We start from the raw sequence: 274,466 nt of genomic DNA, 5'->3' as shown, positions 1-274,466 counted from the left end.
AAACGGGGCCAATATCTGCTTTGTTTAACCCAATAAATTGTTAGAAAAACTAAAGTGAGAGAACATATATGAAAGTATTTTAGAATTTGTAAAGTCTATTTAAATATATTGGTCCATCACCATCATTGCCTTTGAAGTCAAATGGGTCAGAGTTTAAGTCCTAACTCAGTCACTAATTATACCTGAGATGCTGTTCGGGTCATCTTACCTCTCTGTCCTTCCACTTCTTATTTATAAAATAAGTATAGTAAATATTTGTTAGTTATTTCAATCCCCAGAATTCAGTCCCCCTTTCTGTCATCCAAACGTTATTCATCATTTTTATTCATAAATCCACCGGTCCCCCATAAAGTTCAAATACTTTAGGTCACCTGACTCCAGCTTTCAGTTCCAAGGTGAGTCTTGATTGGACTAAACAAACCAGGAACTACAACCCACCTAGCCATAGTGATTGATTTACAATTAGCATAATCTGATAACCAATCAGTTTAGATAATCTGATCCGCTGAGAAATAAGCAAACTTATTACCTGACTCTGACCAATGAAAGCCACTGTAGGTTTGCAGATGAACTGAAGCTTTGAGAAAGAAGCTTTCTAGCTCTTATGAGATAGTACCTAAAAACAATTTTTCTATTTCTAATCTGGCCATGATAGAATATCTGATCTCAGACTAGCCCTTTGACCATAAACAACTAGAAAACAGAACAAAATTTATAAAACAACTATTTCTAGACACCATACAATTGTCAGCACAGGATTATGATCCCTGAAAGAAGGGAAACAAATGAGTTGAGTCCAATGATTATGCAGCTTTCTCACATGGAGTTATTTCCCAGACATTGGCATAAGAAGGAGGAATGCAAGCAAAGCGCAGCAGTCTGAACAAGTTGAGGACACAGACAGTGGAGTTCAGCGAGGCCAAAGTAGCTAGAATTTGTATAGAGGAAGAGAAAGGAATAAGGTGCTTAGATAAATTGCTCTATAAATCTGCATAAGGATCACCTTTAATGTCTGAACAAATGATACACTGTGTATTTATAGGGTGAAAGTATACAGGAGCAAACTGCTAGGGAAAGAAGACCTCAGTGAAGCTTAACTAAAGTGATGAAACCTCAGTGAACACTCAGGCCCTACATTAGAATCTGCAGAAGGCTACACCTTAGGAATAGGGCTTAGCCCCAGAGTCAAGTCTACCTTAAACATGCTCTCGCAGAGTTTTTAAACTTCCTTGAAAGAATTAAGGAGATCTAGAAGTAAATTAATTGCTTTCCAAAGTAAAATCCAACACTGATTAAAGGAAGCCAACAAAATCCAGACACTCAACACAGTAGGCATCACAGTGTCCAGTTCCAAAAAAATTTTTACACATGCTCAATGTCATTAGTCTTAGGTAAATGCAAACCAAAACTGCAATGAGGTACCACTTCATGCCCACTAAAATGGCCATAATAAAAAACATGAAAAATGACAGATATTGGCAAGGATATGGAGAAATTCATACACTGATAATGGGAATGTAAAATGGTGCAGACATTGTGAAAAACAGTTTGGTGGTTTTTTCAATAAGTTAAACATAGAATTTACTATATGACTCAGTAACTCCATTCCTACATATATACACAAAAGAATTGAAAACAGGTGTTCAAGCAAAAATGTGTGCATAAACGTTCTTAGCAACACTATTCATAATAGTCAAAAAGTGGAACCAACCCAAATGTCCATTAACTGAAAAATGGATAAACAAATGAAATGTGGTATATCCTACAATAGAATATTATTTAGCCATAAAAAGCAATGAAGTACTGATACATGCTACAACTTGAAAACATTGTGCTAAGTGTAAGAAGCCAGACACCAAAGATCACATATTGTAGGATTCCACTTAATATGAAATATTCAGAACAGGCCAATCCACAGAAACAGGAAACAAATTAGTGGTGGATGGGGGGGGGGGGGTATCAAAAATGACTATTTAGTGGATATAGGTTCCCTTTGGGGGTGAAAAATGTTCTGAAACTAGATAGAGGTGATGGTTGCACAACACTGTGAATATACTAATGTTACTAAATTATACACTATAAAATGGTTAAAATGGTAACTTTCATGTTATGTACATTTTACCACAATTTCTAAAAATTATTATTATATATGTCAAAGAGTAGGAAACTTGCATTGCTTTATTCCCCCCTCCCCTTATTTGGAACTTTGGTTATAAAACGAGGAGAAAAATCAGACAATAGAAACAGACCCAGGAATGAAAGAAATGATGGGACAAGCAGGGGAGGACTTTAAAACAGAGATTATAACTATGTCAAAATATTTTATTAGTTATCTGCTGCTGTGTCACGAATTAACCCAAAATTTAGCAGTGTAAATAGCAAACATTTATTATCTAATATTTTCTAAGAAACAGAAATCCAGGAGTACATTAGCTGGTGGTTCTGGCTGAGAACCTCATGATTCCTTAAGCATTTATATGATAAAGTTGGCACTAAATATAAAAGACAACAGCCCAGCCAGGCATGGCTCAGCAGCTGAGCATGGACCTAGGATCCAGGAGATCGCGGTTCGATTCCCGGTCAGGGCACATGCCCGGGTTGGGGGCTCGATCCCCAGTCGGGGGCGTGCAGGAGGCAGCCGATCAGTGACTCTCTCATCAGTGATGTCTCAACTGTCTCCCTCCCTCTCCCTTCCTCTCTCTGAAATCAATAAAGATATATTTAAAAAAAAAAAAAAGACAACATAATAGAAAGGACAGGAAAAGTAAACATGGTAAGCACAGCAGTAAAATAGCAAATGTGGCAGGAAATATAAAAAGGCCTTTTCTGATTTTTAAATTTCTTTAAAAGATAATTTTATTTTAAAGATTCTTCTATTTGTGACAGCTAAGTCCCTATTGAATGACTCCTTCCCTCTGCAGAAAACAACCATAAGACTTAAATATAAATCTAGTGCTGAGACCTTTATTCCAAGACAGAACCCAGGGGACTCAGACAGGCAAAGAAGGTAGAAAGTTTGTGTGTCATCCTACAGGAGACACAAAAATCACTAGATCAGGTTTGCCTGATTATGTCAGATGCTGGAATAACCTCAGGAGAAAAGCAATAAGGTTCACAAAAATAACTTAGATGAGACCCATCTTATCTCACACTAAGAAAAAAAAAGTTTAAACCAAATAGCAAGGGTATGTGAATTTATTTTTAGGACTTCTTACTTGCAAATCAAAATTCTCAATCAGCTCACTGAAAAAAAAGCAAAATATCTGTCCCTATGGAGTTAAACATAGAGTGAAATTCTAAAATTCTCTATCTAGGCCCTGGCCAGGTAGCTCAGTTGGTTAGAGTGTCATCCTCATATCCCTGGTCAGGGCACATACAAGAAACAACCACTGAACCCATAAATAAGTGGAACAACAAATTGATATATCTCTCTTTCTCCCCCTTCCTCTCTCTATAAAAATCAATAAATAAAAATTTTAAAAATAAAAATTCTCCATCTAACAGCTCTTACATGTCATCAAACATGCATTTCTAGCCATGTAGGATGCTCCCAACAACTGATCTCCAAGAGCCATTTGAGAGCTTGGGAAGTCCTCCCAGACAGCTTTCTTAGACTATGTCTTTGAGTTTCTTGTTTCCATGAGAACTGAATTATTTGTTTTAAAAAGATTTCCTATGACCTCACATGTTTTTAAATTTTTGGATTGCATGTCTTAGTTAGAAAGTCAGCACAGCCCATGCCTGAGAAAGGAACATGATTCTCCAGATTAACTGGGAGTGAAACTCACCCAGTCATGCTCAGGACTAGGAAATTCCAGAAGCACATGAGTGCTGACCATGAGGGTGTAACAAGGAGGGTGTGTGTGGTGGCGGCGGTGGTGATGGGGATCTAAAGGGAGGCTAATTTTCTCAACAACCAAGGGAAACAAACTAAGATTTAAAAATTCAATGATGCTAAATTTTGACATCGTCAATTAAGGGGTCGATTTCTTCTCTTTGGAGTTTCCATGTAGTTAAAACCTCCTGTCTTCTTTGGGATTTAAATGAATTTACTACCCCTCTCCTGCACTGGTTCCCAGTCCTTGCTGTACATTGGAATTGCCTAGGAAGCTTTAAAAAACTACTCACGCTTGGGTCCCCTTCCCAGAAATTCTGATTTAATTGGTCTACAGAGCACCTTAGGCGTCAGCTTAGTTCCTCTGCTGATTCTAACAGCAGCAACATTTGAGAACAAGGTCTCTGCTGCTTTATTACTCAAAGTGTGATCTGAGGACCTGGGAGCTTGCTAGAAATGCAATCCTCAGGCAACATCCAGATCCACAAAATCATAATCTCCACTTTAATAAAATCCTCAGGTGATTCCAATGCATGTTCAGTTTGAGAATCATTATATCTCAACTCAGTAAGGCTGGGGGAAACCACCACAGCAGGGGCAAAAGGCTTGCAGTTTAAAAGAATCTTTTGCATGCCCGATTTTCTTATGAAGGACTTACTTACATTTAATATTGACAGTGCATAGGGTCATGATTAAATTAAATAAGAAAATGCATTTAAAACATTAGGACAGTCCCTAGCACATAGTGATATTAGAAACATGCTAGATAGTATTTTTACTATGATGATGGAATTTGTGTAACCTACACCTCAGAAAACCTACCTGTACCGTCCCACCTCAGGGGTCATAACCAGTTCTAGGAGCCTTAATGAGACATTAATGAGATTTATGTCTGTTGTAGAAGAGCTTGCAGCCCGGAGTGCAGCCAGGCAAAGCTGCAATCCGTCAATGAGTGACCAGATGCTAACTCCCTGGAGAAGCTGGAGTGAGTAGAACAGGGAAATGCAGACCCCAGTATCCAGCGCTGGTCAGCAGCAGGGATTCTTTTTCCCTAACAAATCCATTCATAAACCAATTGGTTTCATTCGATATGGGCTTGCTGTGTGAAGACACAGGTTTAAATCTCATTTAACCCCTACCTGTTGTTAGTCCTAGTTTACTGATGGGAAAAGGTCTGAAAGTGGCAAAGCAACTACTAAGATCTGGGTCTAGCTCAGATTGTCACCACTCTATATGGTGCCCTTCCTCAGTAACCATTGTCCCAGCAAATGTTCACTTCACCACGCTATCAACATAAGCACAGACAAATCATTTGTAAGGCGACGCTCAGCCACGCTAAAATGAGGCCTCAGCCACCTGAAACTGTCCCACATTACAGAATGCTAAGGTCTTTCTCTTAAAAGAAAGTTTCCGAACAAGAAGTTGGGAAGGTAACAGCTATTCATTCAGGAACTCAGGAGACCTCTCAGTTCATGTGAGCCTGATTTAACCCTGTTTACAAAGCAGTATTCTCAATGATGACTTGGGACACCAGGTAGAGCTAGAAGATAGTCACTTACCCACTGGAGGCCTCCCATTAAGAGTCTGAGCCAGCCCTAGCCAGTTTGTCTCAGTGGTTAGAGCGTGGGCCCGAGGACTGAAGGGTCCTGGGTTCAATTTTGGCCAAGTCCACATACCTCGGTTGCAGGTTCAATCCCCAGCCCTGGTTGTGCGGGAGGCAACCAATCGATGTATCTCTTTCACATCAATGTTTCTCCCTCTCTCTTCCACTCTCTCTGAAAAGCAATGAAAAAAAAAATATCCTCGGGTGAGGGTTAAAAAAAAAAGAGTCCAAGCCCGTCCTACCAGCTTGAACTCACACCTAAGCCCTGGTTCCTCCATCCTCAGCACAGCATGACTGTCTGCAGAACCAAGTTCAAAGGCTTTGTCCCAATGATTCCCCTATGAAGGGCACAAACCACAATGTGATGATTTGATTTACGTATGCATTGTAAAGTGATCAGCACAATTAAGCTAATTAACACATTGTGGTAAGAGCACTTAAGATCTACTAAGATCTACTCTCTGAGCAAATTTCAGCAACACAACATGCTATACATTAGATCCCAGAACTTATTCAGAACTTATTCATCTTACAACTGGAAATTTGTATCCTTTGACCAACATTTCCTCATTTCCCCCACCTCCCTGCTCCTGGCAACTACCATTCTAGTCCCTGCTTCTGTTGAGTTGACTTTAAAATTCCACATATAAGTGAGCACACAGGGTCCCCTCCTTCATTCTTGGTCCTGTCATTCTACCTATTGACCTGCAGTCCTGGGTTTCAGGTTAGAGGACCCCTGCACTAGCTTTCCCCGCGAAGTGTTCTCAAATGCAGAGGTTGGTGTTTGGCGGGGATTTGCACCCAGCATTGGACCACAGATTACATCAGCAGAGCCAGGTAAACCAGCCCACGATTGTCTAGAGCACTTAAGGAAATGAAACCCCAGCAGGATTCTGATTTTCCTCCTTAATTAACTTCCTCCATTCCCTTAGGCGTTTGTTCCCTTAGCAGGATCCTACCCCATAAACTTTCCTTTGTCCCAGCTCAAGGGTGTTAAGTAAATACCTGGGAGCAATTGCCTTAGCTTTAGAGGGCTTTCTGCAATCCCCAGCAGACTCCCACCCCCATCCTGACAGCTTCTGCTAATGCTAATTGGATGCTTGTGTCACGCTTTCTTTCACCGGGAGAGAATTGCCAACAGCCCTGCTCTGCCTGCCCAGAGCTCCTGCCAAAGGTGTCCCGAGTTCCTGCTCAAAGAACTTCTATAAATGTGCATTTATTCCTAGCAAGTCTCCTGAGGGGTCAGCAGGTGTTTATTTTATTATACATCGAAGGGCTTGTTTTCCCATGATCTCTAGGTGTTCTGAGATGGAGGGGTCAATGGACAAACAGAATAAACCCATAACTATAATAACATTAATCCCAGCTTTGAAACTCAGATTAAAGCAACTCAAATTATTGATCAAATAGAGCAACTGTTAATTCTACGGATAAATGTTAATAAATCGTATCACCAGGTGAAAGTTAAGATCACACATACCAAGAAAATAACACTGAAATCTGGTGACCTGTAGGTCTCTCTGCTTCTATCTCAGTGCCCTCTCCCTCTCCTTAACCTTGATGGCTCCATTGGTCTGTGAGGCCTCATCACCGTTAACTTTTTAAAGAAGAAAATGGGGAAAGTTAAGAGAGAGAAGAGAACTGGAGAGAAAAGAGTAAGCCTTTTACTTCGATATTAGGAAAACGATCTTTATTTCTACGGCTGAATTATGCTTCCAGGTAAAACACTGCTGGGTAATATGATGCAGACTGAATGCTCCAGTTGAAACGTTTATTTTTATTTCCTCTTGTCAGCTATTCAATATGTACTGGGCTTGGGATGGACATATAATGTATCATCCAAACAGGGATAGTTTAGAGAATGAAGGGGGTGTTTTATTAATTCCACCAAGACAAAAGGACAAGCCAGAACTCTTCTGAACGAGCTGGAAGGCATGGTCCCCTAGTTAACGAGCACTTTCTATACACTCTGTGTAAAAATGGAAAAGGTCCATGGGGGCGGGTAGACGAGCTGTTCTTCATTCCTGGATCAAAAATCAGTGCTAACGCCCACCTTCTCTCAGAACACCAAAAGGTCTTGATAAAAACCTATGGGTTCTCTCAGGTAAAATAAAAACATGTGCTCAGGTCATTCAACCACTGATCTTTCTGGCTTGGAACAATTCTTCTACCCAAATAGGATCCAGGCTCTTCCTTGTGTGTTTTGAGAACAGGTTGAATTTTGATAGGCAATTCTAAATTTAATTGCATTAATATATGATGAGCAGGTCCCCGAAACCTAATCTTACAAAAAAATACTGTTTTCTTTCAAAAACAAGGAAATTACTATCATCACTCAAGGAAACATTGCACAGATGGCAAAGATCTATTTTAAATAGTCAAGCAAGATAAAGTACAAAAAAATCATATGTATGTATATATATACATGTACAAATATGTGTGTATATATATATATGTTCAATTCTAGAAAGACTTGAGTATAGTTGATGTTAACACATGACTTCACAGACAGTATTTATAGTTTAGAAATAAATTTTGCCCACATTATTTCAGTTCATTGTCACAACCAGCTTAGAATCATTAGCCCTATTTTACAATCAAAGAAATTATCTACTTCAGATAGACACAGACTTGAAGCTTCTAACTCTGATTCCATTGCTCTTACAATAAAATGATAGATCATTATAGCTGTTTAAGGGGTAACATTTGTAAAAATATTCCTTATACTTCCATCAAATTTAAAACTTTTTAAAGCACTTTCACATTTATTTGTTCAATATACTTAAAGGCACTACTCTGTGGCATGCATTAGCTAGATGCTGTAGGCACAACGGTGAATAAAACTGTCCCTGGGTTTAAGGAACCAGAAATCTAATGTGTAAGATAGACGAGAAAGCCAGTTCAGCTCAGTTGGTCAGTGAAATGAAGGAGACTCATAATGCACCACAAGCCACAGAAAAGAGCACCAGGTCCAGGCTGTGGGAAGCAAAGCAGGCATCCCAAGGGTATGATGCTTGCAAGAGAAATAGGAAGTTTGCCAGAAGGACAAACTGCAGATGAGCTCATGACCTCGAGTCGGCAAATGTCAGGCAACATGAAAGCAACATGAGTTGTTTGTAAGTATGTAGTAAAGGATGCTTTCAGGATAGGATGTTGAATAAGTGGCCAGTCCCAGAACGGGAGTCTGGAATGTTGGGCTAAGGAAGTTGAAATTTACATATAGATTTAGGGCATCAATGAAAAGGGAAGGAGGTGAGATGGAAAACAGTGAGACACCTGGGGAAGCAAATGCAACAGGCTTGGTGAAAAATGATTGGGATCTAAATTTAAGAGAATGAAGACAAAAGCATAGCCAGGAAATGTATTTAAGACAGAATTAATAGGATTTGGTGTCTAGAAGGGAGATAAAGGGAGAGAAGAAAGCAAGAGTAACTCTAAGATTCTTGTTTAAGGAACTGGGTGATGAAGTTTCATGAACCAAAACGGCATGGAGAAGATGAAGGATGAGCAGATTTCTGAGGGACATGAAGAAGTTCTGTTTTATATGCTGAGTATAAGAGTCCTATAGAGCAGTCAATTGGCAAGGTCTAGAGAGAACTGGCACTAAATTCCCACAGCTCAGGAGAAAATTCTAGGCAGTAGATACAGATTTGAGACACTAGTGTGAGGCCATAGGTGAGCCAAAAAATGAAGACCACTCATTGAGGAGGGGAGCAGAAGAATACTTCCACTGGAGAGAGGGCGAAATCTTTTAAACAGTAGAAGGTTTTATAGTATTTTGTTTTATTAGAAATCTAATTAGTTGGAAATATGTGTTCTAATCAGACAAAATATAACAAATAATGTTTGCCCTTACGTTGTTTAATTAGGAATTATACATGTACCACAACAGTATTTTCCCCCTAATAAATAGATTTTTAATCATATATAAGGAAAAACAAGATTGAAGGGAAATTTTCTCCTGTGATGGTCAAATTGATGAATGTGTGGTGACCTTTCATGGGCAGGTCTGCACTAGGGAAAAAGGGGCACAGTTCTAGGAGCCCCATAGGACTGACCTTCAGAGTTTCCTGCCAGTTTCAATACGCCCTCTGAGATCATACCATTTCATTCAGGCTCTCCATTTACTTGTATCTAAACAAATAGCTTCAACTTCCACCCACTCATGTTCTCCTCCCTTTCAAACATGAGATGTAGATGTCCCACCGCCAGCAATAAAGCCAAGAATGACTGAAATTTCCATGTAGCCTGGTGAAACAGGCCCGTAATAAGAAAGAGGGAGGTAACTTCCCTAAGTGTCCAGCAGTGAAGTCGCTGTTGGCACTGTTCTGAGTGTACAAATTGCTTAAGCAGTTGGCTCCCATCATCTCAAGAAGTGGCTTACCACAGTGTGAATATGGCTCTGACCTTTGTGACCTTGGGCCATGTTATGGTCTGAATTGCACCCCACTCCCAATTCATCTGTTGAAGTCCTAACCCCCAGTACCTCAGAATGTGGTCATATTTAGAGAGAAGGTCTTTAAAGGGGTAATTAAGTTAAATAGGTCTTGCCCAACCGGGCGTGGCTCAGGGGTTGAGCATCAATATAGGATTCAGGAGATCACAGTTAGATTCCTGGTCAGGGCACATGCCCAGGTTGGGGGCTTGATCCCTAGTTGGGGGCGTGCAGGAGGCAGCTGATCGATGATGACTCTCCCATTATTGACGTTTCTGTCTCTCTCTCTCCCGCTCCCTTCCTCTCTCTGAAATCAATAAAGATATATTAAATGAAAAAAAAAAAAAGAGGTCTTTAGGGTGGGCTATATTCCAATATGATGGGCGTCCTTATAAGAAGAGGAGACTTGGACACAGAGGAAAGACCATGTAAAGACACAGCAGGAAAGTTATCATCTGTATGCTAAGGAGAGGGGCCTCAGGAGAAACCAAACCTGCTGGCACCTTGATCTTGGACTTCCAGCCTCCAGAAATGTGAGAAAATAAATTTCTGCTGCTCAAGTCACCAAGTCTATGGTACTTTATTATGCATACTTAGCAAACCAATACAGGCAAAATGTGAATTTAAATAGAAAAAAATAAGGCTTATTTTGCAATTAAGGGTATTGATGATGCACAACTGTATTGTGTAAAATGTGTTCATCTATCTGCAAGTGCTATAGAAGTTTAATCCTCCGAAGGGAAGCAAATGCGTGGTTACTTGAGTTTTATAAAATCTTTGCTACATAAATGACCTATGAACAGGGTTTTATGGAGTTACATCCATTCTGTGGCTCAGATGGGATTTGGCCCTCACCTCTTGTATCTCAATATATAAGTGAACTGCTTTAAGCAGGTTGTATTGACTTGATTACGTAAAACTCTTAATATTTGAAACACAAAATTCTAAATAACATTTCAAAAGTAGAAAGAAAAAAATTGTGGATAATGCCTTCACTTCTGCCCAAGTCACAGTTTCCCTCTTCTCTGCCCATACAGTTTCTCACTGTCTTTTGAAATAGTACTCTCATCTGTTTCCCCACCCACGCTGACTGCCTCTGCCTTCATGCCAACCCTTACAGTTTCTGGGCCATTCTACTATCCACCTAACCGGACCTTTTGGAGGGAATGCAATACTGTGTAATGATTAAGGAGCACATTCATTTGAGTTAGAGTCTTAGCTCTGCCACTTACTAATTGTGTGACCTTACCCAAATCTGGGCCACAAATTTTCATGATTAAAATAAAAGTAATAACAGTACTTTCCCCATAGAACTGTTGGACAGTTAAGTGAAATAAGTAGAAGGCATTTGGCAAAGTACCTAGTGAAATACTCAGAAAGTATTAGGTGGACTACTATTAACCTTTTTTCATTCATCACCCTACAATATTTTGTCATGCTTCTTGCATAATTCCACCAACCAAGATTTTCTCACACTTATATTTCTTGTAATTTATATTAGGAAAACAATAGATGGTTGAGTTTTCTGTTTCAAACACGACAGTCTCCTCAATGAAGGGGCCAATGCTCCCAGGTTGAAAATCCTGGACCTAACTGACATTTCTCAAGACCCCATTATAATCCATTTTCCCTACTACCCCAAGCTCCCCACTTCTTTTTCTAAAGCACAGAATTCATCTTTACAATATTTCAATGGCCTATTCTGGTTCCCGAGAGGAAGCCTGATGTTTTCACACGGCCCGCAGTGCCCTCGTCAAGCCTCCGCCTTCTGACCCCCAGCATGAAGGCCAGCACAGGGCCAAACGGTTAGCAGGCGCTCAGCAAATGTCTGTTTAACGAGCAGAGTACCTGGAAAACACACACAGGCTCCTCCTCCATCAGCATCAGCACGTTTTAGTTTCCTAGGGCTGCCGTAACAAATTACCATGAATTTTGAGACTTCAAACAACAGATCTCACAGATTTGAAGCCCAGAAGTCTCAAATCAAGGTGTTGGCAGACATGCTCCCTCTAAATGCTCTAGGGGAGAAGCCTTCCTGCTTCTTCCAGCCTCTGGTGGCTCCTGGTGTTCCTTGGCTTGTGGCCGCATGTAACTCCACTCTCTGCCTCCATCTCCATGTGGCCTTGTCCCCTGTGTCTCTTCTGTGTCTCTGTGTCTCAAATGCCCCTCTCTTTTCTCTGATAAAGACACCAGTCATTGAATTTAGGACCCACTCTAAATCCAAGATGACCTCATCTTGAGATACTTAACTTTATAGTATCTGCAAAGTCCCTATTTCCGAATAAAGTCACATTCACAAGTAACTGGGGTTACGACTTGAACATGGTAAACACAATTCAGCCCACTGCAACTATGACGAGTACAGGAGGTCAGGGGTGAGAAGTGATTAGAAATCGAGAGCTCTGGCCATCCTCAGGAAGGAAATGGGATTTTCGTTGGCAGCTCAGAGATCAAAGTTATGTGGGAGCTGAGCATGCCATCTCACCAGAGGCACTGAGCCAGCCAGCCCAGGGCAGCAGGGGAACAATGTTTTCTACCCAGCTGTTTTGTTTCAGATCCACTTGTTAATGGTTTTTGTTTTTGTCCTATGAAAGATGATTTATTAATAAGGCAAATTAGAGAAAAATTTTTTTAATTACATAAATCCCATCATCCTCACATTTTTTTTCTCATCTCTTAGTTTTTTTAATGGATAATTCAAAATTAAACCTGTACATAACTTAACCTTTATAAGGTCTGTTGGAAAAAGAAAAAGAAATCACACAAAAAGCAAAAATACAGAAGCATCTATCCTTTGCACCATAGCTCCCTCCCATTTCCAGCTGCCCAAGGACAACCCCTTTCGAATCTTTCAGCTGCTTCTTTAAGTGTTTACTTCCACGAATCTCAGGCCCAGGCTTATAGTAATAGTTCTTGATTTCTCAGTTTGAGATGTTGTTTATTAGCTGGCTGGCACCCCTGCCTAGGTAGCTCTTCTCTCCCCGAGCCCCCTCCACCATTACCACCACCACCACCACTACTACACACACACAAGTACACACATACACAATCGCACACTTCCCACCCCTTATACTCTTGACATGTTTGTATACTCATTTTCATTAGCTCAATAGTCAGTGTTCACATTATCCACAGCTGGGCCAGAAAGTGTGCCATTTTTGCTTTGTTTTCTATATATTTGTCACTAATGCATTTTTAAATTCTTCTCCATTGTCTCAGTGTCCTTTCAGTATTCCATTTATTTCTTTTATTGGAGCCCTGTCTCCTGGAGCTAGCTGACCTGCTTGCACTGGTCTGCCTGCTACACAGCTGCCGTCCTGGGGTCCCCCTTGGCCCTCACCTTGAGGATTCCCTTCCACCTCTGTCTCCCATGGGATCTCTTGTTTCCCAGGTCCCATGTCCTCCTTTGTACCTGTTTACACTCTCACTGCGGCGCAGCATCCCCTCCAGTGCTTCCTGAGAAAGGCTACCTGGGTGGTAAACTCCTAGAGGCCCTGAAAGTCTGAAAATATCTCCAGTCTCTTTCATATTTAACTGATACTCTGACTGGGAATAGAATTCTAGTTTGAATATAATTTTCATTCAGAACTTGTAAGAAATTATTCCACTGATTTCCCACTTCTGCTGTTGCTGTTGAAAAATCCAAAGTCATTCTCTGCCAACATTTTCCCCCAGCTGCCCACCTCTACCTCCAAGCTTCTAGGATTTTCTCTCTGTCGCCAGGGTTCCGTAATTTCACGACGATATGAGTGCCAGCCAGGGGCAGGAAACTGACCGTACTCCCAGGTAGAATTTTTAAAGACTTTTTAATTCAAGAACTAGTTACATAAGCCATGATGGAAGGAACCCCGAGGTTTGGGGCACCTCAAGACTAGCAAGTGCAGAAGGCTAACAGCTCCCTTTGATGTAAGAGGCCGGACAGAGGAAAGAAATCTCTGTATCAGATCTGCTATCGTGCTGCAGCTCTGGAGGAAGGGTTGACCGACAGGAACTGTAGTAGCAGCAGAAGTAGTCTGCCAGGACTGTGCATGACCTTGTCACAGCCAGGGTCATCTGGTTGCAATGAGAGCAAAGCCACATTTGCTCTCGCTCTCATGGTCTCCCCAGTGGACGCTTGGTGCTTGCTGGCTGTGTTTTGGTCTCTGGCTTATCAGATACTCCTCCCTATATTCACACAAAACAAAGGCCTTCTTTTTGTTTTCTCATCAATTGCCTAATTCACCAAAGAGTTTTTAAATGATGATCATTTCAGGCAGGAAGTTTAATAGAGCTGGGAGGATGATTATGACAATGGCAGACCAATGAAGGAGATGATTTTTAAGGAGAGACTTGAATGTTCCATCTCTGTAGGTAACTCCTATTTCTAATATGCAAACATTCCTTGAGGGACTAATATTCAGGATAAAAATAAAAATTATTTGTAAAGTTGGATTTTTAAAAATTGTGTTTAAAATTCTTCCTCTCATGATGTTTTTTCTTTCTTTCTTTGTCTTTCCTGATATAGAACTTGAAAATCAGTAATTCTTTTTCTGATGTACTTTTAGTTTTTATGTTTGATTTCAAAGCTTGAGTTCTGAAGTTTATATTATTAAAAGGTCTACCAATTGTGCAGGGAGAATTTTTTTTTAAACCTCACCCAAGGATATGTTTTACTGATTCTAGAGAGGGGAGAAGGGAGAAAGAGAGAGAGAAACATGGATGTATGAGAGAAACATCAATCGGCTGCCTCCCGCACACACCCCACTGGGGACCAAACCTGCAACCCAGGCATGTGACCTGACCGGGACTCGAAACCAGAACTTCCCATTGCATGGGATAATGGTCCAACCAACTGAGCCACACCTGCCAGGACATGGAGAATTTTTTAACTATTCTTTTTGTTATTTGGTGCAATTTTTAAAAATTAATCTTTTTAGAAACAATTCCTAAAATCTTATTTTATCAACAGCAATTTCAAACACATCTGCTGGACATATCCCAATTTAACTATTGATTAATTAAGAATTTAACTAGTGATTTGTTTTTCTTTTTGCCTAAGTATTCCAAAATGGTTCTAGGATTGCTCTAAATTGTTTCAAACACAATGAGATATTTGAAAATCAGTGCAGGATGGCTTAAGTATAGAGAGTTATTTCTAGTACAAATTTTATGGATGTTTTTAATGGAAAATCAAAATACTATATTTACAGACCTGTAAATTTTAAGATCCCTTGTATCTTGTAATTGTAGTAATAGCTTCCACCTCATTTCAAAACAAAGTGAAGAGAAGACTGGAGCCCACCGTGGAGACACAGTGCAGGGGTTTGAGAAGCACTCGCTCAGCCTCAGAATACTACTAGCCCAGGGCTCCCTCATCCCCTGGGACACAACTCATCTGAGGTCCAGCCTTACCTGTCCTGGCTCCCCGGGGCTATAACTCAGAGGCTGCATTCCACAAAAGAATCCTAAACCTAAGTGAAATAGCCCCCAAATTCCATGCACTTAGCATAGACTGGAGGCCAGAGTAAACATGTGGCCCAGGGAAACAAACAGGAATTGTAGGCAAGCTTCAACTTTGTCTCCCCTCACCTTGATTTTATTTTCCTATGTCTGTGACATAATTTTGGCAACAAATTAAAATTCGACAAAATGTTGAATAAGGGAAAATTTGAAATCTACCCGGGAGACTGGAGATATTTGTTTTTACGTGTATATACACTTGGGGAGTGGGGAGGAAGATGGAAGTTTCCCAGATGTCGTGGGCCAGGGGCAAACCTCCAGTTGCTTTCAATTACTTGAGAAGCAGGAGAGTCTGTTTTGACAGAGCATCTCCATGTACAATTTAAATTCCATGACTCAGGAAGTTTAATTAGACAAAGGAGAAATGTCCTGTACTGATCTGTTCCATCAGCGATCTCTGCTATTACAGCCTTTCACTCATATGCCGGGAAATATAGTCCTCAGGATGCAAAGTGTAAAAAAGCCTCATTGGGTTTCCTTTTACTCCGTTTCCTTCTTTAGTATCAATTTTTCCATACTTGATTAGTTTTAACCAAAGTAAATATTTTAACATGTCTCCCTCCTGAAATATAAAGTAACACAAATGTTTTTTAAAGGTGACCACTTTTCCTGTGTTTTTTTTTTTCTTTCTGTGATTTAAAATTTTCTTTTATTTGAATCACTTCAGATACTAGAGCATCTGTTTTAAATATAATGCATTTGGTATATTTTCCTCCCACATTTTTGTTAAGTGATACATCGGCTTATTGGTTCATCCTGAATTGGTTCATCTTGAAATGATGTCTGATTCTTTTAAATCTGAAACATGAGGAAATGGCTGTTATTCATATTTATAATACTATGTTTATGGATATACACATTTGTGATAAAAGATTTAAGACATGCATGAGACCTTCAAGATACTGGCTCGCCTAAGAGGGAAGGGAAAGAAGAGATGGCCTTCGACTGTATCAGTAATATTTTACTTCTTTAATAGAAAAAATATATCTGAGGCAATTAGGACACAATCCCCCTTGAAGATCGCCTTACCCACACTAGTTACAGACATCTGTCTTTCTTCTTCAGAATGCCCAGCAATTAATCATTGAATCAGAACAAACACACACAGAGGGCAGCCACGTGCATTTCCATAAACAAACAGATGGGAAAGTCTGATCTATTGGAGGCAATTTCCCAATTGCTCCCAGACTCAGCTAAGAGCACCCTCACCCTGAGTGTCTCCTCCGAGGCTGAAGCAAGGAAAGAGTTGTAATTACATTTATTGAGCCCCGTTAGGCTCAGCACTGTAAATGCTTTACCCGTATGGCGATTAATCATAGTAATCCAGCTCAGCCATTATGTTTCGGAGCTGAGGAAACAGGCGAGGAAAGAAGTGAATGGGTACATGCAGCTATTTAGGGCCAAGGTTGGGCCCCACGTGCTCTGGTCCCAGGACAGAGTACGTTCCCCAGCTCAGTGCCTGTGCGCCGCAATTCCTTCCCTGGGACAGCATCCCAGCAGGTTTGCAAGGGATTCCTGTCACCCCCAGGTTATACCACGCTGACTGCGACTGCAAAGTGCGTCCCGGTATCAAAGCTTTGTAAGAAAGAATGGTAGGGTAGGCCTCCCGCCACCAGGAGTGTGCTCCCTGCCGCCCCTCCGCGTGACCTGTTTGCTAACGTGCACAGAGATGGGGTCGCCTGGAGGGCTGAGATGTTTTATTGGGTTGCTTGCTTTTGCTGGAAGGAGGCTGTCTTCTCCAAGTCCCCGGTGATGAGTAGTAGCTGCTGCAGCCGAGTCCCCACACACTGGGCCCCGGTCAGCACACAGCTCCCCTCCCATGAACAACAGTCCGAGTCTTGGGAGAACGTGGCTGTTCCCTGGAGATGCCCAGAACCCCAGGCCCGTGAAGCCTGAGAGTTTCAGACCATTAACTATGACTCGTATGCCAAGCTGCCCTAAATACAAAATCCTTAAGGCAACAGCTTGAACAAGATGCATAACACCAGTCCAGGCTGGTGTATCCAAGAGCATGCAAGAATTAGGGAAATTATATAAATGGCAGGTTTTTTTTTCCATTCCCTTTGCTGATAGATGATTGTTCAATGTTGCAAATAGAGCTTGAGTCTCATCCTATTGGAGTTCAGTACCCTACGCATCTCATTTGAACCTGGAATCTCTGTAATGAAACAAGTAGAAGCCGCAGGAGAGCTTGAGACAGTCAAAGGGCACCAACGTCACCTGTTGGTCAATAATGTCCAATTACAAGGAGTAATGGCTGTGTCTTGGACAGTTAACAGAGTTCAAAATAACCAAACCTTGCCTGAATTTTTAAAAATTTGGTAAAACACTTCCAGATTATAATGACATCTGGCTACAGTTCCCCGGTTAGTTTGTCCATTTCTTACTAAAAAGACTATGAAGGCACTGGAGGGAAAGATGAAATGTGATCCCAAATCAAAACTAAATCAGATAAGCAGCTTCCAATGGAGATGCCTAGAAACATGCAGGGGTTTTGTCTTCATTATTTTCATTAAAAACTGTTTCCTAGATATGTCTGATTGATTATAGATTTTTTTAAAATTAATTTTGCTTGGGAACATTTTGCTCTCTTGCAATTTAATTGTCCCTACTTGTTCTGAGTCTTGTAAATGGGATCACCAGCTTTGCTGCGAGGAATCTTTGGTTCTGTCTTCCACATAATCACTTTCTTTTTTATCTTCACCTTTTTCTGGTGCATTCTGCAGGAACACATCCATTTTTTATTCTACTCTATTAATTAGATTTTCCACACTCCCAATTCTCCCCTTTTCTCCTCATATGTAGAATTTAAGTACCACGTTTTTAGATTCTTTGTAGTCATTGTTTATCTTATCTGATAACTTCATATATGCCCGCTGACCACAAAATACCAGAAGACAACCAGTGATTACATCCAATTGATTGTAGCCAAACTGCCTGTCAGGAACAAAGGCAGGAAATTCATACTTGCAAATATATAATGTAACATCTATGTGCACTTTTTAGAAAAATTCAGGTTAATGCCTCTGTATTATTTTTATACAAGGGAGCAGCTAACATGAAGGATAAAAAGTAAAATAAAACAGTATGTGTGGGCGGGGGGGATACTGCTTCATACCCAAATCTCTGATAGCCAGAGAAACAGAAGGTAAAGGATGCTTTTGAAAAATATCAAAGCAATCACTAATAAAATTCCAAAGCACTGCAGAAATAAAAGCCAACACAGTCCATAGAGCAAATGACAGAAAAAATAGAAAATGAAAAAGAACAGATAGAAAAATATCAAAAATTCCAGAAATAAGAAAAAATAAATCAACTGTAATAAAGGTAGATTGAATCACTTTCCCTAGGAAATAGTCTCTCAGATGTGTCAGAAAACAAAGTCCCATTATATTCCATCTATATGAAATAAATTCACAGTAAAATTAATACAAAGTGGCTACAATAAAGATATGGTCAAAGGTATCAAGCTAATACAAGCAAAAATAAAGCAATGGTTGCAATATTAACGTCAGACAAATTTGAATTAAGGCACCAAAAAAGCATGAATTGGGCCTAAGAAGAAAATTCACATTAATATAATGTTTATTTTTAAATGAATGAATAATATTCATGAGTTTATATACATTTTGATGAAACATAATAATAGCACAACAGTATTGAGACATGTTAGTATTGTTTTGGTCAAACCACCAAAGACTTTTAACAAGTTTTTGTTATTGATTGTGACCAATATATGGTACTTGAGGTACTTTAGATATATGATTTTTGTTTCTACATGAATGAGAGTTACTGAAGAATGCTCAAGGAGATTAAGGGGTGGCTAGAAGGAGCTAAATCTTATAGTTCTGAGAGAAAGGGTGACCAGATGTTTTAAAAGCCTAAAGAATTATGTGATGAGATATTAAGGCTGATTTAAAGCATACACTTCATCCTGCAGGATAATATCCTAATTTTCAGGATTTTGTCTCCTAGTTCCCTTTAAAGGGTCCTTCACCACTTCTAGGTATGAGGTACATGGTAATACTAGTGAATTTCTTGGGCACATACCCTTGGACATGTTTCTTTCACCATTTCTTCATCAGAAGAGATATTGCATGGAATACCATGACAATGGACAGGGTAGTCTATAGACCCACAGAGAGTAGAGCTGTCAGGGTGAGGCACATCTGTGCCAGGCATTTGTATGTATTTCTTTAAAGATAAATTGCTAAAAATGGGTCACTGTAATATGTACATGAATTTTCATGTAGAAGGTAGATAATCTCTTGAAGAGTTTTTTTTAAAAAAAGGTATGATGTTTGGCTCATAACCAGTTTGATTTTACTTTGCCAATATACATACCTTTGAGAAATTACCAGAGGCCTGTTTCCTTCCTAAAAATCTCATGAAGATCAGTGGCTTATAAAAGTGTATATATTCACCTCTGAGGGAACACAGATAAAACAGACATTCTTCGGGGGGGGAGGGGCAGGGAGGTTGTTGAGAAAATGACTTTTCAGAGGAGTTTGAATCCACAAGCTTCCCTTACTAAAATCCCAATCTCAATTTCCATACCAAGATCTTAGCTTAAAACACATCTAGCAGAATAAATATCCTCAAGAAAATAACATCATTCTAATGTTCTCTCCTAAATCCAAGCTTATTTCATGAAAAGAAATTTAATTTACTGTCAGAAATGGCCATAGAAATTCAATTTGGGTATATGTTACAAAACACATTTATTACACTCCTATTCTGCCCCAAGAAAGGTTAAAATGACTTTGCCTGTTTGGTTATGTTTAGTTAGTAAGGGAATGTTTGCTCTCCCTCCGTATTGCTATCATAAAACACCACTGACCATTGTCTGTAGTCATTTGGTTTTATTGTTTATAAACCAAACAATATTGAGAGATGTTGAGAGATGTTGCAATATTGAGTAGGGGAGTCTCTGTCACGGAGAGGAAATTATTTGGACCATAAATGTTATTTACAAATAAAGCCAGCTTATTCATCTGTTTTTTGTTTATGTTGCTAATTATCAGAGCTAAATGAATCTCTTCGTTTAGACATCTGATTCCCAAGTCTCCTGCGGGCAGATTTTGAATACCAAAGGATTTTTTCCCCAGCAACTACCAGAAGCAAATATTTAGCTTAATTTTCAGTTACTGCATTGTGATTCCTGCCCCCTTATTTTTTCTTAATCTCATGGAATCAACATAAAAAATAAGAACATTTTCAATCCAATGGAACAAACACTGGATATGTTCATGTGCCACGCGTGTGCTAGCCATTGAGGGTATAAAAAATAAATATAGTCCCCGGTCTATTTGGAGATGAAAGGAAACCAGGGGATCCACAAATATTGGCCTCTAAAAATCAAAACAATTGTTAAGAGTAAACGGCAATGGAGGAGGGAAGAAGATTCACAGTAGAGGACATAAGAAGAGGAGCAGTTTAGGATTTGCCATTAAGACGATGTCAGCATTAATTGAGTATTATGTGTCCGGCAGTATTCAAATTGCTTTGCATACACACATTACCTTTGTAATCCTAAAACAATCTCATAAGTACTATTGTTCTTGTTTTAGAGAGGAAGTAAACTGAGATTCAGAGAGGTTAAAAGACTTGCCCAAGGTCACTCAGCTTAGTGAGTCAGGATGCAATCCACTATCTGTAAAAGGAATTGGCCTGAAAGAAGCAAGAAACTGCAGCTTGGCAGTCAGAACCATGTTCGGTTTCACGTCTATGAAATTACAATAATACAAACTCCTAGACCTATGCCGTTCCTCCCAGCACAGCTGGCGCCTTGAGAAAAGGAATGAAGACAGCAAGTCGTTAGAGTCACCGAGGCCCCACCGAGGACCCTGGCCGTCGGGCTGAAGCCCAGCTGCGGGGAGGGACAGCGCGAGCCGCGGAGGCCTGCGGGCGCTGCGCAGGGCGGGGGCCCTGCTGCCTGCTCGGGCCGGTCTCTTAGAAAAACAGTTGTATCGACAGGCAAAGGAGTCAGCGAGGACACGGAGAGGCCGCATGGGGGCCAAGACGTGGAAAAGATGAAAGAAGGGGCGTGCAATCAGAATCGGAACTCCAGATTCCACTCGGAACGTAGTTATGAAGCGAAAATGGTTGGGCCCCGCTGCCAACCGTCCGAAAGGCTCAGGCTCACCGAGCTGAACCCGGGAATCTCGGCCTCCCTCAGAGCAGGTTTGGGGCCAGGCCGCAGGCTGGTCCTGATGCCATGAGAGCCCGCTGGGGGCCTCTGGGAGTGTTTCTTGTTACGACACAAGAGAGACACAGGGAAAAATACTCAGTCCCTCTTCCCCCCTTGCATGCTGTCATGTCCTGGTGTCTCGCTACCAGCTTAAGGATGACGTCAATACCGAGAGGAAGGCAGAGCCCAAGGGAATTACAGAAAAACAGAATCAGCCCTGATGGGTCTGGCTGAAGCTACCCTAGGTTTTCACTTTTATTATGTGGATTATAAACTCCTTTATCTTTTAAGGCCAATTAAACTGGGGTTTTCTGTGCGTTGTAGCCCAAGGCATCCTAAAGGATTTTCAAGGGTGGTTTCCGATGATGACAGTATATTTTTCCAATTGTAAGTGACTCATTCTGAAGCTGACAAGCAGCAGAAGATGAGACTGGCCTGATCCAAACAGCATGAGTCTTAGGGGAGGGAAAATTTTAGGTGGATGAGGTAAGAGGAATGTTCTGAGAACGGCACTGGTTTAGGTTGCTAAAAGACATTGTTACATATATAATAATAAAATGAACTATTCATTTCATTAACTACTGAATGCCTATAAAATGTGAGAATTGTGCCCTGTGCTGAGGAACAGGGTAAACAAATTAGACAGGGTCTCTGCCCCAGCGAAGCTTTGAATCTAATGGGGGATATAGACATTAATCGAATCAAATAATCACACAAACAAATATAAATTTACATCTGTTACAAATAAAGTGCATCTGCTCCAAAAGAGAGGTTTAGATTTCTAGGTCAAGATGGAAGAATGCAGGCACAACAAATCATCCTCTCCAGTTCCTCGTCACTGTGAATGCTATATTCAATTGTAAATAAAAATGTTAAAACACAGAGCCAGAGAGAGAGAGAAAGAGAGAGGCCTTAGGAATGAGAAACAGAGGAGGACCTCACAGTGTTTGGTGGGAGTTGAAGTCAGGAAGTGCAGAGAGGACCCAGAGGAGACACAGGCCCTTGGGGCTGGGATTTCCGTGCCTGATGGTGGAAGGAGCTGAAACCATAAGACTCCAGCGCTGTGCCGAGCCAGCACTGGGTTCACGCTGTAAGACTAAGCACCGGGAACATGTTGCTCATGTATGAACTGGGCCTGGAGAATCTTCACACACTGGCCCAAGTTTATTAACAGAAGCTAGGTCCGTGCCCCTCGCCTCGGACCAGAAGCCCAGCCTGTACCTCCCATAAAGCAGGGCCCACATTTCACCGTGCTAGTTGTACAAGACTTCAGGGTGGGAGGAAAGCAAGGAGGAGGCTTGATGTAGCCAGTGTGGAAAATGGGTGAGTAAATGACAGTTTTGTAGCTGAGCCACTGTGACCTATTGTGTGAGAAGAAGCAACTGCACAGAGGAGGGGTCCCGAAGTCTTAATGGGGTACACAGTGGCTTACTGGACAAAGGCTGGGCTATATATACACAGCCTGGATGATTTTCTTCTCTGAATATAGGTAAATTTATAGAGTTTGGCACCTACCCTGAATACATACGATTTGGACTGACTGGCACAAGATAAAGGTCTCTGTCCTTTTATTCTGGTTACTTTGTTTGCATTCATGTATCCCTTGGGGCAGCTAATTCACAATGTTGACTCGCACTGAATCAAAGCTACTGACTAAAGTCCTCATGACCTATTAACAACCAGTACTACTAAGCCAAATTGTCTCTGTCTTATGCCTTGTGCAGTTCCCATTTAGAATGAAGTATATGGCCTTACCTTTGTTTCCATCAGCTCTCATCTCAATCAAGTTGTCCCAGTCTTTGTATTTGATACACTCACTAACTTGGCTGGCTCTGGATATCTGAAAATTTGTAAGGAAAAATCCTTAGATCGTGATGCAAGTCACTGATGAACATTATTATCAGGATGTCTTGGGGGACCCAGAATACAAGTAATATGAACATCTCCTTATGCATTAATTAGTTCCCATAATGTTTCTGGCCTCTAGCCCACAGGTGCTCAGAGCTTTGGGCATTCAAGAATCGCCCTGGTAGCTTGAAGATTCCTTGGACTCGCCTCTAGAGACTCTGATGGAATGGGTCTAGAACAGAGTCCAACAACTGGCAGTCAAAGCTAGCGTCCACGGGGCTCTGTTTGAGATCTGCAGAAGGCTGCATTCCTCTCTGTTGGTATAGGTATGTGGGAGAGGCAATGTCATGCACCTCACTGAAGGAGAGAAGATGCCACATCTTCTCAATTTACTACACCCACCAACCTGGCTCCCTGTCAGGGAAGGGAACGCGGTTAATCTGACACAAACGCCAATTACCTTCCTATGTACAATGTCACCTTCTTATGAAAAATGTTACTCACAAACCACTTTTAAATAACCAGTCCTAGAAGCTTATTTTCATGCATTTTTATTTAATTGACAAATATTTGGGGAGTCAAGTATATGGCAAAAATTATGCTAGTCTATACTCCCAAGTAGTTTAAAACATTTAATTCTGGACATATTTTTCTTTAGTTCAGGCCTTTTACTTAGCTATTTTATTAATTCTAGTAATTTTTAGATTTATTCTTTGGAGTTTTCTCCAAATCACAATGACTTATGATTGTGACTTATGAGACGCTGAGTAACATTGTTATGTTTTATCATATATTATATTATTCTCATATTTACTTTAGTATTTACATTTCAACTTTGAATCAATACTTATTTCATAGAGTATTTTTTAAAATTTCCTTATTGATGGATATTTTGCTTAACATATTTTTAAAAATCAAGCTATGTCTTTTAGTATCCACTCTTTAAAATTTATGAAGGCTTCATTATATGCAAAGGTGTTTACCTACACATTTTTGTTTGTTTGTTTTGTGATTGGGATATTGGGCTAAAACTAAGTGGTGGAGTGAGGAAAGGGAGGGTTTTTTTCTTCGCTGGGCTATAGAAGAATTGACAGGCCTAGTCTGCTTTGCAGAGCACAAGGTCAAAGGGACCCCATTTAGGGGGCTCCGCAACTTGGTAATAAGGTGGTGGTAACAGGATAGAGGTCCTGGAGGGTCCTGGGATTGAAAATAAGTTTTAGTTTACAAATCTTGGAAATACTGATATCTAATATCCAGTATTTTCTATGTTGAATCTCACCTTTCTAGTACTGCTAGTTGTGTTTGGTTAATTGTTGCAGCTTGGGCATTAATCAGTGGTCCTATGTCCATATTTAGGTTGAAGCTGTAGAGGGAGAGGAAGCCTATTAAGAAATAATAATAAGTTACTATCCCAAGATCAGAGATGCAGGCCAGAGGGAGCTCATTGGCCCAACCACAGTGAAATCTAGGAATGATCTGGGAAATACTCACGTATTCTACAGGGAGTCCTGGAGTCCTTGGGGAGAAAATGGGAAAGGCCTCGCTTTCCTGTGGTCAAACATAATGAGGGCTCAGATTCTTTCATTTAGAATTAAAGGGAAGTGCTCCTTCTGACAACTGCAGAGGTCAGTAACCTCTGGGTTACAAACCAATAAATTCTTTTAATAGGCAATCAGTGAGACAGAAACTACTTTTCCAGATGCTTTGGGGTCTTCATGGTACTACGATCACTGTTCTAACGCCCTGATTCAAAATATGTGACATCAATAACTTTGTGTTTAAAAAAACACTGAATACAGATAAACGTATAGTAAGTATGGCATCTTCATAAGTGGTAGTATGCATAAAGATAAGGAGAAATATGTATTACTTATACCATTAACATAGCACAAAATTTTTGGAATCACATATAAAATTAAAGAAGTAAAATAGGCAGCAATATGAGTACAAAATGCCAGGAAAGCCTGGCTGGTGTGGCTCAGCGGTTGAGCGTCAACCTATGATCCAGGAGATCGGGGTTCGATTCCCGGTCAGGGCACATGCCCGGGTTGCGGGCTCGACCCCCAGTCGGGGGCGTGCAGGAGGCAGCCGATCAGTGACTCTCATCATTGATGTTTCTCTCTCTCTCTCCCTCTCCCTTCATCTCTCTGGAATCAATAAAGATATATGTATTTTTTAAATGGCAGGAAATATTAGCAGAAAAGTAGACAGAAAACATCAGAATCTGGAGCATCATCACTCTGTGACAATCACAGACCATCATGGAACCTTCCCTGAGAAAAAGGAATAGAGATAAGGGAGGATATTGAGCCTTCACTCCTGGCCATCCCCTTCTACTGTCCAGAGCCTACCTACCATCTGTGAATTTAAAACTCCACCCTCTCCTCCTCCCTCTTTCCAATCTTCTCAGTCAAGAGTTCTGTAGAAATGGACAAGAGTAAGGTCTAGTATGTATCTCCCTGTTAGGAACTAAAGTAACAAGCAGAATTGCCCTACACTTATTCAGCATGTTTCCCTTTCATGTCAGGCCCAGCGACAGCCGAAGACGCTTACAGATCATTAGACACCACAAGTAGCTAATCATTTGTGTACCTTCAAGCTGATGTTATTTAGGTATGTGTGCAGCCTTTACCTAAAGGAGAGACCCACCGAATGCTGGGTCCCAGGCCTCAGCTTCTCTTGCATTCTCCTAGAACCAGAGACCCACTGGCTATAACTAGAGCGTGCTTCCTAGAAGCCAATTTCTCCCACTCCAAGTGCTTATCTAAGCAAAGCACTCTTCAACCACCTACAGAACTCTACCCAAGAGTAGTGTACTAAATACAATTTTCTCCATATAGCTACTATTTCCAGTAATGTTTTAGTACCTCTGCAACCCAGGCTGCTGTCTTGTTGGCTCACCTGTTTTCCAAAGATAGGAAATCAGCTCCATGATAAAAAATCAGAGTGGCTGACTTTAGCGGGGGAGGGTAGTAGGGGCATGGATTGCCTAGGAAGAAACACGGGAAATTTCTGGGGTGAAAGTAATGTTCTATATCTCCACAGGGGTTTGGACCATACAAATGTATGCAAGTGTTAAAACTCAGGAAATTAACACTTAAGGCCAGTGTGTTTCATTGTATGTAAGTGTTACATCAAAAGACTATAAACTCACATTCAGTTCTTGTTAATGACATGTGTACATAATTATCTATATATGATGTATACATGCTACGGTACACTAATGTCAGTATACTGAGGTCTGCAATTTACTTTGAAATGCATCTTCAAAAATAAGATGGATAAACAGGTGAGTGGAGGGACGGGCAAATCCATGACAAAGCACGTCTAACAGAATAGATAGGCATGTCCACTGTAAAATTTGCACAGTGTAGCTATATGTTTGAAAATATTTTCATAACAAAATACTGGGGAGGGGGGGAATCAACTCACACTCTCAGGCCCAGTTCTAAATAAATTATGAAGTAAGTATATTACTTTCCTGCCTCCAATGACCCCCTCCGCTCCTGATCGTCTTAATTTTTTGGAGTTACAGCTTCATTCTCCTCTCAAAAATAGAATTGCCAGATAGTTTCAGTATAGTGCTAGTTCTGTGAACAGCACAAGCTCAACTTGAATTACTTTGCCTAATCTGAAGTAAGAGTGCATTAGGTCCTTTGGTTGTGATCACCATAGACTGACTAATTTAAGCAAACAGGGAATTCATTGGAAAGATTAAGAAAAAACAACAGCTCACAGGATTGAAGCAAGGATGGAATCAGAGCACGGACCCTAAACTACCGTGCTGCTCCAGGGAGTGTAAGCAGCAGGAATATAGGGTTGCCCCAGGGACTGATGCTATAATGAGTCAACTCCAATAATGAACAGCCTTTCATCATTCTGCTCATAAGTCAAATTTCAGGCAGAGAATTTCCAAGTGGCCTTCCTTGACCATTAGACTGTATTTGGGGGATATCATTTCCAAGTAGAAATTCAGATGCTGTTACCAAAAGAAACTGAAATGGATGCTGAACAGCCCATAAACAAAACAAACTCCAAAGTGTACGTAAGTTTTCCTGTCACCCTTAACAAGACACTAGACACTGCATTCTTTATTTGAAAATGACTCTATTTTTCCTCTTCCCTCTATCTCCCCTGTGACCGACTCTGACTGTAATGATCTTCGAATCTCCACCCAAATTTCCTAGCTTGTAATTTCGCTCTCCTTCTCGGCCCAGATCCAAACTTGCATTAAAAAGTTACACCCTAGACCATGCTGGCTGGGGACTTGAGACTTCCCTGGTTCGCCTCTGGGATCCCACACGAGCGAGCACATCTGGGCCTGGATCACCTGGTGCATCTGCATCTGTCCTGTGACTGGTGAGGACAGGAGTCCGGTGCCGTCGCTTGTCCCAGATCCAGGGAGCCCAAAGGACTCCTGACCGATCCCTGAGCGCTGGCCCCTGCGGACAGGAGAGCTCAGGGCGATGACTTCTCGGGGGAGCTGCTACCTAAGCACAAGAGAGTAAGGAAAGGCTGGAGAGCAGAGTGAGCTATTTTAAGCCACTGCATTTGAAGTAACTAACAATTTCCACAGAAATGTGGGAGTGGGGGATGGAGGCTTGGCTCTGGGGCCGCACATTTGGGCCGCGTTTATGTGAGCCAGGAGAAAGCCTGGCCCTGAAGCCGCGCTCTCACGGCTGTGGCTGGTGCCTCTCGGGGTAACTTGCAGCACCCCCGGCAAAGACAGGCCCCGGGCCAGCTGCAATGCTCTCTCCATAGGACCACACCCCTGGATTTTCAGGGTGTCCTCACAGCCCTGGTTCCATCGGCAGACAGCAACCTGGGGGGGGGGGGGGGGGGGCGTCCCATCTCCACTTGGTTTTCCAAGTTCTGACTCCATTCTCTCTGGGGCATTTTCTCATGTTTCTGGTCACAAGGGACTGCAGCTGCTTTATTTGGCTGTTTGTCCTTAGAAATGGACGTTTACAGCTGCCTGTTCATATTCGGAAAATGCTAATTCTAGTTCTGGCTTCATAAGGTATTAATTGTTTGAGTTTGGGAAAAATCACTCAAACTTCTCTAGTTTCTCCATCTGTAAAAAAAAAAAAAAAATTAAATCTGTTATATCTACTTTAGATTATTGTGAGGGTCAATGTCATAATTTTTTACTATTCCACTACAAGTTGCCTATGTGTTCCTGATAAAATTACATAGGTTCTTTATATATTAAATGTATTAACCACTTAAAAATGTTTAAGTCTAGTCTTTGCCTTTAATTCTCTTTAAGTTGCTTTAAAAACATATAAAAATATTAAGTGTAGTGATTATAAAAATTATACATAAATGTTGTATTTTTAAATAAAGAGTCCAAAAAAATTCAAATTACCCATAAACTCACCAGTGTGCATTTGGGAATATATACTTATGTTTTTCTAAAGGTATTTTATTGATTTTTAGGAGAGAGGAAGGGAGAGGGAGAGAGAGAGTGAAATATCGATGTGAGAGCGTAACATGATCCGCTGCCTCCTGCAAGTCCCCTATCAGGGATCGAGCCCACAGCCCAGGCATGTGCCCTGACCAAGAATCGAACCAGCAACCTTTCCGTGCATGGGATGACGCCCTACCGAAAACAGGCTACACTAGCCAGGGCTATATACTTACCTTTTGACTATCCATATATTTGCATATATTAGTGAAGACATACATATTTTATAACAAAAGTAGGATCAGACATACATGCTGTTTTGTAAACTTCAATTTCATAACATGTTGCAAATATGGATATGTGAAAACAGTTTTTAAGAAATTAAATACCTTGCAAACATTCCTTATTACTGTCATTATAATAATTATTTTCACTATTGACCCAGCCAAAATTATTAGTTTTCCCAGGACAGTGATTAATTTTAAGATTATGCTTCCATTCTTAAAAATTACTATTATTTTTAAAAGAAAACCAGCTAAAATTTATAGGATGCTGACAGCTAAAAAAAGACCACAGTGCCTCTGAAAGAGACTTGCACATGTGAATGAGATAAAGCGCTACACCAGAAAAACGGAAGCCCGGGGTTTGGAGTCATACATATTGGATTTGATTTCTAGCTCTGTCCCTTTAAGCCTCGCTCTTTCTGCCTATTAACAAAGCAAGATATAGTTCTACCTTAAAACAATATTTTTATTTAATAATGAAAACACATAGAGAAAATAAATAGTGCCTATTGATGATATTATTACAATTATTAATATTCAATCATAGACACTTGTTATAAAAATAGGCCTTGAAAAATACTAAGGATGGCCCTGGCTGGTGTGGCTCAGTTGATTGGCATCACCCTGTGCACTGAAAGGTTGCGGGTTAGATTCCCGGTCAGGGCACATGCCTGGGTTTTGGGCTCGATCCCCAGTAGGGGGTGTGCAGGAGGCAGCCGATGGTGCTGCACTCTTACATAGATGTTTCTCTCCCTCTTCCTTCTCTAAAAAGAAAAAGAAAAAAAGGCAATAAAAATATTTCTTTAAAAAATACTGAGGATGCTATGGCTTTCATAGTTAAATTTAGGGATATAACCTATCATTCAACTGCCACAAAATTGTCATCCCCCTTTACCTGGAAAGAAAATTGAACCATTAAAATCTTTCCTAGTACCATCTTACTACAGAATAAATGGAAAGACATGATCAGGAATTTCACCAAAAGAGAAAACATAATAATCATTGCTTCCAATAATTGCAAATGTTCAAACTTCCTACTAATTAAGGAAATGGTTACAACAATAAGATATAAATTTTCAGCTATTATGTTATAAACAGAGAACAAACACAAGAAGCCCATTGCTGGCAACTGTCCACTAAAATAAGCCTTCTCATACATGGGTGGTAGTGGCAGAAAGTACTACAGTACTTTACTATTATTATTACTTTAAATATGTCTTTATTGATTTCAGAGAGAGGAAGGGAGAGAGAGAGAGAGAGAAACATCAGTGATGAGAGAGTCATTGATCGCCTGCCTCCTGCACGCCCCCGACTGGGGATGGAGCCCGCAACCCGGGCATGTGCCCTGACTGGGAATCGAACCCTGATCTACTGGATCCTAGGTCAACGCTCAACCGCTGAGCCATTCCCCGCAGGGCAGCGCTATAGTATTTTAGAAAGTAACTAGATAGTATATAGCAAGATAGCTTAAAAAGGAGGAATCATTTACCAATAATCCCAGTTCTAGGATTCTCTTCTAAGAAACAATTTTAATCACAGATTCGGTTGTCATATCTTAGTTCATGTTAGTGAAAATAATACAAATATCTGAGAAGAGGGAATAACTGAGAAAATATTAGAATATTTACCTACTTTAATACATAGCCATTAAAATAAGTTTAAAGTAAATTTCTAATAACATAACATTTAATAATGCTTATGTTATAATGGGATGAAAAGTGAAATTTGAGAATATTTTATAGGCCTCACGTTGTTTCGTTTTTCATGCCTAAACAAGGAGACATCTATTTAGACCTTACTTTTGCCTGCAGCCAGAATGGGTAGATTATCTCCAGATTCCTTCCATTCATTTGCATCCTGACCAGATCTCCGTCTCAAACACACCGATGTGCAGAGCCTTCTGGTGTGAATCCAGGTGTCTGGCTGTAAGAGAAGAGCAGGTGCAGCCTGAGGTGTCACTCTGCAGGCACACAGCCCTGAAAGCCTGCCTTGCACACGCCACATTCTTTCCTTTTCCTCCCTGACGTACACCCTCTTAGCTGAAGCAAACACACATCCTGAGAAAGCACACATCTCCGTATTCCTCTCCTTTCGTCCCTGCAACTGTCAGGTAGCTGCCATGAGCGAAAAAAGAGGGTATCTGATGGGGGCTCGGAATTTGAGGGGGGGTATATGTGGCACCCTTATAAAAAAATTCATATATATGAAGTGAGGGGGGAGGCTGATCTCCTCTGGTCAATGAATCTTCCGTCTCTCGGAGGTAAGGCCAGAGAGCGGAGGTGAGTCAAAATCTCTTTCTGCCTTATTTTCCCACCTGCCATGCTCTGTGGCATTATTTGGGGAGCGCGTGTACATCATAATCTTTTAGTTTCAACACAACTTCTAGGTCACCACAGCTGGTGCAATTTCCTTTTGTTTTCTGGAACATGGTCTCCTATTATCCATAGCTTGTAGGGTCTTTATTGATTTAGTTTTATATACCAGTAATACCCTAATGCAGTGATTTTCAACCTTTTTCATCTCATGGCACACATAACTAAACTACAATTCTTCAGCACACCAAAAACTATATTTTTTGCCGATCTGACAAAAAAATTGGTATAATTTTGATTCACTCACACTGGATGGCTATTGTGTTGGCTGTTGTAATTTTTTAATTTGACAACGTAAGGGAAAAGAGGTCAGTGCCCCTGACTAAATAGTCAGATATTGCATGTTTTACAAATTCTTGTGGCACACCTGTTGAAAACCACTGCCCTAATGGAATACTGGGAAAGGACAGGTCATACACTGTTTTTAAAGCAAACTTGGCGGCACCAAATCTAAGTAGGCATTGTTAAAATGAACAGTTGCCATTACCTAAGAGTGTTTAAAACCTCTTGATCACAGACTACTGTTTTAAATTAGTTGCTCAGAGTATCTAGCTGTAAATAGATGTTTGGATTTAAATAGATATATCTTTGGAAATTCAATGTATATAACTTTGTTTAATTACATAATTTCTCTTCATGAAAACCTATTTGGGGTTGTGCTACTCTGATATCCATTTATAAATTTGTCTTCCTTTCATTAGATAATGGTCCTAAGGAGAACTTCATTGAGATGATTGGAGAAACAGGTAATGTAAAAAGAGAAAAATAATTCTGTTTTGCTTATGGGCTTTTTTCAAATGATGGCATCAGCTGGACTTGATTAAATTGCTCCAAGGACAAAAGTGTCCATTGAAAATATCAGAGACATCATCTTCTGGATGCAGAGAAGTGGAAAGCGCAGCCAACTATGCACTAAGGAAATTTTATATCTGTTTACTTACAGAAAGCCTGGGAGTAAGAGCTGCATGTAAATCTGCAAGCCACAGAAACAATGTAGAAAGAGAAAGCAGGGGTAGTGGCTTACCAAGAGGTTTCAATTAAATGGAAAGCCATGAATGCAATTAAATTGGGGCCTCCAAGCTACGAATGCAATTAAACTGGGGCCTCCTTCCAGGGCCCGAAATGAGGCCTCTGGCTCTGCGAGGGCTGCGCCTTGCTGCGGCTTATGTGAGAACAGCTCCATGCTGAGGGGCCTGCCGTCACTCTTTACATCAAAGCTGGAAGTCAACCTTCTCCAGCGACTTTAAAGCAAGTTAAATAAACACCCATCAGGGAAAAGAGGGAAAGCTGTGGCTGAGAAAAACACAGAGAATTCAGAACAGGGAGAAGCAGCAGATATTACAAGAACCACCTCGGACACCCCACTTGGCAGGGCCAAGGACATGACTTCCCCAAGTTTCTCAGAGCCAGGCTGCGGGGAACGCAGCCACACACCGCCAAGGTTCCCCTTCAAGACTGAACTTGCTGCTCAGCTAAGAGGAATGTGGTCAGAAAGGAACCTCCAGCTGACAGAAACCTCAGGGTCAGGCTCATCGGCCTAGGACTGCTTGGCCCACCTCCGACCCTCCTCTGGGCAGCCGACGCCCAAGGACCAAGCGAGCTGGGGGCATACTGTGCAGAGGATGACTCCAGGGGGCCCTAATACATCAGAACCACAATAATATCAAAATCAACGGGAAAAGAGTGCGAAGTAGAGAAAAAATAATATCAGGTGACAGAATTCATATGCAAAGCCATTCTATAATGTGAGCTGCAAAATAAGAAAGGTGTCCTTTGAATTAGTAGTGAATGAATGAGTGAATGGAGGGTTAAATAAAAGATGTAAAGACAACAAAAATCACTGAGGGATGTAGAGATATCGGAAGGTATTGATGCAAAGACAAGTCATGATTTAGGTTGTAAAGATAATCATAAAAATAATCTTCTCAAAGTAATTCATAAATTTAATGCAACGCTAACGAAAATTCCAAAGGGTTTAAAAAATTGACAAAAATACTCTGAAGTTCACCTGAACTAAAAAACAGACAGGAATAGCTACACTATTTTGAAAAACAAGTCTGAGAAAGGGGAATTGCACTGCAGGCTGAAATATGTAATGAAACAATATTGAAAACAATGTGAGATGGGCAAAAAAGAAACCTGATGATATCAATCACACTAAATAAGAGACAGAAACAGATCCAAGTATAATATGAGAATTTAGTACAAATATCATTCATTGCTTTTCATGATTCTGAGATTTTGGTAGGGCTCAGAATAGACAGCTTATTTCTAGTTCTCACTGTGTTGGCTACAGCAGCTCATCTGGGGCTGAGGGTTCCAAGATGGCTTTGATCTGTGTCTGGTGTTTCATCTGGGGTGGCAGGATTGGACTTGGACTAGCTGGAAATAGATCTCTCTCTCTCTCTCTCTCTCTCCCCTCACCTCTCAGTAATCTAGCACGAGTTTCTTTACATGGTGTCTGATCTCAAGAGAACCAAAACGGAAGCTGCCCAGTCTTTCAGGCCCACAAATAGCACAGCACAACTATAGCTGCATTCTATTGGCCAAAGAAAGGTACATGAGCCCAGATTTAAAAAAAAGATAAATAGACTGTCATTCTTGAATGGAGGATTTTCAGGTATATACAGGCATGGAATCATCTCATCCCATTGCTATATCCACCTCTGCAAACCAGCTACCAGAATAAAGTTTGTTATTATTATAATACACATATGCACACACACCCACACACACACAGAGGCCCAATTGGTTTTGCAGATTAATTCTACCAAACACTCTCTTCCAGAGAATAGAAAAATAAGAACTATTTCCCAACTCATTTTATAATGCTTATATAACCTTGATTCCAAAAGCATACTGAAGTACTGTAAGAAAGGAAAATAAGCCAGTCTTATTTAAAAATATAAATTAAAAACTACCTGAATAAAATATTATCAAATGGAATCCAGCAATATATAAAATAAATACGGTGTCCAGTTTTGGATGGATTTACATCTGAAATCTTAGTGTAATTCAATCACCTTTAACAAAATAAATGAGGAAAGAAATAAAAACATTTCAATGGAGGAGGAAACTTTTTATTCAAAGATCATTCATGATTTTAAAGAACTCTTAGTATATAAAAATTAAAGTGAACTTCTTTAACCTGGTAAACAGACTCTACGGAAAGTCTACAACAATCGCCCCAAGTGGTGAGAAGCTGGAGCCTGCCTTGGGAAGGCTGGAGTGTGACAAGGGCGCCCGCAATCACTACTCCCGCTCCCACCAGCCGCCCAGCCAGGGGGAAGCAGAGAGGTAAGTGGGATGCAGGCCGGACAGGAAGGAACAAAACAACAATCATTTCCTCATGGTATTTTTTTCCACTTAGAAACTCCGAGAAACTCTTCAAATAAACTATCAGAGCAAACAATATAGCTTAGCTAAGTTGTCATATAAAAGGTGAATATATAAATAAAATTGCACTCTCAAACATTAGTAATCCAATAAGGCTGGCATGGATTACTGAAAATAACATAAAAATTAGCTATTATAAATATTAAACAAAACATGTCTTAATCCCAAAATAAACTATTGTGAATTAACGGTGATTTTTTAAACTGAAACTATTGGACTAACAGAAATTATAGGTGAATGTCTAAGTAAATGGAAAGAGAATTTTCCGAGTGTAAAAGCTGGGGAAAGAGTCATAAAGCAAATAATTAATAAAGTAGACTCCATAAAACATGTTAAATATTTTTTAAATGTCATAACACTTAATTGACAAACTGGAAGAATAGCCACAAATAAGACAAAGGTTAATACCCTTAATGTATAAAGCATACTTACAAATCTTAAAATCTATTGAAAAAATACTAGTGCTCCAATAGAAATCTTAGCAAAAATAATTCACTGAATAAAAGCTTAGCTTCAACATAATAGTGGTAATGTGTTACTGCTATACAATATTGTGAGAATATTGAATTCATTCTTTGAAAAAATTGTAGTGATAAGAGAAAAGCTCAGGATATAATATCACATAAAAATTAATATACAAAACTACATTCTGTATGATCTCGACTAGATAAATATATGTATGTAAATATCCAGTGATTCTTTTTATTTTGTTCTTTATAGTGATCTGTAATTTTCAATTTTTCTACCAAGACCATGAAGTGCTTTCATAATTAGGAGGAAATGAGAAATTATTAACAAATGCGTAGTTTTCATTCAGAACCACTACTTCATGCTAGAATTATTATATGCATCTGTTGAAAAAAAAAAATCTTGGAATTTTGAAGAAAATTTTATTAGAAACAGCTAACGAGCTCTCCAATAATCTACCTCTGGGACGCTGATGGCCAGTGTTATTCAGAGCACATCTGAAGTCAATTACAGCCCCCCACTGGCTGCAGGAACCTCTGTGCGCCTCCAGCCATCTCCACAGCAAATTGCCTCAGCCGTGGTCAAAGGAAAAATTTCTCAGTTGCCTTGGTTAACCTAGAAATGTTTTGTGTAATTTGCCATTATCTGGAAGGAAAACAGTTGTTAGGAAATAAATCTTTTTTGACTTTGTCTTGTTAAAAGGGTGCCAAGAAATACTCATCATGAAGACATACCAGAAGAAAAATAACAAATATTCAGGAAATAAATGGAATCTCCAGAATAAATCCCAAGTAGAATCACTGTTGCTGCATCTCTAGATGCATGAAGTAAAGGGTTATTTATCTGCTTTGTAATCTTTGAATACCAGAAATAGGACATCTAGAAGGACTGTAAATATGGAAATAAGAGGCAGAATTTTTATTTTTCCTTCCTTCCTCCATGCAGTAAACATTCACCTAAAAATCTGTAATATGAAGGTATTGGAACTAGGGCCTGGGGATAGAAATTCATGCACAGTAGGGGTGAAATGGAAGCAGAAACCTAAAGAAATGGGTGCAGTTTCTTGGAGAGTGCTGCAATAAAGGTGTGTGCCAGCTGCTCTGGAAATTCAAAAGAGAAAACCACCAACTTACTTCCCGGGAGAGGAGCAACAAGGGAAAGACATTATGAAGGGGGGTGCGGGGCAGGCTGGGGGCAGAAACACCCAGTGCTTCTCCGAGCCACGGCAGTGTCACACCTTTGAAAATAAAAACGGCAGAAAAACAGGGGAAGCGTGTTGCATAAAAGGAAAGCAACTGATGGAGCTTTATGCTGATGATCACTTCTCTCCTCTGGTCCCTAGGGCCTCCAGGCGATTCAGCCGTCCTCCTGTAGCTCATTCATTCTGCAGTCTGTTCTCTAAAATGACTACTCTGTACCATTTTCTGTCCTCAAACCTCCAACATTTCCTCCCCATCTTCCCTCTCAGCTGATGAGCCTGCTTTCTTTCTCACTGAGAAAACAGGAGCAACAGGAAAAGGAAGGTGGGTAAGTGAGCCCTTATCACCCGCATCCCTCCCGGGGAGGCCTCGCTCTTCACCTGGGGGAAGGTCTCGTCCCTCCTGCCAACTGCAGAGCTCCGCTTCCCTCAACCATTGCACCCCCTCTGCCCTGCACCTTCAGGTTCCCTCTCTGGGCCATGCACTCAGCAGACACAAAGGCTGGGTCTTAAAAGAAAACCCTCCCTTGACCCTCCCAGCTACCGGAACACGTGTCTGCCTTCCTCTGGGGCAAACCGTCTCTAAAAGCTGGACCGTAGGTGGTGTCGCAAGTCCCACTCTTTCCGTTCCCTCCTGAATGCATTCCTATCAGGCTTTCCTCGCAAGCACCCAAAGAGGTTTCCTAAACATCCCCACCCCCTGCAGCACTCACCATCCTCTGCATGCCTTGCACCACCACTTGCCATGCCATAGATTTACTTGCTTGTCTGTTGCCTAACTCCCCAGCTAAGCCGTCATCTCCAAGAACTCTATCCCAAGGGCCCAGAACATTGCCTGGCACCTCTCCGGTACTCAATAAATATTTGCTGAGTGGATGGGTGAGAGGCATGAACTACCATGCCTGCGATCATGCAGTTATCACGTTGGGGAGCAGAGTCAAACCCAGAGGTGCCTGACTTTAAAATCACGTGCCCCCAAACTTCATGCTACGACCCAGGTCTGTGACAGGGGTGACTGGAATAGGGGGCACTATCATCGGTGACGTGGGGTCTGTAACAGAAGGAAGATGTGAGACGGAGAGTTGGGAAATCACTTCACAGTTTGCAAAATAAGCGTAACATCAGAGAAGCTGCCTGCTTACTCAGAGGTGAGTAGCCAGGCCGGCTCGGGTATCTGCAACAGGCACAGCCACGGCCTGTAAGTGACCTAAGCAGGTGTCACAAAGCCCCAGCTTACACACAAGGAGCTTGGCAGGTTGTCTCAGAGCCACAAATTTAGGGTTAGCTATTCCATCCACAGAAGACGAAAAGCAACTGGCTATGAGGATGGTACTAGAAGGGGCACCCCCCACACACACACCTTTACACACACAATTCCCAGAAGCCTTTGCAAGAGCTGGAATGACCTGCCGTGGTCTCATTCAGCCTTAGCACAGCCCTTCAGCCCGCAGCAGTGACTGTCCCGCAACACAGTGGAGCACAGGGTATCATAAGGCAGTCATTGTTTAAATCAGCGACATGAGACTGTGAACGCAAGGCTCGGTTGCATTCAGGGCCTTCTTTTTAAGAAGGCAACAGATAAATCATGTATTTTGGAAAAGATAGCCATGAAATCTGGTTGCAAGTTTTTAAATCCTGCATTTAAAGAGGTAAAAATTTTTTTTTGGGGGGGGGGATCTGTTTATTCGAAGAGGCCAACCCCAGTCATGATGGGTAAATGGGACATTAATATACTTCTCCAAAGGATAAAAAACAGAATCAGTAAGTGTACTTGATTTTTATTTTTAATTTATGTTTGACTCATGCCAAAGTTATTTAAGAGGTAATAAATATTCCACAACTCTGCCATCATGGAAGTAACATCTGATATCAACAATCCAACACAACTTGGTATTAACTGGTCTAGGAAATGGGAGATTTCTTACTTTAGTCGTTTGGTGATCTTCTAAAGAGAGAAAATAGACTTATTTGTGGGTAACTAGTATACTTTTACCAAGTAAGAGATTGGTTTTTCTAAGATTAGCAATATAACGTTCTTAAAACTGGAAATAAAGTTAGCAGTACTGAAGGAAATTCCAATAATCAGACTGTAACTCTGCAGACCAGAAAGATAGAGAAATAAGAGGTTAACGTTAAAATTTTCTAATTTTTTCCACCCTCATTAGCACTTCTGGTCTCAGGTTTCACTGCTGGCATTAGCAATAGTGCACTGAAGCTTGTTTTTGTCACACAGTGAAGATTTATTTAACTTGAAAGCCATTCCCAGTTCACGTGGATTAAAACCATAACTAAATACCTTGTCACATGTTTCTTATTGTGGATAGGCATACATAGCTTTCCAAAGAATAATTATTATTCCAGTGCACAGACTTTGCCCAGACTTTCAAAAGGTGGCTCTAGATCTTGAAAAACTAAAAAAAACTTGTTTGATTTTTAATCAGCAAATGACTGTGTTCAAAAGTAAGACATGGAAAATAGAAAAATAAAGCTTTTGAAACCAATTTCCCCTTTTCTTTGAGCCAGCTTCTAAGATCCATGGGAAAAGGTATTACATGAGGAAACAAAACACTCCTTTCTTTCCCATATCCAGTAATCCAAATGTCAGATAAGATACCTTAAAGATATAATTTTTTGCTTTTGGGGAAATAGAATGGTTTTCTAGATGTAGGACCATCACTCTATTTTTCTAGCCAAATCTTTTTTTTTTTTTAAAGTCTTTATTGATTTCAGAGAGAGGAAGGGAGAGGGAGAGAGAGAAACATCAATGATGAGAGTCACTGATCAGCTGCCTCCTGCATGCCCCCCGACTGGGGATCAAGCCCACAACCTGGGCATGTGCCCTGACTGAGAATTGAACCTGGATCTCCTGGATCACAGGTTGGTGCTCAACCATGCCAGCCGGGTGAGCCAAATCTTTTTAAAGTCCCTACAATCTGATACCCAAACACATAAAATTTAAGGCAATATAACATAGGATTCAAGACTGTAGGCTCTCAAATCAGACAGAGCTTAAGTTTGAATTTTCCTTTCTATCTATTGTCCTAGCGACCTTGAGCTATTAACTTCTATAAGCCTCAGTATTTTCATCTGCAAAATGGGATAAAAGTATGACCTTTTTCATACTTTCAGGGTTACTGAAAAAATTAAAGAAATAGTACATGTAAACCACTTAGCCCAGAGTAAATGCTCAAGCACTGTGATCAGGGGTCGTGATTGTGACTGTTATGATAAGTAGTGTAGTCTGCTGTGAGTCCGATTTCCCTTCACAGCATCACTTGCCTGATGATGGGATTGTAATATTTCCTTCTTACATGTTTAGTAATAGCCTGATGATGGGATGAGTTATAATCGGGATCCATGTTCCTCAAAGTCAAGAAATGTAACTGCTCCTCTCTACTCCATTTAACCTACTCTCATCGTTCCTTCAACTTTCTTACCAGCTTCCAGACACAACTAGAGAGAGAAAACACAAAGAAACTCGGTTACAAACAGAGAATGTTGAGGACTGGGAAATGGGGGAGCACAAACTTTACCCTTGGGAGAGTTGACATGGGTAACACAAAATGAGATATGAAGGACGTTCAGCCTAAGTGAGAAGAACACAAATCCTGATTTATGGGCAAGCCCATCCCTGGTACCACATGAAGGCCAGCCCAGCAGCTACTCCTTGCCACCACGCTCCATGACCGTGCCTTGAATCTTTTCCATCGCTCTAAGCCCAAGCCCCTTCATGTGCTGGCTCTATTTAAAAAGCACCAGTGAACAGAAAGTAAAATGAACTCGGTATATTATGAACCTGGAAATGATGCCAATGAACCAGGCAACGCTCCTAGAAGACGGAAAAGGTAACTTCAGTGGATCCTGAACGGCTCTGTTGTCTTCCCCCCAAATCCTGTCCTGAAAGGAAACTTCAGTCCCCTGTTTTCATGTTGGGCTTGACAAGCGTGTGTTGTCGATTATTATCAATGACGGACCTTGACATTATAAAATGTTATTTCTTCAAACTAAAAAGAACCTGCGGCGGCCCTCCCCTCTTCTGCTTCCCCACCCCTCCCATAATTATGCCCTTTCACCTCTGCTTTTTTCTTCTTTCTTCTTCTTTTACTGCTGGATTTATAAAATCGTTTGAAACATGTTGTTTCCAGATGTAGGTCCCAAGTGCCCTGTCATTTGCTTCCTGTCCAAGCACCGCGCAGATGAAATTACACAAGTTCGGCTGCATGCGTCCACCCTCCAATGCCTTCATTAAACTCCGGGATTTTAAAGAGTCTGCCCAATTCCTGGCAGGGACCTTTCCATACTTCCACCCCCAAAGCTGTAAATTATTACCTCATTAAACTCAATTGTAAATGATTAGGTGTCTGGAATGTACTTTCCTTTCCCTGCAGCCTCCTTGGAGTAATTACTGCGTCGCAGGCCTCCCTGCTTAACTGAGCACATTATTCAAGCAGAGCAGTGTTTGAGTAGCTCGCTGAGGGAGGAGGTTTTGTTTTTGTTAGGGTATTATAACTCTATCTTTCGGTTCCCGCAGCGGAAGATTTGTGATCTCCTATTTCCCATTGAGCAGTCTCTCTTTTAACAAGAGAAAGCTGTAATCAACAGGCCTTTTGCAAGAATTCATTTTTCTTTCTACCACACAGGCGGTTGGAACTACAGAGCCTGCGCGTGCTTTTCCTGAGCATCAGTGAGAAAATTTAACATTTTTAAGGGGCTGCTGTGGCTGCCATTCATTTCCATAGTTAAAGATCATCCAGTAAGAGTAAATCTTAAAGGTGCTCATCACAAAAAATAAAATAAAATGTGTAACTACAGGTGGTGGTGGATGTTAACTGGACTCATTGTGGTGATCGTTTCGCAATATACACAAATATCGAATTGTTATATTGCACACCTGAAACTAATACATCTCTGTGTTTAAAAAGATCATATGGGAAATGTTTAAACTTTGTTCTGAGACAAGGGGAAGAAAGGTAACTCAGGTAATCAATGCCTATTCACCTAATTCTCATTCTTTGATGAGGTTCGTTTAAAAAAACTGGAAGAATCTGGAAAGGTCATGGGTAAAGGGTTGGAGAGACAGAAAGAGGAGGAGGGGCTGTCACATTGAATAAATAATCTATCCCAAGTTCCCAGCCTGGTTGCCATCACTTTAGCAGGCAAGGTAAAACTAATATTCCCTGAGGGACAAAAGCTCAGCAGGTCAGTCCTCCTTCTTACGGAGGCGTTTGCCTCTGTAGCTGATTCATTGAGTTCGTTTTCAGACTTTCCTTTGCCTGCCCTGGGCTGCTCTGCCATTTGTTTCGCTGTAGTCAGTAACTGGTGCTTCACCGTGTCCCTGGAATGTGGGTAGAGATGTTGGCTTATCACATGGAGAAAGAAAATGAGGGCTGTTGAGCAACACGGGTTAGCTGAGGTCAAACAAGTGTTAGCAGTACAGTCAGTTTGAAGTTTCCATTTTGTATGAAAAAAATTCAAAAATCGATAAAAGAGTGGAACATCACTTATTCCTTCTTGACATATATAAAGGAATAGCTCAGAAAGAAATATGGCAATGTAGCATCATTGGTTTGCAACTCGGCCTAGGAATGTGTTCTTGTGTATTGTGGATGAGTCTAAAAGAGAGTCACTCCTATCTGGACGTGACAGATACGGAGTGGGCGAGGTAGCTTAGGTACCCAGCTGTCTGCATTCATTTGTGTGAGGAGAAAGCCCCGATGAACTTTGTTTGGGAGACCACTGTGTAACTGGGATGGAATAAATGGGTATAACTTGGTCTTCATCCGGGCCTGGCACCTTGGAATAGACAGAAGAATTGTAGGAAAAAGGTAAAGGAGCTGTTTCCCTGAGGAATAAAAAAGAGCACAGTGTTACCCAGGTGACAAAATATGAGAGTCAAGAAGGGTGCAAGGTCCTCCCTTCTGCCTACGTACAGCATAGCTTTGGTTTGGTGAAGACTGAAAACATTGCAATGCCACTTAGGCACCCCAAGGGCCTGAGGATTCGGGAAACCATCTTTTGGCAATGTCATCAGTGTTGTCATAGTGAACACCAGCAGCAGTGATGATGTCGAGTCATGGTCCTCTGGAAGATTCATGAATGTCAGACATTCAAAACGGTGCAAGTGGTAGAAGAATGTGAGCCAAAGACAAATAACCAAGTGAGACTTAAAAGGACTTGACATCCCTTATCAGCCTTGGGCAGTGGCAGCAGAATTTATTACAATAGTGACCCTATCTATACCTCTAGTCTGGTGAGTTCTGGGGAAATCAATTTACACAAAGACACATATTCAAATTAGTACCACAAAAGGGGCACAGGAAAAATTAACTAGTCAAGTAGACGGAGTAGAAGCAAAGTAGGTTTCTAAATACTTCATGTTAACTATGTTTTAAGCAATTCACTCCCTTACTAATTTTTATTCATTTTTAAATTATCATTTAAAAGCCTATTAAGGTTATATCCCATCCCCAACAGAGGGAGAAAAAATTGTATGAGAGACCTTCAACTATGAATAATGTAAATATTTTTATATATTTATAAACCATTTGTACAGTTTTTTTAATGAGTTACCTGTTAAGACATTTTTCTATTTGTCTTTTTTCTTGTTGATTTGTGAAAGCTCTTTATATTTTAAGGATGATAACACTGTGTGTCATTTATTGAACAAATATATTTTACCTGTTTTAGAATAGAAATTTAAATTTATTTATAATGATTTTGAGGTCAAAAATTATTGTTTTTTTATTCCCCTTTATTATTTTTCTTTAATTTTATGTTTACCTTGTAAGCAGAATCTATTCATCTGTATTTTTTAGAATTTTTCCTTTGTAGTTTAATTTTTCAAATTAACTCTTATGTAATGATGTTTGGAGTAATGGGTGAGGAAAGGCTGTAACTTTACTTTTATTTTTTTTCCCAAATAGGTACTTCTTTTCTTTATGTTGAAAAAGATACTACCCTATAAAATTTGGGGGGAAAGCATTTTTTTCTTTATCACAAGCTAAAACCTTTTTTGTTTCTTGACATTCTATTCTGTTTTACTAAACTACATTGGTTTACTCTTGTGCCAACACCACAATGTTAAATTATAGTATGTTCTAAAATTCTATGATGCGAATGTCACCTCATAATTCTTTGTTTTTCACAATTTTATTGCTGAGTTTTACTTCAGGTTAAGATGTAGAAGGTTGTGAGAAACCATTGTTCTCACCAGAACAATTAGAAAAATGTGGATAAATTTCAATTCCTATGTTTTAACACACTGGAGAACTATGAACGGAAAGAATCTAAAGCCTTCCAGAGAGAGACAGGCCCTTCCTGGGTGAGGTCCTGGGTCTCTACCCTGGACCGCTTTTCTCCTGGGAGTTCTTGCTGAGTTTATGCAGAAAGAATCTGCTGGGGTAAGGAGAAACCAGTTAAACTTTTGACTGGCAACATGAATATGCCATGTGAACTGATGTAATGGAATAGAATCTCAAGAACCCCAGATACAGAGCTAGTCCTCCTTCCAGCAATTCTTCCCACTGGATTTCTGCTCAGTGCCTGGCAGAAGCATCTGAGAATCTGGGAGCAAGGCTGAGAGGAAATATAGATCCCAAAGTCCACTAGAAAGAAGAGGTTGTTCTATACCGTACACAGATAAGATTCATGCCCAAGAAATTGGAAAACAAATGCAACCTGAAACTAACTAAAAGTGCAAACTGGCCTGAATCCTGTTAAATTCCTGAAAGAATTAAAGCCAAAGCTTCCCCAATCCCCTTCAAGCTGCCTTATAGGAAGAAAAGATATGCCCCTTCTGGGAGGAAATAATATTTACTTCAGTCTCTATGGTCTTTAAACACAACAAAAAGTTAGATTCCATAAAAAGAACATGGGAATGTGGCTTGTATAATCAATCAAAAGAGAACTACAGGTGACCCAAATGTGAGACCAGCTGAAAATAACTATAAAATCAATACAAAAAATATTTTCTAAATTGGAGCAAAAATAGACCTAATGGATGAAAACATGGATAATTTCAACATCGAAATTAAAGCCCTAAGAGCAACAAAAAGGGCATTCATTGGATAGGCTTAATATCAGACTAGATGTAGTAGAAGAAATAATCAATGAACTTGAAGACAGGTCAATAGAAACAAATTAAGACACAGAAAAAAAGAATGTTTCTAAAAGCAGAGAATAAAAGAGATATGAGATAATATCTGTAATTAATCATTTTCACACACATACAGGCTAATTTAAGGACCATTGCTCTAGACTCAGCTTGAGGAATCCAAGGAAGCTGAGATAATATGAACAAAGAACACTTCACAATAGATTGAAAACCAGGTCTGCAGACAGAGGAGTCAGGACACAAAAATAAAACCTGGCCTGGAGGAGGTCAGGAGATAGGTATTCTCAATGTATAAATCATCAGTTGAGAGCCTGAAAATACCTGCTGATCTAAGGTCAGACAGGAAATCATTGGCAGAGCTGGGACTTGGAGAGACTAGGTCCTTAGTCCTTCAAGGAATGGTTGGAGTGAGGATGGGGAACTGAATCTAAAGGAGTGAACGGTTTGCCAAAAATCACTTAGGAAAGAGCATCAGAGGCAGAACTGAAAGCCAGCCTCCTGCCTCTTAGGCAGGTACACATTCACTAAATATTTTTCATCCACCCCTGATCCTCACACCCTCCAATACAGAGCCCCTGACCATGTTTGATAGCTGCCTGGTGCAAAAATTTCTCCATGATGTATTAGCCACATCAGTGTACTTTGTTGTGGTTCCTGATGTCCCCAGTCAATGGAAATGTGGGGATGAGAGTCTCAGCAGGGGGTTAGGGCCTCTGAACTGACCCCTGGCACACTGGGACTCTGAAATCCCCACCCAGGCCCTGATCAATAAAGAGTTACACGGGAAAGACTCCATGGTGTTCAGAATGACTCTGAAGAACAGGGTAGCAAAGAAAAATTAGAGGAAACAAGAGGCCTGGTTTTTTTCTCTGTTCTTTTTTGGTTCTTTTTTTTTTTTCCTTTTTGTTCATTAGAAAATACTCACCATAGCACTCACCATTTTAAAAAGTGTATAATTCTGTGTAGTTTAGTATATGCATGAGGTGATGCAACCATCACTACTATCTAATTCCAAAACATTTCCATCATCCCAAAAAGAAACCTTGCACCTGTCAGTAGTCACTGCCCACTCCCCGTTTTCCCCAGCCTGTGGCAACCACTAATCTGCTTTGCTTTTTGTCTGTATGGATTTGCCTCATCTAAACATGTCATGTAAATAAAATCATACAGTAAAAAATTACAAAGAAAAGAAAGAAATGCTTTTACGTCATACAGCCTATGGTATTTTTGTTACAGCAGCCCCAAAGACTAAGACAATGAAGAAAATGAACATGAAAACGACAGTCAGACACCATTTACACCACCAGAATGGCTAACGCTAAAAGACTGACAATATCAAATGCTGACGAGACTTTGGAGCCAACTGGGCTTCACACAAAACGCTGATGGGAGTGAAATACAGTGAAAATCACTTTGGAAAGATGTTTGTCAGTTTCCAGTCAAGTTAAACATATATCAACCCCATGAACCAGCAACCCTATTCCCAGGTATATGCCAAAGAGAAATAAATGCATAGAGCCACAAAAAGATTTGATCAAGAATGTTTATAGCAGCTCTACTCCTAATTTTATTTTTGTCTTTCATAAGCATTTTAGGTAGCTTTTTTTTCTTTTATTGCTTCTCTAATTGTAACTATAGAAGGGTTGTTGTTTTTTCCTGTAGACAGCATTTTAGGGAGTTTTGCCTCAATGATCATAAATGTAGAGTTTTAATTGTGTCTATATGTTTTGTCAGATTTTGGTATCAGTGTTTAACTAGAAGTGTACAATGAATTAGGCGAGTTTCCTTCCTTTTATGTCCTCTAAAATATTTCATGTATCATGGCAATTACCAGTTATCAGAAGACTTGAAAAAAACCCACACATAAAAAATGATCTAGGTCTTTATCCATCTTAGAGATGTTTCTTTTTGCAACATTTTCAGTTAATTCAAAGGTTATTGGCCTATTCCATTTTTTCAATCCTGACTCAATTTGAGCAACATATGTTTTCCTACAAAACTGCCAGTTTTCATACTTGTTAGTATTAAATATATTCCCTTGTCAAATTTTATAACTTTTAGAATTAGATCCCATTTTAATTCATAACGCTGTGTTTTATACATGGTGAACTTGATTGGCAGTTTCTCTGTTGTATCTGTCTTGATTAATTTCTGCTTTGATCTTTAATTATTTTCTCTTGCTTCCCTTAGATTAATTTGGTTGTTATCCAACTTTTTGATGAGTGTTAGCTTCTTTTCATTTGTTCTGACTTAATAGAACTGCACTGAAAGAATGCATTCTAGATATATTTTTAGCTCCCATTATGTAAGATCTAATATCCAGTGTTCTCATGATCATTTTCAATACTCTCAGCTTCAAATTTTTTCCTATGTAACCTATGAAAAGAGGCATATTAGTCAGAAACCGGGTTTGGCTGCTGTGAGAGGCCCTAATTGACAGTGGCTGAGATAAGGTGAATGTCCCTGCAGGCAGCCCAGGGCTAAGGGCAGCTTCGTCTTTTTCTATCTTTCTATAAGACCAGTTTCCACAGTAGGTAGTTTCTACATCATGATTTCAGATCATTCCAGCAGTTCCCACAAAAGCGCAAGAAGAATGGAAATGATTTGTAAAGTATGAGTTGTACCTATCACTGCCACCCACATTAGAATTTAGTCGCAGGCCCCATCTAGAAAAAAGGGATTGTGGGAAATGTAGTCTTTCCCTGCTTGGCCATATGCCCAATTAAAAATTCTATTACCACGTAAAATGGAAAAACAAATAAACAAGGACAAGTATCTGCCACAGAGTTTTAAACATATTTCTAGTGAGTTGATTTGTTTATTTTTAGTTTCTAGTGTGTTTTCAGTGGATCAAACAATGGGAGTTGAATTATTTCTAGTTTTTAAATGTATTGATAATTTGTATACCTTAATACATAACTATATAATTCTTAAATATCCATATATATTGAAAAAGAATGTTTTCTTTGTAGGGTATGAAGTTTCATGGTTATTTATAAACCAGCTTTCCTGATTCTTCCCGTCTGTTCTTAGCTAAAGCACTTTATCTGCCAGCTACATTCCCCCCAGGATCCCTACTTCTCCTAGTTCCCTTTTACTCCCTTTCCAGTTTTCTACAACTGCTCTCTGAGTAGATGCTTAGAGATTACAGACTGGTAGTAGACAATGCTTCACATATCCCACTGATATAATTCTGTAAAATGTAACTTATCTTAGAAATGGCTGTTGGCTATTTTCCACTGACATTAATAAGTATCTTGCACAAATGTGCCTCTTTAGTAAAAATATTAGGAGCTACAATTACTCAAATAATACTAATAAAGAACTGGAGTATATTTCAAGTTATAGTTTCACTATAGATTCTTGTTGCTAAATAAAAAAATTAACTAAATTTCAGTAATATAATTTAGATGTTTTTAGATTACGATGTTGGAAACTACATTATATCCAAATTTTAATACAGCCCCTCTATACCTTCCAGTGGAAAGACAAGCATCATTCCATTATTGTGACATGTTTCTATTTCTAAAATCATTTTAATTATGTCATTACTCATTTTATAAATTTTTAAAATAAAATGGTATAAATTATGTTATCAAGTATGTTATAATTCACATATATCCCTAAGTAATTATATTCTGCTTTTTAGCAGATCCATAGTTTGTCATTTTATAAAATATCACCTTTTGTATGTAGGGCAAAACTGGAAAGTTAAAAATAATAAAAGCTTAATTCTTAGTCATAAGACGTATTTTCCCTCTGCCATGTTAATAATTTTGTGTGTCTAGCACTGTGGTTCAACTGTAAAAACAATGGAACTTCACCAAGGTGGGACTGTCGAGGGGGAGGGGAAGAAGAAGGCCGAGGGTTCAGGAGGATATGACTTTAACATCTGAAACTCAGCTCTGTAATGAGAAACAGAGGAGACATGATGTCATACTGTAGAAGGTAGCTCCACTGTAGTTTTTTTGTGTGTTTTTTTCAAGCTGGCTTGACCTGATGTTTTCAACAAAGTCCAGATGGAAAGAAGGGAGAAATATATATATATTCCAAGCTCGAAACAAAGACTTCAAGCAGGGGGCTTCTCACTCATGAATGTAACATGCTCGCATTAAATGCAGACCAAGGAAAGCCGCCTGATTATTCTTGCCTCTTGCCTCCTTGCCCCCAACCTTTTAAGCTCCCTCTAAATCTGCAGGATGCCAGCCATCTGGCCTGGTTAGTCTCCTGACCACTAACTGAGAGCGGAGGTTCTTGACTTCCGACTCATGGTAAAGTCATCTATCGTTTTTTCATCAGCTCTGAGACTCAGGTTTGGGTTTTCCTGGTTTTGGTTTGCTTTGGTTTTCATATTTTAACATCTCTGAAATTGGTATGGGTGTTACAGTCCCTAATGCTTCGTAGTTTAATTGGTAAAGGATTTTTGCTTGCTTGCTTTTGTATTTTCCTTAGTGGAACATAAAATAGTGCTGCATCCTCTGTCTTAGAATTTACAAAATATAAGAACTCTAATAGGAGTGACTGATGAGGCACAGAGACTTCGTTTGCTTTGGTTTGCTTTGCTATGTTTCTGTTCTGGAGTGACATCTAGGTTTAGGAAGAGACTTAGATGCCCTAGCCGGTGCGGCTGAGTTGGATGGGCATTGTCCAGTGCACCAAAAGGTTGCTGGCTCAATTCTCGGTCAGGGCACATGCACATACCTGGGTTGTGGGCTCAATACCCAGCAGGGGGCATGCAGGAGGCAGCTGATCGAAGTTTCACTCTCACATTGATATTTGTCTTTCTTTCTCTTTCCCTCACCCTTCCTCTCTCTCTAAAAAATCAATAAAAATATATATTAATATATATTTTTTAACAAAAGAAGAGGAAGGGACCTGGAAAGAAGTCTGCTAGGAGCTGGTCTGTATCCTGTAAAAGTTCGCTTTTGTGACTGCTCCTGATCATGCAAATATAAAGCCAGCTTTTATATTTTCACCTGGGAAAGGCTGCCCCTCCTCCCCGAAAGCAACTGCAGAAGAGTGTAGCAACTGCAGAAGCCCAGCATCTTTAAAGAGGAAAGGATGGAGACTGCAGCCTCTATTCCCCCAAAGTGCAAGGCCAGGGAAATCTGGGATGGACCAGGGTGCCACTGAGCAAGAGATGCTGGAAGAAAGTGACCATCAATACACTAGAGAAGAAATCATTGAGAAATAAAAGGTTAGCTTTTCTTGAGTCAGTGGTGCAGCCTCAAGACAAGCCCCTTTGAGGGAGAAAGGCAGCGGAGGTGGCTGAAGTAGGAAGCCCGACCGCACGGGCCCCTCCAGTATAGTATTGAGGTGACTGAAGAACAGCGACCGAGCGCTGAGTGTGGTCACCCAGCCAGGAACCACTGCGGCGCTGACAGGAACCCAGGCCTTCAAGAGCATTTCCTCAGCTGCAGACAGGCGCCCGTCCGGCTCGGCAGGACCAGCCTGGCCACAGCCACCACACAGCGAAAGCCAGAGCAACAGCACCAATGGACTGATGCACCTGCCAGTCCCCTCTCTCCACCTGGCATTTGGAAGTAAGACTGACACCCTCTGGACCGGACACGGCCCTGCATTCCTGGAAAATTAATTGAAAGTTAAGACACTTGCCAATCCCTGTATCTAGCTGCCTAGAGCAGACCATTTTCCGAACAGTTACAAATACCTGTTACATGCCTGGTACCACAAAAGAAACTTCAAAAATGTTCCCAACATCAATGAGAAGCTGTGATTATTCTAAGAAAACAGAGTCTAAGAAAACAAAACACGGGTTGCTGGTTTTTGGTGTTTTTTTAAAAGGTTGTCCAAAAACATAAGATTAGTAAGTGGTGGATTAAAGATTTAAGGCCAGGTCAACCTGACTTGGAAAATCATGGGGTTTTTTACAGCATCATGTTGGCTGCCTCTGAAGAAATGAGAATTCTCACAAGGATACGCTGTCAGGTCAAGTTCCTCAGAGGTCACCCACAATGCTTAACTGGTTGTTCTATGTCTGGATTAGATAATATAGGCGTGTTTGGAATATGAAGAGGAAATATCAGGTGGGCCTAGCACCGGACTTCTATTCCAGTGATGTCCAAGCCCCCAGTCAAAGCCTTGGGCTCACTGACTAGTTTAGGAGCTCCCGAAGGCCTCTATTGAGAGGTTTTCTGAATAACACAGGAGACCTGGACTCTCCTTCTCTGGAAGAAACCCTGAAGTTGCTATAGAGAAGCCTGGAAAATCTTTCTTTCTCTTTTCATATGTAAATAAGGAGGGATTTGTCACTAATCTAAAATCCATCTACTAAAGGATTGATGGGGCACCTCTAGAACTTTCTGGATATCGAACTCCTTAAGACAAAAGGGACAACTAACATCACTGCTTTATATTTTTTTTAAATATGTTTTTATTGACCTTTAGAGAGAGAGAAAGGAAGGGAGAGGGAGAAAAATCATCCATGAGAGAGATCAAGCAACAGGCTGCCTCCTGCACGCCCCTATGGGGACAACACTCAGCCAACTGAACCACACTAACCAGGGCATCATTGCGTTATTTTTACATTATTTTTCTGATGGTAAAATATGATTTCACTTTGTATGAATTATGGAATAAAAATACTGTGTATGACTAGAAAACTAAATATTTGATTCATAATCTCATGAAGTGATAAGAACTGTTACCAGTTCAAATTGCTATGTGTCCAGTCATAGCTATTTTAAAAATCACCATTAGTACCTCATATGGAAACAGTTTTATATCCTTCGTCTTTTACCCAGCATTACATCATGAGTTTTCCCCTGGCCATTACAAATTTCCACAACGTGCCAAGCTTGTAATTCTGGGTATGGGCCATCGGGGATTGTACTCACAGACCAGAGACTAAAAGAACATAGTGCCTTCTTGCTAATACGTTCATAGCAGAAAAGGTAACCAGAGTCAGCATCCCAGATGAGGCCGTCCTCGAGAGGGAATGGGAAACCCAAAGTATTATTTCAAAAGGCATGAGTGGAAAACAACCAACCAAACAAGTCAGAAAACATCTGCCCAAACATTAGGGAATGTGGGTTAAACTAGTTAGGGATTTAAACATCTATAGAGATTTACTGGGCTAATGATGCCCACGGGGAGGGAGACTTTTATAAACAGGGTGATTAAATATAATTTATCATTCAAACTAGGACGCTATTGATAATTACACTGGGACAACAACTGTAAACCGGGACATTGCTAGTGAAACTGTGACAAGCAGTTGCCTTATTTATAAATCTTTTATAGTCAATCAAGACGCTATGAAGGTAAAGAGTTCTTAGGGCTCCCAGACTGCTTGGATATTATTGGATTGGCAATAATCCCTCTATAATACTGTATGGTAACGGTGGTATCAAGAGTTCTTGTTCTGATCCTGTTTCACTATTGTCACTGTTAAGCGTTATGTTACTCAAAGTTGGAAGCAACGTTTCAGTATCACTTAAAACAACAAAACAAGACTGAGCCAATAGGATTCGTGTGGAAGAGATCAGAAAGTTCCCTAGGCAATGGGCCCAAGTGTCCACTGATCACTTAATGCATTCAGGAGAGACTGTACATTCCATAAGAAATATTAATTATACAATATCCCTAAGGTCTCTAGGCTGTTGTGTCAAACCCTCATGTATCCCCACACATCATTTTGATTCCAGGGTTTCCCTCCTGTCATTTTTCCACTCTCCGGCACAGAAACGCTAAATGGAGAATGAGCTTCTGGTGGAAGAAATGAATGAGGAGTATTGAAGGATGGGGAGGGGGACCTTGCAGAAAGGCACCTGGAGTCCACAGGTGGCAGGCCTCCAACCCCACGGTGACTCTGGAGCGACGCAGGTAGTACATCTCCATTTGCCAGGATGAGCAAGTAACGTGCCTGAGGCAGAGGGACATACTGTTTCTCTGATGTGGATGGACTTGCCGGGGCCTCAGCTGCTTAGTGCACATTTCTGAACAGTCCTTTGCTCAGTAAAGGGTACCCAAAAGATCCTCCATTACTTCATCATTCTGAGCAATTTCTCTGCTTCCATCATCCAGAGCCCATTTCTGTTGCTTACCACTACTTCCTCTAAAGCCATTTAGAAGTAACATGCCCTTCATTCCTCCAGGTCTTCTTCTGGTCCAAAGGTTTAAATCCCTAAAACCTTCATTAAAGTCCTACACCCAGAACACATAGAGTGGCTTTCTATTTTCCATAGTTGGTTTGTTGTTTTTGTTTTTTTTATGTAGAAAAAGGTATTAAGAAAGTCACTCTAAACTTGAAATGTTATATGTGAGAAAGGTGTGCAGAGGAACAGGAATAGGGGTGGTTAAAGGGGACTTGTTCTTAATCTGTAATGTTCTGATTTCTAACAAAAAGAATATATTACTCTATTATGTATACAGTAAAAAAGTATTTAAAAATAATGCAACTTTAACACCTAGCATAGACCTAGAACTGGTATTTATTCAGTAAGTGATTGTTGGAAGAATGGGTGAAAGAAATATCGAATAATTCCAGACTGTTATTTTATAGAAGAAGCAGATGGCACTGAAAGCACTGACTGCTCGTTGGCATATAGCACCATAAACAACAGCCTAGAACGTTAGGTGTCCAGGTTTGGACAGCATATGTAACAGAAGTTAGGCGGTAGAAGGATACTAAAACGTAAGGGTCCATATGTAAGCCCCTGACAATCAGCTGTCTACAGAGATAGAAACCGTTCCTTCCTTCCACAGGGATTATTTCAAAATGAATGAAAAGTCAGCAAATGGCCATGAGCTGCTTCAAAACAGGAGTGCAGTACACACATCAAATTATTAACTCCTCCATGGGTTGCAGCGCATTCATTCCTGGCACAGAGGTAAATATGATAGTGTTTACCCAATTTGCTGAAGGGATAATTATATAATAATATACTTAATTGGCTTTATTTTTTAGAAAAGAAAAAGAAAAAATGTTAATTAAAATTTTTAACTTTTCAAAGTATTTTAAATTTTTTAATTTAAATGTTATTTAATTTAAATTTCAAATTTTTTAAAAACAGAGGAAAATTGTAAATGGGCGCTATAAAAAATATAAAGCATCAAAAGGAAAAGATAATATCACTCAAGTGACCTAAAACAGACTTACCTATCTTTGAAAATGATATTTGGTGAGAATCTAAGGAAAATTTTAGAAAACTTGGCATCCTTAATAGGGTGCAAGAAGACAGCAAATATGAAAGAGGGAGAAGAGAACAGGTAAGATAGTGCAACAAAATGAGATGCAAAGACAATAACTGGAGAAACAGCAGAATTAAAATCCACAACAGAGACATTAAAGAGAAGGAATGATGGAAAATCAAGCAAGTGTGGAAAATAACTTGAAGAGCATTCCTAAAATGTATCTGCAAAAGATAAGGAGCTGAAAATTATGTGAGACATTATAAATATAGAGGACTTAGATGAAAATCTAATCAAAGAATTAGTAATGGTGACATCAACAAAATAAAAACAAATTTATCAGTCATAACTTTTCTGAGTTTAGAATATTCATATCAAAAGCAATTAACATGTTCTAAGTAAAATTTCCCAAAAGAGACCCATGCCAAAATTTCTGAATTACAAGGATACAGAAAATATCCTACAAATGTTCAGGGGCAGAAGGATGGTACTTACAAAGGAAATTTTAAAAATTAAAAAATAAAACATAGCCACCACCACCACCAACAAAAGACATTTACTGACCTCAAAATTCTCTCCAATGGAAATAAATAAATAAATAAATAAATAAATAAATAAATAAATAAAACAGAGAAACATCAATAGGGCATTCTGAGGGGAAAGTCATGACACAAGAATATTATTTCCACATGAGTAGTTATTCCTGTGTTAAAAAAATTTTTTTAAAAAGTACAGAATCCAAGTGTCTTTTTTTCCTAGAGTCAATTTTCCCTTTTTATTTATAAAATGTGTAACAAGTTTATTATTTTAAAAAATTCAAATAAGTAATGGAAAAGGTTAGCATTGCCCATGAATCTACCACCCAGAGATGGCCTACCAGTCTCACTTAGCAGCATGACACAAATTGTTGTCCATCTCATTAAAAATTCTCCTACATCATCATTTGTAATGTTTGGGTTAGGAGTTAGAATTTATTCCAATATGGGAAATAAGAAATTATGAATGTGTCACCATTTATTTTATCAATCCCTGTGACACAAATGTCAACTGGGCTCACCCTTGAAAAGGCATTGGTGAGGTCCAGTGCCCTCCCCTAAGATCTTATAGTTACCTTTGGCATTGAATGTTAGCTCTCCACTGAGTTCATTTTGAATATAATTGCCTTGTCATGCTATATCTGATCCTTGTCATGCTATATCTGATCCTGTCACTTCTCTCCTTAAAATGTTTTAATCAATAAGTTTCCATTGCCCTTATAACAAAATATAAATTACTCAGCTTGAATTACAAGTCCCACCTACGTTTCCAGCCTCATTTCCAGACATTGCCCCCTTCCATTACATTCTCCCGTCCTTCCCCCTACACTCTAACAATATAAACAATTGATTTTAGTTTCTAAAATGAGTCAAACAAATTCCCTCTTACGTCCAAACTTTTAGCCGGTTCCAAAAATATTTACTAATCTATATTTCTAGGAACTTTGCTAGAGACAAGAAAGGGCCTGGTCCAAACAGATAAACAGATCGGTGGAACAGAATCTGTAGCCAGAAGGCAGATTTTAGTATGTATAAAAATTTAATATATTATAAAGTGGTATCACACACCAGTGAGAACATAATAAACTATCTAACAAATACTATTTGGGAACTGGGCTTCCATTGAGGGGGCAGGGGAAGCATGGAGATAATAAAGTGAATGCCTCACCTAATTAAGAAGCCAGATTAAAGAGTTAAATGGAAATATGAAACCATTAAAAATTAGAATTGCAACTGGTTATTTAATTGATATTGAGGTGAGAAAGGAATTTCTAAGCATATAAACAATGAAAAAATCCTTAAAGGAAAAATTTAACAAATTTGATAACATAAAAATTAGAAACTTTGGCAAGGAGGGGAAACAAAGGGCAAAGAACAAACTGGGCGATATATTTTCAGTTGTAATGACTGTTTTATATTTTAGGAAGCTCCCAGGTCACTAAAAAGTCCAAGTCCATATGCCCTCCAGTTCTCTGTTCTCATCTCCTGCCACTCTGAAACTTTGTCCCCTGACTCACTTGACCCATGACCACATGGACTCCTTTCTGCTCTTCAATTCATCCTACATTCTTCCAACTCCAGATGGGACCAACCATTATTTCTTAAATATTTATTAAACATTCACAATGGCAATATACATGGTTGTGTGACATGCCAGGCTACCAGCCCGAGATAGGACTACCCACTGTATAGAAATAAATAAGTACAACCAAAGCCAATGCTCTGTGCCTGTGGCCTTATAAGACTTCAGCTGCTGGAGCCTCATTCCTGCTTCTTCCCACCTCCTCCTCCCCAGCTCTTTTGGTTTCCAGCAACATTCTTGGATGGCTCCAGAAGTCTCCCTGCTATGGCCAAGGCACCTCCATGTAGGTGTCTCATTCAGCTGCTGCCTCTCGTAGCCCAGCTACTTCCACTGGCCTGCAGCCCTAGGCAGCAGGAGCAGCAAAAGACAAAACATTCTCATCACAGAAATGGGTTGTCAGAAATGGAGACCTCAGAGCACCTGGGTGCAACTGCATGTTTATTAATAGCTTTTTCTTATTTCTGTTTCCTATGATGTGGCATATCAGAAATTCCTAAAGAGAAACAAAGAACTTTCCACATTCTTTCAAAGCTAAGAAATAACTGATCACATAAAAAGTGGGGGGAAAAAATTGAAGCAGAAGTGGAAAAGCAAATTATTGAGGACATGGATAAGCTATAAATGTTACAATGGTTGATCCAATTCCTCTTACTGCTCTGTCTGTTCCACTAGATGGAAAGATTAGTAACACTGGAAACTTTCAAGGGTGAAGTTCAAATGCCTGGTAGTTTGGGGGTTTTTTTTACTGTAAATAATTTTCTGAAAAATTCACCTCTGGTATGCAATAAAATATTTTCTATAAAATGAAGTGAGAATGCCTTTCCTTGGTATTGGTTTTTAAAGATTACAAAGAGCAACAACATAAATTATTCTGTGTGATCCTCAAACAACTCTGTAAAACAGACAGGAAAGTTATACTGTGATGCCCATTTTAAAGATGAGAAAACCGAGACTCACAAATCATGAAGCTCCTGACCGAGATCTTATAAATAGCAAATGTGATATGTGGCCTTGATCTCATTTTCCATTACATCATAATGCCTCTTCATCTCTCTCTCTCTTTTTTGTTTTCCTAGAAAAATCAAGGTGCTCCTATTTTAAAAATTGAAAAGGTTGTTGGGTTTGCAGGAAAATTTTCCTCCTTTTTTAATACTGTATGAATAATAGATTTTTATTGTAGAAAAGCAAAAGAAGAACTTGAAAAGGAAAAGAGAAGGAAAAAAATCTCTGGGCCATCGTCCAGAGGTAATGACACCTAGAAATAATAACTTGGTGTATTTCCTTCCAGACTATTTCCTATGCAAATCTGTCCATGTAAATAACTATATATTTACTTACAAAAAAAGTATCATTTTTTACAGACTGCTTTGTGCCTCATCTTTTGTTCGTAATATATTCAAAATCACTTTTTATGTTAATATTTAAATATCTAGACCATCATTTTGATGACTGCATAATATCTCATAATATAGGTATATCTTAATTTATTTAAACAAACCCCTAAAATGCCAGACTTAGATTGCTTCCAAATGTCCTCTATTATAAGTAATGTGAATGTTTCATTAAGAAACATCAGAAGGACATTCAAGAAAATAATTGCCTTTAGTCTTTAAAAAAAACAAGCAAGGTCAAGGAACATAAGGAAAAAATAAAAAAATTGCTTCATAATAAAGGAGACTGAAGAGACCGGCCATAAAAGACATAATTGGAACCATTAACAAAATTTGAATATGGACTATGGATTAGATAATAGTATTGCATCAATGTTAAACACCCTGATTTGGATAATTGTTCTCGATCTTGGGAAATATATACCGAAGTATTAGGAGATAAAGAAGCATGATGTTTCCAACTTACCCTCAAGTGGCTCAGAAATATTTACCCACATATACACATACCCCGCAGAGGGAACGCTAAGCAAACAGGGCGGCGTGTAAAACAGTGGTGAACCGCGCAGAGGATAAGGGGGTTCTTTGTACTGCTCTTGCAACTTTTCTTTAAGTTTGAAGTTATATCAAAATAAAAGTTACCTCTAAGTAGCCACTAGGAAAACTACTCAAAGTGATATACACGAAAACTTGATAACAAATAAATCAGGATGGAATCCTAAAAAATGTTCAAGTAACCCCCAGGAAGGTGAAAAAAAGAAAAACAGGGAAACGAGAGCTGGAGGAAACAAATAGAAAACAAAAATGCACACTTAAGCCCTAACATAATAATTACCTTAAAATCAAAATACTTCAGTTAAAAGATGGAGATTGGCGCTGTAGTCTAAACACACACACACACACACACACACACACACACAGCATGATCCATTAATATACGGCCTACAAGAAACTCACTATAAATATAAGAGCGTAGGTATGTCAAAAGTAAAAGGATGGAAAAAGATATATGATGCAAAGATTAACCAAAATGTACTCCTCTGCAAAAATCAACTGATATCTAAAACAAAACCAATAATATTGGTGGCAGTAAAATATAACAGTAGCAGAAGGAAAGGGAGAAGGCGACTCCTCTCCGGAAGCGCCGCAGCGCTGCCCCCCCAGGCAGCCTTCACAAAGCCCGCGGGCGCCCGCGCCGTCTGCACCCGTTAGCTCTCGCCTCCTCGCTGCTCTCCTCCCCTTGCTCCCTGTGCTCCAGCCACACTGATTCGGCCGCTCCGAGGGACCCCTGCACAAGCTCCCACCCTGGGGCCTGCCCGCTGGCGGCTGCCTCCGCCCAAAAGGCCCTCACTCGCCGATGACCGGCGGCTAGCTCGCTTCTAAATAAGGCCCACCCGCCAAACCTAGTTACAGTTGTAACTCACGTGCTCACCCCCAAGCCCTTGCCTCAGTCTATTTTCCCCAGACACAAGTGACCTTTTAACATGCTGTATAATTTCCTTGTTTATTGAGTTTATTATTTATTGTTTCCCCCTGCTAGACTGTAAGCTCCAATCAAATATGGATTTTGTCTGTTTTCTTGATAAAAGTATCCCAAGCCCATAGAATAGTGGCTGGTATATATAACTGCTTAATAAATATTTGTTCAATGAATGAATGAATGAATATTTGTTGGAGGGAGGTGGAAAAACAGAAAGATGTCTGTGACCCAGTACAGACACGATCCTGAGGACACAGAGCATCAAAAGAGAAGACATGGCTACAGCAGGCAGTTCAGACTCATTTTAGCCTTTTGCATAGAGGACTATCCCGATGAAAATAACACTTTAAGACTATCCATACAGCAGAGGTTAAAGGTTTAACCTCAGCACAGGTCCATTTTCCACAAAGAGACTGAGTAAGTGAGAAGGCGCACGCGCTTCTGTGTCAACCATTTCAAACTGCATATCCTGCGCTTAGAGTCACCTTGGCAGAGGAATAACGTGCTGTTTGCACAAAGCACCTAGATGTGTGTGTCCATCGTTTTCTATTCCTTCTATTCATTTTCTAAAAATTCACTGCACACAAAATGCGAAAGCTAAGGGATTTGCAGAACATCCATTAGAGATAAGAAATACCTGGCTGCTGTTTGTTCTTTTCAGCCAGCATACATCTCTAGGCATAGGTGTCACCCAGAGTAGTAATGTAAATAGGTCGTTTAAACAAGGAATTCAAGTAGAAAATGGAAATCACTGAAGTCCCATTAATGCCTATGCCAGCTTGCCTCATCTGGAAGCAAGGCGGAAATATGCACCTACCATCTGAGCTATGGAAATAGGACACATCAAGTTGTTCTGTCATTCTACAAGCCTGCTGGCACCCTTCCAAATGAAAATGGAGTCAATCTTCAAGAACCAGCTCAGCCTGGCCAGAGTGGCTCAGTGCTTGAGCAACGACCCATGAACCAAGAGGTCACCGGTTCGATTCCCAGTCAGGACACATGCCTGGGGTTTCGGGCTCAATCCCCAGTAGGGGGCGTGCAGGAGGCAGCCGATCGATGTTTCTCTCTCATCGATGTTCCTCTCTCTCTATCCCTCTCTCTAAAATCAATAAAAACTTTTTTTTTTAAAAAAAGAGCCAGCTTCAAATGCTGAATTATGAATACTCAGTGATTCCCACAAGTGAGATATCAGCTATTAGCCCCTTTAGCACTTCATTGATATCAATTTATGGCACTTACCTTACCTCTCTGATATTAAAGTCATGAATATTCAACATCGTTGCCACAATAAGGGCAGGAATCCTATGTTTTTAATCTTCTGTATCTCCTTTGGCACCTCTCACATATATCCAATGAATCCTTATTAAATTGAACCAAATCAAGTGCTCCCAATATAGTCTCACATTCCAGTAGGCCAGCAAGGAAATAGAGTTGGATGAAACTATGAATGCAAAGGGATATAAGACAAGAACCCTGCTTGGTAATGCTATTGGGGGGAGGGGAGGGATGACTTAGAAAGGAAGCAGACTAGTCTTTTGACTCCAGATATCTAGACACAATCTCAGTTACTCTGTTGTAATTTTCCAAATTTACATGAGTAACCCAAAGTCCAATGAAAGGCTTGCCATTATGTTCACTGGCCTTACTGTGGGTGGAATCTTAGAAATGCTAGTTAAGGCCTCATAGATATAATGTTCTCTTTGTTTGAAGATTTTGTTTTCTAACCAAGGAAATAATTAATTAAGCTTGAATTCTCCCATCCCCCTCTATGATGTTCTAAACAGCTGGCACTCATTTGGGACGTGATATTAATTTTGCTTGGAATCCATGGTGATAGAGTATTTGTTTATTGCCATTAACATGTTACAAAGTGAATTTATGATTTTTCTAAACCAATCAGTAATCATGGAATTAGAAATGTTCCTTTACACGGACAAAATTAAAATTTACTTCTTAATCTCAGACATAAAAGAAAAACTTTTTCTAATTCAATTAAGCCCTAAAAAAGTATTAAATATCTGGAACTCATAATAACATCAAGTTTTCCTTGATTAAGTAAACTGATTTGTCATTTTCAAAAACCACTTTAGTTGCATGGGTGATTATATTTATTCCCTTAAATTGTCATTTAGCAAATAAACACTGGAGGAAGCTGTCCAGCAAAGGAGGAAATGTGAAGAGACGCCTTAAGGGAGGAAACTTACCAGGCGGTGAAACAGTCAAGGGAATCTGTTGACTGGTTTGGCTCTCAGCTAAATTTCATCTAGTCCACCTGTCAAATACCAAGAAAAATAACTGCATTTTGCAGAAGCTGATATCTCCAGCTCTCTCCTCTGACCTCTTTTTCCCCGACCTCTTGACCTACCCTGCAGGAGCTGCTCTGAGCAACTGTGCCCAGCACCTGGGAGGGAATGAACTCTGCAGAGGCCAACAAGTCAACATTCCACAAAGAACACTGTGGCTGGATAATTCAACCAATTCAGCTGTTATCCTTACCACACCCTGGATCTAGGCTTCCACCCAAACCTCCTCCTCCTTCGCTATTGAAAACTATAAGCCAAGGCTCCCCCTGCGCATCCCTCCCCAGCCAACCCCGCTCTTCTTCCCATCTCTGTGTCTCCCTGTCTGGGAACCTCGCCACTGTGCCTTGTAAAACCCCAATTCCATAAGAAACAAAATTCCTTTGGTCTACAAATATTTCCTTGAGCATTCCCCCAGCATTAATGACAAATGAGTTTATTAGCTTCCTTTCCAAGCTTGTCATTCCATTAGGCAAAATCGCCCTCTGAGTCACCAGGACACCAGCCCTTGGAGTGAACATGACCTTTTCCTCCCATTTGCCTCCCATATCCAGTCTGTTGCCATGTCTTGACGATTCTTACTCTAGTGACTTTATGTGAGGAAGGGGGAACTCAATGGGCCTGGACTCAGTTATTAACTATCCTATTTTTAAAGCCCCGATCCTTTATTTCTTTCCCCACCTCCCTTTACAATCTCGGTATTTTTTGTGGATGTGCATCTTCCTATTTCCTTTTATTTTCCTTTCTCCCCATGCCATTCATTCTGTCTTTCATTTAGTAGCTATTTCATAAGCACCTACTATGTGCCAGGCACTATCCTAGGCCCTTAGAATATGTATCTATCAACCTTTTTCTCTATGTAGCTTTTCTGACCATCTATCAATCTGAATTTCTCCCCCTTTTTCTTTTATCATCTCTGCCTTTATATAACTCTTACCACACTTCCCTCACCTAACTGATTGCAAAAGAAAATGGAAGCGTTATTTTATTTATTGTTTTTATACTAGAATGATGTGTTCTTCATATCTGAATTTTTTTAATGGATTAAGAAATAATTTCCTATTGGATACTGTTCAGATTTTTGACAGTAGCACCAAGTCTTCACAGAACCTTTTATTTCTCACCAAACACCCTGTATCCCAACCATACCTGACTATTCCTCATCCTACAAACTTACTCTTGGTTTCCTCATTATACAGGATGCTCTCAACCTGGATTTGTCAAGGTCCTTTGGCGATGTGGCCGCCACTGTCTGCTTTTCCACTCATGTCTCCAGCCTTGAGCCTGCTGCACAGGCCAAGCTCAAGAAATGTCCCTTGTATTTTTTAAAACAATAAAAATCAAGTTACTCCTGTCTTCTTTTAGCTGACGGGCCACCATAGAAATAAACTCCTCTGCTTTCATTGACTGGCCAGGATGGAAAAAGCGAAGGGAAGAAGAACAGGCGAGGAGGAGCTCACGCCAGTTGTCACTCTGAGGAAGGAGGGGAACCTCTGGGCTAGTTCTTCAGCCGTGAGAAAGAACACCAGGGATGGGGCAGAAGCAACTGCAAATAGTTTGCCTCCCCGTTAATCCTTCAGGGGAAGAAAACCTGTTCTAAGTAGAAGATGCAACAGCTGCAGTTCCACCAGCACATTCCACAAGTCACGAGAAAATGGATGAGCATTTAAACGCCCTCTGACACCCGAGGAAGACGCCTCCACAGCAAAGCACCAGGGGAGGGCCTTGGGGAATGTTCTCCCTTAGGAAACCGAAGCCTGGAGCCAAATGCATCTGAGGACTCCCCCGAATCTGAATTTAGAGATGGCATCAGATACCCCCAGGAAGGTTTACGAAGAGGGGCAGGGCATCGGTGCCAAATCAAACAGCCAGGAAGTTAAAAAAATGATCATCTCCTCTGAGTCCCTTAGGAAGTGAGCAATTAAGCTCATTTAGCAAATGAGCAGGAGCTGTTTGAGGAGGGGGGCGCTCCTGGCAAAGCCAGGGCCAGGCCCTCGGCAGCTGGATCCTCACCGGCTGAACGCGCCACAGCCTAAGGAGAGGACAACATATGGCAACACCTAGGTACGACGTAATGAACCCCCCTGGGCCTTGTTAGAAATTCAGATTTCTGCCTCTTTCCTACTGAATCAAGGTTCACGCGCAGAGAAGCAGCTCCGTGTTGAATGACTAGGACGTTTGTAAAAAACAAACCAACCGAAACAAACCAAAGCTCTCCTCTCTAGGCCTCACTCAAATCCAAGCTGTGACAACGCTCCTCCGGTGTCTTTCTTCGCCCGCAAAGACACAGCTCGCGAGGCTGTGTCTCAAATGAGTGTCAGCGAGTCTCCCGGGTGGCGGGTCCACACTAAAGTCTGCGACGTGGAGGCTCGGAGATGTGAGCACCACCGTGCGCGTGGCTGGCACAAGCCTGCGGGGGAGCCGCAAAGCCACCTGCCCCGCCCGCGCCTCTGCTCTGGGACCGTCTCCCGCATCTCAGGCCCCAGCTGCAGCCCGCAGGAAACAAACCCCTCCTCCAGGTCAGACAGGTCAGGGCCTCTAAGGCTTGGCTGTTGTTTAGACAGGCTTGTTACACTGAACTTCGTCTTCTTAACCGCTGCTTACATGTATCACATTATTCTATTTCTTTTCTCTATCAGCAGATTTATGTACTTTTTGATCTTATACTATTTCATTAATCTAATACATTGCTCTCACTAGACTCCAGTTTCGTACTAGCTAAATTATCAAAGTATTTCATAGTTCTTGTTATTTTTAATTTAGTGATAAAGTAATTACAGTGATGTTCATGATAGCAGCTGGGTGGCGAGTTTATCAGTGTTCACTGGACTTTTTTTTAAGCTTTCTGAAATACTGGGGAGGAGGATTCCAAAGATACAGAAAGGAAGAGTGAAAAGTAAGCTCCTACCCTCTCCTTTCACTTCAGTCTAATTCCCAGAAGATAATCACTGTTAATTTCTTATCTGCTCTTCCAGAAATTATCCATGCACATACGAGCGCTTTTTTATTGTACCTGGTGGCATACATCACGTACGTAGTGAATAAATAGCAAGTCTGAGTCTTGCTTTTTGCACTTATCAACACATCAGGAATATCTTTTCCAATCAATAGGTAAAAGTCAGCCTCATTTTTTAGTTGCTATATAAAATTTCACGTTATGAGTGTACATGATTGAGCAGTACCATGTTGAGAGAGATCCAGGCTACACGGGTTGTTTACAGCCTGGCTGATGGTTGTGCTGACACAACCTATGCATAAATGTCACAGTGAACTTCCTTAGACTGCTGGCTTTTTATATTCCTTAAGTATATTATAGGATAAAATCCTAGAAGTGAAAACGATGGGTCAAATCCGTACTGAAATATTTTAAGACTTTGCAAAATGGACTGCTAAAAGGTCACACCAGCCCTGGCTGGGTGGCTCCGTTGGTTGGAGGGTAGTCCCCTGCACCAAGGGTTGCGGGTTCAGTTCCCAGTCAGGGCACATACCTGGGTTGGAGGTTTGTTCCCCAGCCTGGGCATGTGAGGGAGGCAAAGGATGGATCGATGTTTCTCTCTCACATCAGTGTTTCTCTCTTGCTCTCTCCCTCTCGCTCTAAAATCAATTTTAAAAAAACATATCCACAGGTGAGGATTAAAAAAGAAAAAGTCATACCAATTTATGTGTCCATAAAGAGTGTCTATTTTCCCACATCCTCAAATATGCTTAATATTTTGAAACTTTCCAATATTTACCAATCTGATGAGTGAAAGAATAAACTCTGATTTTAATTTTATTTCTTTAACTTTAAAAATGAGCATCCTTTTACATATTTGCCTCTTCCCCCCCCCACCCCCAAACTGCTGATTCATGTTCTTCACCTAAATTATATTAGGGTTTTTCACTTTTTCTTGCTGATTTAGCTGGAAGCTCTTTGTGTTTTAAAGAAATTAACCCATCTGCCATGCATGCTGTAAAAAGATATATAGCCAATAGGTCTTTTGCTTTATTATCTTGACGCAAAGGACATATTGTTGTTTGGGGGGGAGCACAACTGGGCAAAGGTAGTCAAAAGGTGCAAACTTCCAGTTATAAGGTAAGTCCTGGGGATGCAGTGCACAGAATGGTGACTGTAGTTAACAATACAGTCATGTGCCGCATAACAAGGTTTCGGTCAACAACCTGCTGCATGTGCCACAATAGTCCCATATGATTACAATGGAGCTGAAAAATTCCCACCGCCTCGTGACAGCACAGCCCTGGGACGGTCCTAGTGCGACGCATTACCTACGTGCTCGCGGTGACACTGGCATAAACAAGCCCACCGGGCTGCCAGTTGCATAAGAGTGTAGCACATGCAATTATGTGCCGTACATACTACTTGATAATGATAATAAAGGATTATGCTACTGGTTTATGTATCTACTATATCATACACTTTATCATTCAGGTCTACTCTTTCTGCTTATTAAATAAAAAAGCTTTGCTGTAAAGCAGTATGCCGTGTTACACTGGCACCAGCCTCATAGATTTCCTGTTTGCTGCATCTCTTGACTGAACAATTTTTTCTTCTGTTTGATTTAATCTCGTGTTTTTTGGTACAGAAACATGCCGCACAGGTTTGGAGCCTGGGAGCAATAAGCTATGCGTATAGCCTAGGTGTGTAGTAGGTTATACCATCTAGGTACGTGTAAGTGCTCGCTATGATGTTCACACAATCACAAAACAGCCTGAGAACACGCCGTTCTCAGAATCTATCCCCGTTGCTAAGTGGTGCATATATTCTCTACTTGAAATTTGCTAAGAGAGTGTAGGTAGGTAGATAAAGACATATATATCAACCTATGTGTATGTTATATAGATCAACCTAAATGTTTATTTCATCCATGTAATGAAATAGCATGCATCAATTTAAGAAATGTGTTGTAGCTTTGTTACATGAAAAAGCAGTTTACAAAATAATACATACTTACATATATATAATGCTTTGCAATTTACAAACAGCATCCTGCCATGCCATACTTCCAACAACTCTGAAATATGTCATCATCACCATTCTGTAGATGATAAAACTGAGAGTCAGGAATCAAGGAATTTCTCTAAACACTTCATCACACTGCCTGGGAGTGGGGGAGGAGTGGCAGGAGCAAGAATGCATAGTATTATTTATAGGGATTGATGTTTGCATAGTTATATATATCAAAAATCTTTTGAATTATAGTTGTAGCAGCATATATCCTAAAATTATAAATTTGTTCTCAAAATTCAAATTCCCAACATAATTCTAACCTCCACATTTTATGCATATTTATTAAACGTTCAAAATCTAGCTTTTATGTTACAAAAGAAGTACTCAGTAGGGAATGTGCCTGGCAATGCACACCATAATGACCCACCAGTCCCTCATTATTTCTTGTAAAATATTATCTTTAATTATTCTATCAATGACTAAACTAACAGACAGTCCTAGCTTGGTACTGCTTCTACATTAAGTTAGAAGTGCATTTTCTCCTTCTGTCAATTCAATTTTGTTTTCCACAGAAAGTCAAGCAGGAACACTTGCTGCTAAATGTCCCATTAGCATTCTCTGACCTTCTCCACAGTTAGGCTGCAATTGTGAACTTTCTGTGGCCATTGAGACACAGAAAAGAAATGGAAAAGGCCAGTTATAATGCCTGGAGTAGTCCAAAATGGCAGAGAGCGGTCAGAGCTTACTGGGTAAAGCTCTGAAGAAAAATAATGCCCTGCTGGACCACAATAAGGGAAGAAAGATCCCAAAGATCTGGAGTCACAGAATCATCTCCATCTAAAAACCAGGGACACTCTGGGAGAGCTGATGACATAAATACATATTTACAAATCCCTCCTCCACAAAACAGACTATAATTTTTTAAAAAAGAAGAAGAAAGTACAATTACTGAACACAAATAATCCATGTAAAAGCCAAGAAAAAGTTCCAACTTCATAGTGCAAACCTCAACAACTACTGAATCCACATATCACTATTCTTGCAAGAATTGTGCAGTGAGATAGGATAACATGGGAGAAACTGGAGGGAAAACACTAATGTCCCCTAATTTGGAGAAACAGAAGTTTAGAGCTGGCAGATCAGGAAAAAAATAAACACCCACTTAGAGCCACTCCCCACCCACCCACCTTTCCCCCCTCTGCATAAAAACAACATTCTGAGGCCTCAAGTGTGGACGCGCAGGAGTTTCCTCTGGCCAACAGATGCTGGGAACAAAGAAGGTGGCAAGCTGACACCAGTGTGTTAGACCATAGCCCCTCAAAGCCCCTGATCGCCCAAGAAGACGACAGAAATGAGCTGATTCACCTCCTTTCCCAACCCATTTCTTCCTTGCCCGCCTCTGCCATAAAGACCGTAATGGACACAGACTCAGTTTGCCTGCCTCCCCTCGGTAGGAGGGGCCGTGAATACACTAACGTCCAAAGAAATGTAGGCAGAAGCTTCTTGGCGCCGCCTCTTCCCCTCCCCACTTTCTTCCACCAAATACGTGCACCGCCTGGAGGCCAGCAAACGTCACTGAAGACTGTAGGGAGGGAAGGCACAAGGAACCTGCGCTTGGTGGCATCGTGATTAACCCGCCTGTACTGGAGCGATCACCTGGGACTTCTTGTTTTCTGCTTAAAGTGGCAGTGGAGGGGCTTTTGGTTACTTGACATTGAACACAATTCTAACACAACAAAACACCTCCTAGGAGCCAAGTCACTATTCATCTGAGCACCAACACCAGGACAGCAGAACCAAAACGGGCCTGATGACCTAGCAGGGGACTCTTGCAACGAACACTTAGACATGATCAGGTATCAGACAAGGCAATAATAGTGGGATCGGAATAAAGGAGAGAGACTTGAGAGGTACTTGGAAACACTGGGTCAGTTTCTTCTTTTTTCCCCAAGCTTCATCAAAATGGGAAAGGGAACATAAAAATAGGAGAAAACCTGCATCCATGCGAAAAATTAAAATAGGACGCTTTTGTGTGGCTTCTGAATGATTCTGATAAAACCAGATGGGAAGACAGCACCTAGAGACAACACTTTTGATCTTCTAATGAGAGAAAAAAATAAGTAGACAACATCCTGGCAGAACCCTACTAACACCCAAAAAGGTGGAGGAGCACGGGCTGGGAGGAGGGTGGCAGTGAATAAAAGAGAAGCGCTCCTTAGGATTGTATTTGTAGCTGTGGGCCAGCTCCAGTCAAAAGCAGCTACGGCAGGAGATCCCAGGCCTCCTGGTTTCTCACCCAGCAGGGTGGTAAGACTTCCCAGGGAGCTGGGGCTTCTTTCTGAGGCACTGAGCAGCAGAATAGGCCTAAAGGACAGACATGCCATGCCACACGGAGAGCCGAGCACAAATAGTCAGCATCCAGCACAACAGCTTCAAAGAAAGAAGACAAATAAACACTAAGCTCTTGCCCATGTGATAGCTTAGGCTCCAGGAGCTCTTCTACTCTCCTCAAAGGCCTGGTAATGTAAATACACACCAGCCAGTCTTCCAGCTTGTTATTATTCTAATAGTAATCAGACATATAGGGAGGAGATCCAAGGATAATTCAGACGCCTCCTTATTATGGTTAAACAGGTAAACACCAACGGCAAACGGACCTCTCTTTAGTCAAGAAGATAAAAAAAGAAAAAAAAAAAAAGGAGTCTATGAAAATACTCTGCAAATGAATCATATGCATTTGAAAAACTTCAGGTAAATTTCTTGGTGCTTTCCACAAATTTGAGAAGATATAGACTCATTAAAATTACAGACCCCAGGCAGAAGCTAGAAATAGGCAGAAATTTTAAAATATAACTGAATTTGATACAGAAATAATGTAGGAGAGAAAAACAATATAATAGGAGGTAAAATTTCATTGAAAGAGGTCAAGACCAGAATACACAATATAGAATATCAAATTAGTGGTTTGAAGAACGAACATTAGAAGTTTTCTCAGACTCCAGAGGAAAAGATCAAGAAGGTGAAATGTCAAGAAAAGTGACAGCCATAGATCACCAGCCTTACCTAGCCAGCAGATGGTACGGATAAAAGGACAGATCGAGCAAAAGCAGTGCTCAGCGATACAGCAGAAAAAGCTCTTCTGACTCTGATTTTCCAGATTCAGGCAAGCCCACTGAGGAGATGCCTCCACTTAACCATTTTTTAAGCTTCATAAATAAGAAAAAGAACCCTACACATATTCAAAGGGGAAACATGGATTCATTATTACTGGCCCAAACTCCCTCTACTGCAAGAGAAAAACTCAAATTATTTTTTTAAAAAAACAAACAGCTTAAAAAATATACATATCTTTTTATTCATATAATCTGGGGGATTCTGGGAAGTCCAAGATGAATTTGGTTTCAGAACCAGCTGAATTAGGGCTCCAAATGATATCTTCAGGGCTGTCTTTCTCTTTCTAATTCTCAGTTCCGGTTGTCTCTGCTTGCCTTCATATTTATGTTCTCTCTATTTATTTATCTCTCTACCTGTATCTGTCTATATCTATCTATTTACCTATATCTAGCTACATATCTATCCAGGCAGGTAGGTAGGTAGATTAGATAGGTAGGTAGATTGATGATAGATAGATGATAGATGATAGATGATGATGATGATGATAGATAGATAGAGATAGATAGATAGATAGATAGATGATAGATAGATAGATGATAGATAGATAGATAGATAGATAGATAGATAGATAGATAGATGATAGATAGATGATAGATAGATGATAGATAGATAGATAGATAGATAGATAGATAGATAGATAGATAGATAGATAGATAGATAGATAGATAGATATAGATAATTGATAGATAGATAGATAGATAGGTAGATAGATAGATAGATAGATAGATAGATAGATAGATAGATAGATAGATAGATAGATAGATGATAGATAGATAGATAAAGAAAGCTACCAGTAACCCCAGTGACCCCAGGGGAAAAGGGGGGTGCTCGAGTGAGAGCCCCATTTCAGTTAAGGCAAGAGGGGAAAGGCTCATTCAGAGACGAGACTGAAGACAGCAGAGCTTGCTCAGTGAGGAGTGAATGTTCCAGAGGGCACACAGGGCAGGTTGGGGAGGGGAGAGGAGCAGTGTGGACCAAGCAAGAGGACTGTACATTATCAGAATGCAAAAAGGTACGGGAACAATAAAGTGACAAGAAGGGCTTATGCTTCGAGGGGGGCACGGTTGGTAGGGACGTGGGGCCTGGTGGGATTAGGGCCCTGCTGCCGGTGGACTCGGGGCGGGCTGCCGGTAAGCAGCTGCTGAGGTCCGCAGGCCCACCCCCGCGTCGTCGCCCAGATGTTACCTGCGGTCCGAGGCCGCCAGCCGAGGACAGAGCAGCCCGTGCGAGCCGCCCCTGGCCGCACAGAGCTCCCTTGTTTTCATGTCCTGATCCAAAGGTCATTGCTCGGTCTCAGAACCAAGAGCCAGTCCTGTTCTCCGCCTTGGCGCATATCCTCACTCCTGCCAATCATATTTTTCATTTTTCAAGAGGAAGCCTTTGGAGGTTGTGCCGACTTCTTATGCTCTCCCACGGGGACCCGGCAGACAACCGCGAGGATCTGGCTCGGGCGTCGCCAGCAGCCCGGCTCTCAGGGTGCCCAGAGCTGCTTGTGCCAGAGGTTTCTCGTTCATGTTTGAATTAATTTTCATTCATGGAGTTCATTCAGAGGTGATGCATCTCACACAGTCTGCTTTGTTTTGCTGCAAAGATTCTCACACTGCATTTTATTTTATAAAGACTAAAACATCCTAAGATAAAACTCCCATGGAAACAGCATAATTTCAAAGTAGACAATTTTCCATACTGCTGTTAGTAAAGTCCAATTATAAAAACCCAAAGGGTTATAAATGCAATACATGTGTCATTAAAAGTAGCAAAATCTAGGGGGTCTACAGTAAAAAAGACAGGTAATAACAAGTTTTGGCAAAAAGACAGATAAATTAGAACCTTCATACATCGCCGGTGGGAATCTAAAGTGACGCAGCCACTTTGGAAAGCACTGGTAGTTTCTCAGCATCAACATAGGGTTACCATATGAGCCAGCAATTCCACTCCCAGGCATCTACCCAAGAGAAATATGTACATGAATGTCCATAGCCCCGTTATTCGTAATAGCCAACAAGTGGAAACAGTCCAAATGTCCACCAACTAATGAGCAGATGGTAAAATGTGATAAACTTATTAAATGGAACATCATTTGGCATAAAGAAAGGAATGAGGCACTGACACAGGCTACACATTAATGAACCTTGAAAACATAATGCTAAGGGAAAGAAAGCAGACACAAACAACCACTTACTGTGGGTCCATTTATATGAAATGTCCAGAAAAGGCAAATTTCCAAAATAAGCAAATCAGATCTATTACACACTTTAAGTGAGTGAATCTTGCTCTGTCCATGAATGTTTTAGACTTTGAGCCTTGAAATCATCAAGTCTGTGGTTTTTCTGCTTTTTAAAATATTTTGGAAATGCTTTTTCAGTGTGATTTCAGAGGCCAGGATAAAATGCTAATTTTATCTAAAATGGCAAGAAAAGCTCATCCTAAGCCAAAGGACAGCATAAGCTCTCTGTCAAGGTGACTTGAGGTGGTTCCATGAAACGAGGCTTTTGTTTCAATATTTTCCAGTCTAGGGGGTTTGGGAAGTTGAGATGATTTTGAGCACAGTGATTTTATTTTGAAATGCTGCGAGGTTCAGAGAGGAAGCGAGACCAACCTGGCACCGTGAGGCAAGAAAACCCTCTTGGTTCTGAAGGCGGGTGAGCCCAGTGAGAAAAGACAATCGCTCTCTTGTGCTAAAAGCTGCCGCGCAGGAAGCACGCTCAGGGGTCACTTCTCACACTCCCCCCGCCTGATCAGCTTTCAAAGGAGAGAGAGAAAACGGAGAGGTTGCAGAAATCATGGACCAGAACTTGCTGGAAGCCCATACCCATCTGATAACAGCAGGCATGCTCCTGACTCTGTATAATAAAGATGCTAGACTTTCTGCTGTGTTTGCTACAGTTTGCCTCATCTATGTTGAGTTATGAGGTTTTTATAATCAGTTCTTACAGCTTTAATATTTACCTAGTAAAAAATATATATTCCTTTGAGATCTGTTTACATTTTTCTGAGCTTCGAAAATCATCTTCACTTCACAGTTTTGATACGTAGTCACTCCATTTTCTTGTACAGTTTATTTATGCTCAGTGGTTTTATTTATTATTACTACTACTAATAGTCATCTTACTTGTGGTAGACACAAGTCTAATTTTTCAAGATACCAACTATTAGTACATTTCACATTTTAAATATTTTTGCTACAAAAGAAATACTCATAAACACTGAAACCATACAGCGTTTCTGAAGAAAATGGTACTAATATCTCTCCTCCACTCTTTCATTCCCATCATCTTGAGGCGAACACTATTAACCACAAAGTACTATTTTGTGTTTCTCCACAAGAAATAGATATATAAATATATTCAGGCACAAATATAGATATGGCTTTATTTTTGTCTTTGTAAAAGCCATATCACATACACTCAAATCTGGCCAAAATAAATAGGTGCCCAAAAAATTCACAATAGCAAAATCTAAGGAGCTATTTCCTCTTGCTGTCACTTATTCAATTCTCAGCCTCACTAAGATCATCAGTGACCACTAGCCATTCTTCAATATTTATCTCCTTGTAGCATCTCATCTCTGGCACTTTCCAACCTTAACCCCACTTTCCTCCTGTAGCTCCTTGAACTCTTCTTGCATCATCTCTTCTAATTCTCCTGATTCCTTCACTTTTCCCTTTGCTGCCCCTTCTTCCTTTCTATTGACTGTTTTTAGGCCTCCTGTCTCTCACTCTATGATCTCACTGGCATATCTAATCATTGTTCATAAGCTTTAAGAAGACACCAAATTTGTATTTCCATCTGATCTCTCTGTTACCAGCGGCCAACTGGGTATGTCTGCTGGACGTCTCATCCGCCTCAAACTCTAGGTTTCTCCCACACACCTTCCTCTAGTCTGTCATCCTCTGTGTCAACTGACAGTCTCTCCATCCATGCTACTGCGATAACCAGAAACCGTCAAGTATTTTTGTCACTTAATTTCCCCAGCACTTCATACCAAGTACAATTGACTTTAACATTAGTCCTCTCTTATGCACCACAACCCCAGGCCTCCTTCAAGTCCTTTTCATTCATTATCTAACTTACTGCAAATCATCTTGTTTCCAGTCTCTCCTATCTCCAAATAATCCTCCATGACCCCGTAAGAGTAAACTTTCTAAAAGAGCAAATCTTATCATGTTCATCCTCTCATCAAGATACTCAGTGAGCCCCCCTGCCTATGGAACAATATGTAAACTTCATAAAATACACTGTGGTTGCAATTAGCTCTTCAAACTAACATCCAGTCACTTCTCTTGGGCAAACCGTTCATGGGTAAAAACCTGTGCCCAGTTCTTCAAAGTTATCGTGTTCATATTCCATGCCTTTGTCTTGCTGTTCTACCCAGGAAAAAATAATAGGCGTAGCCAACATTTACTGAGCTATGATCTATGTGTCTGGCCTTTGTTACTCTTTTACTCTGTAAAGTAAACACTACCATTATCCCCATGTTACAGTCAAGAAAACTGGCCAATTTGCTCTTACAGTAATAACCTATTTATCCCTCATCGAGGTGCAGCTCGTATGTTACCTCCTTCCCCTCTTACCCCCCCAGTCAGAATTCAAAACATGACAGATGTATGACAAAGGCGTGCTCAATAAATTAAGACAGAGTAGCTAGAAGGCAACTTGTCATTAATTCTTTTGTGGAACTAAGAGTGAAATATCCAGATGTTTTGGGCTGTGTGGCACTCTCCCAGGTGTTTGCTCCTTGAATTGTTTCTCATCTGCACTTGCCATTTTAGTCCATAGTGTTATTTGTAACCAGCTTGTCAAATCACTTATGTAAGTACCTCAAGAACCGGAGACAATGGGATTCCCTTCGTGTTCATCGCTTTCTGAGAAACCCGTAAGAAACATCATCTTCCACATCTGCCCCTCTTTTGAATACATAGGTGACCATTGCCACTGTGTTGCCCTAAATGTTACCTATGAAGATGAAGAGTATGGCTAAGCTGAGATACACTGGCAGCGTACAGAAGGATGAAGCTGTCTCACCCCTCACCATCACACCCTCAAACTTGGGGGAGAGGATCCCTGGCCTTCTCTCACCAAGTCCCTTCTCATGGAGCAAGGCTTTCCGGAGTCAAGGGCATATACTCACCCACAGTCAGCAATTCTCCCTTAAGACCATGTCTCTTGTACATGAACCCTAGAATTCCCAGCCAAAATGACCTGAGCCCACTTCCAGATGGCTCTCCCAGAGCAGACCTCTTTCCTGGCCTGCCTCCCAAGAGTAGAGCACGTCAATGAAGTGAGCATCCCGAGGTCCAAGTAGTAGCCAAGAGAGGCCTGTTTGTGGGGACATGGATGGCGCTTATACATACAAGCTTGGGTATCCAGACACATGCACATGAGTCCCCATGAGGTACTAGACAGAGCCAGAGTGAGAAAAGAAGAGGGAGCTAAAGTATGGACTGGGTGCAGGTTTCCCCATGTTGCCATGTTCAGGAATGAAACTTGACCTTGTAAGTCACTCTGATTGTATATTGGTCAAAGTAGGTAGACGGAAGATCTGTAACAGTGTGTTGGCTTTAAGTATAAATTGCGAACATCTAGACTAGATAACATGGGGGCATTCACTTATATCTTTGCACTGAGCTCAGTCAATTTGAGAACTGCACCTGCTCTCACACTACAGAGAGCTGTTCAGCGGGAGAGCCAGTTCTTCAGTGGCTCTCAACAGAGCAAGCTAGGAGAGGCAGGATCAGGAGGCAGGCAGGCCAGCGTAGAGCAGTGACGGTCTCTGCACATACAGAGCATATCCAGGAATGAGTGCGCGGGTAAAACAGATGAGAAAAATAAATTCAGAGGGTAGAGCTAAGTTAGGAGTCTGAAACTCCGAGAAAAGGTATGAGGAACCAGCCATGAAGAGAGTTCTAAGAAAGAAGTCTGGGCCAGCATCCAGCAGTACATACACCAAGCAGGAAGAAATAGGCAAGAGGCCAACTCCACACCAGGAGTCAGAGACACTTCATTGCTTGACTCCGGGCGCAGCATTTGTGGTGCTTACTATGAGAGTGGTGCCCTAGGATTTGTACAATGCCGCAGCCCTGGGGGAGGCTAAGAGCAGCATTTCCATATTTCCATGACTATAGGATGATCCCTGCAAGTGACAGCAATGCCAGCTATTCTTGCTGTGCTCCTCATATCTGCTGAACACTGACAGCCAGGGCCAGCAATAGAAAGCTCTAGCAATGCAGGTCTCCACAGGTGGTGGGAACTGTTGACTGGGCCCTTGGAGCTGGGAAAATGTCACACCAAGCGCAAGCAGTTGCCATAAGACCATTGCCAAATCTTCAAAGTACTTCAGAATACAAGAAGGACCAACTGGGTAAAAGCTAATTCAGTATCCTGTCCAGCTTGTCCCACATCCCAAGAGAAATGAAGCAGAGTTTGCCCTTTCTAAGTCATGTTCAACAACCAGAAACACAGATGATTGTGTCTCACTCTGTTTAGATTCAGAAAATTTTCAAAGCAGAATATGTATGGTAACAAAAATCCCTGGAACAGCCCTGGCCGGTGCAGCTCGGTTGGTTGGAGTGTTGTCTCATGTCCTGAAAGGTTGTGGGTTCGATTCCCGGTCAGGGCACATACCCGTGTTGCAGGTTCGATCACTGGTCGGGGTGCGTATGTGAGGCAACCAATCGATGTTTCTCACATCGAAGTTTCTCTTTCTCTCTCTCTCTAAAACCAATTTTAAAAACGTATCCTTGGGTGAGAATTTCAAAAACAAAAACAACAATTCTCGTTCATTATTAGTTCAACAAAGCCTTTACTGAAGTCCAGAACAAAGTGAATGATTTGACCAATGATGTAATACTAGGAAAGGAAATGGAAAAGTGAATTTTAAAAAGCTAGCCCGTGCTCAGGGGAGCTGGCAGCCTAAGAGTGGCACCGATGTGTCATTAGCCCCAGGCCCCAAATGTAGCAGCCTGGTGATCTCTGTCGCGCTTCCCCTAACGCTCAGTCCACTTCATCTGCCTGCCCCGTGGCAGACGCTCCCACAACAGGTGGGCCTCTGAGAGCCTCTGTCGCCGTCCCTTCCCGCTTCCCCGCTGGCTCCCAAGCTTGGTCTCTCTCCTTCCCCCTCCCTCCTGTTCCCAGGGAAAGACGTTTCCCCCCCTTCCAAAGGGCCGCTTTTCCACCCAGACGCCAGCCGCACCTGCCCGCTTTGGCCTGGAGTTCCTTCGGCCACCATCCTTTCTTTCTTGGGTCCTTTCAAGTCTCCCTTTCCTCTGACTCCAAACCAGCTCACTGCTCCTCTCCCTGAGACTGTCCTCGAGGCCTTTCCCGCCTTCGGTTGCCGAGCTGTTCCTGCCTTCGCTTTCAGGGACAAACTGCTTAGAAGGTGCCCCGCACTCGCTGTCGCCCCTTCAGCCCCGCCACCCTGCTGCAGCTCCTCAGGCGAAAGTCTGCAGTGCTGGGCCCGCTGCCGGGCCCAGGGTCCCCCACTTCACCATTTCCCAGCCCAGCGCTTGAATTTTGTGCGACAGATACCCCCGTGGCTCCCACGCATCTCACTGCTAAATTGTGGCTGTTTCCTCCAGTTCTCTCGGCACCTAGCAGGCACCATCCTGGCACCAAAAAAATAAAAGTGAATAAAACTGAAGAGCAAGATCCGACTGAATTATCGAACAGCGGAAGGACATTAGCGGAAAAACTTATAAAGTCTGAATAAAGTCTGTAGTCTAGTTAACAGTATTGTAATGTGATTTTCCTAGTTTGGAAAAAAAAAAATGTACCATCAGTATGTAAAATGATAAAGTTAGGGAAAGCTGGGTGAAAGATCTATGGGAATTCTCTATGAAATCTTTGCAACTTTTCCATAAATCGAAAACTATTCCAAAATAGAAAAGATTTTAAAAGGGAATAAAAGAATGTTCCCTGCCCGCGGCATTCTTAAAACGACCCAGTCCTAGGGTGAATAGGATATACGGTAGAAAAAATCTATGAACCCCGGAATCTTCCGTCACGATTCGACACAGAAGCCACTGGGCCTTTCTCAGCATTTCCCCCCACGCGGGAGCGAGTCCGGTGCATCCGTGAACCACGCTGCAAGCGCTTTATGAGAATGGAGTGGAAGCATATCCAAGAGTGAAGTTTCACACATTCCTTGTAATAAATCTGGAGGCTTTGGGAGGCCTCGAGTTGACAGAAGCCAACTCTAGCTCAATCACCCCACTTTCTGAGAGGCTGAATTTAAATATATTACCTACATGCTTTCTTTGTTCTCCTGCAGGCAGACAGTCAGGGAGTAGCAGGCCAAACAGAGGTGATTTTTCAGCCTTCTTATTGTCTGGCTGCCAGGGTTCCTGGAAATGGCATTTTTAATGAGCATTTTTTCTTCTGGAGGAGACTTTGATGTGGTTGAAAATTTATTTTCCTCTCGAGTGTAGGCAGGGCACCAATTAACCCACACGGAGCACCCTTGCTGTCCTCCCAGCTTGGAGTTTATTGCACTTACTATGCAGCGTATAAAACCCATTATCTCACCTCCTGTTATGCTTCCCTCCTGCAGACTCAAAGCAATTCTTAAGCAGCTTTCTGCTCTCTCTTGCTCTTTCAAATGTCTCCATTTTGCCTTGTTCCACAAATGAACATTTGATAGCAACTGAGGTGGGAGTAGGAAAAAGGTAAGGGCGAGCGGCCTGCCTGACCAGGTGACAGTGCTGGAGTCACTCACTTCCAGATACATTTATTTATACAGAGCCTACGACATGACAGGCGCAAGGATGAATAAATTAGATGTGGATCCAAGGACTCGCAGTTTAGTGATGGAAACAGTCACCTACCTAACTACAGAACAAGGCAGAAAGACACGAAGGATAGAATTATTTCCCTAAAACAATGACATGTAACTGACAGCTACATTTAAAAATTGTTTTCATACAAAAGGGCACCGCCCAAGCTGGTGGTTGGAAAAAGAACTGAGAAAGTTGAATAAAAGTAATTTAAACGTGAAAGTTGGAGGCATCAGGCCAAACTGTGCAAGGCCTCGAGCTGCCAACATTCTCTCCTCCCCTACTGCTCCAGCATGTTGACTCAGGCTCTCTCTTCCTGTTCTGTTCCACTGAGGGTCTCAAGAAACTAAAAAAACAAACAAATAGATTTTCATTTAAAAGCCCATTCCTTTGTCACAAGGCAACACCTATCCGTGTTGCAGGTCTGATCCCCACTTGGGGCACGCAGGGAATATTGATGTTTCTCTCTCACATCGATGTTTCTCTCTCTCTCTCTCTTCCTCTCTCTAAGCATGTCCTTGGGTGAGGAATTAAAAAAGAAAAGTTTATCATTAGCAATGTTTCATATGCCGCATGGTCTTCATGATTTTTTACTGGCTTCATAGTATTAGTTGAATGTTTGTTGAACACAAAATTTGTTGAACTGTCCCTAAGATTGAAACATTTAATGTTGTATGGAACTTGTTCAGTCAACAGCCTTTTCCTGACTCAAAGAATTCGAAATTCTCAGAAGGAGTTGAGTATTGAGTCAAAGTGAAAAAAAAATTTTGATTCTTAATGGGCACATCTAATCAAATTAGCTTTTCAAGTACTAGGTGCCAGGAATTTTATTTAAAAGACTTATCCTTGTAACAAAGTAGATTTTTAGGGATAAGAAAGTTGAGTCTCAAAGTCATACTGCAAAACAGTTCAAATCTTGATCAGTGTGATTTTAAATGAGACTCTAATTAGGCAAACACTGAGTAAATATTAAGACCCTGGAATTATAAATTTTGTTTCTACCTACCACAGTATGTCTAGATGTATTTGCTTCATTCAAAACAAGTAGAAAGTCCCTTCTCAAACAAAGAACACTGGCCAGAGACTGTTAGGATGAGCGCTTTCTCCCAGGTGGAGAGGGAAGATCTGCCTAAAGTCTTCCAGGATTCACCAGTTTTTGCACAACAACATAACCTCCGCGGTCTGAATCTTGATGTCTTACCATTTTATGGTATTTTTATATATTCTAGATCAAATTTAATAATAAAAACATAAGCATTCTCTACCATTAGAAATTGGTTTCCTGATTTTAAGGAAAATCCCACAGAGTAAATATTACACAATGGCTATTTCCCTGTTTTTAGCAGCTTAGGACAGAAAACAAAAATCACATTTTTAAGTCCTTTGCCTCTCTCCACACAGTGGCACCATATCCAAGATAAGTCCACCAACCCCAGGAATCTGCTACTAAGTTCAAGGCTTCATTCCCATTTACAAGTCCCTTTCAGAAAGAAAACTTTGAGCCCAGCCGGGCGTGGCTCAGTGGTTAAGCATCTACCTAGGATCCAGGCGATCAGGGTTCGATTCCCCGTCAGGGCACATGCCCCGGTTGCGGGCTGCAGCCGATCAATGACTCTCTCGTCATTGGTATTTCTGTCTCTCTCTCTCCCTCTCCTTTCCTCTCTCTGAAATCAATAAAGATATATTTAAAAAAAAAAAAAAGAGAGAGAAAACTTTATCTACGAGATTCTCTACCACTACTGTGCCTAAGGTTGTCACACGGTGTCCCTGTTGAAGCCCAGATGGTTCCGTCACTTAGGCATGATCCTGCCAGATTTATGACACAATGGCACACGCCTCCACCAAAATGTTTCAACTCACCGGCTCCGTGATAACTGTGTCCACTACCAGACACAGTCCCTTCAGTCCAGGCTTTTCTACCAATGGGAATGGGGCTCATCTGAAGTTTACTCAACCAAGTAGTAGAGGAACCAAGACTAAAAGAAAGCAACACATGTAAGGAAGCTGTGAGAATCTGGACACCATGAACCAAATGATTACCAGTTGCTCAATCACTGATTTCATTAAAATAAAACTCCAGGGGCAAAAATATAAAAGGGGAAACACAGCCACATGCTACTGTCTTGGTCCCTGTCACTTGGGTTCAAGGGCTTCTAGACCTCTCAACCAAGAGCCCAGATTCAGCTCTGCTCCTCAGTTACTCGGGCCTTACCCATTCGCCAAGGCTCAGTCAGTACCAGGATGGCTGGGTCCAAGGAGATTTCGGGTCTCAGCACCTGCGGTCTAAGGTTTATATTCTCCTTCCCTCTTTCCTTCCCTCCCTCCCCCTCCCATCTTTCACTACCTCTGCCCCTAACTCTCTCTCTTCCCCAAACCCCTCCTGCCTGAGAGCAGAATACATCATTCCAACACCTGATCCCTTTTCTACAGAACTCCTTTGTGAGTGGCAATTTTTCAGGAAAAATGCAACGATGCTATCATTTAAAAGGTCCCTTTCAGAGCCTGATATGTTTCAAATGAAATTCTGTTGGGTTGTGAATCTAGCAAGGAGCAGATAAATTCACACCGGACTTCAGTCCATCCCGAGCGTAGGTCCAAGGGTCTGGGATGTGATGAGACAAAATATTCTTTAAGACGTGAGAATTTCAAACTTGTACAAGAAGATAGTCTAAACCATGAGTGTGTATTAAACTTACACACTTTAACCATAGCCATCTACCTTCATTCATTCAGGCAAGAACCTGGATGGGCTTATTACTCTCACCTGTTTAACAGAGAGCTCGCCGAGGAACATTCTCTCACACTGAGCTGCTCTCTCTACAACAAGAGAGCATTAGTACCTCTAAGCAGAGGTGCCTCAGAACACATGTAAATTCTGGAAAGTTCAGAAACTGACTATCCAGGGGCCTTGAGTTTTTACTCTCCGAGTAAAAAATGCACCATAGTTAGAAACATTAGTGACATATTAATGGAAGTCAGCTTGCCCAGCTTTACTTGGGTACTGGAAACCATTCTCTGTGTTGCCAGCAAAAACATATGGACAGTATCATTTCCAAGAAAGAGGTAATGAAACTTCCCTTGAAGAAACTGCTTAAGAAAATGGTAACGCTTGATAATAGAGCACGCTTTCGGAATGCACACCATGTGACATTTAAATTTTTGAAAAACACAAAATAAAAGAAATAGGAGTGAACCAGCTAACTTTATCCCTCACACTTACACCTAGAAAGTGCCAGCTCCTTCCCTAGCAACCATGTGGCCATCGGCCTCTCGTGACATTGCCCGTTACAAGGAAAGAACGTCTGGCCGCCTGTCTCAGCTGAGGGTTACCCTCTCCAGAGGTAGAGAACCCACTGGATAAGCAACGCATGGAAGCAGAGGGTGGGAATCTGGACACCGTGAACCAAATAACTTAACAATTGCTTAATCTCTGGATTCATCAAAATAAAACTCCAGTGACAAAAAGATTCTCAAAACTCTCATTCTCACGGGTAAGGGAAATTTTCTCATTCCAGTAAATGAACTTCTGACAGATGTCCACAGCTGTACAGCAAGAATTAAGATTGGGAACTAGGCAGTTCAATTTCAGTAAATAATCTATCATTAATCATTCAAAAGAATACTCAAAAACCCCCCAAAAAAACAACCCATATCTTTGTGTAGCATTTTAGGATAGGTAGAATAAAAACTGGCACTAACCCCTTAAAGTCCCTAGCCACCCTCTCGCGACAATTCGTCACTGTCCTACACCGTGTCATACTGTTTCCCCTTGCTTCCACCAGCAGCAACGGCTCCGGCTCCGGCCCTCCCTCCCATCCTTGATCTGCCAGCATCGCTTCCAGCACCCACAGCCAACTGATCGATGTGCGGGTTGACTCACTTCCCAACTATTGAAAGACTCACTCTAATTCTAGCCTCTGATATTGGGAACACTGACTCTGACTCGATTGGCTTCCTCCTGTCTTTATGGACTTGAGTGAGTTATGGCACTTCCTGGGATTGCGTTTCCTCATTGCTAAAGTGAAGGATTGGAAAAAATAGAATAAAAATAAATAAATAAATAAATAAATACATAAATACATAAATACATAAATACATAAATAAATAAAGTGAAGGATTGGACTAGATGCCCAAGACCCCGCCAACGATCACGCTCTCATTCTAGGACTCATGGCAGCACCAAAGTGGTTTCCAATCTTAAAGCACCTTCACTACATGCACCTTTGAATTTGACCTTCATAGAGCCCTGTGAGGTAGGGGAAGTATTACGAGCCCCATTTTAAAATGCAGACGATGGGCCTCCGCACTAAATAAGTTTATTGGAGCCACATCGCTTGTTGGTGGCGGAAGTCTCGAGAGGCCTGATGGAGTGTTGTTTCCATCCCACTGTGCGATGAACGAAGCTCCCTTGGGGGACAGGAATGACCAGGACTGCGGTTTCATTTGTCTCGCTGCCATCAGCCGGCCTTTGTCTGACAAGTGTCTGAAGGGGAAATGCTGGTGGAATGGGGAGGCAGGATGAAGGAGGAGATGAAGGGCTTCCGCCGAAGGGCGAAAGAGAGACAGAGAAAGGCAGGATCGCAGGCGCGCCGTGCTCGCTATGGAAGGGAACGTGACGGAAGAAAGGTGCTTAGAGGACTTTGAACAGGGACATAAAGCACAGCCCAGGGAACAGTCAATAATGTTGTAACGACTATGGGTGGTGCCAGGTGGGTACTGGAACTATCGGGAGGAACACTTTGTAAAGTATAGGACTGTCTCTTTGTATCAGAATCACCAGGGTACTTCTTGAAAGTACAAACTCCTAGGTCTTGCTGCACGGTCACAGTTTAGGTACCATGTTCTCGGTGTTGCCATATCAGAAAAGGCCACTAAAAACCATCACAGACTGTGGTAGGTTTTGCTGAAGGGTGTGAACCACTCCGGCTGAACAGATCCCTCTGGGCGCCCTGGGCCGCCTTTGAGATGGTGGCAGGGCTCTCACCTGAGAGTTTCTCAAGATGGGGCAGCTCGCTTACCCCCTAATGATGCCACCCTGCGGTGCAGGCGGCCTGACTGGCTGCATAGCCTTCCCACACCCTTGTGCTAGAAAAGTCAGATCTCTCAAAGAGAGAAGCCACCATCTCCAGGCCTTGTGCTGACCCCCAACCCTACTCACCCCCCAGCCTCCACTGCCTCAGGCTGGAAGCCTTGGAATTCATCAACACACCAGCAAGGAATCACTAGGAAAAGGTCTTCCATGCCTCAAAGGCAACTTTGAGTCACTAACCCCACTCCTTCAGGGTAGTTCAATCATTTCCTGCCAGTTAGCCTTGGCACAGAGTCCATAAGCTCTCTACAGATAAATAATGTGTGTGCGTGTGTGCATGTGCGTGTGTGCGTGTGTGCGTGTGCGTGTGTGTGTGTGTATGAAAAAGGGGCCACATACCAAACTTGACAAGCTCAGAGGAGGCCTGCATGGCGGGTCTTACAAACTCAGAGACCTAAAGTAACCCACATAGGATGGTCTGACATTAAAACTCCCAAACTAAAAGTGAGTCATGGCAGGTAGCCATGTCCTAAGCTGGTATCTTCCTTGACAAAGGTCGATCTTTACCTTAACCTTTTGCATCTACAATAACTTACCTTGGGAGTATCAGAGTAACCCCCATTCTTTTTTCCCTCCCTCAGGGCACAATCTCCCACCAGAGCACAAGACCATGGAACCCCTCACTGTTATCTTGCTGCCCAAATGCCATCTCTAAGTGCAGTAAAGGTTCATTGTTAACGATCCGATACCCACCAATGCAAAATAAGTATTGGTCTCTTCATTTTACTCTTTTCCAGTCTCGGAAATTTCCCTGCTCTGCTTTCTCCCTCCTCCCTAACCTACCGCAATGAATTTCAAGTACCCCCCCCTTACAGCTCCTCCTTTGATTGTAATGTATATAATAATCTGCAAACTGCCATTCCCTGGAGTATTTTTTTCATCCATTAAGATATTGCTTCCTGGCAATTGTCATCAGTTTGGCTCAAATAAATTCATAAAAATTCTCTACAGGTTTGGACATTTCTTACATCAACACATATACATATAATCTAAAAGTCTTGTGTTAAATTATTCATTCCTTTTATTTAAAAAATCAGTCCTTTGCATAGAAAGAGAGCATTTAAACAAAAACATGTGATTATTCCCATAAGATAAAATATGAGAGAATAAGAAGAAAACAGAAGGGGAAGGACAAGCAATGTGAACTTTCTACTCCCACGTATGAAACCGACCCCAGCAGAAGCTAATTATAAAAGCCAAACAGGAAACGATCAAGGGCCCCGAGCTACACCCTGTCTGCATCTTCAACCGTGTTTCCAAACCCTGCACTAATGTTCACTCGAGGCCCTGCCTCAAGTTTGAGTCTTGTATTTTCAATTTACTCAATTGCCATCACATAATAAGCTCGCTGGTACAAAAACGTCCTTGCTTCGTGTCTAGGTGTGTCTTCCATCCTGAGACCTCGATCCCTCTGATGTCCACTGATGTCTCTACCGGGGACAGTCTCAAGTCATCGGCACTCCTCGCAGCCAGTCAGAGCCCTGTGTGTCCTCAACAGGAATTATCAACATCTTGGTGCATCCACTAGAGGAACAGCTGTATTTTAGACACTGTCCACCCAAACAAGGAACTGACACTGTTTCAGCCCCTAAGGTGACTCACTCATGATCTCAGAGCTCACATGAAAGCCACGTTTCATTTTACTAAAGCACTTCACAGTAGCTGGCTAACTTTCGTTAAAGTAATTTATATCCATTTCCTCTTATTAGGTCATTTGCCCTTCCCTTAAGTCCTTTTAAGCACTTATTAAATCATTGTCTCCTCTTAGGACCTAATTCCTTGAGCTTTCATACTCTTGAGTGTCCTAACATCCTGAAATAGTGAAGCTTTCTAAAGTGACTGACTTAACCTAAGATGTTACTCCTCCATCAAAAGAGTCATTCTCAGAAATGTCTTCAACAGCTAGTGGCTTCCTGCAAATGGATTCTAATGCAGAAGCCTGATGTAGAAAACAGGAAAAGGGGAGCAGCTCTGTTTTCAGGGGTGGGGGGAGAACCCAGAGAGATGGGCTTGTGCTCATTGCTGACCCCTGAGGCTGCCCAGAGGACCTTTCCCCAAACCTAGGAATGTGTAGACCTCATTTTAAAAACACGTGTGCTAAAGGAATCTGAGTTCTTTAAACACATTTTATATATTGATAACTTCTACCCTGATTTGTAGGCCATGCCATGCTTAGAAAGATCTAACTATTAAAATTAAATTAACAAATAAATTAATAGAGAGTCAGTGGGAAAATACTGCAACAAAGAAGGGAGCCAACTGTAGGCATGAAAATTCAGAGTAAAAGTAGGCTCTTAAAAATAATAAAATGGCTTTTTTAAGAATCAAAGGAAAATTTGGTAATTAGTTACCTGGTGCTCCCAAATATACAAGAAAATATAACCTTTGTAAAACATAAATAGCAAGATTAAATGAAGAAAGAAATGCCTCCCCCCCCAAAAAAAAAAAAAAATACTAGAGAAAAGTACAAGAGAGTCTGATACTTCATAACAAAATTTAAATCTCCATTGAAGGAAGCAGAGAACAGAAGTGACCTTGACTAAAGCCGGAACAATGATACTGAAGACAAACTTGAGATGTTATCTCTGCACAGAGGAAATGAGAACAAAAATTTTAATTATGACAGAAAAAATAATTATTTTAAGACTAGGAAATAAATATCCAACCTAAGAATTATAATGTTTTGAAGAAATCAGAAATACTAGGACCCAAAGACAAGTCCAAAGGGAGGGAGGGAGGGAGGGAAAGAGGGAGGGAGGGAAACTGTTCTGGATTTAAAAAATAAGTCCTGAGCCTATTAAAAAAGCAGGGTTCATCATGTTCCAGGAAAAATTATTGAAACAGGGACCATTCCTAGATACAATAGGGAAAATCACTTTAATTATGTAGATAAAGAAAAACAGTATAAGATGTAAAAATAAGAGAAGTTTACCTAGAAAGGAAAAAAAATCAAGTTTGCCTCAGTCTTCAACACATGTATAAACCCCAGAAGAAAATGGAGGCATGTCTGTAAAATTTTGAGGGGGAAAAACATAGTAAAACAAAATCCTACACTTAGTTTTTCTTTCACAAACGAAAGCAACAGAATAAACTTCTCATGCGAGGACACAGCAAGAATGCCACAGATGTACCCTTGATAAAAATGTCCTGAAATACACTCTATAGTTGCAGAAGCGGAAATGGGATTCAAGAAGTCAAAAGTCAAAGTATAAAGGCACTGGTGTTAGTATAGAAAACAATTTAATGTGGAAAATAACTATAAAATGTATTGCAAATGTAATTTTAAATTTTTACTCAAAGCAAAAAATCTTACAAGAGGTCTGGATTCTCTGTGCCCCTAGGCTCCCGGAAGAAACAAGTATAAATCTTTTTTAAATGAACCAACCCCCAACACAGGCCTCAAATAATTCACACACAATTCCAAGAAACATGAATAGCTTACAGCCAAAAAAATCATAAACTATACAAGGAAAGAAGGTACCATCAGAGAAAGCATGCAGTCATAATAGACAGCGAAATCATACCTGCAAAGAGTTCAGATATTGGGATTATTAGACAACAAATATGGAAAAGAATGTTGGATTAAAATATTTAAAGAAATAAAGTGTTTGAGATATGATTAAAGAATAAAGGACTAAAAAATAAAAAAGCAAAGCACTGTAAAAATGCTATAGACTGAATGTCTATGTTCCCCCAAAATCTCTATGTTGAAACTTAATCCCCAATGTGATGGTATCTGGAAGGGGGCCTTTGGGAGATGATTAGTTTGTGAAAGTGAAGCCTTCGTGAATGGGATTAGTGCCCTTATAAAAGACCCAAAAGAGCTCCCTTGCCCTTTCCACCTTGTGAGGACACAGCAAGAAGATGACCATCTATGAGCCAGGAAGCAAGAACTCACCAGACACTGAATCTGCTGGTGCCTCGATCTTGAACTTCCAGCCTCCAGAACTGTGAGAAATAAATGTTTGTTGTTTAAGCCACCTAGTGTATGATATTTTTGTTACAGCAGCCCAAGCAGACTATGACAAAAATAAACAAATTTGAAAGGAATCAAATTTTGCCTCTAGAAACAAATCATAATAATAAAATAGAAATTAAACAAATTACATGGAAGAGTTTAACCAGAAAACTAGACACAGAGGAAGGTATTAGCAAAACGTTAGGTAGTTATGAAAAATTAATTCAATATGTACCTTATAGAGACAAAAATATGGAAAACATTAAAAGTTAGATTTTTAAAAAGGAGATAAAGTAAAAGCCTAAGAGAAGTCTAATTGGAGAAATAGATTGGGGAAGAGGCAATATCTGAAGAGAGAATGACCAGTGGTTCCCCAGAACAGACAGAAGAGACCAGGGAATCCCAAGCAAGATAAATAATAGGAAACCCATACCCAGATTCATCATAATGAAATGTCAGAACACTAAAAACCAGGAGACGTTTTCAAGCAGCAGCCAGAGAAAAGAGACAAATTAGTGCCAAAGGAGTAACAGTGTTAGCTGAAGTCCTAACAGCAAAAAGTGGGAGCCAGAGACGGTGAAATGATATCCTCGACGTGATGAGAAATAACTCAATCTAGCACAGTATATCCAGTGCAAAAAGATTTTAAGAGCAAGTGTAAAAGAAACATTTTCAAACAAAACAACAAATTGAGAACTTGCCACCACTGGGCCATCATTAAAGAAAATTCTAAAATAGAGTTGTCCAAAAGAAATACAGTGAGTGATATGTAAATTTAAATATTCTAGTAACCACATCCTGAAAAGCAAAAAAAGTAAAACGAATTTTAATAGTAGTTTATTTAATCCACTATATCTAAAAATTATCATTTCAACATATAGTCATTAATGAGATATTTTACTTTTTTTGTACTAAGGCTTTGAAATCCAGTGTGCATTTTACACCGACGGCAAACCTCCATTGAGACTAGTAGTCGTTCAGGCGCTCGGCAGCCTCAAGAGTCCTGGTTGCCGTGCTGGCCGTAGGCTAAAGGATGCACTTCAGGCAGAAGAAACATGATCGCAGTGAAAGGGCTGAGACTCGGGGGGGACGCTGAGCAAATAATGGTAAATATGTGGGTAAAACCACTCTTCCAAAGGAGCGCTGACAAATAAAGCAATAATGCTTATATCATAAGCAGGAAGGTAGGGAAAGCTTTGCTCCGAGTCCTTACTAGTCTGGGGCCCAAATACTTCGTGAGGGTGTTTGTATACTTCATATCCCATCACATTAAGAGGAACACAACATCTAGTTAGTGACAGCAAGACTGGATCAAGGTAAAATAGCTAAGCTCCCTATCACAAAGTCATATTTCCCCCACTTTTTTTTTTTTTACCAAAAATCAATCTGTGGGGTGAGACCTTGACAGAAGGAACCACATCAAAGTCCCGGAGACACGAGTGTGTCTGGAGTGTGAGGACTCGTAAGGAGCAAGATTTTCTGTCGTGTAGCCCTTGACGAAGCTAATATCTGATCAGAATCATTTAACAATTAACAATCCTTTTGTAAAAATGTATCTGAGTCGCTAAGTAAGTTTTTAATGATTGAAAAGCAAAAATTAGTAGATAATTTCTGCAGTAAACGCCTGCTGGTATTTGATCCAGGTCGCCTCGAAGCCCCCTCAGCCCTGCCTTCACTGCGCGTTTGCGACTGTGGAGCCACTGTGACCATCTTCAGAAGGCGCCCTCAGCCACAAGTGCCACCTCGCTGCCTGCGGTGAGCTACAAGGACCTGAGAGTCTGGGCCCCTTTCAGCTGAGTTGGGGAAGCTCTTAGCCAACGAGAGGCTTATGAACGCCCAGCTCCCTCGCCCCAAGCTGGGACAAATCCTGCGCTATAATTTGCTCTCCGAGGCCCTCCTGTACAATCCATCTGAAGCTAGGACTCTGCCAGAAACTGGACCCTTGCTTGGATTTCACTGACCTGCTTCTCCAATTCCCTTACCTATTTCTCCTGGGAGCAATTCCCTAATAAATCATTTGCACGTAAACCTTTTACTCAGGGTTGGTTTCTGGAGAACCTAAAGCAAGGCAATGCCAATTTTGAATGCCACAATACATCCGGAATGTGTGTGACAAATAGTAATCTAATCCTATACACACGCACAAAACGAAACATGAACAGGAATCCTTTCCCTTTTCATTCAAAGTGATCGGGTTCTATTAGTATACACAGTAAATGGTCATGAGCCGTCCAGGGCTGATTCATTGGTGCCATATACCAGCCAGGGTACAACAGTGTAGAGTCACAGTGTTAGGTCACACTCCTATGTACACTGTTAGCATTATTCAAAACTCAGCTGGGCATCACTCTTCTAGATGTGCAAAATTTCTTTGGGTCTTGAACACAAGCAAATCGCTCACCATTTCTAAAGACTGAATGTGGCGCTTATTGTTTCAGAGACAATGGGTCCAGTGTTTGGCCCTCAGACTACATGTTTCAAAGGGAATCTTTGTCTGCTTAACATGAAAAAAAAATAATAAGACTCTATATTTGCTGGGAAAAGAGCAATCCAGCAGCCTTCACTCAAAGAAACCAGCCCTGACAGTCTTAAGTTACAACTGTTGAACAAAGCCATAGGTAGCCATACACAAGTTAGTGAAACAAGCCAGAGACTTCGGAGAGGGCTGAAAAGAAACCAGCCCCTTGACTTTCTTTAACCATTTTTAATCATTGAGAAATTTTTTTACAATTCCATAAACTGTTTTCAAGCATATTTCTACACTAAGTTTTTGTAAACCAATATTTCTTTCAATGACATTGTTTAAATATAATATGTGATGGTCTGAAGTTCGGCAAGTAATGTGGAGGAGCCCTCACCATATTGGGCTCTACTGGTTTATGAGAAATATTTTAGAAATTGTATGCTGAGGTTCATCATTGCCCTTTAGAGAAAAAAATATTTATATACATATATATATATATGTGTGTGTGTGTGTGTGTGTATATACATATCCATATATATATATATCCATAATATAAACAAGATCATTATAAACATTTCTCTAAACTTATATTAAAGGTGTACCTTTCTGACAGAGGTCAGAGGGGAGGGGTGGGGACTGGATGAAAGAAGGTGAAGAGTGTAGCCAAAGAACATATATGCACAGCCCATGGACACAGACCACAGAGAGGTGAAGGCCAGGGGAGGGGTGGCGGGGGCTGGGCGAAGGTGGGCAAAGAGTGAAGCAAATGGGGGACAACTGTAATAGTGTCAACATTTTTTTTTTAAAGTGTAACTTTGTGCTGTTGGACAGGGCAAGACAGGCCTATCATATATGACACATGCCCAGGAGTGCTGAGAAGCAATTGGCCTTGCAAAGGGGATATTCCTAAAGCCAGCTGCCAGAGTGCCTCACGGAAGCTCCCTCTGAACTAAAGTTGTCTTCAAAGAACCGATCAAGGAAAGGCCTAGTTTCAGGCTATTCAGAAGCGTCCATCTCCAGGCAGCCAGTTAATGTGTTAATTAAAATCACGCATCTCTGTTCACCAAGCCAGGTGTCTAAAGGGATCGAGTGAGTTAGGAGGCCTTACTCTAGTCTTAGAGACTTGTGGTCTTTAATGCAGCCCATTTCTATATGCCACATGGGTCCCCTCCAACTCTGTTAGAAATCGTTTGTTATATTTCTTTAGAGAAAAACAAAAAATTCTCTTGAAGTGCAATGTTCTGATCACTAAACACATCAAAATACACATAGAAATTCAATACATAGCAAATTCTATGCTTTTACTATCTTGGAATGATTTGGCCATGAAAAAATTGTAAAATTCCTGTATATTAAAACTCACATAAGAAAAGCCAAAAGACAAATAGAAAACTAGAAGAAAATTCACAGCTCAGATTACAAAGTTCTTATTTTCCTTATATATTTTTAAATATCTTAATAAAAAACTGAATCCAATTAAAAATGGGTAAAAATATGAAGATAATTCACAGAAAAAAAAATTAAAATGGATCCTAAAAAGTGACTAATACCATTCAGAATGAAAGTACTCATTGAAATTACACTGAAATATTATTTTTACCTATTAAATCATGATAAAAGGCAATGAATGGTGCTGCTGAAGAATGTATATAATTTTATAGAGATAACATTATATATACATCTATAAAAAGGATACATATCCAGAGAGAAAAGATGTAGAGCGAGAGGACACACTTATACCCTCTCAGAGGGCAGTTTGGCAATATAAAAATTATAAAGGCCTTTGATCCATCAATCCTTTTTGTAATTGTAAAAATACATCCCACATGTGTGAAAAGATATCTACGTCGGTATCTAGGTGCATATCCATCTATCTATCTATCTATCTATCTATCTATCTATCTATCTATCATCTCCTCTCCATAGAAAGATTCTCAAGAATGTAGCAGAGGCTGCCTTCAGGAAGTGCAACGGATAGTGGGTCATAAGGGAGACTGTTTCATTTATATCCATTTCTATTTATTTACACTTATTGGACTTTAACCCTATTGTCTTTTCAAAATGTGTTTTGAATATAAATTTTTTAAAGCACCATATTCTAAAGATGAACATGAGACACTGAGGAAACATAGACTCTATTTCTGTTGATTATTAGATTCATGTCTTTGATCCGAAGTCATTCTCAAGACTTTCAATAAAATGCTCCGAAGTACAGCATACCATATAAGTAACTCATATTTATTCTAGGTTTTGAACAGTAGATATACTTTTCCTTAGACACCATAGTGCAAGAAATTTGCATCTCCCTTTGCAGTATTTTCTTTGCTTTTGTGAGACTTTTCCTGGGTGATGTGGGAACATACAACAAGGCCGCGCAGTTTCGACTTTTACTGTTTCTATGACACCATTTCTGGTCTTCAGTGGATACAAAAGGGAGCACACTAGATTCCACTCAATACTTTGCCCACTTTTTTTTTTTTTAATGTTTTCACTGATTTTAGAGAGAGGAAAGGAGAGGGAGAGAGAGAGAAAAACATCAACGATGAGTCATGGATCTGCTGACTCCTGCACGCCCCCTACTGGGGATCGAGCCCGCAAGTCTGGCGTGTGCCCTGATCTGGAATCAAACCACAATCTCCTGGTTCATGGTTCAACCCTCAACCACTGAACCACACTGACTGGGCAATACTTTGCCCACTTAACAACTTTACATTAGTGCATCATTTAATCCTTACAAAGTCACCATAATGAAAGTATTATCATCTTCATCAATCTGAGACTCAGAGCATCAAATAAGTTGCCCAAGTGAACCCCAGGACTAGCAGCCTGCTGGGCTGGGATAAAAAACCCAGGTATATCTAGTTCCTCGGTGGAGGGTGGACATCAGCGGAACAAGAATCACAAATAACTAGTTGTGCATAGTAACTACATAAACAAATGTGTATCTTTTCATAAATATTTTTTAATGGAAATTAATAAGGGCATATCATTCCTAAAATATTTGTAAAATGATATTTTAGCTGTAGTTAAGTGTAACAGATTTGTAACTTTATTGAGCATAGATTGAAAAAAACCAGACTTACATCTGATTCTATTAACACAAAAAAAATCAAATTTAAGAATCTTTTGTTGGTGATTGCTGGGAGGGCAAGGGTGTGGAGGCAGAGGAGGGCGGAGCGGGGATCAATGGTGATGGAAAAAATTTAATTTAATTTAAAAATTTTTAAATAGAATCTTTTGAGGTTCAGCTTGAATAATACTGAAAACAGTTTAAATGCTCACACAATTACACTAGCTTTACCAATGAGAGAACTCAAATCAACCAAATAAAAATGTGTTAAATTGTGCAATGGAATATCATGGTACTGGTAAAATATTTGTGGCTTATTTTATCCCAGATCTGCACATTGCATTCTCTGTTGCACAGATTTGGATTTTTAGGTTTACTTTTCAGTATCTGGTTTAAAAGGAAAAAGGACTCATCATTACAGCAGGCACGAAACTGGAGAGACGTAGCAGGAAGGACTTAGAACATGAATTTTTCTCAGCCCCCGAAGAGAGGCTGCTCCAGCAAGACCCGGGTCAGAGGCCGGGCGCTGCTGGGCCGGGTCACACGGCTGGTCTGGGGCGAACTTGTTTTGTGAAGAAACAGATGATTTCTAGCTACGAGACTGTTGTTCCTGTAACTTTTTAGCAACAGTTAAATCCATTCCAAAATGACAAGCAAAGAAAAGAACATTCCAAATAAACTGCAAATGAATGGAGTTTTCCCCTGCCTCCTTGGGAATATTATGAGCATCTTACAAAGGGGGGTCATATCCTGTTTCTTTCTCTGGTTGCTACAACTGTGGTTTGTATATTGGCTGTATCACTAATGTGAATTTATAACCCAAAAAGCCAAAAGAAAAATCAGTACTTTTTCACAAATATGCATTTTTTCTCCCTAGCTTTCAACAAACACTGTTTTAAGTAATATTATTTTTTCTACACTGGAAGCAAATCCACACATCTTTTTCATATCCTACTGTTAGCACAGAAGGTGAAATACTGACATAAATGAAAGGAATTGCAAGTTCAGCATTAATATAAACCAGGCAAACACTGCTGGGATGTTTACAACTCAACAGTGCCCCCTCGTGCAACTATAAAAATTAGCATGAGCCCAAGATCCAAAATAAATCAGGTTGGAAAAAGTAACTTAGAAAACATTAATGAATTTATCCTTTTAGGCTATCAAGGAAGTTGTCTTTTGGGGTGAGCCTATTTACTTTAAAATATACATATATAACTTTCAACTAATAATAAAACATCAAGAAAGATCAGATTCAGATGGAAGGAAATGGTTCGAGGCATGTGGAAAGAGAATGGAAAATACAAATATGCCACTTGAAAGAGAGGTAAGAAGAGGGGAAAGAGTGGAGAAAGAGGAGGGACGGAAGGACAAATAGACTTTCACTGCCCACAGGGCAAACCAGCTAGAAGAAATATCTAAGCCTGGGTAACGGTAATATGGCCCTTTGCTCTGAGCCAATACCCAGCTTTGTTAGCTTCCTCAGAAGAGAACTCATATTATCAGAGTCCTTCTTGCCCACCTGCCAGCATCGGCCACCCATGCTCTTCACACTTCTGTGCAATTCCTGGTGCTGTTTTCCACCAATGCCCCTGACACTGGAAACTGGTTTTCTCTGTTCAAATGAACACAGTTCTTTTCAGAAGTTTCTGCTCTCTGAGGGTTTACAACAGTTTTTGATTTAAAAAAAAAAAAAAAAAAAGTAATGCTATGAAATCTAGCAAGAAAGCACTAGGCTGAGCCAAAGGCATTTGACGAACGACCTTGAACGCCATGCTCAGAATTCCCCTTTGCTGGACCGAAATGATGCCCCAAGAGGGAGCACCCGCCATGCATTTCTGCTCTGTCTTCATTGTCACTGTTCCACCACGAATTCTGGCACAGTCCTTACGCCCCATCTGTCTGAACCCTGTTGGCCTCAGCATTCCCTCCCCTGGGGAGGAAAGACCACACCTTGGCTGCTCCTCCGTCTCAAGAGCTTCAAAATGGCATGCAAGTTGAGCTTTACGATGACTACTCTATGGAACAACATCCACAGAACTTAAATTATTGAGAAATCTAGGCCTGAATCAGAATAAGGAAAATTCTCATAGTTACAAACCAGGTGTAAACTAATACCAGAACCCCACATATATGTATGTGCTCACTGTATATAATTCTCCTGAAACTGACTTTAGCAGATTATGTATCGTTCTTTTCCCATTTTGATGTTTACAAAGGGTTCAAAGTAAAGATTCCCTCCATATACTGCTTTGGAAATATTGAGGTCAATCCCATTTTACAAAATGGGGGGGCCGGGGACAGGTAAGCCAAACTACCTGTCATAATAGAATTAATTCTTCCTTGTAAGTGTATACTTAGTATCATAAGACCACAAGGCACAATACTGAAAGACCTTTAGCAGTCTTCAGACCAACACAAAATTCTTATTGGAAGAGTCTTCCTGTTTTGAGCAAATAGGCTTATTAAAAGCTGCTGTTTCAGGACTGTCTTTACTCAAAGCAGCATCACTGGGAAGTAACACTTTCCTTTTGTCCCACTAAAGTAAACAGATGCGTGGCAATTCTAAACAGAAATGACAGCTGACAAAAATGGTGACTGTCATCCAAGCTGAACGGGAAACGGCATGGCAAGACCGAGTCACAGGACTGTGGGACAGAGCCTGCTCCTTGACCAACGGACAGAATGAAGTTACTCGTGAAAGGAGCGCGTGTCCACTCCGAGGCACACAAAGCAATATTAAAATTATGACATATCCACATAATGGAATCCCACATAGCAACTAAAAATGGAGGTCTATACTCACTCAATTGGGGGGAAATTCTGTTATATAAAAAGGCCAAAAAAAATTTATATATGAAACATTTAGATTATTTAAAAATACTCTGTCCCTGAAAGAGTGCTCTCAACTTGATAACCTCTCCTTTGCTCAACCTCCAGTCCCGCCCCTCTCCCCTCGATCAGGAACCCTCAGGATCCAACCCCAGGTTCCTCCCAGCTTTTGCAAGAACTGGCAGCTAAATTCGATCACTCCTTTGAGGCCGAGCTCCTTCCCGCCTCTCGGGCCCAGCACATCTGCTGGGTAGCCGTGTAATTTCACCCTAGTTACTGGCTTTGGGTCAGGAAGGGAAGGGAAGCACATCCTGGAAGGAGCAAGGGAGAGGGGCCCCCGCAGCACCCTCAAGCAAGGAGGGAATTGCAGCCTCACAAGTCAACTGGGCCGCTTCTGCCCGCTCAGAGGGCTCAGGGAAACCTGGGCCGTCAGGACTTTTACGGAGCGTCAGCATCACTGTCCCCAGCCAAGGTGTCAGGGTCCTATTTTCCCCCAACCGTGGCGCTGCAGACCTGCCTCGATTCAGAGCTCAGCTTCTCTTACAGGTAAGAGGTGACCCTGGGCCTTTGCTTTCTCTCCCTCCCAGGCATAGGTGAGAAACTCCCTATAGGATGCCGAGGAGGACCTCTGGCTTTCACATTTAGCTTGTAATTTATTACACTTTCTTAACTTTTCATTATTTTTCTCCAAGTGTCATTTGAGCTTCGGGATAGATACTCAATTTTAGTATCCTTATAATAGTTGCTTTTTCTCTTATTTTTATTAAATGCTTGACACACTGCCCAGCTAACGCACTCCCGCCCACTGACCGGCAGTCCCACTCACCCGACGGTGGCTGTTCAGCACTCATGCTGCTCGTTTATGCCAGGGGCTGCCTGGGCTGCGCCCACCAACAGTCAGTCCTCTGCCAGCCAGGTAAGGGGTGATTCAGCTCCATGAACCTACCCAGCAGGAGCTTTTTGTTCTGGCTCCGGGTGTGGGGGACCATCTGCGCCAACTCCCAGGACGGATTCCCTGGCGAGGCACCCCTGACACAGACATTAGTACGTAAAAAAGTTCATTCAAAAGTGCTCCGAGGACCAACACCTGGGGAAGAGAGGGAGGGGAAGGGAGCAAGAATTGGCATAAGCTGAGCAGCGAAGCAAGATCAACAGAAACCTTAGCTCATTCTCTGAGGAGCACCAAAAGTTGGGTTAGAACCATCTTAGGCTGGGGCAAGAGGGCTGAGCTTTTACACCCTCATATTGTACAGTCATCGGACGTGACCACCCGGGAAGAGGGCATGACCTTGGCAAGGCAGCTGTTTTCAGTAAAACAAGCCCTGGTGGCACCTGAGGGCTGAGAACTGACCGCTGGCAGCATTCCCTGCAGCTGAGAGTTCTTTCCTGATGGGGGTTCTGATGAGCAATTCACAGCATCCGCCACAAAAACGGGGATCCGTGCAGTGCCCTGCATGGCCTTGTCTTAATAAGTATACACTTTAAGCTAAAAACAGCAATCTGAAACAAAAAACCTCCAGTGTCAACATGAGAAGCAATAGGCCCGAAGGAAAAGAGGAACTGTGTGCGTTTTTAAATCGCCTTGGTAAGGGGGGGGCAACCCTCAGAGCCCCACAAGTAGCGCAGCTGCTGCCAAGCCCGGCCTGGCCCAGCGGCCTCAGAAAGTCCACAGGTGCGTGGGGGTGAGGCTGCTATCGAGTGTGAGTTTAGTTTGGGGAGAGTTTGCTGTTTTAAAAAATCATCAGAGCAATAGCCAACTGATACAGAGGTAGATATTAATTGACAGACATTATTAGAAAATGTAAGCTGAAATATGTGTATGGTATTATTTCTTCTACTATACTAGCAAGAAAAGATGGAGAAATAATAAAGAACAGAATGGGGGTGGGGACATAAGTAGGAAAAAGAGAGCAAAAATGAGCAAATAAAGGGTAGAAAGAAGCTTAAATAAAGCATAAACAACAATAAATATAAATGAGTAAAATTTGTATTAGAGGACAGACTCACAGAGTGAGGGGGTGAAATGAAACTTTAAGCTATTTAAAAGAGACAGGCTTAAAATAACAGGCAATATTGAAAGAAGGGGCTGAGAAAAGGCATATCAAGAAAAGCAAACTGTAGCAACAGTAATATCAAGTTAAATATAAGACAAAAGTTATTACAGGAAACTAAGAGGATTAAACATATTAATAATTGTGCAAGCACATTTTAATACACCAGGAAGATACAATAAAAAAAAAGACACAACAGTCATCAATTTTTATAGACTTAAATGAGTAGCTCTGAAATATATAAATCAAAATCAAATAGAACTAGAGAGAGAAATTGTAAAATATATAATCATAGTAGGAGACTTTCTAGCTTCTCTTTCAGAAATGAATAGGCAAGTACGTAAACCATATGTAAGAATGGAAATGATTTGTATAAGGTCAGTAACATGCTATCTATCACTATCTAATCTACATATCTATAGCAAGTTACATATTATCTTAGCCCATTCAGGCTGCTGTAACAAAATGCCATAGACTGGGTAGGTTGTAAAAAACAAAAATTTATTTCTCACAGTTTGGAGGCCCGAAGTACAAGGCCAAGGCATCAGTTTGATACATGGTTATGATTAAAGAAATGAACTCTGGGGGTGGGACCGGGATAAGGGTGTGAATGTGTTGGAAGGAGAATCTGCTAAAGCATTTTGTTTTAATGGTTTTTACAAGAAGATATTTATCCATTGTACAATTTAAAAACACAACAGAAGGTAAAATAATTTTTTCAAGAATAATGTAGCTGGGAAATACTTGCATAAAATAGGACAGCCCCTATTTATCAACGCCTCTCTTAGACGAGAATGCTTTCTGCAGATGTCGGTTCCATCCGGTGCTAACTTTTGCCTGTGGCTGAAAGGCAACAAATGCTAGACGGAAATTAAGAAGAATTTTGATGAGCGATTTAAGTTTACTCCTTCAAGCACGGCTAGCGGGGAGGCAATCTGATAATGGAAGCAGGAGCCTAAGGACCAGGAATGCTCAGAAAAATTGCTAAAGTAAGTGGGATGTTCCATCAGAAATCAGACGCTGCAGACACAACTCTGACCCACATGGAGTAGAATGGTACTAGCCCTTGATTTGTCCTGGCCACGATGCTGCTATTAACATGATGTTAAGGAAACGTTCTGCCCTTGAGATAGTTCAAGAGGACAGAAATATAGGGAAACGTGCTGGTCCCTCGACAGGCCCATCTGAGGTAGGAAGTTGGAAGACAAGGAAAGGGTCACGCTGGGAAGGTGCCTCTTTGCTCAGGGAGCAGTAAAATACATGCACACCAGCTAGTCCCTTCATTCCAGATGCTCCACCGCCCCTCTGAGAAGGTCCTCGCAGGGCCCTTGGGGGGAAGCAGCTACTTTCTGAGCTCTCCGAATAGCACCAGAGCACGTCTTGTTAACAAGCCACACCTAACGAGACAGGCATAACGCTGTTCTTTCTCTGCAGCCCCTCAGTTCTTAGCTATGACACTATTCGCACTGCCCAAGTCCAAGGCACAGGCTAGTTCTCGCTGCCCTGGAGGGAGCTGGTTCCACTGGGTTTCGTTATAGTCTAGACCCAAGTGGCTCTGCTGCCCTGGCGGTGCACACGGGTTAAATAAGACACCGTGGGACTCAGCCCCGTGGGTGAGCAAGAGATTAGAAACAAGCTGGGGAAAATCCAACTGAGGTTTATCAGGAAGAGAACTTTTCTCTCAGAAAGTTTCCTAAGGGGAATTCAAAGTGAAATGATCTCTCCTGTTGAGTAACAGTGAAGTACTGAGAGGTGGGGGTGGTTCGAAGGACTCAGAAAAGGGTCCAAGGAATGGTATTACTCTCAAGTTTAAGAAATGTACCCCACTTTCTATACTGCAAATACAGTGAAGTTTCATACCTTGTATGACATCATAATGATGGATATGGGCCATTAAATATTTGTCCAAACCCACAGAATATACAACACCAAGAGTGAACCATAATGTAACCTATGGATTTGGGGTAATTATTATGGGTCAATATAGGTTCATCAGTTGTAACAAATACACCACTCTGGTGGGGGGTGTTGATAAAGGTGCAAATGGTGGGAGTTATGTGGGAAATCTCTACCTTCCCCTCAATTTTGCTGTGAACCTAAATCTACCCCCCCAAAATAAAGTCTTAAAAAAAATCTGAAAAAGAGCCATGATACACATATTAAAGAATTTACCATTTAATCAAGGACTTCATAGAGACCACAAAATAAAATAAATTAAAATGGGCAAAAAACTTGGATAGACATTTCTGTAAAGAAGATATACATAAGTCCAAAAAGCATATGAAGAAAGTGCTCAGCCCAGCAGGTGTGGCTCAGCGGTTGAGCGTCGACCTAGGATCCAGGCGATCAGGGTTCGAGTCCTGGTCAGGGCACATGGCAGGTTGTGGGCTCGATCCCCAGCAGGGGGCATGCTGGAGGCAGCTGATCGATGACTCTCATCATTGATGTTTCTATCTCTCCTTCTCCCTTCCTCTCTCTGAAATCAATAAAAATATATTTTTTTTAAAAAGTGCTCAACTTCCCTAATTATTAGAGGAATGCAAGTCAAATCCATAACAAGGTCACCTCACACCCATTAGAATTGTTCATTTTTTTTTAAGTGTTGCTGAGGGTATGGAGAAATTGGAACCCTCGGGCACTGCCGGTGGGAATGTGAAATGGTGCAGCCGCTATGAAAAACAGTAGGAAGGCTCCTCAAAAAATTTAAATGGAACTACCATATGATCCAGCAGTCAATCTCACTGTGGTTATTATATATGCAAAAGAACTGAAAGCGGGATCTCAGACAGATCTCTACACACCCAGGCTCATTGCCGCACTATTCACAATAGCCGAGAGGTGGAAGCAACCCAAGTGCCCACTAATGGATGAACAGATAGAGAAAATGTGGTCCGTACATACATACAATGAAATATTATTCTGCTTTATAATAGAGGAAATTCTGTCACATGCTACAACATGGGTGAACATTAGGGACATTCTGCTGTGTGAAATAAGCCAGTCACAAAAAGACAAATACTGTCTGATTCCACACACGAGGCATCTAATGTAGTCAAAACTCATAGAAATAGAAAGTAGAGTGGTGGCTGCCAGGAGCTAGGGGGAGGAGAGATGGGGCGATGTTGTTCAATGTGTGTAGAGTTTCAGTTTTGCAAGATAAAAAAGTCCTGGCGACGTGTGGTGCAACAAAGGTAAATCTACTTAACACTATGGTACAGTGCACTTAAAAGCAGTGAAGGTGGTAAATTTTATGTTATATGCATTTTCAACTACAATAACTTTTTTAATTTCATTAAAAATTAATAATATTAAGTCTTCCAATCTATGAACATGGATAGCTTCCTATTTATTTAGATTTTCTTTCAACAAGTTTGTAGCTTTTCGTGTACAAGTCTTGAAACCCTTAAGTCAAATATATTCCTGAATCTCTCATTCTGTTTGATGTGATTTACACGGAATTGTTTTCTTAGTTTCTTATTTGGATTGACTGCTCTTATATAGAAATATCACTGGTTTTTGTGCATTCACCTTGTATCCCAAAACTCTGCTGAACTTGTTTATTAGCTCTACTAGTTGGCTATTTTTGTCAATTGTTTAGGATTTTTCTGTACACAAGATCATGTCACCTACAAACAAAGGTGATGATTTACACCCTCCTTTCCATTTTGGAAACACACAAACTACCAAATCTGACTCAAGAAGAAATATGAAGTTGAACCAACTTATAACTAGTAAGAGTATTGAATCCGTAATGTCACGTTAAAGAAAAGCCCAGGACCACGTAACTTTATTGGTGAATTCCGCTAACCATTTAAAGAAGAATTAATACCAGTCCTCTGACTCGTCCAAAAAAATTGAAGATGAAGAAATACTTCCTAAGTCACTCTGAGGCCAGCATTTCCCTTACACCAAAGCCAAAGAAATCACTTGAAGATTTCTTACCTTTATGATGTGTGATAACATAAAAGCGTTGGTTATCATGTGAAATGATTGCTCTGCCTCAAGCTTTTAGGTATTTTCATGCATGTCTTTCCTATTAGACTTCGGACTCCTTAAGGACAGAAATGCATGTTTGCTCACGGCCGTAGCCCCCATGACACCCAAAAAAGCACCTCACACTCATTAGATATTGAGTAAGTCTCTACTGAATCAATAAATTAGCTCATGAATAAACAATGTATTAGCATTTTTTAAAATCACTTGAAAAGCAAGCTGCAGGCCACCAGCCCCGTATCTATTTGTGAAAGAGACTGGAGAGCTGGGGGAGGCTGAGGCAGCCTGGAGCCCCGCTCACCCCCCAGGGAAAGCAAGTGGTTTGCTGTTTCAACATTGTTGCGATAAAGAAAAAACAAAAAAGGCAGCACCTCGCTTCAACATGTCTAAACCAACTCACGATTTACCCTTCAAGCCCCAAACCTGGTGCTTGTCGGGCATTCCCTGTGCCAGTTAATGACACGATCGGCCCAGAAGTCACCCTTGACATCTCCCCCTCTCGCCACAGGAACGGTCAAGCACCTACCTGGATGGCCATCAAAAGTTTATTACCATTGGGGAGAAAAAGGGACATCTGTAATATTTTAAACAATAATAAAATTTAAAAAATAAAAAAAATAAAAAATAAAAAAGTTTATTACACGCGTGTTTTTATTCAACAGGCGCTCGATGGGCCCTCGGTCCTTCACAGAAGCGCGCACCGGCGCCCGCCCTGCGCCAGACCTTGAGCCACGCGTGGGGACACGGTGGCGAGTGAAACCCACCCAGTCCTCGCCTCAGTGAGCCCACAGGCCCGCGGGAGACACTAAAGGAGTCAACCCCCAAATGACTATCAAATTACAAACTGTGACTGGCAGATGCTCTTCCTAAAGACTGGCGAGACAGAGCACGGCACTTTTATGGAACGAAAAGAAATCTTGTGTGCCCAGAGTGAAAAATGTAAAGGGTGAGTGAGCTCTGAGGTTATGAAAGTCCTCGCGTGTTATTCTTAAGGACTTGGGTTTTAGGGTAATAAGAAGCCACCAAGGGATTTCAAGCGGGGAAGTGACATGATCAGATTTTCCTAAAGCATAATTGTGGTCATATAATCATTCAGGAATTAACTCTGTCAGAGGTGATTGACCTTCTCTGTCTAATATATTCCTCTTTTTAACAATAGGGGGAAAGATCCCTTCCCTATGAAAGCAATGACTGTAATTAGTGCTGGCTGAGACGGAAGCTGGTCCCCCTGGAGGCACATGCCATTTACAAGTCTAGCCTGAGTGATGCTACACTAGATAAAACACAGTTTGTTCTTACATTCGCTCGTTTTTCACAGCAACTTGATGTCACATATCTCTGTAGCTACTGAACTCCTGCTGCTAGGGAGATATCTGCCCAGGTCCCACCGTGGGCCTCTTTCTGAAATCTGGGTCATTTCTAACGTTTCAGTGTCCCATTCTGGTCCGCGTGCCACTCTGAAACACTTTGCTCAGTTTCTTGTGTCAAAGCTGATACGCTGATTACAGTGTGTTCAGACCCTGCAAGTTCTCCTGGTTCCCTCTTTGAAGAAAAGATTTCAGCTGTTTCCGTAACTCTGGCCCTTCCTGTTTCAGTTGGGTGCCACACATATAACAGCTAAGTCCGGGAGGCGATCATTCGTTCTACTCTCACATAAAATCCAGCGCCACTCTAATAGACGCCTACTATAAAATGTCACTTCAAAATGGCTCTGAAATTGCCAAGAGATGAACGTGGTATCTGGGTTGCGAAGGCTGAGGTAGCTCAGTAGAGAAATAGTTACCTCTGGCTGCTATGCAGCTTCCTGGCAGCTGCCCCCCCCGCCCCCCAAACTCAGGGCTTGTTTCCACCCCCCACTATCAACATCTCTTGGCAGCAACATCTGGCATCAAATGTGTCCACTTGCTCCATCACCAGAGTTTGCCGTGTGGTGATTTCAAGCCTGTTTAAATGTAGGTTCCACATCCAGGGACATGTAATGGGAGCCCGAGACCTAAGGGAATGGTCGTAGACTTCAATCATCCAGAATTCGACATCGAATGCTAAACCTTCTAAGATCTTTCATATTTTGAAATTTGTCAAGTGGGTTAACCTCCCTCCACCCAAAACCCTCTCCCCTCCCCTGCCCTAGAAGTGGGGATAGGCGAGTGAGAAGGCGCCCACGGAGGCAGGGAGAACGGAAGAAAAAATAAAATTTAAAGGAAAAAAGGGAAATTAAGAAACAATCCTACTTTTCTTTCAGGATTAGACCTTCACTGAAAACAATGTCTCCCAAAGTATGGTCGTCCCACGACCATTTTTTAGAATGTCTTGGGGATCTATTATAAACGCAATTACCAGGACCCCAGCCCAGAGCCACTGAGTGTGTGGGAATGGAGGCCCCACTCTGCGTTTCAACCAAGCAAGTCAAAGGTTTAAAACAACTGGTGCAAGCGGCCTCTGTGGTTGTTAGATCTTTATAAAGCACTCTGCCTCATTGCTCATGTTCTCTTCTTGATTTTCACAAGCGGTACTTACTTCTCAAATAAAGTGATTAGTTTAAAGCCGATAACTTTATTAGTTTACTGAGTCACTGCTATAAACCTTCAAAGGTACAGGATGAGAGGACTCCTTGCCCGTGTGAAGTGAGTCGCCCAGTGAAGGAAACACACTGGCCCACGTGAAGTCTTGCGGCGTGTGGGCGGTGCACCGGCACAGCGTCTACGCCCTTAGAAAGCAAGGCTGGCGGCGAGCAGACCAGGCGGGCAGTGGGTGCCTCCCCGGAGCCCAGGGGCCTTAACAGGAGTTTGGAAAGAGGGAGGGGAATTGGGGAGCCGCCCGGGGTGCAGAACAAGCTCTGGGAGGAAGACAAAAGGACTGGGCCGCACTTCCAGTTGGGCAACTGTGTGACACTGGGGGAGTCTCAATTTTCCTTTGAGTCTGTTTTCTTGCTGCATAATCTGTTATTTGTTTCCTTATGCTCCCACCTCATCTGAGAAAGGATTTAAGGCAGAGGAGATGCCCGAGTTTCTTCTGGCACTAACAGTCACTGATTCTAAACGCATCCAAGTTTCCTTCTGGAACAAATGTGCGCCAACTCCACAGCCCAAAACTTCTCACAACCAGGGAGCGCAACTACAGAAAACAGTACTAAACGCCAGCTGGAATCTACTGGTGCCCACAGGCGATCACTCTGAGTACACGTATCTCACAGCTGTGAGATTACAGCGCTAAGGCCCATGTTCTAAGGCTGAGTATATTGTCTAGAATTTCCCTGGTGGGTTCTGCCCGGGACAGGCCCCGGGTAGGACCACAGGCACCCGATCAGAGACTTGCATGTGTTTGATGCAATGATATTCTGCCCTGCAGTTTTTTCAAAGCATCTTTGACCTCCTTGTTTCTTAAACTGTAAATTATGGGGTTCAACATAGGGGTAAGCACGCCATAGAGCAAAGAGATGATTTTATCAATTTCTTGCGAGCTTGACGAAGAAGGCCTCAGGTACATGGAGAGGGCAGCCCCGTAATACAAGATCACCACAGTCAGGTGGGCACCACAGGTAGAAAAGGCTTTGTTTCTGCCCTCTGCTGAGCTGATCCCCAAAATAGTGGACAGGATGAAGACATAAGAGATGCAAATTAACAACATCGGAAGGGGCAGCAGGAGCACGCTGACCACCAGCATGACCACGTCCATGAGCAGGGAGCTCCCGCAGGCCAACTTCAGCACCGCCAGGATTTCACACGTGAAGTGATTGATGCGATTCCCGCACAGGGGCATCCGCAGAGCAAAAGTGGTTTCCAGCAGGGCGGTCAGGCAGCCTGTCACCCAGGAGACAGCGGCCATCTGCACACAGACCTGCCTGTTCATGACGATGGGATACCTCAGCGGGTTGCAGATGGCCACGTAACGGTCGTAGGCCATCACAGCCAGGAGCACACACTCCGTGGAGCCCATGGCAAGGGACAGATACATCTGTACGGCACACCCAGAAAAGACAATGGTTTTCTGGGATGACAGCAGGTTCACCAGCAAAGTGGGAATAGAAGCAGATGTGTAGCAAATATCCATGAAAGCGAGATTTCCAAGGAAAAAGTACATGGGGGTTTGAAGGCATGAATCTAGGATAGTGATTAAAATAAGAGTGCTATTTCCCAGGAGGGTTATCAGATACATTACAAGGCTGAAGACGAAGAGAACAATCTCTAACTTTGGGTACCTAGAAAAACCCTCCAGGGAAAAAAAGCTCCAAATGGTGAGGTTTGCTCCCTGCATTTCCCTTTTTGCACCTGTAGTTACTCTAGGATTATTCTCTTCATGTCACCTGAGAACACAGAGACAGATAAAGTATAATGTTCATTTAGTTAGGAAAACACTTTCAAACTTACCTTCACTATTATAAACACAATACGACCTACATACAAAGTTGATTCTGCCACAACAAAATTTACTAGAGAGTGAATTTGACAATGAGAGTTAACATACTAATATTTCATCTCAGCTCATAATCCTATGCTGGACACACAGTAGGTTTTCGGTAAAGATTTGAAAGTACCGAATGATGAAAAATATGAGTGAACTTTGAATAAATTATTGAGCACAAGTTAGAAGAGTAAGCCAGATAAGCAAGGAAAAGAAAGCACATTTGTACAATAAAAGCCAGTCGTGATCTTCACTGGAACAAGAGGAGGAATGTTGAGAGAAACAAGCAAATGAATTTTAAACTAACGCCTACGACGTTCTGGGTGTAAATGAACTCCGTCCTTTCCAACTAACTGCTTGGAGGTCTATATACTTGCTTCAGAAATGATGACACTGTTTGGAGCATTGTAGATACCTGTTTTGATTATATTTAAGAGCCAGATTACAAGGCACACAAAAGAGCCCACCTCATTTAAATAGTGATGCAGCCACTATGTACAGTTTCATTCATTACTGAGACCCATCCCTTCGTAAGTGTGCAAATAGATCTAAAAATTACACCCAGGCAACACTCCTAGTCTACGTTAAAGCTCATGAAGGTCCATGAAATGCAGAAACTAAACTCCCTGCTTAAATTATCTTAAAATCTCTTTGAAAAGATTATAGATCACCTAATTATGAACAAGGCACTTACGGTTTTATTTATTTACATTTCACACGATTAACAAAACAATTTACGACAACTTACCTTGCTTTTGCAATGACATTGCTCTTTGATATTTTTCCTTTCCCCACTAGTTCTTTCCTTTCTGTCTTTAAATATACTTGTTCTTAAAAACCCCCTTCATTGTCACGCAGCCTTCACAGGCAAACTGCCGTCCTATTTTCGCTCTTCCTGTCATAGACAAATTCTTCAATTACATGGTTTAGCTTAATATTTCAGTCTTCACTTTCTCATCACTGGCATTTTATTCCTGTTTCTCTATTTCGATCAATGTTATCCTTTGCCTCCCAGGTCTCCATGTTTTGAAAGTGGCATGGACGGTGATGGTAGAAATGTCGTCGCGGGCGATACCTTATGTCTCCCCCTGCGTAGTGGCCCAGGGAACACTTGTCAGTGTTGCTTCCCCCTGCGGTACTTGCGCAGCAGAGTCCTTGCTTTTCTTGCTAAGAGCACCGTTTTTCTACATCACAGGAGTTACTTCTTATTTATTTGTTAAATTATTTCTTAGAGATTTCTCTGCCAAATTTTATATCTAACAAATTCTCTACAAAAATCTTATTATACTATTGCAAGAGATTATTTTAAAGAAACTTACATTTTCTGTGCTGCTCTTAAGACTAGCAAAGAAAACACAATTTGCCCTGGCTGGGTGGCTCAGTTGGTTGGAGTGTCGTCTATATGCCAAACGGGAAGCACCCAAAGTTTCTCACATCGAAGTCTCTCTCTCTCCCTCTCTCCCTTCTTCTCTCTCTCAAATCAACAAAAACATCCTCAGGTGAGGATTTAAAAAAAGAAAACACTATTTTTTTTTTTTTAGAATGAAAAATCAGCCCAGTTGCCTGGGAATTGATATTTTCTATTGTTTAAAAATAGTGGCCAAGAAAAATTGGTCCTCTGACCTAAAGTCTCTGCCACCAACTCCACATACTGTTTTATGATGTACTTCATAAAGTTCACTAAGTGCAAGAAAGAATAAATGCATCCACGTCAAAAATGTTAAATGTACTACGTGGAAAATCAACAGTGCAATTCATTTCTTTCTAAAGTATTGACTGTTAGCTCCGTAACTAAAAATACCAAAGGGGAGCAACTGAAATACTGTGTAAATTTAAATCCTGTTTTGGGGAATACCTATTGTCCCTGAACAATTTAAAAGTTCAGCAGCTATATATTAAAATGGTTTGAAACTTCAGATCCTTCAGGGATCGTGTCCCAAAGATCCAATTATATCAAGTTTTTTTAAAAGTTGAGACAAAGAGTGAACCACAGTTTCGCCAAAATAACTTCAAAGAACTCATAAAAACAAAGTCTTCCATTCCTCCCTGTCCATCCTCGCTATATCAAGACACTGGTACTTGGATGATTACAGTGTGGAACATTTAACAGTATATAGAGAAAAGATATCCCTAGGATTCTAAGATGTGTATTGTTTCATTTGTGAAACTACTCCCTAGTTTTCAGAGATCCAGGGAAGAAAATTTACTCTTTAAACCACTTGTCTCAACAAATAATCAGAATTGTTACTCAATATGCACATGTGGAGAGGGCCTTAAAGCAACGAACCCCCAGTAGCAACGGACACACCTAGCACCCAGATATTGCTTTCCAAATACAATTCTCAACTAAAAGAAAACCCAGCTCCTTCGAGAAATGGCCGATACCAAGGCTGGAGCAGGAAAAGGGCAGGATGGGGCACCTTTCCACACAGAATGTAAGGAGGCCTCAGAGAGTGATCAGGATAGTTCAAAGGGCCATAGATGCGCCCTCGATGAGGCCCATAGGCTAAGTCTGGGACTATTTTGAACATCAAAATAAATAATGGTAAAAATGGATTATAATCCACAGAATTAAATAAGAATGCATGAGTTCTTGGAGGGAGGGAGGGAGGGAGGGAGGGAGGGAGGGAGGGAGGGAGGGAGGGAGGGAGGGAGGGAGGGAGGAGGGAGGAGAGGTGGGTGTGGTAATAGATTACGATAGGTAAAATGCTATAGTCGGTCAACTTACATACCACAGTTGTCATAGGTAAAAGCTGAATGAGAAACAGAATATTTACATGGTGTCAAAGTATCTCGCCACAAACTACGTAATAATTTCCAAAACAAGATAATAACAGCTTCAAGCAGGGAAACCTGGAGGAGAAACACCTCAACCTCACCAGTAATGGCACAAACGGACTCTACCTGCCTTCTGGTCGATGCACTGAGGACACTGCATCACTTCTGTGGTTTTGCTACCAAAACTACGTAACCCGAATCTGATCATGAAGGAAAGCCAGACAAAATTAAATTGAGGAATTTTGTGCAAAATAAACACACTGTATTTCTAACTGAAAAAGTCAACATCAGGAAACAAACGGGCTAAAAGGCTAAGGAATGTTCCAGGAGATTAAGGAGATGACAGCTACGTGCAATGATGCCAAGTATGACCCAGCACTGAGTGTTGTTAAACCCAGGAAAAACTGAGCTCTCGAGGACATTACTAGGACAAAAGACAAAAATCAAATATTGGACATGTTTAGGAAAATAGATAAAACCTGAATGGGCTGTGGATTAGACGATAACACTGTATGAGTTAAATTTCCTGAGCTTCGTAACTGTACTGTGGTTATGTGAGACAGTGTCCTCGTTCTTAAATACCAAAGTAGTTAGTGTTAACGGGGCAAAATGTCTCCAACTTAGCCTCAAATCGTTCATAAAAAATGTTTCTTAAAAGTTCACAAGGTGGGGGGCAGCAGACCTGGTGCCCAGCGGGCATGTGGGGCCTCACCCTGTGTGTCGCCTCTCTGCACCTCACCAGGACAAGGGGGGTGAGGGATGGGGACCTGGCCAGGGGTCTCAGGACCTGGGTCCCCGGTCCCCTAGGCGTCCTGGCAGCTGGGTTCGCCATGTGCATCAGCTTCCCCACGGAGCACTCGCCCCCACCACGGCAGCTGGGCGTCCCAGGCCTGTATTGAGGCCTCGGCATCCTGCTCCACCGCTCTGTCCCCAAGGCAGCCGGCCAGTGTCTCAGCAGCAAGCTGCTGGGCACCTGGGCACTGGCGCGGCCCGAGGCCACAGTGGTCGTGTGCCCCGTGGAGACCATCAAGGTGAAATTCACCCACCACCAGACCTCCCCCAACTCAAGAATCTTGACAGAATAAATATACATGACCTAAAAAATAGAGCCCCAAGATACTTGAAATAGAAAGTGACAGAATTAGGGAGAAATAGACAATTCGATGATAGTTGAAGATGTTGGTACCCTCGATAACTGGTAGAACTAGATAGTGTCTCAACAGGATACAGGATACTGTTTGGTTGTTAGACATTTTAATTGTCTTCCCTTTGAGGCTATTTCAACTGTTATAAACCAGCCTGTGTGTGTCTTTTGGTACATGTAAGTGCACATTACTCTTGGGTATATACTACGGAGTGAAAACATTAAGTGATAGAACACGTTTAAGTCACCTTCAGTAGACAGTGTTCCACAATTTTCCAACATGGTATGAAAATTTAACCACTATAAGAAATATCAGCTTCCTATTGCTGCCTAACAAAGTAACCTTAGTGCCTTAAAACAATAACCATTTCCTTATAGCCCATGGATGTCTGGTTCAGGAATTCTGACTGTTTAAGGGTCAATGTCTGTGAAAGAATGTGTAGTATGAGGTTGGCAAGAATTTTTGGATTAGAGGGTTTTTTTCCCCTTTAAGTAGAAGTTGGTTTGACCTGGGGTCAGAAAGAATGGGCTGATACTCTCAGAATGAAAAGGCTCAGTGAAACTAAAAGGCAGGATACATCTGTGATTAAACCTAGAAATTCAAAGAGGAAGTTGTCAGGGAATTTACAGTCTAATATTGAAAGTTACATATAAAAAGGACACCTAGCCCTGGCCAGTGTTGCTCAGTGGTTAGAGCATTGGCCAGTACACTGAAGGGTCAAGGGTTCAATTCCCAGTCAAGGGCATGTATCTGGGTTATAGGTTCAATCCAGGTCGGGGTGCGTGCAGGAGGCAACCAATCAATGTATCTCTCACACCAATTGTTTCTGTCTCTCCCTCCTTCCCTTTCACTCTCTAAGTATCAATGGAGCCCGGTCGGCATGGTTCAGCGGTTGAGCATCGACCTAGGATCCAGGAGATCGAGGTTCAATTCCCATCAGGGTACATGCCCGGGCTGCAGGCTTGATCCCCAGCAGGGGTCATGCAGGAGGCAGCCGACCAATGACTCTCTCTCATCATTGATGTCTCTCTCTCAACCCCCTTCCTCTCTTTGAAATCGATAAAAAAATTTTTTTTAAAAATCAATGGAAAAAATATCCTCGTTAGGATTAACAGCAGCAGCAAAAAGAACACCTAAAAGCCCTCAGATATTACGCACAAATATACAGAGGGCCCATGACAGCTTCTCCCCAAATGACTCAAAAGATTCCAAGCACACTCTGGAATTAATGAACAAGCAGAGGCAGGCAGTTGGGCACTTTTGGTTTTTAAAGTATAACTAGTCCATGACTCAGAAGCGAAACGATTTTCGTAGAGAACCAGTGAAAAGCAATGCACTACTTCAGAAGAGCTGGTCATGCAGCCTTTATTTACCACTTTGCATCTTCTTGGGCACGGGTAGGATTTCCCTTTCAGATAAGACTATCACATGCTTAGCTGGCCGAGTACATATTGCAGAGGATTCTATGAAGACTTTGCATATAAAATACAAAAATCTGTTACATATACACCCATTAACAACCGTTTGTACATTGCAATGAATGCCAATGTCAAAATAACTCCCTGTACTTAACGAGCAGCATGAACATATTGGGGCAGCGGCCGGAAGAAACACCCCAACCGGCAGTGTTCAGATCAACACGGTCACATCTTTTTTTCTTTCCTTTTTCTTCTTAGTAAATACACAAGTAAAAGATAGCAGGGGAAAGCAATGGGGATTGGGTGGCAGTCCGTTTCATTGTGCAGGTAAACTGCATCACAGGCAGACACACCGGCAATTAGAAATCGGACGCAAACAGTAAAGAAACTGCTGCTCTTTATCACCAAAAAGACAATGTTATACCACTTCCATTGTTTTGACCAATCGCCAAACTTCAGGAACTTCCTTTCCACAAATCAATACATTTACGAAGATGTATCTGGTGTCCTCATTCCAGGAACAAGGAACTCAGTAATTGGACTATCTCAACCAGCTGCCTGTATGACAAGTGGCACTGAATATTCCTAGGGGAAAAACCATAAACACCTGTTCCAGACAGCTTTGGAAAATGACAGAAGACAGAAACGTGCACGGTCCTCCCATTTGTTCACCAGTGTCGACATTCCACAGCCACAAACTCTGTTTTTAACCCTTTTAAATACATTTGTGCACACCTGTGCACACAGGCTGCCTCGGGAGACCATGGCTCAGCCTTACTTGCTGTGCAAAAGACGTGGCTGGTCAAGATGAAGGCATGAAGTATATAAGTTAGAAAGCTGAGAGAAATTAATTCACTAGCACTAAGCACTAAGGTTCAACTATGTTAGCACCTCTCTCAGCACCATGGGAAATTCCCAATGTGAAATAACAGAAAGTTTAAAAAGCATAAAACTTGATGAGGCTTTAACATTTCCTATGGGCCATGAGCACAGTTCTTGCCCTGACACTCTTAGTTTCTGATAAAAACCTGACCTACCCTGCATGCTTGCTTAGGAAGAGCAGCCCAGGTACTGAGATAAAAGTCAGAGGGCACTTAGTGGAAGGGGGAGTACTGATCAGGAAAATACCTGTGAAGCCGTAGCTTTCTGAAAAACATCCAAAGCTGATTTTTCCTTAAGCAAAAGCCGTTCTCAAGCGGAAGTCCAAGACGGGTTCCTTAAAACTCATGATGCTACTAAAACTCAATTATATTTACTAGCAGCTAAGAGGATGTTTTGATAATAAACACTTAAATTTTCATTTGTAAACCCCTTTCCCAATCAGAAGCAACCTCATACAGCCAAGTTTAGGTACTACCTATGGCACTGTTTTTCAAGCTGAACAGTAACCCATTTATGAGTCAGGAAATAAATTTAGTGAGCATTTAAAATAGAAGGGGTGAGGGAGGGATCAAAGTATATCACACACAGAGTCTGAATTATTTCATGAAACATTTATTTTAAAGATTTCATATTCGTTCTCTCTCTCTCTCTCTCACACACACACACACACACACACTCTTTGTTCTGAGTCAAATGTGAAAAGTTAATTTCTACTGTGGGTCACAGTCAACAAAGTTTGAAATACATGGCTCAGCAGAGACCACCAAAAATAATGAACATGAACTTTTAACCCTGGTGTTGGTGTCAGTAAGGGGTCAATAGTGAGTATAAACCAATTTTGTGCTTGGTATCCAAGGTGAGCTACAGTGCTCTCAGTTTACCTTAAACTTGTTTCCCCCTTACCCTACACCCTCAGGCAGGGGCATGAGCAGTACAAGCGAAGGAAGAAACCCTAACTGTAATAATTTACTTTGCGTGGTATCAAGCATTCCCAGATGGCGATTTAAAATGCTTTCCTTTCTACCTTAAAATCACAATGTTAGCATAAAAGTGGATATAAAATTTTAAGTGGCTTTTATGGTTTTGAGGTTATAAATGGTCTAAATCATAACAGTCACAATTTCATTACTGGTTTGGGTTTTGCAAAATAAGCAACCACAGACAGAATGAGCAATCTTGTCCTAACTACCTGCATCTGCCTGCAAAAGGTCAATCAGCCCTGGCCCGTGTGGCTCAGTTGGCTGGAGTATCATCCATACACTGAAAGGTCGTGGGTTTAATTCCCGGTCAGGGCACATACCCAAGTTGCAGGTTCAGACCCTGGTCCGGGCACATATGGGAGACAACCGATCGATGTTCATCTCCCACATCAATGTTTCTCTCTCTCCCTCTCCCTTCCTCTCTCAATAAAATCAATAAAAAAAATAAATCCTCAGGTGAGGATTTAAAAAACAAGAAAAAAAAAGGATAATGAACTATCACATGGAGACCAAATTCTCCCTCTCAACCAGTAAAGATGCTAAACAATTATTTTCTAAAAACCAATCATCTAAACAAATGACAAGGCCATGCTCAGCTTCTGAATTTCAAGAATCCAATGATGTCAGTTCAGTTCAGTTCAGTTCAATGTGGTTCAAGGACTGTTGTGTGCACTTTGTCTTGGGAGTGTCTCAGGTAGGCCAGGGTTAGCCCTGTTTGGAGAGCAGGTCGTCAAAGAAAACTTCCTGGGCAGGTCATCAAACACCCGGATTCCAGCCTTAGCACAGGCCTCAGAAAGGAAGCTCTGTCATTGCATAGCCTATTTCTTCAGGTGTAAAGCACAGGGGTTAAACGTGATTTACAGAGTCCCTTCAGTTCTAAGATTTTTATCCAGCTTGCTCTACAACTTTGTCTATTCCTTTAATAATAGCTTTAGTCTTCTCATAACTATTCCCATCAGTTTTACCCAAAACCACCTCTTGAACATCCATGTTCCATTAAGCTCACTCAGCCCAAATATTTGAAATATCAAATAAAATAAAGCTAATAAGGAACAAAATTTTAAGGCATTTTTTTTATTTCAGCCAAGGAATGATGCATGCTACAGATTAATCTTTACTTTTCCCACTTGGTTTTTCAAAGAATACCACCATTTCAACCCCAATGAACATGGCACTTGTTTGTTTCCTCCCCTTCTAAATTATTCCAGATTTTCAAGTGTTTTTTTCAGTAATGATGCTTTCTCCTGCAGCTCAGGTCTGCTGTCTGTCTCCATAGTTGCTAAAGACTCAATCAGGAGTGCTCTGCATTCAGATGTCAAGCTTTCCCACTGTTTTGATTCTGAATGGAAAGAGAAAGAACAAAAAAGGATTCCTCACAGAACAAGAAGGCAAAAAATGCAAACTAGTCTTTCTGCTCTTCCTTCATATATCATATCCCCCAATAAATGCAAAGCAACCTCCTGATAACAATTAGGTATATAACGATCACAGGTTCAATAGCTGTCCCAAACCCTAACTGCCGACAATAACCTGAGAACAGGGAGTCACATCCTCTGCCTCTGCTGGTGGACAGAGAGAATCTAGGGATGCTGAAGCAGAGGGAAGTAGGAAGGCCGAGGCAAAGCACAGTGACAAAAAGGCCATCAACAACACAAAAAGCCTCTTTAAGGTATGTTCAGTTAAAAAATCTTGAGCCCAGCCGGGAGTGGCTCAGCAGTTGAGTGTCAACCTAGGATCCAGGCGATAGGGGTTCGATTCCCGGTCAGGGCACATGCCCAGGTTGTGGGCTCGATCCCCAGTTGGGGGCATGCAGGAGGCAGCCGATCAACGACTCTCTCATCATTGAAGTTTCTATCTCTCTCTCTCCCTCTCCTTTCCTCTCTCTGAAATCAATAAAGATATATTTTTAAAAAAAACAAAAAAAAAAACCTTGAGTAAATTTCACAATTGCAAAGTCAGTTTCAACAGATGACATTTCATTACTTTCTTTAAGGGAAGCATCAGAGAAACTCAGAAAGTAAAGATCCTAAATCTTAATCTTACTTATGACATTCTGCCACTTTCTAGTGATATGGTTTCAAGCAAGTTACTTCACCATTTAGCCTCATTTACTCATCTAGAATATAGTCATGCATATTTGGCCAACGGTATGAATTCAGTGATCTAACTAGGAGCCCAGCTCTTTCAGTTCAACAAGCAAAAAGGCATTACAAGGTGGGCAGTGTTACTGAGTCTAAATAGCCTGTTTCATGGAGCCCCAGGAGAGGTGCTGTAATTGCTAAGCAAAAACAGAGAAGTAGAAATTGCAGATATACAGGACCTGGAGAAAACTGCTCCTTCTTCCCCATTCTTAATCCATGGGGTTAAAATAATTTAAAAAAGGAGGCCTCTGTTTTAAATCAGTAACAGATACACCACTGGAGAAAATGTTTTCTTTTACCATTGACACAACAGGCCATTAGAAGAAATCTTCTTCATAAGAAGGTTAAAAAAAGAAAAACAGGAAAAAAAGTAGGATTAAGAAAACTGCTATCAAATTAGATGACTTGGGTGGGTAATTGTTAAAATGCTTTCCTACCTCCACTTCTCTGTGTGTCATTCTGTTTATTTGTGGACAGTGAGCTCTACTATGCACTGTCAACCCCATGCCATAATAACCAAGATTAAATCAGAATTCACACTGGAAACAAAAACTATTATTCTAGGATAACTACAGCTTCATAATACATAAAAAGTATAAAAATAAAATTTAAAACACTTAATAAAATTGAAAGGTTTTAGCTTTGTCTCTCCCACGTGGATGTGCATATACATTAATCTGTATTTTAGAGTCTATGCTTATTAAAAGCAAAAACAGAAAATAAAACAATTTCTAAAGCATATGCCATAACACATCCTGGCTTTCTGGCCCTCCAGTCAGAACTATCAGGAACTCACCTTCAAGCCTTTTAAGCAGCAATTCTACCACAGATAAAGCTTCTGTTCTCACAGACGAGTAAGTCTTGTTTTCTAAGAGGAAAATCACATGATGAACGTTATTTGTTTTATCTGCCTTGTAAAGAAAAGCTCCAAGATTAAGTCAGTGTTACTGGAAGATGTTCAGAAATTACAAATTCAGGGAAAGACACACCTTTTCTTAAGTAAGCTCCCCTCTCCGTGTTATCTGTCATTAAATACTTGAAATGTACTGCGTGTCCACATTCCTTACTTTAAAAAAAAAGTCAAGCAAATATATAAATCACCACAACAAATGGCGGTATTTAAAGGACCCATTTTAGAAGTGGGAATTCAAAAGACACTATCTCAAACACATAGTCATCTTCTCATAATGCCTACGAAAGCTCTTCAGGTTTGCATGAACTCCTCATTTTAACGAAATTACACAACCCAGGGTCAAGGCCAAATTGGGGACACCAGCCTGGGACCCTATAAAGACTAGTTTCTTAACTGCCAGTTCTTTATCCAAAAGCACACTACCTCCAAGATTTACAACTGAAACAAGCTTCCTTGATATCTACTCTAGACACAGCATCTAGTTCACGGTGAAATTGTCTACTGAAAAAATTAACACAACCAAATCCGCCGCAAGGAAAGCACAAGATGAGCTTATAACATCCTGTTATGCTACAAAGTACAGAAGGGCTTATAGGAATAATGGTGACCTGTCAACAGGACACAGGAGTTAGCTTGAAGGGGCTTCCACTGGCCAAATCTGGGACAATTTGAGCAACAAAGTAATTAAGAAAAATAATTAATTATAAATCAATTGGGGGAAAAGGAATACATGAATCAAATCGATAATAAAGAAATAGGGAGAGGGAGGGATCTTGCTTATGAGAGGATGCAACTGTAAATAGTGTGAGTTAGTGCTGGGGTTAGAAAGTCATCTTAGTAAAAACCAGTTCAGGGAAAATCATCAATGCATGCTAGGTCCAGAAGACATTCTAAGGAGGAGCAGCATGTCTGCAAGGCCTTAAGTGTCTTCTCCCAGACTGCTTTCTTAGATGCAGTTTTGAGGAAGAGCAGGTTATTTGAATGGTCTTAAAGTATGTTCCCACAGGCTGCTCATTAGACACAAGGGGGGAAATAGTAACTATACAGTAGAGAAAACTGAATAGTACCTTGACCAGGTAACCAAAATTAACATCGCCAGTGAGGGCAGATGGACACTGTATGCCTCCTGATGTGAGGCACGTCACTTACGGAGGGAGTATCCCAACTGGGAAGTCATGACCTGGATCTAATCATGAAGAAACATCAGATAAACACCAAATGAGAACCACTCTAGTTAAAAAAAGACTGGGGGAAGAGGGGAACTTTTCTTCAAAACTGTCGATGTCATATAAGACAAAGAAAGGCTGAGGAAGCGTTCCAGATTAAAAGAGAATAAAAAGATATGACAACTGCATTCAATAAATGACCCTGGACTGAATTCCTTAATGGAGAGGAAGGAAAAAATTCTATAAAAAACATTAGTGAGTCTACTGAAAACCTAGAATATGAATGGTAAAGAATTTCATTTAAAAAACTGCATCGCCCAGCCAGGCGTGGCTCAGCAGTTGAGCATTGACCTAGGATCCAGGTGATCGGGGTTCGATTCCTGGTCAGGGCACATGCCTGGGTTGCGGGCTCGATCCCCAGTCGGGGGCGTGCAGGAGGCAGCCGATCAATGACTCTCTCATCATTGATGTTTCTATTTCTCTCTCTCTCCCCCTCTCCTTTCCTCTCTCTGAAATCAATAAAGATATATTTAAAAAAACAACAACACCCAAAACACCTGCATCAACGTTATACTGCCTAGGTGCTAAGTGTACTGGGTGATGTAGGAGAATGCACACTAAATAACTTAGGAGCAAAGGGGCATGGTGTAAGCAGTAACTTTCAAATGGTTCAAAGAAACTATGTATATAGTAGTGCAAATGATAAAGTCAATAGGGCAAAATGTTAACAGGTAACTTTGGTTAAAAGATATGTAAGTATTATACGTATTGCTGTTTGTTAATGCCTTGACTGGGCCCTTCAGCAAGGGACAGTAAGGAAACCGAGGCACAGGCTGATGGGAAAGTCACCCTTCTCCGTGGCAGCCCAACCTCCCCGCCCTATGGGCCAGTGTTGTCTGTGTCTAAGAGCTCAGCCTAGCAAGTCATCAGGCTCAGGTTTTTGTTTATGCAGCTTTTTTAAAAATTAAGTTTATTGGGCTGACATTGGTTAATAAAATTATATAGGCTTCTCAAATACACGATTCTATAATACATCGTCTGGATATTGCATTGTATTTACCACCCAAAGCCAAATCTCTTTCGGTCACCATATATTTGACCCCCTTTACTATCCCTCCCCCCGTTCCCTCTGGCAACCACCATCCTAGTGATTAATTTATATATAGAGAGAGAGAAACATCAATTTGTTGTTCCACTTACTTACACATTCATCGGTTGACTCTTGTTACGTGCCCTGACTGGGGACCAAATCCACAACCTTGGCGTACGGGAACAATGCTCTAAACAACTGAGTTATCTGGCCAAGGCTATGAGTTTTTGTTTGTCTTGTTTGTTCTTTTGTTGCTTTCAACTTCATATCATATAGCTCAACAACAATAAAACAAACAATCCAATTTAAAAATGGGCAGAGGACCTGAACAGACACTTCTCCCAGGAAGACATACAAATGGCCAAAAGGTATGTGAAAATACCCTTAACTTTATTAGCTATTAGGGAAATGCAAATCAAAACTACAATGAGATACTACCTCCCACCTGTGAGAATGGCTCTTATCAACAAAGCCAGTGATACCAAGTGCTGGAGAGGCTGTGCAAAGGAGCCCTCATCACTGCTGGGGGAATGGAGGGTCCTCAAAAAATTAGGAATAGTTACCACATGACCCAGCAACCCCTCCTCTGGCTATCTCCCTGGAAATCTGAGAACATTTACACAAATATGCGTGCACCCTTATGTTCACTGCAGCATTATTCATGGTGGCCAATACATGGAAACAACCAGTGTCCCTGATGGACGCTAGAATAAAGATGTGGTACATGTACACAACGGACTACTACTCAGCTATAAGAAAAAATACTGCCATTTGTGACAACATGGATGGATCTTGAGAATACCAGGCATATCAAAGTCAGATGGAAAAAGTCAAGAACCATATGATTTCACTCCTACATGGGATATATATGTACTATTATTGCAACTTTTCTGTAAGCTTGAAATTATTTCCAAGTAAAAGTTTTTAAAAAAATACTATCACAATGATTATTCTAATATAGGTGTTAAAATCCTATTATAGTTCCAGGTTAATATATTCCAGTTTGGGCATACATACTGAGTACATTAAATAGGACAGTTCAGTAGTGCCATAAACTTAATTCCTAGCACAAGGTAGGAAATATCTGAAGCTTAGCTCCTTGACCTTTAAAATTAGGGCTCCTTATCAAAGTCAGTTTACCACACTCACCTAAAGAATATGTGATTGATTTACAAGTTTCAAGGAGAATTTCAGCCAAAGCCTCAGGATCGGCATGTTCTTCTTCCAAAAGCATTAATCTATAAAAATTGGAAAGCAAGATACAAATGCCAGTTTTAAGAAATATTCCAAAACTTTTGTGGCACAAATAATTTCTATCTGCATGTATCACTTTCTGATGTCACTCTAGCATTTAGTTTTAAATTTTAAGAAGTTCATTGATTATATATAAAATGCTAAGCGGGGGAAAAGACAAAATAAATGACTAAACTATAAAGCAAATTACCCCTGAAAAAAGGCATTCATTGACTGTAGGACTCCTAGCTGTACTTTCCATGTGCTGAGTTTCAGCCGTTCACACATCAATTTGCATAGCTCCTGCCGATAACAACCTGGGAAAAAAGACAGAATGGGACAGAGCAACAGGACAGGGAGTGTGAAGGAGCAAAAGACAGAGCGAGTGAGGGACAGACCGAGGGACACATACAGGGACAGACAGACATAGAGGGGCAGAGAAGGGTGGAAGAGAGGGAGACAGAGAGAGGAGGGGGAGGGAGGAAAAAATAAAACAAATGCCTTTAGTTAAAGCCATGACATTTCAGAAAACAAAACAAAACAAAAAACTCCACGGTGACTTTGTGGCCAATTACCAAACAAATTCCCCTGATCAGAACTTCCCCCATGAAAGTCCTATATAACTGTTCATAAATGTTCATTTTCAAAGCAATATCCTTCTCCAAGGAACTGACACAGAATCTTAACCACACCCCCCTTTCCTATAAAACACCCTGAAGGACAGCCACAAAAAGCAGCACTCTGGAGGCAGGGAGCTCGGGCCAGGCAGAAGCTTCTGCAGGTTGTGTACCTACCAAAAAACAGCAGTACTCTATCCCAAACCTGCTACCAACTACACTTGTAATTACATTCTATAATTAATAGTGCACTAACTGATGAAGCAGGAGTAGAAAACTCAACAAAGTCATTAGTTTATAAATGCTGTAAAATTTAGTTCAGTTCACATATGTAAAGATAGATGGGATAAAATGTACAAGAATTCTGCACTGGAATTGCTTCATAAGAGACTGTTAGAGTCTTTTCCTACTACAAAGAAACAAAAAGCAGAAATTGTAGGTGATACCTTGTAAGATGTATATGAGAAGCCAATGTATAACAGTTAAATTCTCAAAGGCCTTGGTCTTCCCCTCAATAACCGGCGAATGAATGCATGCTTCTATGCCTTACACTAACATAAACTGCTGCTTTGTGTATGTGTCATTTTTATATAATTCCCTACTTTTTCTACCCCAGTCAAGAAAAAGTCAGTAGTCCTAATGGCATCAAAAAAGTAGATTTCCACTGCAGTCCATAACTGATGCCAAGACATAAGACCATTTACAAATCACTGTCTTCTGGGAAATCCTTCCTGCTCATAGCAAAGATACTTTCGAAAGCTCACAAAGAACGGCAAGGCACAAAGACAACCTTAAGTCTGACTTAGACACACCCACGCACAGGTGATCAGCACACTTTTTGTAACATCCAAGCATATTAAGACGTCTGGTGGGATACAGCGCAGAAGCTAACACAAGGCAAACTTCCGGGGAGCAGGGTCCCAAGTTCAAGACCCTGTCAAAGGACTCCTAGCTGCAACCTAACCAACAATAAAGGTTTACTGTTCATCTACTTAATCCTTTGGAAATACATGTCCAATTCTGAAAATCTCTCAAAAAGTTCCAAGGTTCTCAGTGAAACAGAGATGTGACTTGCTTACTGAAGATTTGTTTACTTACAAGGCCATCAATTCTGAGATAAAAGGACCCCACTAATAAATTCTGTGGATTTCTCAGAGAACAGTATCACAAAGAAGAGTAACAGAATTCTTTTTACAATCAAACTATCTATATATCATGGTTGTTAAGGGCTGAATGTGTCCCACAAATTCATATCTAAGTACTAACCCCAAGAACCTCAGGATGTGACTGTATTGGGAGGCAGCATCTTTAAAGAGGTCATTAGGACGGGCAGGAATCCAATATGGCTGGTGTCCTTATAAGAAGAAGAGATTAGGACACAGGGACACAGATGGCTATTTATAAGGCAAGGAGAGAGGTCTCAGAAGAAACCAACACTGCCGACACTTTGATCTCAAATCGAATTGTGAGAAAACGAATTTCTGTTGGTTACGCCGCCCAGTCTGTGGCACTTTGTTACAGCAACCCTAGCAAGCTAATACAATAGTCAACAGGATTATTTGCCCGTGTAGGAGTAAAATTTATGTTGGATAATTCTCACTATTAACCAAACACGCTGTACAAGGAACAATAATCTGTCACACAGAACATCTCTGCTCTCATTAAGTAGCCTCTGGTTCCAGCCCTTCACCAAGTGCAGTTCCGGGGCTTACGCTGCGTCTCCACGCTCCGGGGCCAGGCTTTGCCCAGGCTCTCGAAGGCACCCAGCAGGGATTCCAGCTGCAGCTCCTTTTCCTTCTCATTCTCATCCTCATTTTTCGTTGTCCGAACTCCAACGCTTTCAGGTGAGTTCTAGGACATGTCAAAAAAAAGGAAAGCAAAATATAATTTTATTCCAAAATTACAGGTGTACTATTAAAACAATCAGGGTGCCAAAGTAGATGTTAACCAAGAATTAAATGCTAAATTCTCTGGCATGAGTTTTCCTATTTCTAAAAAGAATTTGTAACAGGGTACTACAACTCTCTGATAAATATGGGGAATCCTTTCATGGAAATCTGTTAAGCAAAGATAAAAAAAAATACTGTATATGTAGTATTTTGAGCACAACATAAAAAGACTTGCATTAGAATCGTGGAATTAAAGATGAAAGGACTTGATAATGATCTAAATCCAAACTCCCAGTAAGAGGGAGACAGGCTAGGAAGTGATTCATGCAGCTAGCTGGTGATATCATCAATTCAAAATATAAGTCTCCCAAATCCATTATTTAGGTACCAAATTACTTAAACAGCCTTTTTCTCAAAGAAAACTACTACAAATTAGCAGCAACACAAGAAATAAGAATGCTATTTAAACTATTCCATGTTTCACAAAAAATAAGTAGGTAAACTATATCCTTCTTTAAAACAAAGTGCTTCATGAAACTAAAGTCTTTTCTGGATCAAACCCCCCACCCCACAAATATATGGCAGAGGCAATTAACAGTGACACGCTGAGCTCCGTCTTCACTCTCGGATGACTGGGGGTGGCTTCTGCACATGCTCATAAGGCAAAGCTGGTAGGGTGGGACAAAAGTAGGTTTAATGTCGTGGGTACACAAAACAGAGTTTACTCTTCTATTATTATTTATTTATTGCTTTTTTTCCATACAAACAGTATGATAGAGACCATCATTCATTCCAATATCCACTCCCAGGAACTCAGTATTCCTGTAGCCTAAAGTTTCCTGGCTTGCAGGTCAAAACCCCTGCAACAGACTCATCTTTCTGCTTTGTTTTAAAAATAAAACTAATCCACTCTCCCCTCTTCCCACGGAGGGCTAACACACACCTAGAGTGCAGCTCTGCAGCAGGTTCTGGCTAAGTCCTGGCCAACAGGATGGAAGTGAAAGCACCATGCAGCCGCTTCCAGGAGCCTCCTTAAGAGAGAACTGCCAAGCCTACTTTGGTGCTTCACCCTTTCCTCATCTCCTTTGCCATCACCTGCTTGGGACATAGATATGCTATAGACCATGGGGACAATGATTTTCTGCTACTGGCAACTATGCTAATCCTAAAATAAAATATGCAAAGAGAACACAGGAAAATCTTTTCTTTTAATTTTTAAAGTACAAACCAGATTTAAGAGGATCTAGGTGGTCATTACCTTCTTGATGAGAGGTATGACAATGTCAGAAAACTCCTGGAATCTGTCCTCTTTGGTGGCCTTCAAGACATCCGCTGCACAGCTGATTGCTACAATCTTGTATTTGGGATTCTCTTTGCAACACTCCTTGAGAACAGCTTGGAGAATTTCATTTGTGCTGGGCTGATTGGGCACAGGCTTTTCCAGCTCCGCACTACAGGATCCATACAAAAGCATCAGAATAGTTAATAGAGGCTGCAGCTTTCAGGTTCAGTTTAACAAATGGCATCTTCCCTGAAAGAATATTTACCTGCAAGCTGTTACCACACAGGCAATGGCTTTCAACAGTTCTTCCTAAAGGGTTGAGAAATGAGAGAATGCTATTAAGCACATGTGTGTCATTCACATTCTCTCTACTATGACAATTACCTATAATTTCATAACTATGACAATAAAAATTAACTAGAGCCGTCTTATCTGTAAGCTCTTTACTGTTTAATAAGCACAACTACAGAAGCAGAGAACCATAAAGCCCAGAGAACTGCCTTGTCCAAGGTCACACAGGCAGAAGGGTCAACCATGGAGTAAGAACTACATCTGACTCTTAGTCCAGCACTTCTACAGTACTGCACTGGCCACCACTGACTTTTACAGCATCAAGTAGACTGGTTACATGCTGCCACAATCCCATTTCCCTACTGAGTGTTCACTATAAGTATCCCACTATCGCTCTTATATAAAAAATGACTGTTGCTAATTCATAGGCCCCAAAGATGGGCATCCTCAGGTCGAAGTTTAGACAGCTCATTTTGCTACTCAATTTCGCATGTGCCCAATCGTGATCTGTGCATGAGGTCTCCAGGTACAGAAAGGTGACCACTGGTTTAAGCCTTCTAAACATGATAAGTAAAAATCAATCTCCAGCACTACTGTGCAGTGTTCAGGACACATGGGTTGCACTGTAATGAAATATCACTTAACCAGGCAAAGTTCACCCAGTTTCCCACTGGCTAGAAAAACAATCCACCTGATGTCCCACAAAACCAGATTCTAATTTTTACAGGAAACAAAAGATGAGGTCACCATCCTTTAAGGAGACGTGAAATGTAACCAGGCATGAATGGCTCCTTTACCTTTCCGGCCCACGTTCTTCCAGCGAGGCCTTGCAGTAACGCCGTCAGTATCATTCCCAGATATGGAGGTACTAGGGAGCTGGTTTGTTTTGCAATTGATGCCATGGCAATTGCACCCTGGGCTTTCATTTTCCAGGACTGAGACTGTAAAGCCTTCTGGGTAATAGCAATCAACTCCTGCAGGTATAACCGAATGCCACCAAAGGAACCTAGGTTATAAAAAGCAAAATTAAAGCAACTTTTAAGTGACCAAAAAAATTTTTTAACTGATTTTTCTTTTCTAAGTCTGGAAAAAAGTCAGTGATCATCAGTCTAAAGCAGTGATTCTCAATGGTTACATTACACCACTCTCTAAAAGTGGTGTTGTGATTTATCTCTATAACAGCAGGACTTTATGAACTTGATGTCCATGAGGGCATCATGCCAATGGTCCTCATCCACTGATACACATAAAAGCAAAAAAAAAAAAAAAAAGAGAGAGAGAGAGAGAGAGTAGAGAAGCACTACTCTAAATAATGCTTTATGCAGCGTTGAGAAAAGTCCGGCCCGCAGGCCCTATCATTTGGTCTGGCCCTGCCAACGCCTCACCAAAGAAGCAGTTCCGGCCATCACATTAGGGGTGAGTTATGACCAAATATAGCAGGCTAATTTTAAGTTGATAATTTTGTATGGCCCATGAGTGATACTGTAAATATCCAAATGGCCCTAGGCAGAAAAAAGGTTCCACGCCCCTGCTCTGAGGCAACATAAAATCACTATTCAGTCTCAATTAAAACTCCACTCTGCTGGGGCAGAGCTGCTACTCTCGCTCGGGGGCAGCAATGAGGGAAAAAAGAGAACTCTTGAGTGCCAATCTTGAGAACTCACATAATCTGGACACAGGCTCAAAAACAAACAGAACCCATGCTGTTAAGGTCCTGGGAAAGTGACTACAGGAGTTTATGAATAAAAATATGAGTAAAAAACTCCAGCTGTGGTTCTGAAAAAACAGGCTGAATTCATAGGTACTGTTTACTAACCAGGTACATTCTCCTGCCACACTTCAGTCCACAAGTTGCATTCGTCTTTTTCTGACTTCTCCTCGTCTGCAATCTCATGCATCCCTAGAAATGCCAAAGGCAGAACCTCTTTGGCGTGGTTCTTCAATACGTCAGGGCTGTAGCGTCCAATGGCGTGAACAGTCAAAGCACAAGAGGTCTTGTAGATGGGTTCTGACGAGAAGCAGAGAAAAACCACCACCTTTATAACACTTGATGTTTCTAAGGGTAACTACTAAATAGACTATTGCTCAATCTATCAGTAAAATCAGTGAGAAATGATCCTAGCAAAGCACTTAAAATCATAGAGGGTTAGACCTGATTTACAGCGTCTGATTAAGTTGTTAACATCTAAATTTAAAATAATATAAATATAAAAAAGGTACCGTCTTTCTCCATATACCAGCTATTGAGCTTCTGCAAGAGTTTCTCTGTGCTGCTATCCCGTGAGGTCTGAAAAAAAAGGAAACAATTCTCTCATTTCTTTGTAACTATCAAAGTATAATTACTTAACTAAGCAAGAAATTCGACTCACCCGAACTAAATGGCCCATGGCAAATGCACAGGATTTCTGAATTACACTGTTCCGATCTGTCAGGCCACTAAGCAAAGCACTCATAAGTTTACCTATCAGAAATAAGGGAGAAACATCTGATGCCTCGGTGATCAAATGTTTTGCTCTGTTCCCAGAAACAAAACAAACTTAACTCTGTAATTAATGCCTGACTTATTTCATGGTAGTTTAGAACCCTTGTATGTTATATTTGTACTATTTGCCTGATATAAGATTAAAAATTAATCTGTGTCTAGAATATTGTGAAGAAAGTTGAAAAAATGAAAGCTAGGTACATAAAGTTCATTAGGCCATCTGGGAGCCAGTCTAAGAAGAAAAAAATGCTGATGTAAAATTAGCTGTACAGTAAAATCCTACAGGATAGCAGACACTTTCACCTTCCTGTACCACTAAGAAATAATCAAACACTTGTAAAACAGTGAAAACTTGCTAAACTTGGTCATCCTTTACCTCCTGGGAACAAAGAGATAAAGGTAGAGGAAGGGAAAGTATATGGGATCACAAGCATGTTGGGATGATGATTCCTTTCCTTTTTAAAACCTTGTCACACAAGACATGGCCACACAAAAATGTCACCACGCAGGGTTTTCACAAACTCACCTGAGTAAGGTGTTAGGTCCTGGGGACACTGAGTAGTTAATGACACAATGACACTGGCACAGCCTCCCTACAGGGTTACAAAGGCAAAGGTCTAAATTTGATGGTCACAGTTGCTCTCAAACCCCTTGTTTCAGGTGGGTGTCAAAGATTCAAAAATAAGATACACACAAAGCCTAACACCCCCTCCATGAATCAATCGAGAAAAAGGAAAACTCTTATTTTAAATTAGCCCATGCAGAGATTTTTTTCAAAACCTCCAGCAGGAAGATGGGTGCTCTCAGACACTGCAATTAAGAAAGAAAACTGGTTCAATCTTTTGGGAGGGCAACATATGTCACCTTCTCCATCCTTGTTCTAAGATTTCCAGTTCTAGAAATTTAACCAAAAGAAATAGCTTCACGTGTCCCAAGACATTCAGCAGAGTGCTTTGTTTAATATCAAAAATGCTGAAAACAGCCCGGCCAGGTGTGGCTCAGCGTTTGAGCATCGACCTAGGATCCAGGAGATCACAATTCGATTCCCGGTCAGGGCACATGCCCAGGTTGTGGGTTCGATCCCCAGTCGGGAGGCGTGCAGGAGGCAGCCGATCAATGACTCTCTCATCATTGATGTTTCTATCTCTCCCTCCCTCTCCCTTCTTCTCTCTGAATCAATAAAGATATGTCAAAAAAAAAAAAAAAGGCTGAAAACAAATTAGATGTTCCTTGATGGATTAAAATACATGATGTGACAGCCACACAACAAAATATCATATGGCCATTTAAAGAGGACGTTGTAGAAGACACATGCACATAAAAGAGGCTGGGAGGAAACACTTAGAAATATTAACAGCAATGACCTCTGGGTGGTAAACTTAGGACAATTCTTAATTTTTCCCTGATCTATAAATGCTAACTTTTTTAAGTACAAGTGTTAATTTTGTCAGGAAGAAAAAAAATGTGAGTTGTTTTTACAGTATAAGAGATTATTTGTTTTTAGAGTATAAGGTAGGGTCTGATCCTTGAAAAATCTTGGAAAGACATTTTCCTACCTAAACACCCGCTGAGCCCCTCTGTGAAAAATGCTAACCACCACCTAAAAACCACATGCCCTGATAACTGGATAAGCATGTACATGGCAACCAGGGGACAGAATTAATTCCACTGAAACAGACAATATTTCTTAAGTTACATGTTTCATTTCCTGAATGAGTTACATGTCTTATTAATGCAACCATAAAAACAAACCAGTTAACATAAAATATTAGGTTTTATAAAAAGAATATGAATTTCAATCATAACGGCTGTTATATTTTTGTGGCCTAAACAAATGAAAGTTACTCTTGTGAAAAATACATTTACGTACCTTAGTTCCAAGACCTACGCCACTTCTGATCAGTTCACATAATCTAGGAACTAGTTCGCCCAACACTGACACATCAAGATATTGCAGGCACTTTTGGAAAAGAATAAATATAAAATTAACCTTAGCAAATAATTAAGCCCATACCACACTTTCAATTAAGTGTAAAATATGTACCCACTGGATTTGACATGAAGTTGAAAAATTGCCAGTTTGATTTTGCTCTGATTTCAATGTTAAAAGCACCATTGGATTACAAACAAAACCCATCCGTCGGTGGTTCAACAGTAAAAACAAAACAAAAATAATGAAAAACACTGACTTTCTAAAGGAGAAAATAATGTTATCCAACAAAAAAGATCTCTCTGGACCTACTTCCTCTGTCAATCCATGTTTAGTGTAAAGGACCTACATGAAAACTGACCTTCAGTGGGCCTGCCCTACCAAACCATCTTATTAAAGTTGATTTCTTAGCAAATTTGTGGTACTATATTAGCTTTAAATGCAATGAAATATATTCTATTATTAATGAGTGAGCAAATCCACAAGGCATTTGCTAACTATTCCTATTTCTTTAAGCTTTCTTTCCCCCTCCAAAAATCCAACTAAGACATAACATCCTTAGACCAACCTTTGGTAACAGTACTCCCAGTAAGCAGTAAACAGTATCTCCTTTTGTCCAGCCTTGTAATCTGCTTAGCAAAACTATTTGCAGTCGCTCACGAGCTCTCGGTTAACCACTCCAGGGTATGCACGGCAGAGTCAACTTCAGTGGCTTTAGTGACTCCTAATCCAAGAGTCCAGGAACTTAGAACCTAGCTGCCAAGCAGCTCTTTTCTGCAAATCCCTTCCTATGACTAAAGACACGTATCCATACTGCTCAGCTCTCTTTCCTCCCTTCACGCTGCCGGCCTCACTGAGCACTGCCGGCCTACAGTGTCCTAGCCCCCCAGAGACAAGGTTCAGGCAGAGAGAAAAATCTGAGTCTTGCTAAACAGGTCAGAAGATACTTAGATCGTTCCAGAAATCTTTTAATATATTGTCCTCTGATAACACAACTATGGAATAATGGATTCTAGTATTTGGGAATTATTTATTTCTTTTAGTAACAGAGAAGAAAGAACTATAGCAAGAAAAAGCTGAAGTCACAATGCTGCTCAACTCATCCCTTAAATTTCTACTTCATTTAATGTAACCTGGAGACTGAATAATTACACTCTAAGGTGAGCAGACACACTTAACCTTTCTCTTTACAGTAGGCACTGACCATGTTGATTGTTTCCATCATGGGAGAGGATTTGGCAGCACTGAGTCGAGCACTATCCATCGCAGCCTGAGAACACAAATTGAAGTCATTCAGCACATTCAATTAACTAAGAAAAACCTCTACACGCTCCCATGAAAGGGCTTTATGCCAAATTCAAGAATCTTTTAAAAAATAATGTATTAACAAAGTCAAACGTAAGTCCAACTCTAATTTCTTCTGACCTACACTCAATCATTTCCCTGTAGAGGCAGCAGCTCCCCACAGGTGAGAGATTCAGACGTTAGAAATTAACTGCCCTCAGAACTTAACATAATATGGCTCTGGGCAGGTCCTCCAGCCTGCTTGAGCCTCGGGCTCTCCATCCATTAAATAAAGGAATACACTAAGTAAATTTCTATCTAAGGTTTTTTACAAATGTGTCTAAGCAACAACTAAAAATTCATACACCTATTGCTTGAACTTTGTAAAGGGCCTTCACGTTACACTGGTATTTTAGTCTGATAGTTGTGCTGTAGGAGAGGTCAACACTATCCAGATATAGTAAATAAGGAAAGTAAGGCACACAGAAATGACTTGCCCAGGGCTACAGAGTCGGGACTATTAATTTCTGAATTCTCAACACCTAGAAGGTTGGGGAGCCTAGGAAGGGGCAAGATTACTGCTGAAAGAATGGAGAAGAAACGGCAATATTAAAGGCAAAGAGAAAAGACAGTAAGTTATTAGAGTAGTGTAGGCAAGTTAAAAATCAAGTAGTCAACTGAGAAGAAACATCTGCAATCTACATGACAGGGGTTTGATAGTCCTAATAAACAAGGACAAATGTAAAAACATAAATAAGTACAAAAACAGGCATAGAATAGAAACACAATTCACAGAAGAAATAAAAATGACTAATACAGTATAAAAAACAATGGACAACAATAACAACAGCAAAGTGTAAATTACAACAATGATTCTTAGCAGATCGATACTATTCAACGTTGGTTTTAAGATATGGAGAAAATAGAACATTCACAACATTTGATGCCACAAAATCTCTCCTACAGAAATTCAAAACCACCTCATTGTGGAATACTAGGCACGCATTAAAAGGAATGAAATAGGTGTATATATGCAGACATGATACATTGTTAATGACAAAAAGCAAGCTGCAGAACAATATTCATAGTCTGATTCTATTTTAAGATTAGTATGCTTGTTTGGTTTTATAGCCTATGATTACAAAAGAATTTGGTAAAAAGACACAGGAAGCTGTTGACAATGGGTATAGACCCAACCCCTAAACAAATAAACAAATATGTAGAAAAAAACTGTGTTAAACAAATGTTAATGCATTTTTTGGATGGAAGTGTCTTTTTCATCTAAGTCACTGAATAGTGTATGAGCCTTCTCCCTACCCACCCTATAAAAGAACATTCCCTGTGGTTACAGCAACTGAGCTCTTTCCAGAGTGGAGAAAGTACCACTCAAGGCATGCAGTTTGTCTAAGGACAAAGGAAGACTGTTCAGATGGACCCGGGTCCCTTCATGGGGCTCTTCCCTCATGATACTTACCAAAATGCCTGTGTTGTCAACTCACCTTTTCTTGGTCTGTAGCTCGGAGACTCAAGTAATTGAGAACCTGGGGTTCCAATACACTTAAGGATTCTAGCAGAGCCGGGATGAGTTTTGGTGCATGTGGTTTCAGCATGGCTCCTGCACTTTTACTGATCTTCACAAGGGTGTTAATGCTACAGACACACAGAAAACACAGAGTCCTTTTAACAGTAAGAAGAAGCCCGACAAATCTAATCATGGGGATGTTTTGCAGTGTACTGCATTCAGGAATATGCTCAGTTGGTTATAGAGCCTGGTCTTAGCACTATTTTTATTTTTTTTTTACTTTCTAGTATAGAAATTTTCACACATACATGAAAGTAGAAAATATCATAAGTTAAATTCTATGCTCCACTCAGTTCAACAATTAGCAATGTTTGGCCAATTTTACTTCATTTATACCTCTGCCGTAATAGACACAGACATACTCTTTCCCCTGCCATTGTATTATTTTGAAGCACATCCTCTAATACTTCAGTATCACTAAGAGGAAAGGACACTTTATCACAATCAAAATAGCAGTTCATACCCCAAAAATATTAATTTTTTCATATCACTTAATATCCAAACTTCCGTTTCACAATTGTGTTCAAGTGTTTACTGAAATCAAACCCAGAGTCCACCCACATGTGGCAATTTACTATATTTCTTGAATCTTTTTTAACAGTACGCTCTCTCCTTTTTCTAATAATTTATTTGTCCTCATTGATTGTATCCTGATGGTGTCACTTAACATGTTTTTTTTGTCTCTTGTACAGATCAATCGAGTTCAGGCTTAATTTTTTTACAAATGAGAATCTTTCATAGGTGGTGCTCCACGTGTCTGTTCCAGCATGTCAGAATGTGCACAACACCTGCTCCTGGTTTCTTGCTGTTAAGAGTGACAGTGGGTTCAGGTTTGGTTGGCCTGAACCATCTATTATAAAGTTCCCCACCAGCCTCTTACCAGTGGATTTAGGAGCAATGAATTTTCATTACCTAGATTATTTTACTGAGAATAGCAAAATGATGACATCCTAATTTTATCATTCCTTTTCATTTGTTAGGTGAATCCTTCTAAAAATAACTTTGCCTCACCCGGTTGGCATGGCTCAGTGGTTGAGCATCAACCTAGGATCCAGGAGATCGAAGTTCGATTCCCGGTCAGGGCACATGCCCGGGCTGCAGGCTCGATCCCCAGTAGGGGGTGTGCAGGAGGCAGCTGATCAATGACTCTCTCATCATTGATGTTTCTATCTCTCTCTCCCTCTCTCTGAAATCAATGAAGATTTTAAAAAAATAAAATAGAACTTTGCCTCATCAACTATGAAATACTGTTGGTGCTATCAATTTGATCTAATTTTAAGAGTGAAATATATTACTAAATGGTACAACCAACAAGCAAGCTCCCAAGGACCTAAGGCATAAGAGGAAGATGTGCTTGCCGGGCACAGAAACCAGTGAAAAATTTTTTAAAAACACTCTACTCAAGGTTGAGGCCAAATGACAAAAGGCTGGTCAAAAGCAAGGTTCCCAAGAGAATGTTTTTGAGAAAATGTTCTGGGCCTTTTAACAAACGGTCTTTCTTGGGTTACCTTGGGTTCTCCTCAACTCATTTTCCACGCTTTCGAATCTAACATCAAAGAACTAAGTAAATCCAGTATATTCACTTCATCAGCTGATTCACACCTGAGGGCTCGAACTTCTGTCACAGGACTCATCATTCCTTTGTCCAGAAGGCAAGGCAGAAGGGCAGCGATGGTTCTCTGGCCAGCTGCTCCTTTGGCGGGGTCACACATTTTCACACAAACCTCACACACAAAGAGTATGGAAATTAGTGAAACTGACCTCTCACCCAACACTTTCTACTTCCCACATCCATAGAAAAGGGTGAGTCCACTGCCTATGACACCACAGAAAGAAACACAGGAATGAGGTCTGGGATTGCGTCCTCTGTCTGCAATAGCTAAGTGGAAAATATCTGGTAATGCACTTTACTTTCTAAAGCTTTTGTCTTCTAACTTGTGAAATGTATAAGAAAGTATTTAACAACATGACCTACAATGTACTATCCCTGATATATCACAAAATCAAGTTCAAGTGGGAAACTAGTTTCAAAAAGCTTGCCAACCTCATAAACATGAAAGGCAGATTAACACATAAACACAGCAATAATGAAGAGAAAAGATAGATGTTGCTTAATCTAAATGAGTAATGTGCTCTTCAGGGTCAAACAAAAGTCATTCCTTATATAAAGACCCAAAAAAGCTCACCATTTAAACAGACTAGAGATATACTTTGTTAAAAATACTAACAGGTATTCTAGTGTAATAGCACCCAGCTTCTCATTCATCGTAAGAATAGTGAACTATAACACGATGCCAATTACACTGCAACTAAATGTCATTCTATATGATAAAAAATAAGTGATTATCATGGTCACTTAGAACCCTGCCCCACACTTCACCCCCGATGTAAGATAGGAGTTCTCACCTTGCTCAAAGTTTTCAGAGCTAGTTCTGCTGCTTTTCGTACAGATTCCTAAAAATTAGAAAAGTTTGGCATCATAAAAGTTAGTTTCCTTTCACAATGCATAATAACTGCCTCCAAGTCTACACAGATTAATGTGAAAATCCTACTTCAATTCCAGGCAAAAAATAGTGCTTCGTTAGGCTCTTTGCCCATCAAGGAACATATTTCCATGCTCCCCTCCCCCCCCACACACACACACAGAGGTGTTTTTTTAATTAGGTATGACCTATTTTGACCTTACAAAAATATGGCTACTAAGTATAACAGTTTAAAAACTAAATGTATAATAAAAACAAATGTAAAGGTCTTTATGACGATTCTAAGAGACTTTTAAAATCGCTAATGAATAAACAAAAAGAAAAGCAAAACTGAAATGCCTAATTTTAATGGTAAAATATCAAAATATCTAAAATTTAGATTGTCCAGGAAAAATACAAAGGAACTGGTCACATTATTTCAGAACAGCTGATCCAATTTATGAAACTTATCAAAGTAGAGTTATTCTGGGTCACTTCTAAACTGTTATTTGTCCCTAATCAATAGCATCATGAGATCTCTACTGAAATCTCATGATTTCAGTAGCCACCTTTTTTTTTTTTAAAGTCAATCCAATTTAGATCTAAGGATACTCAACCTTGCAAATTCACAGATACATCAAGACTAAAACTTTGGGGAGAACTTACAGTCTTTAAAAATTGTCTGGATATTGAATTTTAAAATGTATAATCATATATATTTTAACAATTTCAGTTTAAGCTATTCTGTAAATGCATGCAGATTTACCTTTATGTCATCTTGTACTCTAAAAAGAGTTTCCCAAATTTCTGGAAGTTTATCAATGATGTCATCTAGGGGTCTTCCTCTCAATAAATCATTCAGAGCTAAACAGCTGAAAATAATTTGGTTTCAAACATATGATCAAGAAAGCTCAATATTTTACTCTGAAACATTCACATCAAACAAGAATATGGATTCTGCCTATATTTCTAGTCCTAACTCCATCCCACCTCAAGACGACAATGACTAAATCTCTCCTTGGTGACTCAAATATACCACAGACATATGTCATTTACAGTCATCAAATGCCTGTTTCCCACAACTGTAATACAATCTCTCTGAGATCATACATCACTTTTTACTTACCAGTGTACCTCCAGGGCTTAGCACTCTGCCAAGCACATAGCAAGCACTGAATAAATACAAATTAATTATGTATGTGTCCATAAATTCTCCCCTAACAAAGCCTGAGAGTATATATCTTGATGTCTACCAATTTAACAAGTGATCTACTACTACTTTAATTTCATACTTAGAGAAACTAAGACATCTTAGGAAAACTACTGACTGGAGTCTAAATAAATAACTGCCTAACCCAACCAGAAATACCCTTTTTAGTCACTCTAATTTATTCCATTGGCACAAAGTATACAACTTGGAAACTTGAAGAAAAAAATTTCAGTTGCATTTAACTAGTCTTGCTTATTTCCAAAAATGGTACCTGGATTCCCGAACTCGCCACATACTGCTGGTAAGGTTCTTGACCAAATCTTGAAGAATTTCCTTCAAATACTTATCCACCTAAGGAAAGCAAAAGGATAAAATTAAAAATGTGAAATCTATCAATAATCAAATTGTTCATCTAAACCACCTGACCATGTTTCTGTATATAACAGCCTAAGTATGTCTCCAGGCCTCGCAGCCCACAACTCTCTCCCCACTTTGCTTACTAAAAGCTGTCAGACTGACCATTCTAAAATGCAAACGTGATCCTCTTTTTCCCTCGGTGCATGAGAATAAAGTCCAGTCACCTGGACATGAATATGAAGCCCTTTGTTTCTCATCTTGCTCCAAAGGTCTCACCTCCATTTCCTGGCACACACTACTCTACCTTCCATCCCCCACTTGCTTAGCTAGCTCGTACTTGGCCCTCAAGATTCAAATCAGGCATCACCTTCGCAGAAAAGACTGGCCTATCCTCCTCTGTGTTCCCACAGCACCTTCTTAAGTACAAATCAGTCTTCACAATAACTATTGCTCCATCACATTGAGACCTCAAGGGCAGGGACAGTGTCTCACTTGTCTTTGCATCCCTGGTACCCTGCACAGTGTCTAGCACATAGAGGAGTATTATAAATGCTCAGAATCAAACATGAATTTAATCTCTTAAGCACTTTTGCTTTGGTACACACTTATCGATTTGGTAATAACAAACTGACAGCAGACTCCGTTTCTATACTGATCCAGAGAACCTCAAAACTTACACTTAAAGGTGGAAACCTTTACTCTTGTAGGAGTTTTGTTATCCTCACTTATACGCAAGAAAACCAACAGAGAGATGTAAATAACGCACCCACTGCATCAATAGTACCTATGGATATACAGTATCCCACCTGTGTGAACATACTGCCACTTCCTTACCCAGCCACCCAGTGGACATTTAGATTGTTTCCATTTTTGAGACTTCAATAAATGTTGCCGTGAGCATATCTGATACTTTGAAAGAAGCAAGCAAGCAAGAAGTAAAAGAATTTTTATTTGTTTAAACAGATAAGTATACAAAGTAAGAAAGGAAGATAGACACTGAGTTTAAATCCTGTACATAATCCTAGACAAGCATTCACAGGTACTTGCCGTTGATTTGTCAGTGACCAATGCATTCCAAATACTCGTCATGGCCTGTCTGATGCCAAGGTTGGGATCAAACTGGTAACGATAGAGACGAGGAACTAGCTGAGGCAGAAAAGGAGCCAGCTGTTCTCCAGCTCTGGTAGCAATTACATTAAAACCAAAAGCAGCACCCTAAAAAAGTAAGATGAAGTGGGTCAGATATACCTGTTGCAGTAAAATATTAGCATACTCAACATACGAAGATCACAAAAGTCTCCCTCCCAAACCTGTCCCTGAATTGAGCCTGACTTATTGGGTCTCCCAGCTTTACCAATCAGTAACAGTAGCCATGTGATTGTCTGGCTCTCTAATCACAGACTTTCACAAAACACACTGCTTATCGATTGCCACTGTCCACCAATATAACAGATCAGGTTTTGGAGGAAAGTAAAAAATAAAAACTGTTCAGGGATGGTAACTTACCTTCCTAGAGTTCCACATTGCATGGTGGTTGGCTAAATTCATAAATTTATACACCAGGTCTGGCTGACTAAGGTCACTGGCCAGAGAACAAAGCTCCTTGTAAGTAGAGAGGCCCTGGCTTGGAAATAAACAAACAAAAAGTAAGTAATAATGTACTTCTCTATATCTGGTCTAATGAAAATTATATCACCGATAAATATTACTAGGACATCTTAAAATTATGTTTTCACTAAATTTCCAATATTCTGTTACCTTATCACCTCAGAAGGCAGAGAACAAGATTGAAAAGAATATTAAGGGCTGCCTAATTCAATAACCAGCAATGCCTGGTGAATGACCCTAACAAACCTGCAGCTCTGGTGGAGGTAGAGCCCTCACCACCTTGGAGGCAACTCAGTGACTCTTCATTATTGTTCACTAATGTCTCTCACAATTGCGAGACTGACTTGAAGAAAACTTCTGTCTTCCCTAAGACTTTTCTAGCTAGAGCACACCAACTTTGATAATGACACCTTTGAGTTGTTAATTTTCTTCTGAACAAATTATATCTGCTCAAATACCTGATCATTTGTGTTAGTTATTTTGTGAAAAGTGAGTACTTTTTAAAAACTCAGGAGTCTACAGGGAGAGCAAGTAAATGAAAACAACTTTCGACGTGAAAAGAGTGAGCTAAGGGAGCACGTAGAGGGAGCACCCAGGGCAATCTTCAATAAACCTCTAGCACACAGAGTTGGTTTCCCAGGAAACCCAATCTACAACACTAGGATTCTTCCATAGAAGTTTTCTTCTTCCACTAACACATTTTCTAGGAGGGGGAAATCAACCTCATGCGCTCTCTACTCACCAGACTAAAGACATCTACATGACTGATCAATGGATGTGACACACTTACCCATCGGGTGTTTTGCCAAGACCACCTCCTTCAAATACCACTGTCTCTCCAGAAACTTCATGTTTAATTCTAAACCAAAACAACATTAAGAATTAAAATTAGACTCAAAATTTTCATATCAACATTCAACTAACTGATGTATTTCATTTGCAAACTGATAAACTCAAATTCCCTGTCAAGTAGCTTCCAAGTGTAAGATGTAAAAGTCGATTATTCCTTTCCATCAGCCTGAGAATTTTGTAAAATGAAGTCCAGAATAAACAAATTAATAGACCCCCAATATAATAAATATCCCATATAACATCACATTGAGTTAAATGTGGTCTCACTTAATTTTCAAAATCTGACCTACTGGCATGCTTCCAAATAGCAGTTCAGTTTACATTCTGGATCATATCTGCTAGATAACTAAACTGCTATCCACAGTACAACAGTCACTGACTTCCAATTTAGAAAAGACTTAATATACAGGAATATAAAGAGTTGAATTTTCTTTCCTCCACTGCATATTCTCAGTACGTGCAAAACTTGTCCTATGTGTTCAAATCTGAAATTTTCAAGTTCACCATACCTTTTGCCAGTCATAAGTGTTTCTACAAGTGTAGAAACCAACTCCTGTTGATCTTGTTCGTTGCCCAATTCATACACCAACCCAAGGCCTTTTGAAGCAACATCTTGGCTAAGTTCTACACAAAAGTCAGACAAAATAATATTACTTTAAGAAAAATTTGTCTACTGGCCATCAAGTTGAAATTTTTAAAAACTTGTAACATCAACCCAAAATAGTATCAAAGTAAAGATATGAAAACAGAATCAATCTGCCTGTTTTGTTAAACATGTGCTAAATCATCTCAGTGGACATGGCTCCAAAAAGTCCCTGTAAATAAGGACCACATTCACAGATACAATGCACAAACCAAATCAACACTGCTGGGCCTCAGTGTGCAGCACACAGTGACAGAGGATCGATGGACCCAAGTCATATAGGCGAGAGGCAGAGAGCCTCAGGGAATTTCAATACACCCACATCCAATTGTTTTTTAATGAAAAGTCAACACAAGACCATATGTCTAAAACAATCTATAAAGCAAAGCTGCTATTTAAACGCCTACCACACATATATTCGCAATCTCCTGGCTTATATCATATAGAGGAAAGGAATCGGAAGTAGAAGCTATTATTTAGTAGAAAGACTAATGTTAAAGAAGGCCTCAGCACCATTTGTAATGCGAAACTGAAGAACATGATTTAATTAGAAAATAAATAACAATCCAGTTTCCTGTACCCTTCTTTCATGTTCATTAATCTATTTCTTTAAAAATTTGAAATATAAGTTTAATGAAGTTTGGAAATCAAATATTTACCAATAACCTACCATCATTTTCTGACAAAACGGACACAAATGCGCTCTGAATTTCTTTAAGATGAGACTGAAAGAAGAAAAAAGGCACTGAGAAAACGGAAACCCTCCTCCATGGGAGAGTGAGAATCTTGCTCTCAGGACACCTCCCATGTAAGACCTTCTGACCAACAGTCACAAACCCCGCAGGGCTCTCATCTTGGAGGGTGGCCCCGCTACTGAAGGGCGGACCACCTACAGGTAGCCTACCCACCGTCTGAGCCTGCGCATCACCACCATCCTGGCTGCACGCCTCCACGTTCAGAATCATCTGGCAGCCAGTATGTACCAGGCTGCCAGCCTTCATTCCTCATTCCTTCATGTATGGCCTATTTCAAAATATCTGTTACTGGTTAAGGGCCCTTACCTCAGATTGCCCTCACCTTCACACACTTTCCTTCCTACCACGCTTCAACTATTAATATTTCATAAGCGGTTTCTCCAACAGAGCTGATCACATTTACGGCCTGGCTTACCTTCACCTCTTCATGGGTACTCAGCTTCCTCACAAGGGAAAGGAGCCAGATGCAGGCTGCCTGCCTCACGTGTGGATTGGGGCTGATGATATGTTTATTTAAAATCACATCCAACACCCAGGGGACCACATCATTCACTTTGGCTCCTGGGGAAAAGCAAAAAATGATGAAATTAAAATAACCGAATAGAGTTCCCTGAAAAAATTAAATTTTAATCAACATTTACTCAATACAACAATCCTATAACATCAAAAGCTAAACGACCAAGGTGTTGAAATAAGTTGCTGAAGGAACTGATAATCACTTATGTCAGAACCTAGCATAAGCTAAATAACCTTTCAAAGGTACTCAGGTAAGTTTAGTTCCCTAGATTGAAAAAGTATCCCCATAATGGAGGAAGCTATGCATGTGTGGGAGCAGAGCGTATGTGGGAAACCTCTGTACCTTCCTATTAATTTTGCTGTGAATCTAAAACTTTTAAAAAAAATAAGCATTTAGAAAAAAAGTATCCCCTCTCTCTCTAGCCTCAGCACTTTTTCTTTCTCTACTATATCTTTCCCATCCCCATCTAAAAACTATCAGACAAGCCAACCTCTTTTGACTTCACTTTCCTCTCCAGCTGCCCTGCCATTTTTTCTCCTTTCCTTTATTTCTTCAGGGATCCTGAACCTCCCCAATCCTGCCACTTGGGGCTGGGTCTTTTGCTGTGGGGAGCCGTCCTGTGCATTGCAAGATTTAGCAGCATCCAGGGCCTCACCTACTGGAGACCAGCCGCACTGACTCTCTCCAGTGTCCAGACATTACCAACGTCTCCTGGGGGCAGAACTCCCTCTCCTAGTCAAGATCACTGCTTTACATTAAAAATGTCAACAGTTATCTAGACTCATGGTCTATAGTTTTCTCTCTTATTTTCTCCTGAAGCCACTCAAAAATCAAGCTTTACCTTCTCCACTCCACAGAAGCTACTCATAAAAGTCAACAATTACCGTCCTGTTGTTGACTTCAACAATTACTTACTGCTTCTCATCTTAATTATCTATCAGCAGTATGTGTGGCCCAGCTGTCCCCATTGCACCCCACCACACACCCTTTCACAGATTTCCTTCACTTCACTTCCAGGACCCCCATTTCGGAGGGCTCCTTTTCAAGTGTCCTTCCCTGGTTTATTCTAAACTGCCAAACCTGAAACTCTGGGGAGCCCCAGAGTTCATTTGTTGGACTTCTCTCTTCTACTCCCTCGGTGATCACATCTAGGTTCATGGCCTTAAATACTATCTTTACATGATCCTCCCAATTTCCAACCTGGAACTCAACATTCCACTCATACATCCAGCTGACTTCTAGATCTGTCCATGAGGCTATCAGCCCCAGCTCGCCTGTGGGTGAGTTGGGACATTCCAACACAGACGGGGGAGTACAGAGGAAGAGCCAGGGAGGCAGTATTCCCTGCTCCCTCCCACCACCACTCTACAAAAGCTGATCTCCCACAACCTTCCCAGCTTAAGTAATAACCCATTCTTCTACCACAGAGGCAGCTGGAGGGTGAGCAGAAGACACTGAGGCCTCATTATGTGATAAAGGTTAGAGGACACGTCACTGGGAAACTGTTATGCCTACACTTATTGGCTAAAGACACCAATCCTCATGAAAGGAGCACAAATTTGAAAGGAGCCCATAGCTAGCTCCCCTGCTTGCTCACCAAAGAACTAAAAGAAGTTCTCATTCCTGCCATGCTTACTCTCCTTTAACCAACTATGTTTCTTAACTGAACCAAACTAAGACAGATATAAGTATCTAAAAAGAGTTAAAATAGAATGTATAAAAGGGTTTCTTGGGGATTATAGACCAATTAGCTGAATATTTGGTACCAGCAGGAGGAGTGTATTCTTCCTCAGTCACCAGCCAGGCATCTCGGGCAGCCACGGAGCTAGTCCCTATTGCAGCGCTGGTAATGGCCTCACCGATAGTGAACTGAAGTTCTATCTGCTTGGCCTGCAATGAAGGAAACAAATGCCATGAATCAGAGAGAGCATGTCCCAACAGCTTCCATTTTACGGAAAGGCTGCTTAATACCCCGTTTCTCAAAATGCTTAGTTTTCACTCTTTTGCCTGGATTGCTTTCAGCTAACCCAGGTATGGTTCAAAAGTGAGGCAGGGTGAGGGAATGGAGAAGGTAAGATGACCTGGAGATCTTTTCCAAGTCCATGTTGCACTCCTCACCCTCAGTAGGGAACCACGACACAATGATTTTTAATCTTTGGAAGCATGGTATCATTCACCTGGTGGGAAGGACATGGACTTTGAAGCCACATAGATTTCGGTGCAAATTCTAGCTCTGCCTCTCACCAGCTGCATACCCTTATTTAAACTCAGAGCCTCAACTTCCTCATATGCAATATGAGCATAACACCACCAGCCACCTCATCAGGCTGGAAGGGTTAAATGAGGTGAATGTACAGAAAACTCCTAGTGGATGCATGATTCGTAGTAACTGCACAATAAATAGCAACCATTATAATTTACTAACAACTCCGCCTTGCAATCTTAAATTATATGATATCTATAAGTTATTCTAAATGGTTCAGAAAAAAGAGAATAATAAAGCATATGTGGGAAAATGTTAAAATTTGGTAACTCTGGATAAAGGGTATAAAAGAGTTCTTCATACTATTCTTACAACTGCACTGTAAATTTGAAATTGTTTCAAAAATCAAATGTTAGAAAAATTCTATACAGGAATTGTCAAATTTTTAAAAATTTGATATCAAAATTTGGACACACTTGTCGATTATGAATCACACGGACAGCACAGAAATGGATCTCCACTCCCTTTGGTATTTTTGTGTACTGTGAATTGGAAGTCTAAAAATGAGGAAATAAGAAGATAATAAAGAACAGAAAGTATGAGGAACACGGGAGTAATGACCTTCGGGGAGAACTCTACAAGGCATACAGATAACAGTTTAGCTGCCCCTAAGCTCAGTCAACCAAATGCTCTAGTCTTGATGGGGTGTCAGATGCTGGTATCACGTGCTTCCTATTCTGAGAAAAGAGATTACTGGCTTCAATCCCAGGCTCCCCGGTCAAAGCTTCTCTTGGAAACTCTAAACTGACAGAAAAATATTTCAACACAGAGAATCCTATATCAGGGTTCGTTTAATGTGCCTGTTTTTTACGCTTCCTGTTGTTAATAACAATAAAGTTGGCATTACAAACAAAAACAGAACCCTTAACTCCACTTATGAATGATACTGCTTTAAACAGTCCAGAAATAAAGAAATAAATGAAATAAAAATAGGCACATGGGGATTCATTATATTATCTCTTTACTTTTGTATTGTTTTTTAATGAGGAGCAAAACAGACTTTGTCTTTAGTCTAGTGGGCAATTAGACACTGTGACAGATGCTGAAGAGAAAGAATGGAGGGTCACAACAGCACAGAGAAGCTCAGAGCGAAGGGTGCAGAGGCTGGTGTACAAAAATGTGAGTGACCAGAATCAAGGCTGGATCAGGGGCCAGGTCAGGCTGTGCCAAGACACTTACCACACTGGGGAGGCAGCTGTCAAATGGCAGGTCCTTACTACACTGAAGGATAGAGCTAAGGCATCAGAACCAAGAGAAACTGCAATATCAATACACACTCCCCACATCTAAGTAGCTGTGTGGGTTTCCCCTGTGCATGCTATACCATGCTTTATTCAAAAATTATGAGCCCGGCCGGGCATGGCTCAGCGGTTGAGAGTCGACCTAGGATCCAGGCGATCAGGGTTTGATTCCCGGTCAGGGCACATGCCCGGGTTGTGGGCTCGATCCCCAGTCAGGGGCGTGCAGGAGGCAGCCGATCAATGACTCTCTCATCATTGATGTTTCTATCTCTCTCTCCCTCTCCTTTCCTCCCTCTGAAATCAATAAAGATAGATTTAATAAAAAAAAAAATAAAAAAATTATGAGAAAAGGGCTTCCTCCCGTAAGTGAATTAGTCAATGCTATGCCAACCATAGTGATGAGCCCAAAGCTGGCACTCAATAAGCACTTGGTGAATAAATAAATAAAAGTTTAATTTAAAATGTCACAGCCTGCAATATTCCAACTTAAAAAAAGAGCCTTTTGTTTGAATGACTAATAATCAGATAGTACTATAAATACCTCCACAGAATCCATCAGACCTTGCAAGAGGAGTTTCTGGTGAGGAAAATCTCCATCCCCAACTGGAAAATATCCCAGTGTTTGGATTGCTCGTTCTTTCATCTAGAATAAGAGAAAATTATTTTTTAAACAAAGTATATAACAGCTCTATCCCACAAGAATGTTTCCAAAATGAGTTGGGAGGAAGGGGGCAGTGTGTCTAACACAGCAGTGCACATGTTTTTTTATAGTATCCAATTTTACAGAGTTACATCTGTAAGACATTGAAGAGAGAATGACATAAAACTGAGTCCACTGATGGTCCATAGGTGCAAAAGGAGGAAAAAGAAAGCCTTTAATATTGCCCTTCAAACTGTAACAGTTATAAATGTAGGTTCTGGGTCCAAAGGACCTCAGATTAAATCACACGGCCTGACCGTTTTCATAGCCTTTACAGATGTGACACCTGCAAGCTACTTCACCTCTCTGTGACTCTCTTCATCTGGAAAACACAGATGACAACTATACCTACCTCACTAGACCTTTTGGAGGATTCAGTTAATTAATATACGTGAAGCATTTAGCACATGCCTGGCACGTTACAAGGACTCAATAATGGCTGGTAACTAGTTAATAATGACAAATAAAACTACACTGTGTGATCTTCTCAGAAAGATTTAAATTGCCACCACCCAATAATAAGATTACATATTTATTAAACTCACAGTAAACTGATTTTTCTGCCCATGAAAGCATCCTATACTTCAACACTGAGGTGCTTTGAACACAAAGGAAATGTTTTACAGTCCATGAAAATGCTTATTTAAAACTAAAAAATTATTAATGTCCTTTCCCTCACAGATCACTCACACTGCTTACTAATGCCCAGATTTCTTAAGGCCAAACTGGCTACAGGAGGTTAAGACTCATATTTGGTCTGAAATAACAACACTTTATTATCCACCTTTTGCATGTCAAAAGAATGACCTGATGCATTTAACACTTTGCCCAAACCCTAACAGTTACTGCCTAAATTGGGTGACTGGGTCAGATGGCACACACACAAAGGTCATGCACAAGTCACCCCTAAGTCAAAATTAACCAGTCACCTAAACTTTCCTCTATCAATCCTTTTCATATTAAATCCTTCTAGCTGCAATGCCATTCTAATTACAATTGCGTTTTTTGTATACATATACATACACACACATATATATATGAATAAAAATGTCAGAAGGGAAGGGAAAAATGAAGAGACTTGCCTTATTTGTTTCTTTACTGGAGGGTATTCTATTTAGTAAGCTTTCCACAAGATGTAACTTGGTAAAGCCAGATCCCTCACTGGGGATTGGGAGAGGACCATTTCTGCCAATTTCACCCAGGGCTGTACAAGCAGCAATTGCCAGGAGGGGCGATGTACTGTCCAAAAATGATCCTGTAAGCACATTTAGACAAAACTGAGAATAAGATGCAATTACTTTTGTGAGCCAAAGAAATGTACTCAAGATTTTTTTAAAAGACAGTAAAACAAAATCAAAGTCTACAGTATCTTCTAGTTGTTAATCTGTTAATGTTTACTCAGTAATAAAAACCATGGAAACAGGGCACAGAGTAGTGTCTTTTTAATGTTTAAAGTTTTTCCTATAACAGAATCATCTGTTATATAAAAACATACAGAAAAGAAAGTACAGAGAAAGAGTACTTTAGTTGTTATTAAAAGCATAGAATTTATGTAGCACCGAGTAAGGTTTGCACCAAGGCTTGTGCTTTTAAAGTTCACTGCTGTAAAAAGAAATTAAAGTGCTGCACTGCCCTGTGTGGCTCAGGGGTTAGAGCATAGGTCGGTGCACCAAGGGGTCTCGAGTTTGATTTCTGGTCAAGGGCAGATACCTAGGTTGCAGGTTCGCTCCTGCACCCTGGTCTGGGGCGCCTATGGGAGGCAACCTGTCTATGTGTGTCTCCCTCTCACTGATGTTTTCTTTCTCTCTCTCCTCCCCTCCCACTCTCTCTGAAAAGCAATGGAAAAAATATCATGCGAGGATGAACAAAAAATAAAGTGCTATAATTAATTTTAACCTAATTCAAAAATTGTGACACCCAAGTCAGCATGAGCACATGAGTTACCTATTGTTTCTGTGGCACTCTGAATAAGTTCCTCTTGTTCGGGCAGGAAATCAGCATTTGTCCCCAGGTCTTGCTCTGCCATTCTCATTTTCTTTTTAGCCAAATATCTTCCTACTGTGAATCCCAATGCAAGCACGGATCCATGCTGTATCTCTGGGCTCTGAGTTTAACAACACAATAGCACATACCTGTCTCTCTCTCACATGAACAAGAATGCACTGAAGTAAGTGTATGTTTACTAGTCATCTCTCCAACAAAACATAATGCCAAAGAATAAAGAATAAAGTGATCTTTCAGGTTCTACTGGGTGCTAATGAATCAGGTTTAGGGAACAAGAGAAACCTTGAGTTTCTAACACAGACAATTCTGAGAAGTTAAGCTGAGTCTTGACTCACGTCCAGATTTAGATTCCCTAATCCCACTGCCACTCAAACTCTGAGTAAGGTGACTCTCTTGAGTGTTCCAATAGCACCTAAACTTTCTTCTAGCTTATAGCACTTATGCAACTTATGCAACTAAACTATCATAATTTTCAAACATAGTTTCTCCCTATGCCAACCAAACACAAGAAACAGATCCTACTCCTAATTGCTAAAACCTCCAAACACAAGGTAGGCAATAAAACATTTGAATAAATATTCTGACAGTGTTTTCTGACAGGACAGGCACAATGACAGGCAGCAGCATATGTATTTACTCCCCACTATATTCTTAGCACCTAAAATAGTGCCTATCAGATACAAGGCACTCCAATTTATTGAATGAACTGACTCAATTATCTATCTCATTTATTCTTTACAATCATAAAAGTTCATTTTACAAAAGAGAATGCAAGAACTAAAAATATACTAGATGCTTTTGTAAAATTCTACTTTCTCCCATGAAAAAAGCATGAAGACCATACTGGTAACATACATGATTATCTTTTGTAGTCTTTATAAGCTGTTCTATCATCGACTTCAACTCACTTCCCGACACTGTGGATACCACCACAGAGTAAAACAACGCGGCCAGTTCCCGCATCTCTTCTTTACTGCTGCTCATCAGACCCTGAGCGGTGCAGAAAAAGAAATACATACACGTTATATATTCATCTTCCTGCTGATAACAACTAATGTTTATGATTAAAAAAATAAATGATACATTATATTGTTCAATCTACTGGCAGCCATGAGATAAAAACATTATTTTTCATAAAAACATATTATTTCAAAATAAAATAAAAGTTGAATTAGATACCAAAATCTGTGCATTTTCACCAAAGATAAAGTATAAACCAGTGGATTAACACACAGATCTAAAACAGAAGTTAACAAATGTTTCCTGTAAAGCACCGAATAGGTCTCTGTCACAACCCCATTCTGCCACCACAGTGCAAAGGCAGCTACATACTATAAACAGGTGTGTCCACGCTCCAAATCAACGTTACAGATACTCTGATTCTAATGTCAGGAAAGGTTGTTCATCTTTTGATTTTTTTCTTCAACCATTTAAAAACGTAAAACCATTCTTAGCCTGCAGGCTGTATAAAAACAGGCCAGATTTAGCACATGACTGTAGTTTGATGATCCCTGATCTATAAGAACCAAAGTCAAAAACTCTAACATCATTTTAAAATCAGCAAATATTCACAAAGAATAAAAACCTTTTTAAATTAGAAGAAATTTCGTAAGAGCAGATTTTGCAGAAGTGTAAAATGCACACCTCTTGATAAGTTCCATTCATGAGTTCACAGAGAAAGAGATAATCTGTATATTTTACCATAACTCAAACCACAATTTCCAAAATGAACTGCATTATGTAGCGCAAGAAGTATGTAAAACTATATGGGCCATACTCATACTAAGGAAATTATTCACTGTTTAAATGAAATTCAAATTTAACTGAGCATCTTGTATTTTTATTTCTAAACCTGGCTCTTCGTTTGGTGTGACCATGGATAAGAACACTCTCCTACACAGCTGATGAGAATGTAAACTCGTACCACTCATATGGATGTGCACTATCAAAATTACTAAAACACATGTGCTCAACTCCACTTCTGGGAACCCACCTGAAAAATACACTTCCTCATATTAACAATGACCTGCTGTTCATTGCAGCAGACTGGAAGTACCCTAAATGGCCATCAGTAAGGATCTAAAATAAATTATGGCACATTTATACAAGGAGAAACAACGAAGCTGCTACAGAGGATGCTCTCCCGTCATTACATAGGAATACCTCAATGTTCTAATGTTACATGAAACAAAGTAGGTGCAAAACCAAGCGACAATTGTACTACCTTGTGTAAAAGAAGAGAGAAAAATTAAAAATGCTTATTTCTATTGGCGTAAATATGCATAAGTAAACTCTAGAGGGTATGCCACCCATAAATAAGTTGTGACCAATGTGTATTTTTCAGTGAGAGAGGAAGGGACAGGAAGTTGGGGGATTTGGGTAGTTGGGAGACCATTTATGGAAAGAAGACATTTTGCATATGTCTTACTATACAAATCTATTACACTTTAAATATAGAAAAATAGCCCTGGCCGGTGTTGTTCAGTGACTAGAGTATCGGCCCGAGCACCGAAAGGTCCCGGGTTCAATCCCCACCCAGGGCATGTGTGGGAGGCAGCCAACTGATGTGTTTCTCTCCGTCTCTCTCCCCCCAATCTTTCCCACTCTCTAAAAATCAATGAAAAAAATATCCTCAGACAAGGATTAACAACAAAACAGAAAAATAATAATTTTTCACTCATGACTCTCAATTCCTCTCCCACTCCCACAGACGGATCACTGGAAAGGACTCGCACGCATCTCAGCACGTGTCTGATACGGAGAGTTCTCAGAATGACCCAACGGCAGAACAGGTCACAGGAACACTGGTGTGAAGACAAAGAGACTGACGTTTAAACATACAGAATCACACAGCAGCATGTATGCACGGGACATACCTTTATCCATTCTGTTTTGTCTACGAACTTGGTAGCCAGCTTTTCCGGATACACTGAGACAGCTTCCAAGAGACAGTACATGACCGGCAAACCTAAATAACGAAGAATTCAGAACTATTTGAATTTCAAGAGACATGATAAACATCAGGGATCCCTAAATTCCTTTAAAGGATAAGGCTACTGCTTAAGGGGGCATCCCCCAGTTCTACAAAACAAAAATTAACCTAAATAGTGATTCAATACAGCAAATTTACAAACTAGTTATCTACACGAAGATGCCCTGTTCTTCACACCTACTTCATCAGTGAAAATGTATTTTCTCTTATTACCATTTATTTCTGAAAAGAGAAACAGCACATCTAGGATGAATCAGAGCAGTTCAGAAAAAAAACAAAGACCAATGTCCAATCACAATAGTGAAGAGAGAGAATAATTTTGCTATAAATTCTTAGCTGAGTTAAAATTAGATTTTCCTTAAGTGCTGTGATCTCGGTCCTCGGCACCACGACTTCCTACCTCCGACCCCTGCCAACAGCTGCTGGAGCAGGCCGATGTAGATCTGAACCGGGTTGGTTTCTCCACTCTTGGAGGACGAGTGTGTAGCCTGGCTGCCTGACATTAAAGTCCGTATATAGCGTCCAATGGCGGGGGCGTGATCTTGCATATCTGCCAAACTCTGAGAGGTGGGCACCACCCCCGCACTGTGAGCCAGGCACATTCGTAAGTACAGAACTATCTAAAACAGAAGGAAGAATAAATACCATGTAAGTTTCTCAAAAAAATCAATGTGGGAGGATAGTCTTCCAAGGGATAGCTTCCAGTTTTGATTCCTCCACCTCCTTAATAAAGCTATTCAATCCTCACAGAAGCATAAAAACGAGACTTAATACATTAACTGAAACTACCATAATGGAGCAAAATTTACCTAACAAGCTTTTCTAAATCCAAAGAGTGTTCTTTAGTGGTGTTTAACACAGTTAAAATGCAAACTCAATTCTTAAAGTCTAAAAAATTACGATGAAAATCATTATATTTTAAAAGGTGCATGTGAGAGAGAGACTGAGCAGAAACCTGAGGCAAATAACCTATTCCTGTGGAACTCCAGTTGTATTTAATCTCCACTAACACAAGAATTTGAAAAAATTGGCTCTAATCTTCTAGAGTAGAGCAAATATGACACCATAAAAACCTCTGATATAAACTAGCTGCTAAGGAGTCCTCTGAAAGCTCTTTCCGTGACAGCTAAGATAAAACAGGCAGAAATTTCACTGTGGGGAATCTTACTCTTGTCATTTAATTAACACAAGGCAGTGGCCTAAACAATAGAATTTCCCTTAGTAAATGTGATAAATGAATCTCTCTCTTCAACCTTCAAAACTAGATAACCCAAACCTCAGCATATTGTTGGCTTTAAAATTCAAATCTAATTTGCTGTTAAACCTCAGTAGTATTCAATGTGGAACATCCAGTTCTTTCACAAAGAGACTCTCACTGAGATAAATATATCTACAGACTATAATTACCAGTACTGTTTTTCTAATAAACAACCATAAAGAACAATGACACCACAATATGAGTTTATCTAGGACATGAAAACCTCACAGACATTTCTTTGGGTGTGACATTACCTTTTAGAATCTTTCTACAAAGCAAAATAGAAATATACACCAATCCTACCTCTCCAAAGGCTGCTGGGTTAAACGGAAGGACAGTGGTCCCAGTCATGTACTTGGCTGGAGTTTTCATTCGATGGGAAGCCTAACAAAATAGGCCCAAAGAAACACAATTACTGAAAAATGGAGCACACATGTCCTTCCTCAATTCAAAATAACTGTACTTCTAGCGACATTACTGTCTGCTACTACTGTTTTTGTCTAGTCAAAACATTTTTCATTAATCATGCTGATTATTCGTGTCTCTCAGACCCTAAATGACAGGTGTGCTGCGTTTTCTTCGTCATGTTTTTACTGGCTTGTTTAAACAGAATAAACCTACTCCAGGCATCTACTGATACAGCCGCCCCAAGTCACTGCACGCAAGTTCTTTTTATTAACAGGGGAGACAGGAGGAAAACATGAGCACAAGAGCATCTTCTGACCACAAATATGACTGTGCCATGGAGTGCTTACTACTGAACTAAGCCACTATCATGGCTGCTTAGTACTAAACCTCCAACTCCCTTAAGATGTCTACCTGAGCAAAGAGCTAGGACCACCAGTAGAGGCAGAGTATGGTAGAGTACCCAAAAAAACACTGATGTAAAAAGTGGAACAGAATCAGGGCTGTGGGTCAGGACTGCCAATACTCTCATTTGTCGGCAGAGAACACTGTCAAAACAGGAGACTTTGCAAAAGCAGGTGTGATGTTCTCTTACGATCACAGTGGGAAAATCTGAACTGCTCCCTGCATCCTTCTTAAACTTACGGCGCCTTAAATAATGTCATTACAAATAAAAAGGAAACATATTTTTAAGCATGTCATACCAAGGGGGAAATTTCAAATACAGCCAAACTGTTGAAGAACATAAAAGAAACTGTAAGCAATTCCAATGTGGGCAGAACAGATCAATCACACTTGAGAACTGTATTTCCTCCTTCTGTACCTTCCTCTTACTGTAAATACTGACATTGTTAGAAAATACTAATCAACACTTAGTGGCAATATTTTAAATGTGTCGCCTAAAATACGTTTATTTTCATCATCCACTATATAACCCAAACGAACTACGTGAAGCTAAACGCCGTACCTTTTCTTGAATATAATATACCATTTCAGGGAAAGAAGGCATCTGCTTAGAAGCACTTTCTTTTCTGTTTTTACCAGGAAGACACCTTAACACTCGTTGTGCTTCTCCATGAACTTCTTCCCGTCTTTCAGACAAATGAGAATAAAAAGTCAATTTCACCAATTGAAGGATGATCATTTGAAGACAAAGAATAGCAATTTTATTTGGCAGCTGGAGTTTTGAGAAAATGTCTTAAATATATTCTTAGCTATCTAAGCAGAGTCATATAATACATTATAAGATATTACTTCTTTTTGGCAATTTCCTGAGATTTGAAGAGTCATGTGGCTTGCATCTTTGAATTTTACCCACAAGTAAAAATAAAACAGGCTATGACTACAGGTTACTATTATACCAAGGGTCATACTTTTAACTCTTTAATAAACTGCTTCTAAATTCCATAGACCAACACTGCAAACAACTAATTTTAGTAATTTTTGAATAAATTTAAAATGAACCCAAATTCAACTTAACACCTTTTAAAACTTACGGATCTCCTGCAGCTAGTAAGAGCAAATATCTGGAAGGTATATGATCTGAGGGGAACACCGTACTGGCAAATTTCACAGCCACTTGTCGAACTTGAACTTCAGGCTACATGACACATAAACACACACATGAAAAAACACACAGATTAAAAATAATTACCGACAGCTCATTCCAGTCAAGATAAGTCATCTTAATTTTAAAAAGTCAAAAGTTAAGTTGCTATTTCAATAAATACGTCTAAAAATATAAAATCAGGACAAAGCATTTGTCCAAAATCTTTCATTGTGTTGTTTAAGTCTTTGGACAGTGCCCTGGCCAGTGTCACTCAGTGGTCAGAGCATCAGCCGTGCGCCAGGGGGCCGAGGATTCGAATCCTAGTCAAGGGCACGGCCTGGGTGGCAGGGTCATCCCGGCCCCACACAGGGTGTGCTCGGGAGGCAACCAATCACTGTCTCTCACACAGATGTTCCGCCCTCCCTCCCCTGCACTCTCTCTAAAAAAAATCAATGGAAAAGTACCCTTGAATGAGGATAAACAAAAGAAACCTCTCTGGACAGTGACATTACTTTAAAAGTACGTTTATGACCTAAGAGGACTTTCCAAGTAACGCAGGAAAACCCACAGAGACCACAGCCGGAGGCGCTCTCTGTACACGCACATCCTCAGCCAAGCCCTGGGACAAAGGTCATGGTGACAGTTTCTGGCCACCGTCTCTGCTTCTCCAACTCTCAACCTGAGTCACATGAGTGAAATTAGGGTATTTTACAGGGAATACAAACCGAGTTTATTTGGAATCCCTACAAATTTGAAACAAAATATCTCCTGCTTTTTCAGATAAGCTCTAAAGTTAATACTGACTCCAAAGCAAAGTTTCAACTACATAAATATATTCAATTAACTTAGATAGACTAACAATCTCTGAATACAAAGTTCAACCAGAAAAGCAGACTCTGATGCTAAAAGCTTTCTTTTCAGGTACCTTGCCCCTAGGTCATTCCTCCAGTCACAACATAAGTAAGATGGGAGATATTAAGAAATATATACTGTCCCATTTATTCTTATTCTTGCTCTTTAGTATCCTTGAGCTACTTGAAAGAGCAATGATATTAAGGACTAGTCTATATAATTTAGCCTAAGGTCTGGTTACCTTAAATGTACACTGAGAAAATAAATTACCTCTGGCTTGGAAATACAGTTACGTGATTTCATCTGCACATATAACAGCACCCACACGCATTATGCAAGCGTCACACTTCCTTGTAGGGCTATCTAGAAAAACTTTTAAGTATTCTAACCTTCCAAATAAGCCTACCCTTCTTTATCCATGATATATGACCATGAACCATGTACACCAAGGGCATGTGACAATGGGACTCTATATAATAAGCTTTCTGAGTGTACATAATTATCCTCCCATACTTCAACAGAAACCAGATCTTAATAATTCCCTCAATATATTAAATATGCCAGTCAAATCTCAGAAAATGCAATTTATATTAATCTTAATACTTTTGGCATCATTCCCTCCTCTAATCTCCCTCACTTTCTACTCCTAAAAATGCAGGACAAAGAGCTGACTAAAGAAAATATATATTAGTTTATATTGTATATTGCATAGTATGTATACATATGTGTACATACGTGTATATAACTACAGATACTCAAAACTGTCCTACAAAGGCCCATGAAAAGCAGATAAAGAGGACCAGAAGGAAGAAGAGCACGTGTGATGGTACTGGCTTACTTTCTACCGACTTTTTCTTTAAGTTTTTCTCTTTTTTTAAAGATATTTTACTGATTTTCAGAGAGAGGAAGGGAGAGAGACAGAAAGAAACAAACACTGATGTGAGAGCATCAATTGGCTGCCTCCTGCACACACCTGCACCAAGCCTGCAACCCAGACATGTGCCCTGACCAGGAATCAAACTGGCAACCCTTCAGTGCACAGGAGTATGCCCAACCAACTGAGCCACATCAGCCAGGGCCCCCAACTTACTTTGACATGTAAACTTTGTCTTTCTTTTCCTCTGCTTTTCTCCCCCAACATTACCTAGAGAACTCTACCCCAATGGAATGTAGTAAACAGCTACCAGTTAAAACAAAACACTTCCAAACTGCAGAATATGACATTAAGAACAGTTTTCCAACATGGAAAGCTTTAAACATAAAGCTTCTGTGAACATCACTACTCCTTCTTTCCTAAAATCAGATTTCCATCACAAAAAACTAAAACTATGTAGATCATACATCACAGTCCATGTGAAAGCAAATATTCCTCTTAATTATCAGGATAATTCAGGAGAAGAGCAAATGAAACTTTGTTCTTAAAAATGTCAGATGTATATACTACCAGCCCTTAGAGTTCATGAGCTGGCCCTACCTTTATCAAGTATGAAGCCACAAGCGCCTCCATGAGAGTTCGCTGTGCTCCTTCCAAAGTGCTATAAGCTCCAACCATCATAGATAATGCTTCTTGAATAGCAAGTCGAGTCTCGGGCTCTTCCTATAAAGATAATAAAAAGTGATTTCCTCCCTGCTGGGTTTCCAGGTGAGCATCCAAACAGAAAGCATAAACTTGCCAGGTGTTTCCCTACCTTACACAGGGCTTCAAAGAGCTGCTGCACAAGAGCTATATCCTTAGTGAACAAATGGGGCATTCGGCTGTAAGAGAATACAGGACCATCGTTACCATCATAAATGTCCATGAGATGGAAGAAAACAAAATGGAACACAAATTTTCCTGAACTTGCAATTTCATTCCTGAATACCATGTCAGCGTCATTAGGTTACCTACCCAAAGAGCCAAATATTTTTTAAGTAAATATTTAATCCCTCAGCTATCTAATCCAAATAACCCTTGATTAATATACACATTATCCAGATATTTTCTTCATTATATTCCATGCATTCAGTTAACATTTCTGATTTTAATATAATGAAAATAGATCTTTAAGACCAAATTGCTATTTAAACTACAGGCTATTGCGATAAGGGGCTTTTTGTTACTTCATGCCAACAGACAAGGGACAAGGTTTGCTGACAACCCTGAGCTGGGTGGCCTTTTTCTGAGCCCTGAAGCTCCTTTCCCTGCATAGAAAGAAGAGCAAGACCTATTCTACACAGCCCAAAGCAGAACCTGTGCAGGGGCCAAAAGCAGCACCTGGTGCCGCCGAGGGTGCCCCTCTACCTCCCTGCTTTGAAGTACAGTGAAGGAAAAGGAAACCAGGAGGAACTGGAAGGAAGAACTCATACTAAGCAGAAGAAAAATTCCATCTTTGGAAACCAGGTCACTCAGAATCATAATATAACACTATCAGAAAAGAGAGTCACTAGCAAAACCCTGATAATGGGGACTATAAAGATTAGAAGTAAGTAGCAACAAGAACACTTAAGGTCAATCAAATGTCTCTAGGATATAAGAAAATGTAACCCATTATGACACGATCCAGTTCAAAATCTCATTTCAAGACTACCATTTAATATGGCAACATATCTTCAAATGTAAGTTAAAATTTCTCATATCATTCTCCTTCTACAAAGAAGACATTTCTAAACAACCTACGGCCATTAAAAACATTTCCTTTCAGAATCACAACAAACTTATTCTCCATCCATTATTAAACGCCACATAATTTTTCTTAGTTTACCAGTAGGGTATCTCTCACTGAAAAAGAGTTTACTCACCTGGAGAGTTTTCCAACAGCTGAATATGCCATTGACAGTAGCTTAGGGTCCTTGAAATTAAGAAGAAAAAAAAGAACAAAAAACAGACAAAACAAAACAAAAACACAGTAAACGGCAAAACCTTTTGCTACAGTTATATGCATTATTTTACTCCTTGGTAAACCTGGTCTCTCTCTGCCTAACTGCATGATATTAGCATCTGAACAAAACGAACAGAAAAAGTGCAAACCCAGAATCCAGCACACTACTAAAGGAAAACAAGCAAAACCTTTTACCCCCAACCACTCCCAAAGGAAAACGCAGTGGTCATACACAGAAAGGGTTCTTACAAGGTGCTAACAGCAGGATCTTTCCAACACTATGTACCTACAACACCAAAATTCACCTTCAACACACTAGGAAAACAGCTTATTAGCTTATTAGAAAATTCACCACTCATCCAACAAGCTAAGATCCTCCCTTTTCACCCAAAATTGCAGTGAGTGATCCGTTTAATATGCACTTCTCAAGTCCTCCGCTATAAAAAATTAAAGGGATCACAGTCATCAAGTGAGTTAGTGAGGTTGCCTCCTCAAACAAATTTTACATGGTTTTATGTAAACCAATCATCTGACTGATTACTAAGAACAAAATAACATTTCTGTGAGCTGAAGTTTGTACATTTAACATAGGACTCACTCTCCCATACCTAGATGACTACTCTTATAAATTCAATTTTATGGATTCATCATTGGGAATACACACAGGCATCACCTGCGGATAAGGGGAGTAGGGCCCTGTGGTTTATCTGGCCTCTCTAGCCCATTTTTAAATATAAAAATTCTCCCAAAAAGTCCCAAAGCCTTTTTATCTCTACCAACCATCCAAAGCATTTTATAGTGTATGCCATAATAATAATCTGGTTCCTAGGCCTTAAAAACCACACAAGCACTATTCAATAGAAGATAGGAGAGCCAGGCCCAACACTGCCCCAAAGCACAAATGCACAACAAAATGAACAGCTTTTCACTAGTAATAACATCTACTAATGTGCCTTCACTGTGTTCAATAATGTATGTGTATATCTCATTTAATGTTCACGATAACCCAATTAAATGGTATTACTAATTTCATTTTTCTAAAAAATAACAAAAGTCCAAAGAATTAAGTAACTTACCAAAGAACAAAATTAGGATTCGAACTCAATTCTAACTCCAAGTGGCAAATCTTAATCACTATATTATTGCAAACATGCATTCATGTTTTGCTAAGACTTGGGAAAATAATGCTAACTAGAGTTCTTAAAACTTGCCTTTTTTAAGCAAATTCCCCTGAAATACTGGAGATGGTAAGAGTGATACTGCATGGTCAAACAACTACAATCCAAAGAATCCAGAACGCTACAATCCAAAAAATCCTCATCCAACTTATCTTAAGGAATCAAAAATTTACTGAATGCATGTTTTGTTAGAATTCTGTATCAGTTAAATTTCAGACCCCAAGAATTAACACTGTTTCTCAATATAAGCAAATCCAAGTAGACCCATATAGAAATAAATCATAAAATAAAATTTAATACTTTTCATTCCACTTTCACAGTGCCTAAAAATAGAATAAAATGTATTTGTTTTTTTAAAATGTTATTTAAAGAAGTGATATGGCCCCTCAAGATTATCAGTTTTTAATACTTATTTCTAAAAGAAAAAGAAAACGATGTGAGTAATTTCTACAATTTGTACCACTTTGAATAAAAATGTTAAGAAATGATGGAGCAATATCAAACTGTATCTAACTAAACCAACATGTAGACCAGAAAAGTTTTTAACAGAAAATACTTTAAAATATAAAATGTTAACAAAATTTGAGACAAGTCACTTACTTCTTTATATTCATTGATTAGCTTGGTGAGGCCATTCAAAAGCATTGGACCTAATGGCTTAATCTTGATTTCTGGACAACTTAAAAAGAAATAGCACACATACACAAAGCAAGATAAGAATCTCGTAATTACATATCTTTTCAAATAATTACTTACAATAATTAAAGACAACTGAAATAAATTAAAATCATCTATTAAAATCTGAAATGTTTAAAAGATTTCTTTCTAGATAAGATATACTTTAATCATTTGATCACTCCAACAGCTTGAAAACTTTATAGTCAAATAGTTCAAAAAACTTACGTTATACAAATGTGATGCACAAATTGCAAGGATAATGTTCTTAATTTTGAATTTGTATTTGTACCAAAGAGTCCATCATACACCACCTATAGTCAAGAACACCAATTAATAAGAATAGTAACGGACTATTCCCAAACATTAGGATTCAACAGCACATCTCTTGCACTACACCTTGTTCTTCGAAATTACTGCGGTTCTTTTTAATACACACACACATTTTGGCTGATAAACTTAGGAAGCCAATCAGTAGCTCCAATCAATAGTCTGCAGAGTGGCAAACATGATGGCCGATCTGACAAGTCTGCAAAACTTAGGGGTGTGTCACTAGGAAGTCACACAGAGTCCACGATGCAGTGGGCCGCCACCCTGCCACTCCATGTCCCACAGAGGACACTAGCAGATGAGATCATTTTGGGAGAATTAGGTTCATTAATTACAAATAGTCATTCAGAACAAGTTATACCAAAAGCTTCACGGAAAATATTGAAATTAAAGCATTGTAAAGTGTACAGTTGGGGTACAGGTGCTCCATATATTACATAGTCATGTCTAGATTAAAAAAAATATCACATAGTAGCTGAGGCCTATGGGATATCCAGAGGGTTCAGATATTAAACATCAATATCAAAGAAATCTAAACTCCTCAAATTCCTACTTTTTATGGGAAAAGTAGTCTTACAATTTAAAAAAAACACACAACCCTCCTTACTGGTTGTTAAAATTACTAACAATATTCTGATCTTACTTAACAATAACATATAACTGGACATAGTATTGAGAATCTGCTGTATATTAACACTACACGAGGTACTGTGAGATGAAAAAGACAAGCCTTGCTATCAGGGCACTCAACTTTGTTAAGGAGTCCAGTACATACATGTAAAATGACATAGAACAATATATAATCAAGTGCTACATTATTTGGAAGACTTTTTTAAGAAATTTAATGTGATAATGCTATATTATATAGAATAATATGGTCAGATAATACAGATAACAGAAGCAAAGGATTAATTAGAACACTAATGCTTTGCAGGGGAAAATAAAATTCATAGTGCACACACTACATGTAAAGAATTGTGGGAGTTTCTTTCACATGCTCAAAATCAAGGTGAGGTAACGTGTGACTAGTTAAAGTTATTGGTGTCTGGTAAGAAGCTGCCTTTAAAGGATTCTATGATTGGCAGATAGAAAAGAAAGGGGTAGGGCAAACTATATAGGAGATTAAAAGTAATGCCATGATTAGAAATGGGAATGTAAAAAAAAGGAAGAATGTTTATGGATGATGGGCAATGAATTTATCTTTGAATGTACAACTTTAGGACCTATTTTAAATACATAAAAAGTACAAATAAAGTGCACACCTACAGGATGTCTATGAATATTCTGACACAAAATTCTAGCTTCTTATTATATAATGTAGTGTTACCAAAACCAAGTCTTCTGAACCAAAATCATCAAGCAATTAACAGTGCTTGGAAAATGAAACGGAAGAAGCTCTGATAATTTTATGTTTCTCTAGAGACATAAAACAGAGTACTTTAAATCAGTCAAATATTAGAGTACCAGACACTGAGAACAAAAGTTTTATCATATAAAAGGAAGTAGCAGCCACTTAAACAAATAAGCCTTCAGGAGAAATGCTAACACAGAAGTCTACACATCACCCTACCTCCTGAATATACATTAATGCAGTTCTTTCTCTAAGTAAACTGACATAAATGTTGTAAACATGCCATTTCTCCGTGGAAAGAACAAATTACCTGAATGTTAGCTGGGAACGTTTCGGCAGCTTGTCTGGAACGAAGAAGATGGGGGACAATCTTTAACTTGACTCTCGTACTAACAGGGTCCCTCTTCAGCTCTGGCTTCAGAACTGCTCCCTGTAAAAAATATTTAGGGTAGTAACAGCATTTCAAAATTATTGTGAACTGAAAAAGTCATGAGAGAGCAACTAAATCAGCGGTCTGTCAAAATATGTTTCAAAATCCTTTTTACACTCTTAAAAATTACTAAAGACTCCAAAGAGCTTTTGTTTATATTGGAATACCTATCAATATTTACTAAAGTTAAAACTGAGATGTTTTAAATACTTATTCACTTAAAAATAGTATTAATAAACCAATTACATATTTTCATAAATAACGTATTTTTAAGAAAAATGTATTTTCCAAAACAAAATCTGTACTGAGAGAGTGGCATTATTTAATTTAACACTGTCTATAAATCCCTTCACTGTTCACCTTAACAGAAGAGGGCTGGATTCTTTTATCTTCTGCATTCAATCTGTTGTGATGTTGTTTTGGTTAAAATATATTTTAAAAAGCCAGCTTCACACAGATACGTGGATGGAAAATTGGGGATAATTTTAGCCTTTTCAGGTAATTGTGGATAGTCTGAAACTATACCAAAACCTGATAAACAATCATTTGTTAAAGGTGAGCTGCCATTTGGACTTGAAATCCTTACACTTTTGCATGCTCTGTTATACTAAATCCCACTGGTCTATGTAAGTATCCTTGCATGCTTCTGTGACATCAGTGGTCAGAAAATACTGCTGAGTTTAAGCTTATGTCGCATTATAAAACATCCAAAAAGGAAAAAAAAACACCACTAATCTCATCAGAAAAGTCAGGAAGTACTGACAAGCTGTCAAACTCACTCTAATGAATACACACTTTCCAAATTCCAGTTTTTGCTTGAAAGCTCAACTTTTATCACTGCCAATAAATCAGGTTGTTTTTCTTGAAGCCTCATTTTTTTTTCATTTTAGAGAAATATCTGCCAATCATGTATCTCAATACCCACAGTTTTCCTGTCTACTCTTCAGATAAATAACATTACTGCTTCATCAAGGACACTCTTAAGTAAAGCTGAGTTTTATTCTCTTTTCTTTCTTTTACCATGAATGCTGACAGTGAAGAACAGAATGAATGCTAATATTATTTAGTGGCACAGCTTTGATTCATGCTAGGACCCCAGCAGTTGCACCTACGATTGCTTTTGCACCATCAGTTCAAATATCAACACAGTAAATTTTTTTTAAATGGCAATAATTGCTTGCCTTCCTGGACCCCTAACAGTCTCTCTCTCTGTGACCTAATAAGGGCCTATGGACCAGACCACACTCTGAGAACCAACGATCTAATCTAACCCCTTCATTTTTTATGCAAAGAACGTGAGGCCCAGAGAAGTTCTGTGATTAGCCAAATCTCTCCTCCACAGTACATTTATGGGCAGCCACTACAGGAAGGCCCGGGGGAGGGGGGGGGAGTGTGCCTATTCCCAATTTATTGTTCTTTCTGCTACATCACACTCAATTTAATCTAACTAGAGCTAATATGATTTTTAAAACAACTCTTCCTGGTTTAAAAATAAGCAAACAAATAATCCTTGTATGTCTGGGTTTGGACTTAGAACACAGTGAACAAACGTAACTTATGTTATTAAACAAACATTTTACTTAAAGGCTTCAGAAGAAGCTACCTATTGTTCTAGATTCTAGACTAGGGGTCAACAAAGTACAGCCTGCAGGCCAAAACCATCTGTCTTAATAAGGTCTATGAGTTAAGAATAGCTTTTACACTTTCAAATATTTTTTTAAAATCAAAATAGTATTTCACAATATGTAAAAATTACATGAAATCCAAATTTCAGTGCCCCTAAAGTTTTACTGGTACACAGCCAAGCTCATTAAGTTCTCTGCGACCTATGACTGCTTTTATGTTGTCAGAGTTGAGTAATGGCAGCCTGACACCACATGGCCAGCAAAACCTAAAATATTTACAGAAAAAAGTTTGTTGATCCCTAATCCAGACAATTATCATTATTTAAGCACCAGAACTGAAAACACCAGACCAGGTAAACTAAGTTATTACCAGATTTTAATCTACCTAGACTGGTATGGCTTAAAACTATTATTTCCTACAACACAGGTTCAGCTTAAATCAAAACAAACAAGGAAAAATGTTCAAATATATAGAGCTCATGTAACAAAGTACTTTCAGTGATGATGTGAGAACAAACAGAAACCTACCTCTTTTGTCTTCAGTGGTATATCTCCAAGGTATACCTTGTACATCTTATTAATGATGGTAGGGTTATTCCAGTCAATCAAGCTACAGAAAATTTCAACACAACTTGTTAAAATTATTTTTTTCCTCCCACATCAATGATTTCAAAAAATTATAGCCTCGATATTTGTTACCCCCCCCAAAAAAGTTTAAAACACTCAAATGAAATGGGCAACCGACATAATAAAAGAGAAGGAAAGGGATTAACTTCATCAAAGTTTTTTAAACAGGGGGAAAAAAGTCACTTATCCCACCTTGATTCAGTAGATCACTGTATGCAATGGCCCAATTTGGTACCACACAAGAACACTGAACTGTTCATTCCACTGACAGGGCCCATGCCATGGAGCAGCCCCAACAGAGCACAGCTATACTATACTGGTTCAAAGAGCCCTGGGGCATGAATCTTCTGTTTAACCACTTGGAAATTCACTCACTTGGAAATTCAAATGTAATAAGGAGGGTGACAGAAAAAATTTACCCATTAAAGACACAACCCTAGGAACCTTGCAGTCCATCGTTATTTCTCAAATACTGTGTCACTATAATTCCCAGCATCACTCTTCCTTATCTATCAGCACACACTTGCAGTTTTAACACCTGATTCTACAGAACAGTCATGCTGCCATTAGTCACTGTGACAAATTCCTATGTGGGCCCCACAATAAGGTGAATTAGGATATCATGTGATTGGTGATTGGCACCCACCCTCTGCAGCAGTCCCCACCCCGTCACTGAATAAACCTACCCAATAATGCTATCCTGCATTTCTCTTGATTATCAAGATTTAACCATACTATCTTCTCTCTGCCTTTTGACACTGGTTCTGTGTTCAAGATATGCTCTATTCGTACAAACACAAATTACCCTGCTTTGACTGTTTTCTAATCCCTTCTCACGTAGCTTGTCAATTGGCCTCTGGATGTCCACAATCCCCCTATCTTCAAAGTCATTCTACAATTACAGCTTAGTGATTACTCACCTACACCTTTCCTCCACTGATTTCTGCTAACTAATCCTCAAGCTCCACCATTGTTTCCCTTCCATAAATAGTGTAGATTTAGAGATTTTTGACAAAACACGTTAGTAAAACAAAGTGAAAACTTACCAGTGGTTACCCATTAGGGATAATTTTCACTGTTTCTTATACATTTCCTCTCACCATCTTTCTAGTTGTTTTCTGATTACATGTTTGTTGTAAAAATTCAGAAACAATATAGAAAATAAAATTCCTTACAATCTGCACCATATCCCTCTCTACTTTTCAGTAACTACTCACTCAGCCGTATACCTTTTTCTAGACTTCTTTCCCACGCATGTAAAATATGTGGGTGGGTATAGCACATAGGTAGATTTAAAGAAACAGATTAACAGATGCATCACCTGAAGAGATACTTTGGAATTTTTCTTTAACAAAATGGGATACTGTTCTCAACTTACTTTTTGCTTCTTAACAATGTTGTGTTATTTTATAGAAAAATGCATAAACTTAACAGACAAAATGAAAACTAATACTTAAGCACCACATTTGTGTTTCCAACAATCCAATCCACTTGACATGGGGCAAAGAGTGCAGGCAGTTCAAACACAATGACAAGTTTTAAAGGGAAGCATTTTCATACTTCAAAACCAAATGAATTTCTTGAAAGATACCAGGGAGATGCAGTTATAAGCAACATGAAGGAATTTTAGACTTGGAGGAAATGTTAAGTACATTCTAGTCCAACTTTCTCATTTCACAAAGTCCAAGGCCTAGAAAGGTTAAGTGAGTCTTCCAAATTCAGAGAATCAGCAAGAGGCATGACCAGAACTAACTCCGGGACAAACACCCCTGCTGTCCGCTGCTTCACACGCCCCTCAGTAGTAAGCCAGTCCACCCACCACACACACAGTCAGCTTACGTTTCACCAAGCCAACCACACACACAGTGAAGTTCATTTCCTTACCCTATTACACCTACCTGTACTGGCTGCTTAGGAAGGGAAAAACTACAATGCATGGGACCTCTATAAAGCTTTATTACTTTATCCACATTTAACTGCCTTTTAGCATGTTATTATATTAAGCATTAAAATAAATTTAGATAAGAACTATTCTATAATATGATTTTTTTCAGCCATCTTCAATTTTTGATGTTATTCTTCAATCTTTGCACTTCATTTCTTAAATCAGTACACATAACATTTTGTTTTCTGCTTTATTAATTTGCCATTACTTGGAGATAATTTACATGTTACTTTATTATTTTTATTATTATTTTGGCAGATATATAATATTGCATACAAGCACACACAATTAATTTACTTAACTATTTCTCTATTGTGGAAATCTGATATTTTTCCATTTTTTACAATTACAGGAAATAATATGAGCAAATTTAAAACATTTTTCTAAATATAATCATTTTCTTCTTTTAAATGATTCTCTTAAGATAAATTCACAGATTTAGATAAAAGATCAGAAATACTTTTATGATTCATTACTTACTGCAAACTGCTTTCCAAAAATTATTTCAATCTATAATGCAACAGGACCTTAAATGGAGTTATCAACTGTTACACAATTTTACTTACCAATGGGTACAAAGCAGTATACCACTGCTTTATTTTGCATCGATTTGATTTCTTATACAGCATATTTTCTATGAACCTACTGACTATCTGTATTTCCTATGTGAATTAACATCTATTCAGCAAATGGGAATTAACATCCCATTTCCATGGGATCTGAGTTTCACTATATTAACATTATACCTACATATCCTTTATGAAAAGCAATCTCAAAAGGTTTGAGATAGAGGAAAATCAAAAATGAGTAACTGTGGGTTTTGACATTTTTCTTAACATTACTTCTTTAAGTTCATTTACCCAGCCAAAGGTCTCACTTCTTGTAATACTCCTCACAGTTCCAGTTTTAAACTGCTTCTCCAAACAGCTTTTCTTCTTATACAGGATTCTGCTATTAAGTAAACTGTCCTTATTACAAATTAGGTATATTTCATAATCTCATAAACTGAATATTTCATTACATAAAATCCTAGAACACATAAAATCCTAAAAGAACAAATATGTGCTGAGTAAGTTTTAGAAATCTAGCCCCTTTCCAATTTTGAGAGTTTAAAAGACATGTAGTTTACCTTTGCTTGCTTTTCAATTCTAGGTCTGCAGCTGTGGCCACACTGTGGCGTGTGTCACTAGAAGCAATCACCAAGTGGAGAACAGCTTCAAGTTCAGGCACCTGTTCAGCTTCTATGAATTTCACTATACCCAATTTGCACTATGGATAAATGGAGGGAAGGAGAAACAGTGATGAGAGAAACAAAGAACACCAACCAAACATACTTTTTAACATATCACTATGGCCATAAACCAAGAATTAATAGTACAACTATTAATAGCAGCAGCTCCTAGTTAGGTTTACAATGTGCCAGGGACTGTACTAACCCATATATAGTCATTATTTCATTTAATTCTCACAATCTATAAGATATTATACCAATTTTCAGATGAGTAAAGTGAAGGAAGGCTTAAGAGATTAAAACACACAGCAAGTGATGAAGGCAGGATTCAAACCCAAGTCTTTCAGACTCCAAGACAATTACAATACACACTCTTCCTACTAGGATACACAGTCTTTCTAGAATGACAAAACCTTGAAGACAACTATGATAAACAGCCTTCCTACTAGGATACACAGCCTCTCTAGAATGAGAAAACCTTGAACTAAAGTCCAAATTTGGAACCTCCAGGTAAGAATGGTGGTATATTAGAAATAAAGTGCTTCATGGCTATGACAGTTCAAAAGGAATTGAACTCACATTCCTTGGAGTTCCAACGTATTGTTAAAATACTAATTCTTGTCCTCAATATACTTACACACTGAAAACAATCTGATTTGAAATGTACTCTTGTCAATGCAAGTGAATGTCTAATCAAACAGTATTCAATGTAAATAAACTGGCTAAAATAAAACCTAAACTTGAAATTCTGTTTTGAAGTTCATGCAATGTAAAGCAGCTACGTGTTTCACTAATGAAAATAAATTACCTGGAAAGTAAAACTTTACCTTAAGAAATCAGTTACATAATAGTTCTTATGCACATGAAATAGGACTGATTGAGTTTAAAATTATTAAATGGCAAAGGATGCAATTTAAAAAGGTATATGAACATCATGAAAATGCCTGTCTTCCCTCCTTCTATTCAACACAATTTACTTGTAACAAGAGGTACAAAAGAAAAGACTCAAATATTTACTTAAGCCATTAAAAAGAAGTTATGAAAATCAAGTATACAAAGATATAAACAAAAAAATATTCAAAGAAAACTGAAAACAATACTAATGTCCATCAATAGGAGATTATGCAGTTTACATATTAATTGTATACAAACATTAAAAGGGATGACATTTTTTTTAAAACTTGATACATTGTTAAATAAAAAAGTGAACTACATATAATTTATTGCATAATATGTAAAAATGTACTGTGTAAAACTGTATTTGTGTATATACAAACAGAACAAGCTATTGGTGAATAACAAACTAGGGTGGCAGGATTCCAGGTAATTTTTAATTCTCTTTATAATGTTCTGGACTAATTGACTCCTTACATTATCATTACCTTTATCAAAATAAAAGCACTTACCTGGTAGGGAAAATGTTAAACAAGAGATTTAAAAATTAGAGGAAAACAGCTTTCATCCTTGAAACTAAACTGTTCCTTTCAACACTAGATTGTGAAATTGACAAAAGGCATACAGAGACCCTTAGAAATGAGGAAATAATGACCAGCATCGGACTAAAATTTAATGCTAACAATTGTTCCCCAGCACTTACAGCCTCAGTCCTCAGATAGACCTACATTCAAAGCCTAGAACTAGAAGTGAGCCAGGCCGGGCGTGGCTCAGCGGTTAAGCATCAACCTAGGATCCAGGAGATCGCACCCAGTCTGGGCACAGGCGCATGTTGTGGGCTTGATCCCCAGTCAGGGGCGTGCAGGGGGCAGCCGATCAATGACTCTGTCATCACTGATGTTTCAACTCTCTCTCTCCCTTCCTCTCTCTGAAATCAATAAAGATATATTTAAAAATTAATTAATTAATAAAATGGAACTAGAATTGAGGCCGTGGTGAATCTCAAAACCTTTTACCAAGTGGAAGTAACAATTTCTATACCTCGCTGGGTTGCTGTGAGGATTAGATAAGATAATGAATTCAAAGTACTCATCAGTATAGTGCCTGTCACAGAGTTCACACTTAGTAAAGAGTAGCTTCTGTTACTGTTTACCTTTCTTTCTTAGTACATCATGGCTTAAAGGAGAGCAAAAGAATCTATAAAACATGAAGAAGTAACCCTAACTGAGCACAGCCCTCAGTGAACAGGCTACTCTCCCCTCTCCTCGGAACACTGACGTGACCCGCGGCCACTCAGGTCCCCAGGAAAGAAAAGGATCGAGTCGTGAGGCTGCCATGGCAGGGAGGATGGGAGCGAGCCAGCTGCCTGAATCCCGAAATTGTGACAGACTCATCTCCTCTGTTCTTCCCTGATGCGCCTGATGACACAGACACAGTGAGGCACCTTCCCTGTAGAGCACCAGTCTTTTTAAAGAGCTGCTCAGAGAGCATCTGTGTCCTGTTTAAATCCAGAATAAAATTCTTAATGCCATTTTTCAAATTCCCAGGAAGAAACATAAAAGGGAGTCATGCTTTCCCCCACACTGTCACTTGTGGGTACAGATTCCTCACTTTACACAAAATGTACGGCCCTAAAAATACTGAACCATGTAGGATAAATTGTATTTTAACTGCACCAAGGCAGCCAAATAATTATTAAACTCATAATTAAAAACTAAAGTAAAAAAAGTTATAAGTACCCAATTTATAAATGGGCTGTATTTCATACTTAAAACATGAAAGCAATACCAGAAGAACCGAAAAGCATTTCCCACTCCTCCCTTTTCCTGGGGCTTTAACAAATAACTGACATGATGACAAAAACACAGCACATCAATTGCTCCTTTCAAACATGTTTCATTCGAGTGAATACACTGGAATTATGGCACATGCTTCATGGGCTTCACAGGGGTGTGTGCACAGGGCTAGGTTGTGTTACGAATAAGCAGTGTGTGATACCTGTTCCAGCTGTTCAGGTGTCCATGGGTTATCACCAATAACTCGTTTAGCTGCATAAAAGCTCATTCCTGGGGGAGGCTGTGGTATTCCAGAACTTCCCCCACTATTTGAAGAAGAACCCTGTGCTGAAGATGAATTCTGGCGACTCTGGGATTCATTTAACACATATCTGGAAAGAAAATAAAAATTTAACCCCTCTATTAAAACGCATACATACACATGCATATATACATATGCAATTACATACGTTCCTCACAGAGAATTTTTCTAAAAGAATAAACACTAAAAGTAAAACTTCATCAAAAAGAAATATTTTAAAGGTAGTTAAAAAATGTACTACATCTTCAGCAAATTAACCATAAGAGTACATGTTTGTTGACTAAGGGGTGGTAAAAAACAAACAAACAAACAACTGTCCTGCTATACTCAAAGCAGAGAATATGTTTACCCTCATTTCTATTTCTGTTAAGTTGCAACTCACCTTCAATTCTCCTTGGACTCCTTATATCCCCGCATGACAAAACCCACTAACACCACTTAGCACACAAGCACATGAAGCTCCCAACGTGAAAAGAATCAAAAAGCTCAGAAGGAAGGAGAATTAGCTTTTCCCATTTATGTTCAAGCGCTTTGCAGCTATTATTCATTTAGTTTATCATCCTTTTTCATTTTTAGCTTCTATAGATTAAAAAAAGATTTCTGGTAAATTCATCTTGATCCAATCAAACTGGTTATACCTCATCTACAAAATGAAAATTTCTATATAAATATTAATTCAAGTTTCTTCAAACTCAAAAGTATATGCTGACAAATCATCAGACTGGACATTAAAATAAAATACTGCCCGGCCAGACGTGGCTCAGTGGTTGAGCATCGACCTAGGACCCAGGAGATCGAGGTTCAATTCCTGGTCAGGGCACATGCCCAGGTTGAGGGCTCGATCCCGAATGACTCTCTCATCATTGGTGTTTCTATCTCTCTCTCCCTCTGCTTCCCTCTCTCTGAAATCAATAAAGATATGTAAAAAAAATTAAAAATATATATATTAAAAATAAAATACCAATTATAACAAAAATTAAAGAAAACACTCAGAGCCTGATGGCATAGTAAATTATACCACATTACTTATATGTCATATTTATTCAATTCCTAAATTCATCTTTAAAAAGAAAACAAACCAGTTAAGGAATCACTTTATTTTTATACAAACAAGGCAAACTCTTACTGCTAAGTAAAGTGTGAGGAATCATGTCTTGAGTACATTGTGTGACTCAAGTTAAATTTGGATTTCAAAGTTTATTTACCAAAGCCATCATCACCTGCCAAGTCTGGCTGCCTCCTGATATAACAAGTATAAAAGGAAGTTTTCATTTATTACTAAGTTATAGCGAGATTGGTGGCAGTAAGTAAATCAACAATTACTGAACAGCTAACACCATACAAAACATCATCCTAAATACAAGACAGAGGAACTTGGGGGAGGGGGGTAAGATTGAACCTCTGCCATTGAAGCAGGTTGAGACAGTAATACAACACATGTCACAACATTTGACATGCCATCAGATGACATAAGAAATGGTATGACAGAGGGAGTCGAAGTGAACAGGTAGAGGTTAGTGGCAGTGTTGGAAGGTCCAGAAAATAAAGCCACCAAACTAGAGGAAGGAGACCAAACTGGAGAGGAAAGAAACCATACAGCATGTACTCTTGTGTCTAGACTGAGGGACAGATGATATGGAGCCCCACATGCCAAACTTATAGTGTATACTGTAGTTCTGATCAGGAAAGAAACATAATGAAACCAGTACCTGAGAAAAATATCTGGCAGCAGGACAACCTAGAAAATAAGTAGGCTGAAGTAGATCACAACCAGGGCACTAGGCCAGGGACCAGAGCTAGATAAAACAGCTCTTGACTTCAAGGAGCTCCCAATCAATTAGGGAAAATGGATATGTCAACAATGCAATCAAAACACAAAGTGGCAATACATGTAGACGGGTGAACAGTGATACACATACTTGACATTTAAGCTACTCTGAGATGCTTTTTCAAAGTGTTTTTTTGGCTGTTGTTTCAGCATTTCTTTCTTCTTTTCTTCCTCTTTTGATGGGGAAGCATGCTAAGCAAAAACTGCATTCTCTTAAAACACAGAAAGGCGAGGACACGTGAGAGGGCGTGAAGCCCTGGCAGGAGGGTCAGCTGGTTGGAGCATCATCCCGTACACCAAAAGGTTGGGGGTTCGGCCCCTGGTGGAGGCGCATGCGGGAGGCAACCAATCAGTGTTTCTTTCTCACACTGATGTTTCTCTCTCTCTCCCTTGCTCTCTAAAATCAGTAAAAACATATCCTCGGGTGAGGATTAAAAAAAACAAGTGCATGTGTACAAGGAGGCATGTATGATGGAAAACAGCGGCCCAAGGATTTCAAGGTGTGACCTGATGACATCTATGTTAAATATCAGGAAACTCCATGGAAATGTGGAGTTTTAAAGAAGAGTACTGGTGAGAAAGTGGTGACAACAGTTTAAAAGAGCCAATACTAGATGGCTGCAAGTGGGAATGGTTCCCAGATACATCAATGAGAGGGGAGGAGGCATTGTGGAACTGACGTGGTAGCAACCGGAAAAGCTGGAGGCACTTTATAACCGCGCGCCTACATGGCTAAGAGAATCATCACAGTAAGTAAAGAAGAGGAAGTATTTTTATGGGAAAAAACTGGTTCCAGCTTGGACAGATTGAGTCAAATCGCAACAGCAACTCCACACCCATAACGCAATAAGCAGTGGGGCTGGAGTTCAGAAGATGTCAGGGCTACAGCAAAAACATCTGAGACTCAGCCATTTTTAAGTGAAAGCTGAATCATTTAAAACAGTACTTGACTCCACACAGTAAAAAGCAGTCAGGAACAAGGTTGCTTTGTTTTGTTTTCATTTCTTTAACTTACCCATAAGGCATCAGAAGGACATCTAGCATGAAGTCCAAAAGCAGCTGCACAGTCTTTGGTTTCTCAGCAAGATTAAACGGAGAAGCTGATTTTGATGAGTCAACAGGGTATTTCATGTGAAAAAGGGTTGGTATTAAAAGATGCATTAAGCTGAAAAAACAATTACATTTATTGCAACTACTTTTAAAACATGGTTTTTATACATGAAATAATAGACAAAACAAAAATCACATAACAAAAAGTGAAACTGTAGCAAGGCCACTCATTTTCAATACCACTAACATACAAAGTCCTAATCGAAGGACTGGTCTAGATTTCCTTCTTATTGCAAGTTCAACATATTGAGTGGTAATTGGCATTTAGCCCATCTGGCTCATCACCAGAAGCACCAGGAAAAAATATACATAATATGAGCTCAATGTTAATATCTGTCAGCTCAAGAGATTTTATATTAAACCTTAGGTAAAGTTCAACTTATAACATGTTCTTTAGATAATATTTTTTCCTTTCCATAGTTAATTAAAATAAAGTTAGTACAAAGGTAAAGAAATTAAAAATCAATCATGTCAATATTTGAAATGTAGTATTAAAACTTCCAGTGTGAATTTAAGTAACACAGCTACAATTCCTTCCTTCACAACACCTTTTGCTATTCTTAAAACACATGAAAACAATTTCAAACAGTGCTTGTTAATGTTTATTAATTTTACTTGTAAACATCTGTATTACAAGTCTCTGTTTATAAAATGTATATATTCTAAAAAGGGGAGCTCAAAACATTATTTAACTCCCTCTTTCCTCCACAACTTCTTTGTGATGATTCTCACCACTATAGGGCTACAACACAGAACTCTGAGCTAAGCCTAGAATGGAAGGATGCTGTCTAAACCTTTTCACTCTCCAATTCCCGTATTGATACAAACAAGTGATCTGTTCCTTAAGAAAACTGCTCTCAAAGTTCACATCCTCCAAGACAGACATCTTTTGATAAAAGTGTTTTATAACCCTAATTTTTGCAATCACAGAAAATTAGCTGCTTCAAAATCATTTTAAAAAATGCATTTAGATTAAGAAAAATGTTGTTAACTCTGCAAATTTTTCGATATGCTCCCATTAAGAAATTTTATAACAGTATTAACAAAACAATAATGGTGAGTTGAGGTAATGCAGAAAATTCAATTACTTGTCATCTGAAAGAGCTCAAGGGAAACCAAAGGTGCGGACCTATTTTGAATGGCAGCTGTTGACTTGTAGCTGGGAAATAACAGAATTGAGGAAAGTATACCTATCCTGCTGTGGCTGAGGCTTCCCTTCCATTGCGGTAAGAAGCGTAGGGGCGAGTTCACATTGCTTTTCCACTGGTAGGCGAGGATAGCCCATCTTGACATAAATTATAGTAAAATTCTAAGACAACGAGAGAAAAGCAAGTGAGTGTGAAGGAAATACTCTAGGATTTCATCATAAACAAATGGTTGATAACTTAGGGAGTTATAACAAAGAAATTGCCTCCTCCTTCCATATGTTATCACATGTTTATTACAGCTTAACCAACTATGATATTTCAGGATGAATTCCAGCCCCACTTATTCAAAATGCTTGCTTTAAGATGGGCTTCCTGTGAGGGAGCAACACCTAACCCAAAGCACAGGTGTATACATATATCAAACCATTATGTTGTATATTCTAAATAAACAAAATTTTATTTGTTAATTATGCCTCAATAAAGCTGGGGGGGAAGTACTCATATATGCAATTATTTTCACTGAAAAGAACAAAGTAACCATTTGACGTACCTAAACCTACGTACTACGCTACACATTACATTAGATCTCCCAGTTTGTTGCATTCATCCTTTCAAGCTAAGAGCGCACACTTTAAATCCTAGGCTGCCCTTTCCCAGCTGTTCTATTACTAAAACCACCTTAGTATATTGCAGCACTCTGGTTCCTCACTCCAATAACTGACCAAAGGATGATGAACTAAGGAAAGCTGAGTGCTGTCGGTGTGTTTGTATCACTATAATCCATGTGAATGCCTCATTTTAAGCAAACCCATAAGTGCACATCTGGATTTATACATAATATAAAAATCTGCTTTTTGAAGGATTCCTCACTTTAAAGCCGACTTCGTAAGGTTATCCCTTTCTTTTTTATTAAATTTTATTTTTCTATTACAGTTTACATTCCAGATTATTTTGTATTAGTTTCAAGTGTACAGCATAGTGGTTAGACAATCATATACTTTACAAAGTGGTCCCCCTAATATTCTAAGTACCCACCTGGCACCACATGTAGTTATTACAATATTATTGACTATATTCCCTAGGCTGTACTTTACATCCCTGGGACTATTTTATAACTGCCAATTTGTAGTTCTTAATGCCTTCAATAACGTTATCCCTTTCCTTTAAAACCGTTCTATTTGGCAGTTTTACTGGCACACAATGTTCCTATATGCTTAAAGAAAGGAGTATCTGTAATGGAGCTGTATGTCCAGAGCAGGCACAGACGTCTGGACCAGTAGGTGGCTCCAAAGGTCTGAAATCCAGATGTTAGATAAAGACCCAGTAGATTCTGCCTCAATGCTAGAAACTACAAGGGCCAGGGAAAAACATCACCTGTCATCACACAACATTGTTTTATATTTAATTTTCATGAAGACAACTCAAGAGGAGTATTTCTTAACAGCCTCAGTTTAAACCACTTTTTAAAAGTATATGTTTCTGAATATATTATAAATGTCAGAAGCACAGATGTTTTTAAAACTCAGCCTTCCTATTTCATCTTGCCATTTTACACTCTTCTGCTGCTACCCTTTATTCATGCCTATGCGACATAACCCTTCTCTTCTCTCCATTCAGACTGCTCTCATATAATCTTTTACTAAGAATCAAATCATTCTTTACAGATCAAAATATGTGGTAAGTTATTTCACCAACATTCCTATGCCCAATGTCAACGCCCATGAACGATCCTGTTCATACCATTTCCTTAATGGTAATAGTGCCTCTGGATCAGTACTCAGTGGTAAAAAAGTATGTCATTTAAAGAAAAACATCTTATGTTTCATTTGGAAATAGGCTATGGTAAAATTCTAAACTGCCAATATATTGATCACATCTAATAAATGTTATGAAAGAAAACTACAATAAGTCAGAATATTTTAAGATAATACTCACTGTAACAAAGGAAACTGCAGCAGGATCCTGGTATTGAACCAACAGTGTCTCTATTGGGAGCTGTATTTTGGGGCGGCTTTTTATACGCTTATTCAAATGGACCAACAGTTCCATGACCTAGAATAGAGATATACGAACTGAAATTACTGATAATTCCCTTCTCAGGCATTACTTATCTGAGAAATACAAAATAAATTCATTTCTCAGATAATACTTAATTTGATAGTGGTTACTTTGTTCTCTTTTAAAAAGTAAATTTTACATCCCCAAAAGTATACAATATCCCCTAAGAATCCATACATCAGAATTGCTTTTTATAAAAAAAAAAAAAAAAGAGAGAGAGAGAGAGAGAATTTTGCAGATTTGACCCCTGGTCAGGGCACATGGGGGAGGTGGCATGCAGGAGGGAGCATACAGGAGGCAACCAATCGATGTTTCTCTCTCCCTTCCTCTCTCTTTAAAAATCAATAAACATATTCTCAAATGAGGATTTAAAAAAAAGAAAATCTTGGTGTGACAGTTATCCAACTTTTAATAATAAGACTTTACAGAATGTTAAAACAGGAGCTATACATCTTTCTTTCAAAAAAAATTTTATTTTGCTTATTTTTAATTAAGGTTATATTCACAATCAGCCAATGACTAAAGAATATTTTTGCCCCTCGACCACCTGATTTTCATATTGGAATCCAAGGCACCAATTTTAGATCAAGCCTCCATACATTCCAGAAAAATTATCTCAATTATATCACCTGGCACTGATGTCAAGTGTACACAGTTGGTGCTAAACGCAGCTGTGCTAAGCACACAAAAACTACTTTTAAATCAAGTAAGCTAGTCCTAGACTTACTCTCCATTTTGAAAGGCCATAACTAGGATCATGAACCTAGGTTTCAATTATGGGGATAATTTACTTAATAATATTAAGTAAATTATTTACTTAATTTATTTATTCCCCATTTAATTCTCCCAACTGTCCCAACATGTTTACCTTTTTGCGTACTCCTTCTTGGGTGCTAGACAGCTTGAGCAGAACAGGAGGAAGGAATTTGGATATAATATTCTGTAATTGTTCATCTGTTTCAGCATGGCCAAGTCGTAAAAAGACCCGTTCAAGCTGATCTATAATATAAAAAGAAAAAAAGAATTTAGCAAATCAAACACAACTGAGGCTAATTGTTTTTATGGCTTAATCCTTTTACTGTACTGCAGATCCTTCAGTCAGAACTTTAACTATAGCTAGCCTTACATGCTTATGATTTTGACCCAGCTATGGAACACTAAAAAGGGTTATAGCTAACTATACTGTCTTACAACTGTCCCAGTCATTTAACATCTAGAAGAGAGGAAAACAAAGCCACAGATAACAAAATTCTCTCCTACACACAGTTATTCCATTTTTCCTAAAGGATTCTGATACTGGAAAGAATACAAAATTTTTGAAGAAATCTTCTAACCTATCTAGCAGAGCAAGGCAAGGGAATTTTAATCAGATACCAGGGGCAATGTATATTGGGTGATAACATTTTTTTTTTCACAATTCACACTATGTTTTATTATTTACTAATGTAATATATTAAAATACATATAATAAAAAATAGAGAATGATATAAGGTGATATAAGAAAGTAAAAACCCTCCCCCCCAATCTTCCAGTGCCACAACTATAAACACAATACTTTCTTTAAAATACTGTAATTTAATATTCTAACAAGTCACAAAGCTTCGTTTCTTCTCCATTGGTTTGTTTCACATAGGGCAGAGATACATTAAAATATTAAGCCTCATTACTGTTATAGAGGACTGAAATTCTTAATTTTATAATAAAACAATTAACACTGGATTGCCAAAGCCCATTTTCTTCACATTTAATATTTGTTCTTTTTCATTAATAGCTCAAACACATATATCCAACCCCCATATGATCACCAAAATTTTAGTCTTATCTTGCAAGTGTAGCATATATGTAATTAAACAGTTGGTAAACACACAGATTGAGCACAAATAAGGCCCAGAAGGTACTGCTTTGTAAAATATCTACCAAAAGGTTGATTAGGCCAGTTGTTATATTTGACAGCAAGAAAAAAAAATCAACTTGTTTCTGTTTATAGCTGTGATTAAACAAAGACTGGGTTTCTTTCAGCTTCGGAGACTAGAGATTCTGAATGCTTTTTATTTGTAGCAGGAGACTGGAGACTGGATAAATTTCCAAAAACATCGTACTAGAGCCCCTTGAATTAAAATTTGGCAAAACTCAAAATTATATCACCCAGTAATAAGCTACTTAAGAAGGATCAGGCCAGAAGCAACTATCCAAATACAAAAGGCTACACTGGCCATTTTTCAAGATGCTACTTCTACGTTTATACCCGAACTTGGTAAAGAGATACAAAAAGGCTGTCAGTAGAATAGAACATGCTACTTTTACCCAGTCTTTGATATGTGATTTTTTTTTAATATATCTTTATTGATTTCAGAGAGAGGAAAGGAGAGGGAGAGAGACAGAAACACCAATGATGAGTCATTGATCAGCTGCCTCCTGTAAGCCCCCACTGGGGATTGAGCCCGCAACCCGGGTATGTGCCCTGACCAGGAATCGAACTTTGATCTCCTGGGTCATAGGTCGATGCTCAACCACTGAGCCACGCCCAGGCAGGCAACATGTGATTTTTTTTTTAAGCTCATATGGCCCTGTCTGCATTCTAGCCATGTGTAGTGCCACATCCCAACCAAGGTAGGTATTAAATAAGCCAACCTTTGTGCCACTGCCATCAGGGTCATATAAAATTAACCTTTTCAGTGGAGTAAAGTCAAGGGCTAGCTGGTATAATACAATAATGCTACAATCCAGGATTTATTTGGGAGGGGGGAAAAATCAAAAGCTGTGATGTTATTAATTTCAGAATTATTAAGGGAAAAAAAAGTTCCAGTGATCTCCATACTCAGTTAAATGTTCCTAATAGCCTATGGACTTTATAAAAGATTAATCGTCCTATTCCTTGAAAGACTAATGACCAGGGTACAATCACTTTGTAAACTAAGAAAATCTGGATCCTTCCATACATTTTCTCCTAATCTCTGGACAAACCATTGCAGTCCCCAAAACAAAGCCTTCTACTCCAAAATCCATTGCTCCTGTCACACAGAGCTCAGTTTTGGCAAATCTTCTGGGGAAAAGGGGTAAGTCCACAGCCAAAATGGCAACAACAGTAAATGCACTGTTAATTACACAGAAACAGGAGATGGCTGGAATGTATTCTGATTCTAGAATAATTTTTAACAACTTTTCAAGGATTTGCTGGACAGGCATTCTGGCATAGCAAGTTCTCCGGCAGTATATTTGATAGAATAGCCTTGCCGCAAAGATAATTACAGTGAGGTGCTCAAGGTAGACAAATGAAGACAAAATGGTCAAAGTGGTCAACAGGGAACGATTAGGAAAACCAAGTCAATGAAGAATCAAGTTCTCTAGGTATGAGAAAAAATGCAAGTGCTGTGAGAGAATGAACAGGAGCCCTCTGCACAGGACACAGAATACAGGCAAGCACAAGCCCAGGGAACTTCCAGCACACTGGTTCCATTTCTTCTTCCTCCCACGCTCTGGCTGGTCTTGGCACCCCCCAGCAGAGGGCCAATGACATTGGTCCCGCCACCCGTCTCCCACTGCAACTGGAAAAATCTCCCCCTTTTCTCATACATTACAAATGCCTTTTGACTCTATAGCACTTTTTCATTATCTAAGTTTTTAAAATATACAGTTAACATTCCTTCCTTAGATGGCCTCTGAGTTTCTAGTCATGCTTAAAAATGCCTTTTCTACTCCAAGATTATAAAAAATATTATATTCTACAGAAAGGAGTTAACATAGCAAGCATGAGACTGCTACCCTTAGAAGTCTTTGCTTCCCAGGGCTGGCTCTCAGCTGGCATCTGGAAACTTGGATTTCAGGATAGTTCCCACTATTTCCAGAACTGATAAAGATGAGATTCACTGTGTCTAAACTGTTTATATAAACAATATGGTTTATGCTGAACACCTGCTTTCCTTCTGGGAAACTGGAATTTTGGTACGTGTTAGGAAGAAAGTGGCCACGTGGCCAGCACCGAATCTCCACTGAGTATCTGGGAGACAACATTTCACACATGCTGTCACAACTCACTGCTGGAGAAATTAATAAGCATGTTCTGTGTGATTCCACTGGGAGAGAACGCTTGAAAGCTTGCACCTGGTTTCTTCCAGACTTCATCTCATGTGCCTTTCCCTTTGCTGCTTTTGCTTTGTGTCCTTTCCCTACAATAAATCTTAGCCATGAGTACAACTATATGCTGAGTCCTGTGAATCCTCCTAGCAAGACACTGGGCCTGGGGGTGGTCTTGGAGACTCTGACACATATATTTACTTATCTATGTTTTCTTCTAGCTCTTAGGATTTTGCTTTCTGCATTCAAGTCCTTAACCCAGCTGGAATTTTTTTTGGGGGGGCGGGGGGGGAGGCACGTGGAGGGATCTAGTCTTTTGTGGGGTTTTTTAATCTTTTTCATTGTGAAATTAAATATTTAGAAAATGTACAAAACATACAGTTTAATGAATTATTATAAACACCTATGTAACTACCACCCAAGTCAAGAAAAAAATTTTAATTTGAAACTTGTACAAAAAAAGATTCCTAACTAGACTTGGAGAGTTGGAGAGGACTGAAGATTGTTTAACATAAAAAGCACAATGAGTTTTAAGGACTCACCTAAGGTCACAGAGCAAATTAATAGCGGAGCAAGAAATAGAATGGGGTCTTCTGACCTTCAGTCTAAAAATCCTTGCCTACACCCTGCAACTGTCCACAACAATGATCCTATTTTCTCTGGGGAACTATGCTACATATACATATTGTGAGAGATCACCAAAAGGTCATAAGAATTTGTCTCATTCAGGTAATATTTATGACAAAATGGAAAAGTGAACCAATTCAAAGGTCACAAAACAACGCTGGAGAAAGCTGGTTACTACAAACAGGAAGCTACCACGAATGTGTCAAACTGCCACTCACCCTACGTCTTCCCTGCTCATCTAAATTCTCTGATCCTGCCCTGGCCAGTTTTGCTCAGTGGTTAGAGTGTTGGCCTGTGGACTGAAAGGTCCTGGGTTCAATTCCAGCCAAGGGCATGTACATCAATTTGTTGTTCCACTTATTTATGCATTCACTGGTATGTGCCCTGACTGAGGATCGAACCCGCAACCTCGGTGTATCGGGACAAGGCTGCTCTAGTCAATTTATCTACCCAGTGAAGGCACAAGAAGTAATTCTTCAGTCCTCATGGATCACAGTCCTGGAGGAAAACTCTCCCAAGGGAGAGACAAGCAAAAAATACCTGTAAGAAAACTGCTCACAGCCACAGGGTCAGTAAAAGCAGAACTATGGAAACACTCTAAATGTCAGTCAATAGCAGAATGAATAAAGAAATTGAGACAGGTCACACAACAGTGAAAGTAAGAGCTACAGGTCACATGGACCAACATGGCAATATCCAAAGAAATAAGAGCAAAGAAAGCAAGTTACAAAAGGATACATACAATATTATTCCACTTATGTAAAGTTTTCAAATGTGATAGGTATGTGTGAGTGTGTGCACTGCATATGATATATACATACAGGAATGACAACTCTGCGCAACAAGGGAAGAGAAGAGAGAAGAGAGAAGGGAGAAGGGAAAAGGGAGAAGAAAGAAGGGGGAAGGAAAGAAAAATCTGTGAGGGGTAACAGAGAGCTTGAATTGTATCTGTAATGTTTATTTCTTACAAATAAAATTAAAGAAAGACCTTAAGCAAAAAATGCAAAGATCTGTCATAGGTGGGTGGGACACAGATAAATATTCCTAAGAGTACTCTCTATACTTTTCTTCATACTTGAAATATTTATTTTAAAAAGTAGTCATATACCATAAGAATTGTTTTATGATACAGCTATATAAAAAGGGAAAGAAAATACATCAGTGATTTTTCTTCTTCATGCTTTCACGTATTCTTTGAATATTCCTCAATAAAGATACATTTTTTAAGAAAAATATACAGAGTAATTTTAAATATCTGCTTGTTTGAAGCCCTGTTTGCTTGAAGCCATGTTTCAAAGATGAGGAAATAAATTTAAATCACAGAATTTTAAAGCTTAAAAGGAACTTGAAAGAATATAGAAGAACAAAAATAAGAACATTTACTAGTGGCAATACAAAATGGCACAGCCACTTTGGAAGACAGTTTAGAGGTTTATTGCAAAATTAAACGTACTCTTACCATACAATTCAGCAATCATACTCCCTGGTTTTTACCAAAGGAGTTGAAAACTTATGTCCACACAAAGATCTGCACATGGATATTTATAGCAGCTTTATTCATAACACTTGGAAACAACCAAGATGTCCTTCAGTAGGTGAGTGGATAAATTGGTGCATGACAACGGAATATTATTCAGCGATAAAAAGAAATAAGTTATCAAGCCATGAAAAGACATGGAAGAACCTTCAAGGATATTACTAAGCGAAAGAAGCCAATCTGCAAAGGCTACATACAGTCAAATACTATGCTCCCAACTATATGACATTCTGGAAAAGGCATAACTATGGAGACAGTTAAAAGATCAGTGTTGCCAGGGGTTGGGAGGAGGGAGGCATGAGCAGCAGGAGCACAGAGGATTCTTAGAGCAGTGAAAACACTCCATATAATATAATGGTAGACATATGTCATTATACATTTGTCCAGGCAAATAGCATATAAAACACCTAGAGTGAACTGTAACATAAACTATGAACTTTGGGTGATTATGATGTGTCAACGTGTTACTGGTGGGGAGAGGTCTTCGTTCCTACCTGTGGCTCGTGGGAGTAGGATTTTTGCAATATCCCAAGAAAAAGAATTTTCTGAGACTCGCACGGGAGAGTAAGTGATTTTTATATGCATGGAATTAAACCCGAGATCCCAAGGTCCCATTTTCCCTTGGCCCACCAAGGAAGAAGTGTAGCTGGGGCTTCAACAGGGATAAAATCAAAGCAAGTGTCCCGAGTTTCCACTCCATGTCCGCATAGTCCAATACAGCACCAGGCTAGCTTAATTTGTGTTTCCTGTTGCAGCCCATCCGTCCACTGCACGTGGGATTCACAGGGCCACATGGCTATGGAGGAAACATGGGCAAATGCAAGGAAGCAGAACGAGAGAGCCCCAAGAGTAAGAGCCAGGACCAACAAGAGGGAGCCGAGAATTTCTACTTGGGGGGTTATGTATTCCCAAATCTTTGTGGGCATGCAGTAGCCATGCCCATTCTGGCCAATGATCTTTGTTCCCAGGTGTGACTGACAGGCACCTTCCCTAGTCACCCCAACTTCACTGTGCATTCCCTTTGTTGGGCCCCTTCTGTCTGAAAAAATAGAACTTTGACTTCCAAGTTAAGGAGAAAAGGCTCTTTTCTCACAGGATTACAAAAGGCAAATACTAGTTTTTCACTCACAGCATCACTTAAGAAAAAAAAACACATAAAGAAAAAGAAATAAATCTGTTTCCTTAGAGGTGTCACCTTTTCATGACAGCTTGAACATCCAAACCCTGCTTGGAAAGTACACAAGAAAAGCATATAGTGTCACAAAGAGTAGGGAAAAGACTATAAAGTACCGAATATCCCCGCATGCTGGAATTTCAGGATTCTTTTTTGGCTTATTTGCTTAATTCTATGTCATCACTAATTTACTTCATGAACATGAATAATTTGTGTGATTTAAAAAGAGAAAGTGGTTATATTTCAGGGTGAGAATGTTATTGTAATTAGCTAGTTAATATTAATAACAGGAAGAGAGCAAAGGGGAGGCCAAATATTATAACCATGGTCAGCTGGGCAGCTTCACCTGGAAGCTACAGCTTCATGCTCCCCGGGGAGCCACCAGACCATTCCCTGCAGATCCCTGGGGGAAGGGATGGAACAAAGGGGGAGATGAGGGCATGTGTAGTGAAGTCAGGGTGACAGAGGAAGGTGCTTGCCTGTCAGTCTAGCCTGGGGAACAATGGATTGGCTAGAGGGTGGATCCTATCAGAAGCATGCAAAATCTAAGCTCCTGGTTAAAATGCCCAGAGTTCCCCCTCTCTTGTGCTCTCTCTAGTTCTTGCTCTTGCTCTCTCTTGCTCTGTGACCTGCACTCACCTGTGCACTTGCGTGTTCTCTCTCCATAGCCATGTGGTCTTAAGCAACCACCTGGCCCACGGCCGTTCAGACTTCACATGCAGGATGCTGGACTGAACTGTACTTTAATACGGAGCAGAAACTACAGGCAGTGATGTTAATTCTGGCCCTGCTGAAGGCAGGATTGGACAGAGATGAAACCTTGGAAGGGAACCCCCTTAATTTTACATCATAAAGCCTTCCATGAAACCCCATCCTCTGGTGAAGACCTCAGGAAATTCTTTTCCTCGAGATACCCCAAGAACTCCACTTCCACCGGTAACATGTTTCAGACTTTTTTTTTAAGTTACTTAAATTTTCTACAAAGAACATTTTTTTAAATATGAAAGTAAATTTTAAATTACAAATCAACTTAGAGGCCTTAACTAGAAGATGAGACTGAAAGAGAAAGCTGAAAATGTCAACCACTACCTACTGCATCATAAATCAATTAATATCCTAAAGCTAAGAGGATACTCTGAGAAAGACCTGTCAAGTTAGCACAGAAATATACTAGACTATAATAGAATAATTTCACAAGGAAATATTCTCCCTAATGAGATTCACTTTCTTCTGATTCACACATATGTAAATACATTATACTCACAACGCAGTTTCTCATGGCCTTTTGAACCTCAAAAAACGTTGTGAGGTAGACAGCTATTGTCTGCACTTATGCATGAAAAACTGGGGCTCCGTATCTAACTGACTTGCCAAAGGTCACCAAGCTAACAAGACACAGACTCATAAGCTCAACCTAACAAGACACAGACTCATAAGCTCAACCTAGAAAGCTCTTTACCCTCCAAATACCTCACTCTAAAGCACTATTTTTTTAGTAGGTGATACTAGCTCCAACTAACAGATGAGGAAAGAGAGCCTAGAATTCATTAAGAATGCTGACTAAGATTGCCCAAGCCACTCCACAGCTAGCTGAACATCACCCTGCGCATAGAAAGGTTGCATTCGATTCCCTTTCAGGGCACATACCTGGGTTGCAGGTTTGATCCCTGGAGGGATATGTACAGAAGGCAACCGACCTATGTTTCTCTCTAACGCTGATGTCTCTCTCTGTCTCTGTCCCCGCCCCACCCCCGCCCCTTTCTGTAGGCATGTTCTCGGGTGGGGATTAAAAAAAAAAAAAAAATGTTGACCGAGATTACAAAGGTGGTAAGTGGCAGGATTCGGATTCAAACTCCAGGCAGTCCAACTCCAACCCAGCGCTCTTTCCAGCATGCTAAATCACACCTTACTGTAAGGGGATGCTAGTCTTACTAGAATTATGTGCAACATGACAGCACCCTGGCTACAGCCGATGTTGTCAGAACTGGCCCCTCACTCAATTCACCCCTTCCTTAGGTTCAGAACTGGGACCAAAGAAGCAAGCCTCCCTGAGAGCCTGTGTTGCTGGAGAACTGAACTTCATCGTTCAAGGGAGCAAGGTTCTTGCAATATCTTTAGAAAATGAGTTTTCTAAGATTTGCAAGAGAGAATGAGATGTGGTAAAAGGCTTTATTTGCGTGGAGTTACAATTCTCAAGTTCCAAAGTCCCATGCCCCTTACACCAGTCCTGAAAAAGGTACAGCAGGGTGAGTTCAGCAAAGCCAAAAGCACAGTCAGTGTCCAGAGCTTCCTTTCCACGTTTTTTTGTTGTTTTCAATCCTCACCTGAGGCTGTTTTTCCCAGTGCTTTTCAGAGAGAGTGGAAGGGGGGAGGGGTGACACATCCATATGAGACACATCAATTGGTTGTTTCCTGCACAGACCCAGACCAGGACTAGGGATCCAGCCTGCAACCAAGGTACGAAAGTGCCCTTGACTGGAATCAAACCTGAGACCCTTCAGTCCGTGGGCCAAAGCTCTAACCACTGAGCAAAATCAGGTAGGGCCATGTTGCAGCCGGATGTAGGTCAGCATCCACGCTAATTAAAGTCCACTAGTTCACTGTGTGAAGTCCCACATGGCCATGAGCCACATGGGCACAGGGGCGAGCATGCCCCCTTCCACAGGAGAGGCAGGAACCTGGCACACCAGCAGGGAGGGGAGGGAGGAGGCGCCTTTGTTTAGAAGTTTAAATATTTAGGTTTCTGAGCTTGCAGTGGCCATGCTTATTCTGACCACTGACTCACTCCCAGGTGTGAATGACAGGAAAGCACCTTCCCACAGTCAACTCAGACGTCACTGGGCATGAGTCCAACTGCCTTTGTCCAGTCCCATCGATCAGCAGGAAAAAGACTTGGAGAACATCAAATACAGCCCTTTGGCAAAGCTGTATAAATGGCATGCCTATATTATTTGGTCTCCCCTTTACTCCTTTCCTGTTAAATAATAACCAGGTTATTACAACAGTATCACCTGGACCTGAAACAGCATGCCAGGAGAGATATGACATAGGCATCTTCAGCCTACCCTATGGAACACAAAATCGGAGAAACTGCTCTGCTGGTTTGCAGAAAGAATGGCAGGGAAGCACAGAGAGAAGCTGGAAGAACAGGATGACTTCCAGTCCTTTGCTCCAAACCCCTCCTGAAGGCCCCTCCTGTTTCCGTAGACTCCTTGATTCCTCATAGTAAGTGCCCTGTTTTTGCTTAAGCCAGCTCACAACTGGGTCCAAACAAACGGAAGGTCTCTGCCAAGAAAAAAAGACCCACTTCTATAAAAATACATTAAAAATTAAGCAGCCTGGCTGGGTGTGGCTCAGTGGTTGAGCATCAGCCTAGGATCCAGGAGATCGCAGTTCGATTCCTGGTCAGGGCACATGCCTGGGTTGCGGGCTCGATCTCCAGTCGGGGGGCGTGCAGGAGGCGGCCGATCAATGACTCTCTCATCACTGATGTTTCTCTCTCTCTCCCTCTCCTTTCCTCTCTCTGAAATCAATAAAGATATATTTTTTTAAAAAAAATTAAGCAGCCTGCTGGCCAACGTGGCTCAATGGTTGTGTGTCAACCTATGAACCAGGAGGTCATGGTTCGATTTCCGGTCAGAGCACATGCCCAGGTTTCGGGCTCGATCCCCAGTGGGGGGAGGGGAGAAGGCAGGAGGCAGTTGGAACTGTTCTGCTCCACATCAGGAGGGGTGCAGTAGTTATTGCAGAGAGAAGGAAGGGAGAAAGGAAAAAGAAACAGAGGGGAGGAAAATCAAGGCTCCCCAGCAAGGCCTTGCCCCATGACTCACCACATCCTCAAGAGTTAACTAAATTCCTGAAATTATTGGAAAAGTGTATCATGTGTGCACACCAGTAAAACGGGGTTTCATGCCCAAGCTGACCTGGGTGGAACCAAAACATCATTTTCAGAAATGGGAGCCCAGAGGGTAAGAAAAGCATAAGCAAACTAAATTCTAGGAAATTCACAAAAATTAGATGTGATGGGGGAATAAATACCCCTGAGCTTTGACAATACTCTGCAATCAGGAGTCTGAGGCTGAAATCATGAAGAACAAGGCAGCTCTGGCTGGCACCTGGATTCTGTATATAACACCCTATATTTCCTGGTAGATAAATCCTGTGACTTATAAATCCGACCAGGTACTAACTGGTAGTTCTAGTCCACATCATCTATTGATTCCTATGTAGCATTTCAATTTACTAAATGCCACTCTAATTAATACTTGCCAAAATCCAAATGAGGTCAGCAGGATATTTCTTTAGGAATTAATGCTTAGAACTGTAATCTCTACTCCTTAATTTTGTTTTGTTGTTGTTTTCAAGATTTTTTGTTTGTTTGTTTGTCTATAATCCTCACCTGAGGATATACTTTTATTGATTTGAGAGAGAGAGAGGGAGGATTGGTTGTCTCCCTTACGCACCCCAACCTGGGATCAAACAAGCAGCCTGGGTATGTGCCCTGACCAGTAACCAAACCTGAGACCTCTTGGTGTACACTATGACATTCCAACCAACTGGACCACACCTGCCAGGGCTACTCCTTAAGTTTTTAATTACAGGCTTGCTCCCTGCCCCCCCCACCTTTTATAAAGGAACTCATTAAATGCAAATGAACTTTAAAAGGAGAATCTCCAGGAAGTCTAACACTAACAAATATATTAAGTCAGAGATGGGGAGAGGATCCATTCCCAAAAAGAGACAAATCATCATGGTTCCTACAGGAGTTGCCTCCTTCCAACCAAGTCAGCCCAAGGGGGTGGCAAATAAGAACCCTTGCAGACAATGATGTCCTGGGCAAGAGGTTCTTGCTAACACAGTCCCTGCTGGCACCCCTTCCATCCTGAAATATGGCAATCAGGCCATCTTCCCACCAGTCTTACCTCCATGGCCCAGGCAGATACTCCAATATAGAAACCTCTGCATCACGATGCACTAGTGACTAGACGCTTTGAGCAGGGAAGGGGAGTCTTTCTTCTCTTGACTCTTCAGAAGTCCTAGCCATCTACATATGGTATCAGGCTACTTGAAGACCCCTACCAACTAACCCAGCATAGCCCATAGCAAGGCTACTCCTCCCTGCTCACACAGCCCATCCCCTATTGCCCCTTCTTCCCCTAACACACACACAAAGAAGGAGGGAAGGAGTCATTGGGCTAGCTTGGCAGGGTTGGGCCAAGTGAGGAGAGAGCAGCCTGCATCTGTACCCTAAATTTAATGAAAAAGTGCCAGACTCTAGATGCACTGAGGTCCACAAACACTCCCACCTCCCAAGGAGGCCCTTTCCCCCAGAGACAGTAGCTGGCAGATACCCAGTTAGAAATTAGTGTTAGTGAACTGATGAGCAGAGAGATTAGCTTATGAAAGCTAGCTTAGAGGAGATAATATATACTATGCAAGAGTTCAGACTGCATAAAAGTCAAGTATGATAGTTAAGATCCACCCAAAGTAGCTAATTATTTAGGACCATGCTCATTTTGATATGCAAACTCTAGAATGTTCTTTAAGTCACTATTTAAATCCCAGCATTTGTGGTTTGACCTGCTTGCTTTCACTATATCATAATGACATTAACACATCACATCTATTGCAGACCCAAACGCTTTAAAAAAGAAAGAATCTAAGAATGAATAAACAATGTCCTCATTTATCTCCTAAACAATTCTAAACAAATCCTCCAACCTCCCAATTTTCCATTTCTCTGTGATGGAATGAAGATATGTAAAATAGCAAAAGTTGTTCCAAGCTGAACTTTGGTTTATAAAATATTCCATTCACTGCATCCTTCATAATTCCACCTAAATGAATTAAGGCATCATACATCACCATCAGCAATATACACACTGAAAAGCAGAATCCACAGGGGGAGGGGGAACCCAATAGTTAAGTTAGAAGAGAGCAACAAAATGCACCTTTGGATTGAAGCTACAAAATCCCAGGTACTCAGGATACTGAGCTCATGATACCTGAGAATTACAATCTGAATGTACAGAGTTTCAATCAAAGGACCATCCAGTATCATCCAAGAGTGAAAGCGACACCATACTCTTGTTCAGTCTCAGAACAAAGTAGAATCAAGTGGCTATTCCATCACAGGGCAAGTCAAAATGGCAGAATTAGGACTACCCAGTTACCAGAACGCTACTTCTCTCAATACCTCTTTTCACAAACAAAACAAATAACTCCATGATGACATTCCTGGAGCAAGCAAAATCATTTTTTGTGGTTGGGGTAGACAATACTACTTGTAAACTTAACACTCATAGTCTTTTCCTTGTGCACACTGCTAAGCAACATCTTGAAGTTTTATCTTTTTCTTGCTAACTTTTTGAACTTATGTTTATGTGATGACAGAGAATAGAGGCTTCAGGTCTATACAAAATAATATGAACTAAATGGATTCTCTCAGGACAGCTAGAAAAGGAGAAAAGCCCATGAAGATCTAGAGAGGAAACTGCTGCTTGATAACCACTGCATTTTTTAAAGGCTACTACAAAAAAAAGCATACATCCTAAGGAACTAAATCTACTAACCTCTACAATCAATGTGATACATGGTTTATCCAGTCTTGAAAAAATCCTCTGGATCACCAATGGTATGTTCATCCACTCGTACACATGCAATTGTATAAAGAATCTATTATTTAGAACACCAGAGGAAAAAAACAATTAAAAGATTTATACTCACAGCTACCATATTTTTATTTTGATATTTATTGATTGATTTTAGAGAGGGGGAGAGAGAGAGAGAAACATCGATTTGTTGTTCCACTTATTTATGCATTCATTTGTTGATTCTTGCAGGTGCCCTGACCAGCGATCGAACCCGCAACCTTGGCATATCAGGATGACGTTCTGACCAAATGAGCTACCTGGCCAGTTGTTTTTTTAAAAAAAAAAAACCCTTTTCATTTCTATGCTAAGATCTCCTACTTGATGCCCCACTTCACGGACTCAGAATAAGGGGAAATTATAGTGATTACCAAACTGGAGAAAGAGTAAGAAACATGTTCATAAATAAAATATACTGTGTAGAATGTGCTGATACTTTAAAAAATACACTGGTAATTACTCACTGAAGGCTAAAACACTCTAATACCAATAAAACATATTGTCATATATGTACATATGTATATATCATAAACATACAAAACCTTGCATTAAAATTAAAAGAAAGTATCTGAAATACACAATAGTTTTATAGGAAGGATATTAGTAGGTAGGCACACATGTTATTAGCACATTTTCACTGAGAATGTACATGGTTAACAGTCATACCCCGGGGAACCTCTGCCTTCTCCCAGCACTCCTAATCCCCTTGCCTGGCTCTTCTTTGTCTGCTTCTGACCCCAACATGTGCATAGCCCCCAGACAGCTGTCCTCTGGGCAACCAGTCCATTCCTGTGACTCTATCATCACCCACACTCTCCCCTAAGCTTCAGAATTAAAGCTCTCACACACCTACAATCCATGTGCCTAGCACTGTGCCAGGTTCTCAGCATGCATTATCTCTTCCCATTCTTGTAACAACTCTATAAAATAGGTTTTATCATCTCATTTTACAGATGAGAAAACCAACACCCAGAAGTTAGGTCCCTTGTTTACTACATTAACTTAGAAGTGGCAGAGCCAGGATTCAAAACCAGCTCTGACTTCGATGACAGAGGGTTTTAACCTGTATTCAAAAGTCTTCCTAAACAACTCAACATGGATGCCTCAACAATTCAATTCATTCATTTAACAAGTAATGTATTTGTTGAACACAAACCTGTTCTCCCTTCTCTCCACATCCGCCTCCCTACATCTGTCTAGAGGCTAGCCTCTCCCTCCCTCTCATCTCTCAGGTAGATTCTTGCAGTTATCTCTAACACCTTCCTCTCCTGAATAACCCTCATCTACTGGGCCCATAATTTCTGCCTATTTTAGAGATTTTTAGATTATATTACCTCCTTGCCCATTCAGACAGACCCTAAACTCCTTTTCCCTGGACACTGTGATACCCTCCTAACTAGTCTTGCTGCTCTCAGTCTCTGGATCCCTGTAATCAATGTTACACCACGGCCACCTGTTCTCCTTGTAAAACAAATCTACTCATGTTACACCCCTGCTTAAAAGTCTTTGATGGTTCTCGACTGTCTACAGAACAAAGTACAAACTAGTTGTGCTGGCATTTCCTATACAAGCTGGTCTCAACCTATCTTCCCAGCTCCATCTCCTACTATCCCCCCACCAAAAATACTAATTTATACAGAGCTTAATTGTTTATACAGCGCATTTTCACACATATTAATCCGAACAACACTATTAAGTATTTATTATTATCCCAGTCTTACAATAAAGAAACTGAGACTTACAAAGGTAAGGTAACTTGCCCAAGTCCCCAAATCGTAAATGGCACAAAGGGCCAAGTCTCAAACTCCAAATCTTACTCCGTCCCCAGTACTTCATGCAGTCATGGCACTGCCAACCCGGCTTATCAGACTTACTCAAACTTTCTCTGAAAATACACATTATTTTCTAACCTGTCTTAGCTCAAGGCACTACTGTTCCCTTAGGCTGGGATGCTCATCTCACTTTCTGGCATATCCAAAGAACTGTGTTAGGCATTGTTCATATCACATACTTCATATCAGTTATTTGTATTTACAGGTAAATCTGTCTCTGCATTGTATTCTAAACCCTATGAGGACAGGACCCTAAGTTAGTGACTCAGTTTCAAAATCTGCTGATTGAATTGATAAACGTGTGGGGAAAACAAGCCATATAAGATGGCAAATATCAAGGCAGACTGGCCAGGCCTGAAACCAGAGATGTGCAACTTAGATCAGACCATCTGAGCACACTGGCACTGCCTACAACTTTAACATCCATCTTCTAAACAAGGTCGAATGCCCTAGTGCCAACTATTCTCACAGACATTGGCCTTTATTAAATAGTAGTTTACTGAAAGCATAACGCAAAACAGAACAGGATGGAAGTGAAAATTAGAAGTTGGTAAAAATATATATATGTATTCCATTTTAGTGTTCCTATTTGGTTAAGTAACCAAAATTTAAATGATACAGGCTTGATTTAGCCTTTTGCCAAAGATCAGTTCAGTTGCGTGTACGGCTGTCATTCAAGCAACCAACTCTGTATGCCCACAAAATTACATTTACCTACACAGCTTTCCACTAAAAGCCATTAGGATTCCTCGCACCGGCAGAGACTCTCTCAGAAGGTATCTGACATGTTGATTATCTGACCAACTTCTGCAACTGAAGTTTCCCATGGCTATGTTCAAATGGTCAAACTGAATAACACCAGTGTGCTTTAAGATTACAGGTTGTTACTGCTCCATGAGTTGCCTTTATCCCAATGAAGATCAGATACTAAGGATGCCTTATAATTATAAAGCCCAGAATATGAAACCACTAAACAGCTGACCAGGTGAAAAGTCTAAAGTGCTTCCTTCTTGCTGTCAGAAATCTCCCTACCCATTGCTAAAATATAACTACAATGTCAACTTTTCCATTAACTGACAGAGGATAATGTTAAAAGAAAAACAGTCCACATGCCCTTGCACTGAATTTCATTTCATTCCAGTTATATAAATAAAGAAAACTACAGACTATAACCTTAAGTAATTCACAAACTAGATTTCAAAACTGCCCTGAACAGTCAGAACAAACTGTTCTCTTTATGTTGGCATCTTACCTCAAAACCTAGTATGTTCTATTTAATATACATCAGAATATTGCCACATTTTATACACTACAGGAGATTTCTTCCAGAAGCTAGCAAGATATGGGGGGAGAGCCATGTTGATCTTGTTACAAACTGTGTATTTTCCTTTTCAGAGAGTAAATACAGAGGTATAGCAGAATTAACAAATGTAGGAATCAAAAGTCTGAGTTCAAGCTGCAACTCTGTAACATGAGGGAAGCTCCACCACTGAGACAGAAAAGTACCAAATTCACAGGGAACACTGCTGTAAGGCTTCGATCAGTTAATAGGCACAAAGTGATTAGAACACATGGTTAAGCCTTCAACAAACATCAGCTTTACTATTACTCTATCACAATACCTGACTCAAAGTGACAATTACATGATATTTGTGAAAACAAGTTCTAACAAATCCCAACTCAGGATCATCCTGCTTACCTTTGCCAACCCTCACACATCAATGATACTACTTTAGAAAATAAAACAAGACAACCATAACAGTCAATTCTGCTTCTCAGGAGCCCCTGCAAAGTGTGGTGGCAAATACATTTGAAAGCAGGGATAGATGTAATTTAAACTTATGACATGTGTGTCACTTCAAATGTAAAGATAAGAAAAATGTTGATTTGAATCTATGGAAACAGTGCTACCAACTCTACATCTCTAAATAACAAACCTGGGAACTACAGATGATAATATTACTTTAGCATTATCTATATCAGATAATCATACATTAAGGTACTTATATCTATTTATATGTATTCTTCCTCTTTCTTCTCAACAGTATTACAATTTTTGGTGTTTCTGTACCCAACAGCAATGTTAAATAGCAGTCAAGTCGTTGAATTAAAGCTACATATGGCAGGGAATTTAGCAAAGCATCTGACTTGATCTTTTCATCAGCATGAACACTCTGTGATCACAGAGATAATTCAGCCTAATGGCTGGTTATGAGGGAGTCTGAGACCCCTAGGATCCAACTCTACCACTTACTAGCTACAGGAGCTTGGGAACCCAAAAAGCCTGTTTGTCATTCCATAAAACAGCGATAATTTTACCTACCTTTTAGGATTATTTTGACAAATGAAAGATTAAATGCTAAGCACTTAAAACTGCTAGTGCTGAAATATTTAGGGGGGGAGTGTATGGATGCCTCCAATTCACATTGAAATGCATTAAAAAAAAACGGATTCAATACATAATGCAACTGAACTGTACACTTAAAAAATGGTTAAGATGGCCTGGCGGGGTGTGGCTCAGCGGTTGAGCATCGACCTAGGATCCCAGAGATGGTGGTTCGATTCCCAGTCGGGGCACATGCCCGGGTTGTGGACTTGATTCCGTCAGGGGCCTTCAGGAGGCAGCCGATCAATGATGACTCTGTCATCATAGATGTTTCTATCTCTCTCTCCCTCTCCCTTCCTCTCTGGGAAATCAAAAAAGATATATATATATTTTTAAATGGTTAAGATGATAAATTTTATGTTATGTGTATTTTACCACAATCTTTTCCAAAAATATAATTAAAATAAAATTTTAAAACGTAGATTGAAAGATGGACAGACAGCCCAGCAGGTGTGGCTCAGCCTTTGAGTATCGACATAGGATCCAGGATATCAAGGTTGACTCCCAGTCAGGGAACATGCCTCGGTTGCAGGCTCAGTCCTCAGCAGGGGCGTGCAGGAGGCAGCCGGTCAATGACTCTCTCTCACCATTGATGTTTCCATCTCTCTCTCCCTCTTTCTTCCTCTCTCTGAAATCAATAAAGATATATTTTTTAAAAAATAAAAATTAAAAAAAGATGGACAGACAGATGTGATAAAGCTAGTAAATTATCAAATGTAGAATCTAAGTAGTAGGCATATGAATACTCATTTTCAACTTTTCTGTATTTTTGAAGATTTTTATAATAAGATATTAGGGGGAAAAAACAATGCTGGTATCTAGTAGTTTGCTTTTATTATCATCTACTAGTCAGAAATAATGGCCAGTAAATATTCAGATACTTAGCTCCTTTTTATGGCAGAATTTTAAAAAGCACCTCTTAAAATTGCCAGCCATCTATCCTTTTATTATAGCCATTCTGAAACTAAAAATAGTTTATTTGGAACTTCTTAGACAGTATATATGTGTGTGACTTCAAGTTAAATTATTCTAAGGTGCCAAATGCCAAGCGTTGAATCTTTCCTGAAGAAATACGGAAATCAAGTCAACAGACATCTGTGGTTGATGATTGATAATTCCATCAAACAAAACACTGGAAAAGCAAGGATTGCAACTAATTGTTCCTAACTTTTCCAGTAGCTGCTAAAGCCAAAGAATTCCTTAACCAGAAGTACTATCAGCACTTTAACAGGTATCTAGAGAACAAATACGTAGCCACTTTGAAATGATATCCACTTCTTCCTCTAGTTTTGTTCCCCATTCCAACTGGTAGTTCAGATTTCAACATGTTTAGTGATACAACAGGAACTCAGACATCACACAGTATAAAAAGTTTTACTATCAGACCACCTCATACCCACTGGGATGGCTACCATCAAAAACATAGACACCTGCCCTGGCTGGTATGGCTCATTTGGTTGGCACATTGTCCTGTCCACCAAAAGGTTGCAGGGATCGATTCCAGGTCAGGGCACATACCGAGGTTGTGGGTTCGATCCTTGGTGAGGCACATATGGGAGGCAACTTATCGATGATGTTTCTTTCTCATATCATGTTTCTCTCTTTCTCTCTCTCGCCTTTCCTCTTTTTCCAAAAATCAATTAAAAAAATATATATATCCACTGGTGAGGATTTAAAATATATATATATGGAAAATAATGTGTCGGTAAAGGACATGGAAAAATTGGGACCCTTGTGTACTGATGGTAGGAACATAAAATGGTACGGCCACTGTGGAAAACAGTATGATGGTTTCTCAAAAAATTAAAAATAGAATTACCATATGATCCAACAATCCCACTTTGGGGTATATATCCAAAAGAATTGAAAGCAGGATCTCAAAGAGATATTTGCATACCTATGTTCATAGCAGCACTATTCACAATAGCTGAAACATACAAGCAACCCAAGTTTCCATTGACAGATGGAATGAGAAAATGGATAAAAAAATGGGATGTGTGCATATAATGGAGTATCATTCAGCCTTAAAAGAGAAAATGCTGTCACATGCTACAATGTGGATGAACCTTGACTTTATGTTCAGTGAAATAAGCCAATCACAAAAAGAGAAATTCTGTATGACTCCACTTACATGAGATATACAGGGTAAACAAAATCATAGAAACAGAAAGTAGAATGGTGGTTGCCAGGGGCTGAGAGGAGGTGGGAGTAAGGGAGTTAGGCTTCAATGTATATGGAGTTTCAGTTTTGAGAGATAAAAAGAGTTCTGGAGGTAGATGGTGGTGGTGACTGCACAAACAATATGAATGTACATAATATTAATGAACTGTATACTTAAGAATGGTTATGATGGCAAATTTTACGCTATGAGCATTTTACCACAACAAGAAAAAATAAAAATAAAAATCAGGGAATTAATCTCCCCAGAAGGCCTGGTGGTGCTCCAGCTTGGAACTGACAGGCAATCAACTCAGTGGCTATCAGCCCGCGGTCTATCTCTAACCATGAGACCTTGTCTTCTCATACTCTACCCTGGCCAGGGTCACACCAATTGTTTATTTCAGCCTCAAAATGAGCCAACATTACTCCTGCTACACCAGTTTTGTGTTAAAGCAGCAAGGAACTTAATCTCTCTAACCTGCCTCCTCTTTAAAACAAGCATAATTCCTACCTACGTGCTTCATAAGGTTGTTATGAGGGTAAAAGTGAGATCATGCACATAAAAGTACCTTTCAACTGCCAAGCACCAAAGAAACAGAAATTATGTTTATAACTACTATCATATGGAAAATTCAGAAGGGGCTCTAACAACAGAAGCTTCACAAAGCTTGGGACACCTAACCCATGCTTCATCCCATGTAAAACTCACATGCATCCCTAAATAACACCTCTCTTGATTCTGTCATAAACTGAAGGGCGGCATTGAGGAAACAAACCACCACCACCACCAAAAAAACTCAACCGAAAGCATTCATCTAACCACCACAGATGCAATCAGAAATTATCTTACACGTCCCAGGAAAATTCAGTGTCTAGGACCCCAGCGTGGGCCTGCGACGCCCCGGGACTACATTTCCCACAAAGCACCGAGGCGAACCCGGGCGGCGGGCGTGGCGGCCTGGAACTCAGGGTGACCACCGCTCTCCCCGAACGTGGATCGCCGTCCCCTGGAAAATTGCAACGTTTAAGGTCGAGTGTGCACTGGCTCTCCTTTCTGAACGCGCTGTCACCCCGCGGTTTCTCCTGCGGCCAGCGCCGCGACCCTCTCTGCTCTCCCGTCCTTCCTGCTCCACCTGAGGGTCACCTCCTGCTCTTGGCCTTCCCACCGATTCCTGGGGTGTCACAGAAAGGCACCCTCTCCCCCTCCCTGAAAACTCTTATTTCTAAAACTCGCCCAACAGTTGGGATGGGGGGCGGGGCACAGCGGGGTCAGACGGGACGGACTGACACAACTCGCCACCCTGGGGCTCGGGCGGGTCCGCCAGCCGGGGCACCGCGGGCAGGGGGCTGGGCTCCCCCCACCCCTGAGCCGGAGCGGATCGCCGACCGAGGTGGCTCCGCCTGGGGCTCCGGTTTCAATTTCGCAACGTGACGGTGCAAACCTGAGGCCTACAAACGCCCGCGGCGGCGTCCGGCGCCCCGCCCGCCCACCAGGCCCCAGCACCCCAGCTCCCCGCACCCGCCGCCCGCCCGGCCCGGCGCCCGGCGGGCGGCAGCGCGCCCCAGCCCTCCCGGCCTCGGCCCTGCGGCCCCGCGCAGCGCTCGCTCCGGCTCGCGGCCACAGGCTCGCCGTGGCACTTACTCAGCTCGTCCTGGGAGGCGGAGGCGGCGGCCGCAGCCATGTTGCGCCGCGGCGGGAGGGAGGGGCCGGAGGGGGAGGGCGCGGACGAGCGGCGCGGGGGGCTCGCGGCTTGCGGTGCGACAGGGGCCCCGAGCCGCCTCCGGTTGTTCGGCGCGGGCCGCGCGGCGCCCTCGAGGCCCGCCCGCCGCCGCTCGCCTGCGTCCCCTGCGCTGCACGCGTCGCTCTCGCCGTCGCCCGCGAGGTCGCGACTCGGGCGCTCTCGCAGCCTCGCGCCTCTGCGGGGCCGCCGCCGTCCGTCGGCCGAGTCCGGGTGCGCCCGGCCCGCGCGGCGGCTCTGCGGCTCGCGCCGCGCTAGCTCAACTCACGCCGGTTTTATATTTAGAAAGAGCTGAGCCATCCTCCCAGCGGCCCCCCCGCCGGGCCCGTCGCGCGCCCGCCCGCCCTCGCTCGCTCGCTCGCGGCTCGTCCTGCCCACCTGCCACCGCCCGCCCCGCGCGCCGGAGCCGGAGCCGGCCCGCGAGCGCTCCCCACGCGGACCCGGCACGCGGCGGCCTGCACGGGCGGCCAGGCCTAGCCGCCCGCCGCGCCCGCGCAGCCTGCGGCGGCCCCGGCGCGGGCGGACGCGCGGGCCTCTGACCTGAGTCCGAGCCGGTCTCCATGCCGGGGCTGCGCTCGGCGCCGCGCGGTGGGCGCCCGGGAGCGAGGCGTTCGGCGGCCTCGGCCCCTGGAGCCGCGCGCTGCAGTCCGCGAGGGGTCCTCCGAGCTGGGCCCGACTGCGGCGGCCGGGGGAGATCCTCCAGGCGGGCCCGGGGCTCCTTTAGAAAGCTCTGTGGCTGTCACGCCGGCTGGTCCCGACCTGAAGAAACACGCCTGTCCAAAGGAAGAGACGTGGACTCGGGAAAGTAGAGCCGCGTTCGGAGTCGGCGGGAGGAAGCCCCGCCCTGCGCCTCCCGCCGAACTTCTCGTGGGGCCCGCGGCTGACTCAGTGCCGGGCGAGCCCGAGCGCCGCGAGCCGCGCGGACCAGGCTCCCTGGGCTGCTTTTCTCCCTTAAAGACAGATCCGGTGTAGGTTTCTGATGCCCTCGGGACCGAGGACTGCGAGAGAGGAAAATCACTCAGCCCTACTGAGAGTTAAATGATAAAGTTCAAATTCAACAATATATGCTTATATGAGCTTTTTTTTTTAAAAAAAAAAATGTGTTTCTTCTAATATCTATGTTCCTTTTGGTAACCGGAGTGATTTACTTTGAATATACCGATTTTCACTTTACACCTTCAGTTTGTACGTGAGATCATGTACTTGAAAAAAACGCTTGAAAAATGGAATTCAAATTAAGGGTTGCATAATTGCTGCGCTTTAAATGATGGTACTGTCCTAACAAATTAGGTACAAGATCAGGTACATTTTTTTTTTTTAATAAGAGGAAGAAATCAAGATTCTAAATGGGTTAAAATTGCATTTATTCCTAAAAGTGGACATCTGTAAAGCCCTAGTTAAAGTCTAGAAAACAGAATATGTTATTCCAGACATAAAGGCAAAAAAAAAAAAAAAAAAAGTGTAGGTACCTATACATCATTTAAGATGTTATTGCCTTTATTAGACATATTATACATGATCTCTGTAAAAAATTCAAATGATTCAGAATATCATAAGATTAGAAGTGGAAGTCCTTTCCCCCATCCCACTTTGCCCCAGAGAAAACTATGGTTAACAGGTACAGTTGTGTGCACATCCTCCAAGGCCTTGTCTCCGAACACATGTGCAGTTCCAAATACGACTTGGATGGGGAGAGGATTCACAATCACTAAAATTCTGCATTAATATTTTCCCCCATAAACATTCTTCCATGTTAATTCAAAAAGCTGTACACCACCACACTTTTTTTGTTCATGATTTCATAGTACATTAACCAATTCCTTATTTTAGGACATTTGGCTCTTTTGTTTGATGTTGACACAAAGTCAATGCACAGTGAACTATTTGCAGAGAATACAATACTGAAGTGTATAAAGTAAAGGTTGTCCCCTACCTGCCTGCCCACCATCCCCTCATCTCTAGAAATAATTTATTAACAGTGGTGTATACAACCTTTTCTGACCATTTCTATGAATGTATAAAGTGGCTGCACCAAGGCCTGGTTTGGACAGACTTTTACTTTCCATAACCTCAAATAGATCTTTCTAAAATCATTCCAAAAAAATAGAGAACCTAAGTTAAAAAAAAAAAAAAAGCAAGTTTAACTTCAGCTAGCAACTCATAAGCTCCTCCTATATAGAAATTCCAGAGTCCATGTGTGTGTAAATCACATATGTGTGTACACAGATTTTTTTGTTTGTTTTGGCAAAAAATTAAACCATAGTACTACACATGCTGTGTAACTTTTGAGAATTATTAAACTGAAAAGTAAAATTTTATTGGCAATGCATCTCCTAAGAAAAAGGACAGGGGCTTTTTGCAAAATTCAGAAATAAAAAAGATACCCAGTTGTCATTCAGTTCCTTGTTACCTAATTTAATACATCAAATTGTCCCCTTGTCTTGGAGTTTTTCCTCTGGAGGCAACTGACCGCAGTTACACTGGAGATGGCTGGGAGATATGACTTGCTTTCGTCAAGAGAAGGACCATTGTGAAATAGGTGTTCTTACCCAAAGCAATTTCAACAAAGAATATGTATGAGCTTGAGATTGATTCTCTTAATACTGTGCATGCCCATGAATCCTAAGAAAATCTCCATGTACTCCCGGTAGACCCTTGCTCCATAACAGTGCATCTTCAGTGTTCTTTCTCCTTATCGTATTCTGTCCCTAATCTCTCCTAAAACACATGCACACCCCTACCCAGACCTTCCTTTATTCTCACATTGAAGGGGCACCTTGCCCAGCTGGACATGGCTCAGCAGTTGAGCATCCACCTAGGATCCGGGAGATCGCAGTTCCATGCCCTGTGCCTGGGTTTCAGGCTCGATGCCCAGCAGGGGGCGCGCAGGAGGCAGCTGGTCAATGACTCTCATCATGGATGTTTGTTTCTCTCTCTCTCTCCCTCTCCCTTCCTCTCTCTAAAATCAATAGACATATATACTTTTTTAAAATATCTGTAGACGAGTACTGGAGTAGTTCACAGAAACAAGAAAAATGACACAAGTAGGCTTCAGGAAGCATAGGAAGCGGGCAGCTCCCAGGAACTCCGGGCCAGGAGCTTAAAGATTCCCCAGGGAATTGCAACCAGATGATTCAGCGACAACACAGCCTTTCATTTCTGAAAGTTGTTGAATAAAAATTATAAGCCCCGGCCGGCTGGGCGTGGCTCAGCAGTTGAGCGACGACCTAGGATCCAGGCAATCGGGGTTCGATTCCCGGTCAGGGCACATGCCCTGGTTGCGGGCTCAATCAATGACTCTCTCATCATTGATGTTTGTCTCTCTCTCTCTCCCTTTCCTTTCCTCTCTCTGAATTCAATAAAGGTATATTTAAATAAATAAAAAATAAAAATTATAAGCCCCAAACTTTGACTTAACCTTGGTTAAAGTTAAAAGAAACCATAGATTGAAATGATCATAAATGAGGGGTAAATAATCTTGCTGACACATATTCTATGGAAATCCAAAGTACCATGTTGGTCTAACATTCTCAACAACAACAAAAAGAGGTGATGAGGAAAATTTTACATTCTGATGACTAGAGGAGCACAATGAATCAATTCTTAAGGGGCCAAGGTCATATTTAAATCTCAAATATATGGATACTCTGTTTCATCTTATAATTATAGCTTATTTAATGTTTAATAAGGAACAAGAGACTCCTGTCTTAAGTAATTGAATTATCTTATTTATGCAATAAATGAATTCACCAATCTTAAGTGCACTATATATACTACATGGGTTCTGTGGGGGTCCAAAATGAGTCACCCCAAGATGTGCAGATTGTTTGCACATCTTGGGGTATGCAGATTGTTTAGAGCTAAAGGGAACTTTAGCTGCAGGCTCAAGAGAAGCTACTGTGACCGCCTCACCCCACCCCCTTAACTACCTAGAAGAATTTCAGTTGGAGGCCTTGTCCATAAGAGATTATCAGAGATAACTTCTTTTGATGCTTATAGGGCAGGGCAAATTTCTATTGACTAAAGGCCTGCTCTTCGTATCCTCGTGCAAGGCACCTCACCTCACCCCCCTCTCAGGAAATCTCACGTACCCATGTTCCCTTCTTGTCTCTGAGCCTTTCCTGCGTGTAGGGTCCCTGCCTCTCTCATGTATGCGAGGTTCCCATATGTATGGGTACTAAACTTGGTTTTTTCCTCTTGCTAGTCTGTCTTACATCTATATGATTATTAGACCAGCCAGAAGAACTTTGAGGGTAGAGGAAAGTTTGTTCCTCCTCCACAGTTCTTTTGTCAGATCAAAAGTATTTGGAATGGCCCTGGCTGGTGTGGCTCAGTGGTTTGAGCATCGGCCTGCGGCCTGAAGGGTCCCAGTTTGATTCCAGCCAAGGGCACATACCTATTTGCAGGCTCAGTCCCTGGCCCTGGTCAGGATATGTGCAGGAGGCAACGATATGTCTCTCTCACATCGGAGTTTCTCCCTCCATCTCTCCCTCTCCCTTCCACTCTCAAAAGCAATGGAAAAAATATCCTCGGTGAAGATTTAAAAAAAAAAAAAAAAAGTATTTGGAATGAGTCTCTCATAGCTGTAGAAATTAAAGTCACCTCTGATGTAGCTGATCTAAACATAAAACAAAGTTTGATTTATTTAACAGTGTCAAGAGTAAAACCCTGGGACAGGAGAGTTGATTGATGTAGTTTGGATTACTTGTCTACCTTGCAGTGGGGAGTTGGGACTATTACTAGAAGAGGGGGAAAGGAAAGTTGGACAATAAGACAAACAATAGCTACCACATCCCACTAGTCTAAACAACAAATACTCATTCTCTTTAAAATGGCTCTATTCTGTCATTTCCCCCCATACCTTGCCTTAGTCTCTTTTCTTTAAGGCATCTTATGGTAAACAAAAGTCCTCAGTCTTTAGTCCTTTGCACTCTGGTTTCTGGCTTCTCGCTTTATCCTAATAAAGATCAATACTTTTTACTCTCAAAGTTTACCAGTGATTTCTCATATTATGTGTGCGTGTTTCATTGAAATATAATTGACATGTAACATTGTAAGAGTTTTAGGTACACAATATATATGCATATATTATGAAATAGTTACAATAAGTTTAATTAACATCCATCACCACACAGCTACAATTTTTTTTCTTGTGATGAGAACTTTTAAGATCTACTGTCTCAGTGAGACAGGCTAGTAAGCCAGGAGAAGCGGAACACGGAAACTGAGACAGATAAACAGCAGTTTGCAGCCATCTAGGAAATGCTATCTTCCCTAAACCGGGGACACTTAGGAGTAAGTGGTTTGCACTTCTCCCCAACCAGAGGGAGCTTAAATCACCCTACTCAGGGAGACAGATAGCAGAAACCCAATTAGTGCCTCTTGCCAGCCACACCCAAGGACAAAGTTAAAAGAATAAACCTCGCCCTCGCCAGTTTGGCTCAGTGGTTCCAACATCAGCCCAAGGACTGAAGGGTCCCATGTTCGATTCCAGCCAAGGGCACATACCTCAGTTGCAGGCTCGCTCCCCAGCCCCCAGTTGGGACACGCCGGGGAGGCAACCAATCGATGTGTCTCTCTCACATCGATGTTTCTCTCTCTCTCTCTTCCACTCTCTCTGAAAAGCAATGGAAAAAAATATCCTTGGGTGAGGCTTTAAAAAAAAAGAATAAACTTCATTTCTATTGACATCTTCCCCTAAACGCCCAGCCTTCAAAACCCCTCAAAGCGAAGGTCCCAGCTCCAGCTCTCTTTCCCAGGAGCAAGCCCACGCCTTTCCCCCCACCCTTTCTTCCCCACAGGCAGGCAACTCCTAAACTCTAAGGGACCCCAGGAGGCTGGCAACCAGGGCAGCAATGGGCAGTGGCAGTTCGTCCCAGACAAATCCCCTGAACCTGTCCCCAAGGCCCCCTTTTCTCTGACTTCTTCATGAGCCAAAGCAGCCCAGCCTAGGCTTGTTTCCCCAGCCCTTTCTTGTTTCACTGTCCCCAGTTTTAATAAACATCCTCTAAAATTCGCCTGGACTCGTGCTGTGAAATTTTTCCCGCACCAAATCAAGAACCCACACGCTACCTACCGGCCCTAGGCGGGCCTGCTCAGCGCCAGGTCCCCTTTCCAGGAACGTTAGCAACTTTCAAATAGACAGTACAGTGTTATTAACTATAGTCACCATGCTGTCCATTATATCCCCAGGGTTTTATTAGCTTATAAATGGAAGTTTGTGCCTTTTGACCACCTTCGCCCATTTTGGCCCATCCCTACCCCTCCTCATATATTTGGTGGTTTTTTTCCAAGACAGCTCAGCCTTGCTAGCATCTCTCCAACACCAGACATTTAAATCCTCTTGCCATCCTTGGCTCATTTTTATTCTCATTTTTCTTCTATCTTCCCACAGTCTGCCTGTTCCCACCACCTCCCCTTCCTGATCACGTACGCACCTTATTGGCAAACTTTCCCTGTAAGGGAGTAGAGAGCAAACAGTTTATGCTTTGCGGGCCCTGCAGGTCCTGTCACAACTACTGGGCTCTGCCATTATAAGATGAGAACAGTTGTAAACACCACATGAACAAAGGATCGTGGCTGGGCCCCAGTGAAACTTTATTTACAAAAACAGGCAATGGGCTGGCTTTGGATTAAGGGGCCACAGTTTGCTAATTTCTCATCTAGGAGCTTCTTGAGAAAGGTAGACTGGGAGGTGAATGCTGGGGACTTGTATGTCTGAAAGTGTCTCTAATCTACCCTGAAACAGCCGGGATGCTGAGAGAGTCCTACACTGGAAATAACTTCTCATAATTTTGAAGATACTGCTCACTCTTTTCTACCTTCCACGTTGCCTCGTTTCCTTTAGCTCAGCTAAATCCACCAGAGGTAGCCCTCTGCCTTAGGTTCACAGTTATTTTGCTTTATTTGTAACATTTTAAAATTTTCTAAAAAAGAAAATCCATTTGAAGAAATTGAGCATTATGTTTCCTAATGTCCTTTACCCAAGGAATAGCTTTTCCTAGAATTTGGTACCAGGAAAATGTTTGAATTTCAGGGAAACGTCTATGCTCTCTTTTATGAGACAATAGGAACCAGGCAATCCATTGTCATTCATTTTTTGTCTTGATTGTTAGTGTCCAATTGCATTAAACTCTCATACCATTGTCTCTTCATTTGTATCCTCGGATGTTGAATAAATGTGCAGGAAAGGACAAAGGGAAGGCAACTATTTTAGCAGCTATTGCAACATTTCAGATGAAAAGAAACAGAAATGGAGAGTTGAATTTCAAATTCAAGAGGCAATTTAAAGACAGATGGGATGCAGGGATTCAGGGACAGGGAGATTTCCAGTTTAGAGAGACGACGAAATAGTTAATGTCCCTAACCAAGATAGAAGAATAGGTTTGGAGGTCAGGGAAAGGATGGGTTTTGAGTATGGGGAGCTAAGCAAACAACTATTATCTCTCCCCTCCCGCCTACTTACTTTCAAATAGTAGTGGAAGTGCCTTATGATACGAAAAGTGATACAGAAGAACAAAGGCCATCGATAATAAAGATAAAAGCCAAGTTGTAAAGCAAATAGGAACACGCCAGCTGAGGTCAAAGCAAAGGTTAACGTTTCTAAGCCAGCAAGGACATCAACACTGACTGGGTATGGTGGACACTCTCAGGAAATCATTGGGCCCCATTGTTGCCTGCCCTGGTCACTTGTGCCCAGGAGCATCAGGGCCCAGACAAGAGGCCCTGGGGGAAGACTGACACCTAGTGTCAAGTAACGAGCCAGCTCTGAGGATGAGAGCACTTCAGAGTCAAGAGCGCCCAGCATGTTTCATGGGATTCCAGCCTTTGTATTTAGGAGCTCAAAGAATTGTTTAATTCCAGGCCTCACAGAGACACTGTGCCTCTGCCCAGATTACCTTTGGAGCTGGATGGGACCAATACCTACAAGGCAGGAAAGATTTGTAGGCAAACAGTATATGGATGCTGTACTTTCAGACAGAGGGAAAATAATTGGTGAAACTCAATTCGAACTTACCCCAGGCTAAGAAATGTTTTGCTTCTCTTATAATCCTCAGTCCTGCGCCTCCCCACACCTCTAGGATCTTCCTATTCCTGTGCTACAAACCCTGTGTTTCTGTGCATTCCTCTTAGGCTGACCCAACCTCTCATAATCACCCCCACAACCTCCGCTGAGCCCTCTGGAACCTGGTTAGTAGTTACAAACACCCCTACACCCTCAACAGCTTCACAGAATCCACTCTCACTTCCTACCTTATCTGAGTATTCTTTTTTCCATGCACCCCTCACCAGCATAAGCTGTTAAATCTCTTACATCTGACCACTGGGTGAGGTGGTAGAATCAGTATCTTCCTAGCTCCTCATTGGGACTTCCAGACCAAAGTTCCACCCAGCTTAAGTCTTCCTCTCCATCCTGAATCCTGGAGCATCTTGGATGTCAGCATCCACTGATGCAGCCATCCCACACTTTGGCCTTACATTTCCCTATTTCTTCTCCACTCCCCTTCACCTTCACTCCACTGCAGTGGCCCACTCCCAAAGGCACACCCGAGACTTGGTCACCACCTACAGTATTCCTACTGCTTAAAGCTTTCCGATCTTTAACCCACCCATTAGACTGTCATCCTGCCTTTTGCTCAATTATCCCATTCATTCTTTTCCAAAGTCAGATGTACTGAGTTACGAATTTTTAAGCTTTATCTGGGTTTCGTTGAAAAACAATAAGCTACACATATTTAAAGAATAGTAAAGATGAGTTTTGACATAATGTACACCCACGAAAACATCACAATCAATATAATGAACATATCTGTCACCTCCAAAAGTTTCCTAATGGACCTTTGTAATTCTTCTCTCCCTACCCCTAGACCCTCTCCCCTCCCAGGCCACCACTGATCTGTTTTCTGTCACTGAAGATTAGTTTACATTTTCTAGAAATGTATATAAATGGAATCGCATACTATGTGTTCTGTTTTTTGTTTGACTTCTTTCACGTTGAGATTTCATCTAGGTCGTGGCAAGTGTCAGTAGTGCACTCCTTTTCATTGCTGGATAATATTCCATTGTCTGACTAACTATTGTTTATTATTTATCCATGTACCAATTGCTGAACACTTAAGATGTTTCCATTTTTAAAAAATATATTTTTATTGATTTTTAGAAAGAGAGGGAGAGGGAAAGAGAAACATCGATGTGAGAGCACAACATTGATCAGCTGCCTCCTGCACGCCACCTACCAGGGATCAAGCCTGCAACCCAGGCATGTGCCCTGGCCAGGAATCAAACTGGCAACCTTTTGGTGCATGGGACAATGCCCAACCAACTGAGCCACACCAGGCAGGGCGAGATGTTTCCAGTTTTTAACTATTACCATAAAATGCTGCTGTGAACAGTCCTATATAAATATGCTTTCATTTCTATTGAGGTATAATTCACTTATCACATTTTAGGTGTACTATTCTCTTTGATAAATGTATGTAGCCTACAAATTGACAGACATACACAATCAGGGAACCACCGCCACAATCAAGCTATAGCGTATTTCCATCACCCCAAAAGTTCCCTTGAGCCCCTTTTCTCCACTACTAGTGCCTGGCAACCACTGATCTCATTTCTGTCCCTGCAGCTCTGTCTTTAGAATGACATGTAAGTGGAATCATCAAATGTGTACTTATTGGCTCAGGTAGTTACAAAGGTCATCCCAGGTTCAAGGGGGAGGAAACATCAGTGGGAGGACAGTAACATCCCATCGTGAGAATGCATATCGAGATGGGATATGTGTATATTGGTGCAGCTATCTCTACAAAATACGATTTGCCACATACTGCATCAACTTTATCCCCAGCTTTACTTCTTCCCATCCACTCTCCGAACTGAAGCCAACACCGCTAAAAAACAAACAAGCAAGAAGCTTATTTATTTGCCTAAAGTATTCCTAGAGATCTCAGCAGCTTGTTTACACGTGAAAGTAACCGGTTTATTCTTTGCTCTTTCCTTACTGATGCACAGTCCACCACTCTCTACCATGACGGTTGCTTTTAATCAAAACGTACAGGTTGGCCTCCAGCTGTAATTTACTCATAGGTAGCATGTCATTTAAGTACAGAGCATTTCAACCAATGCAGCATTTCTCAAAGTGTAATCGAAGGGTCGCCTGCAACAGGTGGTATGTGGGGAGGGCCCCCAAATTTGTATTCAAATGAAGAATGCCATGTGATTCTAAGGTGCACTGAAGTTCAAGAACCACTAATTAACATTTCTCTGACCTGCCCAGTTAAACGAATGAGCCAATTTCATTTCACGTTCCTCTACTTTGCCCAGCTTCTCCTTGATACCCCCTTCATTTGCAGCCAGCCAAGCCAAGAGCGATGGAGAAGATTAGACATGCAGACTTGGGACTGGGGTAGCTTCTTCCCGACTGCAGGCAGCCCTGTCTCCTCAGCTTGCCTTGCTGCCTTTGAGATGAACCCAGTGGTTTCACTGAGTTGAGCTTGGTCTGTCCATTTAATGTTTCAGGGCCTTGACCCACTGTGCTCCTTCAATCTAGACTGTTTTTCTTTCCCAACTCCACCCTTCCAAAAGTCATCTAATTATTAGGACCCTCCAAATAATCCTTCTGGAGTTCCTCGGCCCTTTCTGCTGTGCCCCTGGTAATCCATACAAGTGCCCATTCAGATAGTCAACAAATATCTATTCATCACCTACTATGTGCCAGGTACTGTTCTAGGACTTGGGGATTGTACTTCCACGGAAAAAAACAGATAAAAATCCTTGTCCTTACGGAACTGATATTCTCGTGAAGGCGGACAATAAGAAAATCATATGCGATGTTAGCAGGGGAGACAGGAGTGGAAGGGGTGGGTTCCAATACAAGGACAGTGGTGGGCGAGCCTCGCTGAGAAGACACGAAGGCAGGCGCGGCGAGCGCAGCACAGCGCTGCCTCCCGGGGCGCGGCGGCCGGAGGGAGGAGCCGGGCGGGCCCGGGGCCCGGGACGGGAGGGGAAGCGGAGCGAGAGGTCAGGGGGCCACGGGTGCCCAGCTTCCATGGGCCTCACAGGCTGCTGTAAAAATGTTTTTTTTTACTCTGAGCGAAATGGGAAGCTTTCGCAGGGTTTTAGGCAGAGGAGGGACATGCTCTGTTTTCCATTTTTTAAGCATCTCTTTTTGGCTAATAGCGAAGAACAGTGAAATCAAGAGGCTATTGCAATAATCCGGGCGCAGCATGGTGGTGGTGTTTCGGACCATGGTGGCGGACTGCGAGCCACACAAATCAGTGTGTGTTTCCTTCCAGCCGCGGCGCAGTCGGGGCTCGTCGCGCCGGCATCGCCGACACGCTCCCGCGCTGGGGTTTCCAGCCTCCGCTTCAGGGACGCGCAGGGAGGAGAAGGGGGCGGGATGCTTCGAGGTTACCAAGGAGACCCCAGCACCACAGACCTGAAACCCCGGAATGTTCTAGGCCTGGAGGCCTCTGGCGCAGCAGTAATTCCGCGGCCGGGCCCCCAGCCGCGTGGGGGGCCCGCCGGGCGGGGAGCCCGTGGCGAGCGCGGCGCGAGCGCGGAGCGGGGCGGGCGGCCCCCGGGAGGCGTGGCCCGGCCGGCGCGCAGGCGCAGTGGCCGCCGCCGGCGTGCGCGCGCAGCTGCTGCAGGACCGGCGTCCGGAGGCTCATTGCGGCAGCGCCGGTCCCCGCGGCTGGGCCTGATGCAGGTAGCGGTTGCCCCGGGTCCCTCACTGGGGGGCCAGCGCCGGGCCGCCGGCTCCGAGGACTCGCTTGGGGCGGGGTGGGGGCCGAGGGCGGCGGGGCGACCTGGCTGTGCGCGCCCGATGGCGCAGCTCCCCTGGGAGGTGGACGCTTGGAAATGACTGAGCTTTCATCCATCCCCTCCCTGCGCCCGGGGTCTCGAAATTTAGGGACGTTTGCATTTCCGGCGGGAAAATGCCGGGTCGTGGTGGGGAGAAGGGCCGCCGCGTGTACTGCAGGACGGTTCGCAGCACCCCTGGCGCTGCCCGCTGGGCACCTGTCGCATCCCTGCTCCCCGGGCGTGGTAACCAAAAAGGCTCAGGCGCCGCCAGCGCCCCCTGGGAGGCACATCCCCCCGCCCCCCTGCCGGAGAACTACTTTCTGCCTGCGTCACATTTTCGCGGTGCTTCTCTTATAAGCTCTCTGGAGACCCAGAGGAGTGTCTTAGTCACCGCAGAGTCCCAGGTGCCCAGCGAGGCTCCAGGTACATGGTAGGCGCCTAATATTTGGCAGAGGGATAAATGATGTCATGCATACTGTGCGCCCGGTTCTGTGCTCGGAGGTGGGTGATTATTGCTACCATAGTTGCCATAGGAGGAGAGTGTTCTGGCCCTGGCTGCGTGGTAGTACATCTCAGGCTGTATTGTCGTTTCCGGGGTGCCCTGAGGGTGGGGACCCTGTTTGACCTGTCCGCGCCTGCCTCCCTGGTGCCCTGTCCCCAGCTCCTTGGAGATCAGTTATTTGTAGAATGAAAGAATGCATGCCACACAGGACAGGCTCTCTGCAGAAGAGCACTTGGGGATCAGAGAGAGCTTCACACAGAGGTGAAAGGATGGAAAGATGACGGTTTTAAAGAATGGAAAACATTTGCTTGGAGAGGGAAAAAAAGGCTGTGTTTCAAGGAGAAGGGATGGCACTAGCGCAAAGGATGGAAGGGGATAGTGTCTGGGAACTGGGAGATGGTTCTTTATTGCTGCAGTCTCCATCAAAGGCAGCTAGACAGAGCTCCAGAAGTGGGCTCAGCCCGGCAGGGTCTCTAGATCATCACGCATGGCTTCTGCGTTTGAATTTTATCTGGAGACTGTTGAGGAGGGATCCTATTTTGCATATTAGAAGGAAACCGTGGGCTACAATGTGATACTGGATTGGAGAAGCCTGTACTTAGGTAGTTTCAGTAGGATAGAATGGAGAGGTCCTTAGGATATTAAGTTACCAGAATTGGGTTATTGATTATGGGAGGAATTTGATAGGCAAATATGAAATCAGGCTTCTGACTTGAGCAACTGGTGGAAATGTGTGGCCATCACTGAGAGAGGGCAGGAGTTGATGAATGGGTCTGTAACTGCATCCTGCTGTAGCCCTGAGCATTTTCTGATCAGTTTTGCTTATGAGGAGTATTTAGTCTGAAGAAACTGTTTTCTTGGAGGGTACCTTTAGTTACCCTTAAGTAACTCCTCGGCTTTTCACCTACAAAGAAAATTATGCATTTTTTGTTTTGTTTTAAACAAGCTTTTAAAAAATATATGTATATGTTTTTATTGATTTTTTGGAGAGAGAGGGAGAGAGAGAGAAACAGCAATGAGAAAGTAATATCTATTGGCTGCCTCCTGCACGCCCCCTACTGGGGAACCAGCTGGCAACTCTGGCTTGTGCCCTGAGCAGGAATTGAACTCATGACCTCCTGGTTCATGGGTTGACACTCAACCACTTCTCCACACCAGCTGAGTGAAAATTATGCTTTTAATATAGTAGTTGGGCAGGGCTGTTTTAGGCCTCAGAGAATATATATATATATATATATATATATATATGTTGATTACTTGGTTTGATATCAATCAAACCAAGAACAGTATTTTTAGGATTAATGATTTGTTTCACTTATTTAATATCTTATATTTCTTGACAGTTTCTGCAAGACCATAAACTGAATCCTTGGAATGCTTGATATTTGCTGTATATAGTGCCTGTTGATGGACTGTACTGCTATTCAATTAGAGTCTGAAGGGGACTGAATTCCTGCTGGTGATAACACATTGCAAGCCATAGTACCCGTGAACAAGATGACTGCTGTCTCCCCAGAGCCTCAAACTCTGGCCTCAAATGAACAAAACAAGGTCCTAAGAATGGATACACATGGGAATGAAGAAGCTGTCCTAAGAGGAAACACTACTGACCCAGAGTCTTTCAGACAGAGGTTCAGGTGGTTTTGTTACTCAGAAGAGGCTGGACCCAGAAAAGCCCTGAATCAGCTCTGGGAGCTCTGCATTCAGTGGCTGAGACCAGACATCCACACAAAAGAACAGATTTTAGAGCTTTTGGTGTTTGAGCAATTCCTGACCATTTTGCCTGGGGAGATCAGGATTTGGGTAAAGTCACAACAGCCTGAGAATAGTGAGGAAGTGGTGACCTTAATAGAGGATTTGACCCAAACGCTTGAAGAAAAGGAAGGTGAGACTTATAGATGGAGGGAGGAAGTGGGTGAGATCTCCTTAGTGTATTAAAGTAACTCCCCAAAAGACAGCAGTTTATTACTAAGAAGAGACTAAGGGACTAGGTTTGAATTGGTCCTGCCTTTTACTGTGTGGTCTTGGGCAAGCTACATAACCTCTCAGAACTTTAGTCTGTAAAAGGGATCCCATCTTATCTATAGTGTTGTTAGGATTAAATAAGGTAAGGTATAATACATGGTGGATGCTCAAGAAATAATTTCTTTCCCTTCACCCCTGAGCAAGGGGGGACTTTAGAACCCAGGAGAGAAAAAAATAATCTGGAAATGTTTGGAGTCACAAGCACATCATCCAGCCAGACCTTAACTTCAGTGTGTGGAGTAGCACATTTTTAGAATGGAGCTATCCAATGTCTGTGATGTTGGAAGCGTGTTCTGCATTGTTTTGCATTTCAAGTTAAGCACATGAAAAGTGGCAAGTGCAAATAAGGAATTGAAGTTTTGATTAAATTTAGATAGCCATATGTGGCCAGCAACTACCCTGTTGGTAGTGCAGTTCCACAGCCTTAGGGAACAGCTGACTTACATTTTCATAATTATATTATTATACATTACATATAAGTGTACAAAATATGCACTATGAATTATAACATGATTATGTCATTGTAAAATATTGATAAAAAGACTTCTAGGATGGCTACTTTTTGAGAGCATGTGGCTCAACTTTTGTAAAATCCCTCTATAGCTACAAATATTCCAAATGTTTTTGTAAATTATTTACCATAAGGCTCTCAATACATATGTGTAACAGTTTGTATCCTACCAGGAGTTCTGAAATAAGTGGGGAAATAGCGTTTACCTCCACAGACTTAATTTGTGGTCACACAGCTCATTGGTGTACCCAAAATTTGGGCTTCCTGACTCCTCTCTGATTTGTCTGTCATTGCAGCATGGTGCTTCTACAAAGTTGGGGCCTCTGTGTGGAAGCCCCTGCAATCAACAAGTTCATGAATCAATTGCTCTAGCATTCTGTAAGATAGAACAGTCTCCTTAAAACAAGCTCTTTTTTCTCTTTGCATAGTTCTGATTCTTAGTTTCCATTGATTGTCCAATCAATAAACTGCCTAAAATTATTTTCATATGAAAGTGAAGTATGATTTTTAAAAATACTTTTTCCTTATTAGAAGTGCTGTTAATATCTCAGGGTATTTAAAACACTCAGTTCATATGTTCAGATTCCTGGTTTCTGTCATTAGGAATCTGTTGGTGTCTTCAGAGCTGGAGTCAGTTCTTTTTTTTTTTTTTAGTTCTCACCAAAAGGTATTTTTCCCATTGTGTTTCAGAGAGAGTGGAAGGGAGAGAGAAAGAGAGAGAGAGAAACATCGATATGAGAGATACACACCTACTGGTTGCCTCCTGTACGCACCCTGACCGGGGGCCGAGGATCCAGCCTGCAACCAAGGTATGTGCCCTTGACCAGAATCGAACCTGAGACCCTTCAGTCTACGGGCTGTCGCTCTAACCACTGAACCAAACCGGCTAGGGCTGGTTTCAGTTCTTGAGACCAGCTTGGCGCTGTCATTAAATGAGTGACTCTTGTGCAAGGCATTGTGGTTGGACTATGAGGAAAAAAATTAATACATAAAATAATATGTGGTTTTACCTTAATACATCTTATGAATGTTTTTAAAATAATTATTATGCAAATTAAATACATTAAACTGTGGGTGTAGGGAATGAACGAAATCAGTTTTTTGTGAGCTTAGGAATTGGAAGGATATTTTACGGGGCAGGGGGATAAGCTTGGGTTTTAATGGGAAACTCTATCTGTGGCTCTTCTTTCTGGTTTAAAGAATGGGAACAAACTTTTTTCTGTTTCTTAATGATCTTTTTCTCCAGAGACATATATAAGAATTTCTAGTCTGAGGAATTCATTTGGAAGACTGGACTGTGTCTTTTCTTTCCTTCCTAGATCTAGTTTCTCAAAATTCTGTTATTTCCCAAGAGGAGAACTCTGAAGAAGATAAAATAGTTTCTGTTCTTCCAAACACTGAGTCCAGGGTAAGTTTCCTTTTACTGGTTTTCATTCTTAAGTGAATACTTACTAACCTCCTACTGAGTGGTTTAACAATACCAGATAGAATAATTAAGACAGTCTCCTATTCACATTCTTCCAAGTTACTCTTCAGTTTGGAGAATTTGTCACAAGTCTGATTGTAATAAAAACAAAAACAAGTGTTTGCTAAAATTTAATGGTTATTCTTGATAAAAAATTAGCCAGGTGAAAATAGAATTATATTTCCTAACATGATAATAAACATCCCCAGCTGGATAGTGTTGGAAAATAAAAAGCAGTCCTTACAATGCCCCTAAAAACATACGGATGTTTTAACCTTACTGTTATTAATGAGTATTTTCTGAATATTCTAGCCAATGCACTAAGATTAGAAAGAAATAGATAAGTATTGGTAGCTTGCTTTGGAATCCTTAGAAAGTTAAATACTATCAGAACTAATACATTGTATATTAACCACTTCTCTGAAATCTTAGCATCTATTTAGGAATAATACAATGGAAAAAGACTGTGTTTGGTGTTCTAGGAACCCATGACATTGAAGGATATAGCTGTGAACTTTTCCCGAGGAGAGTGGAGGAAGCTGGAATCCTTTCAAAAGGAGCTATATAAGGAAGTGCTACTGGAGAACTTCAGGAGCCTAGAATTTCTGGGTAAAGACACCTTCTCTTCATGATCTAGCATCTAACCTGGCTATCCTTTTGTCCACTATTATTGAAAGATAAGTTGATAAGTGCTATAAACTGTTTTGGCTGGGCATGCAGGGGCGATATGATTAATCCTAAAAATGGGTCCTGAAAATGTGCTTTTCTGCAGTGTTTTCTCTCAAAAAGGCCTTTGATTCATAGAACTGGAGATGTTTAGCATCATTTTGCTCTCCTGAAGGCTGGACCTTCCCCCATTTTCTCCTCAGATTTCAGTGTTGATGTCTGATGTTTGACAGCATCCCCTCTTCACTGGAGAACCACACTCTATGTGTGAGTGCTGATTGACTTTGTTCTATGGAAAACAGCCATTTTTTAATTCTTCTCTCTATGAGCAGGCTTTCCAGTTACCAAATTAGATTTGATTTCCCAAATAACATGGGTTGAACTGCCGTGGCTGCTGGAAAAAGAAGCCTCAGAAGGCTCCAGAGCAGGTGAGTTGGTGAAAAGCAGACAAGGAAATTAAAACAGTTGCTTGTCACGTCATTTGGGAAGAGCTTTTGAACTGTTGGGGGGGCCAAGTGCTAAAATTAAAATAGAATGATGATTCGAGTATACAGCCTGCCTTGCGGATGTTCGTTTTAATGGGAGACTGTTAGTTTGGCGTCTCTGAGAAGGAGATGCCAAGACATGATTAGCCATGCCGGAGACTTATTAGGGAAAATTCCAGTGAAAGAAAATGGGGTGGGCTCCGGAAGAGGCCAGGAGTGATACCAGAGCGTGATGCAGGTATAACGCCTGTGAATGAGAGGGAAGAAAGAGTGGGCAGGAGGAGTCTTAGACTAAAATGCAGTTTAAGAAAGTTTTGGCAAGGCCAAGAAAGACTCCTCAAGCCAGAGTTTCCTCTCAGAGTCCTCTGTCCTGGTCTCCCTGCTGTACTTGTCACCCACTGGGACCAGCCGTGGGGAGTGGCCTTGGAGTGGATGCCATGATGAATTCATAGAGCGGCAGCAAGTGCTCTTAGCTGTCAGTTAAGTGCCTCAGAGGAGATCTGAAAGGATTTTTATGGACACCACAGATACAGATATCAAAACAAAAAGTGCTAGTAATGGGACTTATGCTGTAATAATGGCATGTGTATGGAGCACTGGGAAGATATAGGAGCAACAGCTTAGTTAAATTTGAGTTGAATCTCAAAGGATGAATATGAATTCACCCAGAGGACAGCATGTGTGGTATAATCCCATTTTACATTTAAAAAATAATTACTGCCCGTCCCATGTGCTCAGTGGTTGAGCATCAACCTGTGAACCAGGAGGTCACAGTTCGATTCCCCATCAGGGAACATGCCTGGGTTGGGGGCTTGATCCCCAGTTGGGGATGAGCAGGAGGCAGCCAATCAATGACTCTCTCTCATCATTGATGTTTCTACCTCTTTCCCCCTCTCCTTTCCTCTCTGAAATCAGTAAAAACATTTTAAATATATATATATTTACTGATTTCAGACAGAGGAAGGGAGGAGGGGGGAGAGAGAGAGAAACACCAATGAGGAGGGAGTCATCATTGATCAGCTGCCTCCTGCACGTCCCCGACAGGGGATAGAGTCTGCAACCCGGTCATGTGCCCTGGCGGGGAACCGAACCGCAATCTCCAGGATCCTAGATCAATGCTCAACCACTGAGCCACGCCCGGCCGGGCTCAATAAAAACATATTTTAAAAAAATTACTTACATATTAGTACCTTAGTTTCTTTTAAAGAATAAAAAAATTGCCCTACCTGGGCGGCTTGGCTCAGCAGTTGAGAATTGACCTAGGATCCAGGAGCTTGAGGTTTGATTCCTGGCTAGGGAACATGCCCCAGTTGCCTGCTCAACCCTCAGTAGGGGGCGTGCAGGAGGCCGCCAATCAGTGACTCTCTTATCATTGATGTTTCTCTCTCCCTCTCCCTTCCTCTCTGAAATCAATAAAGATATATTTTTTAAAAAATTTTTTAAATAAAAATGTGAGAGCAAAAACATCAATCGGCTGCCTCCTGCATGCCCACTACTGGGGATGGAGCCCACAACCCGGGCATGTGCCCTGACTGGGAACCGCACCTGCAACCCCTTGGTACACGGGACAATGCCCAACCAGCTGAGCCACAAAGAAATATACATTTAAAGCAACAATACTATTTACTATAAATCATATTCACAAAGATTTAAAGAAAGATCATTTGACTGTCGATGAGTGCCCAGGCACTTCTCATCATGCTTCATGTGATAGTTCGACTTTTCTACCCTTTAGTTCAGTAATTCCATTTTTATTACTCTTGAGGAAATATTAATTATTTGATAAACATTCAGTAAGGGAATAATTAAACTAATATATGTTATATTAGTACATAAGTATAAGTATAGTAATATAGAATTTATTATTATATAACTGATTAAAATTATTTTTATGAGCGACCGTGAGATAAAGAATTTTAAATGAGAAAAGTAATCCAAAATATTGTGCAGTTTTTCCATTCTAAAATATAGAGCAATTTCTAGTCCTGGCTGGTGTGGCTTGGTAGGTTGGAGCGTCGTCCCATATACCAGAGGGTTGTGGGACACATACCTAGTCAGGGCACATACCTAGGTTGTGGGTTTAATCCCCCTCTGCTTGTGCATGTGAGGAAACTGATCGATGCTTGTTTTGTTCTCTCTCTCTTTCTCCCCTGCCCTTCTCCTTTCTCTAAATCAATAAAAATACAGAGCAATTTCTAGAAGAAAATACACAGAGTTATTAACAATAGTTAATTTCTAGGTAATAGGATTTTGTGTTTTATAGTTATGTGTTTAAAAAATGGTTTTATAAAAGTGACAGTGTAATCTCATGACTAAGAGCCAGGATGATGATATGGTTAATGAATGAATTCAAAGCGTGGAGAAGGGCATAAAGATCAGTTGTGGAAAAGGCTCCATGGAGATTGTGGGACTTGAACCCTAGGCCCTGTCAAATTTATATGTTTGTGATAGTGAAGGTGCTATGGGATTGCATTCTAGGTAGTGTGAAGACTAAAAGAACAGGATTGAAAATGCTGTAGTATATTAGGTACAGTAAATGGATGTTTGATTAGAGTATCCATGAGGTTGATAGGGCGAGATTGTGGTAACCTTGAAAGTCTAGCATAGATGCTATTGCATATCACACCTATAAACTTAGTGCTATTTGACTGCATTGAGGAGGGGCAATATAGTATAGAGAGATCAAAAGCCTGGGCTTTAGTGTCAGACTAGGTTAACAGTTGGGCACTGCCACTTATAGTACATGTGACCTTGGGCAAGCGGCTTACATTCTGTGTGCCTACCTGTCACACCCATAGAACAGGGGTAATAGGACCTACTTCGTAGAGTTGTTGTGAAGATTAAGAGAAATACAAGTAAAGTGTTTGATATTTGGCCTGCATTTGGTAAGTATTCAATAAATGCACTATTATTATTATTATTATTGTTTGAAAAAGGAATAGATTGGATATAGGAAGAATAAGTATGAACCTATTATAGAAATTTGAAATAAGGATAAGAACTTGCATTTCTAACTATAAAGCATAAGCATTTCATCTCCCTCAATATTTTTCCTAACTCCTATTTTACCTACTTTCTCTATATCACTCTTCCCTTCCTTGTTTTATAAGACTCTATTTGAGAACTGTCCAAGTTATAATCTTTATAGTCATCACTACCCCTATTCCTATTTTAGTCCCAAATACAGCACCTTCCTTTATTGCAAACAGGAAATATTCTGTGTTATTTCTTTTAGAGTGTGAACCTAGAGGTGAATTGAAGAAATCTGTTCGAAATCAAGATGCTCTTATGGACGAATCAACTTTAGATAGAATAATAGAGAGGTACCTAATGGGTAGTGATTATGACTTGATGGGAGAATCTTCCAAACATTGTGGCAGATTAGAGGAGGGTCGTAGGAATAAGGAATATTCACAAGTAGCAGGCACACAAAAGAAAACTCATGGGAGAGGCAATAAGGGTGAGGAATTTGACCCAGAAAAGGGCCCCTTTGGAAGTCATTTCAAGGAATCTTCAGATATAGTTAAACATATGAGAGTCTACTTAAGGAAAAAATCTCGGAAGTATAATGAATGCAAGAAACCATTTAGTTTTCATTCAGACCTTGTTATGAACCGCAAAGAGCACACTGGAGAAAAGTCACGGAAATGTAATGAAGGCAGGAAGGTCTTAAGTCACTCGTCATCTCTTACTGAACGTCAGAAACATCAGAAAATTTATATGGGGACTAAGCCCCAGAAGTGCAGTAACTGTGGGATAGACTTTACTCAAAGCTTATCCCTTGTTAAGAGAAGAAAAACCCCTATATGTGAGAAATGTAGGAAAAGTGAACGTAAGGATACAACCTCGAATAAAGATGAGGGAACAGAGACTAGAGAAAAAACCCATAAGTGTAGCAAATGTGGGAAAGCCTTTGGCTATAATACCTCTCTGACCAAACATCAGAGAATTTACATTGGGGAAAAACCTGATCTGTGCAAGGAATGTAGAAAAGCTTTCAGTGACAGTTCATCCCTCGCACCACATACGGGAACTCACAGTGGAGAGAAACCCTTCAAATGTGATGATTGTGGAAAAGGTTTCACCCTAACGGCCCACCTCATTAAACATCAGAGAATTCATACTGGAGAGAAACCCTATAAATGTAAAGAATGTGGGAGACCCTTTAGTGACAGCTCATCTCTTATTCAACATCAGCGAATTCATACTGGAGAAAAACCCTACACATGTAACAGCTGCGGAAAATCCTTCAGTCATAGCTCATCCCTTTCCAAGCATCAGAGAATTCATACTGGAGAGAAACCCTATAAATGTGGTGAGTGTGGAAAAGCCTTTAGACAGAATTCTTGCCTTACCCGACATCAGAGAATTCACACTGGAGAAAAACCCTACTTATGTAATGATTGTGGGATGACTTTCAGCCATTTTACATCTGTAATTTATCATCAGAGACTTCATTCAGGAGAGAAACCCTACAAATGTAGTCAGTGTGAGAAAGCCTTCCCTACCCATTCACTCCTTAGTCGTCATCAGAGAATTCATACTGGTGTGAAACCTTATAAATGTAAAGAGTGTGGAAAATCCTTCAGTCAAAGCTCATCTCTTAATGAACATCATCGAATTCATACTGGAGAGAAACCCTATGAATGTGACTATTGTGGAGCAACCTTTAGTCGAAGCTCAATCCTTGTAGAACACCTAAAAATTCACACTGGAAGAAAAGAATATGAATGTAATGAATGTGAGAAGACATTCAAAAGTAATTCAGGCCTCATTAGACATCGGGGATTTCACTCTGGAGAGTGATTCTTGGACCATAGCAAGGTGGGGGAAATTTAATCAAAATTATCCCTTATTAGAAACCCGGATGTAAATAACCACCACATTGATTAGTAGCTGCAACTTTGATAGGTTGGCAGCTAGGAAAAACAGACTTTTCCCCATTCACCCTTCTTTGCAAGGATGTTAACTTTTGGAAGATAGTAGTTAAGATTGGAAACATCATGTGGAAGGTGAAAATAGTATGAGATGTGAAAGGATTGTAAAAGGCCAAATACGAATTTTAAAAGCAGCAGAGGGGTGCCCAGGACCTATCTTTTTAACCTCTTCAGAAGATCACCCTCTCTTCTAGCTTCCCCTTCCACTACCATGTAGTGTAATAGAGAACTTGATTGGAGTAATATAACCTGGGTTCTGTCCCAGTTTGCCAACCAATCTGCTATATAATGTTGGGTGAATCAGTTGACCTTTCTGAATTTCAGTTTCTGAACTGGTAAAATGAAGGGTTGGGACTAATGTTGTCTAAGTTGTTGTTGTTTTTGTACCTCATATTTTCTGAAGCTGTGAAAATAAGTTAAACATTTTTGACTCATTGTATTTTTCAAGTTTCTGTAGTAGAAAATTACTCATTTAGGATGCTAAACTTCTGGCTTAGTGAGAATGTAGTATCCTTTTTGAATACTGGATGCCTTGAATACTTGACGCTAGAATGCTATAAACAGGAACAGGTCAGGGAAGCTGAAACAAGTTTGCCTTCAGGGAATGTTTTAATTGGACAAAGCACTCTAACCTGTTTTTCCTTTGGGCCTTGGCTGAGAGGATTGGGGATCTAGAGGGCATGAACCTGAGCCATCTCAGACGTGAGAGTTACAGTCCTAGGAAAATAGATTGGGGGATGGTGGGGGTGGGAGGAAGCGAGTGCTGAAAACAGCTATTCTGGATGGGTTGCCTTTTGCAAAATAGAGTTTTATTTTTTTAAGTTTTGCCTATACTAAGTACAGTGTCCTGTAATTGGAGTGTAAACATTATGTATGGCAAAGATCATGAGCTAAAGTTGCGCCCTTTGACATATTTTAGTTGGTCTGCATGGTAAGGTTTTCTGTGGTGTGTGTGTGTGTGTGTGTGTGTGTGTGTGTGTGTAATTAGTTGCCACCATTTAAAATAGGAAATTTCATACCAAATAAAAGGCTTGTCTTGAAAAAATATAAGGGATGACAACACTAGACCCATATTTCATGGGACAGTCAAGTGGTTTGAGACAGCAGCTGCTCCATTTAAATAGGAAGTCTACTCTTCTATTTGGGGGCCAACTTCTCGCAGTGTGTAACCTGACTTGCCCACTGTAGGGATTTGATATTCTGATTCCCTACCACCTGGAGAAAACATATTCTAAAATCTAAAGAGACTCCATTGATAGTAAAATTCAGGAAGAGAATGTAGAAATAATAAATTTTCACTTAAGTCATCTGTTGTGAGATTAGACTCAAAGGAACGGAGGCTACAGATGTTAGTGGATTACTGCTTGTGAATTTTATTGGTGGAATCTGAATAATAGCTTCTAACTGCAAAAGGAACTAAAAACCCTATGTCGGTTAGGTTTGGGTCTCAGGCCATAGGGTCCTGGAGGAGCTCCACTGACTTAGCAGTGGTGCAGAGCTGCTGACGTTGGCATTGGAGGCGTAAAAAGACAACTAAGGCAAAAAACTTTCAGCTTATCAAAGCAGAGAGGTCCGTAACACTCATCTGAGGCACGGCAATGTTTGCTGTGATTTAGTGGGTTGAGTTTGCATTGCTGCCTCTGGGTAATGCTTTTGGTTTCTTCCCTGTGCCCTCACTCCCCCAAAGCCTGTAGTTCGGCTATTGCTGTGTAATAAGGTGATCTGCATAGTTCCTACTAAAGAGAGACCAACCAGAGACATTTAGCCTTATAGGACTTTGGCTTATGAGAACCGTTCACCTGATTTAAATTTTATGGTGTGTGGTTGTTTTTTAAAGATATAAACCCTGGTTTGTTTTCTAAAAATATATAAACCCTAGTTTGTTTGTTTTCTGAAAAAATATAATTTATATAAAGAATTAAATTTGTAAAATTCTTGAGAAGAGGCTTGTTCTGGGATGTTTACTTTAAAATGAGGACCTTGCTTTAAAAAATATTTTAATGGGTTTCTATTGAAATGTCTTTCAAGTCCCACCACAGGACAAGGCTTCTCCTGTCAACGAGTTTACTTTTCTTTACTTATTTTAGAATTCTTTTTTAATGTAAAAATACATAATGTGAGACTGACCTTTTTAATCCTTTCTTGGTGTACAGTTCAGTGGCATTAAATACATTCACATTACTGTGCAATCATCGCCACATTCATCTCCAGAACTTTTTCCATCATCCCAAACTGAAACTCTCCTCATTCGCCAATAACTCCCCACTCTTCCCTCCCCCTAGGCCCTGTAACCACTATTCTACTTTTCTGTTTCTTATGAATTTGACTCTTCAAGGTACCTCATATAAATGGATTCATTCAGTGTTTGTCCTTTTGTGCCTGGCTTGTTTCACTTAACATTGTGTTTTAAAGGTTCATGTAGTGTGTCAGAATTTCATTCCTTTTTAAGGCTGAATAATATTCCATTGTATGTTTACACCACATTTTTTTAATCCATTCATCCCTCAGTACACATGTATGTTGCTTCTACCTCTTGGCTGTTGTGAATATTGCTGCAGTGAACATGGGTGTACAAATATCTCTTCAAGATCTCTTATCAGTCTTTTGGATATATACCCAGAAGTGAGATTGCTGAATTGTGTGGTAATTCAATTTTAACCTTTTGAGGAACCTCCATGCTGTTTTCAATAGCAGCCACACCATTTCACACTCCTACCAACAGTGCACAAGCGTTTCTTCATGTCCTAGCAACACTTAGTATTTTCTGTATTTTTATAGTGGCCATTCTAACAGATGTGGTTTTGATTTGCATTTCCCTGATGATTAGTGATGTTGAAAATCTTTTCATATGCTCATTAACCATTTATATATATTAAGGGAATTGTCTGTTTAAGTCCTTTGCCCATGATTTAATCAGGTTTTTGTTTTTGAGTTTCAGCTGTTTTTTATCTAGTCTAGATACTAACCCCTTTTAACAAACTTACGATTTTCAAGTATCTTCTCCCATCCCATTGTTTCCATTAGAATATTTTTTTTTCCTTCGGCACTGTTTACTTTGCTGTGCAGACGTTTTTGAGTTTCATGTAGTCCCATTTGTCTATTTTTGCCTATTTTTCTCCTGTGCTTTTGGTGTCATGTCCAAGAAATAATTACCAAAGTCAATGTCATGAAATCCCTCCCCACCCCCACCCCCACCCCCGTTTTCTCTTTTAGGAGTTTCATAGTTTCAGTACAGTTCCATAAACTGGCGATTATTATTTTATAGCATTTTCACCTATATACTGAAGAATCTTAGCATCTGTATGCATGACTTTTTTTTTTTTTTGAGTTTGCTTCAGAAAATGGCACACAAATATTTTCAGTATCAGATAGTGGAGCAAAGCAATGAGGAAAACACCATTCTCTTGCTTTAAAATGCCAGTACATCTGGTCTTTTGACTTTACATAGCTAGAGTTCTTATAATAGAAACAATTTTTTCTATCTTTAGCTGAAATTCTTCTCTGACACATGGATAATTATCAAAAATATCTGCCCTGAGTGAATCTTTAGGCAGTGAATTGACATTTCTTTGTAAATTTGGATGTTCTTTGAGACAGAATATTATCCAAAGTTTTCACTGGGCTGTGTCTTGTGTTCTACAACTCATCTAAAGCTGAAGATAAATACTTGCAAATTTTCAAATTTTGAATCAATTGATCTTTGATATCATTAGAAACTTCTTGTATTCTATGAGCAAAATTACTTAGAGAATTGAAATTTTCAATATTTGTAAATATCTTTTTAAGTCTCTTCCTCATAAATGTCTAACTCAATCACCCTAACTAAAATAACTAATTTTTATCATCTCTCCATCTAAGATTCTTTGTGTGTGTGTGTGTGTGTGTGTGTGTGTGAGAATTCACACTGTTTTATAGCTGGCTAAGTTTATAAGCTCAAATCCTGGTAACAAGTTGTTTAAATTTCTGTTGGAAATTTGGTTGTCATATGAAATTCTTGGATTCTTTTTTGACTATTAGAAAAATACTTATCAAACTCACTAGATTGTTGCTGAAAAGTGACTAATATTAGATACTGTCTTAAATATTGTCTAGTGTGGTATCTTTAACACTTTGGTGTACAACAGATAGCTTTTTCATTTGCTGTGCCTGCAGTAAATTGCTGTTGCCTTTCATCATTGAATGTGCACTATGCCGCCTTCCACTCTTTCTTAACTTACTGTACTAGTCGTAGTACTAGCTTCTGTATTGCACTGAATTCTGCCTCAGTAATATGCCTTCATTTAAAATTTAAATATTTTTCTGTATTTTTTAAACCTAGAAAACAATTTAATTATAACGAAAGTAGTAAGTATCTGTTTATGATTGTGGCTTATGTCTGTATTGCTATAACTTGTGCTGTCTGCACAGGTGTACTTCAGATTGTGCTGTGTACATAAAGTATCCATGTAAACACATTGTGATGTTACTTCAGTGCATAGAAAATAGTCATCTGAACTGAATCAGTCTGTGGATACTGACTAGATTGGTGAAGTGTTTCTCTGTAATGCTAGAAATAATGCACGTTCCTCTACAACTACTACAATACGTCTTATGCGATGCAACAGTTAAAGTGAATTGAAGTTCTACCAAAACAATAAAGTTGTGTTTAATGGAGACATATTTACTGTGCTTTGTTGTTGTTTTTTGAATCCTGAAATGTGGCACTATCCATATTTCCACTTCTCAATAGCCTTAAATGGCTACCAAATTGGGCAGGAGAGACTTGGGGTAAACAATGCTAGCCACAGAAAACCTCAGAATCAAAGTGGCTTATTTCAATGAAAGTTGATTTCCCTGGCAGCATTCCAACATTTATTGCTTTCCCATATTTGTAGCTAGGCCATCTGGAACTTATCACCTCCAAGATCCCAGAGGCAGGGAAAGCAAGAACTGGAGCATTATATAATATGAGGTGCCTGGCTGTTGTTTACTACGAATTGTTCATTCTCTATTGCTAATTACATATTATTTAAATGTATTTTATTAGGTAGCTCAAACTCATTACAGTATTTCTTAGATAATGAAGGCAGTATACATTTTTACTGAATGATTAAAAAGAAATTACGTAATCATCCAAATGTTTCCTAGATTGTCTTTTTTTTTTCTCTTCATGCTTTCACTATTGTTTTCCCCAAATTATCTCCTTTCAGCATTCCCATAAACGCAGCTGGCATGTTCTCAAATCCTTCAGTGATGTATTCATGGTACTGGATTTTACCCTTATCAAAACAACAAATATAATAGATTAATAGCATATTCTAAATGATCCACTCATCGTAGCAACAGATTTATCAGGTACATCATGGGAAACTTGAAACTATAACAGGAGGCCCTGTGCTCTGTGAACTTAGAGTCATCTTAGGGGCATGATCCATATACACAGTGTATGTAACATTACAAAGTACACATAAGAATTTAATAATAGGCATCATATCATAGTGTAACGAGGAGAAATGTCACAAGGAAGTGATTAAGCAATTTCTAAGTCAATTATATGAAAAGTTTAATGATATAATGATCTCAGAAGAGGTGAAAGGAGATGGAGAAAGGAGCACCCTTTAGGATGTTCTCTGCACTCATCCTTCCCAGGACGTAGCTTCACTGCCTCTACTTGACCCCTGAGGAGGCAGAGCCCATTCAGGAAATGTAAATGCCATGGCACCTTAATAATTTGTCTTCCCTTCGTGCCAAGGTTCTGTTAAAGTGTGTTTAACATTCATTTAGGAGTCCGGAAGGGAAGGATTCATTTAGTGAGGATGATTTTTCATTCTCTTTCTACTACAAGGCACAGTCTACTAAGTGAAATTAATTCACATTTTCAAGGTTTTTTAGGGGGGTCTTATGTGGAGACTCAGTACTCTCAGTTACACTCAGCAACTCTTATCTGAGTTACTGATATCTTCCCCCTCCCAATGTATTCCAGTGATGGCTTAGCGCCCTTTACGGACTTGTGGAGGGACCATTTGCTTGAGGTCACTCAACTAGTAAGTAGGGAAGCTGGGATTTGAACCCTTGACTAGAAAGTCCAAGCTCATTCCTGCTCTTGAAGAGGCGAAGAACCAGGAAAGAGTCGAAAGCTATAATGCAGTTTAAAGGTTACAAGTAGAGGGTGAACACTAACAGTACATGTAATAATATGGGACCTTAAGGGATAGGATATAGAGTACATGGGAACTCCCTGTCCTATCTTTGTGATTTTTCTGAATAAAAAGTATACTTTAAGAAAGCAAAGAGATGAGAAAAAATAAGTAGATGAGAAATGAGGCCAATTCCCTAGTTCCTTAAAACTACAATCAGGTTCTTTGTTAGAGGGACGCAGGAGGGACACCAGCATGGTGGCTTCCTGCTCTCAGCTGTGACCGTGGAAACGCTCAATTCAATTTTACCAACAGGGATGACGAGGCTGTGCGCTGGGAACTTAAGGATAATTCAGCTCACCCCGCGTCCTGGAAAGAGCCGGGCCCAGCACTCCAGGGGTTAACCCTGGGACAACACCAGCCTCTAGTGGTTGCCTGAGGAGCAGTCGACCTCTTTGAACTGGGAAGTGATCATGAAGCCAGGAGCTGGGAAGTGGGAGAGCACTTTCCCCCTCTAAAAACTAAAATAACTCACCTTGGTTATTCAGATTTCTGTCGACTAAAACTCTACGTGGTCTTGGTGGGAAAATGATCACAGCAGAGAACAAAGGGATGGGCTTCTTCCCATGATCTAGAGGCATGGCTGCAAGAAGACTAGGGTAGGACCTGGGAGAGCCACGGCACAAATATGTGTCCCTCGTCCATTCGATGATACTCATCTAATGCCTACATTGATTCAGATGCTATACGAGGTGCTGAGGATACATGGGCAAGCAAAAGGCATAAACACTGCTGCCCGCAGAGGTTACATCCTCAGGGCAGGAGATGGGCAACAAATTGATAAAGAAGTGAATTGTGGTATATGCTAATATTAAAAGGTGATAACGGCTATGGGTAAAAGATAAGGAGACTCAAGAATGAAGGGGGATTATAATTTAAAATAGGGTCACTGTAAAAGTTGCTTCATTCAGAAGGCAGTTTTTAGCAAAGACATGAAGGAGGTGAGAAACTGAACAGTTACGGAGGGTGGAGAGGTAAGGGGAGGGATTGGACAGAGTAAGCAAAGTGAGTAAACACGAAGAAATGAAATTAGAGAGGTAACGGGATAGATCGCAGATAGCCTTGTAAGTTATATTCTAAGTGAGCATAAGAATGACATGGTTTGATTTATGCTTTAAAAGATCACTCTGGCTGCAGTGTTGGGAATTATCTGTAAGGGCACAAAGGTGGGAGACCAGATGGAGGCTAACACAACATCCTAGAAAAGAGGTAGCCTGGACCAGGGCAGTAGCAACGGAGGTGAGAGGAGCAGTCAGATTCTGTATGTATTTTAGAAGCTTGAGCCACCAGGATTTCACAACAGATTGGACATAGGTGTGAATGAGAGAAAGGAAGGAAGCAAAGATGATTTCAAGGGTGTGGGATTGAGCAACTAGAAGGGTAGAACTGCCACAACTGAGATGTCTATGGGACAGGTTTGGCAGGAAAGATCAAAACATTTCGTTTTTGACCTGTTAAGTCGAAGATGTGTATCCCACATCCAAGTGCAGCTGTCGAGCAGTCCAGAGCTCAGAGGAGACATGCAGGCAGGAGAGAGGCATTCAGGAGCTGTCAGCCTACCTACACGTAAAGTCAGGAGCCTGGATGAGCTAACTAAGGGGTGGACAGAGAAGAAAAGAAGCCCAGTGACCAGAGCAAAAGCCTGATGTGTGAATTTAAGAAAGAATGGGAAGAAAGGAACTGCAGACAGTGAGTGTAGACACTTCCAGGTATCTTGCTATAAAACAGGGAGCAGTGAGATGTATTTGCAGAGGAAATTTGAAGTCTACAGCGTCCAAGGGGAATGAGACCTAGTATACAATTGGAGGGAGTGCTCTGGAGCCCCTTACCTCTGAGACCCACTTCAGCAATTCTTTCTGGGCCTTCTGGCGGACATCTCCTGGCCAGCGGCTTACGAGGAACCCTTCCATGCGGAGTTGCTGATAGATAATAACCTCTGGGGGTGGGCCTGTCAAGAAGAGGGCACATTTGGGTGACAGTGTCCAGGGAGGTGACCATGGTGAAAACAGGGAGTACAAGTCACATCACTGACTGTTCTCTTACTGCTTCCCCCTCCATTTCCTCAGCTCTTTTCTGATCCACAGAGCTGCCCACAAATCAACTCTGTGGTAGGCAGAACAGCGGCCCACAAAGATGTCCACATCCTAATTCCCAGAACCCGTGAAGATGTTACCTTGCAGGGCAAAAGGGACTTTGCAGATATGATTAAGTTAAGAACTTGAGATGCAGATTATAGTGTAGTATGTAAGTGGGCCCAACATAATCACAAAGATCCTTGTAGGGAAAGAGGGATGGAAAAGAATCAGGAAAAAATTATGTGATGATGGAGCCCTGGTCAGTGTTGCTCAGTGGTAAGAGTGTCAGCCTGTGCACTGAAGGGTTGCAGGTTTGATTTCTGGTCAAGGGCACGTACCTGGGTTGCAGGTTTGATCCCCAGCCCTGGTCAGGGCACATGCAGGAGGCAACCAATCAATGTGTGTGTCTCTCTCTTTCTACCCCCTCTTCCCTCTGTTCTGAGATCTCTAAAAATCAATGGGAAAAATATTGTGAGAATTAACAACAACAATAAAAATATGTGATGATGGAAGCAGCAATCAGAGAGAGAGAAAAAGAGATTTGATAATTTTACGCTGCTGGCTTTCAAGACAGAGGAAGGGGCCAGGAGCCAAGAAATGCAGACCGCCTCTAGAGCTAGAAAAGGCAAGGAAACAGACTCTTTTCTGGAGCCTTCAGAGGGAACACAGCCCTGCTGACTCATTTTAGACTTCTGACCTCCAGAACTATAAGGCAATACATTTGTGTTGTTTCAAGCCACTTAAGTTTGTGGTCATTTGTTACAGCAGCAATAGGAAACATGCTTGGAGTCCTTGACATGCCAGAAGCGAGGCCCACCCAAAATTTCCCAAATGGTTCTGTGGAACAGAAAGAGGTCCTGAAGATAACATGAAAATATTTCTACAGCATTCAAGAATGATACCCTCACATTCCCCATACTTAGCAGGTTCTTCTTGATGGCTTAATGCAGTCATTCTATGGCATAAGTCCATCTGCTTCCGTTCTGTACTCAGAGGGGTTGCAAAACAGCTAGTGTCCACCCCTGGACTAAGAGCCAGCAAGAGAGAAGAGACAGAGGCTCAACAACTCCCACGCTTGCCTCTGTCCTCGCCACTTCTGGATTACCAAGAGTTGGCCTGAACTGTGGGCCTCACACTATGGTGTGGTTCAGAAACGTGCAAGGCTTATCAAAAGAAATTGCTGGGCCCCTCCCGCAATTCCTGTTTTCTTTTCTTTTTTTTTTTTCTTAATCCTCACATAAGGATATTTTTTCCATTGCTTTTTAGAGAGAGAAGGGAGAGAGAGAGAGAAACATCAATGTGAGAGAGACACAGAGATTGTTTGCCCCCTGCATGTGCCCCGACCAGGGCCGGGGATTGAGCCTGCAACTGAGGTACATGCCCTTGGCCGGAATCAAACCCTTCAGTTCGTGGGCCGATGCTCTAACCACTGAGCCAGACTGGCCAGGGCCTCCCGAAATTTCTGATTGTAGCTATAGAGTAGGCCCCAAGAATTCATATTTCTAACAAGTTCCCAGGAGATGGTGATACCGCTGGTCCTGGGTTCACACTTTGAGAACCACCAGCCTAGAAAGAGCACAAGGCTACCCCGCAGCCTGTGAGGTAGCACTGTTCTTGTGTGTGAGAGATAAGGTGGCGTGGTTGCCTGTTTTCTTTTCCCAAGGATCTTAAGTAACCAGAAACCGAGGACATGACACCTGAGCATAGTCTTCCAAGTTCCAGGAAGTCAGGTTCAGTCAGGACCAGAAGAGACAGGATGAGTGGCAGAGTCTGTTTTCAGCATCTTTGATAACTGCCGTTGGGGGGAAATAATTACTTGCCTCGGAGCTATCCCAGCAGTGAAATATGTTAGAATGTCTGGAGATCAGAAGCAGGGCAGAATCCTGTCTGATTACAGTGGAATGGGCAAGACCAGCTCACATCTCAAAGACCTATCTGAGCAGCTGAACTTCCAAAGATTAATTGCTTAAAAAAACCACGATGACAAAAAACTAGGTCAAGTGACTGTATTCAAATTATCTGGCTACGCCTAACTGTGCTGTGGTCAAGAAAATGCATCCTGGAGCTTTGCTTGATTGGCGGGCAGAAGATTTCTCATGATTCTAGTTCAGCATCAATTAGAAAAATACAGGGGTAAAAAGGTCCCTAACCAAGTGAACCTGGGGCTTCCTTCTCGGAGAAGGTAGTGTCTTCGCTTTTTCACAGCTCGAGAGGGAATCTACAGGTTGTCCTTCCCGGGCCCCTTTCCGTCTCGCCCACCTGTCTCGGTGCAAACTTCACGTTGCTAACTAGCAGGGCTATAAGCTTTCATTCCCATGAGTCAAGCCCATGATAGAATGAATGACCAGTTTATTTGTGGTTGCGTCGATCCTGATAAAAATCTGGAAGATCCCTTTTTGTTCTTTCTCCTGTTTTTGGGCCGCCGTAAATCTGTAATCTCGCCAACAGCACAGAATTGTTGCAGCAGAAAAGGGCTCTGTATGAGTTGTTCAGGAGACCTGTCTTCGTTTTGGGTCTGTTGCTAACAGGATTTAAAGTCTCTGGTCCTCTCAGCCATTCATCTCCCTGGACCCATAAAGTAGGAGGCTTGTACAACATCTCTCAGAGATGGGGAGCTAATGAATGCGGGTCTCTAAGTGACCCTGCTTTTAGACCTTCACAGCTATGCAGGTGGGGGCAGGGCGGTCTCAGCACAAGACAGGGAGGAAGAGGGGGGTGGAGGGCTTGGCAGGGCACAGGAGAAACAAAAAAGGGCAATCAAGGAATGGGGGAAGAAATGCATGTTTCTTTCCCTTCTTTTGGAAATCATCAGTTTGGTGAGGCCAGGGCGTCCTGCTGCTCTAGAAAGCATTGCCCACGACTATCTGAAGGAAATGGCAGCTTATTTCCCCTTCATCCGCCTCACGGAACCTTGTGCCCAAACCCTCACCTCCAGCAATGTCCCGAATATCCTGAAGAACCCTAACATTTTACCAGCCAGACCAAGGGGTTCTGTTTCTAAATCAAATCGTGGCAGTCTTTTTGCAGTTTTTCAGGAAATAGGTAAAAACTAAAACTTGTAATAATATGTGTTTGTTCTATATTTTCAGGTCCTGTTTTTTCTCTATACAAAAATATAAGCTGATCAATATTATTTCATCAAGAATATCAGAAAGTCTTTAAACTATTTTGATAGCCACTAAGATCTTTTTAATATTCTGATGCCACTTCTGTGAATCTTCTCCTTGTCTGGTCTTTTACATCTGCGACCATGTGCATGAGCTCATTACCTGGAGGAAGCGGACGAGTACTATTATATGTAGAGATGGCCCCACATATAGCAATTCTTCCAAATTTCTTCATCTGAGGGATAACAATGTTCGAAAATTCTCCACCTACCTAAACAGGACACACAGACACACACACAAAAACACCTTAATTTAAACACTAGAAGATTTAGGGAAGTCATTCATTTACAATCATCATTTCACATTACTTGTTTTAGCAGCAACAAAACTGACTGAATTAGCACAATAGTGCAGAAAATTGCATTTGGAAAAAGACATTAGAAACTGGGAATTTCCATTTTACTGTAAGAACATACCTTATATAACATAACTTTTACTTTGTTATATTGTGAGATTCTCTGATCAGTTCAATAATCTCATTGCCCTACCTAGAACTTTGGAAGACTACTTAAATGGCATATAAAGAACACAGTTGGAAGACTCACATTTTCCAATTTCAAAACTTACTACAGAGCTATATTAATCAAGACAGTGTGAGAAAAAAAGGATAGATCAATAGAACTGAATTGAGAGTCCAAAAAATAAACCCTTACATTGTGGTCAGTTGGTTTGAATAACAGTACCAAAACAAGTCCATAGGGACAAAGTGGTCTTTTCCCCATAGAAGAGAATGGAACTGGACTCCCTCCTTACACCATACACAAAAATTAACTTAAAATGCATCCTAGGCCTAAAAGTAAAAACTAAAACTGTAAATCTCTTAGAAGAAAACAAAGGAGTAAATCTTCACACCAAGGGACAAAAGAAAAACTAAACTGGATGAGCAAAATGAAAACTTTTGTGCTTTAAAGAACATCATCAAGAAAGTGAAAGAAAACTTACAAAAAGGAGAAAATATCTGTAAACCACATACAGTGGATCTTCATTATTATTGAATTCCATATTTGCAAATTGTACTACTTGCTAAAATTTGTTTGTAACCCCCTAAACCAATACTCACAAGGCTTTCCCTGGTCATTTGCAGACACATGCAGAGCAGGGAGGGAGATGCAAAGTTCCCAGCTAAGGTCAAACAAGGCCAGGGCTCTGCCTTCTTTTCTCAGCTCTCTTATGGAGATTACCAGAGGGTGAAGACAGTAGGGGGCAGTGCAGTTTATTTCTAGAAGCTCTGGCTCTGGGGCCATTTGGATGGGGTATGAACCCCAGCTCTGGGAGGATTAGTTAGTGGGGCAGACTCAAACAAGTTACTGAACATTTCTCTGAACCTCATATTTTCTTTTGTACAACAAAGAAAATGGAAGTTATAGGAAGAGTTGTTTTTAGGATTTAAGATTGTAATCTATGCGAGATATGTGCATATATGAGTGGATAAATAAAATGTGATATATCAATACAATGGAATATTATTTGGCCATAAGAAGGAATGAATCACTGACACATGCTACAACATGGATGAACCTTGAAAATACGCTAAGTGTAAGAAATCAACCACAAAAGACCACTTTTGAGAGAAAGTGGGTAGTGACTGCTAGTAAGTACAGCTTTTCTTTTTAGTGTGATAAAAATGGTCTAAAATTGATTGTGGTGACAGTTGTACAATTCTGTGAATATACTAAAAACCATTAAATTCTATACTTCAAATGGGTGAATTATATCACAATAAAGCCATTCTTTCTTTTAAAAAGGCACATATACTTTCTTCATAGATTTTAGATAGAAACTCCAGAAGTATATTCCCTTGTATAGTTACTTTGTTAGTAAATCAGATTTTAAGTCTAATTTGTACTTACATTGTCAAAATAACAATCATAACCATCAGGAGAAGCTTTTTTCAAAGTTTCTTCCAAAGACTTTATTGTCTTGTAGTTAAATGCAACGTCAAATCCAAGTTTTTTAAGGTAGGCAACCTTATCATCAGACCCTGCTGCTCCAACAACTTTGCAACCCTGAGTGGGGGGAAATGGAAACCATTTATACGTCACAAGAACAGACCAACTCCACCTGCGAACTGTGCCCCCACCATCGCATCAGACTTCTTGAACAGACACCCGCCCAATCACAGCCAACGTCCCCATGCCCTAGGTACCTCCCAGGAGTTGGTTCCCAGGCTGTGGCCCCACCCACCGCTCTGGGCTGACCACAGTAGCCTTTGCAATGGGGCCACGTGGGTGACAACTCTTAGTTGGCGGATCTCAAGTCCCTCTTTCTATTGTTGGGGACAATCATAAAGAGAGGAGGTAAGGCTGTAACAAGAAATGTTCCATAAAAACTATAAAAGTAGTTACTGCTTACAAACTCACTACTCTAGACAGAGGCCATTTATGACTCGACAGCTGCAATGTTGTTAAATAATATTCAGGGCATCTTCGCTACATCGTGTTCCTCATTTGCCCCATTTCTCAATCATTCCCACTCTTCAGCTTCTAAACAAGACCCACGAGACTGAACTCCGAGACTGGGGGAGGTCTGCTGTGTTCACCGCGGCGTTTTCAGTGCACACTGCGGGTGCTGAGTAAATGTTTGCTCCTGGAGGATGACACTTACCTTGATCTTAGCTATCTGCCCCACAACAGAGCACACGGCTCCCGCTGCTGCATTAACCAAAACTGTTTCTCCACCTTTTACACCACAGATGTCAAGTAGGCCAAAGTAGGCTGTTAGGCTGAGGAAAGAAAATTAAGGGTATGTGAATAGATTTGTTGCTTTCCCCTATCACTCATTCAGATATACCCCAAAGACCTTCTTAGCAGCCCACTGCCATGGGTCCAGGTCCCCTTGCCCCTCAGGAAACTCACAAGTGTACAGGGAAAGGTGAGGAAGGATACAGATGCAGAAAACCAAAGCAGATTGGACTCTCTTTCCCTTTTAAATTCTGAAGTGGGGGCAGAGATGAGTGATGTGTGAAGCTAAGACCCTCCCGGGAACAGGAGGAGCTGGCACCTTTGTGTACCATTTGCCAGCTGCTTGGGAGGGATGGTGCCCACGATGCTTCTCACTCCCACTTCCTCTTTGTCCCTGAGTGTCTCTGACCTGAACCCCTTCTCTTTCCTTCAGTTTCACGGCTAACTCTAGGCCAAGCCCACTCTCCTTTCCTTCTTAGTCCCACCATCTTCTCTGATGAGCTCCTGAACACATAATGTCCTGTCTCTTCCTATTGATCAAGTTCTGGACAAACCGTTTTTGGAAATCCAGAGTCTCAGGCATTCAAACAAGCGACATCTACCCACAGAACTCACCCTGTCATGCCCAGTGTTCCCACCGCCAAGGACAGAGGTAATGTGTCCGGCCACTCTGCAGGCAGCTTCTCCAGTTGTTTTCCATCAGAAATGGAGTGTGTTGTCCAGCCTGAGGGAGCCACTACAACAGTTCCTGTTGGAAAGGCCGAGTTTTTACTTTCCACAACTCTGAAAGACAAAGCACATGAGGACGTGTGAACCCCTTGCCAGGATGCGGTGAGGTTCGCGCACACAGAGCACCGAGGTGGACGTGCCGGGAACGAACACCCCGCCCCCACCTCTCCAGCTTACGTCTTAGCCACTGGCCTTCAGAAAACAAGCCTGGGCCAGCGGAGAGGAACTCTCGCGGCTGGCCCAGCATCTGCCCTGTCCCAACCCGCTTCTCTCCTGCCTACACAACAGGTGTCCATCCTGTCTGCTCATGTTCTTCAGGGTCGCCCTCCCCTCCCTGGCCCTTCCTCTCTCCTGAATCTGGAACATTCTCTCTGTATTGCCCCTGCCCCTCAGCATATAAGTTTGCTCAGCTCTGCCCTTTCACCGCCCATGTTCTCCCGCCCCCTCCCTCTCTTCGCTTCCCCTTCACTGGATAACCCAAAGCAGCACCCCCACCACGCCACTCAGGCCACAACAGCCCCTGAGGGAAAAGTCCAGTGGACACTTCATTTGTCATCTGATTTCACCTCTCTTCTGTATTCGACACACTGGGTCCCCCCAAACTTTTTCCCTTTGGTTTCCAGGATTTCTTCAGGCTTCCTACCTCTCCTTCTCAGCTGCTCTTTTTTGGTCTCACTTGCTGATTTCCCTTTCCTCCATCATCTCCCGCCCTCACCATTCTTTATTTGTCCCTGCCCCCAGATCATAAAGTTATATAACATACATTTATTTTAGAAAACTTAAAACATATGAAATAAAAATGTCAGTTCTAATCCTATGAAACAAACATAACTAGTAACAATTGGGTGTATTTTATGGCAATCATGATATACTTTTAAATGTGCATATATTATGTGTATTTACATAACTGGAGTAATTTTATGGGTTTTGTAACCTAATTTTTCTCTCTCTACATTATACTAGTCTACATAATTTATAAGGACCAAATATCCCTCCCTTCCCATTAGTCAGGAAAAGGGCAGAATTCCCAAGTTGCTCTGAAGATCAGACAATGAGTGAACCACACAAGCTGAAGAAATTGTGAGAGTGATGCACAGAGACAGGGCCCAGCAGAAGGCAAAGGGGAGGCATGTTTTCCAAACACTGGGACAAGTGGAAATAACTACCTGGCCACTTGCCCCCCCATCATCGTATCACCCTCCTTCAATCTTTTGGCCGCCAACCTGAAAAAAAAAAAAATCCATGCTTAATATATAAGAGCATCGGGGAAAAACTGTCTTGAGCTTAAGGCCAAATGGAAAACCGCTGGGGAAATGTGTGCAGAAATGAACCTCAGATACTATCTCCAGGTAGATAGTGTCAGAATTGAGTTGAATTGTAGACACCCAGCTGGTGTCTTAGCTTTGAATCTCTATCAATCAGCTGGGGAAAAATTATTTAAAGGAAAGATGACTATCTTAATTACCTAGGCAAAAAATTACTGAGGTGTGTGTGGGCCATGGGAGTTTTTATTCTCTCCCCTCCTGGAGTATTTACTTAGTGCACAGCTTGAGTCAGCTATAGATTACCTAAATTAAAGGTAAACAGAAGGCAAGAAAATCTCATTTTAGTCTCAGCATCTTCCTCTACTTAAATTATTTGCCAGTAGTAAAATGGAAAAATTGGAGATTGGTTTCTTTTTTCTTTTAATTTTTCTGGAACCAATTCTGGTAAGCGATGAGAGACAAATGGTGGACATTAAGATAGGAGGTGACTGTAAAATAAAGGGGCCAGGGTAATCCCTCACCAAGCTTCCCTGACCTTTGCCTGCAAAAGATGAGCACCCACAAATCCCACCACTGATACTGTACTGGGAGGATCAGGAGGAAATGACTGTTTTGAAACAGTTGGATATTTTAAAAGATGAACTATTTTAAAGTAGGGTCGAACACACAATGTGAAAATTTTTAGAAGGGAAATAATACCTCATGTAAGGATCCACGCTGAGGAACAAAGCTTCCAGCAGGATCTCTTCAAAAGAAAGCATTCCATAGGCAATTAGAAACTCAAGGCCAGATGCCTTTGTTGTCTCTTGTTGGGAGCCGGTGACGTGTCTGGACACAGTCCACGCCACCTGAGGGTCTGGAGTCAGGGACTCGACCCTCCCCACAATTACCCTTGATATTGAGAGCCTGCTACATGTCTGGACATGGTCCACGTAGCCTGAGGGCCTGGAGCCAAGGACTCAACCCTCCCCACAAGTTCCCGTTAGGAGCCAAAATAAAGAGAATTACCAAGGTCTCGGCTGATGCAGGAGGCAGGGTGTTTACTCTGGAAGAGTGTTCATGCAGCCTTGAAGGAACTACTTTGTATCACCCTCACCTCATTACTAATTGTTTGTTGCTCACTATATAATAGAGGCGTTGAAGCCATTTGGGACTGCACCTCATTGGAGGGCAGCCCTCCTGATCCCATAACTGTGTTTGTCTCTTTAATTCCCACCACTCGAACTCAGGTTTGTTCGTTTTTCAGGCTGGTTCCTGACAGTCTCTGACATTCTAAATGAACACAGATCATCTTTCTGCCTCAGGGCTGCCCTCCCACCTGTGCTTTCTACTGGAGACAAGAAGGACCCACATTTGGCCCAGCCAGTTGCTGTTATTCATCATCATTATCATCATATTTACACAGCACTCCATGCTTTTCGTGGATTATTTCATATGACATTCTCAACAATTATTGTTTCCATTTTATTTAAGTTTAGGTTCAATAACTTGCCCAGGGCCATATTTGTGACCACTATGTTGCAGTGCTCGCATAGGTTTTCATTACCAGTGCCAGGTAGTATTAAAGAATATACATGTTGCTGACCTGAGCCTTATGTACACATTCCCTGGAATTTTGAAGCTGAGTCCCGGCTATCCCAATTTAGCTGGGACTGATAACTTTGCCATTCTACTCAATTGCATGCCCTTTTTGCAAAGCTTACCTACCTGTAAACACCCCTTATAGACACTCCTTAGAGTCTACTCTACAAAGGTAATTTCCAAACATGTTATCAAGTGTGTTGCCATTTCTCTCCCTTAGGTTTCTTCAGGTTTGACTTGACCATTCAGTTCCCCCTAGTGGACAAGAGGTTCCTCAGTGAAGAGCAAGGGTTTTCACCTACTTGTCTCCTCACAGGGATAATCTGAGCTCTGCACACAGACGGTCTGTACCCCACTGTCATCATCGGGCTCACCAGGACAGAGAGGAAATCCACCCATGATCTGATCAAAGCCATGAAGAGTAATGCATCCAAGCACAAGTTTCAATTACCAAGAAAGAAGAGGGATCCTCCAACAAGACATCAAGGCTTCACATAGAGGATTTTGAAAAAGTTCCTGTGGCACATTGCCAAATGGCCACAAATATCTCCTATCTCTCTGTGTGGTCCTCTTTGCCACTCCTCCCAACAAGAAATCTATTTCCCTCTCCTTGATCTGGGCTTGGCTATGTGACTTGCTTTGACAAGTTTACTAGCAAATATGACACAAGTAGAGGTTTGAGAAGTGTTTGTACATGGGAGCTTGCTGATTCTTGCTGCTCTAGTTTCAGGAGACAACCGTGAAAATAAAGAGGTCAAACTAGCCTGCTGGAAAGGCCACACTGACAACTGAGGCCAGAGAATTGCGTACTACTAAATGATTATTGTTTGAAGTCACTAAGTTTTGGGGTAGTTTGTTATGCAGCAAAGGCTGACTGATACAGTCTCTTTCAACTCAAATCCTATGATTATGACTTACCTTCATTTTTTAAGGGTGGGAGCTCAACTGTCTTCATCTCAAAGTTACTACTTGTAGGGCTGCCTTCAAAGTGCTTCTTCAAGGTCCAGTTCTTAGCACGAACCATCCTGAAGCTCCTAGAACACAGAAGTCAAATGGATTATTATGGCTCCCTAGCCATTACACTGAGGCCAGGCAGCACAGTCTACCCATCATCATTATCATTTAGCATCAATCACATTTATCTAGTGTTCACTATGCTTTTGTTGCTGAGCTAAGCACTTCATATGCATCATGTCACTTAATCCTCATAACTACCCTATAAGATTGGCATTATTATCATTGCCAGCATATGATGTACATAAGAGCAAACTGGGGCTTCCTCTGAAGCCTTCAAGGCCAGGGAAAATGTAAACCAACACAGAAATTCTTCCCAGCAGTTGCTGACCTGGGGTGCAAATATTCTGTTTCTTGCCCCACATGAAACAAATCCTAAGAAATAGCATCAAAGAACCAACCAGAAGCCCATGCACATCTTTCCAATGGGTAGAACAGCAATTTTCGGCCTTTTTCATCTCATGGCATACATAAGCTAATTACTCAAATTCTGGGGCACACCAAAAATATATATATTTTTGCTGATCTGACCAAAAAAAGAGTATAATTTTGATTAATTCACACCAGACAGCTATTATTGCGTTGAATGTTGTCATTTTTTAAAAAATTTTATTTGACAATCTAAGGGAAAAGAGGTCAGGGCCCCTGACTGGTCAGGTATTGCATGTTTTGCAGATCCCAGCGGCACCCCTGGTGAAAACCCCTGGGACAGAGCAACGCGTTTTAAGACAGTCCCGGGAACAGCTGGACACCACCAGGTGGCGCTGCTGCTCCGCCCCGTTTTCAGACGGGAGTTTCCTTTGGCACCAAACGCGAAATCAAGGATTTGCGGGGATTTAAATTTGCCCCCACACAAAGCCGAGAGAAGATCATTCACGCTGCTGGGACTTGCCCCGCATCACGTGGGAACCGCACCTTCCCAGTCAGTGAACCAGCCGCTAACCCCGCGCCCCCCCCCCCCGCAGCCCGGGGCGTCTTCACTCTGCCCCCGCTGGTGGGTGCGGGACACTCGCAGCCTGGAGGGGGCCCTCTCGCCTTGAAGTGAGGCGGTCAGTGGTCGCAGCAGTGGGAGCGGCCCCGTCCGCGGCCCTGCTGGACTTTCTGGTTTCTTTTCCCAAAATGGCAACGGCTGAGCATTCTGGATTCGCCGCAGGCCAGACGCCCCTTGGAAAGGGCCTGGCCGCAGAGGCGGGGAGCGGTCCAGCCGGCACCCCACCGACCCGAGCGAGGGGCCCAGGTGTGCGCCCCAGGCAGGCGCACTCGCCCCGCGCACGCCGGTGCCCAGCGAGGGAGCCCCGGCCCCTGCCTGTCTTCCCTCTCCTTCCACACCCGTCCCAGGTCTGCTGTCCCGCAAGTTCCCCGGGGCAGGCGGCCGCGCGGTGCAGCCGAAATTCTATCCAGGCCACGACCTTCCCCCCAGCACCCGCTCCCCATCTCTCCCAGACGCGGGGAGCCCAGGCATCGGAACCGCCGCCTCGTTTCCTCGGAGCTCAAGACCCCGAGCTTATTCTACAAAAAGAGAGGGAGAGTGGCCCGCAAACGCGCCCCAAAGGGTGTCTAGAAACAGCAGGAAAAAGCGCGGTGCGGTGGGGATCTTTCTGTACTTACTGCAGTCCGCGGGCTCCACTCCCCAGAGAAAGCGCTCGCGACTGCGCCCCAGCGCCCGCGGCCTGGATTTAGCAGGTTCCAGAGAGGGTGGGGCTTTCCCAGGGCGGAGCTGTTCCTGAGTGTGTGCGCGTGTGTGCGTGTGTGCGTGTGCGTGTGTGCATGTGTGCGTGTGTGCGTGTGCGTGCGTGCGGTGTGCGTGTATGTGTGCGTGCGGGTGTGCGTGTGCGTGCGCGCGGTGTGCCGGTGTGCGTGCATGCGTGTGTGCGTGCGCGTACGTGTGTGCGTGTGCGTGCGTGTGCGTGCGTGTGTGCGCGTGTGTGTAACAGCCGCCCATCGGAGCCCTGCCCGGTGGTACTGTACCTGCACCGGTGTCCTAACTGGGGACCCGGCAGAATGCTGCTGCGCGGGAAGAGCGGTGGCCTCAGGTAGGCAGGTGTGAAGACGGCCCAGTGCTGGCTCTGGTCCCGGCTCTCCCTCACCCCCTCAGCTTGTCTGGCATCCATGCTTCCTCCCCGGTACCTTCGAGGAGCCAATTCAAGCGTCACCTCCTCTGTGGCCCTTCCAGACCCTTCCAGGTAGGACTGAGCGCTCCTGCCACTGAGGGCCCGGCCTTCCCAGCCCTGCAGCATCCAGCCCTAGACAGGTCCTCTCCCAGACTCCAGATGAGTTCTAAGGAAGAGGCTTTGCACAGAGCAAAGCCCCAGCTTTTTTTTTTGACCACTCTGGTTCGAAACCAGCCTCCCCCACTTCCTAGTGGTGCAGCTTTGAATGAGTTACTTAACCTCTTTCTGCCTAAATTCGCCCCTCTGCAAGACAGGGGATAAGAATAGTGCTTTGTGAAAAATTAAAGATTTTTAATGAATAAAATGTGTTAATAAATGTCAAATGTTTTCTTCTAGTACGGGCGGGTGGTAGTCTCAATAAATGCTAGCTCCCAGTAACAATCCTTTGACCACCCCATTGGCCCTCAGTCAGTCCCACGCAGCCCACACTGTGTCCCATTCAACTATACACCCCCAGCTCCCAGCCCAATCCTTGTCAGTCATGTAATGTAAATAGTGAAACGGCAAAGGTGTTTAGATACCTTGAAAACTTCCCCTTAATTTCCTCCATCACCCTCTCCGTAAGATAACCAAAGTTACCAGGGCAGTATTTACCCTTCTCCATAACCATCCAGACATATACCTACAGAAGGTTGTTTCTCCCTGTTTTGACAAAAAGTGGGATCACTCTAAAGATGCTACTCCGAACCTCTTTGTCTGATTTAACATCATGGACATCTCTCCAAGGAAACAGACACAAATATAACTTGTTGCTTATATAGTTCATGGGTAACATTCCATAATTTGGGTGTGTGGTAACTTACTCCCCAATGTTGAGGTTGTTTCTGGTCTTTCTAGTCGTGTTTTGCTTTGTCATTATCAACAGGGCTGTGATAAGCATCCCTGTATGAAGAGCTTTACATTCTAATGCTTTTATTCCTATACGCTAGTTTCCCAGAAGTGAGATCGTTAGATCAAAAAATGTTTTTAGTGTACTAGGATGAATCATATGAAACTCGATACTCAACCACTTTGACCTAAAGAAATAGTAATTTCATAAAGTTAGACTTAATATAGTGTCAGATTACATTCCAAAAATATTGCAGCAATTTACAGTCCTATCATCAATGTATAAGAGTTTCCATAGCCTAAAGCCAACCTCAGGACTGATGTTACTGTTGTAGTCACCGTTTCCCAATCTGATGCGTGCAAATGGACGTATGCTCTCCTTCACTGCTGAGACCAAGGACCCAGATCTGACATTCACATCTGTACCCTCACACTTACCTGTATCATTTAGGATATTTATTCTTTCTTTTTTAAAAAAAATATATATATTTTTATTGATTTTAGAGAGAGAGGAAGGGAGGGGAGAGAGAGACAGATCAATTGGCTGCCACCTGCATGCCCCCTAATGGGGATCAAGCCTGCAACCCAGGCATGTGCCCTGACAGGGAACTGAACCTGTGACCTTTAGGTGCTTGAGATGAGGCTCAATCAACTGAGCCACACAGGCCAGGGCTAGGATATTTTTTCTTGCAAGTTATACAACACTCATACTGGATTAAAAAGGAAGGCAGATTTTATTGGTTTATGTGACTGGAAAGTCCAGAAGTAGGATGCGCTTCAGGATTAGTCCAAATCATGACCTGGCATATTTCATCTTGACACACTGCTTTCTGTGGCATCAGCATAATCCTAAGGCTTGCTTTCCTCATGGTGACAGAATGGCTGCAGCAACTTACTAACCTAAAAGAGAGAAAAATATCCATGTTCCCAAATTCCTAGCAAAAGTCCTCCATCTGTCATTGATTGGACTGTCTCTAAACCGATCTCTGGCCAATTAAAGACTGAAAGCTTAGGTCTTGGTTACCTAAACCAATCATGTGGCATTGGGAATGAAATTCCTTTTTTCTCTTTGCCAGGCTTTCACTGAACAAGGCACTAAATGAAAGATTGAGAACTTTAAGAAAAAGACTTCTTGGTTTTCTATTTAAGACAAGGGTAAGTTATAATCAGATGTTAGACACAGTATTGTCAGTTTAGCAGGAAAGTTTTGTTGGCTTCAAAAGCTTTCAACAAGTCGGGTCCCAGGCGCTTCAGGAGCTGTGGGCTTTGGTACAGACATGGCCAAGTCAAGAACTGCACTGTGCACAACCAGTCCTGAAAATGGTACAGAAATGGCATCAAGAAGCCCCGACCACAAAGATATGAATCTCTTAAGGGGGTAGATCCCCAAGTTCCTAAGGAACATGTGCTTTGCCAAGAAGCACAACAAGAAGGGCCTGAAGAAGATGCAGGCCAACACCGCCAAGGCCATGAGCACACACGCCGAGGCTATCAAGGCCCTTGAAAAGCCCAAGGAGGTCAAGCCCAGGATCCCAAAGGGCAGCAGCCACAAGCTCAGTCAACTTGCCTACATTGCTCACCCTAAGCTTGGGAAACATGCTCGTGCCCGCATCGCCAAGGGCTTCAGGCCCTGCTGGCCAAAGGCCAAGGCTCCAACCACACCCCAGGCTGCGGGTGCAGGTGCAGGTATAGCTCCAGCTTCGGCTCAGGCTCCGGCTCCCAAAGGTGCCCAGGTCCCAGTGAAGTCTCCCCAGTAGGCCGGCCAGGCTTAGCTCAGTGGTTGAGCATTGACCTAGGATCCAGGAGGTCGCGGTTCAATTCCCAGTCAGGGCACATGCCCAGGTTGCGGGCTCGATCCCCAGTGGGGCATGCAGGAGGCAGCTGATCAACGACTCTCTCATCACTGATGTTTCTCTCTCTCCCTCACCCTTCCTCTCTCTGAAATCAATAAAGATATATTTAAAAAAAAAAAAAGTCTCCCCAGTAGAGGCCTCTGTCTGCAGAAGTGAGGACAGAAGGACTGGTGTGACCCCTGGGCTGCTGTCTGCATGGATGTGGTGTCCTCCTGTGCTATTTGTGCAAATAAACCTTGGGGGGGAGGGGGAAGCTTTCAACAAAATTATTGAAAGAATTCTAGGTGTCTCTAAGAGAGTGCATATTAGGTTGCTAGGGCTACCATAACAAAACACATACTGGGGTTGGGATTTCAATTTTGAATATGAATTTTGGGGGAACACAATCCAGGCCATAACAGAGTGTTTGGCTAACATGCGGAGGAGGTGCATGGTGAGGAAGTATGTGGCAACCAGGAGCACTGGGTGACATGGGCACAAGCAACCTGGACAAACCCTAAAAGCACAACGCTGCATGAGAAAAGTAAAGAACAGAATAGTGGACGTAACCCAACACCATTTCTATAAATTAAAAGTTTATGTCCACAGCACACATTGTGCAAGAACAATTACAAAAAGCAAAACTACACATCAAACATGTCACTATAGTTGTGGAGAGTAGGAGGAGGGAAAAAGTAGGGAATTGGGAGGTTTCCTTTTTTCAAAGGAACACAAATTAATGAGAGAGAGAGAGAGAGGGAGGGAAGGAGGGAAGGAGGGAGGGAGGGAGAAAAACACGATAGATCAGTGGTGACAATATAGCGTAAACTCTGGTGAGCTCAACCCTTCGGCCCTGTGGCACACCCGTCCTCACCTTCTTTAAGCAGGGTGGACAGAGATTTTGCCACAGTCCGGCTCCACAGATACGGGACAACCTACTTCCCTCTTTTTTATCTGAAATATTTAGCCCAAGTGGTGACATCCAATTGCAACATGTCCTTTTCTGTCTGGGGCACAGAGAGTCTATGGTTTCCTCTGCTCTATAACACAAGTATTTATTGCAAAGTAACCAAAGTAAAAAGCATATGCAGTTTAATGGTGGAGAACCTGCTATAAAGACTTTGAAAAACATCCGTCTCCTGCTCAGTATATCCAGGGGGAGACCATGCTGGTTCCCTGCCCAATATGCATTCTCTCCTTTGTCCTTCTCATGCACGTACCCCAGTTTCGTTCAGGGTGGCAGTGTGCTCAGGTAAAGAACTCTGCTTGTAGCTGGGGTTTTGACACAATTCTGGTCAATAAGACATACCCAGAAATCTAGTGGGTAGGGCTTTTAGGGAAGTTATTGTAACAAACTCAACAGACATGCTTCTCTTGTCCACTGTCCTTCCCGCCTGGAATGTGGAGGTGCTTCTTGGTGATGCAACAAACATTTTGTGACCATGGAGAAGAAAGCCACTTGCTACCGATGGTGGTAGAGGCAGAGAATAGGAATCTGGTTTGTCTTTTTAAAAAATATGTTTATATTGATTTTAGAGAGATTGGAAGGAAGGGAGAGAGAGAGAGAGGAACATCGATGTGAGAGAAACATCAATCGGTTGCCTCCCACAGGCACCCCAAAAGGTGCCCCGACTGGGAATCTAACCGGTGACCTTTTGGTGCACAGGACGCTGCTCAACCGAGCCACATCTGCCAGGGGGGGGATCTGATTTCTTTCTTTTTTTAAACATATCTTTATTGATTTCAGAGAGAGGAAAAGGGGGGGAGAGAGATAGAAACATCAATGATGAGAGAGTCATTGATCGGCTGCCTAGCCCACAACCCGGGCATGTGCCCTGACCTGGAATCGAACCCCAATCGCCTGGATGCTAGGTCGATGCTCAACCGCTGAGCCATGCCTGGCTGGGCAGGGATCTGATTTCTTGAGCCCTAGATTTCCTACTTTGGACTCCTTGTTACTTGGGCGGGGGGAAGGGCTTTACAAACCATTGCAGTTTTGGTTTCTGGAAGAACAGCTCTGACTCCTGGGAATGGAATAGGCTCGTCCGTGCAACCCCCTGGTGAGAATTTATCAAGCCCGACTGTCCTTTAGCTGCAGGAGGACTGTTATGGCGATTGGTCAAGATGCCCACACCCCAGCCGTTAGCCTGCGGAGTGAGAATTTCCAAAGCTCACCCGGCACATGTGGAGTGGATTTTAGGGAAACATCTGCAATTAATCATAACAATCCAGGGAAGCACATACCATTCTTGTCTTCCTCAGAGCCTCAGGAAACTGAAGTTCTAAGAGGTAAAAACAAGCAAGAAACAAACAAACAAAAACAAAGACAAGATCACATTGGCTGGAACCTGAGAGAGCGAGCTCCAAAGCCCGCACTGCCCACCGTCCCGGGTTCCTTCCAGAGCAGGCGAAGTGGGTTCCTCGTGCAGGTGGCAACAAATTGAGGAAAGGCCGTTCTTATGTGAGATCTGTAAACTCCTATTAGCGAGGTTATTTCTGACATACTAATGTGCTGAATGTCGTGGAATGTCGCTTTCTCACCTGGCTTCTCCTCTTAGCCTCCCCTCCCCACCTCCTTATCCACTCTGCTGGTGCCTGATGTCACCCTGAGGCGGGCTTCTTTCTGCCTCTTGATGGCTGGAGCTGGGGCTGGGGGCAGAGCAAATACAAGATGAACCTGAAACATCTTCTTGTACCAGCAAGTAAGAAATTTGTAAAATATGATGGGGACAAAAAAAAAAAAAATGGGGAAGTGTCAAGAGGACAGTTTGGTTTTTTTCTTGTTATAACATGAGAAATAACAGAAGCAGGTGCAGTATTTTTGTGATCAGGCATCTGTTGAAATAAAGGAAGGTACATTTAAATCGGGAACCCCGCAGGTCTGGTCAGGGGCAGGGAAGGTCTCTCTGAATCAGCCTGTGACTTGGCAATTTTCTAGTAAGGGCGTTCATGTAGGGAGTGAATCAGGAGTTCATTAACCAAAGAGAGTTTTCGCTTGTTTTAAATTGTGAGTAATAAAAACAATGTTTACTTTTCCCCTTGATGACTGTGCACAAAGACCAACAGCTATTTGTATGTAGGGTGGATTTGAATGCTGGCCAGGCCTCTTATCTGCTTTGTACCTTGGGGCAACTCACATCTTTTTCATCTCTTTTCAGGGGGCAATTGCTTTATCTGTATCACAGGACAGATCAGTCGTGACATAATGAACATGACAACAATTTCCAACATCAAGGGGCTATACAGCGAGGTCTGTGATAGGAATGAGCATCCAGAAACACAAGGACAGGATCGGCAGACCTACTCCATTTTCTGCATTTACCCTCTAGATCCACTCCCCAACCTTCTCTTCACCAGTACGGCCCCTTCCCTCCAGCTTCTTCTAGGTTTTGGTGGGTCTGGTGATGATCCTCCCTATAGGTTACTTGGGGTTGGTCGTGTCCCTCTAACAAAAGTCACAGCTCCTTCAGGCTGCCCCTGAGCACACCTCCCTCCCGACTCCTTCGGGCCCAAGCGGGGTGGGGTGTGGGTGTGGGTGGGGCATCTACTCTGTCTTTACCATTCTCTGTCCTGCCAAGTTCAATGATGATGCAGAACACATAACAAGAGGAAGTCATTCGGGAGAAGTTGGCTCCATGACAAACATGGGTGCACAGAGGAATGGCCGTGCTGGGGGGATGGTCACTGTTAAGTGTATTAGAGTCTCTCTCCTCCCGATGTGGTCCCTGGACCAGCAGCAGCAGCTCCAGCTGTGAGCTTGTTAGAAATGGAAATGCAGAGCCTGGGGTCCCACTTCAGACCTACCCCTACTTCAGACCTACCGGCTCACAAACTACATTTTAAACAAGATCCCCGGGTGATTTAGACGCACATTTTACAATTTGAGAAGTACTGTGTTCAAATTTTCTAGGTGGGGAGCCCAGAAAAATACTAGTTCTGCTTTGTTAATGGTCATCTGGGTACAAAGGTGTACATGTGTGTACACAGATGTGACATAAATGACCTTGTGGCCCTAATACTACTCTCTTCACATATCATTTTGGGCTACACTCCACCAGCTCAGGAAATGTCTCGCAGCTCCTGCAGGACATTTTGGAGTCATGAAACTTGTTCTGGAGTCTCTTCCTGATATGCTCTTGTACCAGGTTAGCACCTCCGATGCTTGTCTGCTCCACACAATCCTACCTTCGCATCTCCACAGCCACGGGGTAGTCCCCTTCCACCAGTGTCCCACAAGCCCCACGGCCCTCCAAAGTTCTGTTGGTTGGGAGTAGGGTTTAATAGCAAGCACCCACTTCCCAAGCTACACGCCCAGCTAGAAGCTTCTGGCCAGGCAAGGTGAGTCAGCAAGAAAGTGGTGCATTTTCTTTGACCTTTCTGGAAGGCTTGGGAGAAGTAACAGCTCTTGGTTGGGTCCCAACAGCAGAAAAGGAGGGTTCTGCCCAGACACTTCTGGGCACGCTTGTTCGGGGCTAGGCTGATCCGCAAAGCCCGCACTGGGCAATGTCCCCACCACGCTCCTTAGGCTTCAGGTAAAGCCTCTTGTCATGAAAGGAATAAAAAATGAGGAGCTGGTAGAGCGTAAATCTCAACTTTAGTAACCTCATGGGTCTCATACTTATGTGCCCTTCTTTCCTTGGTTTTGACTTTCTGGCCTTGTATGACCATAATAATGATAGTGGGTATGAATTTTAGTCCAAGTTAGTTTCAGGTTGCAAGCTGCTTTGTTATTATTTCTCCCTGGCAATGCCTTCAGCTTCCTTGCTTTTCTCTCCTCCGTCAGTTACCTTGGCAGAAAATCATGCAACCAGACTGACTAACGATTGTATCTCATCACAAACAATCCGAAGAGGCACAGTCAGTGCTGCCAGCAACCCCAGACATTCTGCAAGCTGTTTGCTTTCTCACACGTGATAACAATTTAACACTTTCTTTTTGTTCTCAAACCTCAGCCCTCACCAGATGATTTTCCCTTATTGAGAATAGAAGCCATTAGACCAGAGATCTTGTCTTCTCATGGTCAAAGTCACAAACTTATCTGTATCTGCACCATTTTCTCTTTCCTTCCTGGGATGGTGGAGGGAGAGTCTCTCCTCTCACCAAAGGTTAATGCACTTGGGTTGCATCTCCTCTAACCTTCCGAGGCTACATGGGTTCTTTCTTTCCTCCTGCACAATCAATGAGAATGCTTTCCACTGCAAACACAAAAACAAAAATCACGTCTAGACTAAAGGTTCCCAAATTTATGTCTCTTGCCCATGCTCTGGAGCAAGACACTGGAGTGGGTATTATGCTAACTAGTAGGTTCACATGTCCTTAAGCTTCCCATGTGAAAACTTTACCATAGAGAACGTTTCTGAAATGACCGTTTATCTAGATTATTTAGGTGAAATGTAAATAGAAGTCAGCCTTCACATTGGAGATCTTTTTTTGCAAATGTTTTTCCTCCCTTTAAAAACAGAGAGCCAAATGCCAGTGTTTAAATTGTATGTTTGGCTTAAAATCCTCTTAACCACCATCCTGCTATGAACCATGCCAGAGGAGTGGGCACTGGAGCTATGTTTAACTTTCCGCTTTTGCCTATGAAACCAATCAGGTAGATTTAGTTTCCGTACTTAGAAGCTTGGCTTTAAAAAAGTGCTTCATTTATGAATTTGAAAGAAAAGCTAAGAAAAATAGAAACCATTGTAAATTGTGGAATTCAGCCTTTGAAAGACTGTGCAGGAATGGGTAGCACTCTCGGGTGGACAATTCTGGAACTGGCATAGTTTCTTTTGGGTACATTGCAACCAGTTGCAAAGATACTGGGCCAAGATGAGTTCTCTCCAAAATCTCTGCTCTGCAAGATTTTGTGTGTCTCTCTGGTGAGCCAGCAGGTAGGCAGCTGGCTTCTGTCTCCCTGATGACCTAGCAGGTCCAGGGTATAAACCCACTTGGAGTGGACTGTGTGAGTTGTGATTTTTCTGCTTGCTCTAAATAAGAATGCGAGAAGAGAGGGAGAATTGTGGAACGAGTCTCTCTGGGGAAGTCACTGAGTGGGCTGAACACTAAGGAGTAAGTGAATGTGCCTGGCCGGGCGTGGCTCAGTGGTTGAGCGTCGACCTGGGATCCAGGCGATCAGGGTTCGATTCCTGGTCGGGGCACATGCCCGGGTTGCAGGCTCCATCCCCGGTTGGGGGGTGCAAGAGGCAGCCCATCGATGACTCTCATCATTGATGTTTTTCTCTCTCTCTCTCCCTCTCCTTTCCTCTCTCTGAAATCAATAAAGATATATTTTTTTAAAAAAAGAAAAAGTAAATGTGAAAAAAGCTGAAACAGACTCAGAATCCCCCCACCCTGTTCTTCAAGTGGATGCTGATAGAAGAGAGAGGAGGCAAATATTAACTCTTTAAAAAAAAAAAAGTAGGTATATGTTAACAAAGCAGAAGAGAGGTTCTATCACAAAAATCTGACAAAATTTAAAACTGGGATTGGCAATGAAATTTGTAGTATTCCTACTACATAAGCCACCTCACTCATATGCAGGCCTCTGGGCTAGCCGATACGACCAAAAGGAAGTTTTGAGCAATGCTGGTTTTGAGTTAGCTGCCTCTAGTTTTATATTATTATTTAATTTTTAAGAAAAGATTTTGTAGTACCAAGTCCTTTCCTCATAAGTATAAAGAACTTTAAAATACTGTAATATCCCAAATATAGAATGGTTGTTTTTCTTTTAAAAAAAATTTTTTTACACATATCTTTATTGATTTCAGAGAGAGGAAAGGAGGGGGAGACAGAGATAGAAACCTCAATGATGAGAGAGTCATTGATTGGCTGCCAAGCCCGCAACCCCGGAATGTGCCCTGACCGGGAATTGAACCCTGATCTCCTGGGTCCTAGGTCAACGCTCAACTGCTGAGCCACGCCCGGCCGGGCTGGAATGGTTGTTTTTCAATGACTGATTTATGGAAGAGTAGGTAAAACTTGTGCTCACATAATACAAATTAACGTTTAGGCCAAGCAAGTCAGTAAAAGTATGAAGCATATGAATTTGAATGAAAAGACCTTTTAAAAGTCTTGTATCCAGAAATTATAACAAGAGGTCTTCTCTCGTTTCAGGTAAATGGAGATTACAGATATAGCCACACTGGTCTATGACTTTTGATCAGACCAATCAGTAGTCATCCAGCACAGTAATACAAATGTCAGCTATCTAGGAGTATGAATTATGACAACCCTACTGCTATGATTGGACAGTATAGACCCATTAGGCTAAAATTTATGGTTAGAGCAGTTCTTATCTTTACGGTTTTGTCACTGGATATGTAGACAAAGTCAAGCAAGTCTAATTTTTTTCACTCAGATTATTCACCTGGTGGGTTAGTCAACTTATCCATTAGTCAGAAAACATTTTTTAAGTGCCAATTATGTACAAGGCATCATGGGAACATAAAGAATTACATGGCATGGCCTTAATTTTTTTTAGACTTTTTTCTTTTATTTAGAGTTTTAAGTTGCAGCAAAATGGAGGGGAAGGTGCAGAGATTTCCCATGTGCCCCTTTCCCTGACGTGCGTACCTTCCCCCACTGTCAACATCCCCGCCAGAGTGGGACATTTGTCACAATTGATGAACCTACTTTGACATATCACAGTCACCCCAAGCCCATGGTTTACATCATGGTCCATTCTTGGTGTTGCACATTCTATTTGTTTGGATAAATGTATAACGGCATGTCTCCATCAGTATAGTATCACACAGAGTATTTTCACTGCTCTAAAAATTCTCCATGCTCTGCTCATTCATCCCTCCCTCCTCCCAACTCCTGGCAACCACAGGTCTTTTTTCTGTGCCCATAGTTTTTTCTAGAAAGTCATGTATTTGGAATCCTACAGCATGTAGCCTTTTCATAGTCCCTTCTTTCCCTTAGTAATATCCTTTAATGTTCCTTCATGTCTTTTCATGGCTTGGTGACTCATTTCTTTTTAGTGCTAAATAATACTTCACTGCCTGGGTGTACCACAGTTTATCCATTCGCCTCTAAAGGACAACTTGGTGCTTCCAAGGCCTGGCAGTTTTGAATAAAGCTGCTGTAAACGTCCATGTGCGGGTTTTAGTGTGGTAATACATGTTCATCTCCTTTGGGTAACTACCAAGGAGTGCAATGGCCAGATCATATGGTAGGAGTATGTTTAGTTTTATAAGAAAATGCCAAACTGGGGGATAAACGGTGATGGCAGGAGACTTGACTTGGGGCGGAGAACACACAATATACAGAGGTTGTATTATAGAACTGTACACTTCAAACTTATATATACTTTTATTAACCAATGTCACCCCAATAATTCAATAAAAAGAAAAAAATGCCAAACGGTCTTCCAAAGTGGCTGCACCATTCTGCATTCCCACCAGCAGTGAGTGAGAGTTCCTGCCGCTCCACATCCTCTCCAGTGTTGGGTGGTGTTGGAGTTCTGGATTCTGGCCACTCTGACAGGTGTGTAGTGATATCTCATTGTTGTCTTGATTTGCATTTCCCTGAGGACAGATCATCTGAAGCATCTTTTCATATGCTTATCTGCCATCTGTATATCTTCTTTGGTGAGGTATCTGTTAGGGTCCTTTAAAAGGCCTACCTTTTAATCCAGTTATTTGAGTTTTAAGAGTTCTTTGTACAGTCCTTTGGGTGACAGTCCTTTACCAGATCGATGTGTCTTTTGCATATGTTTTCTTCCATTTTATGACTTGTCTTCCCATTCTCTTGACATTGTCTTTTGCAGAAGTTTTTGAATTTTAATGAAGTCCCGCTTATCAATTATTTCTTTGATGGATGGTGCCTTTCGTGTTGTATCTTTGAAGTCACGGCCATACTTAGGTAGGTCGGATTCGTTTCCAAACTGTAATTTTATTTTTCTAAATATATGTTCTTTGAAGCATTTCTTTTTCTATTTTGAAGGGAAATATTTTGAGACTTCTCACAACGTGTATGAATTGTGAGTGTACTTGCAAATTTGCAAATGTCATTATTAATAGAGACTTCTGTTTTGGACTAAGTATGTGTGCTTGGTCTGTGACAAGTGAACATCAAATGAAATAAAGTTTATGAAAGTTTCAAGTCCATGTTGACACTAGGAAATTAATCATATTCCATATGACTTTCCAGTGGTGTTTATCAAGACTTAGAAATCCCATAGAGATCAATCCCAATGACCAGAATTCTAAATATAGTTGTGGTCAAGTTGCTAATCACTCAACTCTGTGAGCCTATGAGTTGACTAACTCATTGAAGTCGTTTGGCTAAAATTTATCTGTAAAGAAATCATTGTTTACTATGCTTATTATTTCTCCTTGTATATACCATATGACGAAATTCAAAGTACAAATAGATAAGGAATGGAATGTAGAGGCTGCACCTCAAAATTTCATCTGTGATCAGCTAATCTTGAACTTTGGGTTAAAATAAATAGAGGCAAAGGCCAGAGTGTAGGTAATAAGAATTTGCTGGCTTAAGACGTTAGTGTACTCAAAAGGAAATCCTGTACCCAGTGAGCATCCGTTTACTACTTCTTTGGCTCTGAGGAGAGAGTGGGGTTGTCACAGGAGCCTGATGCCTGCGGCTGTGGTGAAGGAGCTGTCCTCTGCTCAGGGCTAACAGCTGCCACCAACGTGGGAACAGTGGCACTGACTGGAGCTGTAGTAGTTTCCTAGGGCTGCCATAACAAATGACCACAAACTGGATGGCTTAAAACCACAGAAATAAGTATTTTCTCACAGTTCTGGAGGTTAAAGTCTGAAATCAAGGTGTCGGCAGGGTTGGTACCTTCTGGGGCCTCTGTGTGAGCATTTGTCCCATGCTTCTCTACTAACTTCTGGTGGTTGCTGGCAGTCCTTGGTGTTCCCTGGCTTGTGGTAGCAGAACTCCGATTTCTGCCTCCGTCTTCACAGGGTTGTCTTCCCTGTGTGTGCGTCCCTGTTTTCACACAAGACATGAGCCATTGGATTAGGACCCACCCTTTTCAAGTGTGACTTCATTTTAATTAATTACATCTGCAAAGACCCTATTTCCAAATAAGGTCCCATTCACAGGTAGTGGAGGTTAGGACTTGAGCATACCTTTTTGGGGAGACATAAATCAACCCACAGTGTGTTGAATTATGAGCCATCACCAGTGTGTAGGCAAAGAAACTGACACCCAACAGGGAACTCTGCACATGGATCTATTTACTTGGAGGGGGAAAAAAAAATATTTTTCTCCTCCAGCCAGGCAGTGTGCCTCAAGCACCCCCTACTGGCAGAGTTTAACATCTAGCCAGGCAATGGGGCAATTGACCCTGACTCTAATAATTTCAGGTTAGGTGACTCTCCTGTGTGTTTCCATTAATTCTCTCTCTCTCTTTCATACACACACACACACACACACACACACACACACACACACACATACATAAAATGATGACTTATATGATAATATATAGTGTATGGTATATGCTATATAATCTTATATATATCTTTACCTTGTTTCATTTTTTCTTTTAAAAATATATCTCTTATTGACTTTAGAGAGAGAGAGGAAGAGAGAGAGAGAAACATCAATGAGAGTCATCCATTGGCCGCCTCCTGCACGCCCCCTGCCGGGGATCGAGCGGAAACCCGGGCCTGTGCCCTGACCAGGAATCGAACTGCGATGACCTGGATCCTAGATTGATGCTCAACCGCCGAGCGACGCCCGGCTGGGCTCATTTCATTTTCTTAAAAGAATCTATTATACCTTAAAGTTCACTTGCTTATTATCAGTTAACCTCCGCTAGAATACATGCTCCCAGAGGTCGAGAGCCCTGTCTGCCGTGCTCACCGCTGTGTCCCCAGAGCCTACAGCAGCGCGTAGCTCAGAGCAGAGACTCCACAAGTACTCGCGGAGGGAATGATAGGCACAGTTTTTGTTGTTTTTTTTAGGCAACGATTTTCATGTTACTGTACAGGCTTATGTAATATTTGGGACACAATTACACTAAAACATTATTTGTTGTTTACCTGAAATTTAAATTTACCTGAGCGACCTGCATCTTTTCTGGCAGCCGCACGCCGGGAACTCACTGGGCAGTACCTGGAGACCTTCTGATGGTCACGCCTGGCCGGGGCGGGGTCGTGGAGGACGGGGCGCTGCTGAGCACCCTGCAGTGCAAAGGCCGGTCCCACAGGCTAAGAATCATCGGGGCCAAAACGTGGATGGTGTGGAAGCAGAGAAACGCTGACCCAGACGGCCACGAATGACCGTCAGGGGCCGCTAGCGGGCGGACGGCACCTAGAATCCCGGAAAGGCAGCCGGGAGCCGGCGGGAGGCAGGCGTCGGGGGCTGGGACCAGGCTGGCAAACTCTGCGCGCTCCTGTCCACGCCGGTGACCGGAGGGTGAGGGAGCCACGCCGCCCGCGGCAGCGGGTGAAATCCTGACGCGGCGAAGGCCGCGCGCGAACGGCCTGGGGACCGCGCGCTCCGCACGCACCCGCTCGGGCGCCTTTACGCGGGGCGGCGACCGGCGTCCGGCCCTGGGCCTGGGGGGCGGGCCCGACGGAGCGGAAGTTGCCGGGCGGCTCCGGCGTCCTTCCCTAGCAACGGTCGTCAAGAGAGCGGCTGCGGCCGCGGCGCCGCGTGCGCCTGCGCGGAGGCGGCTCTGCTGACTCGGAGCTGGGGCGGCCGCGGCGGAGCCGGGAGCGCGGCGGGGGCGGCGGGACGGCGGCGGAGGCCGGCATGGCGGCGCCGCTCGTTCCGCGCCGGGGCGCCGGGGGCGCGGGCGGGCGCTGGGTGCCGCCGCTGCTGCTGCTGCTGCTGGCGCGGCCCGCGGGGGCGCTGGTGGAGGGGCTGTACTGCGGCGCGCGGGACTGCTACGAGGTGCTGGGCGTGAGCCGCGCCGCGGGCAAGGCGGAGATCGCGCGGGCCTACCGCCAGCTGGCGCGGCGCTACCACCCCGACCGCTACCGGCCCGAGCCCGGCGACCAGGGCCCGGGGCGGCCGCCGCAGAGCGCGGAGGAGGCCTTCCTGCTGGTGGCGACCGCCTACGAGACGCTCAAGGTGAGGCCTGGGGGTGGCGGGCGGGCGGCGGGGACCCTCGGGGGCAGCGCGCGGCGCTCGGCCCCGGCCCGGGGAGCGGGGTGCTCCGTGACCCCCGCGCCGCGCGGGGACGCCGCCGCGCCCCGCCGGAGGCCCGCGCTGTCCCACGTGGCGCTGTGCGGGCGGAGCGCGCGGCCGCCTGGCGGAGGTGGGGAGCCCCTGTGGCCCGGGGCGGCCGGGCCCCGCCTCCCGGTGACAGCCCTGGTCCTGCGAGGCCCAGCGTCGGTTGGGCGCCTCGGGATCCCGTGCGAGCGTTTCAGTAACGTGCAGCTCGTCCTCGGAAGGCGGAGGGGACGTCGGACCCGGACCCGAGGTGGAGGCGCGGGCACCGTCCTCGGGATGGAAGGACGGCGGCGGCGCCAGCGCGTCATAGCAACTTGGCTTCTGGGCATGGCGCTAACTGGGACACGTGGCGTGGGTTTAAGGATCTAGAAAAACATGAGAAGAGCAATGAACCACCGGTCAGAAGACCAGATGTTTGGCACTTGGCTCTGACACCCCGCATGACCTTGGGTAGGGACTTAATCTCCCCGAGTAGCTGTTTCTTCGTGTGTAAAACTAAGGCCATGATACCTCCCCACAGGGTTTTTATGAGGGTTAAATAAGTGAGAAACCCTCTACATAGGGCCTGGAAATAGGTGCTTGATGACTTGGGGTTTCAAGGCTCCAGAAGTTTCTAGTAGGAAGTATTTTGTATGTGTGCAGTCCTTTGACAAAAGTTTTATTGGGTCCTGTGGGGAGGGGGAGATTGAGCCTGATCCTGTTTTCTTCTAGTACTGCAAAAATCACACCGTGTAAGAAATCACAAAGTATAAGTCATGTCTGCTTCAAAGGCCCACCATGCTGATGTAACAGCAGCTGTAGTTGTATGGTGTTTCTTTTTTTTGAGGCCAGTTTTTCATGTTGCTATGTAGTCTGCACTTAATGACCGCTTTGAGTGGGTATATTATAGTTTAACCATGGATGATTTTTCCAGAATAGCTTTCCAGAGCTGAAAATACTGAGTCAAGGAGTTCAAGGCTCTTCATTCATGCTTCCCGAAGCAGTATGGAGTCATAAAATGAGCATGCCTCGTTCACGACATTTTCACTGGCATCGGTGGGGTTGTAATTTTTATTGGCAATTAACTGAGGAATGGGAGACTGGCAGAGTACTGAGGCCAGAGGGTTTAGTTACCTATTATTTAGGATAAAGAGTAATTGAGGAAAGACCTAAGAAAAATGGGAAAGAACTTCTCCACCCGGGGCATCCAGCATCTGAAGGTACCAATCTGTTTTTCTGCAGTGAGGAAAGGCAGTGGTGCAAACCAGCAACTAGAAAGCCTGCTGCTGGTCCTCCAAAGCCCTCCAAAGCGTATAAGGAAGCACTGGCAGATGGAGAACTTCCAGAAACACTAGCAGCTGTGCCTTCTGCTGTGGTTGGAGAGGAGTAGGTTTGGCATGAGGATGGTGAACATGTTAGTAAAACAGGTGCCAAGAAATACAGACAGTAGAGACTCTAAATACTCTTGACAATTTCTCGAAGAGACAAATTTAGAGGCTGATCTGGTGGATCTGTAACAGTTGCCTCTAAAGGCTTCTACCCCTAAAGTTTAGCACTGATTTGCCAGCTAATAAGAAGTACATTAAAATGATTTGTCCACTCACAAACAAGGAACTTTTGGGCAGTTAAAAACTAGTGTGTCTGGAGAAAGTAGCACTTTTATTCTTGATTCCCACAGGAGGTTTGTGGTAGCTACTAAGTCTCCAGACAGAAAAATGAAATTGGAGTTGTGCTGATGGAGGAGGGAGCGTGGGAGTGTCCTAAAGTATTACTGCAAAAGAATGGAAATTATCTGAGAGAGTAAAGGGATGTCCAGGGATAGCTGAACCCTTGGAAATCAGACTTAGCTGAACTCTATTAAATTTATAGAAATAGACATGTATTCCATTTCCACTGAAACGGCTCAGGAAACTTAAAAAAAAAAAGGTTGTTGCAGATGCCCTCTCCTGGAATAAGGAAAAGGACTTTGATTTGCTGTGTATCAAAGAAGTTCTTAAAAACAAACAGGGTGATCTGATTTTATTTCTGTCATAGTGGAAAGTTGTGAGAATGTTGCCAGAGAGTATCATGTCTGGGTAATGCAAAGGTCCGATGAACGGGGGTCAGTCAGTGTGGGTGGCCTCAGCCTTCCAAATGATCTTTTGAGGCAGTGGGGATCTAACTTTTTGTATGGGCTGTATCTGCAGGCTGGAAAGAGTTTGTGAAGCATAAGGGTTCCACATGGCCTTTGTTAAGAGCAGGTCAGATAGAATAGTGGGAGCAATTGGTGAGTCCCCGTGGCTCTGGAATGAAGACGAGATGCAGAAGCTTGTCTAGAGTTCCACATATCATCTCCTGAGGCAGCAGCTGCAGACCTGGGACTGCCTTTCATTTGTTTGCTATTTTTGTTATACTCTGTATCTTTCTCCATAAAGAATACCAGTAAACCCTGTGAGAGGTGTACTCATCTATGAAGCCAGCCAATAAAGGAGGGAGGGGAGCTGGGAAGACTGACTTCTTCACCGCCAAGTTCAGTAGTTGCTGCCATATAAGTGGAGGAAAAAGTTGACTTTATATTTGCTTTGTAGAATACACGGTAAATTTCATCTCTGGAACAGTGTATCTAACAGAATTTCACCTCTGGAACAGTGTATCTAACAGAAGCTGTTTCTCTCTTGAAATCTGAAATAATTTAGTTGTAAATCCATTGGAGCCAGGAGCCTTTTTTTCTCCCCCATAATTTTTTCATAACCTTAATTTCTCTTATTATTGGTTTGTTCGAGTTTCTTGTATTATTATTATTTATTTTTCAATTACAGTGTATATTCAGTATTATTCTGTATTAGTTTCAGGTATACAGCATAGTGGTTAGACAGTTCGATTCTCTTAATATTTTTAACATATATGCTGTAAGAAGCTATATTATATACTCATAACCTTACAATGGTATTCCGTCAGAACGTCTAATAACCAGGGATCTCTGGATGTGGATAATACATCACCAGATAGGAATATATTTGTGTGAGATTTAGTGGATTTATAACTCTAAGGTTGCCTTGGTCAAATAAATGCCTATGAGATTTTTTAAAGATGGTGGTTGTTAAAAAAATAAACACTAATATGATTTAAATACATTTGGTAAAACAAGATATCATCACACTTAGTCATTGTTACTGGTTGTTGTTTTTTTTACTGGAGCATCAAGTTTATTACAAGATTTGGAGGAACCAAATACTTCAATGAAAACCTCCACAAAAATGGGAGAACAGAAGAGCAGGGCAGGGGAGAAGGGCCCCAGGAAACAGTCCAGTCTGAATTTTCATTCAAATGGGGGCCAAGGGGTGGACCTGCAGTGAGGGTGGCCTCTCCTCTTGACCCCCAGGGGGGGCTCCAGGCCATCCCTCAAGCTGAGCAAGTATTTTGGATAAGATGCTTCTGAAGGCCACAGAGATGCCGGATACTCTCATGATACGAATCCCGTGCAGAGAACAGCTCCATCATCCGCTGGACCAAGTCCTCTCACTCAGAGGTTTTTGCTCACCCAGCGTGAATTTCTGGCACTGATTCAGCTGTAACTGTTTCGGTCCAGCCTCTGGCTGATCTGCACCAGGGGGCCGGCCTCCCTGGAGCTCAGCACCTTCAAGTTCAGTATTTAAAATGCGGAGAGCGTGGCTTGACCCAGAGTGCCTGATTGTGACCCTGCCGTCGCTGTCCGCAGTTTAAAAAATGATATTGGCTTGACTCGTCCATTTAAGATGCTGCTTGTTAGTGGATGGCCTACATATGAATCTTAATAGGAAACTGAAGACCCTTCTGGCCACCCCCTGCTGGCCCTGACTGTGGCCAGAGGGAGAAGCTGGTCCCACCATCAAGCTGCCCAGCATGGAAGGAGCTTTTCTTGTTGGTTCCCTCTGGAACGCCACCACTGCAGCTTTGGGTGGAAGAGGAGCCCCCAGTGCCACGCTGGAGGCTGGGTTGGGGGTGGCAGTCCCTGACTCTGGGCTGGGTGGTGGAGTGGTCATCCTCGACTCCTGGCTGGGTCGGGGAGTGGCAGGCTATTTGGTCTCAGGTTGGGGAAGGACTACAGCTGATGGGATCAGGGGAGGGGCAGGGTCTCACCCTGATGGTGAGGCCCTTTATCTTGTATTTCGTGGTACTTAGGGATAGTTATGTGTCCATCACTTTATTGTACTTTCTGTTGCTGATTCCTGGACCTCATCCCACTCAATTCCCAGGTTCTTCATTATCTTTGTTACCCGGGGGTCCGTGTCGCCCCAGGGTGGCTCGCTGTAATGCCAGAGTTCCTCCTCGCCCAGGTTGAGCCATGGTCCTTCATTATATATTCCAGGGTTCTTCTTTTGCTGGGGTTGAGGGTCATTAATGTCTTTAAAAAGTTTTTGACATTCTGTAGACACAAGTAAGGAACGTGGATGTGCCCACTCTGTGTCTGCTGCGTCAGTTCCCAAAAGTCCTCCCCCGGAAACGGCAGAGCCCCCGTCAGCATCCTGTACAGAAGTGCCCCAGGCTCCACGCATCAGCCCGGGGCCCTGCCTGGAGAAGGCTTGCCTGACCCATCCGTGCCTGCAGACCTCACCCAGCTCAGCACGGTTGTCACCTTCGTAGCACCGACCACAGAGGAGCTGGTTCTTGTTTACTGTCTGTCCTTCCTACGAAAGGAGGAGTGTGACTATAGTGTTCCCTGTGTCTAGCACAGTGAGTGGCAACAAAACCCGTGTTTCATAAATATTTGTTTACTGGATTGATAGAAGAGTTTGGGGGAACAAAATCAAAGTGATTCATAAAAAAAAACCCTTAGAAAAGCAGTCGTGACTTATCCTCACGGAGCTTTAGGGGCAGTAAAAACAGAAAGGAGGCAAGCCGGAGCCTGGGTCTCCAGGTGTGCGGTGCTCGCTGAGGCTGGGGAAGGCCAGTGGGTAGGAGCCTTGCTGTGAGGATTAAAGATGATTCGTCCCTCCAGTGGGACTTGCTGAAGATGCAGTGAATCTGGGTCTGCAGTGAGGCTGCAGGGCGTTTTTACACTTTGAATACCCATTTCCAGGTGACACAAGGTGACCTGGGGTAGGCCATTTAGGTAAATTTCCATGTTACTTAAATGAACCGTCTCTGTGGAGAGAAGTGATGATGAGGCTCATTAATTTATATTTGTAAAAACACTTTGAAATCTCTGGGTGAAAGAATTTCTGCAGAGGTACAAATTGTGAGGTAATATGTTGGGTCAAAGTCCACCCTTTTATGGCAGCAGAGGAGGAGCAGGCAGGATTGAGGACACTTAGGGGAGCCTCTGGCACATTACTTTTCAAATTAATCCTCTAAGAAAGCTCCTACTTTCAGTGTAAGTAACTATTCTAGTAATTATTTTCCTTGAACATTTCTCTCCTGAAGTCTCAGCTTTGTGTAAAGGAAATCTTTAGAGGGATTTGCCTATGTGATTTTCCCTCTGCAACGCTTTAGTTAATTTTTACCTTCCATCAGTGATACTCAGCTCCTAAGCATGACAGACTCTTATTGAGCTGATTGGGACCCAAATGGAGTCATTTCATCACTTCTTGGCAGATGTTCACAAGCTACAGTCAGAGATCAGAGTAAGCTCAGCAAGGAGAAGAGAATTTCAAAGAAAGCTGCCAGTCTATGAGTGAAGTATATCCATTTATAAAAATGATATTAATAGTTGCTTAAGAAGTAACAACAATAGAATAGAACATCTTCTTGGAATAATGATCTCTTTCACCAAGATATATACAGACTGAAAGATGAGACATTTAATGTAAAACTGTCAAGGCAAAGCCAAGCTCTGGATAACTCTAATGTGCAGTATCCTATAGGCTGGGGTGTTCAAACAATGAGGTGCAAGTTTGGGAGCCTTTTAAAATGAAAAGCATAAATTCATGTATCAGTACCTTCACCTACAACTCAGGGATTAGGTAACAGTACCTGGGATGGCCCACTCCGGAGAGGCTGGAGGGCGTCCTTGTGGAGATGTCTTTTTGATGGACCATATATCCAGGTTGGAGGCCATGATGCGCGGTGTCGTCTCCTGGCAGCACGCTGTGGAAAGATTGCATTCATTTCAAGGGCCTTTGTAAGCTCTTAGCAATAGTTAGGTCTAAGTAAGGTAGGTTCATACATTCTTTGACCTAGCATCATAGGATAAGCCTCCATTAACAATTTTAGGAGGGGACAATCTATGTACACCAAAAGGAATTGATGGTAAGCAATACTAAGCGGAAGGCTTTAGACCAAGGCAGATGAAAAGGCAATACGTTTAACCAGTTGAATTTTACCTATCTTGTCAGTTTGTTCTATGAAATCAGAGGACTGGGGATGATAATTGCAGTGGAAATGCTGCAATATCAGCCAAGTTTTGCACTCCTGGTGTAGAATTTGCCTAGTAAAATGGGCTCCCTGATCTCTATGGGACTCTGAGAGGACTTACCTGAGACCCTGAGGTGCTAACAAAAAGATAACTGAAGTACAAGGGGCTCATGCAGGTGCCAGATGCTTTGATTTCTGAACTGTGTCAGAACATCAGGTTGTTGCTTCAGAGTCCCATCCTCATCGCCATGGGATGTCAACAGAAGGTTGTTGGCATCAACACCAACAAGAATCTCCAATCTGGGGTGCGGTGATGAAGGAAACTTTATTTAGTGCACACAACTCAATTGTGACACAGCTTGGCTGTTAGGTGGCCCTGGGGCCCAGCCACTTCCGCAGCCAGACAGCTCTGCTCTGCTCCTCGTGGTCTGCTCGGGTCTGGGTCTGCTATAGAGAGAGCCCTCCAGTGTTTCATTTTTAGTGTTTCAGCTCCAGCAGGGGAAACATAGTTTTTAGTCCTCAGTGGAAAGGGAAAGTACACTCTTAGTCATTGTTATTTTAGCAGCAAAGATTCTACCATTGTCGCTTTAGCAACAAAGATTCTGTCTGCATGGAAAGGTGGAGGAAAACCAAGAAAGAGGAGAATGGGTAACGATGGGAGGCAAAGGCGCTGGCCAGCGCTCTCACCATGTCGTTCCTAGTTCATGTTCTCAAATAACTTAAAATCCCAGTTTTATACCCCACATATGAGTGAAATCATATGGCTCTTAACTTTTTCTGTCTGACTTGAAACCTATATAACCTTATTAACCATTGTCACCCCAATACATTTTAAAAACTAACTTAAAATTCCAGATCTCAGCAGGACTCCAAACCATTAGGATTTTACACACTGCTTTATATTTGCTTCATGATGTGGGTGAAGACAATGAAATAGTATTTAGTGTATTTGACTACTGGCGATTCAGGGAATCACGGACTTTGGAAGTTCAGTGAACGGACTGTCACTGTGTCAACACTGGGTCCTTTTATGTGGATATAGCACTTATCACACTGCACTGTAAAGACGGAAGCCCTTCTGTTCTCACCACTAAGCCATGCTGCTCAGCTTTTCTGTGTGTCGGTGGCTCCTAGCACAGTGTCTGGCACATCAGATAATGAATGTTTGTTAAATAAATAAAAACTCATATATGGAGATGAATTCAGATAAAATGGAAACAAAGTGGGTTTCTGGAGTTTTCAACACTGGTATGTGAAGCCTACTTTGGCATTTTACCCCGAATTAATTGTAGTTTTTAGAGTGATACAGATAAAGTTGATTGGTTGGGTAGGAATGAAAAATTCCTGCATGAGAGGAAAGTTGTACTTATGTTTTTACGGAGAAATTGTGTTCTGGAGGTTTTTAAGTCAGAACATTTTTGAATATAGATAAGATTTGGATAAAATAAAGTAAGAAGGCTGGCATAAAAATGAGCAGATAGGGAGTAGGTGGGAAGGATGCACTTAGAAAACCACGATTGGTAGAAAATGAGAAAATAGCTGGATTTGACTGCATTTCTAAGACCACAAGAGCAGAACATAGAAGAGGCCTTGGGAGCGTTCCTGGCGTGAGGCTGTCTGTAAATTAGGGTGTGCAGGGAGCCTTCTGCTCGCTCTCTAGCCTCCTCTTGCAGCGGAGTCACTGAACGCTTCGTTTCTTTTTATCAGTCTGATTGGTGCAGCGGGGCTTTAGCACTTAGGAAGAATTTGGCCAGGGGACAGGGTGGGGGTGGATTCTGAACTCCCTGCCCTTGCCTGTCACTGTTTGTTTTCCGTAGTGTATTTTCTTGCCCCTTTCTGTAACCAGTTCTGATGTAGATGCTGGGGGAGCGGACCACAGCAGCAAAAAGGCCACAGCTCCTGCTGTTAAGCTTTTAATATAACAAGGAGACAGATACTTATTGTTTGGTTATTTATTTAAGTTACATAATAAAAATATGTGTAAATTCTGTCACAGCCGCGAGAGGACACATTTATTTCTTCTTGGGGGGGTTGGAGGAGAATGTGCTCTTTGATCAGGATCTAGAACCGAGGGTGATGGGGAGGGGACGTTGCTGGTAGAGGGAAAGCTTGATCAACAAAAACGAGGGGCCATGCGTGTGCAGGGCTTGCTCTACAAGTGAGACGTAGTCTGGCGAGGTATTACAGGAGTGAGCGTTTTCCCCACCAAGGATCACTTTTATTATTTGGTTCCCAGGGACTCTGTTTTTTGGGGAAATTAACTGTACTTATTAGTTTTACTGTTTCTTTCCCAGCATCAACCCAGATTTTAATCAGTCATCCATAATAATTGAATATTCATAAAAATAATAGAAATGATGAAAATTTCTAGAACAGTTGTAATGCTAATAAACAGCCAAATTAAATAAGCTTGATAGACAATAGTCTTTATTTCGCACACCAACGCTGACTGGTCAGACTCCCTGGAACACTTATGGACATTCTGAGGCCTTGTCTGGATTTAGTGAGAGAGATGATGGGTTTGATAGTGATTTCCCCCAAGGGCCCAGAAGGGTGTGGTACCTTATGTGCCACATTTACTACCTCTGCTGTGAACCCATAAGTGTTGTTCATTTTTTACTGATCCCTTAATCTCAGCTGTTATACCCTGTTTACAGCCAAAGTTGATTATACACCAGATTGTAGTGCTGTGACCACCTGACACCTGATGTTATCAACTACCAGTCAGAACTTTTGATTAACACACAAACTAGAGTTGATATAATTCTAGCTAGAGGCTGAGCACTCACAGTTTAATTTAGCTTGTGCAAACTTCTCCTGGGTAAGCGGAACATTCTGAGAGACTGACTGCTCAGAGACCCTTCTTGCATTTTCCATAGACTTGGGGGATCTACTGCTTCTAGGTAAGAAGCCTGCCTGGTGTGTCGTAGGCACAGTGTTTCAGGAGCCAGGAACGCAGTTTGGGGTCACAGGGTGGACAACCCTTTAAGCTGTGTTCAGGAACTTGAACTTTGTGTATTGAATAGTTAACAGGGGTGTCAGAGTGGAGTTTAACACAGATCTGGTGTTGGTTCAGAAAGGACATTCTGGGCACAGTACTGAGGATGGTTGGGAAGGCAGAAGGCACTGGCGCCTGAACCGGTTCTGTTCCCACCGTCATGGTCTGGAACCTCGTCATTCCTCTTCGGTAACTTAAGAATCTCTTGGTTCACTTCGCATTCCCTTCCCTTAATTTTCTTCTGGTAAAGCCACGGTCGCAGCGTCCTCCTTTGCTCACTGTGACTCTCCCCTCCTCTCCTTACTGCGGCGCAGGTCCCGGTGCCCGTCGAGGTGAACGGGGCTCTCCAGGCGTCAGGTCTGAGGGCTCCTCCTTCGTCCTGGAACTTTTTGTGGCATTTGATGCTGACCATGTGGCCTCTGCTGATGTAGTCCTGTCCCATTTCTCCTTTCTCCTATCGTTGTAGCCATTTCTCTTTAGTTTTCTTTTCCTCTGCCTACGTCAACTTGTCCTTTTGGTACCCTTTTCTGAGCTTTTCCTGATGAAACTCACCTAAATCCTCGACAGTACCAAAATCTGCATGTTGTCTACGTTCGTATTTTCAGTTGTCTCTCATCTGTAGCACAGGTACCCAGATTAACCACGTCTGAAATCACTCTTGTTAATCTTCGTTAAAGCTTAAATTTTAAAAGAAGATATAACCATGACTCTCATACAAATACAAAATGAACACATATCAGAGATTTTATTTAACTTATCAGTTAATGAGGGAACCGGCAAGATATTAACATTGGTTCAAAAGAGGAAAAATGCCACACATTTATAGTCAGACAAGGGCTGCTGACCTGCCTGCAGGACTGGCCAGTGCCAGGCGATGGTCAGTTGCATTGCACCGGACACAGCTTGTCTTTCTGTGAAATAGGAATTATTTGCACTACTCCCAGTTTTCCACAAGTTACTTCTGTCTCTACAGAAGTAACTTTTAAAAGACAAAGGCACACCCCTTCTACGGGAATAGATAATCCCTGGAGGCTCCAGAAATTGAAAAGATGTCCCGTAATTATTTTTTCCCCCATTTCAAAAATTTCCAGTTTTCCCTCTCGTCTTCTCCCAATTTGCTGCCTTCATGCTCTGTTCTCTTAGAGTAACACGGTCCACACAGTCACTGTAACTGAGAACGTCACTGTCAGGCGGCACACGATTGATTTTTGTCCTTCCTCTATCACCAAGTCCTGTTCACCTGCCCCTTAGTCTCTCAAACCTGTGTCTCCCTCATCCCGTCCCTTCCAGTGCTACCAGTTATCCTTCAGGATACCCGCCCCTCAGCGCCGCTGTCTCATCCTTGGAAACGTTTTCTGTCGCTGGCGCGCAGTGCCAGCCAGCATGGCAGCCTGGCACGCGGCGTCCTCTGCAGTCCTTGCCGAGCCTGCGGCCCGGCCGCGTGTCCTGCGCCCTCTGAGCTCCCGGTGCTCCAGCTTCCCTCAGCCCACTGTAGTCACCGAGGACTCCGCACCTGGCACTCGCTCTTCTGTGTGCCTGGAGCAGGGTTGACGACCCCTCACTGGCCTTTCAAAGGCCAGGTCTCGCTCTGTGCCTGCGGGTCCGTCCCCTGGCCTCGGGCCGAGGGAGGCAGCCCCTCGTTCCTCTGCGCACGGGCCTGCGCTTCTCTTGCTCGCTAGTCTTCTGGGTGGGAGAGTTCTTGAGGCTGGGACCTCCGGTGACTTGTCTGTTGATCCCCTTTTGAGTTTAGCGCAAGGCCTAATAAGGCCCTAATTCAGCATAATTACTTGCTGAATTGAAAATAACCAAGGTGTTTAAAAGCTCAGGTAACCAAGTTGATGGTGATACTGTCCTATTAACTGAGACACGGAGACAGATTTGGGGTGGGAGCACGCTGAGTTTGAGGTATTTCTGTTACATTTAGGAAATGATTCAGGAGATACTTGAAAATAGGTGGGCACAGGAAGAACAGGTCTGAGTGTCACTGGTATACATGTGATGCTACAGGTCACGCTAGTTGCTGAGTTCACACGTAGACTGAGAAGAAAAGACGCAGGAGAAGGTGGCTGCACCCGCGGCTGGCGGGCAGGGAACAAGAAAGTAAACGGAGCCGATGGCAGTTAATTTGCCTCCTTTTTCGTAGGATGTAATGGCCCGGAAAAGAAAAAATTAGGGGAAGAGATTTTTTTTTTTTAAAGATCATGTGTATGTGTGTATTTCTTTTTTTCTTTTTTTAAAAATACATGTTTTTAAGACCAAACAAGATATTACTATGCTTTACTATTGATTCCTGGCCTTTACCATCCTAAAGTGGTTTTTACTATCTGTGTAATAGAAACTTTTTAATGTAAAACTGGCTGCAATATCAAATTATTGCAACTTATGTTCATTAAAATGAAGCAATTCATTATTTCCTTCAAGGGCAAGAACATAATATATTTCTTTGCCTCTGGGGAGGGGGGAGCGACGTTTCCTGAGAGAAGGAAGGGTGCAGTGCTTTCTTTGCTCGTGGGTCTCCTCTTGTTCACTTTTGATCTAGATACTGGTGGTTATGTTCCAGTCCTCCTGCATATGCCCACGAGGATTGGCAGTGGATGGACACCAGCAGCAGCACCATTTTTTCCTGTAGAGATTAGAAGCCAGGAGCTTATTGCCCAGCTTGTCAAGGCTCAGGACAGAGAGGAAGAAGCAAGTATAAAGGTTTTGGTTATGGAAAGAAGTTGGAATCTTCCTGACCCGGGGACCTTAAGAGCCACAAAATTGCTGAAAGAAAAAGTACCACTTATTGAAAGGTAAGATATTAAACTGTTTTAAGGTTTAAGCTATTTAAGCCACAGTAGCTACTTTCATATTCTATGACGTCAAGCAATTGTTTCTGCTAAACTCAAGTTTTTGTGACGTAATCACCCAGCCAGCCCTCCTGGTGAGATGGAGACCCGTGTGGCTGGGAGAGGTTTATCGTGAGGGATGTAGGAGCCTTTACCAAATCTCACTCGTTTTTAAAATGACATCTACTGAGTGCCAGGCATTGTGCTAGGTCTTGGATATACAGAGATTGATGAGTCACCCCACGCACCTTCTAGAAGCTCTCAGTCCAGAAGGAAAAACTGGTGATTACAATGTGATAAGTGCTATAACAAATAGGTGATATGTGTGGTAAGGTGTCTGACTCTATCTGAAGGTGTAACGTTTGTGTCCTAAAGGATTGATAGGAGCTCATGAGGCTGGAAGGAAGGGATGGGCATTTGAGCTAGAATTCTGTGTGCAAGGGCAGGCGTTGAAAGCGTGCTGGATTGTAGGGCACACTGAAGTCCAGAAACGACTACCTGAATGCTTGCTGTGGACAGGAGAGGGGAGAGGGATGAGATGTTGCTCGGTAAGGTAAGGCCAGTTACGGAGGAGGCCTTGTTGGTTGCCAAGGGAATTTTGCTTTACCTTATTAGCCATGGAATATTTTCTTAAAAATGCGGGACTACCGTAGTTCCAAGATATATAGGAGAAAAAAATAAATGTATGGTGTTAAAATCAGTATATACCTGTAACAAGTCCCTAATTGGGTCCCAGTCTCTGTCTTTTCTTTTTTGCTAATATTCCTGGTATCCTTGTGTTTTTACTAGAGTAATTCTAAACTCTGTGGGTTACTAATGAGTAGGATTTTGACTCAGACTGTTAGAGCTCCTAACTCTCCAATTTGTGCCAACCTTGAACACCTTCTAAAGTATATCATGCCTTAGCCTGAAATCATTTTCTTCATTCTGGAGGGAAAGCTACAAACTGAGTAAAGATTCTGGCTGATTAAATGCTATAATAAGGAGGTGGCCAACCTTCTTGTCTCTAATCATGACAAAAACAGGGTCATAATTCTATGGTGACTCCAGGGAAAAGAAAACCATCCTAAGAGAAGTCAGACTTGGCCCCGAAGCCTTTGCAGGAATGAGGTCGTTCGAGGGCTCATTTGTGGGCTCTGGTTAGACTCTATGGGCTCTGGTTGCAGTAGGGAAGCCAGACACAAGGTGGTTTGGGAGTTGCTGGCTGCTGGAGCATTAGGTGACCATCCTGTTAGAGGAGGTCAGGACTTGATCACAAATCTAGGGACCAGTAGGATCCTCGATCACCAAATCTAGGTGACCCTTGGGGAAGATCTGGGTGACATGCTGGAGGAGGGATATCTGCATTCTGTGGATTGTGACCTTCACCGAGACAAGAGAACAAAGAAGCAAGGATAGCCATTGGCTGCATGGCATTCACACAGCAGATTTCAGCCACACTCAGAGGCCTTGCCCTGTACTTCAACCAGAAGCACAGTCCGGCTGGGGAAGGCTCCGCATAGATAGTGATGCTGGAGGCCGGTAGAACTCCGACCTGTGTGGCAGTCAGTTTCAAACTACCTCGAATCTAGTCGGAGCAAGGAGAAGAATCGTGTTTGAAGAAATACATTTTAAAAGGCATCTGCCAAGATTGGGAGGTTGAGTTAAAAGCCACAGATTTCCGGCCAAAAGCAGAGCACTTCTATAAAATTAGCCCCAAAAGCAAAGAAATGGAGAGAGAATGAAAAAATTCTCAAAGGATGTCTTGAAGTTCTCAAAATGCGATACTTCAAAAGATGTGGGCTTTAGTCTGCAGAGCTAACATTGTGGCATATAAAGTTTTACCCTCTTTAGGTTACAAGCTCTAGAATATACTAATGGCTTATAGAAGGAATAATTGGTTCACAGTTGAGTTGTGTGGCAAGTGCCACAAGAAAATCTTTTTTGACAGATACGAACATACAAGGAATGAATTGGAAAGTAATATCAGCCTGAGTTCAGGCCTTCTTATATAACAGACAGTTCTCATCTTGGCCCTCTATACAGTGTCATGGGGAGTTTAAATGTATTTATATCTAACTATACTAGGTACTAGTTTATCTGGTTTCAAATTTTAGTCATAAGTTTAAAATATTTTGAGTGTAATGAAACAGACTTATCACTAAAAATGTGCTTTCAACTTTAGAATTCTTAAGAGAAAATATACAATGATTTTAATGGGTACAGGGAAGATTTTTCATTAGCAGATTCATTGGAAATCTACAAAACTACGTTTGTTTTGGAGGACTCAGGAGGAGGCCCTGAGCAGACCCCAGGAACTCTGTTTACAGTAGCAGAGCACCAGGTGTAGATTTTGAAATGTCTTTGCCTGAGAATTGGCAGCTTTATGGATGTTAAATAATTCATCCTAAAAAAAACAAATCCTCTAGGTGGAAAAAAGGTTTTGTTTTAATAATGGCTTCTGTGTACTCACTTATAGAGAGTGAAGAATTTGTTATGCTTTTAGTCTTTAACATCTTTTGGGACACAAGACAGAATAGGTTTCCTGTGTGATTAAAAAGCAATTCATAACCCAGTTTAATAGCTCTTCAACTGATGTGGCTCAGTAAAAGAGTGGCGTTTATCCATTAGAAATTGATTACATTTAGAGAAAGTTTTAAGAAGTGTTTTATTTGTGAATATTTGTAAACAGAGCAGCATTTCAAAGTGTTCTAATTGTTTCAACATGTCTGTATGATGGAGAAAGATTTACATGTTATTTATGAACTGGGCGGTGACCAGGTATTATAATAGTAACGTACTGTGTATTTGTAACATGTTTTTGTATAATGTGTGTCATTTGATATTAAAAACAACACTGAAAAATTAATAGAGCAGGTATTATTATCTCTATTTTACAAAAAAAGGTGAGGCTCAGAGAGGCTAAAAATGTCACCTGAAGTCACAAAGCTAGTCTTTGACCACTATACTTACTGCATAGATGTTTCTTTGAGATGAGCATAATTCATTTTTATAGGCACAAATTGGCTTCGTCTGCTTTTTGTTGTGTTAATCATTGCTTTCAACAGGAAACTTTCTACATAAGGCTGGAAAATGATTGTGAATGTGTACAATAGAGACAAACATCTTTCCCTGTCAACAGTTATTGAGAGTAGGTGTCAGCATGCGCTTAAGTTACAAGAATGTGAAGACATCTCGTTAGCACAACACTGGCTAAAAAGGCATCATTCATTGTTATTAAAGTGTTTTTATTTTTCTAGGGGGACTAACAATACTCAAGAATTTAGGGAGATATTTTTTATTATGCTTTATAGCTACCATTAAAGTTCTGGAAACAAATCTATGTGTGTCTTTGAAGAGGGATGGGACGTCTTTTGACTTGGACAGTTCTGGTGCTTTTACTCGGATTAACCTTATGTAATTATAAAACTCTAGATCTGATATAACAGATTATAAACTGAGGCCATTTTGGGAAATGTCTATGCATTTGGACATCTTGTTATTTTGCAGGATGAAGAAACACGAAAAGATTATGACTACATGTTGGACCACCCAGAGGAGTACTATAGCCATTACTACCACTACTACAGCAGGCGCCTGGCCCCCAAAGTGGATGCCAGAGTGGTGATTCTGGTCACAGTGTGCGCCATCTCAGTGTTTCAGGTGTGTACTGATGGACACGTATGTCTGCATGTATGTGCTTGAGTGTGCACTGTCTGGGGCTAGTCATTGAAACTGTGCTAGAAGTGCCTTTCTGTAAAATTTTACTTCCAGTTGAGATATTTTTACATCAGAAGAAATACTCATTTTTTTAAACCAATGATAATATTGGAATCTTTATCAGTGGAAAATCCAAGAAATTGATGAATGTCACTATATAACTACCAAAAAAACCCCAACAAAGGATGTCTCTCATAGCCTCCTTCAGAGTGTTTTCCACACAACAGCCACATTCAGTGCCAACCCGATCATTTCGTTGACTTTTGTAGAACGTGTCAATAATTTTCCGTTAAACTTGGGAAAAATCTGAACTTCTTAACACGACCTAACAAATTGTGGCACCTGTCCACCCAGTGCCAGTTGTGCTTGCCATCGTTGTCACCACCAGGGACGTCCCTAGGTTCCCAGATGCCTGCCCAGGTGCCTGTGCTCAGGCTCAGCACTTCTGGAGTAGGTTAAAGAGCCTGACCTTTTACGTTGTTTTCAAATACCACAAACATTTACCTTCAGCCTGGAAACCACACCTATCCTGTGCTCCTTGAGGAAAAGAACGAATCGAGATTAGAATGAAGCAGTTTGCTAGTTTGAAAACTGCTTCTCCAGTTTCATTTCCAGAATGAGATTCAGTTTCTACAACAAAAAGGATTTCTTCTGAAAACTTACACCGGTTATGGATTTTAAATGTATCACCTGTTGTGGAAGTGTTGTCCTTTCAAAGGGGGAGAACAGGAATAATTTTACTTTTCTGTTTTAGATAATGTAACCCCCTAGTAACTTTTTTTTTTTTGCTATTCCTAATGTTTTGCTGCTATAATATTTCAGGATATTATTGGCATATCTGCTATATTCATTCAATAAAACAGCAAACAAAATGTATGAAAATGTAAGGAACAGGACTTTTTCTGACAATAAAACTTTCTAAGTTTGAATGTATTTATGAAATAAGTTAGATGTTTTCCTGTCCAAATAAGTAAAGAGCAAACACATTTGAATCTCCGTTCTGAATACGATGAGCAGTAACCGTGGTGCACGTAGTTGGTTTAGGGAGGGGAGAGGAATGGATACAGTTGCCCGATTCTATACCCTGTGATTTCTTCTTTTTTTAAAATGTCTTTATTGATTTCAGAGAGAGGGAGAGAGAGAGATAGAAACATCAATGATGAGAGAGTCATTGATCGGCTGCCTCCTGCAGGCCCCCTACTGGAGATGGAGCCTGCAACCCGGGCATGTGCCCTGACTGGGAATGGAACTGGGATCTCCTGGATCATAGGTCGATGGTCAACCGCTGAGCCACGCTGGCCACACTATCCTATGATTTATTAAAACAAGTTCCTCACCAGCTGTTTTTATAACTCTTCCCTCAGTAAGTAGACTGCAGTCGTGAGAGAGAACTAGAGAGAGATTTCTTAATAGTGATGCAGGGAAGAGCCAGATAGTAAAGTCACAGGGGTGTGAGTCCATCAGTCTGTCTATCCTCTGATCTTGGGTAGCTCCTGTCTGATATAATGGCCTTTTGGCTCGGCTCAGGGCTTACCTGACTTATCCAGCCTTGTACACAGAGGCATTATTCAATTATATCTTACACTTACAGAGTAAAATGACTGAGGTCCCTGTTTTTTATCAGAATAGGTTTAGGGGGGCAGTGGTGCTCACCAAGATGAATTTTGGTAATAAAAATGACTCATTTTTCTTTGTTAAATATTTTAGTTTTTCAGCTGGTGGAACAGCTATGACAAGGCTATCAGCTACCTGGCCACAGTGCCCAAGTACCGCATCCAAGCCATGGAGATTGCTAAGCAGCAGGGGTTGCTCAGAAAAGCCAAAGAAAAGGGCAGAAACAAAAAATCCAAAGAGGAAATCCGTGATGAGGAGGAGAACATTATAAAGAACATCATAAAAAGTAAGATTGATATAAAGGGAGGCTATCAGAAGCCCCAGATACGTGACCTGCTCCTGTTTCAAATTCTCTTAGCTCCTTTTCACCTGTGCTCATACGTAGTCTGGTATTGCCGGTGGGTCTATAATTTTAACATCAAAGGCAAAGAATATGGGGAAGAAGAAAGACTGTATCTCATACGCAAGTCTATGAAGATGTCAAAGTCCCAGTTTGATAGTCTAGAAGACCATCAGAAAGAAACTTTCCTTAAACGGGAGCTCTGGATAAAGGAGAATTACCAGGTGAGTACCGAACCTGCTGTGACTTTTGTGTCACCTTCCTTACCAAAGTACAATTAGGAGTGTGATAAGGGTCACAGAAATGCGCTCAAATTTCTGAAATCCAAGAGCTAAATAATGAACAAACATCTTACTTTTGCCCTGACCAATGTGGCTCGGTTGGAGCATCCTACTATGCACCAAGAGGTGGTGGGCTCGATTCTGGGTCAGGGCACATGCGGGGGTTTTGGGCTCCATCCCCAGCAGGGGGCGTGCAGGAGGCAGCCAATCAGTGACTCTCATCATTGATGTTTCTATCTCTCTCTCTCTCTCTCCCTCCCTTCCTCTCTCTGAAGTCAATAAAGATGTATTTAAAACATTAAAAAATAAATAAGGTGGGATTCTTTAATATTGGGCATTAATTGTAGAGAGGAAGTGTTTAGACCCTTTAAACTCAGTTTATGTCTCATTTCAGTGAGGGCCAGTGCTTGTACAGCTGTTCTTTTGCATTTAACGCCGAGTGTTAAAGTGCTGAGTCGCTTAGTATTTTTAGTATGTGGTCTTTACGAGACGAACCTGTATGTTCAGGGGACACTTTCACCTAAGCTTATATTTGAAAGATGTCAATATGCCAATAAAGCTACTGACAGATGTTTCCCTTTGGATTATGAAGTCAGTTGGTGTTATTTATACTTACAGGTCTACAAACAGGAGCAAGAAGAAGAGCTAAAGAAAAAACTGGCAAATGACCCCAGATGGAAGAGGTACCGAAGGTGGATGAAGAGCGAGGGGCCGGGCCGGCTGACGTTCGTGGAGGACTGAGAGGCGGGCGGGGCTGAGGGGCGGGGCGGGGCCTTCCTCGGGGGTCTGCACCACCCAGTTGTTTTAGAAATGCATCAGCTGCTCCTGTGCAGTCACTAAATCCCTCAAGTATTTGGTTAAATAGAATAAGGAAGAAATTTAAACTTCACCTTAAAACTTTATACATAAGACATTGATGATTGTTCAATTTTTATAATCTATTTGTGGATTTTGTTAAGAGATTTGACATGAAGATTTATTAGTTGCCATTTAAAACTTTTATATGTTTAGTTAAAAGATTCAACATGAAAATTTATTAGATACCATTGGAAATTTTTGCGTGTTAAGTGCTTATTGAACCGCCTCTGCTTCAGCGCTACATCTTTCTGCTTTTGTGGCCTCTGGTATTTTCACAAAACATGAAAAGTTACAACAGCGTTTAATGACATTATTCCGAGTGTCTTTCTAGACACAAACTTCAACAGTGATTCAGCGCTCACGTCTCCATTATCGCCGCTCTGGGGCTGAAGTGCGCCAACGCCTCCCAGGAGGGGCTCCCGCGAGCCGTAACTTTCTCAGACGAGTCTCCCGGAGAGCGAAGCCGCCCTCGCGTCCCGTGGGACGGCCCGGTTACCGTCATTAGAGGACGGGAGCTGTTTCCCCCCATTTTCCCAGGGAGGCCTTGTAGAAAGGTCTTTTGTACCAGAGTATTGCTTTTACCGCACTTCAGTGTTTAAAAAGCGACGAAGCAGGGGCTGTGTCCTGAAAGGCTGTCCGTGTGTCATGAAGTCCTGAGTGGTGCAGAAATCTGTTGTGCGTGAAATGCACCTACATGCCTTAACCCACGAAAGGGGGCTGTGCGCTGCTCCTTCCGACAGTGCACCGGGTGCTTCTGCACGCGGGGCCCGAAAGCAACCTGACGGCGGCTCTGCGGTGGGGGGGGGGGGCCGCTCCGGAGCCGGCCGCGCCCCCGGGGAGGGGCTTGCCCCAGCTTTGTGCGAATACAGTGGCCCCAATACGTCGCTTGTCGGTATGCCTTTTACGTCAAAGCTTACCTGTGGCTTTGGTATCACATCATTTTAAAAGACTGGCGTGGACAGTGGGTAGGCAGAGCCCGCTCCCGTGCGGAAGCTGGTCCTCGGCCCGCGCTGGAGAGAGGCGCCGCTCAGGGCTGCAGCTGTGCTGTGCGGCAGGCCCGCCTGGCCCGCCCGGGCACCGGCGCCAGCAGGGACGCCACCGCTCAGAGGGCCTGTCCGGCTGCGGAGCGGTCCGCCGCTCGCCATCTAAGGCTGCGCCTCCCGCACGGCTCCCGCCGGCCCGGCCGCGCGGTCCCGCTGCTCCGGGACCTCGAGGCGCCCGCGGAGACCTCCCCGGAGAGGCCGCGTCCGCAGGCCCGCGGGCTGAGCTCCCGGTTGGTCCTCAGCTGTAACGGCGACGCGGCGCGAGGGGGGTGGGGGTTACCGTACGTTA

General features: G+C 41.5%; 5 protein-coding genes, 1 long non-coding RNA gene and 1 pseudogene across 13 annotated transcripts; 2 read left to right on the top strand and 5 right to left on the bottom strand.

Annotated features, from left to right (window-relative positions):
- Positions 1-15,985: 15,985 nt before the first annotated feature.
- Positions 15,986-34,482, bottom strand: LOC308563926. Its single transcript, XR_013999867.1, has 4 exons — positions 34,395-34,482; positions 30,901-31,024; positions 23,318-23,402; positions 15,986-16,170 (listed from the first exon to the last, which is right to left on the bottom strand). It is a non-coding gene; the product is annotated as an uncharacterized lncRNA (long non-coding RNA).
- Positions 34,483-104,739: 70,257 nt separating this feature from the next.
- On the bottom strand, positions 104,740-105,690 carry OR2K2 (olfactory receptor family 2 subfamily K member 2; the record flags this gene model as incomplete). Its single annotated transcript, XM_081151532.1, has 1 exon — positions 104,740-105,690. The coding sequence occupies one exon, from the start codon at positions 105,688-105,690 to the stop codon at positions 104,740-104,742; it is 951 nt and encodes a 316-aa protein (XP_081007658.1).
- Positions 105,691-111,104: 5,414 nt separating this feature from the next.
- Positions 111,105-197,018, bottom strand: ECPAS (Ecm29 proteasome adaptor and scaffold). 4 transcript variants are annotated; one of them, XM_081150684.1, is made up of 49 exons: positions 196,713-197,018; positions 174,862-174,992; positions 173,871-173,987; positions 171,978-172,096; positions 170,693-170,842; positions 167,751-167,919; positions 164,757-164,896; positions 161,584-161,665; positions 159,311-159,430; positions 157,548-157,633; positions 157,245-157,323; positions 155,387-155,436; positions 154,297-154,363; positions 154,083-154,205; positions 151,704-151,807; positions 151,175-151,298; positions 150,106-150,186; positions 148,945-149,164; positions 148,429-148,520; positions 146,408-146,542; positions 145,493-145,652; positions 144,631-144,803; positions 143,390-143,491; positions 141,111-141,234; positions 139,243-139,388; positions 138,743-138,797; positions 137,939-138,053; positions 137,368-137,436; positions 136,476-136,593; positions 136,017-136,184; positions 134,884-134,963; positions 134,169-134,274; positions 133,347-133,394; positions 132,543-132,664; positions 130,858-131,008; positions 129,279-129,344; positions 128,015-128,104; positions 126,671-126,737; positions 126,032-126,123; positions 125,883-125,949; positions 125,479-125,670; positions 124,460-124,668; positions 123,637-123,680; positions 123,348-123,540; positions 121,913-122,051; positions 119,795-119,900; positions 119,500-119,588; positions 115,978-116,049; positions 111,105-114,379 (listed from the first exon to the last, which is right to left on the bottom strand). In XM_081150684.1, the coding sequence occupies exons 1-49, from the start codon at positions 196,732-196,734 to the stop codon at positions 114,240-114,242; spliced, it is 5,514 nt and encodes a 1,837-aa protein (XP_081006810.1). In that variant the 5' UTR covers positions 196,735-197,018; the 3' UTR covers positions 111,105-114,239. The 4 variants fall into 4 exon arrangements, with proteins under 4 accessions (XP_081006810.1, XP_081006809.1, XP_081006811.1 ...); XM_081150683.1 differs by lacking the exon at positions 196,713-197,018 and adding an exon at positions 196,076-196,443; XM_081150685.1 differs by lacking the exon at positions 196,713-197,018 and adding an exon at positions 187,978-188,074.
- LOC308564005 (phosphatidylinositol-glycan biosynthesis class W protein pseudogene) lies at positions 175,766-182,077 on the bottom strand (annotated as a pseudogene). The gene is made up of 3 exons: positions 182,045-182,077; positions 176,560-177,251; positions 175,766-176,331 (listed from the first exon to the last, which is right to left on the bottom strand). The product of its transcript is annotated as a phosphatidylinositol-glycan biosynthesis class W protein pseudogene (transcript).
- Positions 197,019-207,800: 10,782 nt separating the features above from the next.
- Positions 207,801-221,498, top strand: ZNF483 (zinc finger protein 483). 2 transcript variants are annotated; one of them, XM_081152009.1, is made up of 6 exons: positions 207,801-207,876; positions 209,817-210,358; positions 212,329-212,417; positions 212,957-213,083; positions 213,473-213,568; positions 216,861-221,498. In XM_081152009.1, the coding sequence occupies exons 2-6, from the start codon at positions 209,971-209,973 to the stop codon at positions 218,429-218,431; spliced, it is 2,271 nt and encodes a 756-aa protein (XP_081008135.1). In that variant the 5' UTR covers positions 207,801-207,876; positions 209,817-209,970; the 3' UTR covers positions 218,432-221,498. The 2 variants fall into 2 exon arrangements, with proteins under 2 accessions (XP_081008135.1, XP_081008136.1); XM_081152010.1 differs by lacking the exon at positions 207,801-207,876 and adding an exon at positions 208,160-208,401.
- A 2,066-nt stretch (positions 221,499-223,564) lies between these two features.
- On the bottom strand, positions 223,565-253,604 carry PTGR1 (prostaglandin reductase 1). Of its 3 annotated transcripts, none has more exons than XM_081152012.1 (10): positions 253,105-253,604; positions 237,155-237,270; positions 235,355-235,400; positions 234,557-234,613; positions 233,277-233,444; positions 232,585-232,702; positions 231,831-231,986; positions 230,083-230,191; positions 226,568-226,686; positions 223,565-223,820 (listed from the first exon to the last, which is right to left on the bottom strand). In XM_081152012.1, exons 2-10 carry the CDS (start codon positions 237,258-237,260, stop codon positions 223,710-223,712), a joined length of 990 nt encoding a protein of 329 aa, XP_081008138.1. In that variant the 5' UTR covers positions 237,261-237,270; positions 253,105-253,604; the 3' UTR covers positions 223,565-223,709. The 3 variants fall into 3 exon arrangements, with proteins under 3 accessions (XP_081008138.1, XP_081008137.1, XP_081008139.1); XM_081152011.1 differs by lacking the exon at positions 253,105-253,604 and adding an exon at positions 238,859-238,940; XM_081152013.1 differs by lacking the exons at positions 235,355-235,400; positions 253,105-253,604 and adding an exon at positions 238,859-239,082.
- Positions 253,605-253,741: 137 nt separating this feature from the next.
- On the top strand, positions 253,742-273,431 carry DNAJC25 (DnaJ heat shock protein family (Hsp40) member C25). Its single transcript, XM_081150602.1, has 4 exons — positions 253,742-254,123; positions 269,832-269,984; positions 271,749-272,219; positions 272,895-273,431. Exons 1-4 carry the CDS (start codon positions 253,803-253,805, stop codon positions 273,015-273,017), a joined length of 1,068 nt encoding a protein of 355 aa, XP_081006728.1. The 5' UTR covers positions 253,742-253,802; the 3' UTR covers positions 273,018-273,431.
- The last annotated feature ends 1,035 nt before the right edge of the window (positions 273,432-274,466 follow it).

Source organism: Miniopterus schreibersii, assembly GCF_964146895.1.
Source record: "Miniopterus schreibersii genome assembly, chromosome: 11".
NCBI classification, from domain to species: domain Eukaryota; kingdom Metazoa; phylum Chordata; class Mammalia; order Chiroptera; family Miniopteridae; genus Miniopterus; species Miniopterus schreibersii.
Note: the sequence above shows the minus strand (reverse complement) of the source record. Positions and strands in the feature narration are given on the sequence as shown.

Excerpts from the sequence above, each read along its gene's own strand:
- ZNF483 (XM_081152009.1), top strand. The coding sequence starts at position 209,971 with ATGACTGCTGTCTCCCCAGAGCCTCAAACTCTGGCCTCAAATGAACAA. Across the intron at positions 210,359-212,328 it reads AACGCTTGAAGAAAAGGAAG|ATCTAGTTTCTCAAAATTCT; the intron begins GTGAGACTTATA and ends TTTCCTTCCTAG. Across the intron at positions 213,569-216,860 it reads CTCAGAAGGCTCCAGAGCAG|AGTGTGAACCTAGAGGTGAA; the intron begins GTGAGTTGGTGA and ends TATTTCTTTTAG.
- ECPAS (XM_081150683.1), bottom strand. The coding sequence starts at position 196,115 with ATGGCTGCGGCCGCCGCCTCCGCCTCCCAGGACGAGCTGA. Across the intron at positions 155,437-157,244 it reads TAATCAATGAATATAAAGAA|GACCCTAAGCTACTGTCAAT; the intron begins GTAAGTGACTTG and ends CTTAATTTCAAG. Across the intron at positions 154,364-155,386 it reads GCTGTTGGAAAACTCTCCAG|CCGAATGCCCCATTTGTTCA; the intron begins GTGAGTAAACTC and ends ATTCTCTTACAG.
- DNAJC25 (XM_081150602.1), top strand. The coding sequence starts at position 253,803 with ATGGCGGCGCCGCTCGTTCCGCGCCGGGGCGCCGGGGGCGCGGGCGGG. Across the intron at positions 254,124-269,831 it reads CCGCCTACGAGACGCTCAAG|GATGAAGAAACACGAAAAGA; the intron begins GTGAGGCCTGGG and ends GTTATTTTGCAG. Across the intron at positions 272,220-272,894 it reads GGATAAAGGAGAATTACCAG|GTCTACAAACAGGAGCAAGA; the intron begins GTGAGTACCGAA and ends TTATACTTACAG.
- PTGR1 (XM_081152012.1), bottom strand. The coding sequence starts at position 237,260 with ATGGTTCGTGCTAAGAACTGGACCTTGAAGAAGCACTTTGAAGGCAGC. Across the intron at positions 234,614-235,354 it reads AGCGTGGATCCTTACATGAG|GTTGGCGGCCAAAAGATTGA; the intron begins GTATTATTTCCC and ends TTTTTTTTTCAG. Across the intron at positions 232,703-233,276 it reads GGAACACTGGGCATGACAGG|CCTAACAGCCTACTTTGGCC; the intron begins GTGAGTTCTGTG and ends TTCTTTCCTCAG.